We start from the raw sequence: 288,358 nt of genomic DNA, 5'->3' as shown, positions 1-288,358 counted from the left end.
CTGCATCTCTCCGCTGGCAATCCGTACCAGAGGTGTGAGGAGGTATCATGCTGACACTTCCAGAGTCCTCTCTCAAATACACACTGACACTTCCAGAGTCCTCTCTCACACCCCACAGATGGGCAGCTTGCCCAGTTTGACAAGTATGTGGAGAGATGTGCCCTGGGAATTAATCTAAGAGGAAAGAGTTCAGAAGACAAGTATGTCCCTACAAACAGGCAGGAAAAAAAATCATATTGCTGAAAATGACTAATGCGAAGTTTGGGGATTCAAAGCGGAGTAGTTATAAGAAAATAAATGCTGTTAAGTGCATCCCATCTGTATTTGCCCCAAGGTCACCAGAGGCAGGGAATGTGTAGGAGCTGCAGTGGAAAGCTCCAGGCTGACCTGCTCTGGGATGGCCTAGCGCTTGGCAGGCAGGGCCATACGGCCCCAGATTCTCCCATCCTCCTCGCTGCTGCTTCTTTTCCAGGAGAGCCCATCCAATTTAAGGCACTTTGAACCAAATATCTTTAGATCAGCCTTGAGAGATGAACGACAAATCTTTTTGTGTCAATTATTCAGACACAAAGAAAGGGGATTTTATACCACACAGGCTATTTGGAATCTCAAAGCCTCGCCATCTTTTATGTACATGGGTTAGGATCAGTATCCCTTCCATGAGCAACCGCAACAGCAGGGCCCGCCTATGAATCCCTAGAGGATGCATTTTGGCGTGCTTCTTCTCCAGTCTCAAGGCGTTCTGGAAGAGTTTCACGAGTTTGGAAGCAGGAAAGGGGACTCAGGATAGTAATAAGGAAATTGCAAAATATTACAACCCCGTGGATCAAGGGAAGTGAAGTGTGTGTGCCTGGGAGAGACTGAGGGAGGAAGAGGGGGAGGAAAGGAAGGAGAACATGGGGGGAGGGGAGTAAGAAAGAGGGAGAGAAAAGAGAGAATAGCAGAAAAGAGACCAAAAAAGAAAAGTACAGAGAAAGAGACCCAAGGTGCTCAGGAAGGGTCCAATTCCCTCTGCTGCTCAGGTGCATGACTTGAGCCTGGCTATCAAAATGGCCAAGAGTTGATAAATCTGTCCCACAGTTCCTCAGAGAAGTGCTGGGGACAGCCCCAAAGTCAGCGGACAGAGACGGCATAAGGGGTATTTACAATAAAACTGGCTGACCATTCCCTTCTGTTCCTCAATTATAATGCCCCAGAATATAACTCACTGGAGTGGGGAGGGGTGTAGTTGAAAGTATTAAATTCCTAAAACAGCACGGTTTTCTGTATTGTCTCAACCACTCTGCAAAAAGCATACTTAGCTGCCAAGACCAGGTAGCTCTTCAACTTGTGACAATAAACACAATGCAACACTGAATTTTTCCATGTATTTAAAGTTTTCAAACATTTAAATTGAACACTTCAGGGAATACATAAATATCCATCTTAGCCTTATTTTATCTGCTTTTGGTAAACAGAAAAGGAAGGATAAGTTGAGGAATAAAGATTATACAGTAATGACAGTAAATATTAGTAATTTTTAATGACTATAGAAATCACTATATGGAAAATATCATTTGGAATTTATGTCATCTCTAAATTAAGTGACCACTGTTAACACTGCAATATGGATTACAAGCTATGACCCTAATAAAATTAGTAAAAAAAAAAAAAAATCATTAAACCACAGAATATTTGGTATCAAAACTTGAAGACTTAAAAATTTTGTATGTATGCATAGTTGATTCCTGAAGTTATAACAACCATTCCTAAAACTCAGTGGCTAAAAACACAGCCATTTTCACTTAGTGAGTTAGGAATTTGGGAGGGGCTCATTGCATCATCATAAGGCTGGCCATGCTACTTGACCGCATGACATGGTTCATCCTCATGGCAGGCAACTGACAGTAGCTGTTGGCTGGGTGTTTTACTGGAGCCGTCAAGCAGGGCATCTACCATTGGCCTCTCCAGCATGCCACGGTCAGGGTAGTCAGACTTCTTACGTTGTTCTGGCCTCCCAAGCAAAGGCTCAAGAAGACTGGGTGAAAGGTACCGTGGCCTTTTCTGACCTAGCCTTGGAAATCTTGGAAATCACAAAGCATCACTTCCAAGTATTCCAAGAATGATCCTGCCCAGAAGCAGAAAGAGAAACAGACCTCACCTCTCAGTGGGAAGAGTGTCAGAAAGTTTGGGCACCATGTTTTACACCTGACACAATGGTTCTGTCAGTCTTTGCATTCTCTACACTCTTTGCAGAGTGTTTAATTTGTGCCCATGAACCCAAGCACACACAGGCTTTATACATAACAGGTGTTCAATAAATGTTTGAAATCTGTGTCATGTGTACTTTTCTTAGAGAGAAGAGTAGAGCGTGGCTATGAACTTGAAGTCAACTCACAAAGGAATGTTTAAACATCTAGGGTGACAGGGAGTTCCCATCGTGGCTCAGCGCAAACAAAACTGACTAGCATCCATGAGGACACAGGTTCCATCCCTGGCCTCACTTGGCGGGTTAAGGATCCGGCATTGCCATGAGCTATGGTGTAGGTCACAGATGCGGTTTGGATCTGGTGCTGTTGTGGCTATGGCTCCAATTGGAACCCTAGCCTGGGAACCTCCATATGCTGCTATTTATTTGTTTATTTAAACAAACAAACAAATAAATATAAACATAAATAAATAAATAAATAAATAAGTATCTGGGATGTATCTGTGTGCTTACCCATGGTCTCTGCCTAGGCACTTTTCAGGCTATTTGGGCCAGTTCTTAAATTTGTAAAGAGAATGAAAACAAGCATGTACAGTAAAGAGAACTCAACTAAGAGCTTACTCTATCAGCTTTCAAGTGGATCCCATCACTTACACACTGGACCTGAAAATGCATGATTTCACCCCCCTAAGATATTTTCTCTCATCTTAAAAATAATAACAAATAATACCACCTATCTCACTCATATGACTGTTGTGAGGATTAAATGTGTAATTACATAAAAAGCCCAGACTACGGTCAGACCCATAGTTGGGTCTCAATAAATGTGTTGTTTTTGTATTCATTATTGCTCTTCAAAAATTCTTAGGCCATTCCATAAAACAATGTAACCACTCCATACATGTTAACTCAATATAATTATAACCCCATTAACCCTCACTTTGCCCACTTTTTTTTTTTGCGGGGGAGCCACACCCACAGCATATGGAGATTCCCAGGCTAGGGCTCAAACTGGAGCTACAACTGCTGGCCTATGCCACAGCCACAGCAACGCCGGATCCAAGCCACATCTGCAAACTACACCACAGTTCACAGCAACACTGGATCCTTAACCCACTGAGCAAGATCAGGGATCAAACCCACAACCTCATGGGCCCTAGTCAGGTTCCTTACCACAGAGCCACGATGGGAACTCTTGTGTCCACTTTCTATCCCTCTCTCTCTCTTTCCCCTACACCCAAACACTGAAGGGGTTGCTGGCAAAATTCACAACTTGACAGATCAGACTTTCAGAACTCCTGATCCTCCTTCTTTGTGTTCTGAAAAAAATGCGAAAAGAAGAATGGAAATGCCCCAAGATGGGTAACTTTTAAGAAAGATCAAGCTTTTTCAGTTCCTTGAATAATCAGATAATCAATATGTGATTGTATCAGCTTGCATTTAACCTAAGGAAAAAATTTCTACCTTGATTATTGCAACTTCAAAATGCTATTATCCTAGAGAAGGCAAAGTGTGGAGCCTTTTTCTTTTGACCAGTCTCCACTATAGCATGGTTGCATCTTTCTTCAGTAGAGGAGAAAGGACTCAGGCGGAATTCACATGGTATGTCTAGAGGTGTGATACTAGGAAAAGAGGAGGGATGGCTTTTATAGCATAGGGCCTACAGATGAGAATATACAGTTAAGGGAGTTCCCGTCGTGGCTCAGTGGTTAATGAATCCGACTAGGAACCATGAGGTTGAGGGTTTGATCCCCGGCTTTGCTCAGTGGGTTAAGGATCCGGCGTTGCCATGACCTGGGGTGTAGGTCGCAGACGAGGTTCGGATCCCTCGTTGCTGTGGCTCTGGTGTAGGTGGGTGGCTACAGCTCCGATTAGACTCCCAGCCTGGGAACCTCCATATGCCATGGGAGCAGCCCTAGAAATGGCAAAAAGACAAAAAAAAAAAAAAAAAAAGAATATACAGTTAAATCATTCAATGGAGATAGCTCACACTGGAGTTGGGTTATTTAAATACTAAAATTAAAAATAAATAAATTAATAAGCCAGACTCTGAAGTTCTATGAAGACAGGGATATTATTGTCTGCCCGCTTTCAGCATCTCTGAAACCCATGTCAGTACGTGACACTTAGCAAAGGCTTTAGCAGCATTTGCTAAAGGAATTGCATAGAGCCATGTTAAAACAAATGCCTAGGAAAGGAATCCTGTAAATATTTTAACCTAAGGACTTTGAGGCCGACAGAGCATCTTATTGTCATCTATTATAATCTTGTTTTTCCATTATGAAAATGCTTTTCCCTTTATGAAAGGGAGCTTACTTTTTCAGCTCATTGATAAAAATAACCAGAATCATGTAGAACACACTCTGGAGAGAAAAAAAAGGGGGTGGGAGGCAAGCACCCAAAGTGAAGGCAGCACCCTCAAAGCAAGCAAACAAACTGCACAGCAGCTCTGCCACAAACACCCAAGAACCAAAATGACACTGGCCTTTGCTTAGCAAAGCCCAAATCAGAATCTTGAACAATAAGTCCTTGAAATAAAAATGGCACCTCTGAGATGAGGTGCACAAGTTTGAAAGCCTCAACAAAGACTGGACCAAATCCCTTCCAAGGAGCCCCATGAGAGGTGAGGGCACCTCCCAAAGGCAGCTTCCGGCTTTAGCTCATTGTTATCTGTATTTGAACTTGATTGAGCCTTGTTGGTACACACAAATGACTCTGCCCCCTGCATCTGGTCAAGGTAGTCATCATTTCAAAATCACTGAGAAGTACAAATGCTCCTGCCCTCTAGTCCTTCATGTTAACAACCTCACAGCAGGCGGCGGCAGCCCAGCCTCCCTGCCAGCCTGGGCTCCTTCTGAGAACTGCCAAACTTCCCACAACAGACAACGGCGTGTCATGGAAATAGGAGGGCGGCATCTTTCTGTCCCAGATGACTTGCCTCAGTCCCATTTTCTGTAGCCTCCTTTGTCTCTCAGTTCCTGGGGATTCATAAGATGCCTTGTCATTGTTGAGAAGGACAAATACCACCAGCAGTTTCTCAACAGCTGTCTGCAAGAGCTGCTGCAGAGGACACGTGAGCAAGGACTCGGACACGCGCGCGCACACACACACACACACACGTTCCCTCAAAACACCATCCACACCGGCTGCAGGCTGCCAATGAACTTGCTCCAACCAGCTGGCTCTGCCAGACTTTTCCTGGACATGCATTCCTGAACCTCCAGGGAACCAGGCCGGAGCCAGCCCTTGCCCAGCTTCTGAATTTTACAGCTTTTAGGCAGAGGTGAGATCCCCTCCCACATTCCCATTGCCTCCGCGAGCTTTAAATGGTAACAAAAAGCTAAGCATGCCCACGCTTTGAACACTGAAAAATCCAAAGCGGCAGAGAATAAATATCAACACATACACACTAGCCCAGGACTTAAAACAAAACAAAAAACACTTCATTTTACAGACTCAAGACTTCACCGTAATCATACTTCCAAAAAAAAAAAAAAAAAAATCCACAATGAAAGTGTATCCGCAAAATCAACAGAACACTGTAAACCAACTATAATGGAAAAAATTAAAATCATTTACAAGACAAAAAAAAAATATATCAGCAGAATACTCTTTCAGATTTAATAACAGCAACTTTTACATTGATAGGTTTACAAGGTCAGGATTTAAAAAAATAAAAAGAGCATCTGCCTATATTCTCAGTGACCAGCTGGACAGATGGTGAGGAATATCATTAGTTAAGAAAGCTCCCATTCATTATCTGCAATCCCTTGGGCAGGCCGGTGCGGGGGGCAAGAATGTCCCAGAATGTGATATTTGAAGAATGTGTGCGTGTCTGAGACACAGGGCCAGGCGGTGGCCGCGGGGGAGGAAGGGGAGGCACAGACAGCCTGTTGTGATCCTAACAGCAGCCACGGACACCTCAGCAGTGTCTGTCACCCAGACACTTCCGCTTCCATTCCACCCGCTCGCTCGACGGTATTAATAGCGAAGAAAACCACTTAGAGGTCACTGGAGCTGCCAATAATCCCTCCTTCTCGGGCTCTAAGTACCTCTCCATCAGGAAAACCTGAAGGGACCCAGAAGAGGAAATGCTGGCTGAAACTGTCACTGCTCTGGCACCTCTTCTGGGTTCACATGGAAGATGTCAAAAGAAACGGGGTGGGGGTGGTTGATGTGTTCCTTTTCAAACAGTGATGGGGTGGGAGGGGAGGTCTCTAAATTTGAGTCCCCGCTCCACCTGGGTAACAGAACATCGTGTGAGTGTTGGGTGGGGAAGGGGGAGGCCGGGGGAAGGGCAGGCCCTAGTGAAAGTGATGGGAGGACCAGAAATCAACAGATCTGCAACTGCCTGATTTGCTGAACAGTTTATACCTAGCTTTTCAGCTTAATCTCTTAGGAACTTCCATCAGAGGGACAGGACAGACAAGTTCCTTGGCCCTTTCAATCCGTGTCCCCCCTGGGCACTGAACCCCTACTGGCATGAGGTGCTGTGCTGGGAACCCACAGGACTACCGGAGAGGCAGAGGGATGGGAGGCCCCGGCCTGCCATTTGGGGGACGGAGGTTCGTATGAGTGGACGTCAGTCAACATTCATAGTGTCTGAAGCTGGAGGAAATAGTTTTCAAAGTCACTCATCAGTTGCTCTTTGCCAACAATAGATATTTGAAGAATGTGTGCGTGGTACTTTGGTACTTTGACTGGAGAAATCTAAGAAACCTGTGAAAAACCTTTAGGGTTAGGTAGGAACCAGGGTCACCAAAGCCAAACGGGAAGCCAGGCTCAAAGCAGGGAGCAGGAGTTCCCGTTGTGGCGCAGTGGTAACGAACCCGACTAAAAGCCATGAGGACATGGGTTCAAACCCTGGCCTCGCTCAGTGGGTTAAGGGCCAGCATTGCTGTGGCTGTGGTGTAGGCCGGCAGCTGCAGCTTCAATTCGACCCCTAGCCTGGGAACCTCCATATGCCACAGGTGCAGACCTAAAAAGCAAAAAAAAAAAAGAGAGAGAAAAAAAAGAAAAAGAAAAGAAAAAAAAGAAATTTTTTAAAAAGCAGGAGCAAAGACCTCAGAAAAAGAAGGACGCGTGGGCTGAAGGACAGGGTCACTATTCATCCTCAACTGGCCCCCAGCTTCTATCTGCTTTCCTTCTGTCAGCCAGCTCTCCCCGGTTCTCACCTCAGGTGGAATCCACACCTGCCACAACGACCTCTAGGGGGAGAGAACTAGTAACAACGCCCATAACAGTAATCACTTGCCATAGTGAATGCTCACTCCAGGCTCCTTGTCTGTTCAATGCTTCAGCTCTATCACCTCATTGAATGTTCACAGTATCTCGCTGAGGTTGGTATCATGCCAGTTTATAGATATGAAAACCGAGACGTCGAGAGGTTAAGTGATTAACCCAAGGTCACACTGATAGCAGGTGACAGTGGCAGGAATCAGATCTAGGTATGTCCCTTCCAGGGTCAGGGCTCCTAAAAACTTCATTTTAAGGAGTCTTTCCTATAACCTGGCCAAGATATGGCTGGGATTTTCCAAAATTAATTTTACTGAAGAAAAAAATAAGTGAAAAATAATTTTACTGAAGAAAAAAAAAATAAGTGAAAATGCAAGTCTCTTGTGCTCTTTAATAGCAAAATCTAAGTGTCTGTTAAGGAATTAAGTTTACCTGCCAACTTTCCTCCCAGGGTGTTAGGAAGAACCTCTAATGTGTGTACAGACATGCACTTTACATATTTTAAACACAATATAAAAGTTATTTAGTATTTACTCTTTCTAGGAACAGTACCTCTCTATCCCTATCCCAAGATCTGTGATGATCAAACGAGATATCATAGCTGAGGATTCTGCTTTAGAATTTTGTACAAACGACAAAAAAAACCAACCAAGGATAGTTCGCATTTAAACTTTGTGTATCTTCAAAATGAAAATATCAGCCTATTACTTTGATAAAACAACAGAAATAAAGCTAACGTCCTTGACTGGTGGAGACCTTAGAACGATGGGTACACATGAAAATGGAACAAATGAAATGTTTGCGCTCAGATTCAGAAAAGTCTCCAGACACTTTGCACCTGGCTTTGCAGTTTCCTTCTCTGCCTCTGCAAGGTCTCGGGCTCCGGGCCCCGGGCAGCCTTGCCTTCACCTGTGCCCTACTTTTCTTGGTGCATTTGGTTCATGCAACTTTGTCGAGGCTGTTGCTACCCTGCTCAAAAGCTTTTTTCTCTGCCCTTTATGCTGAGCTAGCATTTAGCCTCTTTCACCACGGCCTCGGCACAGAGGTCAGGTTGCCCCCAAACCTGCCCGCATCTTTCCTTCCAGCACCCACTGCAGTTCATTCTTCCTAAAGATGGGTTGTCACAAGTTGCCGGGGCTCGGGTGCCCCCCGATTGCACGCAAACACAGAGACCACGTCCTCATCTTCAAGAACTTCTGTGAGTTCTTTCATCTGAAATACCCCGAAGACTCCTCTGTTCACCTCCATGTCTAGAGCAGGAATCTTACTGCTGTAGCTTTAGAACACAAACGTTCCTAATTGACAGGAACCTGCCAGACTGTACTTTCCCTGAAGGGAATTAGAGACTGTTCCCTCCAAACCCAACAAGATGGGGGCCAGGGCCACGTCAAAGGCAGCCCCGAAGGGGAGGCCAATGCTTTGATCCATCCTACCGCCCCTCCTCAATATGTTCTGGGTTTGGGAGCTAAACAGATTTGAATTCAAATTCCAAATCTCACAAAGCTCTATGGTATCAGGCGGGCCACTAGAACACTCCAAGCCACGGTTTACTCATCCTTAGAGTGGGGCTGAGGATAATCTCTATCTTATGGTTGCCGAGGAGTTTCCCAAGGATAATGCCTAGCTAGTCTCTGCACAGAGGGAGTTCCCATCATGGCTCAGCAGAAACGAATCTGACCAGCATCCATGAGAAAGCAGGTTCGATCCCTGGCCTCGCTCAGTGGGTTAAGGATCCGGCATTGCCGTGAGCTGTGGTGTAGGTTGCAGATGCATCTTGGATGCCTCATTGCTGTGGCTGTAGTGTAGGCCGGCAGCTATAGCTCTGATTAGATCCCTAGCCTGGGAACCTCCATGGATGCGGCCCTAAAAAGACAAAAAAAAAAAAAAATTCTTTGCACAGAGGACTAGTAGAATTTATCAAAATAGCCACTATCCCCTTTTAGGTAAAGCAGAAATAAAAACAAGTCGGCCCCTCTGTCTCCAGATACCTCTGGAATTGGAATCAACAGCCTTTTTTTTTAGAAAAAAAAAATTTTTTTTGGCCACACCCACAGCATGTGGAAGTTCCCAGGCCAGGGATCAAACCTATACCGCAGCAGTGACCCAAGCTGCTACCGTGACAATGCCGGATCTGTAAGCCACTGCGCCACATGGAAACACCACCATCAACAAACAGTCTTTCCTAGAAGTGAGGGTTGTCTTCCCCTCCCTCCCACCCCCTCAACCTTTCGAAGAGGCCTGAAAACAAGAAGGATAAAGAATATAGGCAACGGACAAGAAGGAGCCATTACTAGTCCACTCCAGCACTAAGGAATAGAAATAAGATGCTGGGGTTTAAAAATATATATATATACATATCACCCACTCCCACACCAATCACTTGCAGCTTGATCAAACTGCTAAGCGTGAGCCTTCTGACCCCTAGTTTAGTTTAGACATGGTAGAAGAACCCTAGAGAAAACCAGGACTCTTTTAATCATTACCGTCTTTATTACACTTCTGTGCTTCCCCCCACCCAGGGCTCTGAGGAAAACCACCAGGGCTCAGGGCTGTCAATGTGATCCCGGCTCTGCTGTGGGGACGGGGGTGGCCACTCAGAGCTTTACTGTTAGAAGGACCTCCCTCTCCAGCCCCGAAGGCTTGCCTAGACTCGATGAGCGTTTGTGCCTTTAGAAGAAAATTTAAAGATGGAAAACGAGAAGATCCAAGGAAAGGAGGGAGCAGGGCACACAAATGAAAGGGCAGCTCCAGAGGCCAAGACGTTTTGTCTAAGCTTTGTCTCTGGCAGGCAGGCATCCAGCATCAGGGTGACTGGAGCTGCTTTGTGCTGAGTTCAAGGGTAGGGAAGCTCCCAGGTCAGCACAAATTCACCGGGCCCTTCCTGAGGACGGAAAGGAAAAGAGACAGTCGGGGACCCAGCCCCCCGGTCCTGGAGACCATGGTCAAGGGTCTCTGGAAAAAAGTGGGGAGGGAGAGAGAAGTCTAGGTAGGCGCTGTCACCAAACTCTGTCCCCCAGGGCCTGTGGGACACTGGGACCAAGAGCTCAGTTCCCTCTCTTTTCCGGGGTTCAGCACCGGCAAGAAAACCCCACCTCACCCTCCAAACAGGAAGGCAAACTCTTCAGCAGGAAGAAATGGGGAGAAATTAAATTCACAAATGAATGCCGTTCATGTAAGAAGCAAATGGTAGTTCTACATATTTATGTTTTTACTCTTTTCATTGGGAAACTGAAAGGTAAAATGACACCTGTCCCCACAAGAAGGTTTCCATTGAGTCCTAAAAGATGTTTAGCCAAGGTTAAGCCTGCACAAGAGAATAGCTACTATTTTCCAGACGACCCCAGACAGAAGACTGACTCCGCATTGCTAATCCCAAAACCTTAGTTTCCGCTTTGCTTATAGGCCTTTAAAGCCGAAGACAGGAGGTTAACAGAACATTCTTTTTTTTTTTTTTTTTTTTTTTTTCAAATTATTACGTAAAAGTCTCAGACTGACCTGTAAAATGTTTGGAATCACAGGAGGTGTAATTCACTCCAAAATACATGTTTGAAAAATGCAACACAATTGTTTGGATTTATTTCAAATGTATTGAAGAGAAACAAACAAACACGCTACTCCCTTGCACAGAGAATACCAGGGTGTGTGGTAATTTGGGGAAAAAGCAGCACATGTAATCACGTACATGTCTGCAGTACAATTTTTTAATCTGCAGGAAACAGGAAGGAAAGGCATGGGCAATTAACCCAAAGGTACACACTATAGAGAATGGAAGGTAAAGACTAAAGAAGGAGCTAGAATAAGCCAGCACAGAGGTGTGTGCAAAAATAACACACGGTTGAAATAGCTCCTTTAGCTCTTTTCCTCCTTTAAGCATTACAGACAGAAGTTCTAGTTGTGGGGCAGAACGTGCTCGAAGACCGTGTAACTTGAAGTCCAGGCCCTGGACCAGGTGCTCATCCCCAAACCGACAGGGCTCCACACTCCCAGATAAGCTTGGGCTTTGAGAGTGCGGCACAGTTAGCAGCCCTTCGAGGGATCTGCTTGAACGAACATCCAAGCCAGATCGTTTTGCTAGCAACTCATTTTTCCTGTGTTTCCTCAGAGTATCAGTCCACCATGGACTGGAAATAGGAGGAGAAGAAACTGGTCTTTCATCACAGCACCGCTAAAACCCCAAAACAGCAGATGGCAAGTTCTCAACCTTGAGTTAAGACAGCACAAGAACATTTTCCACTGTTCAGTTTTTGCCTTTGATTTAGGTTCCCCAATGCAGCAGGCTGCCTGGCTGGTGCAAAAAATGAGAGAAGCAAGACATGACGGCTGCTTTAGCTTAAGACACTGATTCCACTCAAACCGACTCCTGGCTTTAAACTGTTGATCTAGTTCACATAAGGCAGAACTCCACACAATCATCCTGCTTGTTTGTGTGTAAAAAGGAATTCTGAGCGGAACGGTGTACTCCAGAGGCGAAGGAATTAAGAGTTTTCATGATTAAGCGGAGCCAAATATTTCTACATCATTAAACGCAAAATACACAAACTGTCAGGTGGGTTCGTGTCTCCCCCACGCCCTGCAGAAAAGGAAGGAGTTCCAGGGCATGGAACCCTATACAGTCTCCACCTCTTCTTTATCCATTTCACTCTCTGTGCTTATGGCCATTTCATTTTTATCTTCTGAAAAGCGTTGAGGCTGCCTTCTCCCAGATATGTTTTTCCCTAGCATTCTGTTTATGAGGAGGTGTGGGTAGGAAAGATGTCTCTGTCATAACATTAAACACATCGAGGAAACCAAAATACACATGCACAGTTGTCCATGAGCACAAGCGTAAACACGCATCTCCAACCCGCTCCTGAAGTCCCAGCAGCAAAATTCCCCGGACTCACCATCTCCTCACCGAGGAGAAAAGCGGTATTCCCCAGGGACCATGAGACAACACCCTCGCTATTTACCAACACTGAGTGTTCACTGAAATAAACCTTTTTAACTATTGCCTTGGTGACACTGCGTAAGTCAAGTTCAAGTTCAATATGTAAGTGTAAACGTCACGAAACATGCAGGTATGGGGTGGCTGAAGACAAAGGGGCTCCCCGATCCTGGGTGAGCCCAAGGAGGAAATAAACCGGGAGATGAAGACAAGTCAACAGTGACTCAATTTGAAAAATCCTATTAGTAAACACTGAAGTCTCCCTGGCGTGATCTTGCTAATAGCTTTCATATCTAGCTGCTACTCCAGATCCCCGGGTGTCTACTGGGAAGAGAAGAAACAGACCTCAAGCCCCACACCCCCGGAGGATGTGACCGGTGCAGGCCTGTCCCTCAAGCTTCATAAACAGCCCTTTGACCATCAAAAGCCTTGGCGGAATGGAGCTGCCGCTGTTTCTCCTGCTTTCTTTCTCTATTAGGTTTACTTTCCCGATGGTAAACCCTGTCAACTTTACTGCCCAGAAACTGGTCTTCAGAATAGGGCTTTCTGCTTTGAAGACTCCTTTTAAGAAATGTCAAGGGGCAGTAAACATAAAATAGGATCCATCGCCCCACCAATGACAACAATCACAGGGCCCAAGCTAATCAGTCTCCTCCATAAAACAGGCCCTCTCTCTTTCTCTCTCCCACACAGGAGCCGCCCCCTAAGATCAGTTCTGTTGAGTGACTGTAAGCAACAGAGGAGGAAGCAGCCGAAGAGAAAGAATTCCTGCTGTGTTCTCCCCTCCTGCTTCCTTCCCCGCGTCAAAAGGATTCAAGGAAAGAATAGTTTAGGACCAGCTGCTTGTTCACCCCTAGCAGGCAAGTGTGTTCTGCCTGGGGGCCCAAGCGGGATGAGTTGGGTCATCTCCATATGTTTGCAAAGTGAAATTCTTCCTTCTTCCCTTCCATGTTGCAGCCTGGTCTACTGGAGACCAAACCCCACAAAGACACAACACAGGACACGGCAAAGCAGCCACGGCCACCCTGAGAGGGAAGGTCGGCCTGCAGGGCGGGAGCGCCCTGGGCGTGAGGAGGGGCCTCTTTCCACTGGTAGCCCCCTGTTCTCGCTCCTTACCTGCGGCCTCTCGGGCCTAGCCCGAGGCTCTGCCCACAGTCAGTGCCGTCATCCCAGCCACGAGCCTGCATCAGAGGAAGGCCTGCAGGGTCCACGGCGGGTGCCCTCCGACCTCAGGGGCCACGTCCATCTCAGTGAGGTCAGGAGGTGATGGTTCAAATGAGACAGTCCCCGAAGTACCCGCTGGGCTTTCCCCAGATCAGAACTAAGCCACTTAGGGAGTTTGTTCAAAAGAAACTGAACGGGGGACCTGTCGAAACTGCTACAAACACACCTTAACGTTGGAGACCAGAGGGAGGCTCTCATCCCCGCTGAGACTCTGCTCATCCATTAGCCCTGAAATCAAACGGAAGCCGCAAAGGTTCGGTTTACAAGGCAGCCATTCTCCTGAAGCTCCATCCAGCAGGTGCTCCGTGGAACAGGTGAGGCTAGTCACCAAGGCGAGAAGGGGGCCTGGTCTTAGTATCCACAGGAACCAGCGCCTGCTGGGTGTAGAGCGTCTCACGGTTCACTATGCGTTCTTTCTATGCACGAGTTCATTTCACATTCACAATACATCTAGGAGGCAGAAGGTGGACATGAGTGGCCCCAATCTCACAGAAGAAGAAACTAAGGCTCACAATGGTGACATGACTTTTCCAAAACAATCTGGCTGGTGAGTAGAGAGCTAAAAAACCAAAACCAAACCAAAAAACCCTCAGACCTCAGCTCTTTCCACGACATCACGGCTCACCTTCAGAAAGCAGCTTTGCCTTTTTAGAAGCAGAAAAGCATTTCTCTTACTTTTCCTGTAGTGCCCTTTCTCTTTAGGTACAGGTAGAAAATTCCCCCTGCTTTTATCCACACAACCGATACTCAGCAAACCACATCTGAACCAATGAACACCCACCTCCATATGCCATTTCAATATCCCTTTATCTTTCCTGCCGTCGGCCAGATTTAGGGAGTTCCGTGTGCGGCACGTGGAATCCCAGTGGTCAGAAAAATGAGAAGGAATACAGGTGAATACACTCCTTGTTTGCACATAAATGTCATTTGGACTCCTGGGGCCTGATACTTCAGACTCTCCCAAATCATGTTCTTTTCCTAACACGCAGGTGGACCTGAAAAGTTAGGCCACCTGGTTGCCACCCAGTTGCCCATGCCTCACCTGGTGGAAGCTCCAGTTATCTTTAGTTCCCGCCCCCCCAGTTTTACCAGAAGGTTCCCCTGCGTCTTCCCAGTTTTAACGAAGCCAAATGATGTTTTGTTAAGGGCCCGGCTTAGGGGGTTTGTTTTGTTTAAAAGCCACCTTGCCATTCCCTGCCTGTCCCAGGCCGTTAACAGGCATTTGGCCCCCATGCCTTCTCCAGGCCCAAGTTCTCTCCCACACACTGGCTCCTGCAGGCTTCAAAGAAGCCCAGCGGCAAATGAAACACCCTAGGTTTTTTTTAAAAAAACCATACTGCTGATAGTGGAACTCAGCCCTAGGAATACCAGGTGCAACTCACTGTTAACTTTGCTGCCAGCAGAGAAGGGCTAAACGGTCTCCCTGATTCTGCTGCTACATCACCATCACTCAGCACCCAGTAGGACCAAGGAAGGAAAGAAGTGAGGGAGGGGGAAGAGGGGGGAGGGGAGGGAGAGGAAGGGAGGGAAGGAAGAGGGGGCAGGAGGGGGGAGACGGGGGAGGAGGAAGGAAGGAAGGAAAGAAAAAAGGACTACCTTTACCCTGTAATATGTACTTACAGGAAACTTTTCCAAACTCCTACTGAAAATATAACTTACCGGACAAGCTAAAGGTCAGGACCACTCAGATATTTACCCATTGGTGGCATATACAGCTTTCAAGCCCTATTTGTCTGGTACAATCAAGGAAAGGTTTTTGCTTGTTTACAAAATTCTTCTCAACTCTTTTGGATGATCTGCTGCCATATGAGGAAAGTGACATGCATATATATATACACCAGAAAGGTATGTAAGGCTGCCATTCTCTCATTCTACAGATCATACTCCTCGAAGATAATTAAAATGTCATTGACTTCATTGTACAATTTTATTACCAGTGTATCAGCCATTCTAAAGTTTATTTCTTCCTAAATCCTCTAGCTTCCTGCATCTAAGTGTTTATAACTCAGATTTCCCCCATCACCTCTTTCCCATCGTTCTCCTCCTAATGCTCTGCTTTTCCCTTCAAGTTACTATGAAGCATGACCTCAAACCAGCATTTACTTCCTGACCTCCAAAATGAAAAAGACTTATAAACAAGAAAAAAGAGGAAGTTTTTAGCAACTATTTTTGGACCCTATAAACAAGGCTTATTTTTCCAGAGAAAGAGTCTCCTTTAACCTACTTTGAGGACTAAAACACGCCTTGAACACACTGTGTTCAAGGTTTTATCATAAAGGGGAAAAACAGGAGTTCCCATTGTGGCTCAGCAGAAATGAACCCGACTAGCATCCATGAGAACCCAGGCTCAATCCCTGGCCTCGATCAGTGGGTCAGGGATCCGGCGTTGCCATAAGTTGTGGTGAAGGTCCAAGATGCGTCTTGGATCCTGCGTTGCTGTGGCTGTAGCTCCAATTTGACCCCTAGCTTGGGAACCTCCATAGGCCACGGGTGCAGCTCTAAAAAGCCAAGGGGGGGTGGTGCTGGAATATAAGGTCTAATATTTAAAATGCAGTGATTTTCCCCCCTACAATTAACCACTCAGTCCAATAGTATCCTTAGAAAATATCATTTTCAAAAGGCCAGTTTGCACAGTCTAGAGTCTGGTGATGGCTACTGTTAGGAGGCTGCAGTTGCTGATTGATAATTTGGAAACGACCCCCTCGCAGTCCCCTCTAAAGCTTTCTGCATCTGAAGAGCTGCTCCCGGGACCACAGCAGGCTGTTAGTAGGCTGTGAACAAGTTCACAAAATCGAGGATTTGTTTACAGTCCAGCCACAGTATAGAGAAACCAAAAGACCTAACTAGCTGTTGTCTAACCTGTTCTGGTCCTGTCTTTGTTTATTTCTTCCCAAGCTCTTAACAAAGAGGTAATGGGTAGTTAGACATTTGGGACTGGTTACTCATCTCGCTTTGCAGTCACAGGGCTGGTCCCAGCAGAGCAGCCAGCAACTTCAAAGGACACCCCTAGTTTGAATCAGTTCACAGGGAACAGAGACCAGGCCTAAGGGCACCCTCATAAGACTCAGGACAATTCATTCCCCGCCCCTGGTTACCTGAGCCACACTGTACACCGGTGCCAGCTATCACTTCCCCATCATAAGCGAAAGGGCTTCCCTATTCGGCCCTACCTGACTCTCTCTGGAAAAGGTAAACAGAAGACGGGTCCCTGCCCTGGTCCCTTCCACTTCTTACTGACCCCACAAGCTACTTAGAATGGATAAACAACAAGGTCCTACTGTAGCACACAGGGAACTAGAGTCAATATCCTGTGATAAACCATAATGGAAACGAGTCTTAAATAAAGAATATGTGTGTGTAGACACACACACACACCTATAAATCAATCACTTTGCTGTGCAGCAGAAATGAACACAACATTGTAAATCAACTACACTTCAACAATTTAAAAAAAAAATACAAATACATTTAAAAAGTCCTGTTTTTAGAGCTGCTTAGCCAAAGCAAGCGACACACTATGAAACCGGGAATTCTGAAAATACTTCTGATTTCTCATCTCTCACCCAAGGGTCTGCTTAGCCAACAAGGTACCCTGCGGTTTTAATTTGTAACAGTTTCCAAATAAAAAATGATGGGAGTTCCCTTGTGGCCTAGTGGGTTAAGGAGCCAGCGTTGTCACTGCTGTGGCTCACATCACTGCTACGGTGCAGGTTCAATTCCAGGAACTACATCGGATGCCATGGACATGGCCAAAATAAAAGGCATTCAGTTTGTTTGGAAAGAGGCAAAATCTCCTGCTAGGTAGGACTGCTGCCTTCATTAGAGTCACATTTTCCCAGAAACTCTAGCTCCAGGTGTACTGAAAAGCATCATTTAAAATTTGTACATCTGGGCATTCCCGTCATGGCGCAGTGGTTAACGAATCCGACTAGGAACCATGGGGTTGCGGGTTCGATCCATGGCCTTGCTCAGTGGGGTAAGGATCCGGCGTTGCCGTGAGCTGTGGTGTACGCCTCAGATCCCTTGTTGCTGTGGCCCTGGCTTAGGCCAGCAGCTACAGCTCCGATTGGACCCCTAACCTGGGAATCTCCATGTGCCACAGGAGTGGCCCTAGAAAAGGCAAAAAAAAAGACCAAAAAATAAATAAATAAATAAAATAAAATTTGTACTTCTGTCACCATAGGTCTTACAGACGGCCTCATAGGCCTCTAAGATTTTTGTCAAACTCTATGCTTTCTCCTTTAACTACTACTGGTCTAAATTTACTTTCCTAAAGGAAATTTTGGCCCCAACTAAGCTCATGTAAACTTTCCGTTCACAGGATGCTTGCTCTTTTTGGACTCAGCACAAATCTTTTCTGAACTTAAGTAATGGCTCCTAAAGGCCTTCCACGCATGTTTGTTTTCCAATATAAGAGCATCATTCTGCACATACAGAAGACATTAAAAGCTTCAGGAGCGTGTCCAAAGTAGCTCTACACTGGGAACAGCAGACCTCGCACAGGGCTCTCACGCCCCACATGGGCTCTGCCTCACAAGTGTGGCCTCAAGACCTTGTCCCCTCAGTGTCCACTGCTACTTTTCTTTCTTTAATTCCACCTGGGTAGACACACGTTTTCGGACTCAAACTCTCCTCGGTTCAGCTCTGGTCTTTTATCCTCTTTTGTCCCATGGTAGGGTTAAACAATACACTATCTAGTTGTCAAAATGTTTTAAGCGATTGTACCTGTTGTATTTCAACGATCTGCAGCCCTGTGAGACACACAGGACCAGGAAATTTAAAATATCAAAAATGACGCGACTGGCTCTGAGTTTTACAGGTACAACAGAATCAGAATTAAAGTCCCAGCTTTCAGAGTCTTGCCCATAGGGTTAATGCGTCGTTCTCCTCTGTCTCACAACTACATGCCAAGTATAAATGGAACTGAACCTCTTAAAGAAGGGGAGGAGGAGAGAGAGAGAGGAGAGGGAGACAGAGAGGAGGGAGGGAGGAAGGGAAAGTGGGGAGGGGAAGAGAGAGACAGGGAGGGGGGAAAGGAGAGAGGGAGGGAAAGGAAGAAGGGGGGAGAGAGAGAGGGAGGGGGAGAGAGAGAGAAGAAAGGAGAGGAGGAGACAAGTAATGAGCAGTAAACTACTTGGTTAGAAATTTTCTTCCCATTTTTGACTAAACTCCAAATAGACTCAGGGGAAAGAAAGAAAAAAAAACTCTTCTACTAACCCCTTCCCTGTATCATAGACTCCCAGCTCTGCGTGACTCTGGATTCTTGCGGCAGTCCTGTTCTCTGGCTGTCAGCAGAGGGTCCATCTATCTTGCACTGCACACCACTGATTATGATTTCAGATACTCATCCCCGTCATAACAGCCCATTCTAGAATTTTGCTCACGGGAGGGCCAAAGCAGGTGGGTGCTAGGAGATGAGACGTTCATCTGCTTGCAGCACACAGGATACTTTCTTCATCAGTATTTGCCTTGACATTCTGTTATTTGCAGATTTGTACTGTTCTTAGTTGTTTACTGTTGTAAATAATGCTGCCACAGGATTCTTTGTCCTTTACAAGTACTGGGGGTTTTCTATGGTTTTAGGGCTATGAAAACTAGAGTCATAGTTCTTTTTAATTACTGCCAGATTCTTCTCTGGATATATGGTATCCATCCAGGTACAGAAACATCAACAAAGTGAAAGTGAAGATAGTTTCCCACATTTTGATCAACACTGGGTGGAATACTTCTATTTACTTTGTTTCTTGTCTCCTAGGCATGTAACTTCACTCTCAACTTGTCTTTAATATGTCTTTTAACTCCTAACTAAGGTATGTCCTTTTCGGCATGATAATTTATTTTATTTTATTTTTGTCTTTTTGCCTTTTCTAAGGCCGCTCCAGAGACATATGGAGATCCCCAGGCTGAGGTCCAATCGGAGCTGTAGCTGCCTGCCTATGCCGCAGCCACAGCAACGTGGGATCTGAGCCACATCTGCAACCTACACCACAGCTCACGGCAACGCCAGATCCTTAACCCACTGAGCAAGGACAGGGATCGAACCCATAACCTCATGGTTCCTAGTCGGATTCGTTAACCACTGAGCCACGACGGGAAATCTTCAGAGTGATAATTTATGGCCTGCATTCCCTCCTCTGTACTTTGCCTCCTTCACTGCTCACATTAAGCACTGAACCATGCCACAGGTAGGAAAAGGGGTCAAAAATCATTGCTGAACCATGACGAACTATGCCATCAACCCTTGAGCAAAAAACACAATTCTTAAGGAATTACATTAAGGGAAATGGGAAATATTTAGCCTGCTAGAAATGAATACCCATCAATCATAAATACTTATTACCAGGTTCCCAACTATGCAAAATCCTTCCCACAAACTTGACCTGCTCCAAGAGACAAAGCCCCTTCCCTCCCTCCTTACCACCTTCTTCACCCTCCACTTACCACCCATCCCCTTCTTCCAATTTCTGTGTCACATGAGGACTGCCCATCCAGTCACCCAGGGCACAACTTCAAAATCTTCTTTGGGAGTCCCCTTGTGGCACAGTGGGTTAAGGATCCTGAGTTGTGCTAAGGTCTCTGCTATGGCGCCGGTTCGATCCCTGGCCTGGGGAACTCCTACATGCTGCGGGCTTGGCAAAAACAAACAAACAAACAAACAAACAAACCAAAAAAACCCTCCTCTTTGAATGCTTCCTCTTTCAACCAGTTCTCCTACTCCTTTCCATTCCCAGTGCTGCACGGGCTGGCTTCCTCACTTCTGCCCAGTCTGATGCATTCCCCAGCAAACCTGCTTGCCAGCTTCCAGTCTCTGCCCCTCCACCCATCCTGTGTGCTGCAAGCAGATGAACTTCTCATCTCCTAGCACCCACCTGCCTTGGCCCTCCCGTGCACAAAATTCTGGGCACTAAAATACATCCCAACCCGTCCCCAACCAAGAAACTCATTCCCAATAGCACTCTATTTGTACCTCTCTTCAGTATTTATAAGCTTCTTGAGAAAAGAGAGTTTGCATTATCATCTTTATATCCTCACCAGGCTTAGTAAGATTTTAAGTGTACTCAAAAGAACTGATTTGAATTCGTTTCTGGTGCACCCAATTCATAGTACTGACTCAAATGTAAGCTTAAAAACAATGATTTAATTACACTTCCTGTGGTTCAGTGCCTCCTACATAGTAGAATGTCCACAAATAATTGTTTAACAAATGAACTAAGGAATCGATAGCTCTAATTCCAACGTGGATCCACTAGCTTTGTGCTCTAGACAAAGCCACCTAGGAACATATTGGTATTTAAAAAGTCAGCTGAAAAGAAGACGGTAATATTCAGAATACTCCTATAATTAGATATTAAAAAACATATTGTCAACATAAAATAAATAACAGGCCTTCAGGTTAAGCTCTATTATCAAATCATAATTAACATACAGATGTGCCACAGGAAAAAAAAAATGTGTTTCTAAGAGACTAATCCAAATACTTTCTAAAGAAATTACACCTCCTAGAAATCTATTCCTGAAATTATCATAAATAAGGCTGTTTGCCCGATCAGATTTTGACCAAACATAAGAAGACTGGAACTCCCCTGACAATCAGCTACCCATTTTTCTTAATCCCAGCACGATTTAACAGATGCTGCCTGGACTAATAGCAGGGAATTCCAAATCCATGCTCTTTCTTTAATTAGCTTCATGACCTTGGGCAAGTCACTTCACCCTAGGGGTCTCTGTTTCTTCACCTGGGAAATAAGTGTTTGGCTCAGATCTTTAAGATTTCCATCCAGCTCTAGAATTCAATACAATGATTTGTGAGTTAAAAATAAGCTTTCCACTGGTACACACACAACAGCAGGAATGCATCTCAAATGCACTAGGTGCAGAAAGACGCAAACGGCTACATACTCTGTGACTATCTTCACAGAACATTCTGGAAAAGGCAAAACTAGAAGCAGAGAGCAGATCAGTGGTTACTAGGGATTAAGGGTGGGGGAGGTTTGACAACAAGAGGGTGGTAGCATGAGGAAATTTTCCTTGGACATCTAGTGATGGAATTGCTCTGTGTTTAACCGTGCTGGTTACGTGACTCTGCATTTGCTAAAACTCATGGAACAGTACGCAAAACAGAGTGAATTTTGCTGTACACGAAGCAAATGATTTAAGGCATTAAAAAAAAAATATTTGGAGTTCCTGCCATGGCTCAGTGGAAACAAATTTGACTAGCATCCATGTGGACCCAGGTTCGATCCCTGGCCTCGCTCAGTGGGTTAAGGATCCAGCGTTACCATGAGCTGTGGTGTAGGTCACAGTCATGGCTCAGATCCGGAATTGTTATGGCTGTTGCGCAGGCCAGTGGCTACAGCTCCAATTGGACCCTTAGCCTGGGAACTTTCATATGCCATGGATGTGACCCTAAAAAGCAATAAAAAAAAAAAAAAAAACATATTTCTCCAAATCCAATGCAATTTTGACAACATCATAGCTGGATAGTTTCCCCCAAAAGTTAATATTGGCCTTCTTTATTCACTAACACCATTTTGTTCCAAAACAGATGAACCAACTTTGTAGCCAAATAATTTGCTGCTTGTTTTTGTGGTGTTACTGTTGCTTTTAATCTTCACCAACAGTCCATCGACTCCTTTCCGTGGAGCTCATTTTGTAGAGTGGTGCATCTAACAATGAAAAAGAAAAATGAACCCAAGCAGGAATGATTCTTGCCCAGGCCCACGTGGCATTCAAGGAATGTTAGAATGTTGGTATCACTCCTGTAATTCATACTAAAGATATGAGGTACAAAACCTGAATAATAATAACACAGCAGTAACAGCAATAGCTAACGTTTAATTAGCACTTACTATGTTCCAGGCACTGTTTCCAGGGCTCATTAACAGCCTTACTAAGTGCTATAACATCTACTTCTCAGAACAATCCTGAAAAGGGTTATGGTATCCTTATTTGACAGTTGAAAAACTGAGCAATTAAACAATTTCTCAAGGTCAAAAGGCTAGCAGGTGGCAGAGTCAGAAATCAAGCTACATAGTCTAATTCTTACTTTAATGCTAAGATTCTCTGTAGAGGAGTTCCCGTTGTGGCGCAGTGGTTAACGAATCCGACTAGGAACCATGAGGTTGCGGGTTCGGTCCCTGCCCTTGCTCAGTGGGTTAACGATCTGGCGTTGCCGTGAGCTGTGGTGTAGGTTGCAGACGCGCTCAGATCCCCCGTTGCTGTGGCTCTGGCATAGGCCGGTGGCTGCAGCTCCGATTCAACCCCTAGCCTGGGAACCTCCATATGCCGCGGGAGCGGCCCAAGAAATCGCAACAACAACAACAAAAAATAAAAAAATAAAAATTCTCTGTAGAAAAGTTTCACTTAATAAACAGCAATTTATTCATCTTCTTGGACAGTCTATAGCTACTACTACGTGCTTCCACAAATTCTTATCCAGGCTTTCTTCACAAATTGAACAGAAGGCCTTTTCTAATTAGACAAGCCAGTATGTCCCGCTCTGCCAGGTGAGTTCAAGAAGTGGGCACATGGGAGTTCCCACTGTGGCTCAAAGGTAAAGAACCTGACTAGTATCCATGAGGATGCAGGTTCAATCCCTGGCCTTGCTCGGTGGGTTAAGGATCCGGCATTGCTCTGAGCTGTGGTGTAGGTCACAGACGCAGCTCATATCCCATGTTGTTGTGGCTGTGGCAATAGGCTGGCAGCTGCAGCTCCTATTCAATGCCAAGTCTGGGTACCTCCATATGCAGAGGTGCTGCCCTACAAAAAGACAAAAAAGGAGGGAGGAAGGGGGGGGAGGAGGAGGAGGAGAAATGGGTTCAGCAAAAAGCTACCCACTCTTCACGACCAGGCCCAGGCTGCAGTTTCCCAGTCTACCCTCAGGGTCTGCAGCAAAGCTGGCCTTAGCTGAGAGGCGAGCTTTTCTTGAGGCCTCCCTAGACTGGGCAGGAGAACGGCTGTGCTTCTATCTGCCACTCGAAAGGGTCTACTTTTTCCTTTAATTGTTTCACTGACTTGTGTAGGTTTGAGCCTCTGAGTAGAAATATGTCCCAAAGCAGACAAGTGCCTGTTCTTGAAATAACCAGTTCTCTGCAAAAGGCAAAAGAACCAGCTATCACATAGGGAATGGTTGGTTAGGCTGAAGGAAACCAACCATCCAAAGACCAAAGACGTGTCCAGTAGACAGCACCTATAAGGTATTTAGACCCTGAAAACTCTGAATATAGGAGCAAGGCAGATTACACAGAGAAAGGGCTCCCAACCAGTTCCTGGGTTTGTTTAGTCTGCTTATCTCAAGCGCAAGCTAATCACCTAAATGTCTGTTTATGACCACAACAGGGTTGATACGGCTTTCAGAGAAAGCAGGGCAGGCCTAGCACAGCCCACGCTAGATTCTCCACCTAACTTCTCAATATGGATCTCCACTTGGAGCAAACAGAACAGACCCTAGTTTTACTCATGTTTTATCCTTCTCTTCAAACCAGACTATAAGCTCTAAAAAGGGCAGGGATCTTCTCTGTTGTTGATAGATATATCTGGCTAACAGATCGTTTTTTGCTATAAAACTTAAAAAGGGGAGGGAGGGTTAATGGACCTGGAGGGAAAGATGGCAACTTGGACTTATTTTAAGGCCCTGCTTTTTTCCCTGGTGTAGACACTAGAATCTTGTGACCAAGAGGGAACCTGTAGCTCCTGCTAGGGAGCTTTTATAAAATCTTCCAACTTAACCGACTCTCAGCCTATGGAAATCAAGGACATAAATTCCAAAATTCTAACCCGACTGGATGGGGAGGGAGCTGGGGTTGGGGAGAAGCAATCAACACAGCCGTTCTTCTCCAGGCCACCTACTCCCCCTCCCCAAAGTAGAATCGGAGGAGAAACCGGGTGAGGCACGTTAACCGCGAAGCCCTCCTGCAATTAATGTGTTATTGCTCCTTTAAAACTGAGAACAAACGGCCGGCAGCTCGTGATCCCGGAGGCTGCAGTGCGGTAATTGTCACTTCGCCACTTAACTCCCCGCCGCACTGCTCACTCACTTGTCCCGGTTTATCTCTCAGCCAATTACTGCTGTCATTTGCGTTTCAATGGGTGTCGTCAGGGGGTCCGGCCCAGGCTGCGGGGCACAGGAAACGCGGGAGGGGACGCTGGCTTCCCAGGGCTGCTGGGTGGGAGCTGCAGGCGTACTCGGAAGAGAGGCCCACAAAACCATGCCAGGGGGACCCAAGGCTCCCCCAACAAACTCAGGTTTTGTCCTGGTCTACACTGAGGCCACCGGAAAGAGGGATGCCTGACCCTGAAGGCCCCAACACAATAATGATCGTGATATTAAAGCACTAGACATTTTAGCTGCTGAGCTGACAGCAGATGAGAGACAAGCCGGATGTACCAGAGACGATGTTGATGTATTATTGTGAAATCAAGGCGGGCACAGTCGCCAAGTGTGAAGACAGCAAGATCTTAATTCAGTCCTCATTGCTCTTATTTGCACTCAGATTTCCACACTGGGGAGGTTGGTTATCCATCTATAACCTGGCCCTACAGTGTAGGGAACTTGTGAATTTCCTAGGCGATTCTGAGCTGAAACATTCTATTGGTTGCCTACTGTCATAAGTTTATGGTAGATTTGTACTCTGTCACAAATTTTCATTAAAAAAAAAATTCCTGAAAGGCATAACCAGATGTGAATTTTTATACTTAAATCAGAAAAAAAAAAAAACCTTTGCCAGATGATGTGTCCAGATTTTCAGTTTCTGAAAAGATGCCCTCTCTGGTTGCTCAGCGGGTTCTAAACGAAGAAGTGAAGTCTTTTCAAATATTTTGTTTCCTCTGCCTTCCTGGATCCGATCTATACCCCTGTTCACCGCATTAAGGCTTTTATCCCAGAAGGTTTAAACCTCCGGTTTGCAGAGGAAGCATCTTAGTTGAAGTGTATTAATCTAGCTTGAGCTATCCTTTGGAATGCACTTGATCTACTCGGAATATCAAAGCAGGCGTTTTAAACCTCAACTACGGGAAGCAAATGGGAAAGGAGGAGAGGCTGAGGAACAGACCGAGTCTCTTATAACTGGCTCCTGTACGGTTGGCAGCAACTAAGAAGGCAGCATATATCAGTGTGGAGGGCAGAATATCAGCTAGCTGGGTGGTCAGCCACCTCTGGGTTGCCCATCTTCGTTTTCCCAGCTTAATAGCAGCGAGGTTGTCCTGCTCACCCTGCAGTTAGCAGCAAGCTCGCTCTGACATTCCATCCTCTGAAGCCCCAGCAACCGCAGGAGGAGGGCCGGCAGCTGGGGCTGGAAGAGACCTGTTCTAGCTGGATCCACACCGCCCAGTCTCTGGGTCTAAAATAAGACTCTCAACTTCTCGGCCAATGAGCTGCGCCGAACCTGATGACGTAACAGGCACCGTGTGTTCTATTTGCAGGCAAGGTCCGTGCACCCCAGGATTTCAGCCAGGTGAGGAGGAACTGGGGAGGGGGAGGGGGTGCAGGAGAGGGGGCGGGGCGCAAGAGGATGGCCCTGTCATCCTGCTACTGTGTGTGTGCGTGTGCGTGTGTGTGTGTGTGTGTGTGTGTGTGTGTGTGTGTGTGTAGAGAGGGGCTGGAAAGGCTGCTGAGGTGCCAGAGTAATTATATACCTCATCTTGGGCTGTGCAAAGACGAGATGGCCTAGCTCTAGCTAATTGCCATCCTCAGGCAACGGTGTTCCCCACTGAACATCAGAGAAGGGAATCTGTTCGATACAAAACAAAGAAAAAGCACACGTCCAATAAAGCTAACCAAGGGCCCCCAGTGCTGACTGGGGCCATCCACAGAGTCGCGACTCCGATGGCCCTCACTCATCTTCTCTCGGCTCTTCTAATTAAGAAAGCTTTAAACGTGGAACCAGTTTGCTCCTTTCTTGCTCTTTTATAGTCATCGCCCTGCCCCAAATATGATGAGAGAGAGAGAGGGTGCCTCAAAAGATGGAGAGTGTGGTTCCTAAGATAGCCCATGGCTAAAGTGTGAACTTCCTAATTAAGGACCAGGCACAGAAGTAACTTTCTCTTCTTTTCAGCTCTTCGTGTTTTTTCAAATGCTGTTTCAAGCTGAACCGACTACTCAGATATCTTACCCCTCCTTTCCTCTTTCCTCTGTCTTTGTCTCTCTCCGTGTGTTTCTCAGCTGATCCGTAGCTTCTTTCTGGGTTAGGAAATGTGCAATACATCTTTTTCTTTTGTCACCTGCCCTTCCCCTGGCCAGTGGCAGCCCCAGTGCAGGTTTGGAAGCCTGCTACTGATCATCCAGGACAAAACCCAGGCCAATCAGCAGGGCAGACCTGAGTCCATGTCTGCAGAGGAGCTGCCTTGCTTGGGCTTCTGCCCCAGAAGAGGAAAGTGGAGCTCAGCCAGGAGCCCCTCCTTTTCATGCAGAGAATCTGCGTCCCCGAAGTCGGAGGGAGCATACATTTCTTCTCTTTTTGTCAGATTTAACTTGATTGAGTGAGAAGAATTGTATCTATTCCCACCAAGGCCACCTGCTTTCTCCAACTTTCACAGAGCACATCCATGAAACTCCAAGCCCAGATTTTCCAAGATCTCACTGTGAGCTCAGCCTGGACCATCTCCACAAACAGGCCAGACCTGCACATCTCAAGCTGACTCCATCACCTTCCTCTCTAACGTGACCCTTCCATGGTGACAGTGCCCGCACCCGGGGCCAGGCTCAAGCATTACTGCACCCTTGCCTCCTACACCTGTCAGCGAGCTTTTTGAACTTTATTTCACACACATTTCAAATCCAACTCCAGAAGCCGGAGATGAAACCACAGCCCAAACCCATCCTGCTCATAACCATCCTGCTCATAACCATCCCCCCCTCACCCAGCAAAGGCTGATACCTAACTCCATTGCCCAGTGCCCTTCCGCTCTGCCCTCCAAGCCCCTGGGCATGACATTCAGAGCCATGCTTCTCTCTGCCACCACTGGAGTCAGTGACTCCCTGCACTGGGCACCTGCCCCTCCCCCAGGGTGCTTCCCACTTGCACCCCTAGTTCACACTCACCTGAGAGCAGCCCCTCCCCCCTTCACTCAGCTAAGGACTATGACTTTGCCCAGGCCACACCTGTCTTTAACTTCTTTACCACCTGAGTAGGCCAAATACCACACTTCTGTGCCCCTATCATGTTCACACACACTTCTGTCACTGTATCCAGCTCCTTAGGGGCAACCTGGGGGCCGGGGGGCTGTGTACTCTTTCTGAGTGTGGTCTCAGCACCCAGTTCACACAGCGGACACCTGTTACGCACACACAGCAGGTTCTCAGCAACTGGGATATTGCACTTGTGCTTTCAGATGACTGGTTAAGGCCATCTGTTACTGCAGGACGATCAATACCTTAGCCTGAATTAGCTCCATTTTCATGTTATCTATTTAAAGAAGACAGACTCCGAGACACCAAGGAGTGTGTCTACGTAGCATGTTTTGTCTGGCGACTGATCTGCTTCTTCGGACACTTAATAATGTGATACAGTTGAGGGTGATGACGATGACAATGACGTCAACCGGAGCAGGAAACTGGAGATGACTCGACATCCTTTTATGCTCTGAGGCTGTGTCGTTGCTTAAAACAGTACACGGTGAGTCACAGGATGACAGCTCACTTGTCTTGAAACTTTAACTAACCAGAACACCGGCTGGAGCCTCAGTCAGACACACTCCAGAGAAGCCAAATCCCGGAAAGTGCGCACGGCGGGGCTTAACGAGCGAGCTTTCTAGGGGTCGTCTGGTCTGCATTCACAGCCCATTTGTTGTCACTTTAACTTCCCTTCTAATAATTGGTGCCGTCTCATTCCCCAGGCATAGCGAGTTAGACATAAAATATGAGGCCAAGCAGGCCGAGTAGGGTGGAAAGAGGCTCCCAGGGGCTGACCTGGTACCATGACACAAGGGCTAATCATGTGCGAAAAAGGAGACAAACTTTAAAAGAACACCACGTACACAGCAGTCTGGGGACATTGCACCATTAGGGACACGGTGTTCCGCACGTATGAACAGAGCCGACTGCCCCCAGCACACAACAGAGGGACATCATGATGACCAGACAGCCAGAGAGCCTCGACTTCTGTCCAGCAGTCTCACGTGTCCAGAGAAAGAAATTCAAACATTGTGAGAATAATTCCCGTCAGTATGAGTTTGGGGTTTTTTTGGTTTGTGTTTGTTTTAAGTTTTAGCACGTCCCAGGGTAGATTGTGTTTACCTGGAACTTATGCCCTGAGATGCCTGACAAATAAACCCCTGTTTACCTTCACCCTATGGGAGCAATGAACCAGCGCTTACCCACCAGACTGGAGCTGGAACCACATCCCAGGCCACGCCCACCGAGAGGATACAACCTACAACAACTCAACACCCTAGACACCGCTTCAGTCTGTAGAGGCAGCTTTACTTTAAATGAGACCGGAAACTCGATCTGCCAAAAAACTAGCCAATATAGCATGTTCCACACCTTCCCGTCCATGCAAAACACTCATAGACTAAGATGTAAATTCAGGTCAAGAGCAGGAGAGAGGCATCTATTTCAAGGCAGACCCCACTTCCGAATCTGTTTTCTTTAGGTCTCCACAACCCGCTCTCCTCTGTCGCCTGTGCCTCTCCTTTTGTGATCATGGTACCACCCTGCCGGGTAAGGCCTCTCCTCTCCCACTGCCTTGCCCCACCTTTTCTCAGACCCTCAGATATATAGGAGCAGCTTCGACGAGGGAAAAGGCGAAAATGATTACGTTTTGTTCCATTCAAGCCAGTTCCGCGGCCCTCATTTCTTCACTGCTTCAGCAGGGACAACCCAGGTAAATCCAAAGACAGGGAGAGCCAGAAGTACCTGGTTCTTTTTCCCTCAAAAGACAGGAGTTTGAAACTGGATTAGACGAAAAGGCTGTTGCATTAGAAAATATTAAACGAAAAGCTCTCTTAGAAACAGAATATTGCAAGAAGGAATGCACTGAGGGCAAGAAAAGAGGGGGTGGAGGGTGGCCCAGAAGAAGAAGTGGCTTAATCCTACAAACCATATCCAAGAGGTAAGTAAAGAGAATGCAGAGAAAGAGGGTAAAGTTTGGCCACTCATCTGACTATTCCTGAAAAACCAGAAATTTCACAACTGCATCTCCCAGCTCACTGCTGCCTTCCTTCCTGGTGACAAGAGGGAGGTGATCGCTTTTAGCAAGACGAGAGAAAGAGCCCCAATACTGTGTTTCTGCCACATGTCTCCAAACTTGCATAGAAGAGGACACATTAGCCAGCTGTCACTGACTGGTGTGGCATTTTGTCAAACCCCCATGTTTAGAAACTTCTCTTAAATATAATATTTTTAAGGGAGTTCCCATTGTGGCACAGCGGAAACAAATCCAACTAGGAACCATGAGGTTGCGGGTTCGATGCCTGGCCTCGCTCAGTGGGTTAAGGACCCGGCGTTGCCATGAGCTGTGAGTGTAGGTCTTGGATGTGGCATGGATCCTGCGTTGCTGTGGCTGTGGTGTAGGCTGGCAGCTGTAGCTCCGATTCAACCCCTAGCCTGGGAGCTCCATATGCCGCAGGTTGTGGCCCTAAAAGGCAATAGTAATAATAATATTTTTAAGGCTAAAAACCTTCAAGTCTTCCATATTGTTCCCCACAATAGTAAATGACAAAGCAGTAGACTAGAGAGAAAGAAACACTAGTGTTTCCTTTAGTCAGCATTTTTAGAGCACCTACTATATGCTTGGTCCTGGGAGTTCTCAAGAGTTCTCACATTTTCAAACTGGGCTAACTTCTCTTTTGCATGTGTGAAGTGTGTGGATTGACACCCAAACAATATTCTCCCAAAGCCTATAATAGAGTGTACCCAAAAGGACAGAGGTGTAAGAGCTCTCACAAATCCAGATTTGAAGTCCAGTTCTATTACCCATAAGGTGCTCATCCTTGAGCAGGCAACTTAACTTCTCGAGGCACCCGTTTCTTCATCTGCTAACAGGAGGACCAAGTTTCATCATTTTATGAAGATTAAATGGGACATCGGACGTCAAGCAGCCAGCAGAACCCGGCACCTGGCGGGTAAGCGGTCCTTTCATTCAGTGAATATTCACTGACGACGTGCAGACTCTGATCTAGCCAGGGAGCCTCAGCCACAAAAAAAGAGAAGCAAGATGCCCCTTCTCCTTCATGCTTACCTATCACCACCGAGACTTGGTGGGGCTCTGAAAACCTGTAAACGTGAAACCAAGTGGATGCTCTATAGATATGCCAGAGGCCATGATTTTCAGCACCTCGTTTTGACCCGCATCAGGAACTGCATTTTCAGGTGAGGGTCTGCTTGCAGGCCTGACTCCTGGGCACTGACCACAAAGGCTCTGTGGCTGTGGATCTGAGTCAGGCTGGACACCTGGGAACCCAAAGGCGGAGGGCTGGGTCTGCCTAGCCCGGACCTTCAGGGTTTAGGCAGGAATAGGACTTCAGAGACATAGATAGTTGTCCCTTTTGCCTTTCTGCTCTTAAAATGAGAAAGGTGACTTATTTTGTGATGGGGGGGGGCGGTTTCTACAGAGGAAGCACCCAAATGAACTGCTGCATTATTTCTCTCTCTGACTCATTTTTACTTTTGCTTCCCAGCCCTCCCTGATGCCTTGGTTAGCTCCCTATGTGGCACAATACATGTTGTGTGTACAAGATGCTAATACGCAATAAAACCCAGTTATTAGGCCCAGAATCATTTACGCACGAGGAAAGACAGTATCAGGTGCACTGACCTGAATTGTGTATTTCACTTTCTTGTTGCTGACATTTAAGCCCACAGAATTGATAAAGAAACTCGCTGAGGAGTTCCCATCATGGCTCAGTGGAAATGAATCTGACTAGAATCCATGAGGATGTGGGTTCGATCCCTAACCTCACTCAGTGAGTAAAGGTTCTGGCATTGTGTGAGCTATGGTGTAGGTCGAAGATGTGGCTCGGATCCCACATTGCTGTGGCTGTGGTGTAGACCAGCAGCTGTCGCTCCGATTCGACCCCAGCTTGGGAACTTCCATATGCTGTAGGCTCGGAAAGAAAGAGAGAGAAAGGAAGGAAGGAGGGAGGAAAGAAGAACGAAAGAAAGGGAAACTAGCTGAAAACTTTAAACATTTTAAAACTACATTCGAGTAGGAAGCATGTGCTCGATACAGACATACCCACATACAACTCGGGCAGAGATTTTTCTAAAGAATCTTTATCTCTATTTTTGTTACTGGCACAACCATGCACCTCCTAAGAAATTTTCAATTGTTTTCAATGGGTGAGGCCGTGAGATTTTGTGCAAAGTCATACCTGCTTGGCTTTGAACCTCAGCCCTCCTCATTTCTAGCTATCCAGTGTCAAGGAGGTTCTTAAATGTTTCTAAGCTTCAGTGACCTCATCTGAAAAATGATTTTTTTTTTTTTTTTTTTTTTTTGCCATGCCCACAGCTTGTAGAAGTTCCCAGGCCAGGGATCGAACCCACACCCCAGTAGCCACCCAAGCCGCTGCAGTGACAATGCCAGTTCAATCCACTGAACCACCAGGGAATTCCTGAAAAATGGATTTTAGAGAGAAATAAATTAGATAAGGGATATAAGCAGAGTGTTTGGACACAGGCGAGGCATTCGGAAAAAGTTGTTCCACCCCCCTCTTCCCATGACACACCACTCTCAAACCCTTTCTTTTCCATTCTACTGCCCAGTGACCGCTCTCCTGGATGACTGCCAGCTCTGCCTGGTCTCTGGGCCTCTTGTCTGCCATTCCTCCCATCCATCCCAGACCTGCTGTTAGAAATAGTGTTCAGAATCAGAAATCTGATCCCGGCATGTCTCTGTGACAAATCCCTGGCCGTTACACTCAGAACAAGTCTGCGTTCAGAACCAAGCCATCCCCACCCACTTGCTCAGCCTCACCTCCTCTGCCCACCCCGCCTCTGCCCCCTGGGTGAGGGCAGCCCCCACGTTCCAGGCACGCAGCCAGTGTGCAGGCCACATCGTTTGCTCCGTGTGCAGATGCTCCCTGCCCCTGCTCCTGATGCCATCCCCCACCCCCTCCCATCTGCATCGTCCTCAAGGCTCAGCTCAGATGAGTCACCCCCTCCCTTCTGAAACCTCCCCTGATTTCGCAGCCACTCAGCACTCATGCTTCAATGGTACCTTTCTCTCAATTTTATTAAGTTTTGCGTTCTAGAGTCATCTGCTTACGTGGTCCTTCTCTACTGGACTGTTAGTTCTTCCATGCTAGAGATCACATTTTAGATATTTTTTTTAAAAGAATCCTCAAGCTGGAGTTCCCATTGTGGCCCAGTGGAAATGAATCCAACCAGTATCCATGAGGATGTGGTTCGATTCCTGGCCTCGCTCAGTGGGTTAAGGATCTGGCATTACCGTGAGCTGTGGTGTAAGTTGCAGACGCATCTCGGATCTGGCGTTGGTGTGGCTGTGACAGGCCAGCAGCTGTAGCTCCGCTTCAACCCTTAGCCTGGGAATTTCCATATGCCGCAGGTGTGGCCCTAAAAAGCAAAAAGAAAAAAGAGAAGAAAAAAGAAAAAAAGAATCCTCAAGTTTATCATTCTTTACATAAAGAAGACACTCCCATGGTGCTTTAAATTCTGGCAAAAGAAAACTGGAATGCACTGGAAGTAAAATCTTGGGTGTATTTTTAAAAAAATTAAAAAAAAAAGATTAAAACCCCCCCAGCAAACCAGAGGTGTAAGCCATCTGGGGTGGATGGCCACAAATTCTTTGATCCTTCTTCCATCGACAGGTGAGTCTATTTCCCTCCCATTGAATATGAACTGCCTGTAACCAGTCTGGCCAATAGAGTGACATTATGCCAGTTCCAAGTCTAGCGTGTAACGTGACTCACAGCTTTGCCCTAGGCTTTTGCCGAGCCGCCCTGCGAGACATCTGATCACCCTAGTGCAGAAATCTCATCGAGAGGCCCTGAGTCCACATGGAGAGGGAGAGGGACCCTGGGAGAGATCAGCCTTCCAGGAATCCCTGCCACAGTGCCAGGAAGGTGAGGAATGCCATACTGGACCCTCCAGCCCAGATCAACTATTGACTGAATACCACTGAGGGACCTGTGACACATACTACAGGGACCACGAGGGTCACCCAGCTGAGCCTTGCTCAAATTCATGATCCACAAAATCACAGATATAATTACAGGGTGGCTCTTTTTAGCCCACCAAATGTTGAGGTGGTTTGCCAGCAGCAAAAGTCCCTGGAACAACACTATGTTAATCAGTATCCTAGGCCTGGCCTAACTACTAGAATACTTTTCCTCCAAAGGGAATACTTCTCTTATTTACCAACAGAATAGTTGGGGGAAAATGAGCTTATCTTGAAGAAACGTGCATTACACATTATACATGTGTATCATGAGCCCAAGTGTCCTAGAGCCTGGCAGAGCTCTTATCCCCTGCATTAGATAATCAGCAACTTGAGGGCAGCACCCACGTCCTGCAGGTTGTACTTTTGTCTCAAAGGATAAGGTACACAGCATATACTCAATATGCTCAATACTATGTAAGTATCTGATTTATTGACCATCTGCTCTGTAAAGAGCATTAAATTGGAAGGCCTGGAGGTACAAAACCTAAGCTCTATTCTTTACTTTGAAAAGGGAAAAGACAGACGTGCCCACCTCTCTCTGAACAGATGCAGTTGACAGTGAACTTTACGAACAACCCCGCTGAACACGGTGCACCTTGATCTTGGACGTGCAGGAAGCCAGGAGCCTGTGTTCTAGCCCTTAAACACCCACACCTCTTATGCCTGCGAGGAAGAAATCTTTGTGTCTTCATCGATCTAAGTGGGGAGAACGTATCTGAAATCTCTTAGATGAGTATAAGCTAGAAGTGAAATCAGGTTAAGGATTGAAAACACCTTTGGTTTCTCAGCCACACAATAGTGGGTAAACTCAAGCGACTACTGTTGTGCTGCAGATATATGTGATCTTAGTTTATAAAATAGACAGAATTAGCAAAGGCAATTCTATGTGCTGGGTCAGCTGAGCATTTTTTTACATATACTGGATTTTCCCTTTTATTGTCTTTGAAACATAGTAAATAAAACAAACCTAAAATGTACGGGGAGAATTCAGCTAACTGTTGAAGACGATCTAAACGTGTGTTGGAATCGAAAAGGGTCTACATATACACAATGGAATATTACTCAGCCATTAAAAGGAACAAAATAACGGCATTTTTAGCAACATGAATGGATCTAGAAATTATCGTGCTAAGTGAAGTCAGTCAGACAATGAGACACCAACATCAAATGCTATCACCAACATGTGGAATTTGAAAAAAGGACACAATGAACTTCTTTGCAGAACAGATACTGACTCACAGACTTTGAAAAAACTTATGGTTTCCAAAGGAGACAGTTTGGGGGTGGGGGGATGCACTGGGGTATGGGATGGAAATCCTATAAAATTGGATTGTGATGATCATTGTACAATTATAAATGTAATAAATTCATCGAGTAATAATTAAAAAAAAAAAAAGAATCTTCCGTGCCCTCAGGCTGGGTCTTCTATAAGACATGAACCAAAATGTGATGGGAAACTCCAAAGTGACATGGGGAATGATTGGCGTTGTTTCAGGGTAATGCTAATAAGTACTCAGCAAAAAGCCTAGGCCACTAGAAAATGAACACTAGCCTGTTCCTGTGGGCATCCACTCCTCCTCACAGACATACACTGAGGCATAAGCGGACTGTGCTGTATCATTTATTCTCATACCAAAACCCTACAACCTCAGAAGGATTTGGGACTCCATCTTAAGTTTAGACGGGGAAATTGAAGCCTAGAGATTTTGTAACTCCCCCTTATTTGTTCCCAGTGCTGCCATAATAAAATAGCACAGACTGAATGGCTTAAAGGGCAGGAATTTCTTTTCTCCTAGTTCTGGAGGCTGCAAGTCCAAGATCAAGGTGCCAGCAGGTGTAGTTTCTCCAAAGCCCTCCCTTCCCGGCTTGCAGCCAGCTGCCCTCTCGCTGTGTCCTCGCCTGGCCTTTGCCCAGTATGCAGTCATTCCTGATGTCCCTCTGTCTTCTAAGGCCACCGGTCACACTGAATTAGAGGCTCCACCCTCTGACCTCATTTCACTCTATCTCCCTAAAGGCACTATCTCCAAATACAGGCATATCGGGGTTAGGGCTTCCACCTATGATGTGGGGGGACATAACTGAGTCCATAACATCTCCCCAAGTCACAAAGTTAGTCAGTGGTGGAGCCGGGATGGGGTGTAACTCCTGCCTCCCTTCCTATGATCCACCCAACTGCTATCTGCCCTGCTTTCCTCTCCCACCTCATTCTCAGTCCATAGAAAACAGCCCAGGACACAAAGGTAAGGGAATGGAGGTCAGAGTGTGGCCGTAAAGGAGAGAAAGGAAGCCGAAATGCAGAAAATCCAGAAAAACTGACTCTTCGAAAAACAGGAAATGCAGCTCACACTCAAATGTAGTTGTCCATGGCCAAGATCCCTACCTGGCCCCACGATGCTGGCTTTGTTTCAACAACAGAAAAGTGTCTCATCCTTTCAGATGGAGAGGAAGGTCTTGGGAACCTATGAACAGCCATGGGACGGGTATGACCCAGCGCCATGCTCTTCCCAAAATTATAAGATGATTTACAGTTTAGTTTTTTAAATCACATTTTTGCAACCCCAAAATTTCAAAGATCCACATCCAGTGTTATATAACTCATAAATTTAATTAATAAAGATTTTCTGATTAGCTAAGCATGTTAAATCTGAAAAGCTAGACCTGCCTTTCTCCTTCTCTCAGATAATGCAAGGAAGCATCTTATATTTATAAAAGCCCATGCTTTCAACTATATTGGATGTTCCTTTAAAAAGGACAATATTTTAAAGTGGCTGCTGGCACAGAATTAGGTGCATTTAAATGGGTATTTGTGTTCTAAAAATCTTAATTGAAACTCTTTTATTGTTGTTGTTTATGTATGTATTTGTTTTGGTTCTGAGGGAGAGCTGAGGTTCTTTTGTGCATTAGGAAGCCTTTCATCTGAAATTCCAGTTTCATACACAATTAAGCCAGCCTATTGGACATACAACTCTATATAAAGCATTAAGACATGCTGAAAATATTGTTTTTAAAAGGGCTGAAAAATCAAGACGGTTTTTCAGTGTGAATCATTCTATAACAAACTTCAGCAGGGCTGATGGAAGTTCGAATGAGATGAAATCTGGGTTACCCTTTACCTGTCTTCAATGCTACCGATTTCCTGGGCTCTGCAAGCTGGTCCAGGCTTACCAGCCTACCCTAAGAATGGTTAATGAGGTAAAATTCCGCTTCATCTTCAGTCTTGTTGGCTACTGGCACATTAACATCAAAACCACAGTGTCGGCTTCACCACAGCAGAGACCAAATTTTGGACTACAGAGCAACTCATCCCACTGGTCCGGAAATGACTCAAACAGTAATATTTCTCCACCTTTTTTTCTCCCAGGAAAAATACAGTAAGTACTGCTGTCCACATTATATCAGTGAAATATATAGAAATATCCTGCACTATTGATGACAAATGATTCTTTCATTTTATAATGACTGTTCCTAGTAGTATAGCATAATGCAGAGTGATGGGATTTATAGTAAGGAGTCTTAAAAGTGGGATTTATCAGTAACCTCTGTTCTGGTATAGAGGTGTTCATTTGGGACTAAAAACTATTAGTACCACACCTTAAATAAAAGAATTAAGGCATTATTATAAAACTTTCTAAAATTACATATGTACATTTATTATTATTATTATTTATCATTATTTGGTCTTTTTGCCTTTTTCTTGAGCCGCTCCCTTGGCATATGGAAGTTCCCAGGCTAGGGGTCCAATTGGAGCTGTAGCCGCCGGCCTACACCAGAGCCACAGCAGCTCGGGATCCGAGCCGCCTCTGCGACCTACACCACAGCTCACGTCAACACTGAATCCTTAACCCACTGAACAAGGCCAGGGATCGAACCTGCAACCTCATGGTTCCTAGTCAGATTCGTTAACCACTGCGCCACGATGGGAACTCCCATATGTACATTTAATAAGAGTGTGTGTTTTGCTTTTTAGGGTCACACCTGCAGCATATGGAGGTTCCCAGGCTAGGGGTTGAATCAGAGCTACAGATGCCAGCCTACACCACAGCCATAGCAACTTGGGATCCAAGCCACATCTGTGACCTACGCCACAGCTCACAGCAATGCCAGATCCCCAACCCACTGAGTGAGGCCAGGGATCGAACCTGCATCCTCATGGATACTATCAGATTCGTTTCCACTGAGCCACGACGGGAATTCCCCTCATATGTATATTTGAATAGTCTGATAGTGGCACAGTCCCTCACCTGAGATAATAATTCAACGCCTTCTCAGCCTGTCTCTCTAAACTTTCTGAGTGGATGTGGAGGGGCCAGAGCGCTGTTATTTCAACTCGGATCCCCTGTTTAGCGGGAATATGTCCCGGGGCTCTCATCCTGAAGCTCCCTGACTTAGCTGAGCACAGAAAGCCTTCCACTGTCTTGGAAGCCACCACCGCCACCAGCATGTAACTTGATTTTGCTTTGTTTATGTCCTATCACCAAAAAAAAAATGTGTACAATAAAGTCCTTTTTTTTGGTAATTCATATTTTTAGATAAAGGTTTTTATTTGTGACTTGAGAACAGGCACTTTAAAATGGTGATCAAAATACTCACAATACTAGATTTAACCAGTGGGGGATCCAGAGGTTTCATGTGAAACTAGATTATCTTGGTCTTAGCCTGACACCCCAATTCAAATTCTCATCAAGTCTGCATCTGCTGTTCTACTTTTTCAGAGCTACCCTAAGTGTAGGAAGGTGTCAAGGACCCTTAGAGAACCTCTTAGTACTTTGTGGAATGAATTATAGAAATGAAATATGAAAAGACCCAAGAGGTCAGCCCAGCCTCTGTCTTACAAAGCAGGATTGTTCCCCACTGGGCATCCTCAAGTTAGATCACATCCATTTTTCTTGTTTCCAAAACCTAGTATTGATACAGTATAACAAACAGTTGCCTGTTTAAATGGCTTAATCACCAAATTAATAAGTGAGCCTGTAATTCTAAGAAGCTGTTTGTGAGGAATGTGGAGATATAAAAAATGACAACCTCTTCCATAGTCTGGTCCATATGTCCATGACACGTCAGTTGAGTGATGGAGATACTGGATTAATACTGAAATCCTGAGATCCTAGTGTGCAAACACCCAAGGGAATAACTAGGGGAAAATTCCCCTTCTTGAAAAGACAACCGCTGAATATGATTCCAACTTCAAGAAAGATTTTAAAAGAGCTAGCATGGTTTTTCCACCTCAGTGCTCCTAATCCCACTTTTAAGACTCCTTACTACAAATCCCATCACTCTGCATTATGCTAGACCACCAGGAACAGGCATTCTAAAATGAAAGAATCTTTTGTCATCAATAGTGCAGGATATTTCTATGTAAAAACGGACCTGTCTCAGAAAAAGAAAAGAAAAAAAAAAAAAAAAAAAAGAACCCCTCCAGAGACATAAGAAAAGATTGGGGGAGAGGAGGCTCAAATTAATTTTCCATTTCCTGTTGTCTCCAAAAATCTCCCTCTTTGATTAGACATTCCCTGCTTGGAGGCAAGCTGTGGACTGACTTATCCTTCTAGGCAGCCCTGGGGATCACAGAAATACTTTTTTCCTTCCAATGGCTCCTGACCATCATAAGCCTCAGCTCTGGTCAGTAGAGATATAGGTCTTGGCACACATCCTTACATAGTACACTGTTAAATTGCTATATGCATGAGTCTTAGGCATACCAACCTACAAAATTATACATGCATGTGTGTGCACACATGGATGAGTCAAGGAGAATCTTCCTTACGCAACTGGGACCTTAGGCTCTGGATTCTTTGAATAAAACAAAACAAAACAAAATTGGTATTTCCAAATACCTCTAAAATACCAGGACTTGAAATCTTAGATTAACACACTACTGTAGCATGGCATGGAGATGGGCGTACACCAACACTCAAATTTTGTCACTTCTAAGGGCCCTAATGTTTACCTTTTTCTCAATCACCGGTATCATAATCATCTGGACTACTTGTAAATCACTTTGTAAATCATTGACAAACAATTCCAACTTGAGAAAAATTCATTAGTTTTCCTTCTTCAATCTAAAATAGACAAGGTTTAGCAAAATCCTGAGATTAATTTCAGAACAAAATCTATTAATCAAGGAGTTAGGTTTAAAAGGAGTGGTGCTTTTATGAAAACAAAAAAAAACACAAAGTAGGAGTTCTCGCTGCGGCACACTGGGTTAAGAATCCAACTACAGTGGCTTGGGTCACTGCGGAAGCATGGGTTCCATCCCTGGCCCCACACAGGGGGTTAAAGGATCCTGCATTGCCACAGCTGTGGTGTAGGTCACAGCTGCAGCTCGGAATCGATACCTGGCCCAGAAACTTCTGTATGCCAGAGGCGTGGCTATTTAAAAAAAAAAAAAGCAGAGAATTTATAAACATTATCGAATGAAGAACTAAAATCTCCATTATGTATATAAGCTACATGATGAAATATATATTATTGGTCAGCAGTTAGCACAGAGACTAAATCTGAGTTTAGTTTTCAATCAGCTGCTTGGGACTTAAAGCTGAAAACTATCACCACTGAGTCCTTTGATTGTACAAATCTTCCTCATTTTAATTATTTAAATTATCTGTCTGAACTGATGGGTGACCAGACTCCACCTCTTCACCCACTAGCTCCTGCTATGTACATTTTTTAGAGAAAGAAGAGAACCCTCAACCAGAATGATGGAATAAAAGTCAAGGGTGGGGTGAGCAAAAAATATCCCCAAAAAAGAGAAGGGCACACAGAGAAAAATAGAAATTAGTCAGAACAAACCAAAATCTAGAGGGAACTATCATGCAAGCCAACAACTTCTAACTTGTAAAGACTTACAAGAGCAACCACAGTCTTTGAACCCCAAGACTCACACACATACACATTTGCCATTCCAGAATGTGCCATGGTCGGTCTCATCCTTCTGTGTCTTGACTCATGATGTCCCCTTAGCCTGGAATTCCCCCTCAAATTACTTATTTTTCCTTTAATAATCAGCTCCATCATGAGCTCCTCTAGGGAGTTAGATGCTCCCTGCTTTGTATGCCTCAGTGCCTATGTATGTTATAGCACTTAACAAGCTCTGTTGTAATTATTCAATATTTGCTTGGGTCTCCAGTGAAACTGAATTCCTTGAAGGCAAAGCTGGTCTTGCACATCTCTTGAAACCACACGGTAAAAAAATAAAACATGGCATCTTCTTCCAGTGCAGCAGGTTAGGGATCTAGTGTTGTCACTGCTGTGGCTTGGGTTGCTGCTCTGGTGCAGGTTTGATCCCCGGCTGGGGAAATTCCACATGCTTTGGGTGTGGCAAAAAAATAAAATAAAATGCATGGAGTCTGGAGTCAGACATTTCAATCTTGATTTTGTCAAGGCTCTTAGCTGCAAAATGCTAATGATCTGCTTTTCAAGAATACTGCATGAATTAAATAATTTAATAACCAGACATATAGCAGGCCCTCAACAAATGTTAGAGCTACTTCCTCCTGAAGATGAGTACAAGCAAAATACCTACTAGTTGGTACACATCCAATACATATGTGTGAATTAAACTGAATCTCTAGTACTCTGACTGGTCAGTTATATGCCAATGGCCATACAGGGTAACTTCACCTACGCTTAGATTTCAATATAAAGAATATACCGAAGAAGATATTTCAAAAAAAATGCCGTAAGCGGGAGCTACACTGCCTGCCTACCTCAGGGGCCAACCAGGAATTATCCACTGCTACATCTGCAATGCCTGACTCACCAACTAACAGACTGTCCCACTCAGGAATACTTATTTTTCTTTTTTTACATTTTTTTTTTTATTTAAAGTATAGTTGATTTATAATAGTGTGCCAATTTTGGCTGTGCAGCAAAGGGACCCAGTCATACACATATACGCATTCCCATTCTTTATTATCTTCTTTCATGGTCTATCCTAAGAAATACTTTTGGAAATGGAACGTAGATGATTTTCTTCCAATTTACCAAGATAGTATGATTAAGTGAGAACTATAAAGTTTCAACTTCTTGAGATAAGGCACTACACACTTATACATAAACACACACACACACACAGAGGTTATATTCTTTGTTGCTTAGCAGTTGAGGGTTTCAGTTCAAGGCATTTATAATTTTTTTTTTTTTTTTTTTTTGTCTTTTCTAGGGCCGCTCCCACGGTATATGGAGGTTCCCAGGCTAGGGGTCCAATCAGAGCTGTAGACACTGGCCTATGCCAGAGCCACTGCAACGCGGGATCCAAGCCGCGTCTGCGACCTACACCACAGCTCACGGCAATGCCGGATCCCTAACCCACTGAGCAAGGCCAGGAATCAAACCTGCAACCTCATGGTTCCTAGTTGGATTCGTTAACCACTGCGCCATGACGGGAACTCCCATTTATAAATTTTTGAGGAAAGACAGAAAACACTGAGAAAAGAAGAGGAGAAAAGATTAAAAAAGAAAAAGAAAAGAAAAAAATAGGTGTGATCATAGAGCTTGACACAGAGGAACCTCTCCACATTTGAATGGAACCTCTGCTCTTACATTCAAACAGATTGACTCCAATATGCATAGCTGAGTGCCATCCAACATTCTACATAATACTTAAAGCACGCTGTATCAGAATCCCACCAGAGTGCTTTCTTACCACTTCTTACTAACAAAAATTCGTGAAGCTTTCCAGAAAAAGGATTCAAACCTCTTGCAGTGTGCACCACGGGTTCCCTAGCGCCCAAGCAAAGCTTCTGGACCACACGGTGTCTCGTTGCCTCTCCTGAAGCCACTGCATTATCACATTAGCTCAAAGGGGAAGCAGAAAGGCATTGTGCTAATTATGTGTACGAAGACAGCAGTGCAACACCCAGAAAGCCATTTTTTTTTCTTTTAATAGTCCACGCTCCTCTTATTAATAAAAAGTAAAAACTCCAATTTCTTCGCAACCACCTAGAGCTTTTAACGGAAATCTTTTCTTCAACTAGGCTAGCTTTTCCCCAGCTGATCCTATAAACACTGCTGGCAGTTTTTTTCCCCAATGCCTCTAACATATTTTCACTTAGCACCAGTTTGATGTATAAGATCTGACAGCCCGGCAGTTATAGGCCACCTGCATCACTGTCGCCATGACAACAGTGAAAGACAATCCATGATCCCATGCCCTGGTCACACGTTTCAATACAGCTTATCTGTCCAAAGCCACTGAGTCTAATGGAAGAGAGTAATTACCATCTTCCACTCATTGTCAAAATTCCCACCATATAATGCTCTTCAAAATTATTTTATTCCTCTCACATGGCTGCTTTGCAAAAACTAAAAGAAACCTTAAGTGGGAAGGGGGGGTGGGTGGGAGAAGGAGGACGCTGTGACTCGTATAAACGTAGCTGTGTGTGAACCGTCCCTGTGCCGGAAGAATGCACCAGCCAGCAAGAGGGGTACAGAAACAGGTCGAGTTCACTGGATACCATCTTAGGATTCTTAAAAATCTGAGAATGAAAATTGGCAAAATTTCCCAATCTTGGCCTATTCTGAAGGCAGTGCATTACTGCCTCTACAATCCTTACACAGGTATCAGTGTATGTGCCCCTGCAGTATGTGGCAGTTACAGTGACACTGAATGGCGTGACAGCTCCCAAGGGTGGAAACAAGGAAGCAGAGGACTTCCGTGTGGACAACTGGCCCTCGGTCATTCTTCCCAGTACTTGTCAACCCCTCTGCTTCACACTCCAATAATATAAGTGAATACTTGCTTGTCCGACTTTTGGATTCAGTACTGCACATTCTTTTTCGCTTCTTTTTTCTTTTCTTTTCTTTTTGGCCACACCCTTGGGCATGCGGAATTTCCCTGGCCAGGGATCAAACCTGCGCTGCAGCAGTGAACAACAAGCAGGATCCTTAACCTGCTGAATCACCAGTGAACTCCCAGTACCACACATTCTTAGTGCTGGGTACAACCACATCTTTGAGGAAAGGCTCATTCTTAGAGCATTAAAAAGTGAACTTTGACCAACAAACACTTTTGTGGAAAAATCTTGTGGAGAAAAGCACTTAGGAGAAAGAGTCATTAAACTTAAAGACAAAGTCAGAAGTCACGTGGACTTGAAAAGCAAATTACAAAGAGCAAAAAATGCACAGGAAAAGATAACCCTTCAGGTGCAGGCACTCAGCTCCTGGTAAGATGGCTAACCCTTCTTTAACTTCGGTCATTCTCACAGAAATAAAATCATGCCCATCAACTACTCATTAACCAGCAACAAAGTTATAGGAAGTGGTACCGAGCTTCATGGTTAACCAAAAACTCTCCCATTAAGACGAAGCAATTTCATATGATGGGACAAATACCAACCCACAAAAGGACGGAAGCAACATAATGTTCACAGATAACAAATTAATTCTTAGAGGAGTATTTGTACACCTGTCAGAATGAGCCCGAAATGTTCTATTTAGGCTAAATTCTAAAAACCACAGCCATAAAACATTTAGCCAGCTGTCAAAACATTATAGTTATGAACGAACATTACCCACACGATGTGTTAAACATGGCATTATGTACATTACACAACAAGCATGGAAAGCCTGATGAGCCAAAGGCCTGGGTAACACAGCCACTTTAATTGTTTGGTGGCTGGTGGACAGGTCTTCTCTTTCCTGGCCATCCTTTGCCTATATTGATGCTATTCCTTCACAGTCCTCATTGGAAGCCAGAAAAAGGTGGTCTGAGAGGAAACTGAGGCTGAGCCTCCTAACGGAAAAATTCAATCAGTTGTGTAATTTTCTTTCTTTCTCTCTTTTTTTCTTTGCTTTTTCAGGGTTGCACCCACAGCATATGGAGGTTCTCAGGCTAGGGGTCAAATCTGAGCTCTAACTGCTGACCTATGCCACAGCCACAGCAATGCCAGATCTGAGCCTCGTCTGCGACCTACACCACAGCTCACAGAAATGCTGGATCCTTTACTCACTGGGCAAGGCCAGGGATCGAACCTGTGTCCTCATGGTTACTAGTCAGAGTCGTTTCCGCTGAGCCATGACGGGAACTCCTCATTTGTGTAATTTTTCATAGGACATCAAAGATATAGCTGTTAGCAAACACAGGGGTGTTAAGTAAAGCTCTAGTCAAAGTGGCCACCTCATGATCAGAACATTCCAATCAAGTCAGCCAACTTAAAACACTTGGAGGAAACATTTTTGTATAGTCATTGTGGATTTCACTTAGTCATCCTAGCTTGGTCCCCACCCCCTGCAGGTGGAATGTGAAAAACATGATTTAGATAACAAGAGTCAGATAAATACAAAGGTCTTGCTTGACGGAGTAGAGCCTGTAAACTCAAGTTGCCTTTGGCAAAGATTCTCCTATCTGTCACCTATCCCCCCCCCCCCCCACCCGCCCTGTCTTACCCCCCAACTGTGAGAGGAGGGGCAGCTTGTGAGCACCCTCTCTGAGGTCTTCTGTATTCCTCATTCAAAGGATCTTCTCTAACTACACCACCTCCTTTGAAGAGCAAACTCGGAAAACTAGTTTGGAAACCTCCTCCTGAGGAAGCCAGAAGCTCCCACAACCAACAAACCCTACCAAGAGCGGAAGTATCTCTTCTTCTTCCAACCTGGCCTCGCCTCTGGTCCCTGCCCTTGCCTCACCCTCCTCAGCTGTTCCTTGTCTTCTTGATCTTGACATTCTTAAAGATTACAGGCCCATTCCTTCACAGAATGACCCTTGGTTTGGTATGGCTGATGTTTCCTCCTGATTAGATTCAGGTCATTCTTTTTTAGACCAAGACAGCGCGTCCTCCGTGCACCCTACCAAGAAGTACATGACGTCGGTCTGTCTCTGGATCATTGGGTTAAAGTGATATTCCCCAGATGTCTCTACTAGAAAGTTACTATATTTGCCTTGTAATTAAAGGCAATTTGGGGGGAGATGCTCTGATATGTAAATATCCTGTTCCTCATCAAATGTTCACCTACCCAGTCTTACCATACATGGGTGATTTTACCACTCTGCCCTTCCTTCTGTATGTAAGAGTTTTGTTCTCGATCCCCCTAACCTTTATCTATGTATTCAATTCCTATATCACGCTGGGCTTACAAATTCTTATTTTACTCAATGAGTTGTAACCCACTGCCATATTTATTTTGACATTCAGCTTCTCCCAGTTTGGCCAGTGGGAGCCCATCAAGCAGGCTCTTCGAGTCTTGGTCCTTTGACCATCCCCCGTTCTTTCTGGCTCAACAACATGTTGCAGGTCTATGTCGCACCTTCCCTACCCCAGCCCAGGAGGGAGCCTTTTTTCCAAGTCGTGCTCTATATTTTTAAAGGTAATATGTTGACTTGATGGTTTCCAAGACTATAATGCACAGACATCAAAAGGAGCAACATAAAAGGAAACGTTATTCTGTTCAGTACAGAGCAGAAACATCTCTGGTCTTGGGTGCATCTCTGGTCCATCTATAGAAAAGTGGCCTCATACACTTTTTCTTGTCCTCACTGCTGGTGACATAGGAACTGGCTTTGCCTCTGGCTATCACTGGAATTGCTTCTGATCAGAGGTGACGTTTTACCATAAGGTAAATGAAACGTATGTTTCCTATCCCCCCCTCCATAGGGCAGCTGTAGGTCGGAGAGTAGAAAAAATGAGAACACAGAGATAAGAGCTGCAAAGCAACAGTGCAGAACAGTGGAAACAGGACCAAACTCAAGTTGTTTGCTGGACCTACAGTAGGGCCCACCACCCAGAGAGTCTACAAGGAGACCCTTCCCTCTTGTGTCAGTACCAAATTATCACAATTCACTTGCTCAGAAAATAGCTTCTGGTTCCATTTTACATACAACTGCTTAGTAATCTCTGACTGATTTGTGAGGGAGAAGATACTGTGCTCTGTTCTTTTCAGAAAGAAATAAAGCAAAGAACCTTCTATAAGATGCTCAAAAGCAAGAGCAGTTTCAGGGTTTGTGTGGCCTGAGGCCTGCAACAGTTAATTCTTTAATAGTGAAATCAGTAATATAAAATAAAGCATGCTGATATGAAAATTTCTAGGGCCCCTCCTAGAACTTTGTAAAGGGCTGTACAAGGAGGGGAGGGACCTGAAACATACGTTTCATTCACCTTATGGTAAAACGTCACCTCTGCTCAGAAGCAATTCCAGCTTCTGGCTGCAGACCCTAAGGTCTAGAGAAGTAAGAGAGTAATTCTCCAATGAGGCCCGTCACATAGCCCTTCACTGCTCTGAGAGAGTCAGTGCCTCTGGGTTCTACTCCAGGAAATAGGGAAATAGCACCAAGAACTCACCTACAAGATGGGCTTCAAACCCCACCAGTATCTTTCTACATGCACCCCAATGTTCACTGCAGCACTACTGACAACAGGAAAGACATGGAAGAAACCTAAATGACCACTGACAGATGAAAGGATAAAGAAGATGTGGTACATATATACAATGGAATGCTATTCAGCCATAAAAAAGAGTGAAATAATGCCATTTGCAGATACACAGAGGGACCTAGAGTTTATCACAGTAAGTGAAGTAAGTCAAAAAGAACACAAAACTACCATGAGATACCACCTCACACCAGTCAGAATGGCTATCATTAATAAATCCACAAATAACAAGTGCTGGAGGGGCTGTGGAGAAAAGGGAACCCTCCTGCACTGTTGGTGGGAATGTCAACTGGTATAGCCACTATGGAGAACAGTTTGGAGATACCTTAGAAATCTATACATAGAACTTCCATATGACCCCGCAATCCCACTCTTGGGCATCTATCCGGACAAAACTCTACTTAAAAGAGACACGTGCACCCGCATGTTCATTGCAGCACTATTCACAATAGCCAGGACATGGAAACAACCTAAATGTCCATCGACAGATGATTGGATACGGAAGATGTGGTATATATACACAATGGAATACTACTCAGCCATAAAAAAGAATGACATAATGCCATTTGCAGCAACATGGATGGAACTAGAGACTCTCATACTGAGTGAAATGAGCCAGAAAGCCAAAGACAAATACCATATGATATCACTTATAACTGGAATCTAACATCCAGCACAAATGAACATCTCCTCAGAAAAGAAAATCATGGACTTGGAGAAGAGACTTGTGACTGCCTGATGGGAGGGGGAGGGAGTGGGAGGGATCGGGAGCTTGGGCTTATCAGACACAACTTAGAATAGATTTACAAGGAGATCCTGCTGAATAGCATTGAGAACTTTGTCTAGATACTCATGTTGCAACAGAAGAAGGGGGGGGGGAATGTAATTGTAATGTATACATGTAAGGATAACCTGACCCCCTTGCTGTACAGTGGGAAAATTAAAAAAAAAGAAAAAAAAAAGAAAAATATCAATTTGGACAAAAAAAAAAAAAACAAATACCATATGATACCACTAACATGTGGAATCTAAACTATGACGCAATTGAACCTACCTACAAAACAGAAACAGATTCACATACACAGAGAACAGGCTTGTGGTTGCCAAGGGGGCGGAAGCACAGTGATAAGTTGAATTGGGAGGTTGGGATTAGCAGGTGTAAACTAATATATAGAATGGACAAACAACCAGGTCCTACCGTATAGCACAGGGAACTATACGCAATATCCTGTGATCAACCATAATGAAAAAGAATGGTACTAGTAGGTGGGGCCTTCGGAAGATATGCTTAAGTCATGTGGATGGAACCCTCGTGAATGGGATTGGTGCCTTTATCAGAGAGGATGCGGAGAGACCTTCGCCCTCTCTGTGAGGACACAACGAAGAGTTTGCAACCCAGAAGAGGATATTCACACCAGGCCATACTGGCACCCTGACTGCCGACTTCCAGTTTCCGAAACTACAAGCAATCAATTTCTGCTTCTGGAGTTCCCGTTGTGACTCAGGAGTTCCCTTCTTGGCCCGGTGGTTTAAATAACCTGATGAGGATCCACGAGGATGTGGGTTCCATCCCTGGCCTTGCTCAGTGGGTTGAGGATCCAGCATTGCCATGTACTGTGGTATAGGTCACAGACTCAGCTCGGATCTGTCACTGCCATGGCTGTGTAGACCAGCAGCTATTGCTCTGATTTGACCCCTAGCCTGGGACCTTCCATATGCCACGGGTGTGGTCCTAAAAATTAATTAAATAAATAAATAATAAATTTCTGCCGTTTATAAGCCACCTAGTCTGCCTAATTTGTTACCAGACTATGACATCCACTTTCCCTTCCACATATATTAAAGAAAAACCCAGTCATCATATCATACCTGTAAATACTTCAGAATATACCTTTAAAAGTTAGTGTCTCTTTTTTCAAAAACATAACCATAATACCACTACCACATCTAAAGAGTAAACAATACTAATTCCTTAGTATCATCAAATATTCAGTTAGCGTTAACATTTCCCGTTGCCTCAGTCACTTGCATTGGATTTTTAACAGGAAAAATATACTATTACTTTATACACCTCACAGACAAATTGTTCTATTTAAGTAAAAAGCTCCAAACTTGCATCCTATAGAGCCATAACATTGCACGGACAAGACTCATGAAGCCTCAGTTCACTGCAATGTACTAATTATGCCGCTGAAATTTTGTTAAACATTTGTCCTATATGGGTATGTAAAATAATTTGTTTTCAGTTCATTACCTTTCTATCCAAAGATTTTATTCCACAAAGATTTCCACATGAGTTAGCACTCCTTCTGAGTTATTCATAGCCCATAACAATACATTTTATTTTTAAATCTTAAAGCACAGGTTTCTCCTCTTCCTGAAATTCAGGTGTTCACTCTCAATTAACACGAGTGCTTTCACTCCAAATTTTCACTTTTAAAATAAAACGAGGACTAGAAAAGAAATGCCCTCAATATACAATTCATAAACAAGTAAAGTATGGGAAGCTACAAACTATTATAATTTTCACTTTCAGCTGGGCACACACATGAATATATACATGCTTGCATTCCCAGTAAGCATGTTAATGTGAGCGAAAGACCAACACCAGGATAAATCTGGGAAGCAATCGTGTCTCTTCAGGCACAACCTAGGGCTCCAGGGGTTTTCAAAAGCCAATGGGAGGTTTAAGAACAGCTTCCTAAATTCCCTTCTTGATGACCCTGAACACATAGTGTATATATTCCTTTATTTGGATTTGGAAACTGACGCATAGAGAGCACAAAGTAAGTGCATTCAATGTATCCAGCTGAAATGAAAAACTGAATACAAACAACCATACATCATATGCAATAATCCTGCCATTAACTGAAAACTAAGAGAGACTTTGAGAAATTAAGATTCTTTTCTATAACGCAAAGATCATCCTTTTTATTTTTTTTATTTTTTTATTTTTTTTAAAGATTACCAGCATCCACTTTATTTATTTATTTATTTTTTGTCTTTTGTCTTTTGTTGTTGCTATTTCTTGGGCCGCTCCCGCGGCATATGAGGTTCCCAGGCTAGGGGTCAAATCGGAGCTGTAGCCACCGGCCTACGCCAGAGCCACAGCAACGCGGGATCTGAGCCGCGTCTGCAACCTACACCACAGCTCACGGCAACGCCGGATCGTTAACCCACTGAGCAAGGGCAGGGACCGAACCCGCAACCTCATGGTTCCTAGTGGATTCGTTAACCACTGCGCCACGACGGGAACTCCAGATCATCCTTTTTAAATTTAGGTTTCAATGTAGAAGGCTTCCCACCAAAACCACAAAGTCACTAGAAAGGCAGATGTCAGTTTATTTTTTTTAATTTTATATTGGAGGATAATTGATTTATAATGTGCGGATGTCAATTTATAGAAAATACTTAATTCACAGTAATAGGTAAGGTGATACAGACTAATAAAAAGTTAGGAATTACTTTGAAACAGATACAACTGTACAGACTACAAATATTTGCTAAAAACATGTCCTTTAAGAGCCTCACTTTGGTGACTGCATTTGTAAGTATTTTATTGTTTCCTTGGCTAAAAAAAAAAAGACAATTCTAAAGAAAGCAGTTTTATTTCATTCGATGGGTTAAATTTCCTCCCTTTCCCTGCTTTATTTGCTCCATTACTGTGTTTACTGATATGCTTTTAGATAAAGTAACAAGCCATATTACAATGACCACACATTCTGAACATCTAGGTTCGAATTAATCCAGTCATACTGTATTCCTATATTCTGGATTTTTACTTCTTTTCATGTATCCCAAACAACACCATCCTGTATCCAGGATCGCCAGAGAATGGGTCCTTTGATACTTTAAGGTTCAGGGAACTTCTTATCGCTGGCCCTTAAGTGTTGCTGATGTGTCTCCTGCTGAAGACACAGGAACATTGCACTGGCGTCTTCAGGGCTACTGCTGGCCGGCCATCAAAAATCCAGACGGTGTGGAGTTCCCGTTGTGGCGCAATGGTTAACAAATCCGACTAGGAACCATGAGGTTGCAGGTTCGATCCCTGGCCTTGCTCAGTGGGTTAAGGATCTGGCGTTGCGGTAGGCTGTGGTGTAGGTCAAAGATGTGGCTCGGATCCTGCGTTGCTGTGGCTCTGGTGTAGGCCAGCAGCTACAGCTCTGATTAGACCCCTAGCCTGGGAACCTCCATATGCCGCAGGAGCGGCTCTAGAAAAGGCAAAAAGACAAAAAAAAAAAAAAAAAAAAAAATCAAGGCAGTGTGTATGCTGGTTCCAGTACAAGGAAAGGGAGGCTGACAAATTCAAAAGAAAACACAAGTCACAGTGGAGCCAGCTACCTTTTGGATGCCTTGAAGGCTTCAATGCCTTCCAAAGTCAGGTTAGAAACTGCCACTCTCATCCCAGGTGCCAACCCCCTGCTTCCCAAGTTGTCACTCTCTTCATCCCCCAGGGCTTTGGCCTCTTCCAGACCAAACCATGAGGGCTGGTTAATACCCTTTGGGGCAGGAAGTGAATCATGCTTTACTCAACTGAAACTGCAGCAGGTTTAAGGAAGCTAAACACAGCCAACCAAATTGAATCAGTAACACTTGTCTTGGAAAGCAGTGTCATGGGACTGTTATTGATGACAAAGGATTAGCACTTTGCATTTACATCTCCCCCGGCAGATGAGACTTTTAAAAAGCATGGGGTACTTCACCCGCAGATACAGAGCCCAGCTCCTGAGACCACCTCTGCAGGATCCGCGCTCAGAGCGCTAATAACCTAGGCACCGCCCCTCATTCTGGAATCTCTCCTTCCAGCACAGCCTGGTGCCGGACTTTGTCTTTCCTCTTTCTCAGCAGAATAAAAAAGTCCTATTTTTTGTTCTCAAAATGAAGGTCTGTTTCCTCTTTTTCCTTTTCCTTTTTTTTTTTTTTTTTTTTTTTTTTTGCCGCACCTGCAACATATGGAGTTCCCCAACGAGGGGTCAAATCCCAGCCTCAGCTGCAACCTACCACAGCTGCGGCCACGTCGGATCTGTAACCCACTGCATCAGGCTGGGAATCCAACCCACACCATCCAGAGACAATGCCAGATACTTAACCTGTTGCACCACGTCAGGAATTCCCTCCTTTTTCAAAAAAAAAAAAAAGAAAAAATGAAGTATGGTTAATTTACAATGCTGGTATAAGGCAAAGTGATTCAGTTATAATTTTTTCATATTCTTTTCCATTATGGTTTATTACAAGACACTGAATATAGTACCCTGTGCTACATACAGTAGGACCTTGTCTCCTCTTGCATCTTCAGTATAATTTGTGGTGGTTTTTAGAGTTTTAATAGAAATAAAATCCTAATTATAGGGAAGGCCATTATCTTATCTTTTTCGCTACAATCCAAAAGTAAATGTCTGGGGCTCCTAATTTTACTGATCCAAACACTCCCTCAGATTTGCTTAAAACACTTGTCCTTCTCTCTCAAGTAAGAATTTCAGGAGTTCCCATCATGGCTCAGTGGTTAACGAATCCGACTGGGAACCATGAGGTTGTGGGTTCGATCCCTGGCCTTGCTCAGGGGGTTAAGGATTCGGCTTTGACGAGAGCTGTGGTGTAGGTTACAGACGCGGCTTGATCCTGCGTTGCTGTGGCTCTGGCGTAGGCCGGCGGCTACAGCTCAGATTAGACCCCTAGCCTGGGAACCTCCATATGCCACAGAAGTGGCCCTAGAAACGGCAAAAAGACAATAAATAAATAAATAAATAAATAAATAAATAAATGCTTAGTACAGTGTGTCTGGTTCTTAGTAAGTACCATATAAGTATTTGCTAATAATAATAATTTTATATAATATATATATTCATATAAGGCTCTGGTAGTAGAATCATGACCTTAACCTTGATTATCTTTGTAGGGCTTCCATATTCCAGTGTGGGGGAAAAAAAATGAATTCCTAACAAGATAGAAGACTATAACACTAAACATATTTTGGACAGCCCCGATTCATTCCTCTGGTCAATTTTTATATCCCAGCCCAATGGAATGAACAAGCTGTAGCAGGGAAAAAGAGCAGAACCGTCTCTCCAACTGCAAAAATAACACGCCCAAACGTAATTTCCGACGGCTCAAATGATCAAATGATCCGGGTTGACTAGATTCTCTCCCTCCTGCAAGGCCTCTAATGGCACAGGGAAAGGGCACAGGGCCCGACATTCCAAATGCAATCACTCAAACCAACCAAATTATTTTGTAAAAGGGATTTGGAAATGAATGTAGGCTTGTTCATTAGAGGAATGGTAGCCAGCAGCCGCTTCTGCCAAAGGCAGCTTCCACAGACATTCCAAGGTCAAAATCTCTATGACGGCATTTCCCACAGAATTCAAGGCACAAGTTCTGGGTGGTATAAGGGCGCTTTCAAAAATCACCCCAAGAAGGTCAGCCTTCAGCTCTGGTCCTCGGTTCCCACCTCATGTGATAGGAACACCTACTTACTTTTTCCACTACATAACCCATTCGAGAGACCATGTGAAAAGGTGTTACTACAACGAATAATTTTTAACAATTTTTAAATATGCCTGAGATGGAATTAGAAACACCTGTCTCCTCATTTCAGATGACATGAAAAGAACGTAGATTCAGCCATTAAAGTTTTACAGTCCATAGAGCTCAACTGGACTCAACAGATTCGATACCTTTCCGGATACAGGCTTCTCAGCCTCCCTTCCTCCCACCTCCCACTGCACACATGGGTACGACTGGTGCTCACTTAGGGCACAGCCATTACAGACTTTCTCAACAGTTTCCCCCTAAAGGGACTCTGGGACATGCAGTGTTTAGGCATCTCAAGACAAGTCTTCTTCTGTGGTCAAACATCTCGAAATCTCGCCATGGCGTCCACTACTGTTAGCTGTTCCAGGGAAGCAAATTAATAATTACTGTGGGCTTGAGAAAAAGGCTCCCGATCACAATCAAGTCTGTCTCCTAAGGTTAAAAGCTAACCGAAGTGTAACACCCACCATGTGAAGCTAAGTGCCTGTCCTAATGAGCAAGGAGCCGTCGGAAATTACAGGTTACTTCCGATACCTTGTCCAAAAAGCTGCACATCAAGCCAGATGATGTCTTCTAAAACGAGTTATTAACCAAAGACTAATTAACAAAACCTTTGGCTCAACTGACACCATTCTTGTTTCTCTGTTTCCTCACTGACAGCATGGAACCGTGTGAGCAAGTTTACCGTAGATTAGTATTTTAAGGCTATCCGATCCTTAGGCCTCATGCTTCCACATTAATCTTTTGCATTTTGTTGCGTATAATCCTTTTCCCACAGTTCTAATTTTAGATATAGTTAGTCCACTCGAATTAATCTCTTCCCATAATAAAGGCTGGTCATAACTAAGATCTAGTCGTTTCTCCTTGATCTTTTTATTTCCCCCTCACGAAGAAACGTATGGATTATGTTATTAACTGTTCCTTTTACCCTCACTTTTTATTTTGAAATTACCCACCCACATGGGGGGAAAGGAGTTCTTCACCTCTTGTTCCCAGAGCTAAAAAAAAATCCAGTAATATCTGGTTTGCAACTCAAGAGCATCCTTAGAAATGGTTATACTGTCGTGATCTTTATTATTTAAAAAAACAGGGCTGTTTTAGGGAAAATATACTTCCAGTATCAAAGCAAATCTTTAGGCCTAAAAACTCTGAATCCAAACTAAGGGACAGTTTGGACTGTTAAGCTTTTAAAATAGCTGCATTTTTCTAAGTCTACAGAAGAACGATGCTATGGAAAATTCTGCCACTGGATGTACTATAGAGAGAAACATCAAAAGGGAAGTTATTTTCACTTGGGCACATAAACTGTGATGCTCAGACTCAATTTCTTGGCTTCTTGAAGCTTTTGTTTGTTTTAGTTTGCACAGTGGTCCCTGAAGCCAAGAAAGTTGCGCCAAAGAGACTCAAATATTAACATCTCATTGGGACTTCCAGGGCCCAGGGAGCAGGATGGAGGATAATGTGAGAAAAAGAATGTATACAGGCATGTGTGACTGGGTCACCTTGCTGTACAGTAGAAAATTAACAGAACACTGTAAACCAGCTATAATGAAAAAGTAAAAATCATTTTAAAAAATGTTAAAGCCTCATTAGGCTCATATAAATAATCCAACCTTTGAAGCCTTAGAAACGTATCTCAGCCACATTATAACATAACCTGTCTTTTCCTTGATTCTAACGGTAAAGTTTCAACGTTCTTCTGAAATCAATCGGAAATATTCTTCAGCTGGCAATCATGACTAGTCAACCCCACTGCAAGGGGAAAAGAGGTGACAGGCTGTATAGACTCTGCAGGTGAAAGGAAAACCTCTACTTCTATATATTAGCCACTGACTTACCTGTGCTGGTCGGCAATATGGCAAAGCAGAACGTTTTACAGAGAGACTTTATTTAATGGATTGACTTTGTTCCCTCAAAGTGGCATCTAGTCAAGTTTTATAAACCAAAACAAAACTTAGCCAATATACCAGAGGTATCTGTACTTAAAAGGTGCTGAGGCAAGTTGATTTATTTAGAGAAAAACACTTCAGTGACAGGAATAAACAAGCTCGGATCCATTTAAGAAAACCATTTGTAAAACCGAAAGTAGCATCATTTCTTAAAATAAAGCACAGCAATATTTAACTAAAGACTAGGTAAACATCTACAAGTACTTTAAGTGCTCAGAGTTTTCATCGCCCTGATAAGGTGTGAGCTTTCCTGAAATACTTTTCTTACAATCTCATCCTCCAACATATTTTTTTCTTCTCTCTCTCAAATATCACTTTCATTAGGTCTTCTGTTTTCGACTTCCTACGTCTGACTGGTTCAGAAGAATCCTCTCTCTCTGGTCACAGGAAAAAAAGCACAGCACAGTCCACCCCATCAGAAGAATCATGGGTGAAGTTCATTATTGCTCCGCACCACCAACTGTGTAGATGAAGCATTTAAAGAGTTAAAAAATTTTTGAATTCGATTTTGTGGAGCAACATCTTTAAAGGGTGGCTGATTTCTTTTTGTGCAGCCAGGCACTTGAACAGACCCTCTGAAGAAAGAAATGAAGGAGTTCCCATTGTGGCACAGCGGAAACAAATCCAACTAGGAACCATGAGGTTGCGGGTTCAATCCCTGGTCCCCCTCAGCGGGTTAAGGATCCGGCATTGCCGTGAGCTGTGGTGTAGGTTGCAGACACGGCTTGGATCCCGCATTGCTGTGGCTGTGGTGTAGGCCGGCAGCTGTAGCTCCAATTCAACCCCTAGCCTGGGCACCTCCATATTGCCCCGGGTGTGGCCCTAAAAAAGCAAAAAAAAAAAAAAAAAAAAAAAAAAAAGAAAGAAATGAAGATGGGGGGCGAGAGAGAACTACCTTATAAATGTAAAAAGGGGGGAAGTCACAGCAGAAAAATCTTTGTAAGGTTTTTGGGGTACAGCAAAGTGATGACTTTTTCATTCAAGACAAACATTTGTTTTGTCATTTTTTGCTGCAAACCCCAAAATGAGTAAGATTTGAAATGCAAACCTCTACACTTTCCTCCAGTTTTTAGGAAAAATCTGGTCAGATTTCCCTGCAACATTTCCAAACATTAACCAGTAGCCACTGATTCGTGTTCTCGCTTCTCAAACTTCCATCTTGAGCAGTCAAAATGCTCTTCCTTCCAACAGGCCCTGCTTTACCCTTTTCTCCAAGATTTTTAACCACCACGCTCTCTGCCTCTTCTTTCCAAAGTTTCTATGAAGCTTCCTGTACATCTAGTCTTCATCCACCACTGGGCATGCTGCCATGTATATTATATGTCAACATTCTGAAATCTGTGAACAGAGAGCTAAAAAACCAATGGCTACTCTGAAACAATGTCCTCCAAGATCCTACCGTCCTGACTAGCTCCTAAATGTCTGAGACCAAGCCCAGGTTGATGCATTTCTGGAAGGTGCCTGGGAGAGTGCTCTGTTCCCGACGCGATGATGTGCTCCCGTCCAACTGTACTGACTAGATCTCGTGGGAAAGCCTCCAGGAGGGAAAAACACTCAAACGGCTCTAAGCCTCTCTCCATCTGCATTAGGAAGTGCTCTCTCAAGGGCCCTGGCGACCCTGCACGAGTTATCTCTGAGAAGCACCATAAAATCTAGATGAAAGAACAGAAGCCAAAAGCTAGCATAAAACAGAAGCCCAGGCACTTCTCTAAAAAGCAGAACCAGGGAGGGTGGATTTAGAGTTTAGACTTCCAAGGCTGCCAGGCCTGTTTCTAACTCTAATTAGCCTTGAGCTGACCCAACCTCATGGTCCTTTAGCAAGTAAACTCCTCGAACACACGGATCACGCCTTGTCATTACGGCAGCAAAATCCGAGGTGCAGGCGGCAGAGCCCTGAGCATCCTGAATTTCAGTACTAGGGTCATGAATAGAGCAACTTGTGTCCGGCATCCAAAAATCCCACAAAAGCCAAGTCTCGCCAGGCTGATACCCAGTCTGCAAATGCCCTATATCCAATGCCAACAGTCAAGAGTTTATAACGCAGAAAATTCTTCCCAAAGAAATGATTCATAGAAATTAATTGTTCCCTAATGTTCTTTAATTAAAGAAACTGGGCAAGGACTTTGGTTTTTTAATTAAGCTCAACTTTAGCTTAATTTTTCAATATCCTCAAGTTCTGACGTTCAATTCGTATAGATTCTATTAAAAGACACTCCAAACTCGTATCAGAACAGAAATTAATATTACTACATAAACGGATAAATATTCAATAAAAAAGAACATTTTTTTACAAAATAAAAGCTATTAAAATATGTATATTTTGAAAGAAAGATTCACACAAAAAAAGTATTGGTAATCACATGGCTTTATTTCTTCTTAACCGTCTTTCGCAAGAATCCAAATTATATCATACACACATATACTTACTCATACACAAGGCAAACCCATGACCATATCACCCCTATGTAGAGGAGAATGTTTGTCTTAACGAGGCGACACCATAGTTCAATTTAATAGATCCTTTTTAATAATAATAATAACAGACTGTAATATGCATTGGAAAAACGATGACTATAAAACCACGAATGCTGAAGACACCTTGATCTCCAACAGGCTGACCAACTATTTAAAGGGGCCCCTCTCGTGCATGTGAGACCTCCTAGCCTCCTCTCTACCTTCCCATGCATGCTGTTGTTTCCTGTCCAGCCAGCCTCTCCACTTCCATACTTGTTATTTGTTGCCTCTGCACACACCACCCCACTGTAACCACTCTGCTGAAAAGCCAGGCGCTTCTGGTTGCCAAATCCTAGGGCGCTGTTTGGTCCCCCTATCTGGCTACCTGTGATCCTACACTGCTCGGTTTGCTAATACTCCTCACCAACTGGACGACCCCTTCTTTATCTCCCTTTGGGGGCCTCCCCCTCTAAAAGTACACTGGATGATGTTTTCCAAGGTTCCTGGCCCCGTTCTCTTTTTCGTGTTATACAACCTGGGCCCCTTTCATCCACTCAGAAGTTTTTGCCATCGTCGTTGTCTCCACCTGCACCTCAGACCTCTGGGCTGAATTCAAGGCCAGTATATCCCAACCTGACTGCTGACATCCCTTCAGGATGGACCCCACTCTGACTCAACTTTCCAAAGACGAACTGATCATCTTCCCTCCAAAACCTGGGGCATTTCCAGGGTCCCCACTGTGGCGCCGTGGGTTAAGAATCCGACTGCAGCGGCTCGGGGTGCTGCAGAGGCACCAGTTTGATCCCTGGCCCAGTGCAGTGGGTGAAAGGATCCAGCATTGTGGGTAGGTCAAGGTTCGGATTCAATCCCGGGCCTGAGAATTTACTTACACTGCAGGTGTGGCCATTAAAAAAAAAAAAAAAAAAAAGGCAAAAAACCTAAGGCATGGCCTGTATTGGGTAACAAGGCCATTAGCCCAAACTGGAAACCGGAAAGGCATCTCTGACCACTCTCAACAATGCCAGGCTACTCAATTACTTCCTCCATATTTTTTGAAAAGGGGCTCCCATCTCTATCTCTCCCTACCACTCTGCTTCTTCAAACTCTTCAACAGCCCCTGCTGGAGGATTCCACAATCTCCTAGCTGACCTCCCTGCCTCCAGGCCTTGTCTCGAGCCCATCCTTCACATGGTGGGCAGAACGCTTCACCTACAGCTGGCTGGCCACCTCACTCCCTTGTTTACCACCTTCCCATGGTCTCTCCTCACCTACGTCATAATGGAAGCTCTCGAGCTTGGCAACGTAAGGGCCTCTGCCTCCCAATATCTGCCTTCTTACCAGCCTCTTCTCCCACCATTTTCTACCCTGAAACTTCCGTCTCAACAACACTAAGCAACTCGTGATTCTGCACTGATGCCCTATACGTCATACCTCCACCCCTCATCCACCAAATACTCTTTTTTTCTCTTCTTTTTGCTTTTCAAGGCTGCACCCGCCGCATGTGGAGGTGCCCAGGCTAGGAGTCGAATCGGAGCTACAGCTGCCAGCCTACACCAGAGCCACAGCAACGCAGGATCCAAGCCGCATCTGCAACCTACACCACAGCTCACAGCAACGCTGGATCCATAACCCACTGAGCAAGCCCAGGGATGGAACCCGCAACCTCATGATTCCTGGTAGGACTCATTTCTGCTGCACCACAACAGGAACTCCCCCCCGCCAAATACTCTTCATGCTCCTCCAGAGCAGGGGGCATAGCCCAACTGCAGTTGTCATTTCCATGCTTAGCCCAGCAGGAGGCTCATTAAAGGTGCTGGGTGAGTGGTCAGTGATAAATAATGAAAGATGGTCAATGGCAGGTCCAAAATGAATGACAGTGACAGAAAAGTGTTGAAGGAATGTGGACTCCTGTTGAAAGTCATTGCAACGGGATCTGGACCTGCTGAATACTTTCCTCCCAAGACACACAAGAGAACTGCAAAAGCTCCACCCCTCCTTACAACACCCACCCACTTAGAGTCATGTTCCTTTTTTTTTTTTTTTGAGAGCAAACATGTTGGCTCGCTCCTGAGCCTGCTCTGGGAGGCACAACAGTGGGCATCTTGGTGATGTGCTCCTAACAGCTGACATTTATAGAACCTTTATTGTGTATCTAGACCATCACTGAACATCCCACAGGAATTATATCTCTAGTCTTCACATCAGCACGTGAGGATAGCACTACTGTTATCCCCGCTTTATAGGTGGGGAAACCGAGGCCCAGACAGAACGTAACTTCGCTAAGGCCACAGAGCTTTACCATTAAGGATGCTACTGAGCAGAAGACAAGCCAAGCCTCCATGTACATTTCACGTAGTTTCCAAAACTGTATGTGCGTATCATGAGCTGACCTTGAATGAAAGGGCAAAGGGACCTATTTTGTCACCAACCCTGCTCCCACCAAAGAGTCACTTCACTGAATTACAGAATCACTGCCTTCATCCAGCACCTCACAGACAGTGTCATCAGCACAAGACTTGAGTGACAATACAGACAGCCCCTCTTCTTCCCAGTGAGGCCCCCTTCCTTGTGCTCAAATGCCCTCCTGTCCCTCATCTGTCCATATTCCCCTTGGGTTTGCTCCAAACTTCTGCTCCCACCTCTGATTACAAAGGACACTTTAGAATATAGAAGAGGTAAGATCTCTTATTCATGGAAACAGAATACTCATCACCTTGGGAGGTGCAGAAGCTAAAAATATTCATAAAAAAGGATTTAGGTAAATTCATGGATAAAAGAACTCTGGTGGTTGAAAGGGGAAGGACAGAGGGGAAGGATGGAACCGTGAGAGGAAACCTTGAGCCGAGAGACAACCACGCGTGGCCGTGAGCTTAAGCCCACAGGTGTGGACTAAGCACTTACCATGTGCAAAGCATGTTTCTGAGCCCAGGCGACAGGGAATAAAAGAGACAAAATCCCTGCCTTCATGGAGCCTGTGCACCTCAGCAAGGGGGTCTGTGGAGCCAAGGCTGGCTCCTAACCTTGACGACCTGGTGCTCTTGGAAAACCCTCTGTGGGTGTCCTGTCCAATAAAAAGGTTCAGAAGGCTCTCGTTGTGGCTCAGCAGGTTATGAACCTGACTAGTATCCATGAGGATGCAGGTTTGATCCCTGGCCTCATCTAGTGGGTTAAGAATCCAGCATTGCATGAGCTGCAGTGTAGGTTGCAGATGCGGCTTGGATCTGGCATTGTTGTGGCTGTGGCGTAGGCCGGCAGCTACAGCTCCAACTTGACCCCTAGCCTAGGAACTTCCATATGCCAAAAGTGCTGCCCTAAAAAACAAACAAAAGGGTGCACATGCACACACACAGAGAGAGAGAGAGAGAGAGAGAGAGAGAGAGAGAGAGAGAGAGGAGAGAGAGAGGAGAGAGAGAGGCTCTCACCGCACTTGGCTCCAAAGGCAGCTACGCTAGTCCCCTGCCTATGTGCTAAAGCCCAAAGAAGATTCTGGCTTTGGAAATCTGAGAGAGGAACAAATGAATAAAAGTGGATGGTACCTTTTGAGACCAGCATGGCAACCAGGCCACATACAGGAGCCAGGCAACCCAGAGCAGACACCCTGTCCCTAGGGTCAGGGCAGAGCAGAGAAACCCAGTCAGGGAATAAATGGAAAAGTGCAACCTCTGGGTGTGGTCCTTCAACCATGTTCCAGAGCACAAGTCAAGAGTTTTCCAAAGTCCTAAACTCATCAGTCTCCTCCTGGGACCAACACTAAGAAGCACGTAGACCTAGGAGTTAGTCACATACACTCTGGAGCAAGAGTGTCTGTGTTTGAATCCCTGTTCTACTGCTCATTAACCTTGGCAAGTTGCCAAAACTCCTTGGGACTCAGTGGTCTCATCTTTTAAATGGGAACAATAATTATAACAGCCTCATAGCATGGTTATGAAATTAAAAGAGACGATAACATGTAAAACAATTTAAAAGTGTCTGACGCTCCGGAAATGTGAACTGTCACTATTATTACTTTTCCCATCCATAGGATCCTGGAGGCCCCCTTCCAGGCCATGGCAGATTCTCGAAGCCACATAGTTGTTACATAAATGAATAGCTTAGAAGCATGAGCTATCCTAGTCTAAGGTAAAACCAAAATGCAACCACATTTCTAAACATACACACACCAATGCTTATACATGCCTCCTTTCAGTGAGGCAATGATTTTTTTTAAATCAAATTAAACCCAAGCTGATTTTGACTGCAGAATATAGTTTTGAAAGGTGAAGGCAAAACAAAGGGCAGGTTTTTCCTTTTTAATAATTGTCCCTGGACCTCTAGAAAGACTGGCTGAACGTCTGTCTGCCAGAGAGCTGAAACAAATAAAAAAGAAAATGGGAACTAGAGAAGTTGTTTAGGCTGATGGCCAGTCAGCACAGCAACTAAAAGAGCCAAAGTATAAATGGTCCTTTACAATCAAAACGCCCTGGAGTTCCCGCTGTGGTACAGGGAGTTAAGGATCTGGCATTGCCAGAGCTATGGCATAGCTTGCAGCTGCAGCTCATATTCAATCCCTGGCCAGGAACTTTCAAATACTGTGGGTGCATCCAAAAAAAGAAAAAAAAACCCTAGTATTTACTATTCTCTTAAATCTGAAGTGGTGGAAAGGGCACTGATATTAAGATAGTAAGTCTAGGCAGGTGTTAGCAGAAACACAAATACATAAGGTAGATGAGGAAACAATTAACTTAGGAAAAACCGTCCTGCCTTCAAGCTTAAAACCGAGCAGGTAAGGTTCTGGATTTGTTTTAGGGATTTTAAGGGTTTGGTTTGGTTTGGTGTTTTGGCTGCACCCAGAGCCACAGAAGTTCCCAGGCCATCAAACCTGCACCACAGAAGCAACCTGAGCCACAGCAGTGACAACGCCAATCCTTAACTCCCTTGTTTTGTTTTTTAAGGGTTTTCTGTTTACCGACTGTAAGGAGGTGCCAAGATGGGTCCTACACCACCGCCCCTGTTCGCAGGCTTGTCCACACCCTGCAGCTTGTCCCCGACCTCTGAGCGGCACACATGCCTCACTAATAACGAGTTTAGGGAAAAGAAAAGGAATAGAGTCACATACTTGTCAAATGCCTGCACTCCCTGGTCCTTCTCTCCCAGGAGAACAGAGTTCATCAAGCAAGAGGCTGAGTAAAAACTGGAAAAAGAGACGCGCGTTCTTACTGATGTATGGACGCTTGCCACAAAGTCTGGCCTATCTCAAGGAGCCACTTTCCTCTCCCATATCTACCTGGTCCCCTCCTAGGACAAAGACAAAAAAGGAAAAACAAAGACAACTTCCAGATAACTATGCTTCTCACAGCTGGGCAGTCAGGAGGAGGAAAAACACCTTTTCTAACTTCCTCTGGTGCTAACTGAAAACTCTGGACTTTGGGGAGGCTCTTAGAAAAAGGTTAAATATGAGACTAGATAATGATACACCAAGGGACTCGTGTCAGGGTTGTTTGAACACTACTCAGAAGCAATTGCTGTTGAGGGCTGGCGACCACTTTAAAGAGGCCTGGAAGCAGGCGAAGTCTGCAAGGAGATGCCTCTGTGGTACCCTGGCAGGAGCAGGCAAAAGACTTCTTATTTTGCACAAACATCCTTGAAAACATTTGTTCTCCGTTCTTTAATTCAAAGATTACGAGGTCCTCATATCCAGTAGCTATATCCTATATGTGGCATATTTTCTTGCATTGTTCTTTGTCTTAAAAAGGCATAGCTTTATAGACACAACAGTACTCTCCCTTTTCCTTCGTTGCTATAGGGTCTCTGGTCTACGTCTTTTTTTTTTTTTTTTTTTTTTTGTCTTTTTGCCTTTTCTAGGGCCACTCCTGAGGCATATGGAAGTTCCCAGGCTAGGGATCTAATTGGAGCTGTAGCCACTGGCCTACACCACAGCCACAGCAATGCAGGATCCGAGCCACATCTGCGACCTACACCACAGCTCCTGGCAATGCTGGATCCTTAACCCACTGAGCAAGGCCAGGGATTGAACCTGCAACCTCATGGTTCCTAGTCGGATTCGTTTCCACTGCACCACGATGGGAACTCCTGGTCTACGTCTTTAGACCTCATAATTCATTTACTTTAAACACAATGTCAATTATTTGATAGTGTCGTATCAGTAAGCATTTACTTCAAAAGTCCTATTGGTACAACTTAACAATTAGTATGTAACCCTTTCCTGCCTGTAAAGCAAGATCATTCCCCTTCTTACAAGTTGTAGTTTTACCCAAAGCATCTTGTACTATCCATTACAGGGTTATGAATAAACAGCCACTAATGCTACCTGATTGGCTCACCGTCCCCTGGTGCTTTATAATGATAACTAGATAGTATATAATTACGCGTCCCCAGAAGACACTTATAATTGAATCACTGGGCATTTTGTGAATGTTTGGGACAGCGATTAGAGGACCACAAAGTGATAGTATTTCTATCTCTCCTCAGCTAGAATGTAAATGAAGCACCCTAAAATTCAATTACAAGAGTCCTTTAGGTATTAAATAATTATAATACAAATCACATTAGGGGGCAAGTTTTTTTTTAATTGAACAGTCCCCATAGCCCTTGAAGATATTTCCTAATACTTTGTCAAACAACACAGATGGATTTTCAGATTCACAGTTCTTCACCCAACTGGAAGAACTATACCAAACACAGAACATCAATAGCCTGTTTCTGCTTTTGCTTTGCCACCTACTTATTTGGTGACGCAGTGAGTGAGCTGAGTCTCACTGTAGCTCGACGTACCCCCTAAACATGCCGCCTAATTTTATACTTGCATTATTGTGCAAGTATAACATGGGCATAAAGATATTTACAAATGTAACTCAATGGAGTTCCCACTGTGGCTCGACAGGTTAGGACCCAAAGTTAACTCTGTGAGAAAGCTGGTTCAATCCCTGGCCTCGCTCAGTGAGTTAAGGATCCGGTTTTGCGTGAGCTGTGGTGTAGGTTGCAGACGTGGCTCAGATCCCTTGTTGCTGTGGCTGTGACGATTCAAACCCTAGCCTGGGAACTTCCTTGTGCTGCAGGTGCAACCATAAAAAGAAAAAAGAAAAAAAAAAAAAACCTAATTCAATGGAAACAAGGATACTTTGTCCATTCAAATGTTCACCTTTTTCTTGCTTTTTAGGGCGCACCCTTGGCACATGAAGTTCCCAGGCTAGGGGTCTAATCAGACCTATAGCTGCTGGCCTACGCCACAGCCACAGCAACACCAAATCTGAGCCATGTCTGCGACCTACACCCCAGCTCACAGCACTGCCGAATCCCTAACCCACTGAGCAAGGCCAGGGATCAAACCCACAACCTCATGGTTCCTAGTCAGACTCGTATCCACTGCGCCATGACAGGAGCTCCGAGGTGTTCACCTATTCTTAACACCCCAAATGTCTTATCATTTCTTAACTTTGCCCCTTCCCCTGTCTCCTGCTTTCCTTTCTAGCTGTTCCCCTATTTGTCCACTCCCCCCCAACTTTCTCTACCAGCTTTCCCTCAGGGTATGGGAGAGGCTGGAATAGTTGTAGCAAAGCCTCTAGGAGTGGCTGTGGTTGGCTCCTTGGTGTTCAGGGCACAGAAAAGAAAGAGCCAAGTGTTTTTCTTCCATCTCATCAAGGGAGAGAAGGTAAAAAGACTGCTCCCCCAACTCAAGAAACTCATGAAAGTAAAAGTCAAATACCTCTCCCCTGACAGTAACTGGTGAAAACAACTATCAAGAAAGATTGAAAGGATGTTCACACCATCAAGGAGCTTCTACAACCCCACCAGCAAGTAAACAGCAAAGGGACCCTACCCGTTCCTCCCAATGCTCTGAATCATCCAGAGCCGGGCATCAACTCTCGCGCCCAGAGTGCTACAGCCAGTGCCCGGCCACTTGCAGCACATTTGTGACAGATCTATTTTCTTCCACTTCAAACAATTTTCTTTTCAAGGCCAGGGATCCCAGTGTAAAACGAAGGCTTGGAAAAAAAACACCAGTTCCCCAAGAAGAGCATTCAAACATAATCTCTGATTAGTCATTAGCAGAACATTGCAGAAATAAATAAATATACATACACATACATATGTATGTCTTTTTCCAGGAGATTCGGCCTTGGGAATGACATCTGTTCATGAGAAAAAGAAATGTCCTCATCCCAACAGCCGAACACAGCCTTTACGGCTGTTCTGCAAAAAAGGGGGTAAAAAAGTCCCAAGGAGATCAAGAATAGGGCGCCATTTGGTGCTCCCAATCGAGTACCAGCACCACCCATGTTCTCCTTTCAGCTCCTGAAATAAAAATATTCTCACGCACGCAGAGCACAATAGCACGGGCTACTGCCCTCCCTCACGGAGTGTGATTCTCTCGGAGGCTTGCCTTCTGCTCTGTTTGCAGGCACCACTCTCCCAAGGCCAGGGGGCCCTTCTGCATCTTCCCTTACACTTCGGATCAAGAGGAAAGGGACCAGAATGAGTGACCCTGCCTCCACAGAGGTTGATGTCATCAAGGATTCAGGATGACTGCCCAACGCCGGCCGAGGTGGGGCAGAGTCATGGGGCGGCCAAGGAGCCCCTTCTAAGGAAAGTGGAGTTAATCAGTCTTTTTATGCACACACACATGCCAGCTTCACACATTTGAAAAATAAACCCATGCTAAGCAAAGGGCCTATTTTAGCATCATCTTATAAAAACTAGATAGACGGGTAGCAGCAGCCCTCCTTTGGAGCAATAACACTGGCCCTCACTTCCTTGCTGGTTTTAGCTTGTCCAGCCTTAAGAATGAAGAGGGAATTGCAAAGTGCTTCTGAAAAGAGCTAAAAACAAAACAAACGATGATCACTCTCCCAAGAAGGACTGGGCTCTGATGAATTAATGCATCCGTAATAATTCCTCGGCATTCCTGCAGAAAATGTCCCTTTGGTAATGTAGCCCCTGGGCTGCTGTGGGAAAAAGATCCCAGTTTCTCCTTGCTGAACAAATGATCTGATTAGTGTCCAAAATAAGGAGGCGTGCACGCTCCCCAAGCCTGAGCTTTTCCGAGTGGCCTGAGTCAGCCACCGTACAGCACGGCTTGGCCTGGAGCCAAGAGCCCTCCTGCCAAGGAGACTACAAGTTTCTGAAGAGCCACCACAGGCCCGATGCCGGGAGAGTCACCCAAACAAAAGCCGGCCACCAAGTTCAACAACTGGCTTGCAATGCACCATATGCTCCACAATATTGTCCTGCTGCAGCAAGGGGCCTGTGCGCGGGTTCCCGCGTGCTGCACAGCTGTCAGCCCAGGAGCCGTTTTATCATGATTTCCACTGTTTTATTACTTTTCTGGGAATTCAAATCAGTGTAACCGCGCTTGATGCACCGGGTGAAAAATGGTGTCTCCCTCCCCCTCCTCCTTCAACCTAATGAATTGCCTTTTTTCATATCAAAGAGTAATGAGCACCAAACCACATAATATTTATTCATGGAACAAAAGACAGAGGAATGGAGGGGGTGGGGGAGGCAGAGGCAGCTCCTGGGTGTGGAGGGAAGAAAAGCTGGACGTTTTAAAGGCGTTCTTCACTCTGATCCCCAGCGACGGTGGGTTCCGTGCACAGGGAAATGCAAACCCTTCCGCTCTCCCCAGTCCCTTGGAGCCCACTTTCCAGCTAGACAGACCCTGGTCTGTGCCCAGAGATCCTGCTGCCAAGACTGTCGGTAACCAAACGTAAGGCACCCCCTAGACCTGACGGTGAGCTGTCTACACATTTTCTTTCTGAGTAAACTTTCCCCAAAGCCTCCTCTCTTCTGTCTCATGAGCGTTAAAACAGTATATTGCAGAACAGTCTAGATAGAGCCCTTTTTTCCTGGCATCATCCTGACCTCCATTGTGGACGGGGCATGACTGGCCCAGGGAGAACGAGCCGGAGAAACCATGGCGACCCCGGAGCCTTATCTGCTCCTTTCTTTTACGTAGATGACCTAATTTTTACCTGTTCCCCCTCCCTTCTTGCCATAGTCAATCTCTCGCACTCTGTTCCACAAGTTTTCGATCCAGAAAACAGAAAATAAATATACAATCAGACAACAGGAGGAATAACCTCACCCAACCCCTGGTCCATATCCTTCTTTCTAGACACTGAGACAGTTTAATTGTCCCCTTGGCAAAGAATCCCTAAATTGGGAGGGGGCAAGAAGGACAACTAAGCCAAATTAATGCTGAGTGAACCATGTTTCTTGAAGGACAACTCCCCCTCTGGGCGCAAGGCACCAAAGCGAAAGGAAAACTCTAAGGTAAGATGGCTATTAAACAAAGGTCCCTCCAAGACGATACATGCTCATGCTAAGAGAGATTAAAAGGCGCTGAGAACAACATAAGGAATTTTTAACACCAGTGGCTGAGTTGCTATTTCTTCCTCTGATATCATCACTCAGTATCTTTAATTTCTCCATTTAAAATTCTGTGTTGGCGTTTCCCCTGTGGGGCAGTGGGTGAAGGATCCTGAGTTGTCTCAGCATCGGCTCAGGCCGCTGCAAACCCAAAGGTTCACTGCCACCCAGCACCGGTGGGTTAAGGATCTGGCATTACCTCAGCTGTGGTGTCCGTCGCAGCTGCAGCTTGGACTTCATCCCTGGCCTGGGAACCTCCATATGCCAGAGGTGCAGCCAAAACAGAAAAAAAATTCTACGTTTTATACACACCACTATATATAAAATAAAAGGCAATTACCCACTGTATAGCACAGGGAACTATAGTCAATATCTTGTAATAGCCTGTAAATGGAAAAGAACCTGAAAAAGAATATATATGCATATATTTATACATGTGTATGTAAATATATAACAATCATTTTGCTATACCCCAGAAACTAACACAATGATGCAAATTAGCTATTCTTCAATTTTAAAAGCGGTTAAAAAATTCTGTGTTGAGGAGTTCCCATCATGGCTCAATGGTTAATAAATCCAACTAGGAACCATGAGGTTGTGGTTCGATCCCTGGCCTCGCTCAGTGGGTTGAGGATCCGTGAGCCGTGGTGTAGGTTGCAGACGTGGCTCGGATCCTGAGTTGCTGTGGCTGTGGTGTAGGCCGGCAGCTACAGCTCCAATTAGACCCGTAGCCTGGGAACCTCCATGTGCTGTGAATGCGGCCAGTAAAAAAAAAAAAAAAAAAAGATTTTTTTTTAAACTATGACAGATATATTTAAGTTCTTCAAAATCACACAGTAATGCACTTCTTCCTCTAACCTGGGCCACCAAGATGGTTGTGAATTTTAACATTGAAGAATTTACCCGGACAATTCCCCTCAAACCTTGTATTAGACTCCCTTGCTTAAGCAACCCTCTTGCTTCCTCCTTGTACAGTCTCATTTCTGTAAGTCTGTCAAAGCTAATTATCTCTCTTCTCAAATGTATTGCTCTTCAGTGCATCATCAACACATATATTACAAAAAGTTGAAGAAAACAGTGACGTGTGCGTTACACTGTGAAGGAAAAGACAGACATAAATAATTATTCAGAGTATCCACTCTCGGTTAATAGAGGCATGAAAATGGCATTAGGAAGAAGGGACGGGATACCAAAGCCAGCCAGTCCCCTCCCCCTTCCATATATGGTTGTCCTCACCCCCACCAGCCAATACCAGAAACTCCTACACCATCACTTCAGGGTAGCGAGGGAAGCAAAATTCTTAGCTTGGCAATCCTTTGACATTCCAGGCCGCAGATAAACACAGAGCCTACCAAACCGGTAACACAGACAACTGGCACCTCGGCAGAGGGAACAAAGCCACGATTCTCCCGGGCACACACTATCATTAGGCTCCTTTCCTTGAAACTATTGTTACATATTTCCCAGTGTTCCAACTTCAATCTCAGACCCAGACCACAAACGTCAAGGTAAAAAAAGGCCCCTGAATGATTTATATCAGTCCTTTCACTCTAAAAACAGGATCAAATGTGGGGGGGGGTCCATTTGAATTTCAATAGCCAGGGTGCCAAATATCCCAGCTTCTGGAGGTTCACCCAACTTTGCCACCCTCCAGGTTACCACCATGACAAGGTCCAAGTTCATCACAGGCTCCAGACTAACTCCACTCTAACACATACCATCTGCCAAAGAGTTTTTTTTTTCCAATATGGTTAGTCCTTGTTGTGACAGTTTTTTTCAACTATCCCTTCCATAGGTTCTGAGAAGGAAGCAGCATGAAATCCAAATCTGATGTCATTGTTTCCATGCTTCATTGAAGAAAACGAACGTGTTTTTAAAAATCCAATAGCAGCTGCAAACCCTTTAGGAATTCCCAGTTAAACTGCAAAGTACGTTCTCAACCATTTAGCCGTAACAACTTTCTAAACTGAGAAAGTTACTCCTTTAGAGAAACCACCCTGTTTACCCAACATCAGAGCGTCTCCTGGGGAAGGGGCTACTGCAGGATGTGAAGAGAATGTTACACCCGGGAGGCGCTGATCTGCACACACCACTGTGAGGAAATACCTGAAGTGATTAAAGATAACACCACCTGCACGCGCTGCAAAGGCGTCCCCTGCTACAGCTACATCTCTGCTCCCGGAGGCAGGGAGGAAGGAGGGACCAAAATGCCACAGTGGATTAGAACTGGGGACAAAAGGAGCACAGAATAGAAGATAGGAGCAGGCACGGGGGAGGTATGTTCTACCCGCAGGGCACTCCGGTATTGTGAGCACTCAGCCACTCCGAAGCCAAAACTCAGGGATGAACAATTAAAACAGTTGTATTTCTTTAGTCTCCAGGAAATTTTGTCGGCTCTGACAGAGGTCCGATTTCTTTGCATAAATGTTAACATCAACCTCAGAATCGCCTTGGTATGAATTTATCTCCGAGGTTATTAAACTCTCTTCAAAAAGAATGAGTCTGAAACCCTCACTTTTTGTAACACGTGTTTTTTTAAAAACTCCATAATAAGTTAAGACTTGATTCTCATCATGTATTCCCTGGAACAAATCATGTCGGGACTCTTTCAAAAAAGAAATGGAAAATGCTTTCCAAAAGGAATTAGAACTAGAAGTTTACTGCAGCCTAGCTGCAATCTCACCAGCCTTTGGAAAACAGTTTTAATCTAATAACTATAATCAGGAGCTATGAAATAACGAATATTAAAAACCGAGAATCATTTATCTGTCCACAGTCAATGCAAAGGTACATGTTATACTTGATGCTAAATGCTAGGCAGTCGTCCACCTTGTAAATACGTGAAAGTCGCCCTTCAATGAACATTCCAGGGCTAGAAGATAAAAGAAACAGATCCAGGAAAAATCCGAAGCAAACGCAAAAAAAGTCAGATGACACTGCTCAGAGGGACAGTAGACTGGCAAAAACGAAACTTCACTGTTTCAACTTGGCTGTCAGCAGGAAGAGTCACAGATTGAAGTTGCACGGCGTGACCAGCGCAGCAACTTTAAGGATGTCTTCGACGATCGGCCTGGCTGGCCTAGTTTCAAGATTAGAAGTAAGGTTCTTATTTTATGTGCCCAACCAACTCTTGCTATTTAAGCTACTGAAGCAGAACATACCTAGCTGTCTTTAGACCGAGGTCCCCTCCCCTAAAGGCTGCACTGAGCACACAGCTGCATTAGCTGAGCTGGCCAAAGGAGCTTTTCTCACTAAGATGCTATGCGGTGCAGCTAAATGGCAGAAAATGGCTGCTGCTAATCAGTTTCTAGGCCATCAATTGAAGCAGAACGCCTGCTTTACTGGACTCACTTGGGAGAGAATGACCTCTAAAGTTTAGGCTAATCACCTACATCTCTGCCCTTGGCTTCTTTCTGTGCTTCAAATAACCAGCCCTGCACATTCTGCACACGTTTCCAGGCCCTGCTGTCGCTGTGACCAAGATGAAGACATGAGGTGGTGGTAAAGGAGATGGGTGAAGAGGGACACAGGGGGCTAGAAGTTCACAAGGGCAGGGGACAGCAACGTGGGGATCCTCCCTAGAAAACAGCAGGGCCGGCCAAGGACCAGCACTTGCGCATGGCTTAACGTGGGCTCCTGTCCAAACGGATCGTAAAACCTAAAGGGAGGTCAGATAGGTGAGGCTCACTCCTTGGGAGGACATGGTTATTTGGAAAATACAGCTGCTCACACCACCTTTCCAAGATAGAACCCTGCAGTCAGGTGAAGGCAGAATAATAGTGAAGCCAAGAGTGTGGATGCTGGAGCCAAACTGTTCTGGCTCTGTAAGAACACTGACTGTCGCTCTTAGTATCCGGCTGCAGGGCAGTTGCCATGCCAGAAGTAAATCAATATGACCAAGGAGCCTTACGGAGGGCAGGCTGGCGACCACGTCAGCACCGGCATGTAGTGAAAACCGATAGGACTCCTCACTGTCGAAACAAACGCTGAAAGGCGACTGTTGAGGCAAGTCCGTTTTGATGCATTTTCTCCAGCTGGCCGGGTCAGCAGGTTGTTATTACCATGTTACACAGATGACTGGATTAGTCAGGGTAATTGAACCTGTAGGAAGTGGCAACTTACAGACCTGTGATTTTTATGACCACTCCAAACTGCACCCACTGCCACCCCAGGGACTGCGTCGCCCACCGAAGTACCTTTTTACACACAAAGCCATGCAGGTCTGGAAACACAAAGCTCAGGAAGGATAAAAAGAGCTACAAACGTGTTCAAGACAGTGCATGTCCCACTTTCACAGCATAAACAGGGCTGGTTAACGTGATTCCTATTAATTTCGCCACCGGACCAGATGAAATGAAAGAAAGTCACTCCTGTAAGATGCATGGCCAGATACACAGCCTTTAAAAATGAATCGAGTTCATCATAGACTGCCAAGACCCATACCAGTCACTCGTTAATACTTTTTTTTGAAGCCCGATGTTTCAGGAGACCCAATTATCATTTGCCCTAAAATGGGCTGTAATAAGACTCAGGTGCTATGTTAAACCATAGTAGATTCAGAGATGGGGGGACTTCGTCTGTTTATACAAGTTACATACACAGAAAGAAGTCCAAATCTGTGCTACAGAAACGCTCACATGGGTACAGGGATATATAGATAAGGATTGTTCATTGAAATTAAGTAACAAAAAATGAGAACATTAGAGTCTCTCTCAAAAGGAGATCACTGGATAAATTATGGAACATTTATGTTACGGAATTCTATAGAAGAGTTTAAAAAATGAGTTAAGGATCTAAGTGTTGTTTTGGACAGGTCTCCAAAATCCATTATGTGGAAAAGTAAATCTCAGAACCCTATGTACAATATGATTCCACATATGTAGAAAAAGAAACATGATATTCGCTATACGGTAAGCAAAAAGAAGAAGGTCTCAGAGAGATTCTCAACTATGGTAATTTCTGAGAAGGGGGGACACTGAAGTCGAGGAATTAAGTCACCATCTACTCATTTTCATTCAGCAATTTATTCCACAGATATTTAGGGTTCCGCCCATGTACAGGTAGGTCTTGTTCTACCATGAGAGTAATAAAGATGAAAGTAATAAAGAGCCAAAGTCCCTGTCCTCTTGCATCTGGTATTTTTATATTGTTTAAAAGTTTTCTAATTTAAAAAAGAAAAACGGTGTCATCTCTTCCCCAACATTTCAGCTAATTGAACAACTTTTGCTGGAACATCTTCACTCATCAAGACAGCCCATTTCATCTGTGAACAGCTTCAATTTTCAGATCTTTTTTTTTTTCTACATTAAACCAAACCTTGCTCCGAATAACCGCCAACCGCTGCTCCCGACTTTATCCCCTTGAGGCCAGAAGAGCACCTCTAATTCTTGCTTCACATGACAGCGCTTCAAATATTTTAAGCAAGCAATCATATCATCCCCTAAATCAGACTAAACATCTCCAGGTCTCCCAGCTGTTCTTCATGAGACTTGGTTTCAATCACTGCACCTTCCGCTGGCTTCTTTCTAAACGCTCCCCCACTGAGTCTAATTCCCTCCAACAGCTCGATGTCAAGCCGGGATGGTGACACTACAAGGGTCACCTAGTCCAGAAAAAGGAAAGAGGGCCATCGGCCTCATTTTCAACCACCATCCTTTAATCTTATTCTCTAGCAGACCACCTACTCCTCTCCCCTCCACAATGTGACTTTTACTTGAAAAACAATGAAATAGATGTTGCTGTAGAAAGCAGTGCATATGGAAAGCTACAGGTATAGAAAGCTTGCAGGAAAATACGAAGCATTCCGTACCCTCAGGATTTTCCTAAACAGTAGGTTATTAATGGCCTCCATTAACACGTTCTCATAAGACCACAAAGAACATTTCATACAGCTCATCTGAAACACGAACCCACACTCTGCCCTGTGAGTCCAAAGAGAGCAACGACCCAGGTTCACTACTGCATCCCTGCCCCTAGAAACACCTGTGTCCAGTTGGTAGCAGCTGCTCCATACCTAGCCCTGAGACCCTGGCTTATGCATGAGTGAAATGAGCCTCAAATCACTCAACGGTGAGTGTGCACGAGGGTGAGAGGCAAACAAGTAAGTGGGAGGAAAGTAATTCAGAAAAAGAAGCCTGGGATTTGTGCAACACCATCAAGTCTTTGGGACGCTTACATAGATTCATTCATTGGAGCCTAACGATCAAGTAAGTAAAGGTAAGAGGAGTGACCACTGTTCACCGTCCCCACCGGACACCAGGAAGGGAGAAGCCGGATGACACATGGCCAGTGCTGAGAGGCGACACCGCAGCACTTTGCCGTCTTCCCAGGCACCGCCTACCGCAGAGCAGCACCCTCCTCTCCCCACCCTGTAAGTAATCAGAGTGTTTGTGAAAATCTGTGAGGAAAGCCACACTCTGTATTTTCAACATTCTAGGGGAGCTCCTTGATGAAGGCAGGGTTTCTCAACAGCAATATAAGACTGATAGTTTGAACAGGGTGATTTCTTGGTTGGGGGTGCATTGCGGGATGTTTAACAGCAGTCCCAGCTTCTACCCGCGAGACAGCGGTAGCACCTCTCCAGCTGTGACAACTAAAAATGTCTCTCCACATGGCCAAATGTTCCCCGGGGTGGGGGGGAGGGGTCTCCATCAATTGAGAATCTCTGATTTAAAGGAATCCTATAGTAATTCATTTAAATGGCAGAAGTAGTCATTTAAGGGAGCATGGAAATATTTTAGGAAATGATTTTTTTCCCAGATGCAAACGATAAGGCCATTAGCTATGAAAAATATACATTTGAGCTTTAGTAAGGTTGCAGGTTCAGAACAGACTACTAAAAGCATATGTTATCGCCAGAAACTTCCAGAGCGCCAGGATACTATCAGTTCAGCCCAAATGAGCAAAACCAATCACCTCTCTTGCCATCCATTCTATCTCCCTTGCCATCCATTCCAGGAGATGACTCCAAAATCCACATCCCCTTTTGCCTCTCTTACTTACCACTAGAGTTCCTTCAAGCTTTTTACTGGGTACCAGTCCCTTTAGATTCACTCTCAATCACTGAGCTACTTGCAGCATCTAACAAACAATCAAAGAAAAATAACCCACCACTGTGAGAATAAAGGGCGCTAGGAGAGCTTGTCTTTTAGAGCTGGGCAATCCTTTTGAGTCACAGTTACATCCCAGGTTGAATCTGCACAAATAGACTCGGCACTTCAGCCTTTTCCTTTGAAGGGAAAGAAGCCCCTGTCCTGACCTGGGTTTTCTGGAGGTAGAGAAAGATACTGCAAGCAAGAAGGGGAGAACTACCGTAATGTAACCTAGTAACATCTTCACACACAGGCACAAGAGAATGTGCTGAAGACTGGAGAGTCATAACACGAAACACTGCAAAAACCAGATTCTACCCACAGAACAGAGACTTTAGGAGTTAGAAAGAAAATCAGTCTAAACATTTCATTCAAGCTTTCTGTGTTTATTAAGACATTGCTTAAGGAAGATGAATGTTAGTTACTCCTATTTTAAAAGATTCTACTTCAGCAGAAAGGTCATTCCAACCAATGGCAGGTCCAATACAATTAAAAAGAGGTGTTTAAAGTATTCGTAAGAAGACGCTTTCCTTATGTCGGAGGAAGTACTGCAGCCCTTTGAGATTATTATTAAAATCCCCAAGAACAGTATGCGCAGCTTGTGATTTAAAAAAAAAGAAAGAAAGAAAACCAAAACCAACTGTGAGTTCCCATTGTGGCTCAGCAGATTAAGAACCTGACATAGTGTCTGTGAGGATGCAGGTTCAATCCCTGGCCTCGCTCAGTGGGTTAAGGATTTGGTGTTGCCACAAACTGCAGCGTAGGTCGCAGATGTGGCTGGGATCCCATGTTACCATGGCTGGCATGGGCTTGCAGTTGCAGCTCCAATTCACCCCTAACCCAGAAACTTCCATATGCTACAGGTACAGCTGTTAATAATAATAATAATAAATAAACTGAACCAGAGTAGTAATTTCCTTTTGCTATGCACATGCGTATGGTGGCTCTCAGGGAATACTGTGCTTCTTTCCCAAATGGAGTTGATAGCCACAACTCAAATGCCTCTCGACTGTTTAGCAGATGGAATAGCCACGTAGACTTCTTTAAAAAGTGTGCTCCTCTGATGCACAGAATGGAACCCTATGATCTGGATTCTTTGTTTTGTTTTGTTTTGTTTTGTTTTTGCCACAAGAAAGTCCCAGGCCAGGGATCAAACTCATGCCAGAGCAGTGACAATGCTGGATCCTTAACTGCTAGGCCACCAGAGAACTCCTGGAACCCTATGATCTCAACTGCATCTTCTGAGTAATTTTATCCAACCCTACTTCTTTAGTTCTTTAAACTCTGATAGATTCAAAGAACAAAAAAAGTGTTTTGTTTTGTTTTTTTTTAAGTTAAGGAAAATTAATTAGTTCTTGGTGATGGCTGATTTTCCAAAAGCTCCATTTCCAACTCACAAACATGAATAATGAATTTGGAGAAAGACTCTATCTGAAAAGCAAGCTATATTTTTAATGAAAATTTAATTTGGGGGAATCCAATAAGTCGGTGTGGGCATGTGTAAATCAGCTTTTTTTTTTTTTTTTTTTTTTTTTTTGCAGAAACCAATATCAAATTAGTTTGAAATAACAGGAAAGCAAAGCATATTATTTTACTTAAAATGTTACAGGAAAGGGGTATAACTCAGCCCTAAACTGTTGAGAAGTCACTGGCATCAAATTTAATGCTAATTAAAAAACAAACACCTGTTACTCTCTTAAAACTAACTTAAATAATACTGAAAACCTTCGAAGAACATAAAACATTGTCAAAGTCTTGGATGCAAGTGTGTTATTTAGCATTTTAACTTCTATAAGCACTAGGCCAGTATTGTCGAATGAATGAATGACATTTTAAAATTCAGTCTATTCTCTATGATTTTGTGCTAACAAACAGTAAATGGCATACAAAATCAAACCCCAAATAGTCCAAAATGACTGGTATCTTATCCAATTGTTTCCTTAGTTATGAGAGGAGAAAGCGTCAGAATTAAATTTCTCTTATTTCTTCTTTCCACTCTTTCGTAAAGGTGCTAAAAATCAGTGAAAAGACCAAAAGGTCGGCAACAGAAGGGAGGAGAAAAAAACAAGGCCAAAAGCTGGATCTGAAAACTCAATAATCAGCCTCTGCATAACAGAGTGAAAAATGCAAAGCTATTTGCAGGAGTTAAAAGACAGACAGGAAAATCCTGGGACTGAGTTTTAAATATATTCCTCTGTTTGAGATTCTGATGTCTGATGGATTTCACAGTTCTCTATGATGAGTGATGCAAAAAGAGATGACAGAATTTAGCCATCTTAAGTTCAAGAATATAGTACAGAAGTGTCAATTAATAAACACGGAGCACTAATCACAAGCAAAACTCCCTAAGTGACATCAAATAAAACATAAGTACGTCAACAGAGAAGGAAACTTATGCTGAGACTATGGGAAAGTACAATCAAAGGATTATGTTCATTGATATGATGTCAAATGTAAGAAGTAATAAGAAAAATATGGAAAAATTAAAGAAATGCCTGATTTAAACCAAAACAAAACACATAAATACTTCAGATGTGTCCAAGAATTACCACGTAGTGTCCAGAATGGTCTATTTTACGAAATTCCTTTTATGGTAGCCGCACTAATGAGACAGAGGAGATTCTACCATTCTTACTGCAACCAAATGGAAGAACTCGTCAGGAAACGCTTTTAACAACAGCTGGCTATTGGTTTCATAGAGGTATTTAGAAAATAACTCTATATAACTCCATTTTAATGTTTAAAATCCTCATCCTTACAGAGGTTAGTATACCACGTTTGTGGACTGTTCACTTTCCTCGTATCAGACAGCAGAAAACCTACAAAGATTCCAAAGCTTTCTCTTCGTATGAAAAGACGGAAAGTATCAAATATGCTATCTGCCTGAAAATTCAGCTTTCCCTGGGAAGGAACTCAGCCTGAAGAGCATTTTGCAGATTAGGATTAATGATTAACTGTGTTTCTACTTTTCTGATTGCTGGCTGCCCGATATGAAATACATCAACTAAATACTACAACTACAAGACCATCAATAACATAATTAAACATGAATTGGAGCTTGAAAAAAAAATGCTTCTTGAGAATTTAAAAGAAAAAACAGACACTTGTGAAGCACAGAGAAGTGAAATTTCAAAAAAGTTTTCACAAACTTTTTGCGAAAAAAAGCCCATACCTGTGTGGGCTCTGGAAGGTTTTTCAGGAGACACTGTCAAATCCCATGACGGAGGAGAGCAGCAGAACAGGATAAGCCAAAGAAAAGGTTCATAAGGAAGTTTTTAAAATGGTTTGACGTTACAAGCTTGCCAAAAAACCTGGATACAAAGCCAGTAATTTACCTTGAGTGAGGTAAGAAATGAGAAACAAGATTCATGTATAAGGAGGTTTAGCCCAGGACCAGTATGTTGGCATTCCTGGATCTCTTCCAGGAGTAGATGAGAATATTTCAGAGAAGTCACAGTTTTCTCCAAGAGTCAGTGATTCATACCTTTATTTTCAAATGTATTTTATGTGATAAACTCTTCTGAGCAGGAATCACTTCTATTTATACTGTTTCTAAGCTATGTATAAAGTAAGTACACTCTGAAAGTTACGATGGTGCTAGGAAGTAGCAAGGTCACAAAAACACGTGATTTATCCAGGTCATACTTGATAAGTATAACGAAGACAATTTTGAAATTCTGAAGACGGCACTGTCACGCTTTTTGGTATGCCTGAATGATTACGCCTTTGTTGAGTCTATCTTCGGCTTGAAAATGAACTTGTCAATTGGAATTTATCTTAAAATTTTAACCAGGGCTTCAGTTCCAAGTAGAGAGAACGAACAATGTCTCATCCTGCTACCACAGGTAATTAAAACTCTTTTAGGAAAAGACATCTTTTCAACTGAGATTCTCTAATAGGTGAAATCAATATTTCCCAACAACTTTTGGGGGGGAGGGGTGGGGATGAGCCTTCTGAATAAATAGGGTGTTGGGGAAAGAGTCCTTTGACCACCTGCCCAGAAACTCCCTTTCACCTGAGGTACAAAACCCTAGCCTGGGCTAAGCATTCTCTAACAGGGCTATTAGGGACCCATAAGAACCCAGGCCCCTCCCAGCACCCTGGAGCCAAGGAAGATTTTTATTGCACCTCACCCACCCTGCTTCCAGTTTGCTTGTTTGTTCTTCATGCTTATGCTTGTAAATATATAAGCTAAGAAAACAAATCAAAAGAGGTAAAGCCTTGATTAGACTGCCTTCTTAACCCAAGCCAAGCAGAAAGCGAACTAATCGATATTTAGTACTTTAGACATATTGGCCCTAAGAAGGTAAACAATAGCAATGAAACAGAAAAGAATCCTATTCACCTTTATTTTTATCATCACCATTATTATTATTGGCTCTAGTTGATTATTGTTTTTCTTTAGAGCTTTCCAAATAGAGACCTCAATCCGAGAACTAAATAGCTCTGAGCCCACCCCCCAGCCCAACTAAAATCCAGCTAAAAAAAATTAGCTGATCTTTGAAAAGGAAGGTCAACATTTTCTTTGCCACTTGTTTTCAAGATTTTATCTCACACACAGGCTAAGTTAAAATACACTTTCATGTCAGGGGCCAATGTAAAATTATAAACTATTTTTAAAGGAACAATAACTTGTAGAGAAGGTTACCTTTTTTTCTTCCCTTTTTGTTGCATATGGAATTTATAGGCAACTCTTTGCTTAACATTTAAGATTGCTTATTTTCATTACACTCATCACACACACTTCCCACCGATATTCGTGGAAGATGCATATGTGAAGGGCAGTTGAAGCTAGAATATATTCCTGCACATAGCCTTGGCATTTACACCAATCTAATCAATAGACTAAACTATTATAAAATTGATAGAAAAGTGTTATTTTCAGACCATCATTTTTCAAGTCTGGTAACTTGCTGAACTAGGATTCACTGTGAAATTTACATTTTACATCCCATCCATTCAAATAAGCACCATCTTTTCATTTTCAAAAGAAAGCTCTGGCTTGGGCTTGCTACCTTCTTCCAGGTAACCTCAGGATCTTGGGCTTGCTCCCACCTGCGGGTGTACTGTAACCCAGACGCGCACACCCCAGAACGCTCGCTCCACACCTCCCAGATCAGATATGGCACCCTCGAGAGAACACCACCCAGACACTAAAACTTTCTGGCCGGGAAACTCTGCTGCTTTCCACCGCGATCAAAAGCGATCGGCCATGGCTTTTGTTCCAGCGTGGCCCAGCTGGCGAGGTAACGCCACAACAGTCCTCCATCCCGAATGGTCGGGAGAGCCGCCCTGGGACAGATTTTGGAGCCTCACGAAAAAAGCCCATTCCTACACAATCCAAGCTTGTGGGGTGTACAGACACATGAAAAGAGGGCGTAGAGCCAGCCGGCAAGAATGACTTTCCAAGTGCCTTCCAAATGCTACGTGAGTCTTAGGTTCACAAAGTGAGTTTCCTCATCCGTGGAAGGGTGCGAGGGGGGCGGGGAGTGAGAGACCACGCGGATCTGGAGAGAAATAGGAGCAGGCCACGCGAGGCACGGTCAGGATGCTGGTCCGGCCCCGCCTCCGGGTACAATCAGAAAAGCTACAGTGTGCCAGTGGTTTGGGGCTTCCTGTTTGTAAAGCGAGAACCTCCCTCCCTGACTCTATGACTGCCGTTCTTCCTCCAAACCGAGTCCGCCTCTTCTTCGCGCTCTAGGCAGGCTCGGCTGCAGGGGAAGCGCGGGCCCACGGGGCGGGGGCGGCCGTGGGGTGGGGGGCAGGGCCGCGGGGCGCAGCGCCCCTCCCAGCCCAGCGGCCTCCGGGGCCGAGCCCGGCCGCTAAGCGGACAAAGCGCCTCCCGCTCCCTCCCCCAAGGCCGCGTTCCAGAAGGGAGGGGGAAGGCGGGCTCGAGGGAGGTGGGAGAAGGAAAAGGAGGGAGGAGGAGGAAAGGGAGGAGGGAAGGTGCTGCCGGCGGGAATGGGCAGGATCACGGCGAGGAGGGAGGGAGGAGGGGCTGGGTAGCCTCGGAGAACTGGGAGGAGGGAAAGATTCTTGAAGCCCAAGATAAACAAATTGTTCCTCTTCACGTGCGGGGTGGGAGGAGGGTGGGGAGCGAGCGCGGTCTCTCCTCTTCCCCTCCCCCAGGCCGGCTCTTTGTCACCGAGAGCCGGGAGAAAGCCCGCGCCGGCACCCGCACCACCCCTGGAGCCGACGACCCCTAGACCCAGGACGTGCGCGATTTATACGCCGCACACCGAGAGGGCCTCCCGCGCCGCCGATCGAGGTGCGGTCTGCAGGGGGAAACGGGAGAAAGCGCACCGCACCGCTGCGCTCCCAGATTCCCGCTTCCCGCCCCACCCCGCACACGCGCGCAACCCAACCCTGGCGGCGCGGCACGGCGGGGGAGGGGGCTGCAGACACCTTTCCCAAGCTTCCGGCTGCCCCCCCTCCTCCGCACCGCCCCCGCCAGAAAGGAAAGCAAAAGAACCGGAGAGGAGATAGGAGAAAGGATTCAACCCTCAGGGTTAAGGGGTGGGAACTGCCCCTTCCTCCCGGAGAAGTTAAGCCATTGGCTGCTCCTCCTACCTCGAACCCACCCACCCAACCATTTAAGCCTCTTTCACCTCCGCGCTACCTTCCACTTCTCCGGGCTTATCACACAGGCTCGGAAAGTTGGCAGGGAGTGGGGCGGGAGAGAAGCGGAGAAAGCTACATGCGAGCAAGTTTAAGAGGAGGAGGAGAAAGAATCCCCGGCGAAGTTGTGTGGCGGGGACTCTGGGCGCAAGCCCAGGGCGTCGCCCCCCCCCCTCCCGACCCCGCCGAGCCGCTCCCCGCTCGACCCTCGGGGCCGCTCCACCTGCCGGGGCAGCCCCGGCTCTCCAGCCGCGAGGGAGCGCACCCGCGCCCCGCATCCAAGCGCGCTCCCGCGGACGCGCGCGCGCAGCCACCCTCGCTGGTTTCTCACCCACTTCAAAGTTCATTCACAAAACTCTCAGACTTTCTCAGCCCGAAGAGGGTGAGCTGAGGGGGAGGGGGAGAGCATCTCCCTTCCTCCTCCTCCTCCTCCTCCTCCCCCCAGGGTTCGAGGGCCTGATGCCCGCCCAGAATCTGCGACAGCATCAATTTCTCCCCGCACCCAGAGGATGTGCTGAGAGGGGTGGGCGAAGGGGGACGGGTCTGGGGAGCCCAGGCGGCAAGGCGAGGGGTCGGGTGGGGAGCGGTGAAGACGAGGAGCGAGGTTTCAACTCTGGGTTCACTCTTTCAAATTGGTATTTGAGAACGGGAGAGGGGGGAAAACTTTTCCAGCACCTCACCCCGACGCTCCTCCAGGCTCCCTCCGCCCCTCGCAGTCGTGACTGGCTTCTCCCCCTCTCGCCCCCTCTTCTCCAAATCTGACAACCCTGACAGATTAACAGGTAGCGGCGACGGCAGCTTTTAGCTCAGGAAAGTTGACGTTAACCCTTCGGCTTCAGCCCACCTCACCCGCCTTGCAAATCAGATCCCCGTGCCCCCGTGTAAGAAGCTCCCCCCCCCCACGCGCGCGCCCCATGCCCGCTGCCAGCGCGCCCTCACCATGATCAGCGTGTGGTTCCTCTGCTCCGCCGAGGCAGCCTCCGCATCTTGCTGGGGTTTGCTCTGGTGCTGTTGCTTGCCGGTGCCGGCGCCGGATTTCTTGGCCCTCTGCTCCAGGGTCCGCTGGTAGAGGCTCACGGTGTCCCGGCGCTCCAGCTCCAGCTGCTCCACCTGAGCCTGCTGGTACCTGTTCTCGCAGTTGACGTGGTGCCGCCGGCAGCCCTCGATGCGCTGGCGGAGCCGCTCCACCACTGTGCTGTGCTTGGGGACCGCCGCCGATCCGCCGCCGGGGCCCCCGGAGCCGCCGCCACCGCAGCCGGCAGCGGGGTGATTGCTACTCGGAGCAGCGGGAGTACTATTGGGAGTATTATTCACACCGATCCCGGCCCCGCCGAGGCTGCTGTTCAGGCTACTGTTGATGCAAATACTACTGCCATTCGCGGCGGCAGCGGGGGCTGCGAAATCCCCCATCCTGCTCCCCGGGCACACTATTTTGGAAGAACTTTTTTTATCCACCCCCTATCAGCCTTCTCCTTGGGTCCAAGGATTAAAATAGTTTAAGTGGAACGCGGGGGAGACGCAAGCACATGGATGGAAACAGCGATCCCGGCCGGGCGAAAAAAAGGGGGAGAGATTTTGGGGTGGTTTTTTTGTTTCCTTTTTTAAACTGTAAAGCTCGAGGGGGAAAAAGAGGGGGGTGTTATCAGAATACCATCAGACACCTATCAACAAAAAGAATCACAACAAACTGAGCCAGCAGCAAATCGGGTTGCAACTCAAGGGGAGATCCGCTCTTCGCCTGCCTTCTTTTTATAATCCATTATTTTCTAATAAATTCCAGGAGATTTCCGGTAGTTGGCAAGCATTTTCTCCCTACGTACCGAAAAACACACCCCATGTACACACACAAGCATATGCCTCCAGTGCGGACACGCGCGACACACACTCACTCCACACCGCATCGGAAAACGGCAAGCTTGCTTATTGCATTTTCCTTCCACAAAAAAGTTTTGGTGTTTATGCCGCCCCGTGTTCTCAAAGTACTTTGGCTGCTCAGTTGCATTTCACAGGAACCTAGATATCGAATCCTCGGGCTGGGGGAAGTAAACACATGGACAGTCCGAGGCGACTGCAAAAGTAGATCGGTGAAGTCCTTTGCAAAACGCCGCGCGGAGAGCAGCCCCTAACGCTCGGCTGGGCTGCCGCTGCCGCCGCTGCTCCTGCCACCATCACAATGATCAACTGCTCGCCGCCGCCGCCGCCGCCGCCGCCGCCTCCTCCTCTCGCTCCTCCACCTCCTCCTCCTCCTCCATGCCAGCGGAGTGATATCAGGACGCGCGAGCTCAGTAAACACGGCAGCGGCGGCGGCTTGGAGGCCGTGAGACAGGCCCGGGGACACCGCGCAAAACCCGGCCCGGACTCTCACCCGGCTGGAGCGGGCGCGGCGCGCACAGGCACCCGGCTCCCGCCTCCCTCCGCTCGTCCTCCCCGCCCTTCCACGCCCCCAACCTCCCTACTACCGGGACTGGGAAGCCGGCGCTGCCAGAAAACAGAGAAAGAAAGATTCTGAGGGATCTTGGGAACGCATCAACTTTTGACCTGTGTGTGTGTGTGTGTGTGTGTGTGTGTGTGTGTGCGTGTGCGCGCGCGCCTGTGTCTGTGTGCGTGCGCGCGTGTGTATATATGTGTGTGCGCGCGAGCACGCGTGCGCGCACGGCCAGGGACGCGCCCGGCTGGCTGGATTTCCTTATTCCAAGCGAGGTATCAAGAGAGCCCAAGTTGTTGTTATACATTTATGCATTATATTGCAGAACCGTGCATGATCAGGCAGAAACACTGAAGCTTCACAGCAGTTGTCTGTCATCCCTATCCATGTGGAAAGAAAAAGGCAAATGAGTGGCTCGTTTGTTTGTAAAACCCAGGTAGTAAGTCCTGAATTGTAGTAACGCTGCTTATGAACACGCGTTCAAACTCTAGGCCATCTTAACACACAAATGCCAAATCCTGAACAAAAAGAAATAGGCAACAAAGAACTTGGAATATTATTTAATGCGCGGTACATAATGACTGCTGTTATTAGGGCAATTATTGTTTTACTTACTTGGAAGAAAAATTAAAATAAAGCAAACAGGGACTTGGAGGTGAGACTAACAGTACATTTTAACAGACTGTTTTGAACACTAGGTGCTAATGACAGCAGTAATTAAGGGTCCTTCGTAAATCAGGTGGAAAGATTGCAGATTTCATGGACTAGAACTATAGGAAAAACACAGCATTTCACAGTTTGTCAAAACAAAAACAAGCAAAAATAACAGGCTGACTTTATTGCTAGATATATTTCTTTCTGTTTAAATGAATTCACCATAAGTACAATTAAAATGGAGTGGCAACCAGAGAGAGTAATCTAAACTTTCCACTATCTTTCTGATATTATCAAAAATATCACCAACAACAATTAAGGATCAAATACAATATCCTTGAGTCTGGACTTAACCCATTGCAAATACATAATTGTGAAAAAATTAAAATAGGGAGTTCCCATCGTGGCTCAGCAGAATCAAATCTCACTAGCATCCATGTGGACACAGGTTCTATCCCTGGCCTGGCTCAGTGGGTTAAGGTTCCCAAATTGCTGTGAGCTGCGGTGTAGGCTGGCAGCTACAGCTCGGATTCAACCCCTGGCCTGGGAACCTCCATATGTCATGGGTGCAGCCCTAGAAAGACCAAAAAAAATAAAATTAAAATGAAGAAATAGCGTTTCTGTGATTATCATGAGAACTTGATTGTGAGCTGTTAATAATAAGGCATTTTATATTATCTCAATAAATCTTAGAGAATTAGTTTTTAGAGTAAAAATACACCCCAGTTTTCTAAAATAGCCAGGAATAAAAGAACTTTGGATCTCATGCATTAGTCATGAGATCTGATTTAAACCATCTTCATTTCTTGGCATTGCAGATTAGCATAGGATGCTATTTCTAACCTCATAATGTCAGCAATAAGAAGCAATATTTTTCTTCAATTAATCAGGTCTATATGGTGAACTATATCTTTAACATCCATTTGGGTTATATGGTAAAATGGGTAGCAAAATATTGATTAACCTGGTGTGACCAACGTGAAAAAATATCTTTCGCTAAAGTTGCCATACTTTTTCAGAGGGCTAGTTAGTTAACATACAATCTTCTGATTATCACTAACTGCCCCCCTCCTTCAAGTCTGTGAGGGAATTGAGTTGAGTTCTATAGCAAAAAGTCAGTTCAGATCCTAAAAACACAGAGAAAATTCTAAGAAATTATAAGAAAAAGATATCACAAAGTGACCTTTATTCACATGGTTCACTAAATCATATCTCTATTAATTCAGGAAACATATGGCTTCACTGTGGAAAGGAGGCTATGACTCTGCATTCACTCTGCTGTCTCTTCCCTAGAGTTCAATTCTTAGCCCTCCTTCTACCCCACGCACTCACCTTACGCGTGCAGAACTGTGGTGTGATTTACAGAGGCAGCAAGTTTGAGGGTCTTGAGCACTGGGGCTTCAGTTTTGAGACCTGGGTTCTAATTCTTGCTTTTTCCTATGCCTCAGAATTTATCTTTTAATTGAGAGTTTGTCATTCTGAAAAAAATTCCAATGGTAGCAGCAACATGTATTCCCATCCAGCTGTTTACCTCTCCTATGATGAAAGGAAGCCCCAAATACACAAGAGTTTGCATCCTTCCCTTTGAGGACCAGCAGGTAGAGGGGCTTTACCCCCAGAGCTCCCCCAAAACAAGTGGAGCTATTCTTGCACAACCACAATATCATTCACCGTCTGAGTTTAGTGCATGAGTGGACTACACACAAAAGAACGGCTGGCTGACTCTCTTCATGGGTACATATGCGCGCGCACGTGCACGTGAGCGAGCGCGAGCACACACACACACACACACACACACACACACACAGCACCCACCTTTTATCCGGTCAAGAAGGTGGGAGTGGCAACCACAAGCTCTAAGACTACGAAGTGCAGAAAGGAAGGACTGAGAAGCTGAGTGATGGCCAATGGGGGCGGAGCGGGGGAGTCTTTGACCTGTGCAGTAAGTACTCCACTGTGACATACTTGAGGTCAGAAACCCTATCCTAACTGTACAGGATGATGAAAAGAAAGAAGCAGGAAGTGAACACGACTTGAGTCTTGAGCAACGAAGGTGAGTTACCCAGAATTTGAGATGTCCGTCTACTTCAGTGACTTTAGAAGAAGCAGAGGCTTTTATACTGGCTACTTCTACATTCGCGTGATATCTTCCTACAGGGCTGCCAGCTTTGTTGGTCACCATCCTCGAGAACTCCTTGAAAGTCAGAGAGCTCCAGGTTCTGGGGAAGCAATTTTAGTCCCTCCTCTGAGGGCATTCTGGTAGCCTGACCATCTTTATCTTTTATGTGAGCCCGCTATGAAGCAAAACTTCCGGATGGAAACTGAACGCATCATCAGTGCTGTTGCCCTAGAATAGCAAAGAAAGCCGAGGTGTTCGTGGCAGTGATGAGAAAGAAATTACGTGGTTGCATCCAAAGGCTTGGCTCGATGAAGAAATACCTGTGCCAGGTTGTCCCGAGGCTCTGGCTCTGGGCTGAAGTTGGCAGTTCCAAGGAGGTGAACCAGATTCCCTTTTCTTTAGGCCAATTCCACATCATCCTCCCATGTCCTCCTAATTGGGCTCAGAGTCAAGAAAGAAGAGTCAAGTTTCTTTGTGTAGAGACTCCATGGTATGTGCCGCTTCTGCATTCCTATTAATGTGGATCAACAGAACCGGCTTCATAATTGTCCTCTAAAAGAATACTTGGTAACCAAGGTACAGGACAAACCCTCTGCCTGACCCACCTATGGATAAGCAAACCTTTATATACCCACAGAGTGGGGCCAGGCAGTCCGGAGTTACTAGCGGCAGCAGGGTGAGCCCTCAACCATCTAGCAAGAGTGATCACTTCAGTAATTCCACAAATATAGTTATGGCCTCGTGTGTGCCAGGTGCTGTGGTGGGTCCTGGGAATACAGCCTAACAGTGTAGAGAGACAGTCCCTAGGGCCCTAAAGACTGTCATACTACAGTAAGTCAGACAGAAAAGGATAAATACTATATGATATCACTTATATGTGGAATCTAAAAAATAGTGCAAATGAACTTATTGACAACAGACTCACAGACATAGAAAACAAACTTATGGTTACCAAAGGGGCAAGAGGGGGAAGGGATGAATTGGGAGTATAGGATTAATGGGTGCACAGTACCATACACAAAATCGATCAACAAGGATTTACTGTCTAGCACAGGGAACTCCATTCAATGTCTTATAATACACTATGATGGAAAAGAATTGAAAAAATAGTATAGATATATACATGTACATATATACATGTGTAAACAAATCACTTTGCTGTACACCTGAAACTAACCCAATAGTGTACATCAAATCAACTATACTTCAATAAAGAGAAAGGGGGAAAAGAAAAAAAAAAAAAAAGCACAGTCCCAACCTCAGTGAAGGCCAGCTAGACTCACAGTGCAGATGCAGGGAGGGGAGACTAATACACAGTGGGTCTGGGAACATGTAAAAGAGGCTTCATATTTTTCTGTATTTGTGTGTGTGTGTATAGTTACATAAGTAGAATTTATATATATTCTGTATTTTTCTAAAAAAAAAAAGAGGCTTCAAAGTGCATGCTTGGGAGTCTAAGCAGACTTCTCCAGAACTCACTCTGAACACCGGGTTGAAGGGAGCCAAGCTAAGGTGGCAGGGGTGATGGGGTGGGGAGGGACACGAAGTGGGGAGCTAGGAAAGAGTGGAACAGGGCTCTGAGGCCTATTGTTTCAGCAAACCCAAAGGAGTTCCCTCTCCCGGAAGCATGAGCAGCAGAGGATGTGATGAGCAATGAGGCCGAGGCCGGGAGTAAAGCAAGAGCCAGATGGTGAAGGCCATCCAGAAGTCTAGACGATAAACTTGGGACAATGCTGCCGTTGAAAAGATTCAAGCTGATTTACACTTCTTACTGTGGTGAGGTAGCAGATGTATTATTGCACTGCTTTCTAGAGCTGTGATCCTGCAGAAGCTGGCCCTCGAAGATGTTTCACCAGAAAGGCTTCTGAGCCCAGGAAGTTGAGGAGGTGATCTGTACGGCATCTCCCTCTCTTAAAGATTCATTACCTCAGTGAAGGCCGCAAGAAATCTTGCCACAAAGCATGTTTAACTTTGTTTAACCTTGTGTTGCCAAAGTCCTGTTATGTCCCACAGAAAGAAACACACTCTAGAAAGCTCTGTGTAGGAGAGAGTAAAAAAAATTGAAGGCAGTTGTAAATCTACTGAAGTTCACAACAATTGCCTGGGCAATCGCAACACACTGTGACAAAGCCCACACTCCCTGCATCATCTGCACAGCCAGAATCACTAGCACCCAGGGTGCAAGACCCTTTCCTAACCTCAAGTGGACGTGTTGCTCTTGAACCCTTAAGCCCTGGGGAAGTAGCAAAAACACAAAGGTAAAAATCCCAGAAGAGTCGATCTGACTTGCCTTTTTTCAGCATTAGTACTTTGAGAATGTCATGCTCATGTCTATCTCTGTATAATAAAACTTCCTTATTAGGGGAAAAGGTCAGTCTTATTTAACTGAAAATCTTCATTATGTAATATCTTTAAAGATATAGAGTTTCATAACGTTTGAAGCTTGCACTCTGTCTAGTCTAACAATTACTGGCCTCTTAGGGCTACGTTAATGAGCTCCTTGTGCCTAATAAACCAACTGCGTGTGCATGACATCCCCATGGACCAAGAGGTGTTTCAGAAGTTTGTTTCCTTGAGTATTTAAATATTCCTAGCCAGAGCCTGTTTACATGATTAATTTTCACTTTTTTATTAAGAAGGGGTTTACTGAGCTCTAGACCATGTCATAAATTTTCAGAGGAATATGAATGGGTTTTATTTTCTTAGTCATGTATTTTCATATGTGTATAATAGTTCTCTGGTTACTAGGAGAAAGGTTATCGAGAGTCCACGGCAGACAAATTTTTTAAAAGCCTTTCGTACCGTCTCACATATACCTCTAGTCTCAGGGCTAAGTAATTTGATATTATAAGGCATCTGCCTTGAACAAGGGCTGGCTTCCATGTAAGATGCTGAAGACCTCTGAAATTTGGGGGAGACATTTATAAAGTCTCTTATTTATGGAGGCCTATCAGCAGCCAAACTCTTAACTTCAGAAATAATTATTTAACAAATAATCAAAGAACTAAAAACTTGGACTTTTTTTGGTAAACGTTTACTGGTGATCAGCAGTAGCCTCGGATATAATTTTAATGGTCAACATTCAGTGAAAACTTGCTCTAGTCTAGATTCTGTTATTAGTCCCCACTTCACTGGTAAAGAAACCGAGGCACAGAAAGCTTAAGGAACGTTCCCCAAACTGCAAATGAAAAGTGGCTGAGTGCAAACTTGAACCCAGGCCACCTGACCCCAGAGCACAAACTACTGAAGAAATGTGATATGGAACTAGGTGCCTAACGTTCCTTCTAATTTAAGGGTCTACGTTTCTATGAAATTAAGATCACTGCCCTTTGCCCAGCTCTCACTCAAACAGAAGGCGGCTGCTGCAGTGCTTAGAACAGACTCGGTCAGGAGTCATTCTCCCAGAAGGCTGCCTCTGGCCAGGCCTCCCTCAGGCCCCATTCTGGGTTGGTCACCTTCTCGGTGTTGTCAACACATATTTCCCTGTCTTGGTGCTTACACCATCACATTATTTTCTTTCTTTCTTTCTTTCTTTTTTTTGGTCTTTTGTCTTTTTAGGGCTGCACCCGAGGCATATGGAGGTTCCCAGGCTAGGGGCTGAATCAGAGCTGTAGCTGCTGGTCTATACCACAGTCACAGCGATGTGGGATCCAAGCCATGTCTTCGACCTACACCAACGCTGAATCCTTAACCCACTGAGCGGGGCCAGGGATCAAACCCGCATCCTCATGGATACTAGTCGGGTTCACTAACCTCTGAGCCACGACAGGAACGCCACGTTATTTTACTCTAATTGTCTATTTACTTGTCCATCTCTCACGTGTGTTCTATTGGTCTTTGGACCTAACCCAGGGCCTGGCTATGACAGAGCCCTATAACTGCATTTGGGGGACGAGTAAATGAAAGAGTGAACGGTTCACAGGTTACCAAAGTTACAAAATGGGAAAGGAGTTGTGACCAGTCCTGAACAGTCGTCACCCAGGAGAGGAAGACCATTCCGTAGAAGTGATTTGAATGCAATACAGGAAAATCATAGTAAGGTGTGGTTTATTTTTCCAAAAATCCTGCTTCTCAGAGGTTTGAGGTATTCTATAAATTGGCTTGGAGAGTTGGTGCACTTGCTGTCTGTCAGCAAATCAAGGGCTCCCATTCATTGTACCCTCATGGCCATTGTCAGATATTGGGCAAAGCTTTTCATGTGTAAACCAACTTAATAATCCCAACAACCCTTGCTGGTAGGCAAACCAGAGTTGGACCAAATGCGACTTTAATGTGAATTCAACCACATGCTCTCTGTATATATATTTCATCTGTGCTCAAAAATAAACGGGGCAAGGGGACAATTTTGCAGTTGCTCAGAGTCAGTAGAGGAATGTACCAAATCATGTATATTGATCTCACATCATGGACGATGCAAGGGTTTAAAGAGGATCACAACTACATGTCTGAGAAAGATATAGCTGCTATATTATTACTCCCATTTTACAGAGGAGAAAGTGAAGGCTTAAAGAGTTTACACGACTTGCATTCAAATCAGCTACAGCCTCTGTCTTATGCACTTGTCTGGATTTCCCTGGCTGTTATTTTGTTGTTGCTGTTGTTGCTGTTGCTGTAGGGACCTTGTAGCCATTCTGTTACTGCTATTGTCGCCCATTCAGCAAATATTTATTGACTATTGATAAGTCCTATGTTGGGTGCAAGGGATGCATGCTCGAAAAGAAACATTTTCCTCCTCAAGGGAGCTTCATAATCCAGTGGGGAGAAGGAAATATAAATAATACAACAGGCTAGCATGAGAGAATTGTAGTCAGCTCTTGACTGGCCAGTTTGAAGGAGGGATGGGAATGGGTTTGTCACAGTTAAAACCAAACTAGTGAGAAGGGGATTGGAAAAAACAATTAACCTCTGCTTAGTTAGAATGACACTCAAAATTAAGAAAAGGCTTACCACTCTATACATGCCATTCAAAAGGTGAAAAATAATAAGCCACAACAGTTTAGGAATACAAAGCATCACTTTCATTGTCTGATGAAAAATCACCCCAAGGTATCTGTTTAATGGTTTGATACTGACTGTTCCTCAGCTGAGCGCTCCCTTTTGAACACTGGAATGAAACCCAAGCAACATCAGTTTATCTCTGAGCAAACTGCATTCTTCACTGTTACTTTTGCAGACAGTCTAGGTCAGCGGTTTTTTAAGCCGAGTTGAGCCTTAAGAATTCCCTGGGAGGGGCCTCAGGGACTGTGCGTGGTGGGGAGAGGAGTTGATTGGGTCTTGGCTGCTCTTCAGCTTAACTCCAATTGGAGTAAGACTGCCTTTGAATAAAGGGGTCCACAGCTAAAATGTGTTCAAAGGCAGTTCTGTTTGACCTTGTTTTTGCTGGCAAACTCTCCCTTTCTCCCCTACCCAATCTCCACTCTCCATCGCCCCCTCACGTGTTATCTTTTCATTCTTCTCAATGGCACCAAACCTTGGCTCACGTTGGCTTGGAACTGGTTAACTGTAGCTCCAGAGTTTAATGGTTCACTTGTTAAAACTGGCTTCCTCAAATTTCTCTTCGTTCCTTTGAGCTGGGCAGATACAAGGATGGCCCAAATCAGTGTGTGCTGAGATGGGAAAACCTTATTGTCTAGAATTCCACTGGGGAGCACTGTTCACGTTCGAAAGGCATGCAAGTGTACATCCTGGTGTAGTGGTGGCATGGGTTTGTGAGACCCTAGAATCACACGAAGGTAGATGGTCGTAGTCTGCTTGCTAAGAAGGGTGTGTCCTGGTACCACAAGAGTTTTGTCTTATTGAGTGGGGTATGCAAGTCTGGGACCTCAGAGATGGAACAGCACCTGGAGATGGAGGCTTTTCTGCAACTCTCAGTTTTTCCTTTGAGTAAATGCCAAACAAAGTGATTTCAAGGTCCACCAAATGATTAACCTACCCAGGGATCGACATACAGTGGCCCAGTCATGCCTCTGGTTATATGCTGGCTTTTGGGAAGGCCAGGAAAAATCATCAAATGTGAAATGCAACTGTTTTAGGATCAGAGTATCAGTGAGCACCTATGAGATTTAAAACAAAGGTCTTGGCATTGGTTGTAACGCTTTTCACTTCTTCTGCATCCCCTCCTGCCAAGTCTCTGTTAGAGAAAATCTTCAGCATGGAAGAAGGAAAAAGTCTGCCATACCTCAGGTGCCATAAGGAACAGACCAGGCATAGGGATGAAGTGACAGCTGCCCAGGACAGTGGAAGTTTATTGATCCAATTCTGCTCACCACCCATGGATTGGTAACTGACAGATGTTGCAAAAAGACAAGAAGACAAGGTTGATTGGCAAGGAACAGGAGTCACCCAATCTTAAAGCAGAAGCAATGTGGCATCTGTTGGTTAAAATGAAGTTCCAACCAGGGACATTTTACAGGTCGATGTTAAATAGATTCGTAACCATTAAAAACTTAAAAAAAAAAAAAACGCAAGCACTGGTGGATTTTTGTTTTTGTTTTTTAAGCTATGTTAATCTGCCTTAAGTATTGTTGTTTTTGGCTTTCTCAATTACCATACCCATGTCATCTGGTAACAGAATACCTTTACAGCTTTTCACAACCCGCCTGCCTACCTTCTCAGCCATGGAGTCTGCAGTGAGAATCCAGGGCCGTGCTTGTCACCAGATCACCTTCCTCTTGACCACGTTCACTGATTCAAAGATGGACGTGTGACTCACACTGGTCTAATTCAACCTCTCTCTGGTAATTTTGCTGGAAATACCAGAAAAGAAACATATTTTCCTCCAGGAATCATGGAAGTTAAGGACCAGAAAAGCCTGGAGCTGCTTGGTGCCAAATTTAATATCACAATGACAAAACTCGTTTGCAAATAAAGCCAACTCAGAGGAAAACAGAGCCAAGAAAGGGCGACAGTCCTCGTGACACCATTTCTGTCCTGGATCCCGGTGGGCCTAAAGCCAAGATGCCCTAGAAGTTTCAATTATACAAGCCAATTAATTCTCCCTTTTCTTACATTTTCTTCCCCTCCCGTCCTTCCTTCCTTCCTTCCTTCCTTCTTTCTTTCCATTCCATCAACTGTGTTGTGTGTATGTGTGTGTGGGGGGGGTTATAATTGAAATATCCATCAATCAGGGACTGGATATTCATTATATCCAAATAATGAATTACATGTAGTAATTTAAAGGATTCACGTAAGCATGAATGATTGCATTACTTATCACAGACAAAAAAAAAATAAAATAAAAACAACTAAAAATCACTATTGGAAGATGGGATAAATAAAGTATATTATATCCATACACTCAAATAAGCAACTGTTTTCAAAAAATGAGTCACATTCAGCTATAATGATTGACATTAAAAGATCCTTATGAAACATTACTGATTTTTAAAAGTAGTTTATAAAACGAGTTAGAAAACTGCTCTTATTCTATAAAATTATGTAATTTTGTGTATCTAAAGCAAGCAGACTAAAAAGCTAGTTATTTACCATTACTTTGGGATTTTAGGGGCTTTCTACTCTCATTTTCCTTAGTGCTTTCATTGTATATGTTTATATAATAAAGACAGAACATGAAAACCTTCTCTTCTTTGGTTATACCCATGGCATGTGAAAGTTCCCAGGTCAGAGATTGAACTCGTGCCACAGCAGTGATCATGCAGAATCCTTAACCTACTGAGCCACCAGGGAACTCTGAAAGTGAAAACATTCTATTTTCTCAAAAGAAAAATAGAGAAAGGAAAGGAGTTGAGAAAATGAGGAGGAGGAAGAACGGGGTGTGTATAGTCTGAAGTCTGTCTAAATGATTCAGGAAAAGATTCATGGAGGAGGTGACACCATCTCATGAATCTTTAAAAGGTATTTTCCATATGGACACATGAGAGAGGGCATCCATAAAAATGAAACAGCAGAGGTGAAGGGGTTCAGAAAAGTGAGAATCCATGATGTCTTAAGAAATATGTTTTCTGATATAGCTATATCAGCATTAATAATCTACATTCAATCTTAATAACTAGAACAGGGTCAATTAAAGTCAATGTTAATACAAGGAATTTCATGTCAGGATTTCATATGGGAGGTACGGGGGACAAGAAAAACACTGTATCTCAAGGACACTAGTCTCTACACCCAGTTGCTTAACAATAATCTCTCCTTTGAGGTCTAATAAATATTTCCAACTTAACGTACTCAGAGCAAAACTCTTGATTTCCTCTGCAAATCTGCTTCTCCTCCCTGGTGTCTAATTTTATGTGTCCACTTGACAGGGCCATGGGGTGCCTGGATATTTGATCAAACATTATTCTGGGTATTTCTCTAGGGTGTTTTTGGATGAGATTAATGTTTAAATTGACAGACAGTAAAGCAGATTGCCCTCCCTATGGGGGTGGGCCTCATTCAATCAGTCCAAAGCCTGAAGAGAATAAGCAACACGTAACAGAGAATTCCTCCTTCCTCACTGCCTTCAAACGGGGACACTGGTTTTCCTGCCTTCACACTCAAATGGAAACACCATGGCTCTGCCTAGGTCGGGTGCCTGCTGGCCTTGGGATGGGACACCACCACCAGCTCTCCTGGATCTGCAGCTTGCCAGTACACCTTGCAGATCTTGGGAGGTCAGCCTCCACAATCCCATGAACCAACTCCTAATAATAACTCTCTCTCTGTATGTATGTATATGTATGTTTATGTATGTATATATACACACACACACATGTTCATGTATATATGTGTATATGTATGTATATAGAGAGAATATATGTGTGTGTGTGTAAATATAGATATACACAGCGGGAAGCTCCGCGGTCTTCCTTGCCATCTACACTGGACATCTTTGAAGCATTTGGTGAAGACTAACAAAGTAACAGCAAGAACTTGTTTGAAAACCTTTCTTGGGTCATGCAGACCTTGTAAATTGGGTAGGAGCTTTACAAACGCATTTGAAGATGCTGGCAGGCTTCATACCCTTGTGACTCGTTCATTTGTGTATCCAACAAATATTGTATTAAATACCATTAGCTGGCATGCCAGTTCTAGTCCTTTGGGGTATAGAGATACCTTCTTTCATAGACTCATTTCCGCCTGTAACAAAATGGGGCTCACCATGATTTGGAGCTAAGCCCTGTAGTCAGGGAGACTTGGATATAAATACCAGCCCTGCTGTTTCTGGCTATATGACCTCTGACAAGTTATATAACTTGTTGAAATCTCAGATTTTTTGTTTACAAAATAGAGGCACTATCAATTTTAAGACTACCACACCAGTTTACTAGGTGGATTAAATAAGATTGCCTGATACACGCTAAGGATTCAGAAATATACGGCCTGTAATTGTGAGGGTTGGCTTGTAAAATTGCTGTGATCTTGAGTATGGTTTTAAACGGATGATCAACTTAAGAGTTTTGTATGTGTCTCTTCATTTAAGGGACCAAGGACTTGTTCGAATTTTAGTGTTGTAAAAGAGTGCAGGTTTAGTCAAGATTTTCAACCAGAGTGCCAAACTTTGTGATGAGTCATAGGGCCTTACACTCACAATTAGACATCTTAATAGAACTATTAAAAGAACTCGGATTCACTAATTTGGTCATTCTTTTTTCCTTCTGGGGCAATCTGGGAAAGCTGCCCATTTGCAGAGAGCTCCTTTGGCTATTTTCCTTTGCCTTTCAAAGCCTTCAAAAAAAGTTCTTAAGTACCTCATAATGGGTCCAGGAGATTGTTGATTTTGTTTGTAACATGTCAGAAGTAACAATTTTGATACTACTAATAGACACACAAAAAACTATAAGGCATATCTCAGGAGGTTTCTGAATGGACCAAATATTTGTATTTATTTATAGGCTCTTCTGCCTTCATGGGCATTAGACCAGGAGTTGGGAAAACCATAAATTCTAATCCTAGACCTGATATTAGTTAACTGTTTGATCTTGACTTTACTGTTGCTTTCCTACCTTATCTATCTAGAGCAGAAGGTTAATGTCTGTATCACCTTCCAACTCCAAAATTCCACAACTGCCCATAAATAAAACTCCTTAATAAGAAACCTATCCTAATTGGTACACAGAACTGAATATGGCAATATAGGAACTTACTAAGGAACAAATGAGCACAGGGGCTCTTGCATTTCATGCTGTAAACACTGCTGCAGCCATATAAGAGAGTGATAAGGATTAAAGGAAAAATATTAAATTAATATTAAAATATTAATTAAAAATATTAAATTAATATTAAATATTAATTAAAAAATGCTTTTTTAAGCATAAAGATATGTAACAGCTACCTCCATTTCCTTGAGAAATAGCAGACATAAAAAAACGTATTTGGAAATACAAACACTAACATGTCTTATACCACATACAAAAAGTTGAAAACTGAAGCTTTTCTCACCTGTTGTTCAGTGACTCTAACCAACCCCAGGGCACATTTAGTCAACGTTAGATTTGAGAGTCAGTCCAGACTAGCACTTCAGAAGAGGCTGGTCTTCACATGAGGGGTTAGCATCCAGCACAGGACTTTGGAGTCCTTTGAGATAAAAGGGACACTTTCAGGCTGAACTCCTAAAGAAACAGAATTAACAAAATGCCCTAGCTTAAAACCAGTTCACCTCTGGGAAACAGTAAAGCCAACTGGCTTTATGATGCAGATTCAAAGGAGCCATTAAGTAAATGCTTTGGTGTTAGCAGCCTCTTGGTAGGGAAAATGTTCCCTTAACATTCCTTCTGATTCTCTCCAAGTTGGGCACCTTTGCTTAGAGGAATGAGTCTATGAGGCTTTCCGATGGGAGGCTGGAGACAGTTGTCAGAATGGTGGCTAAGTCAGTAGTGCTCTGAATCCACAGAGTTCTGAGGCACTGTCCTTTGAGAGCCGTGCAAATTGACCTGGGCCCATTGCACTGCCTGGGAAGAAATATGGAATCAAAAAAAAAAAAAAAAAAAAGGTAGCGGGGACTGTATTTTTGCATGCCTGTTAACTTTCAGTTAGATTTTCCTTGAAATGTGTTTGCAGTGTGAGTATTTTTGATGCAGATAAATTTTTGATTCCCTGAACTTGATGAAATAGGGAGTTAAGTAAGGGTTCCCATTGTGGCTCAGTGGTAACGAATCTGACTAGTATCCATGAGGATGCGGGTTCCATCCCTGGCCCTACTCAGTGGATTAAGGATCTGGCACTACCTTGAGCTGTGGTGTAGGTCACAGATGTGGCTGGATTTGGCTGCTGGCTGCTACAGCTCTGATTCGACCCCTAGCCTGGGAACTTCCATATGCTGCAAATGCAGCCCTAAAAAGACAAAAAGAAAGAGAGAGAGAGAAAAGAAAAGAAATAGGGAGCTAAGTAGAATATAAGACATTTTAAGAATATTTGTCATTGCTGTGGAGAAAGTTCTACATAAAATAAGCACTTGATTCATGAAAATTATAACTAAAATAGAATGAATTTAAATAACTCACCCTCCTTGAAAATTTAGTTGAATTTTTCTTACCTCAATGTATGACTGTGGATATTTACACAATTGAGTAGTTATTTATAGAAAATACCACTACCAACAAAAATAAACATTCTCAAGAACTAGTAGATGTGAAAAAGAAATGATTAGGAATTTGGGGGGGGGGGGAATGCACTCTTTGAAATTCAAAATCCTAATAGATGGGGTCAGGTCTGGATTGAAATCGGCCAAAGAGAGAGTTGGAAAATAATGGTGAGGATTCCAAGCAGAACACAGCTCTTTGAGACAAAAACTACTTAAGAGAAGTTAAGAATCATGAATAATAGATGGAGGGCTCCAAACTAAATATTTAGGAGTTCCAAGGAAAAACAGATGACAGAGGAATAACATTTGAAAAGATGAGGATGAGAAATTTCCAGGACCGAAGATATGTCCTCAAACTAAAAGTTCACAACATAAATAAAAATAAATCCATGTTGTAGGAAAACTGTAAAAACATCAAGTGCAAATAGAACAACCCTAAAAGCTACCCAAGAAAAAAGACTGGTTACCTATAGAAGAATGACAGCCCTCTTCTCATTGGCATTATGGATAAAATAATTATCCAAACTACTGCAGGAAAATAAATTCCCATATAGCTAGATTCTCACACCAAAACTAAACTAGCATTCAAAAAAGAGGCAAAATAAAGACATTTTACCCATGGAAAGTTTAATCCCACACAGACCCATTAAAGGATTGACTCGAATATAAAGAAAAGAGGCTCATAATATAATTATTATAATGACAGCTAACACTATACATACATCAACTAGTTTTAATCCTCACAATGATACTATGAGGTAGATACATTTAAAAAAATTGTATTGAAGTATAGTTGATTTACAATGTTGTGTTAGTTTCATATATACAGCAAAGTGATTCAGTTATACATGAATATATATACATATATTCTTTTTCAGATTATTTTCTCTTAAGGTTATTACAAGATATTGAGTAAGCCCTTGTTTATTATCTATTTTATATATAATAGTGTGAATATGTTAGTCCCAAACTCCTAATTTATCCCAGTAAAATACATATTTAACCTCATTTTAAAGGGAGAAACTGAGGTACAGAAATATTAAGATCTCCCAGCTAGTAAGAATGAGGATTGAGCTAGGTGGGCTGGGAAGACATGGATAAAAGAAATAATACTAAGCAAAGACACTGACAAAATAAGTGGATATATTTTAATTAGCCATTGACTGTAATAATTAACATTTTTACTTTAAAAAAAGAAGAAAAACTAAAACTGTATATAATAATAATATTAGGGGTTGTTCCATAAGTGGCTAAATTATGCCAGGACCTTCCGTGTGTTTAGAAGGATGGTGGTAAAGAATAACTTAAGGGAGTTCCTTTTGTGGCACAGTGGAAATGAATCTGACTAGTATCCATGAGGATGCGGGTTTGATCCCTGGCCTCGCTCAGTGGGTTAAGGATCCGGTGTTGCTGTGACCTGTGGTGTAGGTCAAAGACACCACTTGGATCTGGCCTTTCTGTGGCTGTGATGTAGGCCAGCAGCTGTAGCTCTAATTTGACCCCTAGCCTGGGAACCTCTATATGCCACGGTTGCGGCCCTAAAAAGCAAAAAAGAAAAGAAAGGAAAACAGAATAACTTAAAACTTTTAATGAAAATTTATAGTTACATAGTTAAAAACATAGGGGTGACAACAACAAGAAATGTAATTTATAGTTTAAAAATAGCAAAATATTTAAAGCATAATAAAGGCATTTACCAATTTGGCAGAAAACAAGAAGGAAAATTAGGAGTTCCCGTCGTGGCGCAGTGGTTAACAACCTGACTAGGAACATGAGGTTGCGGGTTCGATCCCTGGCCTTGCTCAGTGGGTTAACGATCCGGCGTTGCTGTGAGCTGTGGTGTAGGTTGCAGACGCAGCTCGGATCCCGCGTTGCTGTGGCTCTGGCGTAGGCTGGTGGCTACAGCTCTGATTTGACCCCTAGCCTGGGAACCTCCATATGCCGCGAGAGCGGCCCAAGAAAATGGCAAAAAGACAAAAAAAAAAAAAAAAAAAAAAAGAAAAGAAGGAAAATTATAAAAAGGGAAAAGAGGATAAAAATAAAACAAAATAAATAATACAGATATGCTCAAATGTATCACTAGTCACAAGAAATAATTGTGAAATGAATTTAATTATTAAAAGAATTTACTAATTTATTGCATTTTTAATTACCCAAGAAAGTTTATTATCCAAGGTTTATATCTGCCTCCTACAGATTAATATCATTTTAATCAATGATATATTGAGAACATTCAAGAGCGGTCTTGCATTTCTTATTTAAAAACCCATATTTAAAAACTGAGACGTGTGTTTGCGTAACTATGATGATAAGGGAAATTATAACCCAAACAGATGGATATTTATAAAAACTGATATTTCAGGAAAGGACTTGAAGTAAGAAGTGCTTTCCAACTCCTTCTTTAATTAGGGAACAATTATTTTAGAACTGCATTTTCTTCCCTAATGGTAATCCAGAGTAAGTCAGAGGGAAAAACTTTCAGCAATCTTAAATCTTTTACCTTCTATAATTTTAGATGGGTTGCTATCAGAATGATTTCCAATCAATATTGTAGAAATCTTCTAGTGGATAAAAGGCTATATACTTCTTAAAAGTTGAATGACTTTTTAAAAGATCTATCAACACAGATGGTAGCCAGCATTTAACATACTGAACCAGAGGGAATAATTTTTATTGCATGAATATGAAATTAAACTGTAATTCTCATTGACCAATACGGTAGATTCCATGTCACGGTGAATTCCAAGAAAACAAATTTCTGCATCTTCCATGGAAACTGTACTTTTCAGTTGTAACAACATTCTCAGAGAGTTTTCAGGTTGTCAATATATTTCCTTTTTGATTGCAAAGTACAAAAGATTCCTGAACAAATAGTCTGCACTTAGAGCACTTCTTGTAACCACCACCACAATCAAGACAGAAAATCTGTACCATAAGGCTCCCTCCTGCTACTGCTTGAAACCCATACCCTCTCCTTCTCCCAAATGTCCCTAACCCCTGGCAACTACTAATCTTTTCTCTATCTCTATAATTTTGTTATTTCAAGAGTGTTATGTAAATGCTATCAGTAGGCAAACTTTTTTTTTTTTTCACTCATCATTATTCCCTTGAGACTCAACCAAGTGTTGCATTTATCAATATTTCATTCCTCCTATTGATGAGTACTTTCTTTGGCATGGATATACCACAGTTCGCTTATCCACTCACCCACTGAAGGAAACTTGGATAGTTTCCAGTTTGGGGCTATTATGAATAAAGCTGCTATGAACACTCATGTACAAGTTTCTACGTGAACGTAAGTTTTCATTTCTCTGTGGTAAATGCCCAGGAGTGCAGTTGCTGACTCATAGAACCTGTTTGCTTTTAAAAGGAACTGCCAAACTATTTTCCTGAGTGGCTGTACCATTTAAATTCCTACCAGCATTGTATGAGGGAGCCAGTTTCTTTGCATTCTTGCCAGCATTTGGTGTAGTCACTGTTTTTAATTTTAGCCATACCGATAGGTATACAGTGATATCTCAATTGCGGTTTTAATTTACATATCCTTTAGGGCTAATGAAGTTCAACATCCAATTTCGTGGGCTTACTTGCCAACGGTATGCTCTCTTTGATAAAGAGTATTGGGTCATGTCTTTGGCTCATTTTTCTAATTTGATTGTTTATTTACTATTGTGCTTTGAGAATTCTTTATATTTTTTAGATATAAATTGTTTTGTCGATACATGTTTTACACATATTTCCACCCAAATTATAATCTGTCTTTTCATTCTTTTAAGAGAGTCTCTCCCAGAACCAAAGTTTTTATTTTTGATGAAGACCACATTATTAGCTTTTCCTTTTATGGATGGATTTGTGCTTTTGGTATCAAGCTTAAGAACTCTTCTTGCTCTAGGTCCCAAAGATTTCTGCTGACTTTTTTTCCGAACTTTTATAGTTTTGCATTTTGCATTTTAAATAATGTGATTCATTTTGAGTTAATTTTTGTACACAGTGTTAGGTTTAGGTGGGCTTTGCTTTTTTTGTTTTGTTGTTGTTTTTAATTTGTTTTGCCTGTGGACGATCAGTTGGTTTAGCCCATTTGTGGCAAAGGCTATCTTTCCTTCACTGAATTGTTTTTGCACCTTTGTCAAAAATAAGTTGAGGAGTTCCCATTGTGTCTCTTTCAAGATAAATGGTTTTAAAAGATTTTGAAAATTTGAGAATAAAGAATGGAACAAGATACACCAGGCAGACATATACACACACAACAGATGATAGTTAATAATATCATAAAAAATAGAATATAAGGAGAGTTCCCATCGTGGTGCAGTGGAAATGAATCTGACTAGGAACCATGAAGTTGCAGGTTTGATTCCTGGCCTCGCTCAGTGGGTGCTGGATCTGGCATTGCCATGAGCTGTGGTGCAGCTCGCAGATGCGACTCAGATCCTGCGTTGCTGTGGCTGTGGCGTAAGCCAGCAGCTGTAGCTCTGATTTGACCCCTAGCCTGGGAACCTCCATATGCCGTGGATGCGGCCCTAAAAAGCAAAAAGTAAATAAGTAAATATAAATTAAAAAAATCAAAATTAAAAATCGTTGCAATTCTCACTTAAAAAATAAAATAAAATAAATAGAATATAAGCATTAATAAAGATTAAAAATAGGACACTATAGAAGTTATCAATCCACCAAGAGTACATAATTATCATGAAATATCTATGCTACTAACAACATAATCTTGATATTAGTAAAGCAAAAACTGACAATTAGAAAGACAATTTTGCAAAACATGGTGGGTTATTTGAATAGACGTATTAAAAACTAATTGATCAATCAGGAAAAAATTATAAGAAAATAAAAGTCTGAAAAATAAAATTATTAAGTTTTTGAGTTAATGTACATCCTACATACACACACATCCTACATTTGACTCAGAGAATATGCCCTTTACTTCAAGTATTAATGGAACTTGTAAAAAATGGACCATCCAAAGGAGGTTACGAATCTCAAAGTAAAGCTGCCATATAGACCACAATATCTTGTCACGGTACACTTACATTAGAAATCAACAATAAAAAGAAAATCTAAAAGGCACATAAAAAAGAAAACCGAAAAGGCCAATAAGTTCAGAATATTAAAGATACGTATTAAGTAATATTAATAACTTAATATTAAGTAATCCAATGATTAAGTAGGAAGTCACAGTGGAAATAATAAAATATTTGGAATAGTTAAAACACTATGAAATTATAAACTGTCAAAACCCAAGATAAGCTAAAATGGTATTTTAAAGATAAATTGTAGCCTTAAATTTGTTTATTAAAAAGATACAAAAGCTGAAAATAAGTGAGCTAGAAGACAGAGTAAACATGGAGAGAGTAAAAAGTGGGAAATGAGGAGGAGGAGGATACAGCAGAAATTAATAAAATAGAAAACAAAGAAATAAGAGAAAAGCAAGCAAATCCAAAATCTGCTCTTTTAAACTATTCTAAATCTAAGTCTTTGTTAAGGGAATCATTCGTATGGTTCAAAATTCCAAATGTACTAACTAGTATGTAATTTAAAAATTTCCATGTCTTTTACCTGACCATCCAATTTCCCTCCCACTGACAACCAATATTATTTTCTTTCTCATCCCTTCAGTGATAACTTTTGCATGTTAAGCCAGGATCCATAGATAGTAGCCCCTTCCTTTTTTTAAATGGTAAATTGGATATATTTTTAAGATCTTTAGCAAGACTGAAGTGAGACAGACAGAGCAAGAAGACACATACCATTTTGGAAATGAAAAAGAGGACACAACCATGATGTGGTAGAGAGAATCTAAGCATCCTAATTAATTTTGCCAATAATTTTTCATATGCATGCCAATAAAATAGAAAATGAAGTAGATGATTTTTCAGAAACATATAAACTCTCTGGGGCAGTCACATTTCAGTCATGAAAACAGAGCCTCTCCAGGTAGTCCAATAAAAGGGATTTAATACAGGAGATTCCCTTCAAAAGATGACCTTCAAAGCGAAACAGCAGGTGGTTAGACAACATTGGGATTAGTATCATTGGAAGCTGTTACTAGGGCTGGAGGGGCCAAGAGGGGAGTTGGCATAACTGGGGCGGGGGTAAGACCCAGAGTCACCAGCGGCAGCTGGATTTGTGACAGAGGGCTGAGACGGAGCTGGACCAAGGGGAAAAGCTGTTTAGTGGGAGCTGGAACCCAAGAAGAAATAGCCACTCCTAGAGGCAGAGAGAGACTTGGCTTCTCCCTTCTTCCTGCCTGTTAGTCCTCTGCTAGAGCTCACCACTGACCAAAACTAGCTAATTGGACAGGGAATCTCAGAAATGGACTTTGCAGCAGGAAGACAGGGAAGTGATCTGAGAGCAAAGAGGAAAGAAATGACATCCTTAAAATTGACAAGAAGAAGAAAAAAAAAACCTGACAATAAACCTGCAACCATCTACAAGTAAAATATTCTCTATATCCTCCCTAAACTCTAAAGACCTTGGACCCAGACAGTTTTATAGGAATTAAAACTGATAATACTAACACTATATAAATATTTTAGAAAATTAAAGAAGTGAAAAAGCTGCTCATTCATTTTATGAAGCTAGTACAAGATTAAAATTAAAATAGGAAGGGATAGCATAAGAAAAGATAATCCTAAAACAGCTGTATCTCATTAATGAACATAGGAAAATCCTAAGCAAAATAAGAACAAATTGAATTCAACATACATGTATGTATCTATAAAAATGATACATCCTAATTAGTGGAATTTTCCCATCACGCAAGGATGGTTCAACATCATAAAACAGTATAGTCAGCATTGTCAGAATGAAAGAGAAAAGTCAGTCATTCTCAACAAGTGCAGTAAATATGTTGGGATAAAATTAAATATTTAAGATTTTAAAAAATCTTAGTAAATCATGAATAGAAGGGAATTCCTTTAATCTTATTTCTAGACTTACTGTTTCCATTTTACTACCTAATATTTTCTCCTCAACCCAACTAAATCAGGCTGTAACTGTCACCATTTCACTGCCAAATCTAATGGAAAATTGTTATTTTAGTCTCTCAAGCAGCTATCAACACAGAGGCTCTCCCTCCTTTGTGCAGCACTCTTCCCTCTTGGATATTATGACTCTACATACCCCCTGATTTTCCTCCTAGATCAATGGTCATCCATTCTCATTCACTAGTGCCCCTGTATCTTTCTGGTACTTAGATATTACAGTTCCCTGGAGTTCAGCCCTCGGTCCTCTTTGTTTTCCCTCCTATCTTTACACTCACCATCCTGATGATCTCATTCATTCCTGCGACTTTAAATGGCGCATATCCACTAAAAACACACAAAGGTAAATCCAACTTCAACCCTCTAATTGACGTCTTCATTGACTGTAAAATAAGTATCTCAAGCAGAACTCTTGGTTTCCCTTTTTCTTTGGCCAACACACAGCCTTTTTCTCTCCAGGGCCTTCCTACCTCTGTAAAGGCAGCTTCATTTACCACTGCTCAGGCCAGATACATCGGGTCATTTTTGACTGTTCTCTTCCCTCCACTAAACATCCAACCCATCATTACACCTTGTTGGTTTCATCTTCAAATATATCCTTAATCCAAGCAGTTCTTCCACCTTCACAGCTACCAACACAGGGCAAGTCAACATAATCTCTTACACATCTGATGGCAATTGCCTCCCAACTGGTCCCTCAGCTTCCACTCTTGTTCCCTAGAGTCAATTCTGCCAACAGCAGCCAGAGAGAACATCTTTTTTTTTTTTTTTTTTTTTTGTCTTTTCGCCTTTTTCTAGGGCCGCACCCATGGCCTATGGAGGTTCCCAGGCTAAGGGTCTAATTGGAGCCTATGCCAACCTACACCACAGCCACAGCAACACCAGATGTGAGCTGCGTCTGCAACCCACACCACAGCTCATGGCAATGCCGGATCCTTAACCCACTGAGCAAGGCCAGGGATCGAACTCATAACCTCATGGTTCCTAGTCGGATTCGTTAACCACTGAGCCACGACGAGAACTCTGAGAACATCTTAAAACACGATGCAATTCATCATGTCCCTTTTTATGACTTCTCCAAGCCTTCTGTTGGTGCTCAGAGTGAATTCCAAGCTTCCTGCCATCACCTACGTAGCCTGATGATGCTACCTCAATAACTTATCTCCCCCCACTATTCTCCCTATTTGCTTCCTTCTGGTCAGACTGCTCTTCAACTGCTTCTTGGACACGCTAAGCTCATGCTACTCAGACATTTTTCACCGCCCCTTGTATGGACTACTTTTCTCCCAGACCATCACATGGCTTGGGATGCCAGTCAGATACCCTTCAGAGGGGAACAGAAGCAGAACTCGACAAGTTAATCCTAAAATTCATTTGGTGGAGTAAAGGGCAAAAATTAGCTCAACACTTTTAAAACAAACAAACAAACAAACAAACGAAAAGTACAATCCTGACCCAATATCAGATGAGAACATTTAAAATTGTGTGACTTTAGGGCAAGGAGAGACAAACCAATGAAATAACACATGAAAGCCCAGAAGCCGGACTATGAAAAATTTGGTGCAGGACAGAGGTCACATCACAAAGCAATATCAGCTTTCATAAGGGTGAGCAATTTGTACGGAAAGGAAATGAGCCCTGCCTCATACCTCACATACAAAAAATTCAGATGGATTATGGAATCAAATGTGAAAAACAAAACATTCAAGAGAAAATACAATTTTAATCATGACAAATCAGTGTTGGGAAGGATTTGGTAAATAAATACAAGATCCCAAACCCTAAGGAAATATTGACAAATGTGATGACATCATAATCTTACAATTCAACAATAAGAGCAAAACAACCACATGACAACAACAACCAAACCCCCAAACATGTAAAAACATGTATATAAGCTATAGGCTACAAGGCATTTACCATGTGTTGAACTCACAAAGGATTGGTAAGACTAACAATCCAATAGACAAATGGACACAAGATACAAACAACACGTTAAGATGGTCAACCTTACTAACAATCAGGGAATGAAAATAAAAATGAGGTACCATTTCATACCTATTGGATTAGGAAGAATAAAAAACCTGACTCTAATAGGGACTTTGGTGAGCTACTATTCGGGGTAAATTGGTAGAACAACTTTAGAGGACAATTCAAATTGCAAAGCTAAGATGCTTATACTTTCTACCATCCAGTAATTCCATTTCTAGGAAATAGTCCCTAGTCAAGATAAACTCTTACACAAGAATTCGAATATTTACAGCTGCGTTATATGTGGTAGCGAAATATTGAAAATGACCTAAATGTCTTTCAATATAGAGGAATGACTATGTAAATTGTCAAATACAGTCATACAGGGAAATACTGTGCAGCTGTGAAAATGAATGACCTAAAGCTACAAGTTCCCATGTGGATAAAGCTTAAGAAATGTAACGCTAAAAAAGTAAGCTGGAGAAAATATAGAGTGTAATAATATTTATTTAAAAGTTTAAGAACAAAACTGCAGTGCTATCTGTTGTTTATGGATATATTATGTACTTACAGATATAATCCATATAAAACCATTCATGGGAATGCTACACCACAATTTCCCTTTAGGGAAAGAATGAAGGGAATGTGATCGGAAAGAGGTGCACAGGAGGCTTTAATTATATATATGTTGTTTTATTGCTTTTAAAAAAAGATTTGACCTAATCATGACAAATTGCTGGAACCTGTTAAAACTCAGTGCTTGACATAGAAGTGTTCATTATATAATTCTTTGCATTGACTGTATGTCTGAAGTATTTTATTAAAAACATTTAAATTTGCAGATAGTTTATTTTAAAATCAAGAGAAAGAAAATTATCAAAATGTTTGGTTGCTTCAAAATCATCTAAATGCCAATGAATGGGGGGATCTAGTTAAACAAATGTTAGTACATAATGAATTATTATGCAAATGTTTTAAATGATGCTTTATATATACAATGTGGAAAGATAGCTAAACATTTTGTTGAATGAAAAGGGTTACAAATATTATGTACAGTATAATTTTATATGTACACAATGTCCATATATATCAGAAATGTTAAATAAAAATTTCTAAATGATCATCTGTTATATCTATATAGTAGATGTTCTCTGATATTTTTCTCTATTTTTTAATGATCGTATGCATTTTTATAAATGCAATGAAACCATTGAAATAGTTCTTCAGAACTCACCTGCCATAGAACTGTAAATTAAAATGGAAAAGAATGGCAGGGCAGTGACAGGGACCCATAGGAAAAGGTTTGGGAGCCAGCAGACCTGGTTCTAGCCCCAGCTCTGCTCTTACATGCTGTGTGAGCCCAGACAAGTGCCTCTCCCTCTCTGGGCTTCAGGGGGCACCATCAATAAACCAAGGAGGCTAAAATGAAAAAGAAATGCCAATTTTCACTTACTTAAATTTTCACTAATTCTTTTTCAATTTGTAATGTTGAGTCCTGGCAAGGTTGCAACTAAATTTTACCCTCCATCATGTAAACCCTGTGAATCAGTATCACGTTTTCTGAAAAGTAATTTGGCAACACAGAACAAGGGCACAGTTACCATAATAGGGGGTTATCCCAAGGAAATAATCAAACGTGCACATAAGAACATACAAGCAAGGGTCTTATTTTCACAACATTATTCAGAGCATAAAAGAATTGGAAACAACCTAGTTGTCCAACAACAGGGGGAGGCTCAACAGAGGACAGTACATCCAACAAAATACTATGTAGCCAATAAAAAGCACATTTCTGAGGAATACCTAATAAGATGAAATATGCCCACAAATAAAAAGCAGGATACAAGATTTTCTTCACATTTGTCAAATATTTTTTTTAAAAGACCAGGAAGAAGCATATCAAATTTAAAAGTGATTATCTCTGAGAGGTTAAATGATTGGTGATTTTTACTTTTTAATCTACTTCTGTATTTTCTTTCTTTCTTTTTTTTTTTGTCTTTTTGCCATTTCTTGGGCCGCTCCCACGGCATATGGAGGTTCCCAGGCTAGGGGTCAAATCGGAGCTGCAGCCACCGGCCTACGTCACAGCCACAGCAACTCGGGATCCGAGCCGAGTCTGGAAACTACACCACAGTTCAAGGCAATGCCGGATCTGGGCAGGGATTGAACCCACAACCTCATGGTTCCTAGTCAGATTTGTTAACCACTGCACCACGACGAGAACTCCTACTTCTGTATTTTCTAAATCATAGAGCAAACAGAACTTTTCTGATCTGAAAAAGGTGCTTTTTTTTTTTTTTTTTCTGTCTTTTTAGGGGCACACCCACGGCATATGGAGGTTCCCAGGCTAAGGGTTGATTCAGAGCTACAGCTGCCGGCCTACACAACAGCCACAGCAACATCAGATCTGAGCCACACCTGCGACCTACACCATAGCTCACAGCAACACCAGATCCTTAACCCACTGAGTGAGACCAGGGATCGAAACCAAATCCCCATGGATTCTAGTCGGATTCGTCTCTGCTGAGCCAGATGGAACTCCTGAAAAAGCTGTTTTTTTAATAAAGAAAATAACTCTCATCTCTGCACCTTTCTTGTCTCAGCACTTCATCTCCCTCTCCAGTCCAGCGAGCACTAGACCACAGAGTGCGTAGAGGTTCCTGGATTACAATCCACTGCAGGGAACTACAAACTACCACTATAACTGCCCCCTTGTCCACACCCTCTTTTCCAAACATGTAAGCAGGGTTAGATGCCTATGCAGGTCAATGAAGGAGAAAAGTTAATAAAGGATCAACATTTTATTCCCAAGTATAAAAATATTCCTTCTTATCCACTGCTTCTGGTTTAATAGCCATTGCATCACCCTGAACTGATTTGTGACATAAACTGATAGCATTTGTTGCCCCAGGGGAAGGGTTAAACTGTGAGAAAAGAGAGCTGGATTAAATGAGGAAGAAAAACTATCTATATGTCATAAAATATATATGCAATTCCTAATTTATTCCTGTTCGGTTGAAGCAACATACCTAATGTGTTACTAACATTTCTAGTAATACAGTATCGTTGTTCCCTTTAATAACCTGTAAGTGTCTATAACTCTCATTTGGAATTGGTGAATTACTGTTTTATTTAATGAAAAATAAGATAAATTGTACTTGATTTGTATTTATCAATTTCTATGAATTTGGTATGTGGCATTTATGAAAGCTGAGGCACGTAATTTCTCTTTAATTTATAGCCGGGAACTGTTTAAATATAATTTTAAATGATGCATAAAATGCTTCTTGACATATTTGTTTTCTGAATTTCCAACTTGCATATTTGCCATTTTTATATGATGAACAAACATTGTCTCAAAATGTGGAGAAAGAAAAGTGTTATCTGTTTAGAATTCCTTTATTAAATCTTAGCTCTTATATTTTGGTGGCAGCAGGTGGAGTTTCCTGGGTACTAAGTTAGTTACAATTGCGATCTGGTTCATGCTTAATTCAATTTAATATGTAAGGCTTTGCAGATGTAGCAACCATCAATTTGGTGTAAAACCTCAGAAGCAAATCTAAAAATAAATGTCACTTTGGTAGTCTTTTGGGGGGATAGAAGTTAAGTAATGGACAAAGTACATTTCTTAAAGAAAATTATTATTTCTCTGATTATTTCAACAAAGTAGGTATTTTTCTTCATATTTAATTTCTTTTAAAATTATTCTCTTTTTCCTAGATGATATTTTGGTCATATTAATTTGTAACTTCTCTAAAAAGTTACATAGGTATTGTTCAGATAGGGTTCACTAATTCTGAAATTTTAATTTTTGACTTTTCAAATAAATGCAAACTTGACACAGTACTTTTTTTTCCCTTCAGGATAAGAGTCAAGTATTTATTTGGCCTTATTTTTAAAAAGGATATATTTGAAAAAAACTCACTAACTCTTAGGAGCAATCAGTGAATTAAAAAAAGGAGAGGCTCAAAGCACTGCTGTTCTACTGACTTCTGTCATTAAAACAGATGTTCTCTATAACCTTGACCAAACCACTCCATCCTCTAATCAAAAAGGAGCAGGCTTGTTTGTGGATTTATGATAGATATCTGTGCCAGAGCTGGAAAGACTGTCTGGGACTGTAGGCTCTTACAGACTCGTTTTTGTGCTGAAATTTGGCTTGTAATTTTTATTTTAATTTGTTTTATACAGTTTCGCCCAAACATAGTTTGCTTTATTTTTTTTTAAAGGATCTTCGTATTAATTTGGAGAGTTCAGATGTATTCATGGCAATTATGAGAAGCTATGGCTTTAAATGTATGAATGACTTGCTGATGTCAGCAGCTAAAAACTAATGCTGCTGATATCAGCTGACAGGACACTAATTACTAGTTATGTGGCTGTTGCCTGCTTAAGGAGCTATTCAGTGAGTTATGATTTAGAAAAGCCAGAGAGCACAGGGCTGATTTGTGAAGAGATAGCTAATATGAAAATACCACAGAAGTTCTCAGACGGATCCTCATGACAGAGATCTGTCAAATTAGGAAGCGTCTATTTTAATACTAAAGCACCAAAAAAGGCCCAGCTGGAAAAGAAGAATTTATAGGAAGACACAGAGCCATCACTGGTTCGGCTGACAGCAGATGCAACCTAAGCATGTTTCTCAGCGTTTAATCAATAGTGGCTCTAGGACAATTACTCCCTCGCAGACCATCCATCTCGTCATATCAAGAGGGAGGGTCTTCACAGGTGATCTGGGGGGACAGCCCCTCTTCAACCCTGCGTGCGTTACCTTCAGGATTGAGGCCCGTGCAGAAGCTAGAAGCTTACTAAATTATCACTGAGCAGGCGGCAGAGCTGGCAGTGTTCTGTCCTTGGGTGACTAAGGATGTCACTTTTGCTCTGAGATCCAGGCGAAGTCTAACGATGGAGTCCGGGAGGACTTTTAGTTCAATGGAAGAGTTAGGTTGGTCAATTCTGCTATTAGACCCTAACGCTTTTTAAGGACAAGAGCTTGTTGCTAAGTTTATAATTCTGCATGCCCAATAAAGACTGACAGACAGACCCTAGAGAGATCTTTGGGCAAAAAGGAAAAAAGAAAAAGAAAAAGAAAGAAACAACAACAAAAAGCTATAGCTTTCCTCTGAGGCAAGGAAAAAAAAAAATCTGGGAGTTCCCTCGTGGGTCAGGGGGTTAAGGATCTAGCATTGTCACTGCAGCTACTCGGGTCACTGCTGTGGTGCAGGTTTGATGCCTGGCCTGGGAACTTACACATGACATGGGCATGGCCAAAAAAAGAATACTCTGGTCACTTATTTATCAAATATGAGAGGACACCAAACCTCCAGTGAGCTGTCTTTGCGGAGTTGTTCAGACTGTGTCCACACAACAGCTTAGGAACAGTTTTGCGGGAGTGAAACCAGGCCCAGGGATGTGAGTGTTGGTCTTTACGCTCCAGCCGGTTCCCGTCTTCTCTCGCCTCTGTGTCCGTATCATCAGTTGCATGTGGGGAGTTTTCCAAACCAGTCTGCCGAGCAGGCTGTTAATGAGTCATGCCTGCTCCCTGCCTTCACTCTGGCACCGCCTCAATCTCCATGAAGGGAGACAGAAGAGAGGAGGAAAAGGTGTTTTGAAAACACTTGCTTGTGTTGATACTGTTTTATTACTGCTGATCTATCCATGGAATAGGTTATAGGATGGCAAATCATCAGAAGTTATTCCAGAAATGTCAACAAATGGATTCCACATATTTTTGAGTCTTTAATCCAGGATAGGAAAAGTTGGCCTGGGCCACAGGCTGGGATGGAAACAGAAGGACCATGAAGCCAAAGAGAACAGGGAGTATTCAGTGTCCAGCTTACCTGCTGAGCAGCTACATGACCCTAAGCCAGTTACACAGCTTCCTGAGCTTCAGATTTCTCATCTATGAAATAACTCCTTACATCCTAAGGCTGCCGCGAAGATGAAATAAGATCCTGCCTATAACAAGCTTAACATGATGCTGGGCACAGTAGGCATGTTCCCCCCACCTCCACAACGCAGGTCCTGAGACAAGGTTTCCAGGGCACGGATGCTCCAGAGGAGCGGAGGAGTGAGGCAGGATTGGCAGGCAGCCAACAGGATCTGTTGTTACGATGGACAGCAGTGTGGGTGACTGGAACTTAATCCTGCAGGGAAAGGGTACAGTACAGAATCTCAGTGTTATCCCACCTGAGGGAGGAGAGCACTGGGGCCTTTAGTCGCATGACTCACTGGCTGAAGGCTACTGGGAGGGGAGCAGATTAATTGCCAAACAATTCCAGCTTGCTCTGTGCCTTCGGCTGTTCTGTAGGAAAAGCCCTCAGCACAGATGCAATTCTGGCATCTGGAAGAAACTCTGAAATTTCCTAGGGACGTGAGTGGGGCAATGACGGACCCAGTGGGGGACTGCCGAGACTTCTAAAACAAGCACTTTCCATCAAGAAGCCACCAATCTAATAAGGAGGCTAGGACAGTCAAAACTTCAAAGGAAAAGGTTTGTGATGCCAAGATGTCTGCAGTGTCCAGGTGAGACCAGCCCCTGGATGTCCCCAGGTAGCTCTCAGTAACTGGGGCCTCGGGCTCTTAGCCTGCATCTGCTCTGGCAGCATCGAAAGAGTGAATTTAGAGGAGCTGTCAGACTCATGTTAACCAAGACCCATAGAGTTTGAGCAAAAAACTAGAATGCTGTGTGATGATTTGCATTTTTCCTCTATAGACTGAGCTCCATGAAATTCCCTTTTATAATCTTAAAGTGGATCTTTAAATGAAGATTCAGAAAAAAATGGATGCTGTTAGGAACAGCTCCTTAACTGAGAGTGTTTGAGGAACTGTTCTCCACCAATGAAGGATGGCCTTGCCCATAGGGAGAGAGGGAAACAGTCTGTCCTCAAGTCTCCAACTGGCTCAGCCAAAGATGGACACTAGCTCTCCTATTTGCGGCTTCCAGAAGGGCAGGGTACATCATGATTAAGAGTGGAGACTAGAGGCAGGACCTGGTTCAAATCGTGTCCTGTCACTGTATTAACTGTGTGATCTTGGCAGCTATTTAACCTCTTGGTGCCTGGGGTTTCTCAACCATAATCGTACCTATATTATAGTGTTGTGAGAATTAAACATAATACATCTAATGTCATACATATAAAGAGTCCAGAATAGTTTTTCGTACGAAGTGAAGTGCTACTTATCATGATAGCTGCTATTCAGGACACCACCCCTCTCCTTAAGCTAACACAGTCTTTTTTTTTCTTAATGTCTGCACCCATGGCATATGGAAGTTCTTGGGCCAGGAACTGAATCTGAGCCACAGCTGTGACCCATGCCGCAGCTGTAGCAATACCAGATCCTTTAACCCTCTGCGCCGGGCCAGGGATTGAACCCTCACCTCTGCAGCAACCAGAGCCACTGTAGTTGGATTCTTAACCTGCTTCACCACAGCGGGAACTCCAACACAGCCTTTCTTTAACAGCTTTCAGCAACTTTGACTCTGTTCTCGGAACCAATTTATCTCACTAAGAAGTCCTTGCTTATTGTTGTCCTAAAAGGTCGGTCATGTGTGTACTGGGGAGGGGCACTGCCTTGTTTTCATTCCATTTTCCTCTCTAACCATATAAACACAGCAATAACTCAGTTGCAGAACAGCTTGGGCAGGGCTCAGGAGACTGTCACGAAGGGCACAAAGGTTCAGAGGCCAGAAGGGCTGAAGTGTGGAACGGGGCCCCGGCAACTGCATTGGGCTGATGGCTAAACAAGCAGTGAGTCTAGAATTTTAGGTTAGGACGTTATTTTCAAATGTTGCACAATCGAGAACATCTTTAATTATTTGGTCCTGGAATGCACGCTGGGATTCTGCCAAGCGTGTCTCTCTTACAACTTGGGGGCAAAGCAACAAATCAAAGCCACTGTCAGATGTAGCCCTGATAAGTGAAATATGCTCCTTGATGGAACCAAAGATTCCAAACCATCCAAGAGGACAGAAGGACTCCTTGAAAAGGGAATGAAAGGCCTCAGTAAAGAATGCACGCAAGTGAAGTCAGACAGAGAAAGACAAATACCATATGATACACGTATTTGTGGGAATCTTAAAAAAAAAAAAAAGATACAAATGAACTTATTTACAAGAGAGAAGACTTAGAGACATAGCCAACAAATTTATGGTTACCAAAGGGGCTAGCAGGGAGATGGAGAGAGATAAATCAGAAAGTTGGATTAACATATACACACTACTTTATCTATTGTATAGCACACAGAACTATACTCAATATCTTTTTTTTTTTTGTCTTTTTGCCATTTCTTGGTCCACTCCCACGGCATATGGAGGTTCCCAGGCTAGGGGTCTAATCAGAGCTGTAGTTGCCGGCCTACGCCAGAGCCACAGCAATGCAGGATCCGAGCCCATCTTTGACCTACACCACAGCTCATGGCAACACCAGATCCTTAACCCACTGGGCAAGGCCAGGGATCGAACTCATAACCTCATGGTTCCTAGTTGGATTCGTTAACCACTGAGCCACGACAGGAACTCCCTATATTCAATGTCTTGTAATAACCTATAATGGAAAAGAATCTGAAAAAAAAAAAACCATATATGTGTGTATAACTGAATCACTTTTCTGTACATCTGAAACTAACACAACATTGTAAATTAACTACACTTCAATTTTTACCAAAGAGAATGCATGCCTTGAAAGAACTGCTGGAAAATCCATCAGCTGCAAGTGTGTTGGAAAGGATGCTGGACTTACAGACCCTCTACAGTCCAGGAGAACAAAAGGATTCCTTGAAAAGTGAACTGAAAGTATCACTACAGAATGTGAACATTGAGAGAACTGTACAGAAGCAGATCAACAGCAAGTGTGTGGAGAGGATACTGAACTTGGAGTGAGAAGCTCGGGTTCTATTTCAAATGGGTCACTAATTGGCTGTGCGACTTTGGGCAGGTCATTCAGCCTTTTTGAACTTTTTCTATCAGATACAAGGTTTGGCTAGTTGTTCTGTAAGATATATTCTAACACTACTTTGTGGTTCAAAATACTGAGAGAGATTGAAGAGTGGAAGAGCTGTTTCAGTTGGAAAACAAAAATACAGTGTTCCTTAAAACCTCCCCCTCAATCAATCCACAGTCCCTGGCAAGAAATCTAAGTGTACTAAAATGAAGCCAATTAACATTCCTTACTACTGCTCTGCCATAAATCATCGTTAACTCAGAGAAGGCAGATGGGTGAGTAGCTATAAGACACATTCTTGTAGATTGGTTTGTTCCTATCCCACACGTTTAATTCCATAAAACCAGAACCCCATTCCATCCTTCAGAAGCACAGTGTGCTGTGGATTCTCCAGGAACACAGAGAAAAGGTGCTGATACAGCAATTAGAGGAGGACCACGCACTGCCCACTGGAGCTGAATGATGTGGAGTCACTGATGACTCGAGCAGCTTTGGTGTCCCGGTGGTGGAGAAAGCCTGATGGGCATGGGCTTAGGGGGCAACGAGAGAAGAGAAATTGAAGACAGTGAGACTGGACAGGTCTGATGTAGAGGGAAAGAGATAAATGGTATGCAGTGAAATCAAGAGGGTTTCCAGTGGGAAAATAACAACAGGCTTGTACACTAATGAGAAGTATCCAGTAGAGAAGGAACAACTGATGATACTGGAGGAGAAAGGGGATACTTGCTGGGGCAACATCCTTGAGTAGGTCAGAGAGGATGGGACCCAAAGGTAGAGCATACAGGCACAGGTAGTGGTTGGACGTGGTATTGGGAGAATCACTTCTGTTTTTGCAGTGAAATAGGGAGCGACACTATCAGCTGAGAGCAAAGATGAGGAAGGAGCTGTTGGAGGTTTGAAGAGTCAGAAGACATGATGGGCACCCTAGGAACATGACAAAGTGATGGAACCAGGATGAGTTCCAGGCCATATTGAGTACCTCTTAAGGTTAGTGACCAGGAATTTAAAGTGAAATCACTCAGCGTATTTGGGTGTTTGGTTATGCTGGGCAGGTAAAAGCAGCCAGTAGGCAGAGTTGAAATTCAGTGATGGTTTTTGTTTAGTTAATCTAGTACAAGGGAGAGAGGGGTGAGGGAGTCAAGGCTGTGTGCAAGGGGATGAGTCTACCCATAGACTACAGGAAGGGGAGGGGAGAGAGGATGTTATGGTGGTAGAACAGTGAGAGGGTGACAGAAGCAGTGGATTAAAGTCCTAGCGGTACAGAAGAATTATTTGTGTTGAGATATGAGCTCAAAAGATAACAGGCAATGGTAAGAGAGTAGGATGTCTGAGATTAATAAGATTTTGAGGGTACTGAATTTACTGATAATGAAAAGGTCAAAGATATGACCATAGAAGTGAGTGGCAGAGATGAACTGGAAGTTTTGGATTAGTAGATGGAAACTATATAATATATATAGAATGGGAAACAATAAGTTTCTACTGTATAGAACAGGAAACTATATTCAATATCCTGTGATAAACCATAATGGAAAGGATATGAAAAAAGTATATTTGTATAACTGAATCATTTTGCTGTACAGCAGAAATGTGTACAGCATTGCAAATCAGCCATACTTCAATAAAAATAAATTTTAACCCAGCAATCCCACTCTTGGGCATATATCCGGACAAAACTTTCCTTGAAAAAGATATATGCACTTGTATGTTCACTGCAGCACTATTCACAATAGCAAAGATATGGAAATAACCTAAATGTCCATCAACAGATGAATGGATTAAGAAGATGTGGTATATATACACATGGAATACTACTCAGCCATAAAAACAAACAAAATAATGCCATTTGCATCAACATGGATGGAACTAGAGACTCTCATACTAAGATGAAGTCAGTAAGAGAAAGACAAATACCATATCACTTATATCTAGAATCTAATATATAGCACAAATAAACCTTTCCACAGAAAAGAAACTCATGTACTTGGAGAACAGACTTGTGGTTGCCAAGGGAGAGGGGGGGAGGGAGCAGGATGGACTGGGGATCTAGGGTTAATGGATGACTATTGCATTTGGAATGGATAAGCAATGAGCTCCTGCTGTATAGCACAGGGCACTGTATCTAGTCACTTGTGATGGAGCATGATGGAGGATAATGTGAGAAAAAGAATGTATATATGTGTGTGTCACTTTGCTGTACAGCAGAAATTGATAGAACACTGTAAACCGACGATGATGGAAAAAATAAAAATCACTTAAAAATTTTTAAAAAACAAAAAACAAATTAAAAAAAAAAGAAGTTAGTAGCAGAGATTGAAGTGAGTATGAGGCCACTGGAGAAAAGAGATGGAAAACTGAAAGGGCAGGGTATTAGAAAGAATATCTGGTTATCAAAATTCTGTGAACAATAATTGGACTGGTTTTGAAGACAGTGCTAGCACATTGGTTGCTAGTATCTTCAAGGCATGAGGGGTAGTGGTCTAGAGAGCAGTAGGTGGCTGACACTAGGGGATGGATGGAGGCGTCTGAAAATGAGACTGAAAGCTGAGTGGCTTTAGGGAGGAGAGAGGGAGTGTGCTCAAAGCAACACAGTAGAACATGGAGCACACCTGTTCCATCCAGGACAGTAACTACCAGACCACCTGAGGGGGCATGGGGGAAGTCATGTCCTCAGGGAAAGCCAGGTGTCAGCTAGAAGAAGGTCAAGAAACATTCTTCTTCAAAGAGGTTGGGAATATAGGGCAGGTATCAACAAACTACAGCCCGTGAGCCCCCTGTTTTTGTAACAGTCCTACAGAGAGGTGTGGAGGGCAGCAAGGGAACGAGAGGGACTCTCCCTTGACCCCTGCCTCTCGCCTGCCAGGTAGGGGGTGGCAAGCTGACTCTGAGCTCACACTCTGTCTCTTCAGCTGTACTGGCAGGTCTCCAGGCCAGCAGAGGGGCCTGATGGTCTCGGTTAGAACACAGCATTACCCAAGGTAACCTTAGCCTCGCATCCGTTCGTCTTCTTAGATTGGTCACTGCTTATCCAATTCTCCAACCCCAAATGTACGCATTCCAATTGAACACAGTGAAGCACTAGCCTGGGGACTTTCAGCCCCACCATCAGTAAGATGAGCTTGATTCTGCTTTATGACCAATGGTGCCAAATACCATTCTTGTGCAACGACATCAAAGAATTAAGTTAAATCTTCAAAACAGATGATTTACAATACAGTTGGTTTTATTTTTCCTGTTCTTGCTGCACACCCCAAAACCAGGGATTCAATTTAGACCCTTGCACAAGTGGTCAGACCAGAGAAGAAACTGTGACACACAGATTTGCTTTCCTTCTTGACATTCTTAGGGACAAAAGAATACATAAAAGGCCTAAGAGTTGCAAAGTGGAATTGAACCACGTCCGCAAACATTTCCCAGCCTGAGTCATGTCTTGCTCAAAGGACCTAAACGTGAAGTCTGCCACGCTGACCAAGAAGTGCTTTGCCCTGATGGCAGGGACGCAGCCTGCTGGCTTGGCCTCTCTGCGAATCCCTTCTGATAAGCAAGCAATTTCCAGCTGCCTGTACTTCAGACCCAGAAGGAGCACAGAACCGAGACAACCTGTTGGTAGGCACTAGCCAACATTATGGTAACTTGGATCACTGCATTTAAGCTGTCTAGAAAGTTTCGATAGAGAATTATTAGTTTTTTCATTTGTTCATTTGTCCACTCACTCATTAAACATTTATTAAGCAACTACTTTTTATTTTTCAGAATACTGCTCATCAAAGAGGAAACCAAGCCAAATCCAGACACGGGTCCTGCCCTCATTTCCAAAAAGGGGTGAAGGCAAGGTGAGAATGGATTCTGGAAATCAAGAGGCTTGTGGATGGTTTCTAGCAAAGTTTTAGAAAAGACTATCGAGGAGATGTTTAGTGAGCACTTAGACCAGAGGGCAGCGATTATCGGGAGTCAGTGTGTGTCCACTAAGGATGCCTCATGCCTAACGTAATTTCTCTTTGTTAAGGTCATGAGACTAGCGGGTCCAGGAAGTAATATAAGCCAAGTGGTTTAAGTCGCGTTTCAGAGCCTTTCCCTTTTTCCTTGTGAACTTGCAGGAAGGTGAATATTAAAACAGTGGATGGATTTATTTATTCTTCTATTTATTCATTCATTCAACAATTGTTCATGGTGCCAAGTAAACAATGCAACAATGCGTAAGGCACTCTGTTGAGTGGTGGGATGTACAGGTGATCCCTGCTTTTATGGAACTTACCATCTATGGCAGGAATGAGACAATCACCATGCAAAATACACACAATGAAATGGGTGATTCACAGGGGAATCACCGAGAATATTGATTAATGGATTAGTGTAAGCCCAAAAGGAAGCTCCTAGTGATTTGGGTGGCAGAGTTGGCTCTAGACTGTCTCAAAGTTTTATCAGTAAGTTGGATAATAATACAGAAAATATTATAATACTTGGGAAGAGAATTAATGGATGCCCATATGTTAAAGAACATGCAAAATCATTCTCAAATAGATTAAAAGTGCTAAATAATTCAAAATTGTATGAAAATCTGGTAGAAAGTAGAATTAAATGTTTGTAGATATGTAGAGAAATGATAATATTCTCAACTATAAAGAAACATAAACATTTTAAACAGAAAAGACTGACAAATGGCAGGTTTGAATAAGTAGACTTTAAAAATATCCATACAATGCTGAATAACATCCCTAATATTAAAAGGCAAAAAATCAGGCTGTCAAAAAGACTTGCATCAAGTATGACAGAATAATATCTATAATACCTAAAAAGCTGGATTTAAATTTATAAGAAAAGAACATGATGAATAGAAACAATAATTCACCAAAGAGGAAGTGCACAAGATATTTAAAAGACACATTCACAGGAAGAAGGCTCACACTTTGCAGAGCAGTAGAGTCTCAAAGAGTCTACCACTATCACTATCTTTCTTTTTTTTATGGCCGCACCTGTGGCATATGGAAGTTCCCCAGCCAGAGATCGAAGCCGCACCTCCATACCTCCAGTGCAAGCTGCTACAGTCAGGCTCTTAACACACTACACCACAGCGGGAACTCTGAACGTCTGTCTTAGTGATGGATGGAGGGCTCTCAGCAGAGACTGCCCTGCAACAGAAGAGATGATCGCCACCCTGACATCCTTCATGCTCCCATAGTAGCCTTTGTGCGTTTCTCTCGCTGTGCTTGTGGCTAGATCGTCCCATCTTGAATGAAAGAACCAGCGCATCTATCTTTGTACTCCTAGCACCATGATAGGGGCCAATACTTGCTAGTTATGAAATAAGTAGCATGCACATTCTTGATCGAGAGATAGCAGGTCATGGAAGGACATGGGGTAATTAAACACAGCAAACTAAAGAGTGGGTAACAATATGACCGGGCCCCTATACCTCCATGCTGTGAGTCTTAGAGTTGCTCTTAGATCTCCTGTATTCAGGAAAGCACTGCCTCTCCCTGGGTATATCCTCACTGTTAGAAAGAGTTAGAGGGCAGGAGAACTTTGCACACTCCTGGCAAGACCCCCCACCCTTCCCGCCACCCCCTCCAAACACTGGAAGCCTCAGTATTTGCCTTGAGACCATCTGGCCCAACCCCATCATGGCCTTTATTCCTGTCAACTTCAGTCATCATAGGAAGCGCAGGATCCCTTTCATCCCCAGGAGTCTTACTCACATGGGCAATAACGCTGCCACTGTGTCCTCTGGTTCCCGCCCCCATAAAGAGGCTCTTTTGCTTTATGGCCTCTGATGGGATTCAGCCAATGAGGCCACGGCAGGAGTGCAGAGGCAGGAGGAGAGCGAGTGCAGGGTATGTATTCCCAGGACATCCTCATGGATTGCCCACACCCCTCTTCCAAAGGTCCTAGATTCTGCCAGGCAGCCCTCTCTATCAAGCTACCCTCTCTGAGTTTCTGTACCCACTCTCTTCTTGTCCCTTCAGCTCCTGTTCGTGGCTAGCCCCTGGACACTACACCATCCCTTGCTGGCTTCCTTAACTCCTGCCCATATTTGCAAATGATCCCTTTATTAAACTCTTCTCAGTTGCCCAGTTTGAGTGTGCCATCTGTTTCCCGCTGGGATTTTGACGAATACACTGCTGAATCATTAGCTGTTGGATGTATGAATGGCTCTGAATCTCCATAAGGAAACTGAGATCACCAGGAAACACCCTTTGCAGCGAAGGTAAGTGGCTGTGAGGATGGCGGGAATTGTCTTGTTTTGGTACCTGACGCTGGAAGCACAGAAGGGAAGAGTGACCACCTAGCCAACAAGGCAGATGACAGAGGAAGACTGGGTAATCATAGAGGGGTAGAGGGTACAATGACTCAGACCCTGAGACATGGAGCCAGACTGGAAGCAGCCATCAACGGGAGCCACAGCAAAGGAGATACCACCAGTGAGATGCTCCAGAGTCCCAGGGAAGGGGCAGAGTGATATTCAGGCGGCGGTTTCACAATCCTAGAGCTGGAGGCTGGGCCAGGCAAATAATGTCTCCCCCTCACTTCTTCCTATTGCCCCACCCACAGCTTCCTTTCAGCCTCAGTAGTTATCAAAGACAGGAAAGTGAGAACAACCTGGGTCTTAATACCTCTGCAAAGTCAGCAGTTATATAACTGGTGAAACAAATACCTCATGGACTTCCATAACCATCTAAGTCAATGCTACTCTTTCAGAAAGTTCTGTGCCATGTGTACTGCCTTTTAAATTAAACATTGTATCTTGTGACTCTGTAATTCCATTCCTAAACGTGCATCCTAAAGAAAACTTGGAAAGACAAAACTGTAATACAGCATTCGTCCTAGTGTTGAACAATATGTAATATATAATATTCAGTAAAAAGAATAAAATGTAAAAGTACCATGGGTAGCGATATAAAAATAGGTATGCAGAAAGCAAAATTTGAAGAAAATAGGCAACGATGAAAATGGTATCCAAGAATGAAACTTTAAATTATTTTTTTCCTAAGATTCTTCAACATTGCTGTCACATTTTTACAACCTAATGTAACAAAGGGCTTTCTGAATTTTAAGTGCATGCCACCAGGAGGGTCACATCACTCCCTTTCTTATAGCTTTCCATATTTCAGTGATTTCCTGTGCAACAGAAATATTATGAAAATGCCCTTTCATGATCTCTAAGGTTGCACATGTTAGGTCTCTGACACCTCTCAGACCTCATCTGTTGATTCTCTGTCCCTTGTCCACTATGTTCCAGCCATCCAGGCACTTTATGTCCCTGGAAAACATCAAGCTTATTCCTGTTTTAGTCTCTGCTCCTGCTGTTTTCTTGGTCTAGAGTGCATTTTCTTCAGATCTTCATAAGGCTGACTTTTCCCACTCTTCAGATATTACTTCAAATGTCCCCTTTTTGGAGACGCTATGAAGATATTGCCTATTATCTACCCAACAACTGAACATCTCCAGCTCCCAGCAGGTAACGCCTAAGGGTCAGGTCTTCTTTTGTCCTACTTGCAGAAGTGAAGACCTGGGCATGTGATTGTAATGCAGCCAATCATTTCCTGTTTCTGGGTTTCAACTCTGAAGACAGTGATGATGCATGGGGGCAGGGGCTGTTTCCATGGCAGCTCTGGTGCCATGCAGGGTCCAGTAGGATGCTGGTAATATCTAAAATTGGTAGAGGTCATCACAGTGATGGTTTGGTCCAGCAGTGGTGCTCCTAGCAGGGGCCGTGGCTGATTGGTGTTGAGCTGATGTGCAGACTACTATGTGATTTTTTTTTCTTGGTTGTATTGCCTCCCCTGAGTCCCACTGAAGCTGGGTTCTGCAGTCTATGTATCAATGTTATTTTTTTTAAAACCTGAAACTCTTGCCCAAAATGTCTTTTCTGCTTAAGTTATGTTGAGTTGTGTTCTATTGTTCATAACCAAGAACCTATACAAAGAACCTCCTTGAACGCCTAAGCAAAAGCAGCTAGTTCCCTGCCCTGGCTGTTCTCTGTCACTGTATGTACCATTATCTGAAATAATTATTTCATATATCTGTTTTTCTGTTTATTATATATTCGCCCCACTCCCCAAATGTCAACTCCATGAGAAAAAGAATTGTATTTGTATCCTCTGTAGCAACTAGAATAATGCCAAGCACATAATTGGCACTGATAAATATTCATTTAATAAATGAGATAGAATGGATGGTAGAAGCAGGATTCAAATAGGCCTAAGGACGAAAATTTATAAGACATAATCGAATAGAATAAATATCAGACTGACTCAATCAGATATCAGATTTACATCAGAGTTGATCACTCACACAAATACAAGATAAGGGAGACCTTACTTTTTAGGAATTTGAACATTAAAAAATGAAAGACCTATAGGTTGTGAGAGACTGCAAGCTCAGTAAAACTTGGCTTCTAAAAAGGAGCCAAGCAGTCTTAGGCTATACCAACAGGAAAACAGAGGGATTTCTCTTTCTCACCAAGGAAGATTAACAAGGGGCAGATTTACCTTCTCATCTTAAATAACTAAAAACATGGGAGAAAACATGTGAAACAATGTTTTTTTTCAGACATTGGGCAACAAGCAGCCCAGGAAAGTGATCACTGACAGATGGGCTCCAAACAGATGATCTTTAAGGTGCTCATTGCACTGCCTGGAGAAAGCTTTCAGGCCGAAGAGCAGAGAGGAGGGATCCAGGCAGAGCCTGGCAATCCCCCTAAGTTGAGGAGATGGAATTGGAATATTAAGGAGGATCAAGAGAGCTCAAGTTCAATGGTCAGTGTATCAGAGAGGAGAGAGCTGTGCTGGGAGAGAATCCCAGAGAAGGACCCGTATGCCCCCTGACCACCAGCTAAAGACTGATTGGCCCACATGTGTGAGCAAAGAACCTGAGACTAGGAAGTGAGTAGAGGTGACAATCTATGGAGATGTTTAACTGAGCAACATTTCAAAAGAGACCTGAAAATTATCTCAACACACAGGAGGAAGATAAATGAAATGCATTTGGGGTAGTAGCTTCAGAGGTCAGAACTAGGACCGAGGAGCTGATGGCTGGGAGATGGATTTCAATCCGGAAGTCAACCCTGCATCTGGACGCTCAACCTCCCTGACTCCGTTCCCACAAGTCCAAAATGCTCTGCCCACGGAACACTGTAACACTTCTGCACTCTATCGTGACTATTAGTTTTTTTTTTTTTTTTTTTTAAAGTTTCCCTGGCTACACTGTACTTTTTGGTTTTGGAGAATAAGACAAAATTGTATAAAGATCAATTATCCCTCCTAAATTCATCTATAGTCTCAATACAATCTCATTCAAAATGTAAACGTTTTCTTCTTCCGTCCTGTTACTTAAAAAAAAGAAAGAAAGAAAGAAAGAAATGTGACTGAAATCAATTTGGAAGAAAAGATGTGAAAGTTGTCAAGAAAATTCTAAAAATAAAGGGGAAGAATAATGCTTTCACATTAAAATGTATCTAGAGTAACTAAAATACTTTGATTCTGATGTCCAAATAGGCAGTTCAATGGAAAACAGTGGTCTAGATGAATCAATTTAAAATAATAAAATGCATCACTAAGTAGTGACATCAGAAGACATGTGAGATACCCAGTTATACACACCATTTATTTTGGGGTGAAAACCACATAAATTTTTTTAAAGTGTGGTTTTTTTGCACATGTGGCTCCGTGTGTTTGCATGCATGTGTATGTGTGTGTTCATGTGAGTAGAATATGGCAGGATTTATTCAAGGAAACTCTTCATAGGTGATTTACTTTCAGTGGGAAACAGGATGGGCCAGAGCTGGGGTTAGGAAGTGAGAACAGATGAGATGGGCGCTGTTCTTCATTCACTTCTATATTTTTTGAGACATTGTTATATGTTGCATGTATAGTTTTTAATAAATTACCGAGAAAAAAGAGGAATGAGGAGAAAAGGAGAAAGGGCACAGAAATCACAGAGAATGGAAGAAATCAAGGATGAGCTCTGAAGCTACAAGGACAAGTAACTTCTCTAAGCCTCAGGTTTTTTCCTGTAAAATTGTTACCACAATGTCTTCTTCAGAGAGTACCTTTGAGCATTTAATGAAATAACTTATGTAAAAGGCTTGACTCATCATAAGCAAGCATTATACAACATCTATAATAATTACTATTTGCTGCTACTAGTTACTGTTATTTATAGTCTAAGAAATTTTCCAAGAAATGTGCAATTGAAAAGTCAGAAGAACACCCCAGATTCGTTCACAATAACCTGGAGTTTAAGCTTGGGGAAGAAAGTGGTTATGAGATGATAACTAGGAAACGTTTAGTCAATTGTGTTGTGCTCTGCCTGAAGAAAGAACGTGTTAGTGGGCTCTCACAAGACCCTGAATCTCCTGGCGCCTTGCTCTTGGACTCGCCAGCCTCCAGAACTGTTGAGAAATAGTATCTGTTGTTGAAGTCACCAGGCCTATGGAATTTTGGTATAGCAGCCTGAGCAAAGGCACTAGGACCTAGTCCTTATGTCATGTGCCATACGGATTTCTTCTCCAGGCAAGTTTAGGTAGCAGATCCTCCATGGTTCCTATAGGTGTCTCTTCCTAAGAGGAAACTTAGAAAAGGAAGTTAGTGGTACCAACTGCAACTAATCAATCTATGCAATTGATCTCAGGGCTGCAACAGATAATTCATCTTCTCCCTTTCTACCATTCATTTTAAATTTCCCTCATCCTGGGCCATCGCTTTAGCAGGGCTTGGTGGCTTACTTGTGGATGTGATCAGATGTTCACCCCTAAGGATGTGATCTAAGCTCTTGGCACCACCCCCTCTCAGTTCCAAAGGGGCAAAGGAGTACCAGGAGCACCAAGAGCATACCTAAGCTCCACATGGATTCCTCCTTGTACAACCGCAGCTCCACCTCCTCCTGCTGATCAGGGTCACTCACCCCCGCCCCTACGGCAACTCCTCCTTTTGCCTGCTGGTCCCTGGATACTAGGTGTCCAAGTTGTCCTGGCCATTGTCATGTCTTATAGCTCAGTGGACTCTTGGTATGTCCCTTGGCAAGACTAGGGGACTGGCACATCCAGCCCTGAAGATCTCAGAGCTGGAGTTCAATCTCTAGTTGGTCACTGGGAGTGATGATAAGCAGCATCAAATCTGCTTCCAAGCCCTTTGTTTCTGGACCCACATATTCTTCTCATTGGAGACAGAGCACCATTGAGAGAGACCCTTCTCTAATCAATGTGTAGGCACGTCCTCATTAGTATTTGGGTGAATATCCCCGCCTGTATAATCGAATGTGTATACACATCCTGAAGGGTGGCACCCTGTCTCTTCAGAGTGCTGCTTCTGAGCTGGCACTTTGTCTGCAGCAGAAGGTCTGGTGTTCTGTGAGGCTGGGTGGTTCCTCACCTGCCACGACCATTGGATCCTGTGGTCATGGACCCTTCCTATACCTTCTTTTGCTGTGAAATGGGTCCCCTGGTCATGTTGTAAGGAATATAATGTCTGAGGATTTGGCATCCTGTAAGCTCTCTGTTAGTGCCAGCTGAGGCTCTATGTGCAGGAAAGGCAAATTCATACTCAGAAGAGAAGTTATCCTAGGAGTATAGAGAGCTGGCTCTTCTGGGATTGCAGGGTCCCTATATAGCAGACCTGCCACCGGCTCTCCAAATGTTCTCCTCAAGGAATAGTTCCACACTGGGGCTCAGCACTGGTCTCTCTTGCTGGCTGGATGGACATTCACAGGCAGCAACAGCTAGCTTGGCCCTGAAAAACATGTGTCCTCTGGGCCCTCCGAGCCAAGATAATCTTCTGATGGTTTTTCTGGCCTCACATAACCTATCCATCCATTCCATCATGCCCACTTCCCTCGGTCTTAATCCTTCCTCCGCCATCTGCCAGGGCAACTCAGGCATTTGCACTTTGCTCAGCCTTGTCCAGCAGTTTCTCCAGGCTTCTAAGAACCATGCTACTCCCCAGGGCCCTTGCTGCAGTGTTAAGCTAGTGTCCTGATAAAATGCCTCCAAGGCAATACATTCATGTTTATCCTGCCTTACATCTGACCCTATTGATCAAGCACCTCAAAATTCCATCCCAGGGGTACTACCCTAGCTTCTGCTGGTACATGCTGGCTAATTCTTCTAACACCTTTAGTGAATAATCTCTTCCCTTGTCAGGCACAGCACATTCCTAGCCAGGTCTGCTGCAATGTAACCCTAGTTATGAGCTGCAGGGAAAGTGCTGGCTCCTATTAGATTAGTTTTCTATCGCTGCATAACAAACTGCCACAACCCTGCCAGCTTAAAACAGCACACATTTATTATCTCACATTTCCCAAGAGTCAGGAGTCTTTATACCACTTGGCTGGTCTTCTACTCAGTGACTCATGGCAACAATCCAGGTGTTGGCTGAGCTGTGTTCTTTTCTGGAACTCAGAATCCTCTTCCAAGTTCACATGGTTGTTGGCAGAATTCAGTTCCTTGCGGTTGTAGGACTGAGGTACTCATTTCCATGCTGGCCATGAAAATGTCAGCCCAGGGCCATTCTCAGCTCCTGGAGATGCTCCCAGTTCCCTGCCATATGTGTCTCTCCTGAGCCCCCTCACAGTAAAACAGCTTTCTTCTTCAGACCATCCGGAGAGCTTCTCTGACCTCAGGGAGGACCCAAGTCCGTCTTTTTTTTTTTTTTTTTTTTTTGTCTTTTTGCTATTTCTTTGGGCCGCTCCCGCGGCATATGGAGGTTCCCAGGCTAGGGGTTGAATCGGAGCTGTAGCTGCCGGCCTACGCCAGAGCCACAGCAACGTGGGATCCGAGCCGTGTCTGCAACCTACACCACAGCTCACGGCAACACCGGATCATCAACCCACTGAGCAAGGGCAGGGACCGAACCGACAACCTCCTGGTTCCCAGTTGGATTTGTTAACCACTGCGCCACGACGGGAACTCCCCAAGTCCGTCTTTTAATTGTTTCCACCTGATTAAGCCAGGCCTAACCAGGATAATCTCACTCTTGATTAAGTCAAAGTCAGTGGATTTTGGAATTTAATTACACCTGCAAAATCCCTTCACTCTGCTAAATTCTATTGCCTACAAGCTAGTCACAAGTTCTGCCAGCACTCACAGGAGGATGTCTCTACAAGGGCCTGACTCACTGGGGTCACCATAAGTCTACACACTAGGTGGGAGTGGGTCTCCATAGGACCATGGTGGTGGATCCAGAGGAGTAGCAGCTGGGCCATTTGTCAATTATGGTCACTGTAGCAGGAGGCCTGAGCAGCGCATTTTCATGGCTATTATCACAACAATCATCATGGTATTAGCCCAATCTGAAATTCATGTATTTTATAATGTACTATATATTTATAACCTTCCCTACCGCACTCTAAGTTCTTGGAAGGATAAGGACTAACTCTACCTTTCACTCTTATTGCTTAGCATTCTCATGACCTAGCACAATGCTTCTGTGCATAGCAGATTCTCAAAATATTTGTTAAATGAATGAGCAAAATAGCTTCGGTAGCAGCATTTTATTCTCTGACATCGTCTTCTGACCAGATTGAACCCATCTAAGGGTGGCACACTGACCCAGGGTAAGCCAATGCATCTCTTCCTTAACATTTTGAGTTGAGACTGGCAGACAACTGGGCTAGCCATGCTCTGGGTGGCTGAACAGTAACTGATATTATTCAGAATGTTTTCTGCCTTGAGGATCAAGGAGCAGAGGCTGCCAGCCTGAGGCATGGAAGACATGCCACAGATGTTCCAACAGAAACAAAGAGGAGAGAGAGACCCTACAGATATGTGTTTCTCCTGAACCTCTTCCTTGACTATCCAGACGTTCCACGGTGTTCTTCTCCCAAATTTCCCTCTTTTACTTAAAGCAGTTGGAGTTGGATTTGGGGTCCTACATAATGTAATATACTCTGGAGGTCTTAGAACACAGGCAAGCTAGCAGCTCGCCCCGCTCCAGCCTTAGTTCATACAAAATGAGAAGCTGTGATGAGGGAGTTAAGGGATGAGAGGAGCCTTTTAGAAATGGATGAACCTTTTGCTCCACAGCAGTGATGCCTGGCATAAAGCACAGAGCTGGAGATTCTGCCCAAAAAGGGAGCTGATTAGGAGCAGGTCTAGAATGTGGAGCACGGAGTGAGGAGCAGCCACTTTGACGGAACCGGAAGTACTGTCACTATTTCAAGTTGCCCCGCTCAACCTGTCCTGCCGACCAGGCAGAAAGATTATCCAGTCCTGGGACAGGCCAGTACTCTTCCCACTGAGTCTCCCTGGGACACCACCTAAATCAATGGATGCAAATGGACATTTTCAGGTTATTCTGCAATATATTCATTTATACCCTAGTAAATACCATTAATACAAAATAAAGGAGGTTCTGGGGCAAGGAAGAGGGGCTGGAAGCTGATGGGCATAACCATAGCTGAGGGTTGCTGCAAATGACAGGAGACAGGAGTAGAATGGGGCAGTAACAGGAGAGTTCCGAAGAATGGGTGACGACGAATAGGAGAATAGAAAACTCTGACATAATTGTAGATGGTTTACGTGGGTATCCAATGAGATACAAAGGCTAAGAGGAAAGATGAAAGGGACAGAAAGATGTCCTCTTTATTCCAGATAGGAAAGAGGATAAACATGTATTTATTCAATCATTCTTTTTTTTTTTTTTTTTTTGTCTTTTTGCTATTTCTTTGGGCCGCTCCCGCAGCATATGGAGGTTCCCAGGCTAGGGGTCGAATCGGAGCTGTAGCCACTGGCCTACGCCAGAGCCACAGCAACGCGGGATCCGAGCCACGTCTGCAACCTACACCACAGCTCACGGCAACGCCGGATCGTTAACCCACTGAGCAAGGGCAGGGACCGAACCCGCAACCTCATGGTTCCCAGTCGGATTCATTAACCACTGCGCCACGACGGGAACTCCCCAATCATTCATATTTATTCAGCGAGTATCCATGAGCACCTACTCTCTGCCAGGCACTCTTCAGGTAGCAAACAAGACTGGCAGAGTCACTGCTTTCACAGAGTTGACTTCCTTGTGGCTCTATCTGGACTGAGCGTAGCTTGTCACTTCTCTTTCTCCCTGATTAGGCAAGGACGGACATCATTAGTAGGCACACTGATCTTTGCCTCCACCCCCGATGCCATCTTTAGAAAAGCACTGAGTGTGGAGTAACGGCTGGGATGTGGAGACACTAAGCATACAAAAGGATCGATCGGAAGGAGACAAGCAAGAGAAGGAAGGAGAACAGCCTTTACAGGAGGATCCGGTCCACCATGTGGTAGATGGTACTAACCACTGAAATTCACGCTTCCCTCAAAGCAGAGAAGCAGCTGCTCAGCCACAGACTACAGCTTCCTTTGCATCTAAGTGTGGCCATTGGAAGAGTTGCCATGGGAATATGGAGACCAGTGGTGTATGCTACTTCCAGGCCAGGATTTTTTTTTTTTTTTTTTTGGCTTTTTAGGGCCTCATTCCCCGGCATATGGAGATACCCAGGCTAGGGGTCCAGCTGGAGCTACAGCTGACAGCCACAGCCACAGCAACACAGGATCTGAGCCTCGTCTGTGACCTACACCACAGCTCATGGCAATGAAGAGCCTTAACCCACTGAGTGAGGCCAGGGATCCAACTTGCAACTTCATGCTAACTAATGGGATTCATTTCCACTGCGCCATGATGGAAACTCCAGGCCAGGATTTTTTAAACTTCCACATTTCATATTTTACATTCTACATGCTCTTATTTAACAATACTCATCTATATGACACCAGGTTCATGTCATTATTATTTATATATGATGTAATAAAAAATTTTAAATAATTTTCCTACATTTATTATATTAAATTTTGCTATGAAAAATAGCATCAATGTATTTTTAACTACTACTAATAACTTTCAAAAGAATACGTATACATACTTATCCCTCCACTAACAAAGATGGATGGGATTCCAACAATGAAAAGCAAATAATAATCCCTACTGAAGATAAACTCACACGCAAAAATTACAAACCACATGAAGGCAGCAATCTGCTGTGAAAACAGAGTCAGCAGAAACATCACTAGGGACATGAGATAATACAACAATCTGAAAGAGATAATAAATTAGCTACTTTTGAACATATGAAAGAAATAAGACGTGGAATAAAAACCAAGAGGAAAAAAAAGCTCTTCAGGGGGAAAACACAAAGAATTGGGGAGAACATGGAGAGAGGAGGGGACCATTTTAGTTAGGTAAATAATTCATTCTAAAGGCACCATGTCTCTGTCTGCACCTTTATCTTGGTGAAGGTAGAAAAGTGAACAAGACATAAGAAGGTAGGAACAACCAAAAGTAAAGAAGATGAGGGGATGAGGAAGGTGGGAGGGGAAACTTAGCACTGAGTTTCTTAGCAGCTAAAGCAAAGAGAGAAACACATTGTACTTGCTCCTCAAAAGTAAGCAAATATAGGAGTTCCCATCATGCTCAATGGTTAACGAACCCTACTAGTATCCATGAAGATGCGGGTTTGATCCCTGGCCTTGCTGCTCAGTAGGTAAGGATCCAGTGTTGCCCTGAGCTGTGGTGTAGGTTGCAGATGCGGCTCTGATCCAGCATTGCTGTGGCTGTGGTGTAGGCCGGCAGCTGTAGCTCTGATTTGACCCTAGCCTGGGCCCTCCATATGCCATGGGTGTGGCCCCAAAAAGAGCAAAAAAAAAAAAAAAAAAAAAAAAAAAAAAAAGTAAGCAAATATAATGATTCACCAAGACAGATAACACTGTTTCTGGCCCCAAGATATAAGAAAAAATATATTTTGAAAGCATCGTTACATAAGGTGAATTGAGTACAATTCTGAACTCTGCTCTCAACAGTAAATTTACCAAAAATGCAGAGGGCTGACAGCGGCCATTTGGTTGGTGAGCCCTTAGTGAAAAACTTAAATCATAAAGGAAATTCTCTAGACAGTAAGGATGATAGTAAGTGGGCTTTAGGATGACAAAACTTACTAGAGGAAGAAAAAGAAAACCTAAACACAATGACATGTGTAATAATGTATATACAGGCATATCCCATTTTGGTAATTCTCGCCACATTTCAAGTTTTTTCATTATTAATATATTTGTTACAGTGATCTGTGATCAAGGATCTCTGATGTTACTACCATGACTCGCTGAAAGCTCAGATGATGGTTAGCATTTTTTAGCAATACAGTGTTAGTAATTAAGGTATAAACACTGTGGTTGTTTTTTTTGACACAATGCTATTGCACACTTAATCGGCTACAGTATAGTTAAACATAATTTTTATATGCACTGGCAAACCGAAAACTTTGCGTGACTCACTTTATTGTGATATTCCTTTTATCGTGGTGGTCTGGAACTGAGCCTGCAATATCTCTGAGGTATTCCTTGTTATAAAAATGTCATCAAATATTGGAACAATAGAGAAAGTATTATTCTAATCCTGGGCTTCTCAACCTTGGCACTATTGAGATTTGGGGCTGGACAACTGTTTGTGATCGAGAGCTGCCCTAAGCACTGGAGGAGGATTAGCAGCATCTCTGGCCTCTGCCCAGTACACGCAGTAGCATCTCCCTCCTCTCCACCCCATACATTCCCTCTGAGCAGTTACAACAACCAAAAATGTCTCTAAATATTGTCAGAAGCCCCCATGGGACAAAAAGCAACCCTAGTTGGGAATTACTGTTCTAATCATACCAAGTATAAACCATTTCTTTCATATTTGAGTAGTCCATCGCAATCTTTGTCATATGTTACACATACATGTATAGGCATACCAAATGTTTCATTCAAGAATGTGACAGATGGCTAGAGCAGACTCCTGGCATTTGAGAAGGATACCCAAGACCTTTGTAAATCCCTAAATATGCAAATACTACTTTAGCCCATAACATCTCTCATGATTTTGCTTAAGAATGAAGAGAGAACAGTGAAACTGTGCCCAAATCACGACAGCTGACTAGGTTCATTCCGGAGCTAAGGCATCTGGGTGTCTACTCTCCGATCCTGCACCTTAATCAGAAGAGCTAAACTACAAGGCAGTACAGGTCAAGGGTCTCCTAGGTCTCCGTGGAGTAATTCAAGCAGTGAATCTAAACTCTTCAAATGCTAAGGGACTCCTGTGGACCCCAGGACCTGTGCTACAGATGCGTAACAATCCTTGGAAGTAGGCTGGAGGGCCATGAGCTACTATACTGTCAAAGCCTGCTAGGACATTCACTTAAGCAAGATAAGACCATGAGACCTAAGTATTTTAAAAGTGATTTGTAGATAAACATATTTCAAAACATAGGAAATGGGGTAGAAGGCTGATTAAAAAAAAAAGAGAGAGAGATGCAAATTTAGAGGTTGGTGTGTGAGCTGGACACCAACAGTTGATATTTCACATCATCTCATCATGTTATGACCAGTCCTGAGCCGGCAGAACCAGCCTGAGAAGTTCCCTTCTGCAGAGAAAGTCCCTTCTGTGTAGTTTCTGCTTAAGGATGAGTGCGGTGCTCCCCTTAGATTTAGGATCTCAAAGACAATCTGAAATAATCTTAGGCAGTGCCTCAACTGAAAGTACTCTGGTGTAGATAGAGCATGGGAGAATGGAGAAAACTGGATCAGGAGTGGGAAGATCTTTGCTCTGGATCACCTTATCTCCACAGTCATTTAACTCCTGCCAAGTCTGGCAAACATGGAGCCAATACCATCTGTGAGAGCTATAGTGTAATGAGAAATATATGAAAATAAGGACTTTTGAAAGCTTTGTAATGCAAGGTATTTGTGGCAAATTCCAAACACATTCCAATGCGCCCCAAAGTTATGGAGAGTAGGTTCTGAATGTAGCTTTGCACGTGGTCAATGTTTGATCAATGTGGGTTGTGATGTTGCTTTTCTCTAAAATCTTAGAAGGGTAGAAGCAAGGTGAGCTTAACTATATCCAACCTCATGGGACAGAATATGATGGAAGATGGTATAAGAAAAAGAACGTATATATACACATGACTGGGTCACTCTATGGTACAGCAGAAATTGACATGACACTGCAAATCAATTATACTCTTTTTAAAAAAAAAAAGACTTGGGGATTAAATCAGAATGTGTTTGTCTTTGGACTCACATCCAGAGGTTAAAATGTGATGATGAATTATTAGGAAAAAATGTTCACAACGTTTTCAAATCATTCCAGCATTTAAGTCCCAAATTGCTCCTACCTCCCATGGCCCAGGTTGTTGATGGGGAAGAGAGAGCAAAACACTGGATTTCGTACCTCTCTGCAACATAAAGGTGTCCCTCACCAAGTCACGTAATCTTTTGAGGCCTCATTTCCCTTGCTTGTAAAATTGGAAATTTGGGGCAGCCTACCTCCCACGGTTGTGGCAAAGATCAAGTGCAACAGTATGCTTGCATGGCATCAAGTACAAAGCCTTTTGAAAATATCAGATGTTATTTGGCAAATTTATTGCTCATTATTGGCTCCATGGCTACTTAGTATAAATAGGGGTGAAGAAGGTCAGAGACACGAATGAATAGAAGTCTAAGAACTGCCTACAGATTTTCAAAATTCGTACTCTTTTGCCTTTCTCAGCATGAACTGAAGTTTAGCTACAAATTGCAGGTCTAGTCTACTGCCATGAAAAAGAAAAGTTTACACATCAACATGGATGACTCTCAACGTATCTTGTGCAAGAAAGTCTCAAATAATACATGGAATATAATGGCACTGATATAAAATTAAGGGAAACACACACCAATCAGGTGCTTTGTGATATGCACTTATGTGATAAAATTATAAACAAAAATGAAGGAGAGGGAATATGTTGGAGAGGGTATAAAGGGTATCTTAAAAGTTACAGAGATGCATTTCCTTTTTTTTTTTTTTTTTTTTTGTCTTTTTGTCTTTTTAGGGCCACACCCATGGCATATGGAAGTTCCCAGGCTAGGGGTCAAATCAGAGCTGTAGCTGCCAGTCTACAACACAGCCACAGCAATGCGGGATCTGAGCCGTGTCTCCAACCTACACCACAGCTCATGGCAACACCAGATCCTTAACCCATTGAGTGAGTCTAGAGATTGAACCTGCATCCTCACGGACACTAGTCAGGTTCTTTAATCACTGAGCCACAATGGGAACTCCCCAGAGATGCATTTCTTAATGTGGATGGGTAAAGGTATGATCATCTTATTTTTTCATTTCAACTATATTTTAAATGATAATAGCTTAAAATAGTTTAATAAGAATTTAAACTATGTGTATTTAAACCACATGTTATTTAACATATATATATCAGTATCTATACGTATTGATACACAAGCACCAATAGTATATACATATACCTATTTTATATACATACAAACTCAGCATATAGGCTATATATAATAAAATATTGTGTAAGATTCTCCATGCCTCTACAATCATATATTGACATAATTCTTTGTTTCCCCCTGTGTTTGTTGTTCATGGGTCACCATGGACCATCAGTAAGCCTTCTCTGGCACCAGTTTCCCCCTCCCTATCCATGGCCCCACCCATTATGGACATTGCAGTTTCTCCAGTTTCTCTCGGTTGCCCCGCATTTCCCCTGCCTCAGGCACTCTGCATCTGCTATTCCTCTGCCAAAGGGGCTCTCTCCCCAGCCTTGCAGCCTTTGGGTCTCAGTTTAAGCATCATTTCTTTTAGGAAGTCTTTCTGTTTTCTCTGATGAGGTTAGGTTTCCCTATGACCTGTTTTTAGAGTATCCTCCCTACGTTTCCCCAATATTCACACTTATAAATATACTTAATTTCTGTCTTTCCAACAGACAATAAACACTAGACAAGCATGTCTATCTGTTGGGCTCACTGCTGAATCACTAGTGCCTAGCTCAGGCATCTAGTGAGCATGCCACATAGTATGTATTAAATGTATGAAGACTGAATGAATGGACGATGAATGGAGGGATGGATGGATGGACAAGGAATAGATGGCAAAGCTTGGGGATTCCCTGGCAGGTATGACCATGAGATTATAAAATAAATGTTATCAGCTACATTTGTGGCATTGCTTCATCTGCTCTTTTCTGAGCGCTTGATGAACAATTAGCATCAGCTCTAAACAGGTGAAAGAGTTGTCATTGAGAGTTACCTTTACTATATTTAATCTGGTCCAGCAATTGCTTCTTACAGACTGTAGTAAGTTGGGATTGGCATGGTGATGTCACTTTAAAGGCCTCGACGAGGGCTTTCCTTCACTGTTCTGTAAGAAGAAAGAGCAAGTTCCTCTCAGAGAGGGCACTGGGATAATGCATTATCTGCGTTATCACTGTTCAATCAAAAAGTGCATGAAGGAGCCACATAATTCATCTAGACAGCAATCACCATGGAGTTATGCAGGTCTCTCATGTAGGTGATGAAACAGCCAAATTCCCTGACAGTGGTGAATTACTCCTCATGTCACTAATAGCGATGCCAAAAGAAGTGTCAAGGCCACAGACACAGAGAATGGGGGCTCTTCAAACTGCACGAGTAAAACTTGGATATGTTTTATTGCTTTCTTTTTATCTTGATCATTGAGGTTTTAAAACGAAATTACAGGGACACTGAGCCTGGCCAATGGGTAGGGTGATTCATTTCTACTTGGCAGTGGTGTTAATATGGTGGCTTCTGTCCAGGCCAAGCCTGGGCCAGGGCCCCTGGGCCTTACTGTTCCACCCCCTCCCCCACCCCATGGCTCAGCTGGTACCTCAAACCTTGACAAAGGGTCCATGGCATATGGGATTTTTTTCTCTTTCATCTATAATCAAACAATTCGCAATATATATATGTATATTTGTGTGTGTGTGTGTGTGTGTGTGTGTGTGTGTGTGTGTATTTCTCTTTCTCATGCAGTTAAAATATTGACCTGCGGTAATAAACCTCTGATTTTTTTAAAAGCCTTGTTGTATGAGAGACAGGCTAACATACGAATTTGAAGTCTGGTGATTAGGAAGTGTTTTGAATGGCCTTGAGAACTACCAGTAAAACATTAAACTGTACTAATATTCTTTGTTTTGTTGTTTTTGCTTTTTAGGGCGGCATCCTCGGCACATGGAGGTTCCCAGGCTAGGGGTTGAATCAGAGCTATAGCTGCCAGCCTACGCCACAGCCACAGCAACGCAGGCTCCAAGCCATGTCTTCGACCTACACCACAGCTCACAGCAACACCAGATCCTTAACCCACTGAGAGAGGCCAGGGATTGAACCCGCAACCTCGTGATTCCTAGTCAGATTCGTTTCTACTGTGCCACAATGGGAACTCCCTAATATTCTTGTTTAGTTAAACTTTTTAATATTTTAAAAAGCCCTTCATAAAATTATGGATAAGTAAATTCTTGGGTCTGATTTCAATTTGAGTCAAATTCCAACTAATAATGTTACACCCATAAACCTTCTCCTTAACAGCCCATAACATTAAACTGAAAACAGAATTCTTAAGGTACACTCTTATGCTGAAATGAGCATTACAGACTTTGACCAGATGTCTTTAATAGACATTGTTATTAAAAAGAATATTACATAAAATAAATTTAGACTGTTAGTCTAGCACAATTACTAAGGGAATAATGTTGCATGTTCAGATAATCACATCTACACTTAATTGAGAGGGGGAAAAAAAAAAACCTGTGGCCATGATTATCTTTCGGTGGTAGCCACGTACTCATTTACCCACCCAGCTCATTATCCCAGATTAGGATTTGTTAGTGTCTTCTCCATATCATAAGCCCCAATTTTCAGGAAATTAAAATTTGGTCCGAAAAAAAAAAAAGAGCTTTGGTTAACAAGCGTCAGCCTAAGAGCAAATCCCTTATAAAAATCTTACGGGGAAAATTCAGCTCTTTTTCAGTTATAAGTGCCAAAGAAAAGAAGTTTTGTGGTTTCAGGCACTTTCAAGTTTTATAATTTGAAAATAAGTTAGACTTTAAGCAGCAAAAAAGAAAGTTCCAAGTCCATAATATGGATTAATGCCTCTGGTATGTTTTGAAGACAACACAAAGCTAGCAAGAATCATCAGATTATTTGTTGAGAAATATGTTATCTCAGGCCTGAATATTTCAGAAAACACTACTACTTATGCCAGAATTGAATTTTGTTGTCTGCCTCCAGGACTGCAATAAAAAAAAAATTATCCACTCTTGTCAATTAGGTAATAACTGGGATTTACCTGACATCTCTCATTCTAGGGTATTAAACAAAGGAAGAAGGGAAGGCCCACGTTTCCGGGCAGTGGTCTGTTGTTGGGGTGGCAAGCTCTGATAGAGATAAATCAGAGGTAAATGGTCATTAAGCCTGATACTCTTATTTCCTGTTAACAGAGGAGGAACGTGAAGGAAGGTCTTAACCAAGATGACTCAGCAATGATCAAAGCTGAAGTTCACATCTTTCCCAGGTGAGCTATATTTGCCACGTGTTGGGCTGTGGCTTCTTCCTCTTTATTTAGATACTTGCAGTGGGACAGATCTGGGAGAACAGATGGAGCAGCATTTATGACTGGGGCGGTCTTGCTGGGTAGCTGAGCTGGCACGGAAGAGCGGGGACCAGTGTGGGTCTGGGATCCGACACACTTCTATTTGATCCTTGTTCTGCAACTTAAGGGGTTAAGTGACTTTGGAAAGTTATCTGAGCCTCTGTCTATTCAACTGTAAAATGAGGCTGAAAGAAACATATACCTCTTGGGTAGTTTTAGGGGTTGCATAAGGAAGAAAGAGTGGCAGGTAGTAACAATGAATGCAGATTCCAGATCTTCCCAGTAGGCTGCATTTTATTTATTGATTTACTTTTTATGGCCACACCTGTGGCATATGGTAATTTCCAGGCCAGGGAGTGAATCCACGCCACAGCTATGACCTATAGCACTGGATCCTTTAATCCACTGAGTGGGGCTTGGAGATCAATCCCACGCCTCCACGGTGACTCAGGCTGCTACAGTCGGATTCCTAACCCACTACAGCATGGTGGGAACTCCAGCATTTTAGAGCTAGTGCTACCTAACAGGATAGATCTTACTACTTTATCTGTATAGAAAATAGCAGGCTATGATCATTTCTTTTTACACATATTTTTAAAATCTGACCAGAGACTTAAAGAAGCATCAATGAAACGAGGGCCCAGGTAGGATTCAGAAAACCCAGCTCCAAAATTGACCATTTAAGCAAAATTTTTAAGCCTCTCTGAACCTCTGTTGGTTTTTGGTTTTTGTTCTTGCAAACTGTAAAACTGCATAAATCTTACCCACCTCACACAGTTTCTGTGAGGAGAATGGAAAGACAGATGTGAAAATGCTTTGAAAACTATAAAGAATTTAGCTGAAATAAATTAGAGTATTTTTACAATTTTTATTAGGCTCGAAGTCACTTATGACGACAGATTCCTTTCTCCATAATTTTCTTCCTTGAAAGTGTATTCTTATTGGGAACAATTGTTATTTATGACTCATTTATTAATAGGCATAAAATTAGGTTTGATGACAGCCCTTTGCTAACAATAAACCAAAAACAGATTCATGATTTCGAAGTGCTGTTCAGCTTTTCTCCTGTTTTGAAAAGTGGAGCCTCCACATTTGTTGGAGCAAAGAAAAAGCCTGTATTGCTTAATAACTGTTCTACTAAAGTTCGCCAAATTGTACTTGATGGGTCTAACTTATTGCTTATACAGAATATGCGCTTTTTTTAACCTGGTCTTATTAAGTGCACGCACATCCGCACGCATACACACACACACACACACACACACACACACACACAACTTGCTTTGACCAAAGCAGTCACACTAGTATGGTTAGACTAACTAAAGAAATTCAATCTGTCTGAAACTTCAGGGTTTCCGTAGCTAATCTCAAGTGACAGAGTTAATGAGAAATTATGACCAAGAGAAGATTTTTACCTTGGGAAAAGGACAAACATTTTGTGTAAACACATTGGCTCCTTCCTCTGGCAAGGTTGTTTATGCTTAGTCCTCAGGAAAGTTTCAGTTGAACTTTGACCAACGGGGCCCAGTCATCACCAAGATGCTGATTTCCTACCGCCTAGAGAGAATAGGGAAAGCCTGACCTACGTGGAGCATGGATACCTGAAAGAATAACTCAAGTCACGGCATCTCTTTCCTCGGGGATGCCATCCCGTTACGGTCACACCTAGTACAGTCCCTCTGATACCAGATCTGCTCTGCCAGAGAAATAAGGAACTTCAAAGTAGGAGCGAATCAGGATTCAGATCTCCAAGCATTATTCAACGCCATCCAAACTCCCATGTCTTTAGTACACTTGCTGTCTGCTAATCTTTAAGGAAGCGATCATTGCATACGAAGGTGTGATGACCTCCCGGTCCCGAAGTCACTGTCTCTCAGCTCCACACCCACCCGTGTATACTTGGCTTTGCGATGCTGGAGCTGAAGTCTGCAAACTCTGGTGCTCCTTTGCCAGCCGCTCCATGTTAGGCTTGGAGAAGTGTGGGTGTTAGAGGGAGCTTGCGAGCCTAGAGGAGGAGAAGGGACTAACTCCTTCCACTGCTCCCTCCTGGCTCCGTGACTGCTTGCCATTGCTGCAAGCAGCCCCCCAGCCATACTTCTTCACACAGCACTTCTTTCCCACAGCAGCCAGTGAACACAGTATTTGGTTTGTCCAGCACCTGCAGAACCAGCCACGCTGTGCACCCTTGGTCACCAGTGCCAGCCAAGCAGCCTCCCTTCCCAAAGGGTCCATGGGGCATCTTCATACCTAGTTATGAATTCCTTATACTAAATTCTCTCTGTTAAAATAACTAGGGCAGTTTCCCTTTCCTGACTAGACCCTGACTGATACACAGCTGACACCCTGGATTTATGTGTTAACATTCCCACAACACTTTCTGTTCCATAGTAGCTTGTAGTCAGAAGCTATCACATTTGTCTGCACAGAAACTAATCTTTTAATTTTGGCAAGCCTCACCAAACTCACTCTCTGTCCACGTAGTTTAGGTAGGACTGTCTCTACCCCTTTAGGAGAAGGCTTGTGACTCAAGTCTAACCAATGAAACCTTTGTGTGTCCCAGTCCGAGGGACTGGTTTAGTGGGTGGACATGAGTTCTAGACAGACTTGAAGTCAATGTCGCCTTCTTCAACTTCCAAGGTAAGCCAAGAAGTTCCCATTCTTTAAAAAAGCTTCAGTTGTGTGTTTGCCACTGACAAGCTCTTAAACAAAAGGAATGAGCCTTCAACAGTAGAACTTAAGTAGAGATTTGGTGGATGTGTGGGTGGGTGGCAGGTAACTCTCCATGGCCTTCAAAGCCTCCCCCCTCCGTGGAGCTGGTGGTGGCAGGCAGGTGTTTGCCTCTTGTGGTCCTCCTCCAGCCGAGAGCCTGGCTGGCACTCTTGCTGCCTACTTCCCCACAGGACTGATTCCATGTGACCACGGCTGCAAAGTAGAGAGTCTCAGGGCAGTGGCTTGATGCTTTGGCATCCACGATGTGAGAGGAATGCAATGACTGTAACTTTCCAGATGCACATTCTAACTGATGATTTAGCTTAATTACCTTACGCAGTGATGGGGACAGGACCAAAATACTTTCTCATATTATCTTCTAAATATGGCTTATCTAGTGCTGATATCTAAACTAAGGTCGCAATAGGAAGAGACTTGGCATTTACTGAATACCCTTTTGGGTAGAGATGGGGCTAAGCACTTTCATTTCACAACCAACCCAGGAAACGTATATCATCATCTACTTGTTAAAGCTGAGAAAAGTGAGGCTTAGAAAGGTTAAGCAACTTGTTCAAGGTCACAAGCTAATAGATTGAAATCCAGTTCCCTCTGACATTGAAGTTCACTCTCTTCACCACATCAGGTGACGGCTCCCTGAGGAAGTCAGTGGATAGTTAAAAAAGAAAAGATGATTGCTGAAAACGTACTGTCTCTTACTTTTCTCCTTGTTTTTCCACATCTAAATCCCCAAAGCAGGAGTTCCTGTTGTGGCACAGCGAAACGAATCCTACTAGTATCCATGAGGAGGTGGGTTCGATCCCTGGCCTCGATCAGTGGGTTAAAGATCCAGCATTGCCCTGAGCTGTGGTGTAGGTCACAGACGTGGCTTGGATCCTGTGTTGCTAGAGCTGTGGTGTAGGCCGGCAGCTGTAGCTCTGATTCGACCGCTAGCCTGGGAACTTCCATATGCCGCTAGTGCAGCCCTAAAAAGAATGAAAAAAAAAAAAAAAATCCCCAAAGCAGAAATGTGCCTGGAAATCTGTCCTAAAGGCAGGAATTTATCCTGTGTATCAGGGGAAGCACAAAAGCAACTGTATTTGGAATGTTAGAAAAGTCTTAGGCTGTTTCTGGTCCAGCCACAAATAAACAGAGGTTTCTATGTGTAGAGTGATTTACTATCATTCATTAGTGCATTTTATACCTCACTGAACTTAGATAGGCAAATTATATAAACACTTTATATACACGCAAAACATGTCAGATGTCAGGACTCAAAATACGTGTTTAATTAAAAAAATACATCTCTTAAAACCAAAGCCCTAAATACATATTAAATGATACCCTAATCTGAAGGTAAATGAGATATGCCACCTAACAGATATTAAATGACCCACATATTCAGTTAAACCTCCATTAATGAGGCAAATGCATTCCAACAGCACACTTTAGTGTCAGAAACTTCATCATCCAATGAGGCAATAACACAGAAATTATAAGGACCTCTCCAAGGAGGACAGAGAAGAAGTGGGTATGGTGTAAAATTATTAAATATTAATCAAAAGGATACCAATAGGCTGCCTGAAAACAAGAGTCTGGAAGTTCTAAGATAGAGAGAAAGGAGGAGATAAAGAGGGAGTGGGACCCTCAGGGCTGATGGACGCTCCGCCAGAGAAGTGGGGCAAAGGTTTGGAGGAGAAGCCTGCTGGGGTGGCCTGGATCCCAGCAGAATGGACTTCATCTGATTTGGTCACTCCAGCAGCCCCAGACCTGGCCTGGGAGCACCAGAGCCAAGCCTGGCCAGACAAGTCTCTGCTAGGACACAGTCAATCCAGAGAGGAGAAACAGCACCTCTGACACTACAGGGGCCCCCACACCTACCAAGGGCAAGTTCAGCATTGGGGTTACATGACTTCATTGCATCCCGTGTCATCCCGTCCATGTGCAAGTGTTTTCACAGGGAGGATGTCTTTCTTTATCCATGGCCATGAAAAGACCAAAGACCGAGTATGTTTAGCTGGTGGAGGTTCCACCCTGACCAAAATGCTTTTAAAGTGCCACTCGTGTACGAATTCAGACAATCAGCACAGGACCACGACCCTGATCAGACCCTTCTCTTCCTTGCCAAAAGCAAGGAAGTGGGGGAAGTGGGCTGACACAGGGCAGAGGGAGGGAGGAGGCAGCCAAGGGGTTAGGAGACTCAGAAACCAGAGGCTGGGGAACCCCTGCATTTTTGCTGATTTCGTATTTGTACCATAAACCATGCAGGACAAACACGCTCTATTCACCGAGGTATTTTTGTCCCGTGCAGCTGTGTGGCTTAGCAGGAGCTTTGCTGCCGAGCCGTATGACTCATGCCAAGACTGGCGCATATGATTTATGAAGACTTAAAGAAAAAGAAAACAGCCGGCTTCATTACGCAGGAGCTTCGCTTTCAGAGAATTTGTTCATCCAGGACCTAGGTACCATTCCTAGCTCTCTGAGTGAAACAGTGGGGCTGCCTCGGCCAGCAACGGGCTGGAGGACGGCGGCCAGTTTCCCCCTCCCCCCACCCCTGCCTCTTCCCAGCTTAGAGGACGCTGCCTCTGGTGCGAGAGGACAGAGCTGTATGTAGCCCGAGGATGTGCAGCCTTGGCTGCCCCAGGAGCTTCAGTGACTCTGAAAGCGGCCAAACCCCTCTATCAGAGGTGTTGCTCAGGCTTAGAGCTGTTTCCTTCCAAGTCAGGGTCTGCAGCCCAAGGCTTGGGTGAAGGTGGAAAGGGAACCAGGTTTTACTAGTGCCCAGACTGGCAGCTTCTGTTGCACGGTCTCCCTGGCTCCCTGATCCAGAGAGAGAACCTTCAACAAACCTCCTTTCCCCAGTCCCACCCCGTGCTCCCCACCAGGGGTCACTAAGAAAGGGCTGGGATCTCTTATTCTAAAACCTTTCTAACTCCTACCCATTGGAACTTTCCAAGCTGGACTGACTAGTCTGGGCTCTTTCCTACTCTCCCTCCTTGTTTCAGCTTTCACTTTCAAACAAATCCAGGTCCACCTTTCCTCCTTGAAAAAGGAGAACATCAGGCCGGTTGGTAGCCCAGGTTTGTGGCTGTAACCCCTAAGCGGAGCTTTGTGACAAAGGAGCTTGGACTAAGAAAGCGACTTTGGTAATATCCTGTTTATCTGCCTCCAGGAACGTGAATATACCCTCCCCACAATGGAGCAGAGTAACAGCTCATAAGAATCTGCAAATAATAGCACGGTCATGGAGTGTGCACCGGGACACTTTCATCTTAAATTAAATTGAGGGAGGCTCAGGATAAAGTCTATATTTATGCCGTCTATCTTGTTCATAAGATACAAAATGTATCATTTCTCTGAAAGACAATAAAGGAGACTGGGAAATTCTGCAAAAAAAAAAAGAAACGACAAATGTTTAAATATTAAAAGGATAACACCAGTTGCCAACAAGGTTCTATTCGAAACCAGAGACTACAATGAATACATAGAAACGCGGGTGGAATTTTTAATTTTCCAGCAAAAATGTTCCATGAACTATCCTATCCTTTGTTTCCTTTGGTTGTAGACAGTTTGGGGACGGTGCTTCCAGTGTAGCTCTCGATGTATTTTTAATTGTTGTGTGGTCCAGTCCCTGCCCCCAACAACAGCCACACAAAGGACCTAAACTGTGGTTACAGGTAGTGGTTGTAATCTCTGCCCCTGGAAGCTTTGAAGGTGCTTCCAGCTGCATCAAAGTGCTTCATTGCTTTGTGCATCTCTGCCCAACTTCAAAGCCCCGCTGCCAGGAACTTGTAGGGCGGTCTACCTTGTAGTTCTAAAGGAGCTATTACTCTCTATTTATTGTGCAAATTTTTATGGAGATGCCTTGGTATCTTTCCTGACTCACTGCTTAGACTTGTAGTAGCTTCTTCTTCTAGCTAGGATTAGGACTGTCTAGGAAAATTATCTACAGGAATAGGGTAGGGTCAGGACTGCCTGCGACTAATCCTGCTAACTTCAAGGTCTAGGATGCCACACCCTGTTCAACTATTTGAAAAGGTTCTACTAGCACAGTGGCCAGGGAGCATGCCCTTAGGAGCCTAAAGGGAGCTAATTAGTTTTAGGCAGCTAAAGAAAAAAAAAGTTTCACCTTTGTAAAAATGATTGGCAGAGGATTGTGAAAGAAAGAGGAGTCCTAAGATATAAGAGCAAATAGATGCTCTAAGACAAGGTATCTACTAGAACTTTCTGCAGTGATGGAAATGTTCTGGAACTCTAGGCAATAACTTAGCCCCTGCCCCTGCGTGGTTGTGGAACACTTGAAATATTCCTGGAGTGATTGAAGAACTGAATTTTCAGTTTTATTTAACTAATGTAATATGGCTACCGGCTACTATATGGACTAGCATGGCTCTAGGAATTAACAGTGTGTGTGTGTGTGTGTGTGTGTGTTTAGAAAATGTAGAGCCTCATGTGGAAGGAGGAGAGGGAAAAGGAAGAAAAAAATATTGCCTACTGGAAAAATCCTTTTGACCCACAGCCACGAGATCTCCACCCGGGCAATAAGATCCGAGTCATCAGTCCCAAAGAGAAGAGTGTCATCATGCATTTCCATTCACCACTGGGGTACGAGGCTGCCATGCCCACACACAGGATGGCACTTCTCTGCATTCACGCCTCCTGATGGATGGCATTCCAAGCAGTCGTGTGCTGGGCAATGGGCAAGGGGGAAAGGTAATGAAATTGCCTCCTCATTGACAAGCCCGAGCCGATCGTGTGTCATTGTGCATGGCTGTCACTTGCAGACATCAAGGGTGCCCAATCCCAGGTAAGACACCCGCCCTCTGAAAGCGACATAAATCAGGAGTTGTTCAAGTAGAGAGGGGTCATCAAGAGGCCACAGGAAATCTCAGGCCTGTCTGCGGGTCTGATGCGGGCCTTGAAATGGTTCCCTGAAGCTGGCAAAAATGTGGGATTCTGGATCCTTTGGTGGGGCCTCCCAGCCGTGTGGGTGCTGCAGGCAACCTCCTGATGGAAGGAGGAAGGAAACACGGAGCGACATGCAGGGGAGTGTCTGTACGTGTGATGGGAGATCGCTGCTGGTGTGAGGCCAGGGCTCCAGACACTGCAGCAGGGAGATGGGCCCCCCACCCCGTATTCATTTTCCACGTAGTTCGAATTAGGAAACACTGAAGACCTCTAGGAAACTATAAAGAACCAGACATTAATAAGTCTTTGCTCCATCCAGGGAAAGAAAAAAAGCACAACTTATTAATTAACCCATATTTCATTTCTGTACAGTTGTCTTTTTCTCTCTGCCTCCTGATGTCCGCATCTGGGTGCAGCGTTCAGTGTGGTACTGAAATGTTTAAGTGCTGCGGCGGCTGTCGGACTTTCTAGTCAGGAGAGATTTGGCCTTTTTTTTTATCGTGAATTCTTTTGTTTTTCCCTGTGGCCAGCTGCTACAAAGATGCAGTCAATTTAGATTAAACAGGCTGAGGAGTGCTATTCAACATGTCAGCCAGGCAGACTTCTGGAAACCCAGGCTTCGGCAGGTACAGCTTTGAAAGAAAAAAAAGCAAAAAAAAAAAGAAGAGTCAAGAGGCTGTTCCCACAGGGGACAGACTCTGGTCTTAAGTCTGGGAATGCGAGCCGGGGTCCTTGGAGTGCCCGCACGGGGTTCTCCACGTTCGGCGCCGGGAACAGCTTGCGCCCTTTCTTTCTGCCTGTCTTCACCCTCGTCCTGCTCCTCCCCTTTCCCTGCTGCCACTGGTTTCTGTCTCCATTGTTCCCTTAAGCCCAGCAGCCCGTGTGCAGCCAGGCCCAGCGCACGCTCCCTCAGCCAGCAACTTCCTCTGAAGCTGCAACGCATAATTACAACCAGCTGCTCCGGGCGGCTGGCCGGCCAGCTCTGCAAACAAGCATCCTGATACGCGGAGTTCCAGGGAGGCAACAGCCTGCTCTTGGCAGCAGCAAATCCTCCGAAGGAAATGCCCACACCCTTGGAAGAAGAGAGAGCAGCCCTTCTCCCTCCGGTGGCTCCCAGAGGCCAGCTGTCTCCTCTCTCTCCCATGTCAGAGAGGGTCATTTTTACTGTCCCTGGGAAGGCGCTTGCTCTGTCACCTGCAGCTGCCCTCGCCCTGCCCTGCTGGCCTATTGTCTGGGCTGGTGCCACCCCAAGCAGGGTGGTGTGCTCCTAAGACTAATGCAGGGTGGGGGGAGCAGGAGGGATCCTGGCTTCTGGTCAGCATCCTAGTTGAGGTGGTTTGTGAGCCATAGATGGGCTTGGGAAATAGACCCTCAGCTAGCAGAAGGCCAAGAGACAACTGATGTTGCTTTAAAAACAAAAACAAAAACAGGGAAAATCCAAACAAATCTGGCTTAGCCTCTAACTAAGAGAGCAGCAGGTGGGCATGAGTGGATTCGCTCAGGACCCAGCTCAGAGCTGTGGGTTCATTTGGGGGCCTCAGTGATCTTTCAGGCTTGGCTACAAGTATGACTCTGATCCAAAATTAGGCTTTGAATGTGTAACACAAGGCGGCGTGCCCCGCCCACCGCCTCTCTCTGCCCTCTGCTGTTTCTTCAGAGGCTGGCTCTGAGCCAGATCTGGCCCTTCTGGCTCCTGGGGGGGAGGGCTGGCCGCAGTGTTCTGTTTCCAGGCAGGGCTTTAGGGTGGGTGAAGGTGCACAGGCTATTCAGGAAGAGGAGGGGAGACTGATAGGCTTTTAGAAGGATACCCGAACCTCAAACCACCTACCCTATCAACCCAAAGCTGGAGGAAACCAAGCAGGAGGAAGGCGGGCGTGCTACCCAGGGCTGGCTGCCCACCTTGCTTCTGCCCACTGTGCCTTCCAGCTCGGGCTCTCCCTTGGTCTCCAGCAGTGAGAGCAGAGCCAGGCCGGGCCAGCCGCTCTGTCATATCCAAGAGCAGCCACAGAGGTGGGGAGCAGCTGGGAGTATGCTGTTGAAAAGGAACTGCTCATTTTCCAGGGCAATTTCCCAGGGATGCCGGTCCTGGCAGGAGCAGTGCGAGTGGGACCAAAGGGAGCATCTTTGAGAGGCTGGTCCTCTCTGAGCTCCAGCAGCCAGACCCCAGGCAGCAGCAGTGGGCTAGCTGTCCGGCTGGTGGGGTTCCCCTTCACAGCCTTCTTCGTCTCACTGTTTAAAAATCTTGGTAGGACTTTTTTTTTTTTTTTTTTTTTTTTCAGAGCGATGCCTGCCATGGGGTGCTTCCTGGGAAGGAATTTCAAAGCAACCTGGATGGGCGAAGGGCAGGCAGACAACTAGTCACTCTTAAATGTGTGTCAACAATGGAGTTGGTGTCTCATCAGCTGCAGCTTTTCTCAGTTTCTTCGTCAGTCTCTGATCATCTTTGCAATTCAATTCCTCACAGGGAAAAAAAAAAAAAACAACAAAACAAAACACCAGCTTAAAGTGCTCTTTTGGTGTGCAGCCCACGCTTTCGCTTCTGATTCTTAAGCCTGGATACACTTGAGAAGCACATACAAAGCGAATGCGTCTGTGAGAGCATCACCACCAGGCTCTTTCAGCCCAAAGCTGACTTGTGCAGCTTGACTGGCTCCTCCACTTAGAGCAGTTGGGAGGTCTCGGGGACGGGGCAATGTGATCTGGGGCAAGTTTTTCTTCAGGCTTGCAAGGAGGAACCAGCTTAACAAGCAGGCATGTCTGAGCTCTCACTTCACTGCAGACCTTGCTGGAGGACGGGAGGAATGCGTTGCTTTGGAAGGCTCTGTTCCCAGAGAAGGGGTGGGAGAAGGTACCCACAGCCCTGTTACATCAGTAAGTGGGGAGCAAAAGATGTACAAGAACAGAGAAGAAAAAAGTCCAGTCTCCAGGATGATTAAAAAAAATGAGGCTGAGAAGGCTGAGCACCAGAATTTGAGACAGGAGACTTATATTTGCCTAACTCTGCCCCTAATTGTCCATGTGGACTTGACGATCCATTTACTTCTCCCGGTTTAAGTTTTCTCATCTATAAAATAGGAGTGATGATACCATCTTGCTGCTATCCTACCATGTGTGTGCATGCACGCACGCGTGTGTGTGTATGTGTGGTAAGAACAAGCACACTCTGAATATTAAAAGTAGTGGAAATGCATTTGGAAGGAGGAAAGTAAACTAGTATAAATAATAGCAGCCATGCGTGTATCCTGCACATGCTTAGGCTTATTGATTTATTATTTAAACAAATATTTAGGTCATGCCATTGACATGGGTTTCATGGTACACCATCCACTGATCAATAAAGAAATGCAATTACTTCTTCAGGTATAAGACTAGCTTCTTATTGAAAAACTACATGCGGTCTGCAATTTTTCGCCCATCGGATGGGGTTTTATTTGACCACATAAAGGGAAGCATGAAGTCAAAAGAGTCACTTGTAGCATCTCCCAGTGTTTTACAAAGATGTTCCTGACACTCTGAGAGCCAGGTATCATGTATCACTCTTTCCACCAACAGATGGAGAAACTGAAGCATGAAGAGGTGAAGTGAGGTCAGCGAGCGAGCAGGTGATGGACTGGCTTCTGGTCTCCTGCTCTGAGCCCTGCTCCACTTTGTCTCTCAGATAAACAGCCATCAATAACTCCATCTCCAGGCAGAACATGGCAAACCAGAACCCCCAGTGTGCAAAGCACCTGAATGCAAATGGGATCTCCACCATTGCCGGCACAGCCCGAGGTCTGAACAGAAACGGAGGAGAGACCAGCCTTACCGCCAGAGGCAGAGACTCACAATGATGTGCCAGAAACAAGGAGGTAGTGAGTGGAACGCTCCACAGGACCGGTCTGCCCGGCACTAACAGATCAAGATCATATAAATCTAATGGCAGGACCTCCTGCAGGCTTACTTTATTTAATAACCTATTTCTGACACTGAGAGATTTTTCCTTCCTTAACATCAAAAATGTGCAGAGAAATAAGTTGATGACAAAATAATTAAAATTTCATGGGAATGTTCACATGTTGTGATAATGCATATCACCACACAGAAGTCAACCAAAGGCTTAGGTTGACTGAATATTTCTACTTAAAAATTAAGGTTATGACCTATTTTCCTTGTACATATTGTGCACTCAGATACATACCTTATCTCTAGGTTGTTCACCTGGTCCACCACTACTTTCTCTTCTGTAAATGGGACAATCAGGCCCATCTCTACCTTTTCTTTTTTGCTAAGACTAATCTACTTTACATTTATAAAAATGTGGAACATAACTTAGAGGGTGCTTAGGAAATGCTATTTCTTTCTTCCTCATCTTCAAATATATTCCTTATAAAGTGCTTTTTAATTGTTGGAAGTATGTTCACATTCAGTAAATTCACTAAGGGGCATGTAACTAACCCTCCCAAATATATGGGAAAACCCTGTCTCTGAAAGGTTAAGTAATTTGTTCAGAGTCACACAGCAAATTGGTGAAAAACTGGAAGCCTTGCATCACCCACCTAGTCCTGTGATCCCTACACCTGTGATCCTTCCAGAAACTTCCATCTGGAAACACACTGCCTCTACCTGAACAGAAGCCTCTCATTTGGAGTCTACTCCAAACCAATTCCAACTCCCAAGAGGCAGTTCCTGGTTCCTCTTCCTGGCCTCCCCTGCCCTGCCCCAGCTTCGGTCCCATCCCTTAGACACTTCCCTCCACCTCCGAGAGGGGCTGGATGTTCAGAAATGAATCCACGTGGCATCGAAGTCAAAATGAATTGGGAGGGAATGTTCTTTTAAATGAAAGAAGCTGAATTAGATCCCACCATATGCATTATGTTGTGAAATATCTACAGCATGATAAAATCATCCCAAATGTCATCAATCCCTGGGGGACTTATTAATAATTAAGCATTTTCAGTTCACTTAGGCAACAGATTCCATTTAACAAGAGAACGTACACTAAGTATGTCCATTATATTGCCACTTGCAACAGAGTATATTAGAGATCTCAGCTGGGTTTCTTCAGGACCGATGACAAAGTTAATGCAGGTATCAGTCTTTCCGAGAGGCAGCAGAGGAGCCACAAGTACCATCCTGGATCTGTGTTTATTAGAAGTGTTTATTAGAATGACTAATAATGGAAGAGAGACGACTTGGCAAGGCCTGGGGAGGGCTGAGAGAAGCCTAAAGGAGATGGGATGATCCCGCAGAATAAAGGGCAGAGCAGAGTCCCGGCGGACTGAATCATATGCCCCCGCACTGACTTTCATGGTTTTTAAGGACGGGAATAGGTAAAGAAGGCCTTGTTCTATAGGTTTCACTTAATGGGAAGGCCACTTATATTTTTATTTAGCTTGCTCCAAAGAGACACAGGGCCCTGGACACAGACACACACACACAGAGACACACACACCCAAGTCCTTCTCTTTAAACAGCAGTTTTCCTTATTTGCTTTGTTTGTTTAAATTGATATCTGATTGTCTTCTCTCTCTTTTTTTTTTCCTATTTTCTAGGTAAAGTCATAGTACTGAATATCCTAAAAGAAAGAAAGAAGGAAAGGAAGAAAGGAAGGAAGTGGGGGAGGGGGGAAGGAAGGAAGGCTGGAAGGAAGAAAGGGAGGGAAGCTGGTGGACAAGTTGCCAATCTTCATCTCTTTCAGAGATTTGCTGTTTTTTTCCTAGGCCCTCCAAAGACTGTCCCTTTTGAAGATGATCAAGGGGGAGAGAGAGACAGAGACAGAGACAGAGCGTGAGCATGTGTGTTGAGAGCTGGAGAAATCAGTGGACCCCACCTTCAGCGCTGGGACTGCTTTGCCACGTGCCATCTTCTGGGCCTGTTATTTAACCTCCCTCTCTAGGCACCCCCCCACCCCTCACCAATAGGAGTTTTCACCATCTAAAAATCTCTTCTAGCCTCAAGGTACCAGAAATCTGGCTTCAAGCAAGGAGAGGATTTCTTCTCAATGGTGGCTGAAGAATTTTGCAACCTTTTAGCAGAGAACCACCGAGGATAAATTCTTCCACTTCCTCGTTTCCTAAACTGAAACTATATGCAAATCAGGCCACGTCTTTCCTCTCTCACTTAAAGCACCTGCCAACCTAATAAAGGGGCCATAAATTTGGTCTTAAGAGCCCCAGTAGAGGAGAAGGACTCTCCTGAGCATGGAGGTCAGCAGGACAGGCTGCCACCAGGGAGTAGACACCACAGGGGAGACTGTTCTCGTGTCCACTGTACCAACCTGGGAGCCAGAGGACTCTGCAAAGCCGAGCGGCAGCAGGACTTAACATGGCAAAGCGGACTTGGTTTGCTTTACAGCCTTCGCTTTCATCCGGACGTTATTAGGATTCAAGGTCCTCCAGGGGACTTCAGGTCCGAGAAAGGGGTGTGTGTGTGTGTGTGTGTGTGTGTGTGTCTATAGGAATCACTCCTCAGGTATCCTCTAAAACCAGAACTTCCTGTTGTCAGACCCAGGGTTCAGGCAGGTGGAAGGGTGAGTAGAGACTCCCACCCTCCTCTCAAGAAAGCATCGACGTGGCTAGGGAGGAATGTGAGAAGAAATGGGGGAGAGAGCAGCCAGAGCTATTTATCACCCAGCAACCTTGGGACAGGAGCGGGGAGGAGGGCCAAGTTTCAAAACAACTTGTGGACTTAGAAACTGTAAAAGTGGTGGAGGAAAGAAGGCTTAAAGTCAGCTAGATAAAAAAGTTCACTTATCCTGGATAGTTTTTTTCTTTAGCCACTGGTTTTCCTATTCTGAACGTCACTGTTGTTTTTTCTTGCTAAAAACCAGCTTGTCCCAGATGACAACTGTGTGTATTCTATTTCACCATTTTTGGAAGCAGGTGGTGAGGCTTCTCACTTGGCCTGTATGCGCGCACGTGCCCATGCACGCGCGTGCGCGAATACACACACACACACACACACACACACACACAGAGCCACCACCCTGATAGTTTGAGGAATTACTGTGCTCTGTCTCTTTAAAAAACATCTTGAAAACTCTTTGCATTCTGTCCAGGCTAATGCTTCTATAATGCTTAGAACCAAGGGGACCAAGGGGAACCCTATCACCTATAGTTCATAAGCAGTTGTCTCAGATAGGAACAGAGGAGTCTCATCCAATAGTCTTCAGCAGATTAAAAGTTATGGGTACATGTGTGTTTTGAGGAAAGGGATTGTTACCTGGTTTAGCTGCTCTAATTTCTCACACTCTTAGCTCCTGGCAAAGAAAGGCATCTTGGAGATTTCTAGGGCTCTAAGCATAATCATAGGTTTCCAACCGATACAGCACACAGATGATTTAACTGGGGCCCAGAGAAGTTAGCCAGATTGAGTGTGCTCACCCAGCTGGTTAGCCACAGAGCCAGAGAAGGAACAGGAGCCTCCAGCTTCCTCGCCCTGTGCTCCTTCTCCCCAGGTGGATTCTAAGAGACCTGTCTTGCAGAACGCCCTTTCCACTTTGTATTCAGCTGAAGACAGTAAATCAGATTACGGGTTTGTGTATCCAAAGTCTTTACCAAACAAACATTCCCCAGAACTTTCCACTCTCACCTACAGGGCTGGAAAGCTGTCTATCTGCCTAAGGATATGGCAGGAGTGCATATAACATGCATAGGATATATATATATATATATATATATATATATATATATATATATCTGTTATAGAAAACATTATATATAAATATTTTTAATCAAAGTCATTTTTCTTTGCCCCAAGGTTAATTTCTTTGGCCTCAATTTCTTTCTCAACCCTGCTTATTCACTTATATTAGTTTATATACTAACAAATATACCACCTATAAATCTGGGAGACACTAAACACAGCTAAATGCAGCCCATAGCACTTAAGAAATAATCTGAGTTTTTGTGCTATTTCTTCGGTTCTCCTCTTGGTGCTCATGTGATGAGTGGGAGCTTTAAGTCATGTCAGAATCAACTCTTTCCCTTCTGAAGAGAGGGTTAAGTGACTTGCCCAAGAACAGCAGGCAGAGCTGGAATGGGTTGGTCCCCATAGACTCACTGACTTTTCTTCTTTCTATTATGCCACAATACCAACCTGCTAAAGTTGGATGTTAAATTCTCTCTTCTTTCTTGTCCAACCCTTGTATAGGCAGGTGCAAATGGGCAGCACGATGGACTTGACAGTATAGAAAAGACGAGACCTGAGCAACCCGGCCTGTGCTGCTCAATACATTAGCCACAAGCCATATGTGGCTATTTTAATTAAATGAAATAAAAGATTTAGTTGTTCAGTTGCACGAGCTGTCTTTCAAGTCTCAACAGCCGCAAGTGGCTCATGGCTACCATGTCGAGCACCACAGACATGGAGCATTTCTCCCATCATGGAAACTTCTATGGGGAGCTCTGCCAGGCCCTAGGCCATCAGGGCCCGATAAGAATAACTACCATGTATTGAGCCCCAAACAGCATGCCAGGCCCTATTGTTGGTGTTTTATGCCTATTATTTCATGAATCTCCGTAAACCCCATGAAGTAGTATTATTTGCATTTGACAAAGGAAGGGGTTGATATTAAAAATTCTTAATAATTTAACCTTTGGGTTTAGTAGTAAATGGCAGAAACGTGAACACAGACCTGTTAATAGCAAACTGTAATATATGAGCTCCAGTTTACTAGGAGGAGCCATAAAGACTAATACTGTAGGTAACATTTATTGAGTACCTACTTATTTTATGCTAGGCACTGTTCTAACAGGTAACACATGAAATCATTGAATTCTCTCTTGAGGTAGGCACAATCATTAGTCCCAGAAAGAAATGAACTTGGAGAGGTTAAGAGACTGTCCTAGTGTCACCCAGCTAGTCAATGATGGAGGCAGGGTGTGAACTCAGGCAGTCTAATTCTAGAACCTGGGTGCCAGACCACCACACCACACTCATTACCCATTGGCTGCTGCTTCTATGTTTGTTGCATAAAGTCAAGGACTAACCTGTGGCTTATGCTTCCAATCCTTGTTCATAGGGCCAGTCACTCTTTCCAGATGGGCACTCTCACGGAGCCAGCTGTCACGTGCCTCTGCTCAGATGAGTTGGCTCCATTTCTCCTTGATTCGGGCCAGCAAGGTCCGTTGCTCCCTCTGCCAAGCTGCTAGGAGTCCTCACAAAAGTCGTGCTTGAGCAAGTCTTGAAAGCAGTCCTTTGGCCTACTCTTTGGAGTTGTCCCACCTCAGCTCATCACAGGGCAACATCAAAAGCATCCTGTTGACATTCGTTCTTGACACTTGGTCAGCCCAGCCAATGTCCCTTCAGTCCTGGTGGGCTGGCTGCATTCCAGGCATGTTGGTGAATCTGTGTTACCCTCTACTGTTCTGGTAGATGAGTTTTGTGAGCTGACTCCAGAAGTTGGCTGTGAAATTTCTGGCACTGGTCTGTAGATTTTGATTTACTCTGGTCTAGAACCAGATGCCAAAGGGGTGCCAGCTTCACCAAGATAATTTGATTTTTTTTTTGCTTTATTTTTCTATCACTTTGATATTTTAGAACATCACTGCTCTCTGAGAAGAAAAATACAATGGAGGACTTTTTCCTTATATTTTAGTGGTAAAATTTTTTTGGCTGCTAATAAGATTTTCATTGCATAGGTTAGCACTTAATTGTGGTCATCTTTTTGACTTTTCATACCCTCAGTAGTATTATAACTTTGTAAGATGGTCCAAAATCCATTGGAGGTTGTTTCAAGTAGGGTGGCTTAGCAATCACCATGTAACAACTCATACATGGCTTTAAGAGAGACTGGCCTATGCATTGTGAAGTTGGAAGTACCTCCATAAGACCTTGCAATGTAGGTTTCTTGATGTACTTTGGAACAAATAAATATTCAAACTACTCTCAATCTATTTGTGGTGTGAACTTGCTGTGGGGAATACCTGTGGATACCTGGCAGAATCTTCAGGGAATCCCACTGATCTTTAATCAAGTCAATAACAGATCTTGTTTAAGTCAACTCACATTATCAAAGACATTTGTAAAACTGGTGGATACACTGCACTTCCTCTACATGATGTACCACAGATACCACAGGAAAGGCACTCCCACCTCACCACAGCAGCCCGAACACATGGCTGGCTTTCAAGGGTACAACTGACCTTCTTGTGCAATCATTGCTTTACCAGGAGACGGCCATGTATTCTGCTACAATAGAAGACTGCTGGAAGTCCATGAGAGCTGTCGTAACATTTTCATATATTTTCCTTCTGTTGTAGCCCTGTTGTACATTCTTGGTACTCTACAGAACAAGGAATGGTAGCCACAGCTCTCTAAGTAGTTTCTTCCATTTCAGCTTGAAAATTTCCTCACAGGTGCAGGCCTGTGATCATAATTCAGGATTCCAGCTTCCTGCTCAGAAAAAATTCATATTTTTAGCCTAAAGTGGCATGGATGCTTCAAAAAGTAGAACATTCCTGCTTGTGAAGAGACGGAAGCACAAGGTGATTGGCTGTTTAGAGGGAGTGCTATGAGGGGATTTAAGAACTGGTTGGGTGGCCAGGCTAAATTACCCAATCAAACCCTGACAGGCTATGATTTAGCATGTTCTCTAGTCTGCAAGGTTCGGTATTCATAATGTTCAACTCTTTGAACACACCACACTTTTTTTCTTTTTAGGGTTGTTGCCCACCTGGTGTTTTTTTTCCTGGAATGTCAACACATGGCTAAAGCTGACCTCTCCGCTTGCTCAGATGTGGATTTAGATGGCTTCTTCTTAGAGAGGCCATGTCTAACCCCTCTGTCTATGGAGATAGACTACGTTGTTTTCTATCTCTGAATGCACTTCATCCCCCCCCCCCGAAATGTATGCAGCGAGTGGGCAGATCTACACTTGTGTGTGGGTTGGTCGTCGGCAGACTGTAAGGGGGACTACATTTCTGTTTTATTCATTAATGTCATATCTGGACTCAGCACATAACAGGCATTTAAATAACTGCCGAATGACTGAATGAATATTAAAATCAGATTAGAGTCACTTACAGAATCTAACTGCACACCTTTGGAGCTGGAAGATGTGCTCACAGACACTCTACGCCATGGTCTACCAGCGAAGTATAAATATCCTCTGTTTCTTGTTTTCCTTACTCTACAAGGTTGATGGCTGAGCTAGGAAAATTCTAAGCGCTATCTAGCTATTTTTGATTAGGTTGCACGTTGGGACCTGTGTACTGCACCATCAGAAATCCCAGCCAAAGGGGAAAAAAAATGGTTTTTTTTTTGTTTTTGAAACAATATCCCGGGCTTAGATATATATGGAGAGTCTATCAGTTTCTTTCCAGATGGTTTGGAATCACCTGATCATCCTTCAGTCTCCACACATCCCCAGCTTGTCTGAATGCAGTGGGTGTATCCCTGAGGTCTTTCTCTGGCCCGGTGGGTGGACAACGACACTGCTGATCGGACCTGTGGTCACCAGGGTGACCTCTCCAGGCAGGGGCTGGTCACAGTGAATATGATAGGACCAAAGTAGAAGGCACTGATGACCAGATGCCTCAGGAACAAAAAGAGAGGGAAGCAGGGTCCTGAAAATAGAAAGCACATCAAAAAATAGATGACGAGTTGATAATGCCTTGAGGCCTTTGTTCAGGAACCCTCTGGTACTATAAAGGGAAAAGTGACAGTGCCGTATTCTTCTGTGAAGTGTAAGTCGGTTTTTCTTCAAGAGTTCTTCCCAAAGAAGGCCTTGTGGGTTGTGGCTAACTCCATTTTCCATTTTTATCTGGATTTGTTCTTTAACGCAAATGTTACTCTTTTGCCAAGGATTTGCTGTATCATCACGTTAACAATAAGCTAAACAAACTTGACAAAAATTCACTGAAAACAGTACGTGTGGTAACTGCATATTCTGGTCCTAGGTATTCCTTTTTATTCTCAATTAAAAAGCAGTTCCCGCAGTTGTGTATGCTGTATCATTTGTTCACCTTAAATAAATACTTTTCAATCTAAAAATACAGCAGAAATAAAACTTTCTGAAAAAAATAAAAAGCTGAAACTTAGAATCACATCAAAAATAAGAAATGGATTTTTAGGGGATCAGGATGGTTTTTAAGAGGTTGTGGTTTCCGGACAAGCCAGCTCTGTTAGGGCCCTAGATCCAGGGAATTGAAGGGGTCTAACAAAACAGGCAGCCCCAGACCTCTAGCTGAATGGAACAGATGCCCAGGAGAATAGTTTGGATTTGCTTAGACCTAGCAGAACTCTGAGTTGACTAGACTCATTAGCAGGAAAGAATACAATTTCAAGTAGCATTTGGTTGCCTCAAGACTATTACCTAGCAATTCCTTTCAATTCACCCTGCTTGAAATACACACGTGATTCTTAACTGTGACACACAGTAAACACGTGTGGGACCTCTACTAGAGGTGATGCCCTGGTATATTTGCCACTTTTAGGAGCATGGGCTCAGCTGCACACTTTTCTCTCCAGATGACCAACAAAAATGACCGGGGACGCTTCAGGAAGAGGCTTTAGTTTTCATACCTGATCCATGGAGGAGCCTGGCTCTGAGCCCTTCAGGACATGGTAACCTGTCTCCTCTCACCTGACCTCCAGGCTTTTCAGCAGCTGGCTCCACACAAGAGTGAAAGATCTGACACAATCTCTTTTTCTGTGCTCACACTCCTGCCCCCCCCCCGCCCCCCACTGCTGATACTGAAGCCAACACATCAGAACAGACACACTCACGACAAGACCAAAAAGCGGTGACAGTGCTGGCAATTTTATACCTGGGCCAAGTGCCAGAAGTGGCTCAGGGGAGGAGGAGTGGAGGGGGTGGGGGAGGAATGCCCTGCTCTCAACCCTTTTCAAAACCTAACGTTAGGGCTACTATTAACTCAGCGCTGTGGGCAGACTCTAGCTTAAGTTTTTTTTCCCAGAACCATTGGAGGTGGGGCCTTCAAGGGAGGTCAAGAAGGGGTCTTTTCGTCCCCGGGCATGTAAATGGATCCAGCAGAGCTGATCAGGTGAATGGATAGGACTGTCACTACTAGGCCCACTTGGGCCAGTGGAAGCCCCCTGGCTCTTTTGAGCATTGCTAGCCATCTATACACCTAAGACAGGCCTACGTGCTTTTTGTCTTTTGTCTTTTTAGGGCTGCACCAGTGGCATATGAAGGTTCCCAGGCTAGGGGTCGAATCAGAGCTATAGCTGCCAGCCTGCACCACAGCTACAGCAAGGCCAGATCCGAGCCGTGTCTGTGACCTACACCACAGCTCAGGGCAATGCCGGATCCTTAACCAACTGAGCGAGGGGCGAGGCCAGGGATCGAACCCGCAACCTCATGGTTCTTAGTTGAATTCGTTTCCGCTGTACCACAATGGGAACTCCAGGCTTACATGCTTTTTATCTCAGAGTTTTCTACGAATCAGGAATTCAGGAGTGGCTTAAGGGTGTGTTTTTGGTTCAGGGTCTCTCATGAGGTCAAGATATCGGCCAGGACTACAGTCATCTGAAGGCTTGATTGGGGCCAGGGAACCCAGTTCATCCAAGAGGATTTGCTCACAGGGCTGGGAGGCTGGTGCCAGCTGATGGCAGAAGGTCTCAGCTCCTTGATGCACAGACCACTCTGAATAGCCACTTAAGTGCTCTCTTGGCATTGGTGGCCAGCTTCCCCACAGTAAGTGATACAGGAGAGAGCAAAATGAAAGTCACAATGTCTTCTATGTGCCGGTCTTGTAGGTCACACACTGATTTTGCAATATACCCTTGGTTGCACAGGCCAGCCCTGCTTAACAGGGAGGGGACGACACTAGGGCATGAATATCAGGAGGCAAGAGTCCTGGGGGGCCACCGTGGAGGTTGGCTACCAAGGCTGCCTACTGTGCTCCTGGGAAGGTCTTCCCAATACCTGAGCTTCTCCCAAAAGTTACACAAATCTGATGCACATTGAAATGCCCAAGTGTCCTTTTAGAGAAGCATCAACAGTTCCTGACCTGCCTGCCTCAGGTAGGAGTGGCTCAGTGTCATGCCCTGCCTACCACACCTCTGCTTGGGGTAGCACCACACATGCGACAAATACTGCGAGTCACTGACCATCCAGGTACACACCATGGCTTCGAATGCAACTTTAAAGCAAGGCCCACCCCTAGAGAACCTTCCAGATGGAGTATTGCTCTAAAATGGGCAGCTGGTAGCCCCAAAGCATTAATAAGCCTAGTTAAGCGCCTTAGTTATACCTGTGTGGCTCTGGGGAGAATGTGCCCTCACTGGATTGATTTCTGCTCTTTTCTGGGAGGGAAATAAAGTTTGCTGACTAGGGAGTAGAAGAGCTAATTATTAGTCATTTGTGGGTTCAACTTGTTGGGTATCTCTATAAGTTCCAGTGATCATTCATTATGTTCTGCAAAATAATCTAACCCAATTCCAATGGTAAACTTAAAAATTTACTGAACAGCTATTACATGCTGGGCTGTTTATATACATTAGCTCCTTTCATCTTTATAGGAAGGTTTAGATAGGTCTCATGACCACCATTTTATAGAGCAGCAAACTGCAGCCCAGGGAAATGAAATAGCATATCCCCAAACTTCCCAGCTAGCACATGGGGAGTCAGAATTCCAACCTGGGCGCGTCTGACTCCAAAGCCCATGTTTATACACTGTCTCAGAACTTTCCAATGGAGAGGGGAAAACATGTATATGCAAGGGAGAGGAAGGAGAGGAGAAGGGCCTAACACAGCCCAGCCCAGCCTCAGGGGCCGGAAGAGGGATGGTGGCCGCGGGCTGCAGAAGGATGGCTGGGATCTTCTGTTGGGAGTGACCAGTCTGAGGATGTTCTGGGCTCTCCTCTTGGCCCCCTTCTCAGTCTAGGCAACAGTGATGCGAGATCTGTCTCAAGGGCAGCAAACTGCATCCCTTTCCCCTGCCTCTCCAAGGAGTCAGGTTGTTAATAACAACAGTTACTCCAGCCTGGTCTCCTACTAAGTTAAGTACCACTTTTAAAAAATCCTCGCTACATTCCTAAAAGTATTACTGCCGATTTGTATAGCCTGGGAGATGGAAGCTTGGGGAACATCCCCAAGGTCACAAAACCCCAGGTGTCAATGCTCACGTTTCAACCCAGGCTTCTGATTTTAGAGCCATCAAAAACCTTAACACCACGTTCTACTGGACAGAGGTTGGGGGTCGGAGGACCGCGTGGCCCTTTCACTGTCACCTGACATGGCTAGCCGGTGAACGTAAGGGGTAGGATCTGCCCGACTCCTGCAAGGAGGCTTGCTGATGGCACCAGACAGGCCCAGGCAGACACATGGGATCTTCCTGCTTTGAAGCTCACCAGATCTTGCTGCTTGGGGACCTGGCCCGCCCCAGGGCTTGTCCCTGGCGTTGGCATTACCTCAGTCAGAACGCAGCCCCACGCCTGGCTGGACAGCGTTTGGGGTAGGCTTGGGCTCTGATGCCTGGGATGAGCGAGCTGAGGAGGAAGACATCCAGGCTTAGGCAGGCGCCAGGCACCGGGGAGTGGGGCTCTGCACCGAGATCACTATCCCCACCCTCCAGCGTCTGTCTGCTCCTTTGGCCGCAGCCCTGGCGGAGCAGAGCAGAGGGATGGTGGGCGATGGAGGGAGCGCCCTGCTCCTGGGCCCCTGGGACCTGGAGGCTTTTGTGTATTCGGAACCAGATTCCCCGCCTCCCATTCCCGCTTTCTTTTCCCCTAACCGAAGTCCCAGTAGAGTATCCAGCAATTAGCACGCTAGGAGCGGGTGGAAGACGGCGGCGGGCGGGCGTGGGGGCGGCGAGACCCCTCCCACCGGGATCTGTGCAGCGCCCCCGCCTGCGCTGCCTTCGTGCGCCACCTACCGGCTGCTCACGGCTGCTGCGAGCCCGCCAGCGCTGTTCCTAGGCAGATCTTGATCTCCGTGGACAATAGACAATGGGAATTTTTTTTAAACAATGATTTATTTTGGGGGGTGGGGATACGGAGAAAGGAGGGAGGAAGCAGCAGTGTGTTTGTCATCGCTTTAGAAAAAAATCTCTGTTCTATCATTGTTTCTGCATATCCATTATATTGAAGACAAAAGAATCCCGTTCTGGAACAACAAAGCCAAGGGAAATGTTTTCTGTGGCTGACATTTAATTGCGTGCACAAGGTGCTACATTATCATGGGGAGAGATTGTAAAAAGGATAGGGCGCAGCTTCGGTTCAAAAGCCTGACTTTTTCTGCTTTAAGCTGTGGTCTTTCTTACATGAGCCCGGTTTTATATTGCCTCATATACCTCTGCTCACGTTATGCACACACAATTCTACGTTTCTGTGTAGTTTCCCATCCCATCGTAAGGATTCCTTGTGGATTATTTTCACACCACCTCCAAACTGTGTTCTTTTACAGCTAACAGAGATAATTATGCTTCCTTTCACAACCTCCCTACACATTCCTTACGAAAAGGATCTTAATTTTCAGGAACTGTTTAGGAGCCTTGGAGAACTCTTAGTCCAGCCCCCTTGTTTTACACATGAAAGAGGAAGAATGCCTTGTCCAAAGGCACACAAATTATTAGAGATGGAGCCAGGACCCTGGCATCCGGAGCCCTGGTTTCTATTATGACCTGCTGTTTGATGTCTTGACTGGCTTGCCCTCGTGGTGGCCTCCGTTCTGGCTGGAGAAACCCTCACACAGAGAGCTGTGTGCACAAAATGGGTGATAACTCAGGATGGGGGTGGGGTGGGCAGAAGCTTCCTTGATGGTGGCAGCCTTTTTATTCCCTTTTTACCCACTGCCCTCTGTACAGGGTACAGAGAAGCAGGGGGTTGGGGGGTGGGGCAAGTGAACGTCATTTTAATCCATTGATTTTTGCTATTTTGCTGTGATAGGTTAATATGTAAAACCTATGCAATTATCCACAACTTTGCTGAAAATGCTTTTCCTGGGATACAGAGCTTGAGCACCCATGCCCACCCCCAGTGCCAACCTGGCTCTTATCTTATATGGAACCTGTTCTCAGTGGTCCCTTGACAAGGTGGTTTGCCCTTGGGCACTTGAATAAGACTTCCTCTTAGGTTCATGAACAGTCCTTGGGGAGATGCCGCTAGCTGATCATGCTCTAGAACAGACATTTTTCTTCTGCCGCCTTCCAAAACACGCTACAGCAGACAGCGCTTCCCTTTCAACTCTTAGCTGTGTCACACTGAGACAGCAGAGTTTTCAAGTCGTACATGAGAAGCTCAGTAAACACCTTTGCACATCCAAAATAAGTCAACCCATCATGGAAGCCTGCTTATCTTAAAGGTTGCTCGGTCTGTTTAAAGCAAAGAGACTAATCTCACAATCTGCAGACAAAGAGACAACAAGCCTAGGAGGTTTCAAAACAAAAGGCCAGAACATTCCCTAACTCTCTTTAAACTGTCTTCTAAAAAGCAGAGAGAAGGAGAAAACACACTTGGATTGTAAGCAATTCTTAAACCTTTCTGCTGAGTTTTGGTACTTTAAGAGCTTTGGTTTGTACAGCAGCCATGTGACATGTTAACAGGGAGTCTGGATCTCAAAATCTCCTGGTTTTCATCTGTTTTTTTTTTTTTTTTTTCCCCAACCAGGTAGGGATTCATCCTGTCTCTCCAAAAAGACCCCCAGTTCAGTGATACTTTAATATGACCACCACACACCTATAAACACCAAGCCTCAAGGATTCTGTAAGAATCAAATGTGATCAAATAAGAGGATGTAGGTGAAAGTGCTTTGAAAGCCTCAAGTACTCTTCCGACGTGAAGAATTATTCCCATGTATTTCAATACTTTGGAAAGTACTGAAATCATTCATTGGAGCTGGGCTATAACTCTTTGGTAAAGTTTTGATTCAGCCCATTTTTCAGATAGGAACTGAAGGTTACACGTCAAAGGTAATGTTTACTGTAAATTTTAGAATATCTGATCTCGTCTTTGGAAAAACCCTCAGATTGTGTTGGAATCTGGTAAATGCTAGAATACTGGTGACTCACTGCTTCTCCATTGTCCTCATGTGGTTGTTTGCACATACAAACGATAATTTTTGGATGTCGGTTTTCTCAAATCGTGGTGCAAGCAGCTATTCTTGCTTTTGCTTTAGTCACCATTCTCTGTACTAGAAAGTGTATTTAGAGTTGTAAAAACTGTTTCTTCATTTGCAGCTTAAATTTAAATATGGAATACAGCAACTAAAGTAGGCTCTTGGTCAGATGTAGGAGTCGCCATAATTCAATCTGGTACCTCTGGCACATGGCCCTCATTTCTCCACGCACAAGGATGCCACATCGCTAACTGCACAAGTACCTACGTCACAGGACTATTTACACAGCACCTATTCTCATGGCATCTCTATTTAAGGCACCTCAAGCGGTATGCAGACTGTACTGGGGAGATAAGAATCTTTTTTTTTTCTTTTTTCTCTTTAGGGTTGCATCCACCGCATATGGAAGTTCCCAGGCTAGGGGTCGAATCAGAGCTAGAGCTGCTGGCCTATACCACAGTCACAGCAACACCAGCGTCTGCGACCTACACCACAGCTCAGGGCAACGCCGGATCCTTAACCCACTGAGTGATGCCAGGTATTGAACCTGCATCCTCATTGATCCTAGTCGGGTTTGTTAACTGCTGAGCCACGAAGGCAGCTCCGATACGGATCCATTGAGATGATATGCCATTTGTGGAGAGTGAAACCTAACCCAGTCTGCTGAGAGGCCCACCAGGTGGCGAGCCCTGGACTGACTCCTCAAGAAGAAATGACCGATGTTATCAAAGGATGAACAAATCTGGGAACCCTAGTTTCCCAGTAGTTGCTGTCCTATCTGACTAAAGCCAAGCCTGCTTATCAAATTTCTCCAGAGGTCAATGCTCAAAGGCACCCCTTGCCCATGACGTTAAGCTGCTGGGTCAGGGGAGTTTTGGATCCATTGGCTGATGTAACCCCGGGCCTTTACATAACCTGCATTCCAGACCTGACTCAGCAGACTGTCAGACTGACTTCCTGTGGCTGGACCTTCAGATGTGACTGCTGATGAGGTCTCTTTCAGGATACCTGTTCCAGACTGGCTGGCTGCAGAAACGCTTTCAAAGTGGTTTCAGTGAAACCACATTCTGGGGTCCATTCCCCTTCTCTTTTATAAAACATCCTATGGTTCTTTGGGGCCGAGTTGGTGGCTCTAACTTTTCGGAAGCTTCTGTCCATGGGGCTTTTGTGTTTATGCGGTAGGTAGATGAATGCCAGCTGGTTTTCTTGGTGCCTCCTTGACGGTCCCACCCTCTCACCTCCCACATTTGATGGTGGATCCAAACCTGACACCAAATCCTGATGAAACATGGGACAGGGTATTGCCACAGAAGCTGCCCTAAGAACAGGTGGCTGGACCAGGGGATGCAGAGGATGCTGGCAGGTGTGGCACCTTAGGCGACACCTAAAGCCACCTGTCCTACATCCTCCTCAGACCATGGCATGGTCAGGGTGGCCTCCTCCTCAGAAGGGCCTGCCAGATTTCTCCCTCCCCTCCAGCTCTGCCATCTGTACTTCGGACTCTTGCCCCTATAAATTCTTGCAGTGTATGCCCAGCAGAAATGCAAAAATAATCATGTCATCCTTCACACATTTATGGTATTTTGGCAATGTTTCTAATAGCCACTAAGGGACAGGAGTTTATCTTTCTATCTTCCATCTCATAAATCTTTTCCTTTTTTTTTTCATCACTAGCGTAAATTGTGCTTAGTCCAGTAACAACGTTAAAATTATAGTGCTTTTCATCATTACAGAGATGCTCCTGCCTAGCACAGGGACGATGGCTGCATCAGAAGCTCAGCAAATTTATTTTTTCCCTCTGCCTGCATCGGGATGTCATCTGGAAGATAAGCAAAGATTTTCACTTAGCTGCACGCAAGCATTGTTCAAGGCCTCTGTGTGTGTGTAAACATTTATGGGAGAGGTCTATGGCCTAGGCGATAGTCACTTAATCTGTGCCTCTGCTTTTCCTCTGAATTTACTTTGCAGGCAAATAAAGGGAGCGCTGTCTGAGGTACGTTGCAGTGTGGAGGAAGCTGGGCTGTGTAAACAGAGACAAGTAACTAAACCTCTCTGTGCCTCAGTCTCCTCATCTGGAGATCATAATAGCGCTTCATTAGCTTGTTGTGAAGGTTTAAAGCAAGAGAAAGTGTAAAGAGCCTAGCACAGTGCCTGGCACATCATAAGCACTCAGTGACTGCCAGCATCGCCATCCTTACTGTTGCCATCCTCCTGTTTCCTCCTATTTCCACATGAGAGCCTTCTGCCTTAGCAGGTCCCTAGAGTTGCCAGAAGGATCCATGTACCTTTGGCTATGGTGCTGTAACTCCACAGAGCAGCCTCTGCTCCTGGGGCAGGGAACTTTCCCAGGCCCAAGTGGTGACAAGCTGGTGAAAACTCTCATCCCAGGCGGGAACAGGGTCTTGGGACAGCACTGCCTCTCCCTCCCACTGCTGGCTGCTGCTGCTCCTCACGCAGGTGGTCAGCTGGTGCTCCTCCTGCTCGAGCCACGTCCCCCCGCCCCTGGCAGTCTGCCAGAGATGCTGCTTTGCTAACCCTCTGCCAAGCACTCTGCCAGCTCCATAGACTCTTCCGTCTGCCCACACGGCTCTGGAAGGCCCAGCTATGGAAATCACCCCCATTTTCTGGCTGCAGTGTTTATGAGCAAGTTCTCCCCAGCCCTTACTCACATCTGAACTGAGCTTTCATCTTGTCCCTGTTTCCGGGAGTACACTCATCGACCATGTTCTGCAGGGTTCTGTGCCCTCCCTAAGGCCACCTTCTGTTTCCAAATGTCTAAGAGACTCCTCCCTCGCCATCTTCATCAAACATCTCGTTTTTGACTGAGGGTTAGGTTAGGACACGTTCTGCCTCTCTCCAGATAAGACACAATTCGTATAACCAGGCTGTCCTTAACTGAGGCGTTGGCCCCTCTCTCCGGAATTGAAAGAAGGCCGGCGCCATGCAAGCCTCTCTTTCATTTATTCTCATTATTTCAAGTTCCTTATTTACAGACCGGGTCAGACATTCATTCATTGTAGAAGCGGAAGATCCCCTCTTAATGGTGTGTGAGTTGGAGCACAGCTCTCCCTCAAGGGATTCAGGGTCTGCTTTCTCTTCTCTTTTGAGCTATTAAGTAACCCCCAAGAATAGCTTGCATTTTCCTCTCTTAGGAACCAAACCCAGCGTGCAAACCAGAGTTCAGGTTCAGTTTTTCGAAATGATGGCCCATAATATGGGCTGACCATTTCCTCCCAATCACAATTCTATCTAATATCTATGTATCCATCTGCCTGTCCATCTATCTATCTATCCATTCATCTCTCTCTCTCTCCATCTATCACCTTCTATGGGTTTTTGCTAATTACTTCCTTACATCTGACCCAGCATACTTTCACTGAAGGGCAGATACGCCAAGATATGACTGATCACGGATTCACTGGCCTGGTTTTGGCCAGACTCTCAGTTTGCCCTCGACAAGAGGAACTGGTAATGGTTCCTTTAGAATGCAACAGAGAAATGACTGGACATGCACACACACACGGTTATTACTGGAGCCAATATAAGTCAACGGAAAAATTCATGGCAAGGCTCAGACACAGAGGAAACATCTCTGTCTACAGAAGGCTGACCAGTGATCAATACTGGTCCAATGAAAAAGGATGCCTGTTTTGATTCCTCTCTTTCCTTTGCAGCCCCACTGCTCATGGGTCACTCAGTTCTGTCATCTTTTCTTACTTCACAAATCTCTCAAAACCATTTGTTTCTTTTCATTCCTACCATACGCTAATGTTGGTTAAAGGCTTCTTACCTTGGGTCTGGCCCATTGCAATAGCGTTATAACTAATCTATCTACGTCACATCTTTTCTCTTTAAATATCAAAACTGCCATCTAGTTAACCTTGTTAAAACACTACTTTCTCCAAAGTGCATGGCCCCCAATCCTCCAATTTCCCTACTGAAAAATGTCCAAAATTCCATTGATATGGCATTAGAAACCCCCCACCCCTACACGCAAAACCACTCTCCAACCTACTCATCTATTTCCCACCTTTCTGAAACCTCCACCCCATCAAACAGTTTTACCTCTTCTCATCTAAAATGTGCTCATGTTATCCCAACCCCTAGATACACCCTTCCCTTTTCCTTCCTACTTTTCTAAGTCTCCCCCATTCATAGAGATTGGGCTCAAGAGAACTCCCAGGTTGAAATGATTGCTCCCAGAACTTCCCAAGGTGTTATTACTTACATGATTAATTTCACATACTCAACAAACACTGACCTTTCTTCTCATGTTTTGAGTCCTTCCCTAACTTTCGTATGCTTATCTCTTCCCTTGTGTCCTAAGCGGTGAGTTCCTTACAGATGGTTGATTCATAGTCCAAGTTTCTTCTCAAGTCTCTTGCCCAGACCTTGCACTCAGAGGTCACTGAAGAATACTGGACTGAATTAGCAGAAGAAAAAGCAACTGAAAAAGAAAACAAACCAGTCAAGCCATTTTCACCACCAACATGGAATGATAGGTCCAGAGTTTTGTTTTCATGCTTGTTCAATTTGGGGGGATGATAAAGAATGTGTCTTTCTCAGTGTTACAGATCCTGGAAGCATCTTGTGAGCCAATTTCTTGGCTCTGAGCCTTCTAAGACAAAATAAGATCTATCATATGCTTAAAAGAACCCAAGATAGAATTCCTTGACTCTTTTGAATAATTGAACTTCAGAGTTGCATCAACTCTCCCTGTGACCCCATGAGTTCTCTCGGTCACTCTAGGTCAACTGTCCTGAAATTTTAGTGTGCCCTGGAAACTCCTATATGTTTACAATGTAAGTCACCAGGCTCACCTCAAAGAATATAACATTCAGTCATTTGGGGTGGGAGGGGCATAATAATGTGAAATATATATATATATTAGTTATATATAGAGAGAGGGATAGATAGATAGATATCTCTAATAAAATACATTTTATTTTTTCCCTTTGCTTTTCTTAGGAGATGAGCCTAAAAATATTTCCATGTACTTTGATCAATGTCTCTGTTAGACCTGTGAGAGAAAGACCTTTTAGTATCAGAGCAATCCCTCTGTGTTTGTTCCATTCAGGAAGACGTGGAAGGAAGGATAGAGAGAAGAAAGGAAAGAAGAGAAAGAGCACAGGATCTTTTTTTCATGGCACCTATAGTTGTTGATACTGAGGAAAACACATATTCTGACTGTGACTTGATTGAGAGGATATGCTTTTTAGAAGGCTGGGTTTACTGTCTCGAATGACTCGGTGTTGAAGACCCCCTCTCTTCAGCCTTTTGGGTTAACACCATACTCTCCCAAACTCTGCCCCACAGTCTTCATGTGATTTGCCTTCTCTTTTTCCTTGTCTTTTTATGTCTTTTTCTCTCCTCATTTCTCATGTAGTGTTGGGTTCAATGATTTGGGCTACTTGCATTGGAGCAGACAAAAGGGAGGAAGAAGAAGTAATCATAAGAGAAAAACATCAAAGCGTTGACTTGAAAATTTCCTTAGAGTAACTAGTTTTTTGGTTTTTCTTTGTTTGTTTGCTTTTTAGGGCTGCACCAGAGGCATATGGAAATTCCCAGGCTAGGGGTCAAACTGGAGCTGCAGTCATGGGCCTACACCACAACCACAGCAATTTGGGATCTGAGCCGTGTCTGCGACCTATGCCACAGCTTATGGCAATGCTGGATCCTTCACCCATTGAGCAAGGCCAGGGATCAAACCTGCATTCATGGATCCTAGTTGGATTTGTTTCCACTACACCACAGTGGTCACTCCCATCCCTTAGAGTAACTGTTAGAGGCACATGCATATTAAAAACATGTACATAATTTGTTTCAGTGCAATGTGTCTCTTGAAACGATAACACACAGCTGAAAGCTGTCCACAGAGGAGGTCCTAGTGGAGATACTTGCCAGGGTAACTACCATTGACCCTGAACATGAGGGTTAGGGGTGCCGATGCCTGCACTGTCAAAAATCTCCATACAACTTTTTTTTTTTTTGCTCTTTTTAGGACCGCACCTGTGGTATATGAAAGTTCCTGGGCTAGGCTTCAAATCGGAGCTATAGCTGCCACAGCTACAGTAACGCCAGATCCAAGCCACGTCTGTGACCCACACTGCAGATCACAGCAACGCCAGATCCTTACCCCACTGAGCAAGGCGAGGGACCGACCCCTCATCCTCATGGATACTAGTCAGGTTTGTTACCACTGAGTCACAATAGGAACTCCCCCATATAACTCTTGACTCTCCCCAAACATAACTACTAATAGCTTACAGTTGACTGGCAGTCTTACTGATAACATAAACAGTTGAGTACCATATTTTGTATCTCATATGTATTGTACACTATAATAGCTAGCAAAAAGAAAATGTGATTAAGAAAATCATAAGAGAAAAAACCATATATATATATATGTAATCCATGTATACGTGGACCTGCACAGTTCAAACCGTTGCTCTCCAAAGGTCAAGTGTAGTAGATTTTCAAGAACCTAGCAACTTATGATTCCTTACTTGACATCAAATTCCCGGGAGGAAAATGAAACCTTGTCTTCTACAGCTTAACTCTGGCAGAGCCTACCCCCCACCTGCAAGGAGGCCAATCAGAAAGTGCTAACACAGAGCCGATGGAGAGCCGGCAGGTGCAGGGCCCTCTGCCTACTTGAGCTGCTCTCAGAAACTCTTTCTGAGCTGCCGCAGATGAGAGGTAAGCCCATCCTCTCTGCAACACCCCATCTGGGGAGCAGCCTTTGTCTGAGCATCTCTGGGGGTAAGAGCAACTTATCATGGCTATCCCCCAGTGGGCTGACAGAGCCAAACGGAAGAGCTCGTGAGGTGAGGAGAAAAATCTGTGAGGCTGAAAAAGGCTAACCATCCTTCAGTAGGTCGTAATCTTTTTCTGGTTGAGGGTCTTGTCTTGATGTTGATGGCTGCTGGACTGGTCAGGGTGGTGGTTGCCGAAGGTTGGGGGGGCTGTGGCAATTTCTAAAATAAGACAATGATGAAGTTTGCTGCATTTATCGACTCTTCCTTTCACAAACAATTTCTCCATAGTAGGCAAGGTTTGACAGCATTTTATTCATAGTAGAACTTAGGAAATTGGAGTAAATCCTCTCAAACCCTGCCACACGTTTATCAACTAAGTTATTCATATTCTAAATAGTCACAGCATCTCCATCCAGAGCAGAGTCCATCTTAAGGAACACTTTTTTCCACCCATCCATAAGGAGCAACTCCTTCTCTGTTAACATTTTATCTTGAGATTGCAGCACTTCGGACATCTGCAGGCTCAACTTCTAAGTCTGCTTCTCTTGCTTTTTCTACCACATCTGCAGCTACTTCCTCCACTGATGTCCTGAACTCCTCAAAGTCATTCATGGGGGTTGGAATCAACTTCTTCTAAACTCCTGTTCATATCGCTATTTTGACCTCTTCCCATGAAACACAAATGTTTTCAATGGCATTCAGAATGGTGAATCCTTTCCAGAAGATTTTCTATTTACTTTGCCCAGATTCTTCAGAGGAACCACTATCTACGGCAGCTATAGCCTTACGAGACATATTTCTTAAATAATAAGACTTGAAAGCAGAGATGACTCCTTGATCCGTGGGCTGCCGAATGGATGTTGTGTTAGCAGGCATGAAAGTGACATTCATCTTGTGCCTCTCCATCGGAGTTCTTGGATGATCAGGTACACCATCAGTGAGCTGCAATATGTTGAAAGGAATCTTTTTTTCTGAGTGGTAGGTCTCAACCATGGGCTTAAAATTTCAGCACACCATGCGGTAAACAGATATGCTGTCATCCAGGCTTTGCTGTTCCGTTTGTAGAGCACAGGCATATTTCTTAGAGGCCCTAGTATTTTCAAAATGGTAAGTGAGTGTTGGCTTTAACTTAAAAGTCACCATCTTCATTAGCCCCTAACAAAAGAGTCAGCCTTTAAAACTCTGAAACCAGGCATCGACTTCTCCTCTCTAGCTATGAAAGTCCTAGATGGCATCTTTTTCCAATAGAAGGCTCTTTTGTCTACACTGAAAGCCTGTCATTTACTGTAACCATCTTCATTAGCTCAGCCAGATCTTCTGGATAATTGGCTGCAGCTTCCAATGAGCTCTTGCTGCCTCACCTTGTACCTTCACGTTATGCAGACAGCCTCTTTCCCTAAACCTGTGAACCAACCTCTGTTAGCTTCAAACTTTTCTTCTGCAGCTTCCTCATCACTCTCATCCTTCAGAATTGAAGAGAGTTAGGACCCTTCTCTGGATTAGGTTTTGGCTTAAGGGAATATTGCAGCGGGTTTGATCTTCTATACGGACCACTATAAAAGTTTATTTTAGCAATAAGGCTGTTTTACTTTCTTCTCACTCATATGTTCACTGGAGTAGCACTTTTCTTTTTGGCTGTGCCCATGGCATGCAGAAGTTTCTGGGCCATGAATCGAACTCCCACCACAGCTATAACCAGAGCCACGGCAGTGAGCAGTGACAACGGTGGATCCTAAACCCACTGTACCACGGGGCAACTCCTGGAGTAGCACTTTTAGTTTCCTTCAAGAACTCTTCCTTTGCATTTACCATTTGGCTAAATATTTGGTGCAAGAGGCCTACCTTTCCAGCCTATCTTGGCCTTCAACATGGCCTTTCTCACTAAGCTTAATCATTTCTAGCTTTCAATATAGAGAGGTGCGACTCTTCCTTTTGTTTGAACACTTGGAGGCCACTGTAGGTTAATAATTGGACAATTTCTTTTTTTTTCTTTTTTGTTTTTTTGTCTCTTTAGGGCGGCACCTGCAGCATATGGAAGTGCCCAGGTTAGGGGTTGAATCAGAGCTGCACCTGCAACCTACATCACGGCTCACAGCAACGCTGGATTCCCTAACCCACTGAGCAAAGCCAGGGATCGAACCTATGTCCTCGTGGATGCTAGTCAGATTCGTTTCCACTGAGCCATGACGGGAACTCCGAATTGGACAATTTCAATATTGCTGGATCTCAGGGAATAGGGAGGCCCAAGGAGAGAGGAAAAGTTGGGGAATGGCTGGTTTGTGGAGCAGTCAGAATACACACAGTACTTATTATGCATTAGGTTTCCTGTCTTATATGTGTGTGGCTCGTGGTGCCCCCAAACAATTACAATAGTAACATCAAAGATCACTGTCACAAATCACCATAACAAATATAACGATGACGAAAAATTTTGAGATACTGTGAGAATTACCAAAATGTGACACAGAGATACAAAATGAACAAATTGGCACCAATAGCCTTTCTTGATGCAGAGTTGCCACGAACCTTCAATTTGTAAAAAACTCAACATCTACAAAGCACACTAAAGTGAAGCGCAGTAAAACAAGGTATCCTGTATTGTTAAGAGTCATCCATCATTTCAGAAAATCATATCATGGACGGCAAAACACCCACCTGCAAGGACTGCATTGTGAGTCTTATGTTCCTGGGGCCCTCCACAGGGTGAAGCCTCAGGGCTGGACTGTGGTTTCTAGGTCACAATGCATAGTGACTGAGCATTTACACATTGACAGGCCAATATTTTATTTTATTTTATTGTTTATTTTTTTGCTTCTTAGTGCCACCCCTGCGGCACATGGTGGTTCCCAGGCCAGGGGGTGGAATTGGAGCAATAGCTGCCAGCCTACACCACAGCTACAGCAACGCCCGGATTGAACCTGAGCAAGGCCAGGGATCGAACCCACATCTTCATGGATACTAGTCGGATTCGTTTCCACTGTGCAACGACAGGAACTCCAACATGCCCATTATTTTATTATAAATACTATGTCTTTCTTTTATATCAGTTAAGGTATTGTGGTGATTTCTTTCTGAAACATGTAAAGATGTTATTTTTATTAATTTCATTCAGGAGATTAAAAGGGCACTGTCAAACACTTGTTATAATAGAGCTGTTAGCTCTCATAGGTTCGAAAACCACAGGTTTTTAGAACCAGGTTCAGCATAATAGTAACCGCTATAGTTCTCAGACACTGCCCCTGAGATAAGGGAATCAGAACCCAAAGACAGGGCTTTTCGTTTTGTTGAAACTAGCCTCTGTGCTCTCTTAGTTAGGTATTTAAATGCAAATTTGGTGGTCAGAGCATTTGGGGCTCTAGCCTGCACCTGCATTCCAGGACTTTGGCTTCTAGTTCCGTGATTAAGATGGAGTGACCTGACAAGTTTCTGTAGAATACTTAATTTCAGGAGGAAAAACCGTCTTTTCTTTTCTGCATATGGGTGCGAGATGCCTCTGGAAAAACCTCTTCCTGGGCTCTCTGTCCACCTTTCCTGTGAAAAGACCAAGGCGGGCAGGCAGTACCGGAAGATCCCCTTTCAATGTGGTGCCTCCTGCCTGGTCAAGAGCCATCTCCCCACCAGAACCGCCGTCAGGGGTCCCCCTCCCAGCTGGGAAGACAGGGTGGAATTAATTCTGAGGCCCCCTCTCCAACTTGATCACTGTACATCCTCTCATAAAGGGAGGGAGTGGATCTGTTTACCCCCTGGCATGGGCAAAGAGAAAAAAGGAAGAGTTGCAGAAAAACTCTGTGGTTGAAAATGTCCTACGTACCAAGAACACGGCTGTGTTGCCAGACAGTCACGGGGAAGTTAGCAAATGGAGTCAGTTTTCTGGGGGTAGGTTCTGATTTCAGTTTCTTTCTATTAATATATTCGAAAAAATTAAGGGTGAAGATATTGGAGGCTAGTCTGGCAAAATCAGGAAGTCATAAGGAGCCATTAAATCTTAATCTGATTTAAGTTGCCTGCAGAGATGTCACCTTTCCCAGAGATTGTCTTCCTTTCTCTAGGAATTCTAAAAAAATAAAATAAAATAAGGAAGGAAAAGATGGAGGGAGGGAGGAAATCTTTGAGGAAAGCTAGTAATTAAGATTGAGAAGATCTATAAAGGCTCTCCTGGGGGCTCAATGTATTTTCAAGGTTAGTCACAGCAGTTTTTCCCATCCCACAAGCACTTAACCTCCTCCCCCCTTGAATTAGACTCATCATGAGAGCAAAATACTACCTTCTCCTGGAAAAGAGAAAAAGTGAGACTATTGCTATGGTGAGAAAGACGATTATCTGATACCGAACCCTAACCATACCCACTGGTGCTGAGGATCAGCCAACAAAAAGGGATCACGGGCAAAGCCAAATTGGTAAAGACGCCGGCGAGGCAGTGAGAGCTGGTGAGCTAGAAGGAGGCAGAGAGGTAGGAAGAGAAGAGGCCCCGGCTGGGAGGCAGAAGGAGTGGGTTGACCAAAGCTGGGGATGTGACCAGGGTAGAGCCTTTCGGGGAAAGCCTGTCATGGACAAGGTTACATCAGTGCGGTCAGAATAAACGTCACTGACTGAGACCTTTGAGCAGCTGACACTGACATCACGCTGGAGGGCAGCTGTGTGCTAGGTCCTGGCTGAGCAAGAACAGCTTCTCGGGCTTACTGCAGCACACACCCAGGCTACTTGCCCTGGGTCTCTCTCGCCCTTTCCCTTGCCCTGTTCTGAACCAAAGAGTCTGACCCTTGGCGGTTTGCTTTTCTGGGACTGGAGGATGGGAGGTGCTGACAGGTGAACGGAGGGTGGGGCAGGGAGGGAGAAACAGGTATTCTTTCCCTCCTTCACTGCAGCTGTGGAACCTCCCTGGCTCCCGCTATTAACGGATAGGTCCACTGTGGTTCCAGCCTGCCCTGGGTGACAAAGTCCTGGACTTCCAGAACCCCCTTCCCTCTGACCTCCACCCATGGCAGTGTCGTTTTTCTGCTTTCAATCTCTGGATGCCTCACTGCCCCCCAGCTAGACTCTGAACATTTCCATCCTTTGTGTAATTAGTCCCCACGTCCGAGCCCTTCTGTTTCAAATGCTCCAGTGGTCTCTCATTTCCTGGTTTGATCCTGACTAAGACTTAGCTCTGATCTCGGGAGCCAGTCAGCTCTAACGCAGGTGGGGAGCTGCTAAGGACCAGCCCAGGAACACCTTACCGGGAGAGATTTGTTGAAAAGCACAAGGTTTTCAAGACAGCTGGGCATGTGCCTGCCTGCTCCATCCTCTCCGGAACTGAAGGGAGGAACTTAACAGAGGAATAAGCAGAGGAGAGCACTAGTTAAAAAATTCACTAAAACCGTGGCACGAGGACCCTGGAGACAGGATAGAGTTTATGTCAACTCAGTTTAGAAATAATCAAGGTGCTTGGATGGGGGTCATGAGTCACTGAATTGTCCTGGCATTCCTGGTGCCGTATAATGTCTATACCCTGTGTCTGGTTTCAATGAGAACAGAGAATAATGTTCAGTGACTCTAATTTAATATTCCGATAATATTTCTACCACATCAAATTCCCACTAGGGCAAATGAATACACATGAATCCTTATGATTTTCCCCTCACACCCTAGCCAAGCCACTTGAGTCTCTGCTAAGAAATGTTGATAAAAGTGATGAAAACCAAACAAAGCATACATTACAATGCCATTTAAAATTAAGAGATTTCCAGGAGATCCTTTGTTGTACTGGAAGAGCACAAGCTGCATTTTTAAATGACTTCTGTTTTCCCTTTTGGATAATCACAGAGAGTAGTGCAACCAAAATAATCCTTGGCTGCCACTGAGGTCATCACTGAGCTCCTGCGTAGGTCAGAGAGGCCAGGATCTTGGAGGGAGTACAGCCCTGGACACACCAGCGGGGGCACATCCACACCTCCTGTGCTTCCATTCAGGGCACAGGACCAGGAGCATCCCATTTGAATTGGGTGAAAAGGACCCCAACGCTTCATTATGGGAGTGGGGGGTGGGGGTGGACAGCTGCATACCTGTGTCGCAGGCACCGTAGACTACAATGGAAGAGAGAAATACCGTCTGAGATTATGTCCTTGGGGGAGGTGATTTTTCATGCTGGGTAATGAACCTGCAACAGGGAAGGGCTTTTCATTGTGGGTTTTACTGCAGGAGGCAATTCTGACAGGTAAATGGACACGTATTCCCACTCAGAGTCATAAGATGATAACAGGAGTGGAGAAGCTGCTTGGCTTGCAATGATATATTTTGGGGAGAGGATTTAACATCAAAAGTTCAGAACAGAGAATAACAGAGTAAAATTAGAAAGTCCGAGGGTCATTTACTTATTTGTTCTACTCCCGTGGCTAGAAACAAAGCAGCCACCAAGCGTGATGTGGCAGTTTAACAACAGAGCCAACAAGTTCTGTGACACTCCTCCCATTAAAATGTGAGGTCCTTATCTCCCACCCTTGAGTTCGGGGGTGGGGGGAGGATGGAGGGAGGTGCCTATAAATGCTTTGAGCCAAAGAGTAGAGCAGAAGTAACAAAATGGGGCTTCTGGGGCTGGGTCATAAAAGGCCATGTAGCTTTCACCTTGCTAGCTGGAACACTCTTTCCTAGAGCCTTATGCTGCCTTGTAATGGGTCTGTTTGCCCTGAGACAGCCACTTGGAGAAGCCACACAAAGGAGCTCTAGTTGACAGTTCCAGTGGTGGCTAGCCTTCAAGCCATCCCAGCCAGATTCCAGACATGTGAACGGGTGCCCCATGAAAACAAAGACCCCATGAAGCAGAAGATCAGTCAGCCAAGCCCTGCCCAAATTCCTGACCCCCAAAATCATGAGACACAATAAAATGGTTATTTTAAACCATTCAATTTTGGGGTAATTTATTATGCTGCAATAGCTAACTAGAAGATGCTCCCAACTAGATGAGTCTTTACATCTACTCCCAAGTGGATCTTAGAAGCAGAGGTCACCACTTGTAATGCTTCAATGTTAAACAGCTGTCAGCATCTTTTATTGAGCAGTGCCTACTGCAAAGCCCAGTGCTGTGTGGGATATGAGGTGTAAGGTTCAGTCTCTAACCCAAAGGATCTGACAAAATAATAATTATGGGATATGACTTGTTGAATGATTGCTGTGAATTAGGCTAATGACTCTCAAAATTGGTGCTGAAAAAGCAGTGTCAGTTTCACCTTGGAATTTGTTAGAAATGCAAATCCTCAGGTTACTTACTGAATAAGAAACTCTGGGGATGGGCCCAGCAATATGTATTTTCACAAGCCCAACAGGTAATTCTAACACATGCTATATTGTCTGAGGGCCACAAGCACATTCCTTACGTCACCTCATCGAATCTTTATTTCTTTTTTTTTTTCTTGGTCACACCCACAGCATGTGGAAATTCTCCAGGCCAAGGACTGAACATGCCTGACTCACAGGGGAACTCCAACCCTAGGTTTCCTGATTGACATTCTGGGTGAGATAATTCTTGCTGTGGGTAACTGTTCTGTACATTGTAGGATGTTTAGCAGAAGCCCTAGTCTCTACCCAGTAGATGCCAGTAGCATTTCCTTCCCCGGCTGTGACAACTAAAGATGTCACCAGACATTGCTAAATGTTTTCTGGGGGTTAAAAATCACCTCCTGTTGAGATGGTGTTTTAAAATACAGCCAGGATCAGTTTTGATCAGGTATGGAAAGACATGCAGACACGGACTGTCTGTCATAAAGGACCACGATTTTATTCACGTTTCCCTAGAAACAGCAGACCGAGTGCCAAGGGGAGGCCATATGGGGAAGGATGGGGTGAGTCAGGAGGCAGAAGGAGCAGGGGAAGTCGTGAGCAAGAACATTTATTGTGGCTTCTGGAGGAAGGAATGGGCAAAGCAGGGTAAACAGGCGTAGGATGGGCTGGTTTGAATAATTTTAGTGGGTTCTGGGCCCTGGGGCCTGGCACTGGGGTAGTTAGGGCAGGGGACTCAAGGTCCAAATAAAGGGGAGAACCCATTAAGGAGGTGATTGGAAGTGCGGGATCTGGATTGGTTGGTGTGCACAGGAAAAGCGTGTTGGCAGGCCAGTCCTTTGCCAATTCTGAGAAATGGCTAGCCCTGGGAGGGACAGTCTCTCTAGAGTTAGCCAGGCCCCAGATGTCAAAGCATCAGAATAAAAAGATGTGCTTACTACAGGTAGACACAATTACCTATTTATAGATGGCAAAGCTGAAGGCCAGAGATGTAATCTGCCTTCAGTTCTATTTCCACCAAGGGGAGGACCTTAAGCTCTACTGCACCCCTCCAGGCGTGTTGAGACCCGTGTGCTGTGCTGCTAGTCATCCAGCCAATTCAGCACATATGGAGCATCTATAACTATATAAAAGGATAACTGACAAAGGAGGATGTGGAATAATTTCTACATAAAATAATGACACTAAGAGAGGAGAAGAAGAAAAGACCAGTTAAGTGGTCCAAAAGGGATTGTGGAAAAAAAAATAGCATTTGGACTACTGGTGGCCCCACTCAGAGATGAGGGGGTAGTCATGCTTGCTGGATGGGTCTTGAAAGTTGGAAAGAATGAGGCCAGGCAGAATGGAGGAGGGAGAATCTTCTGAAAAGACGGGAAATGATGTGGTCTCGAGGCTCAAAGGCAGTAATGTGCCAGGTCTGATGAAAACCCCAAGTGTTAATAGGCTGCCTTGGTTACTTGAAAGTCGATTAGAAGGAAAGAGAAAAGGGAGCTGCAGCTGGATGCCACCCACTTTAATAAACTAAATCCATCAGAAGCAGCGCATGGATGTACAAAACATTCAGCGTGACGGACTAAACAGCAGCAAAATATCCCCATCTAAAAGCAGTGCCATAATTTAAATGCCTGGGCAAGATGGAATGCAGAGTAAGGATCAAGTTGGAAATTTCCACTTTGACATCTTGCAAGATAATAAGTTAGGCTGGGAATCTGCGACCAACAGGGAGAACACAGACAAAGAATGTTCCTTCTACTTGGACTGAACAGAGCATCAAAGGTTTTGGCAAGTGGAACTGACAGCCATGGGTTCACGTGGATGTTTCTAGGTGCTCACGCTGGGCCAGGCACTGTGCGAGGTGATAGGAATTATAAATCATTAGCTATGTTCATAAAACATGATCTCTGCCATGGAGGGAGCAGCAAAGCAGGGAACTCACAGTCTCTGAAGAACCAGACAGAGCAGAGGAGGCTTCTGTGCAAACCAGCCTTGCAAAGGTGTGATGGTGTGAGCCACACGAGAAGTCCAGCAAAGGTATAATGAATGGGCACCTGTCCATGTGCTGAAATCCCAGGAGGCACCCGCAGAGATGCTGACGGCACAAGTCTCCCACTGTCCTGGGGGGGAGTCTCACCTTGTGTCGCCACAGATGGGTCCAAATCACTGGGGGGTGGGAGTTGGTGGTCAACAATGCACACTATCATTGGGTCCCACCCCCAGAGATGCTGATTCCTGGGTGATAACGGAAGCACTACCTTAAACCCTTGATAACTCTGTCAATCCCTGTGTTATCAGTTAACATTTCAGCACTTGGAATCAGAAAGCTTTGTTTTGTTTTGTTTTGTTTGGTCTTTTTAGGGCAGTACCCCAGGCATATGGAGGTTCCCAGGCTGGAGGTCGAATTGGAACTGCAGCTGCTGGCCTACACCACAGCCACAGCAACGTGGGATCTGAACCGCCTCTGCGACCTACACCACAGCTCATGGCAACGCCGGATCTTTAACACACTGATCGAGGCCAGGGATAGAACCCAAGTCCTCCTGGATACTAGTCAGGTTCATCACCGCTGAGCCACAATAGGAACTCCTATCAGCAGGAATTTAACTAGAAAGTAAGCTCCAGAAAGGCAGAGATATTTATCTGTTCTGCTCACTGCTACATCCACAGCTTGGCCCACATTCTGTACCTACTAGGTCTTTCTAGTAACGTAGAATTTTCTAGAATACATAGGCTTGGTAGAGGCAGGGGAAGGGAAGAAGTCACATGGAGAAACCATTAGAATTGTACACAAAGGGGATAAACCACGAGGTCCTACTTAGAGCACAGAGAACTATATTCAATGTCTTACGATAAACCAAAATGGAAAAGAATATTTTTAAAAAAGAATGTAGGAGTTCCCGTCGCAGTGCAGAGGTTAACGAATCCGACTAGGAACCATGAGGTTGCGGGTTCGGTCCCTGCCCTTGCTCAGTGGGTTAAGGATCCGGCGTTGCCGTGAGCTCTGGTGTAGGTCGCAGACGCGGCTCGAATCCCGCATTGCTGTGGCTCTGGTGTAGGCTGGCAGCTACAGCTCCAATTAGACCCCTAGCCGGGGAACCTCCATATGTCTCGGGAGCAGCCCAAAGAAATAGCAAAAAGCCAAAAAATAAAAATAAAAAAATAAATAAATAAATAAAAAAGAATGTATATGTATAATTGAATCAATGTGCTATTCAGCAGAAATTAACACAAGGTTGCAAATCACTGTACTTCAGTTACAAAATAAAATCAAAGCCAAATCATATTATCAAAAAAAAAAGAAACAGAAGAAAGGGGTACTTTGAATAAGGGAGGTGGAAGGGTGCTCAGTGCGAACTTGGCTTTTACCAGAGTTCTGCCGTCTTGGGGGAGAGAGCCACAGATCTTCTCTCCTCTGAACTGCACTTTAAATGGCACCCCTTCAAAGCGCTGTTCCAAGAAACACCGCCCTTAGGAAACAAGAACCGTTCGGCACATTTCCAGTCTCATGAGGGCTCCTCTATCCTACTATTTTTTTTATTTTTATTTTTTTGCTCTTTTTGCCATTTCTTGGGCCGCTCCTGTGGCATATGGAGGTTCCCAGGCTAGGGATCTAATAGGAGCTACAGCTGCCAGCCTACGCCAGAGCCACAGCAACGCGGGATCTGAGCCGCGTCTGCAACCTACACCACAGCTCAGGGCAACACTGGATCCTTAACCCACTGAGCAAGGGCAGGGACCGAACCCGCAACCTCATGGTTCTTAGTCGGATTCGTTAACCACTGCGCCACAACGGGAACTCCCTATCCTACTATTTTTATCCCCAGCCCAAGCCATGTTCCCTGAGCACAAACACCAACATTTCCAAGCTACAGGAATTCTTCTCAGGGCCCCGTTTGCTTTTTTTTTTTTTTTTTGGTTTTGGCCACACCCTCGGCATGTGGACATTCCCAGGTGGAGAACTGAACCCAAATCACAGTTTCACCCTGTGCCACAGCTGCAGCAATGTCCAGTCAGTCCTTAACCCTCTGCACCACACGGGAGCTTCCCCCTGTGTGCTGAAATAAGTTCACCAGTTCACTATCAGCTCAGGTCCCACAGCAGCCCAGCAATGCCCCGCCTCTTCCTACCTCCTCCCTGGGGAGAAGGGCATGCCCACCTGAAAGCACAGTGTGACAGGAACAGATCTTGGAAAAGATGGAAGAGAAAAGTCAGAACCTCTCACCAAATTAAGCAAACACCTAACAAACACCTGGACTGAAGAACTGTGTTATCGGGGTTTTACAAAAAATTTTTTTCAATGGGAAATGTTGTTTTATTCAGTATTTACCAGGCATGAAGTTTTCAACCCCTTTTCTTCCCCTCAAATCTTTATGTCCTTGAAAAAATTCTCAGTTCTGGTTTTGAATATAATTCACTCTTATTGTTTTGTTGTTGTTGTTTGGCCATGCCCAAAGCATGCAGAAGCTCCCAGGCCAGGGATCAAACTCGAACCACAGAGGCAATCAGAGCCATAGCACTGACAATGCTGGATCCTGAACCTGCTGAGCCATCAGGGAACTCCTAATTCATTCTTCTATTTATGTATCTTCTTGGTAAAGACACTTTTTTCTCATCCACTTCCCCCCTTTTATTTCTCACTCATCATTTCTGTATATTTGGCCTTACTCTCCTTTTGCTTTGGGCAGGCAATGGGTGAGCTTGCAGAGATAAGCAGGAAGGTAGCTGGTCTTTGTAGCAGAATGAAGCAGATCACAAAATGTCTGTCAAATGAACATGTCCGCCTCAAGCTTCCCACTCTGATGGGGCTTAGTGCTGAGCTCTGATTTGCTCTAGTTAAAAAAAAAAAATTCCGCTAATTTCACTGTCAAGATTTTGAGAAGCATTCTCATGGTTTTAAAGAGATTATTGCATAATTTGTTCATGTTTAAAGAATTATATTGTTAAATAAATTTAGCTCTCCAGATTCTAAATGACAAAAACAAGTGAAGTTACATCATTTGAATTATGAAGTGATAATATCTTCCAATTCTGCCCCAATCAAAAGTGTAACAGTTTAAAGCTTATAATAATCATGTTCAAACATATTCAGATTATAATTACTTTTCTTCTGATAATGATAGCCCGTCTGATTGGATGATTACCTATTTGACTTTGATAAGTCTCAGAGGTCAAAAAAGGGATAATTGCAGACATCTGTTTTCTATGGAAAATATAATCTCAGAAAATAGTGTTTAAAGTGACATCTGCAAATATGTGTTTTAGAAAGAAACTCGTTGCACATTTAAAATCATAGGGAAAAGAAGCAATTCCTAAGCTACCCTGTATCACTCCGTCTTTGTAAACAGAAGAACAAGTTTAACTTACTAGTATTCATGTATGCATAAGTAATTACAAGCAGGCATGATTATATTTTGTACAGGTAGAATTAGAAATGGAAATAGACTGTGAGAAAGGAATTTGAAAGAGTCTATGATATAAAATGACACAGAGCCTTTTTCTCTTTACTTTCTGCTTAATTCTGTCTAGACATATGTGGGTGTAACCATTTTCCTGGCTGGCTTTTATTTTGAAATTGGAGCTGGAAGATCTTGTCCGCCTTGCTTTCTCCCTGTAGGTGACCTTCTCTGCTTGTGAGATGGCTCTGAGTGGAGGAACAGGCTCACTCCTGGCTGCCATGATTCTTTCTGTACAGAAGGACCCAGTTCCTCTCTCTGCAGGTGCATCAACATCCCAACCCTCTTAGACGCCAAGAACCTCTCCTCCCTCCAGCCAGCAGCTGCACTCTGCAGTGAAAACGGAGAACATTTAAAAACATTCCCTTCCACACAGAGTAAAACTCCCTTGATTTTAATTCAGTAACTCGGAACCTTTTTTAATTCACATAAGACCTGGGTTATCACTTTTGCCAGATTAACCTTCTTAAAATATAACTTCATCAAGCATATCCCTTTTCAAGAGCCTTCAAAGGCTCCCCAGCATCTACAGAAAGAATTCCAAACTTCTCAGCAGTTCATAATAATACAATGCTAAAGGTTACTTTCCATTTACAAAATACTGGCTGTATTCCCATGTTGGACAATAAATCGCTTGAGCCTACCTTATACCCAATAGTTTGTACCTCCTGCTCCCCCATCTCTAGACTGGCCCCTCCATTGGTAACCACTAGTTTCCTAAATCTGTGGGTGAGTCTGCTTCTTTTTTGTAATATTCACTAGTTTGTTGTATTTTTTAGATTCTGCATGTAAGTGATATAGTATTTGTCTTCTTCTGTCTGACTTATTTCATTTAGCATAATGCCTTCCAACTTGTCCATGCTGATGCAAATGGAAAAAAATTCGACTCTTCTTAATGGCTGAGTAGTATTCTGTTGTGTATATGTACCAAATCTTCTTTATCCATTCATCTGTCGATGGACACTTAGGTAATTTTCATGTCTTTTAACCTATTTTCCCTAATCCTTGTCTTCTACTCTCCTCTTTTGTTAAACCCGTTTGCCAGCAAAGGGGATTAATATTTCTTGCCTCTAGTCTAAATCTTTGGTGATACCATTACACTTACCTAGACTTTTCTCTACATCATCTCTGGTTGTTCACCTCTCGTTGTTGGTTGTTAGTGAGTTTTATTTTAGCACCTCAGGTGCACAGAACTAGATAAGTCATAATCTTTGGTTCATGACATACTAGTATGATTAACCTGTGCAAGAGCCTCTTTTGTATTTATTCATACACACATGAATATGAATATATACCTATACATATTGCAAGGTACTTACAATACAATGTACTTACGTACTTATATGTATTATAATTGTATATAACACACCTTGGGAAGGGGCTACTATAGAGCCGGGATGAAGGGTGAGGAATGCACTCCATAGCAGGATACGGCTACCTAGGGCTGTAGCCATGTGCAGACATGGTCATGGCACCAGGTGGCATGTTCCATGCAAGCAGTGATCTTGACTCTAGCTGATAGACACTATAATCGTTCAAAGGAGAGAAAAACCTCTCTTAGCGGGGTTATCACCCCATGTGTAAAAAGGACTTATTGACAAAATATGATTTAAGGTAGGCTTGGGTCAAATTTTAATATGTACTTATATGTGTTATGCACAATTATAATACATATAAGTACTTTATAAGTACATTGTATATGTACAATTATAATATACACTCATACTCACTCACTGTGTCTGTTTCCCCACAAAAGAGTAAGTTCCTTGAGGCCAGGTTCTGTTTCTCATTCATCTTTGCACTCCAAGTGCCAACCACAGTACCTGACAAATAATGTTTAGCAAGCAGTCCTTGAGTATTTTAGGGAAATTAGATTGTACACTGCTGGGTAATGGGGAAGGAACCCCAGAATTTCAGGCAAGCAATGGACCTCAGGACGTAGTTTCTCACAGTGCCTAAGGAAGTACTGAGCAGATGTAAGTACTCAATAAATACATATTGATTGATTGATGCTTAAATTTTTAGAAGATTAATAAACCATATATATTAGGGAGGGTGGCCAACTTATCTTAGTTTTCTCGTAACCACCCCACTTTTTTTTTTCCTGTCTTTTTAGGTCTGCACCCGTGGCATATGGGAGCTCCCAGTCTAGGGGTCAAATCAGAGCTGTAGCCGCAGGCCTATACCACAGCCATAGCAACACCAGATCCGAGCCGTGTCTGTGACCTACACCACAGCTCATGGCAATGCTGGATTCTTAACCCAACTGAGGGAGGCCAGGGATTGAACCTGCATCCTCATGAATGCTAGTCAGATTCATTTCCGCTGAGCCACAACAGGAACTCCAACCATCCCTGTTTTATTTATTTTTTGTCTTTTTGCCATTTCTTGGGCTGCTGCTGCGGCATATGGAGTTTTCCCAGGCTAGGGGTCGATTCGGAGCTACAGCTGCTGGCCTACGTCAGAGCCACAGCAACTCGGGATCCAAGCTGTGTCTGCAACCTACACCACAGCTCACGGCAACGCCGGATCGTTAACTCACTGAGCAAGGCCAGGGATCGAACCCGCAACCTCGTGGTTTCTAGTTGGTCCTAGTTGGATTCGTTAACTGCTGAGCCATGACAGGAACTCCCAACCATCCCTGTTTTAAAACAAAAAGTTCAGGGCAGTCCCACCGTGGTGCAGTGAGTTAATGATCCAGCTTGTCTCTGTGGTGTTGCTGGTTCAATCCCTGGCCCAGCATGGTGGGTTAAAGATCCTGCATTGCTACAGCTGTGGCACAGGTCACAGATGTGGCTTAGATTGGATCGCTTGGCGTGGGACTCTCCATATGCCACGGGTGCATCCAAAAAGAAAAAAAAAAAAAAACGTTCTGTATCTAGGAGTTACCCTGTGTCCTAGGCAAACCAGGATGATTGGTCAGCCTAGAGTTCTCACACATATACCAACAACATAAATGCTAGTATCATCCTTATCCTTAGTTAAAAGTTTTTAAGGACCGCTTTGCAATCTTCACTTGAGTTTCTGTATTTTGAAAAGTGACTTTTAAAAAAGTTTCCTGAATATTAGTCTAAACTCCAGGCTCTTTTGAATTAAATTTGTTAAATGTGTTGTTATTCCCCCTCGTCTAAATCAGTAAGATTTAGAAAAGCAACTAGGAACTTTCATCTCTTAGAGTGAGCTTTCTCTTTCGGGAGCTTAGAGACAGACCTCGACACATCCCTAGACTGTGACTTTTTGGCCAAGCAGGAACTGGTACTCCTCTCAAGCTCCTACCTCCTTCCATGGAGGCCACACCCCTCTAGGCCACAAGCCCCTCCCACTGGGGGAGGGAGCTGCTGTGAGTCACCAAGTCCTTTTTGGGTAAGAGCAGCCTCCTTGGATCCTCTCAGAAATCTTTTATTAAATCTAAGCATTTGCATCTATTCTCCACATTTTGATTCCACTGCCCCTCTACTGTTATTGAGGGAATATTTACTTTCTGTTGAAGGGACTCATGTGGGATGTACAGTCAATAATTTCATCAAGGAATAACTTTTTGTGCTTTTGGTGGAAAAGAGAGGGAAACAGTTTCACTCAAGGAGCTTATGAGCTTTTGAAGAATATTTACAAAGAGATATTTTTAGACAGACAGATTATTTTTTCCCCATTTTAGTAAAAAAGCAGCATAAAAACAAAATATTAGAGACATATCCAGAGACTCTGATGGCCATTGATTTCTGTATTAGTCACTTAACATATTCCCACAGAGGATGTATGCTTATTTCTAGCAAAAGGCTCAAATTATTACCTTGGATGTAACTTACATGATTAGATTTGTTGGCTCTCTAAGGAGAGGAAAAGGTAAAATGAATACAAAAATTTTAAACAAAACTTTTTTTTAAGGGACTACACCCATGGCATATGGAGGTTCCCAGGCTAGGGGCTGAATTGGAGCTGCAGTTGCTGGCTTACACCACAGCCACAACAAGGCCAGATCCGAGCCACATCTGCAACCTGCACAATAGCTCATGACTACACTGGATCCTTAACCCACCGAGCGAGGCCAGGGATCTAACCTGCATCCTCATGAAGGTTTGTTCCGCTGCACCACCATGGGAACTTTTTATTTTGTCAAAGGTGACAAAATTTCCAGCAATAGTATATTTTTACTATTGTGGATTCCAGAACTGTGGCACACTTGAAATTCACACCGTTTACATAATTTTGGGGTTTCACCTGTGCCTCTTTTGGTATATCTATGTGAACTACATCTGGTTGGCTAAGTGTAACTCCCTTTATGCCAGGAAACTCTTGCTCTGTCATCTCAACCTACAGCTTCCACCTTGAGGTCCATGACGGATGCTGTGGTCACCACCACAGCCACATTCCAGCTATTGGAAAGGGAGAGGATGGAAGGAGGTCTTATTTCCTTTTAGGGATGTGAACTGAAGGCTGCACACACCACTTTCAAATCCATTCTCTTAGCAAGAGCTGAATGACTTGGCCACACCTAATGCAAAGTACATTGTACTATGAAATTTCACTTACCATTGTGTTTTTCCCATTAGACTCTGGGTTTTTTGAGGCCAAAAATAGTATCTTGTCCTTTTCTGTGTTCCTCTTTAGTGCTTAACTGAGAGCCTGCCACATAACAGTCCCTTAATAATTGCTTAATTAATGGAATAAGTCAAACTCGATATGGGTCTAGAATAACTGCATGTTGCTATGGCAGATATTTGTCAAATGTCCATGTTTTTGCTCATGGGTTGGAAAAATTAATATTGTAAAAATGGCCATACTACCCAAAGCAATCAACATATTCAGTTCAATCCCTATCAAATCACCCATGACATTTTTCACAGAACTACAACAAACAATCGAAACATTTATATGGAACCACAAAAGACCCAGAATTGCCAAAACAATCCCAAGGAACAAAAACCAAGCAGGAGGCATAACTCTCCCAGACTTTAGGCAATATTACAAAGTCACAGTCATCAAGACAGTGTGGTACTGGTATCAAAACAGACAGACCGACCAATGGAACAGAATAGAGAACCCAGAAATAAACCCAGACACCTATGGTCAATTAATCTTTGACAAAGGAGGCAAGAACATAAAATGGGAAAAAGTCTTTTTAGCAGGTATTGCTGGGAAACCTGGACAACTGCAAGCAAATCAATGAAACTAGAACGCACCCTCACGCCATGTACACAAATAAACTCAAAATGACCGAAAGACTTAAATATGAGACAAGACACCATCAAACTCCTGGAAGACAACATACAGGCAAAACATTCTCTGACATCAACCTTGCAAATGTTTTCTCAGGTCAGTCTCCCAAAGCAACAGAAATAAAAGCAAAAATAAACCAATAGGACTTAATCAAACTGACAAGCTTCTGCACAGCAAAGGAAACCAAAAAGAAAACCAAAAGACAACCTACAGAATGGCAGAATATAGTTTCAAATGATGCAAATGACGAGAGCTTAATCTCTAAAATATAAAAACAACTTATACAACTCAACAGCAAAAAGGCCAACAACCCAATGGAAAAATGGGCAAAAGACCTGAATAGATATTTCTCCAAAGAAGATGCTCAACATCCCTGAGTAGTAGAGAAATGAAAATCAAAACTACCACGAGGAGTTCCTGTCATGGTGCAGTGGTTAACGAATCCGGCTGGAACCATGAGGTTGAGGGTTAGGTCCCTGCCCTTGCTCAGTGGGTTGTCGATCCGGCGTTGCCGTGAGCTGTGGTGTAGGTTGCAGGCGCGGCTCGGATCCCGTGTTGCTGTGGCCCTGGCGTGGGCCGGCAGCTGCAGCTCCAATTGGACCCCTGGCCTGGGAACCTTCGTGTACCGTGGAAGCGGTGTAAAAGAAATAGCAAAAAAACAAACAAACAAAAAAAACCTACCACGAGATACCACCTCACAGCAGTCAGAATGGCCATCCTTAATAAGTCCACAAATAACAAATGCTGGAGGGGGTGTGGAGAATGTAAGCTGGTACAACCACTATGAAGAACAGTATGGAGGTACCTGAGAAAACTATACACAGAACTATCATATGACCCAGCAATCCCACTCTTGGGCATATATCTGGACAAAACTTCCCTTAAAAAAGACACATGCACCTGCATGTTCATTGTAGCACTATTCACAATAGCCAAGACATGGAAACAACCCAAATATCCATTGACAGATGACTGGATTAGGAAGAGGTGGTATATCTACACAATGGAATACTACTCAGCCACAAAAAAGAACAAACTAATACCATTTGCAGCAACATGGATGGGACTAGAGACTCTCATCCTGAGTGAAGTAAGTCAGAAAGAGAAAGACAAATACCATATGATATCACTTATATCTGAAATCTAATATACAGCACAAATGAACCTTTCCACAGAAAAGAAAGTCATGGACTTGGAGAATAGACTTGTGGTTGCCAAGGGGAGGGGGAGGGAGTGGGATGGATGGGGTGCTTGGGGTTAATAGATGCAAACTATTGCCTTTGGAATGGTTAAGCAATGACATCCTGCTATGTCACACTGAGCTGATGGCACATGAAAATGTGAGAAAAAGATGTGTACATGTATGTGTAACTGGGTCACCATGCTGTATGGTAAAAATTGACAGAACAGTGTAAATTAGCTATAAGGAAAAAAAAAATCATTATACAAAAATTTTTTAAAGTCCATGTTTTTATAAACTCCTAAAAAGAGCTTATTTTCTTTTTTGTCTTTTTGCCTTTTCTAGGGCCGCTCCTGTGGCATATGGAGGTTCCTAGGCTAGGGGTCGAATCGGAACTATAGCCACAGGCCTATGCCAGAGCCACAGCAACTCGGGATCCGAGCCGTGTCTGCAACCTACACCACAGCTCACAGCAACACCAGATCCTTAACCCACTGAGCAAGGCCAGGGATCAAACCCGCAACCTCATGGTTCCTAGTCGGATTCGTTAACCACTTTGCCACGACAGGAACTCCTAAAAAGAGCTTTACGACTTGCTCTATATATCAACTTTTATCATTCACCATAAAAATGAATCAAGGGTATTTCAACTGGTGTTTAAGCCCACAAATGGGCTTCAGGGGCCCATTTTTCTGGGAAGAGGGTCCATGAGAGTTTCAACCTGTTTGTAACCTGAGAATGTCTGAGAACCCCTAGTGTGAATGTGGGATTTAAGGGTCCCCCATACATTTGTTGGAATTCAGAATCAATTGAGAAATAATGCAAAAGACCAAGGCAAATGGAGCCAAAATTTTTACCTATATTACTACAAAAGCTGATATTCAAGAAGGTAGCATAGTATTTACAATAGCCAAGGCATGGAAGCAACCTGAATGTCCACTGACAGATGAATGGATAAAGGAGACATAGCATATGCACGTGCACACACACACACACACATACAGAGGAATATTAGCCGTAAAAAAAGAATGAAATACTGCCATTTGCACCAACATGGATGGACCTAGAGATTATCACAATGAGTGAAGTAAGTCATACACAGAAAGACAAATATCATGATATCACTTATGTGTGGAATCTAAAAAAGGATACAAATGAACTTATTTACAAATCAGAAATAGACTCGAAACAAACTTACGGTTACCACAGGGGAAAGGGGGGAGGATAAATTAGGAGTTTGGGATTAACGGATGCACACTAGTTTGTATAAAATAATCAATAAGGACCTATCACATAGCACAGGGAAATCTACTCAGTACTCTGTAATAACCTATAATGGAAAAGAACCTGAAAAATATCTAACTACACACACACACACACACACACACACACATAACTGAGTCACTTCACACCTGAAAATAGCACAACATTGTATATCAACTACATTTCAACTTTAAAAAATGTGATATATGTTTTGGAAGACAGGTCGTTTTCCAAATACTGAACACGCAATGTAAGCAATCTACAGTTCTGTACTTGAACAGACTATCTGTCCCCTCCCTACAAGGACAGTGCCTTCTCCAAAGGAGGCCAGTACACATGCTTCCAATGGAGAACTTGTTCCCTAGAAAAAGGAGGAAGAGCCCAGGTGGAAGAGCTTCTTCTTCCCCAAGTCCCCATCATATCACGTCACCTTTCTTTCCTGGGGTAAAGAGTAGAGGGAAGGGCAGGGGTTTATGCTAATGAGTCTCCTTCCATGGATCTGGGGAAGAAGGCTTCTCTTCTAACTAAGAAGGCTGCAAAAATATTTCTGGTCATGGGTCTCTCGTTTCTTCATTGGTTAAATGAACAACTTAGATGAGGCAGACTCCGAAGCCTTTCCCAGCCCCCAGACATGTGAAGTAATTCCAGCTGTAATGTTCATGGCTTAGATTTCTCGTTATTTGGGTTATGTGGGAAGCTTCCATCGGCAGTGCTGTATTTCCTGCTTTTTAACCAGTCTTTGGCACTTGGGGCCAATGCCTCTACCTTGCAAGTCCCACATCCACCTAGTCAGGGCTGGGAAGCAGGTGGCCTTCCCCATATCTTCAGGTTAGGACCACTTAAGGCACAGGGAATGGGGGAGGGGGGCTTCATTTGAACACTCTTCTTGCTCCCCTAATCAGCTTACTTAGGGAAAGCAGAAGAAATGGGAAGCAGGAGAGTTGGAAATGAAGCCCCTGGAGTTACTGGAGAGGCTCTGGGAAATTGGGGGTCTGGGCACCTTGGTCTCTGACCACGTTATCCCAGTTTAGAGTTGAAAAATGCCTTTTCCTATTTTAGGCACTCTCTAGAATATATTCCCTGCAAATGGTAAGGAAATTGAGTGTCCCATATGCATATAAATAGCATCCTTAATCATCATCAACCAATGCACTACACCCTCCTTGTGATGGTTCAGGAAAGCAACCTGCACATTCCCCTGGCCTTTAGAGTGATTTTCCTTGATTCTGTAAAGCCTTGAGCAACATATGGGACACTCAATATTACTAAGCTACTTTTGCATTTATTCTAGTCTTAGATTTGAACGTTATAATATTAGTTGTTTAAATTTTCATAGATCCCCAGGTTTGCAAGAGTTCTGGAAAAGTCATTTAAATTCTAGCGGGTCTCTAGGTAGGACTGCAACCTGGCTAACAAAGACAAATGGTTTTCTGTCTGATTTCGAAAGGTCTCCAGGGCAAAAGATCCTGTAACCAACCACAGCAATCACAAGTTGCTAATGCGAGTGACGGTGCCCCCACTTGAGGAAAGGCTGACCTGTGTAGCCTAGGTGGCAGGATAATTTATTGAGATGCTAATGTGTGCTTTGTTCTCTGTCTTTTGCCTCCCCTGCCTCTGATAACCCCCTTCTGCCATGAAGGCAGCCAGTCCTATTTCCCCCTCTCTGGGAGGTGACAGAATTTCCTTGTGCTCTACTCTGTGTTCCTAGGGCTTTAGCAGACAGAGGTATGGGGAATCAGGGTGCACATGTCCCCATGCTAACTTTAAAGTCAGAATCCAACCTCTTGAGCAATGGTGGAAGGAGGCAGCCTTCTTAGAGGGCCCAGCACTGCCCTGGGAGACAGGAGCAGGAGCTATGTGTTCTTAGAAAATGGCTTTTATCTCTTTGACCTCTGTTTGATCATCTATAAGATGAAAGGTTGATTTAGTGACATTTAGGTACCTCCCTGCTCTTGATTCTGTGGGATTATCAGTCTCTTTAGCTCCTGACTCCCCAAGACAGCTGTGGAGCATTTGCTCAAAGGCTTTTGGGGTAAGGTGGCCGGCTCGAGCAAAGGAAAAAAGGATATGCAATACTTGGAACAAACTTACTCTAAAATATTATTTGTTGATCTGAAGTTCAGTTTAATTGGGCATCTTATATTTTATCTGATAATCCTCTTTGGGGGCATCTGTGTTTTGGGAGACAGGAGGCTGAGGGTAGAAGAAGCTGACCTCTGTTCACGCCTGTCTAGACCACACCCAGTGCACAAGAAATACGCTTGGATATTTCCTTTCCTGGAGAGTATGCCTATTTTAATTTTTTAAACTTAGAGAATGGGCATCTTGGAATGAAAACTACGCTAGCACACTTTTCTTAAAATCTTCCAAATAAATATTTAATAGGAAAAATATAAATGGAGTCTACCCATTTTACTCAAGGTCAAGATTTCTAAACTTTATAGAAATTAGAGACCAGACCAGTGCATCCTGAAGCAAGGAGAAACTAGCTGTTCAACTGATCAAAACGATAGAGGTTCTTCCATATCACCTCTCCCAGGAAGGACAGACATGACAGGTGTCACCAGTGGGAGTTAGATTTCTCTCTGTCCTCAAAGTTTCTAGGACACGGGAAAGCCAGTGGAGTCAAAGATCCCATCACCTTTTCTGTAACACCATATGCTTTTTGATGAATGTCCCTTTGAACTTTACTTTCCTTATTTTGAAATTGCATTTCATATTGTTCTGTGATTTAAGGAGATCATCCGCGAATCGAGCAAAACTGATGACACGAATTGTACTCCCTGTGATTTCTTGACACAAAACAGGTCAGGATCTAAAACTGAATGTGGAAAGAAACACAATTTATAGTTTGTCCAATTAGCGCATATATGACCTTCATGGAAAAGGAACATGGCCTTGGGTGAAAGGACTTTCTCACTGATTTATCTCATTTTTAATCAAAGTAAGGCACCAACACGTGTAGGATGCAGTAATTCACAGTCTCAGGATTGGATGCTGTTAACATTTGCAACAAATTTAGTGTCAAATATGTCTCCAGTCAGAACAAGGAGGTCACTCTATAAGTGAGTAGGTCTCGGCCCAAATTGGAAGTCCATTGTCCAGTTTAGTGGAATCTAAAGCTTTTGGAATAAGGATGATTGACTCTTAATGCCATCAGTGCATCAGTGTTTGAATTGAGATTAACATGGGGATAAGTTGCAAGTAGATACCCTTTAAAGGGGCGCGCGCGCAAGAGAGAGAGAATCTGAGAGACTGAGTGTAAGCAATTCATTCATCAGTGTTCGATTTTCCTCCAGGTCAACCTGATCGCCCTCTCTTTTCATACTTTACAATCTAGAAATAGGTTTGCTTTGAGCCACAGGAAGTGCCAAAAACCCATCTAATACTCTGATTTGCTTTGTCAAGAGATTGTTCTTGCCTGACATTCCTAGGAAGGGTAAGTGGAAGGCATTTTGAGGCCACGAGAGAATGCCAGGCGGTCTGGCTGGGAAAATCAGGGGCATGGTCTGCTTCTCATACGCATTTCAAACAACTTAACATGCTCAAGCATTTTCTGAGGGGTAGGACTGGCCTGCAGAATAGATAAAATGGTCCAACTTCAGGTAGGTAGACAGTTGTTTCAAAGAAAAAACTGTGGATGCTTCTTTAGCTTGGCCTTGTTCTGATGCTACGCAGGGGTGGAGAGGGTGCAGGGCTGAGCCTGTGGGAGGCAGGGGCTGGGCTGAAGCTGGGCAGGACCTGGATCAGATGTGATGTTGCTTAATCAACGTTAAGGACTTAGCCTGTTACCAGGGAGAGGAAGAGCCAGTGAATCTGACGACATAATTGCTATTTATCTCTCTCAAAAAAAAATTAATAAATAAAAAGGAAAAAAAAAGAGAGAGAGAGAGAGAGGAAGGAGGGAGGGACAAGTTGGACTCTGTAGGTTATTTCTGAATAATGGAAATATTTTAAATTCTTATTGTAATTAATCAAATCTATGTTCTTTCAGAGCAGAAAACTAAATGGATGCATCATTAATGGCTTACTGTAAAAATACAATCATGCAAATTTAACCTAGTCTCCTCTTCATTTCAACTGAAGACGCTAATGATAATAGTTAACATCCTGAACTTTGCTGGGTGCCAGACATCATGCTCAGAGCTTTGCACACATTATCCTCCTCACACCACAGACGAGGAAACTGAGGCTTAGAGGATGGAAGCAAATCGCCACATCTCAGAGCTCCATATGCCGTGTAAACATGATTTGAATTTCTGAGGTCTAATTCCAAAGTTGTGTTCATAGCCATTATGTGATATTTCTTCTGCCTCCAACACAGCAGACATCCCCCTGCAGTCAGGAATGGGGTTTTCTTAAGGAGCCAGAGGAGAGGAGAGCCAATTTACATGAAAGGAGGAAAACTATGGCAGAGCACACCTTTGTCACAAACAGGTCTTTGATGATCCCAGGTGGCTGAACAGAATAAAGAGCGAGCGTGGCGCTTACATGATGCGGGGCCTGGTTTACTGCCCTAGCAGATCCAGCATGGGCTGGGGGCCAGTCCCTCAAAGCCACAGACTGAGGACAGGGCTGGCAGGAAAGGAGCTCTTGATCGCTGCATTCTTAGTTGGGGTCTTGAAAAGCTGGGGCATTTGAAGGTGCTTCTAGATTTTATTTTTGTCTTTTGGCTGATTAGGGATGCTGAGAGAAAAAATATGAAAAAAGGCTTCTCCAAATTTCTGGAGAGATTTGGATGAGAATGCAGCAGGTCCCTTGTAAGGAAGCTTAGGTGGGAAGAACCCACTTTTCCTTCCCAGGGGACTGGGACCAACTGAGCACTAACTCCTGCGTGGGTGGCCCCACGTGTAAGTGATACAGGGGTAGGGCCAGGCAGACCTGGTTCCCACCCATGCTCTTCCACACAGGCAGGAACCTCAATTTCCTTCTCGGTGCCCTGGGATGAGAAAACGGACCCGGCAGGGTCGTCGTCGTCTCGTCCTCGTCGTCCTCGTGAGGATCAGAGATCACATAAGGTCATACCCGGTACAGAGTAGGTATTGGCCAAGTAGGGGTTGCTCCAATTGCCGTTTTAACTGGGTGGGTGGGAGAAAGCTCAACCAAGAAAGGAACCATTTTAAAGGCTGAAAAAGAAAAGAAGGAGCGGTGGGGTGGACAGTGGCATCTGGCCCGAGAGCCCTGCTGTTGCCCCTCCCTAACTCTGTCCCTTTAACAAGCCATGTGCAGATTCTGATGGATGAGATCTGGTGTCTGTCTGCAAAGGCGAATCCGAGCCAAGAGGCCACGTAAGGAGGAATGCGAGTTCGCATCTCCCTCTACTAGCCAGGCTGCTCGTTAAGAACGTGGCGCTGCTGGGAGCCCAGATGGGGTGGTGAGTGCGGTTGTGCGCACGTGCATGCGGGTGGCTGGCGCACAGGAGCTTGGCTGCCAATATCATGGTTGGTTAGTTCTCGGCCCAGTGCTGGGCTGGGCTCTGTGATGTATGCGGGAGGCTGTTGTCAAGGATGGCTGGCTGTGGAAGTCACACAGCCTTCCCGCTACTTGGGAAATGGACTCTCACCAGCCAGCGAGGCTCTGGAGAGTTGGCTGAGTGAGGAGGAGCCCTGGAGGGGAGAGAGGGGGAGACACGCGCTGGTCCCCCACAGGGCTTGCCGCTCAGTTAAAGACCACCACCTCTGCCCCACACGCACACACATACACACATGCACCCTGCACACATGGCATGCATATGCAGGCCACACACAGACTGCATGTGTATACATATCATGCATCACCCCATGCATGTACACATCAGCACAGCACATAGGTCCAGACATCTAATACACACCCTCTACATAAACCACACACATGTACACACATCACACACATGCCTACCATAGACCACAGGCACATACACACCCATGTCACACAAATCTATACCTGCGCCATGCACCACACATCACAGATGCTTATACACTACACACACCAAACTTGAACGCACACCACACTACACATGCCACACACATGCATGCCACACTTGGCACACACACACACACACACATCTATATATATCACTCCCAAATACATACACCAACCCCACACCATCCTCAGGCATGTGTACCACACACTATATACAGATACGACACATGTATACAATATATAAATCACCTACACCCCTTGTCACCTACATCCCACATGTATGTAATATATGATTCCCTGCAATTCCATACACACTACATACATGCAGACATACATACCACACACATGCACATACATACACACTTCACATCACAAAAATAGACACACCACACTCAGAGTGCACACTTGCATACACACACACACACCAAACACTCCATACAAAACACACAGATGTACTCACACTGCAAACGTGAAAAAACGTTTTTACGCACTACACATATACCCACACACCAGGCATACACACCATGCATACGTCTTACACACCTCACACATGTACAGAAACCCTCCCACACCCCAGATACATCACACACACATTCAGATACAAACATGAACACATATGCATCATCCAATCCACCCCCACATCAGTCACACACACACACACACACAGGTACACACACATATACATCCACCCCTACACAGCACTTACATACATACACATCCCTCCACTCCATATACATACATAGCCCCACCACATACACACACCACACAAAATACATGTCACATACCACACCCCGATTGCACACGTACAACACACATGCTAAAACTTCTCACGCATAACATATGCATGCACTACTGCACACACATGCATGGCCTCACACGTACCCCATAAACATGCACAACAGGCACACACAGAATGCGCCTTGCTGTGTCCCCTCACAAGAGTGCCCCTTGGGGACCAGGACATTGGACCCACAGAGCTCAGAGCTGTGGGGACAGGAAGCACAAATGGAGTCAGTGAGTCATAGGGAGTGATGTGATGTAGGGTCACTGCTGCTCCCATCTCTTGATTCCCAGACCCATTAATTTTTCCTGCTGGGGACATGGCACCATAAAGGGACCCCTGACTTAATGAACATACCACAACCAGTGGCATCCCATCCTTGCAGAGTATTTTAGGAGGTGGTTCCAGAAACTGGGACTGGCAGATGTGGGATACAATGAGGAATACCCTGGATTTATTGCCTTATGTCCTTCACTGTGAAGTAGGTCCCTGTTGGAAGCTATGTTATTAGGGATTCTAAGGCAGTGGAACAAGCGTACTGTAAATCCCTGGAGAGTGGTGTTGGCTGAGGCTCTGTGGACAAGAAAGACAAATTCATTTTGAGATAAGCATCTATCCCTGTGAAAGGAACTGGTGACCCTTCCAAGATGCGAGGGGCCCAATGTAGGCAATGTTGCTAAATGGCCCATTCATGAGATTGAGGATGGTGCCACATCAGGGCCTTAGTGTTTATCTTTGTTGCTGAGCTGGTGAGCATTCCAAGGCAGCAGTATCCAGGACAGCTTTGTTAAGTGGAAGCCAATACCACTGGGTCTATCCATGGTCTCTGTCTCTGTCCCTGTGGCCCTTCTTTTCATGTGTCCATCATGCCACTCCTGAGGGAGCTGGTGACAAAGAATGGCTGACACCAACTGGACAATTCATTTTGCCTCCTTGGCTGTTCAGTACCTCTTCTGTGAGGATGCTTCTTTAGTGAGAATTAAAATGTGATACAATAATCTTGACACTTAATGCTCACCCCCTAGGTCCATCTACATGCCTTGACCCCAAGATTCACCAGTCTGCTAGTTCTTCTGCTTTCAGCCTTCTGGCCAGCCCACAAGTCTATATATTCTCTTCTCAGGCCACAGAGTGGATGACCAGGAGCACTGCTCACTGCTGTTCCCACTGGGAAGGTATTCCCCCTTCACTGTCTTTAAAGTTCACCCCAGAATAGGGCCGTAATACAGCTGCCATTCATTTCTGGCTTGTATCCCATATTGAGCCACACAAGAGGCAATTCTCCATGGGTCTCTATTGTTTCTGCATGTCTGCAAAGAGAGGCACTGACTGCCTTTGTTCCAGGCTATCTTCACCACAGTATGTGTACAGTGAATGGTCTTGGAAGAAAAGTGTTTCCCTCCGGAGCAAAGAGCCGACAAGCTTACTGTCCATTAGAGAAGATTTGGGTTTCCTAAACTCAAGGCTTCTCTCCTGTAATGCAGCCCACTCCATATGCAGGTGTCACCTACTATTCTTTGCATCACCTTCTAGGAACTGGAGCTCAAGGAACTGGTACCAAAAAATGCTGACTCCCTGGGCTACTCCTGTTGTGTTGAGTAATAAAGTTCTTTGTCTTTGACCTTGTATCTTCTGCTATCCTCCACACAACTATGGCATGACAACTTGCTATCTCATGAGCAGGGTAAAAGCTCAAATCCTTCACAGTGCTTGACAAGCTGACCCATCATAAATCAAGCTGGGACTTTCTCTCCTCCTTCAGATGGTTACATGGGATGCTCCTTTGGAAACAGGTAAGAGCTGGGGACTGGCACTGGGGCAACCATGATGGGGGACCAGGAGATCTGGACTCCCTTATCATGCAACCTCCTCTTGCTTCTGGTTCCACTCATTTTCCTCTTATAATAAATTACTTCTGAGCCTGTCTGACTTCATGCCTTGGCAGTTCCAACAGAACCCAGATCACCATGGACAGTCTGGACACACGGCCATGTGATGTCCCAAGGTCCAACATCCTATCAGAAACTTGCCTAGAGCATTCTCAACAGACATACAGATTTGCTGCAGATAGCATGGCTTTCCTCCAGCACCTGTGAAGCCTGAGTTGTTGTTTTCTTACCAGGACTTGTTATAAACTCCATACTCTATCTTTTTCTACTACTGATATTTCCAAACCAGAGGATCTCCTGGATCATATGGCCCATGTGGCAGGCCAGCTTGCCTTGCAGCCTGCAGAGCCCATGCCCACTCCAGGACCACTGAAGGCTGGTGGTCTCTGTGTCACTCAGCACGTGGGCTGGAACAGTATTCCTAGGGGTGGAATGTGTGTCTCTAGAAGAGGCCAAAGAGCCCTGGCAGGTGTTATGCCTCCTTTTTAGTGATGGTGGAGCCAAGACATTTTGTCTCTTACTTTAGAGGGGATGTCCTGGACTCCTAGAGACTTCACTGCAGTAGCAGCTCCCTGATTGATCACATATCTCCCCCGACCAGGAATGTATGTGTCTTCCCGAGGCCTCCATGTATAGCAACCTCATGTTTATCCTGCCCAACCAACATGATGTCATCAATGTAATGGATCCATGTGATGTTCTATAGAACATCTAGTTGGTCCAGATCTCCTGGCACTATATTGTGGAAGAGAGTGAATGAGTTTAAAAAGCCCTAGAACAACTGGATTACAATATTGTCTTTTACTAAATCAATAGTCATGTACCATGGAATCACTGTAGTGTCCACTTGCCATAGTGTTGCAGTGTCACTCTGCCTAGGGATCTGGCTGCCTCAAGTCAATGGGATCCAGATTGGAAAACCTCCTCAGGTCCAGGAAATAAAGCAAATGGCGATGACCACTCTCTGCTCCTTCTCCTGCTTCGGGCCTTCTCCAGACGGAAGGTATTAATCAGTACCCTCACTGGCCCAGGCTTAGGTTCAACCATTTTGATCAAGCATGCTCAAAATCTAGTCCAGGGTACTCCTGTGGCTCATGCTAGCTGATTCTCACAGCTCCTTTGGGATATTACTTCTTTCTTTCCTTATCAAACCTGAGAGATCTCCAGCTGGATTACGCTAAAATTTAATCTTTGTTGTTGGCCTGGCAGCCAGAATAAGAGATGAGACAGCTCCTGTGTGTGCGTGTGCGTGCACACGCACGTGTGTGTGTGTGTGTGCACGTGTGTGCATGCAGGGTGGGAGGGCACCTGTTATCTTGCTGAGGAAAGAACTCTATAGTATCTTTCTGAATTGGAAAAATGCTAGCTTTAATTCTTGGGGGCCACCTCCAAAAACTCTGAAGGTTTGGGGGGCACTGAGGAAATTGAATTTTGGGGAATAGCCACTCAAATGTTCCCATCCCAGTTTTTGAATTCCCACATTTTCCCAGCCAGGGCCCTGATCCCATCACCAATCTGCCTTGGTTAAGCATTCAAACTTCACTGAGGCTTCACAACCTTAGCTATAGATACTGAGTTTGCTCTTCAACTATGTCTGTTCTTCCACTGCAGGAGATGAAATCTTTTGTATAAACTACCAGCAAGGCCCTCAAGCTCCTCCCACAGATCTATCTGTCTATTAACTACTTTCAGACTCTCATTATTCCCCTATAGGCCACTAGTATAACTTAATAGCAACTAGCAAACTCTGCTGTTTGTATAGGCCATCCCCTGCCCACATCTTTCAAATGTCTTCATCACTGCAACATAGGATTATTTGTGCAAGATATTTATTGCAGTAAATGCCTGTAAAGAATAAAAGAGGAGCAGTCATACAAAGAAAGAGTCTTTAGATGGCAATGAAGGTCTGACATCGATGAAAGAAGAGGGAAACAAGAGTAGGAAGAGCCATGGACCACTGTACAGTTCCAGGTAAGCCTTGGCTAGGTGGATAACAAGGCCCTGAGCCAAAGCTGCTCATTAGAGAATTCCATATTCGCAGGAATGGACTAATCGGGAAGCCCCACCATTCTCTCTCATTGACTGGGAGCAGCTCAGAAATCCATAGTGGATCCAAAGATGCAAGAGCTAGAGGCTGTCATTCAGCCATGCTCCCCAGCAGGTTCTCTTAAAAGAAGAGTAGAATGATGCACGTCAATGGCCACCATGGTGGGAGAACAACCCTGCTCACAATTCTGATAAAGCCAGCCTCTGGGTGCTCTCAGAAAGGAAGGAAAAGTTATCCAGGCAGTAGAAACATTAGGGTGATGGTCCCCAGAAACCAACCCTTAACTTGGGTTTCTCCCGTTCAGTCATAACTTTCAACCACTTTGGTTCAGTTGGGAAGATGTTAAAGAAGACCGTGGAAGGTCCAAAGTACTTAAAAACAGAGGCACCTGTAACTAGAGCCAAAAACCCACACTGGCAGGTGTGGCATCTACCATGGCCTCCAAAGCACCAAGTAATGTGGAGGACGGCTGTCTCAGACACGTATTCCAGACATGTCAGGCTGGGTCCCTCCCTTGCAATGCCCATCTCTCTCCAACTTCCAAGTGACTCTCTCCATCTATGAACAGGGAAATAAGGAAGTATCAATATCAAGGAAAGGTATTGAGAGGGGAGGCTGTAAACTGCCAAATAATTCTCGGTTTACCTCCTGTGGATGTACCTGATGCCAGCATGAAGACTAAATGATCCCCGATTTAGATGTTATTATTTCAGTGCATGCTTCAGCATTGAAGTTCCCTGTACAAATGAATGCATTCTCTGATGAATACCGAATTACCCAGCCCATGGCCAGGAAGAACCTGGACCCTGGAGAGCTCCTCTGGGTACATATTCATTGGCTGACCAACTGACTGAATTCTTTTGTTCAAACACTTCGAAAAAATGAGTCCAAATTCTAAGAGCAGAAAATCTTGGGCCCGTCGAGACTACATTAAGAGTCATCCTCACCTCTAGACTCACATCTGACCACTGGGTTTCTGATTCCAAGTTCATGGAATATCAAGGTTAGAAGGAACCATACATGCCATTCCATTCAACCCCCCCATGACCTGAAATGTTGGCAAGACTGTCACGTAGATGGGCAGGCCTGGCGATGCCATCAATTCTGGTGTCACATCTGCTTCCCTTTTTGCAGCTCTGAACACAGCTAGAAGTAGTTCCTGGCCCATGTTCTGCCTCTTACAACTCTATGTTGTCCAAGATTTTCTGTGTCCAAATGTTTGGATCTTGAGATGTGAAAGCTTATGCATGGAGTATAAATATAGTTATCACAATAAAATTGAAATCAAATCCCATACTAACTACTCCAGCCATCCCACATACTCCCATCTCACCATGCAATCAGCTGACACATGGCTTAGGAAATATCAGCCACATGCCAGTAAAAACAAGGCACAGGTAGGAAGCATATCTGCCATCAAGAAATCATGCAATTAATTTCAAAGTAAAAAATAATTGGATCATCTGTACCATGGCTTTCTTCATTAGTGCAGATAATTGGGGGATTTCAGTAGTATATTTCCTTCCTTCTTGAACAAAGTGCTTCTAAGGTAATGATGGGCATCCCTCCCTTTATATTTATACTGGGCGGGAGTTGATAGGAGCTTATGTCTTTCATTGGCAGGTAAGGGGTAAAGTACTAGAAAAATGTAACCCTGGTGGCCTGGACCATGAAAACAAAAAAATCACAGAAGCCCTAACTATCACCGCTCTCCATTACCCCATGTGAACATGACATCTGCCACACACAGCCACACTGGGGTTGAAGTCACACAGACGCTTGCTTTCCAGAAGGAGTCATGGTCAGAGTTGGGCTGACCAAGTGCAATCTGGCAATGGAGTTCACAGAATAGATCCAGGCAGGAAGAACCCTGAGGGCAAGGGCTGAGAGTCAGCAAGAACAGCAGGGAGGGGAGGTGGTACCCAAGATGCAGAGCCACTGCCCTGTCCTCCATGTTGTCCTTCCTGCCTGCTGGCCAGGCTTGGCTCAGGCAGGGGTCACAAGACCACCTGTGGGGAAATCACCTGAGGAGCCTATAGAGATCCCTGGGTCCCTGCCACAGACCTGTTTCATCAGCATCTTGGGATCCAGGCCCAGGAATATGCATGTGTATTTTAAGAAGTTCTCTGGGAGATTCTTACACAATGAAAGTCTCAGCCTCACTGCTCTGGGCGCACTGTGCAAACTCCAGCAGAGCAGTTCCACCTGTCTAGGTGTGAATCCGTATCTGAGTGTGGCAGGCTCATCACGACAGGGGGGTGGGCATGTCTTCACAACCCACTCCCTTCCTGGCATTGATATTCACCATGATCAAATCCAAAATGGGTTTTAATGAGGGTGTTCTTTTTGAGAAACGCCGTTTTGAAATCCCAAACCAGCAGCAGGCAACCTCTTAGGGCAGAAGGGTTGAAAAAATAAGCAACAATGTCTTTCCTCAGAACTGGTCAGGATGGAGCGGCTGTCTTTTCTAGCTGGATGTGCTGAATTAGAACCATGCTAAACAAATACGGTTCCCCTGGGGCCCCAGGCATGATTTATTTCCAGATTTAATGAGTGGCCACGTGCCTGGGTTAGTGGAAAATAACCCGCAGACTGGCTCACCCCTGAAGTGCAGAGGAAAAGCCTCTCTGGCTGAGGCCACTGAAGGACGCTGACCCATTTCCACGTCCTAAGCTCCCGGCAAAGCAGGTGACACGGGGGTGGACAAGGTACGCAGGCTGCTGCCTTTGCCTCTGAGAACACAGCATCTCAACATCCTATGAAACATCCACTGATCTGAGCACATAGTGGATGTCAACACGGGCTATAGGCTATGCAATATCACAAGGTCATGAGGAGGAAAACCCCTAAAAATCACTATCCTGGTACACAAAGCACCAGGTATTGTTTTCTTCCTCCTTAATCGCACCTTCCCAGGGCTGCCCAGCGACTCTCCCCTGTCACTGGCCTTGCTGCGGGATTTAGGTCTTACATTCGCTGTTATTTACCTGTTTCTCCCCTGGCTTAACTTTTCAGATTTGTGTCACAGCCAACACCTGCTTGATATGCTCTGGCCCAGCTGTAACCTCATCGCACAAAAGGTGGATTTAACTCCTCAAGAGAAAGCAAGCTATTATTTCTGTAGCTCTGGGACTTTTTCGAGTTGTATTTTCTGCCTGTTCGGAGCACCATCTCTATACAGAAGTAATGTTGATCGGTGCTTAATTGCTTTAGTAGGCACCTGCCTGGCCGGTGTCCTGTTGGCCTTAATGAACTCCTTAGTCTGTAAGGCCAGTGAGAGTTGCAGAGGGAATGAGGTCTGGTGACTATACATGGGTGCCGCTGCCGGAGCCCACGCAGGACTTAGGGATGAGTCACACGAGTGCCCCACCTCCCCCACTGCAGGGCAGCCACGCTGAGAGGAAGCCGGGCAGCTTTTAATAACACCAAATTATCTCCCTCCATATGGCTGCTCCCACCCGTAATTACGACATAGGCAAAATTCATATTCAGAGATGATACCACTCTTTTTTTTTTTTTTTGCACATATTCACCCCTGGATTTGTTCTTTCTCCCCTGTCCTCCCACACCCCTCCTTTCTCTCCATCCCTCAGCCTCTCTCTCCCTCCTTCTCGAGGAGACATTCCCTGCGTGCACCTTGCTGTCAGAAAAACATCAGATAAATTAAGGAATAAGTGACGAATATGGTTAGCATCCCTCCACAGCATCCCTCCTTTCAAAATACACATCTGTATTTTGAAAGGAAAATCTTAAAGGGCAAAACATACGGTAATGACGGAAATCCACACATCAGCGCAGAGGTGAGGGAAAGTGGGGATGTCATTGTTCTGAAAATACAATACTAGTTAACATCCCTCCACCTTTTCTTTAAGGTTAATAGAAACCCCTGTTTCTTGGATCACACGTAACAGGTATCAATTTCCTTTCACGCATTCAGGAGTGTCAGAGATCCAGTTCTTTGCTTTCCTGTTTTCTTTTGAAGCCTCCGTTCCTCGGGGGCTGCAGAAATTGAATTTCAATTAATTTGGCTTCTCCCCTCCCTGGGTTGCATCTAAATTTTGGAGGCTTCCATCATGCCAGGAATTGGGAGGGGACATCTGGTCCTCAGGCTCATTCTCCAGCCATGCTGGCCTCCCCCGAGGCGTCCACCTGGCCATCTGCTCTTTGGTTATTGGTTCACCAGGGGGCTGCTGAGTCATCCTCCTTTCCTGACCATGAGACTCCCGCACACCCAGCTCTCTCTCAGCTGCTTCCAGGACCTCTGGGGCACATAGGTGTTAACTGTTTGTATCACTCTGGCCTCCGAAGTCTCCAAGAGGCTGTCTAAACCCTCGCCCATTTCTTTGCCACTCACATGAATCCTAGCAGTGCCCACACTGTGTAGGGGCATGAGAATAGCATTATTTTGTGGAATCACATTGATTCCTGGGCTGCAGTTGGGAACCTAGATGTGGGTCCCTCCTTTCTCTAGGCAGAGCCAACCAGGGAATGTTAGGAGGGCATCTGTCTTCCCTCCCCAATCCTGCACCAGGCTGAACCCCTGGAAGGGGCACAGGAATGTGTCTCAGGGACTCACCAGCTCCTAAGTCCTTGGAGCTTTCTTCTGACTCTCTTCCTCCCCATGGCTAATTCATTACTCCTCTTCGCTCTACATTCTGCTGTGTTATCCTTTTCTTGAGGGCAACATTGTAAGATCACTGAATAAAGGGATGATGCACGGGGTGCAAGAAAAAGGAGGACAAAGAAGGATTTTATCATAAAATATCAAATTCTGCCAGTCACTGGGAGGGATCTGAAGTATTATAAAGCACAGGTCTGATCTGCAAGAAACCTACACATATAAATGTAGTGCTAAATACCAAATCAGGAGACAAATGAATTTATAAGGAAAAAGAAAGCAGTTCATAATTGTCCCCTCCAATTATTTTTCTTTTCTTTTCATTTTTCCCTTTCAAGGAATTAGGACTCTTCACCTGCCAGGGGCAATTTCTTAGAGTCAGAAGTCGAATAGAATACTGGTCAGATTCTATATCAACAAATATGTCTATAGCTCAAATCTGGGATTGAATGAGAAATAGCAAAGCTTTAGCAAGGAATTTACTGACTTTGAGCAGTACTGGATACGAATGAATTCTAAGATGAGAGGATCTGAACATCCTCTTTAAAATTATGTCATTTGCCTCTTTAACGATCTATGAGTTTGGAGCCTTTATTGCTAATATCAAAAATGTAGAGCAGCGGCTACACAATCTGGGGACTGGAGTGAAAGGAGCCGATTGTGTTAGTCAGAGTGAGTAAGGCTAGCTCCTACAACAACAACCCCAGAGTCTCGGAGCCAAACACAGTGAAGGGTGCTTTTCACCCCATTGTTCCCCAGAGTCATCTGACGACCGAGCCTCTACCTTTAATGCATGGCTCCCAAGTTCATCCTGGGTGTCAACCCTGAACCCACTCATGGGGTTGAAAGAGAGGGCAGGGTCAGGCCGAATGTCCTATGGGCCTGCCTCAGAAGTATGACATCACTTGTGCTCACCATTCACTGTCCAGCACTCAGTCACCTGGCTCCATTTAATCAAAGAAGGCTGGGCAATGTCATCTGGCTGTGGGTCCAGGAGAAAAAGGCATCAGGTTTGGTGAGCATATTAGCACCTTCGCTGCCATGTTTGTGAACAAAGTTTGCTGACTGCACAAGCCTCCCAGTGACCAAAGCTTTGTTAGCAAAGAACCAAGAGAGTGAGAGTGTCAGGGAGCTGATAATTCTGCATGGCCCCCCTCTTTCTTCCTGCTCCTCCCTCCTCATCTCAGTCTGCCCTCTTTAGGAGGCTGGATGGGCAGGGCTAGCGCCTGCATCTGTGTACTCACCAGCCCCTTACAGGTTTCCTGAGAAAGTAGAGGCACTAGCAGTCAAAGCATGCTTCTCCTCCAGATGCTCCCCTGTGCCGGGTCCCAGATCAGAAAGCAGAGCATGCGTTAATCAGCACTAATGAATGTCAGCCCCATCACTGGATGTTGGCAGAGGCTCAGAACCAGACCAGAGAGAAAGCAGGGCAGCTCTGCTGGGCAGGTGGGGTGGGGAAGGACCTAAGACCTCCTGAGCACATGGATGGAGGACAGTCTGTGACAGGAGGGTTCTGATCGGAAGCATTTCATCTTTCTTGGTTTTTGTTTGTTTTTTTTGTGGGTTTTTTTTTTTTTGCTTTTTAGAGCCGCACCTGCAGCATATGGAGGTTCCCAGGCTAGGGGTCTAATTGGAGCTACAGCTGTTGGCCTCCGCCACAGCCACAACAACGCAAGATCTGAGCCACGTCTGTGACCCACACTACAGCTCACAGCAATGTCAGATCCTTAACACACTGAGCGGGGCCAGGGATCGAACAGCAACCTCATGGTTCCTGGTCGGATTCATTTCTGCTGCGCCACAATGGGAACTCCTCTCGTGTTGTTTAAGCCAAGAAAGCACTCACTTTGTTGACTGAAAGGGAATCGTTCTGAGGCAGAAAATGTCAGCACTAGTGGGAGTTCTGCTTTTGTGCTTTAGCATCTAAGTGGCTTTAAGGAAACAGATTAACTAGGTGTTTTCTGATGAAATCGTCTTCATTTCCTGTCCTCAAACACATTGTGTGCATAGGCAGGGCAGCCTTCTCCAGGAATGAGCCACCACCTCAGGACAGAGGGCTGGCACCTCCTTAATGGCAGTGACATTTTTATCAATGGATCAAGCTTGAGGAGCTGGTCGGGTTAGGCAGCCATCTTCTTCCATCATACACGTCTCAAAAAACTGGGGCCTGAGGGAGGGATGTTTGCCACAATGAGCTAAGCTTACAAAAAAAGCAGCCCGGCTATTTAGGTCATGGTCCAGGGAGGAAGGCAGTCACCGTCACCCTGGAGCGGGAATCCGGGATGGAAAATGATGGAGAACTACCATGGGCTTTTCTCCCAGCTGATTCAAGATGGGAGCATATTTGAAGTTGTAGACGAAGAGCATGCATCTGATCGGATCAGAACCTTTTTTTTTTTTTTTGTCTTTTGGCCATTTCTTGGGCTGCTCTCGTGGCATATGGAGATTCCCAGGCTAGCGGTCCAATCGGAGCTGTAGCCGCCGGCCTATGCCACAGCCACAGCCACACGGGATCCAAGCTGAGTCTGCAACCTACACCACAGCTCACGGCAACGCCGGATCCTTAACCCATTGAACAAGGCCAGGGATCGAACCCGCAACCTCGTGGTTCCTAGTCGGATTTGTTAACCACTGCGCCACGATGGGAACTCCGATCGGAACTTAAAACAGAAAGAATTCCTGTTGTTTTTCCCCTGGTACCTCTAATAAGTTCTATAACAGTAAGGTTTTGAATTCTCCTTTCTAGGGCCTAAAAAATACTGCATCCTCAATTCCTCTCTGCAGAATCAGGGGGATGGAATATACAAAATCTCAAGGTATCGTCCCTCTGATATGTCTTACTGATGGGCTTCACAAATATTCAGTCCCACTAACTGTTTGCTGCTATGTACAATCTCATAGCCCTTTTATTTGCCACCAAGGGCCAAGTGCTTAGTCAGGGCTTTCCTCAGAGATGGCAATGGTACCAGATGTTGGCTCCACAGAGATTCACGTGGTGTCTTCCAGCTTCGCACTGGAGTGAGGTCAGGGTCCTGGGAGCTTTCTCCTGGTGAGATCCTTGCCCAGGAGTTCCTGTTGTGTCTCAGCAGTTAATGAACCTGACTAGGATCCATGAGGATGTGGGTCTGATCCTTGGCCTTGCTTAGTGGGTTAAGGATCTGGCGTTGTGAGCTGTGGTATAGGTCGCAGACGTGGCTCCGATCTGGCATTGCTGTGACTGTGGTGTAGGCTGGCAGCTACAGCTCCGTTTCTACCCCTAGCCTGGGAACTTGCATATGCCGCGGGTGTGGCCCTAAAAAGCAAAAAAAAAAAAACCAAAAAACAAAACCTTATCCACTCCTGCCTAGCTAAGAAAATAAAATGAGAGCCTGGGTCTCAGTTGTGAAGTTACAAACCATTACAGTTAAACGCTGATAAATCCAAAGTACACGTTTTCTCATAACTGTCAACCTGCTGTGGAATGACATAATCACTAAAAAGAAGCCTAACCGCCAAAACTACATGGAACGTGCCTTTGATAGATCAGGTGAGGGTTTTTTTGTTGTTGTTGTTTGTTTTTTCCCCAGATTACAAAATTAGAAACAAGGTTATTCTGTCTCATATCCACAGAAGGTCATGGGGGGCTTTTGCCCTTTTATTTATTTTTCATTCTTTCTTTCATACCCTCTTCATGTTAAAGACCTACTATGGGCCAGGGGATAAGTTATACCGGAGTGGAGGACCTCATTGACAAAAGGTATTAAAGAAATACGGTGCTTTGAGATTCCTGCCTTTAAAGAATTAGAGGAATTGAAAGAATAATCAGGACTCGGATTTGATTTTTGGCATGGGCACTGAATCAATCAATGCAAGACTTTGTAGAGTTAGGTGCCTTCCTAAACATTTTCATTTCCTTATTCATATGAAAAATCCTTAGGTAAAATGCACTAAAAATAAGCCAGACACTATTTCTAGTCCTGAAGTCATCCTGAAGAGTAGCTCCAGAATGGATATCTTCCTCAATGATAATCAGGTGATTTGCCAAGATTAGAAGGGGAAATAAATGAGCTAAGTAATGCTTATGTCACTCACAACAGACCAACGTGAATATCAAGAGACACTATCAAGGTAGGTGTTCCTATCCAGTATAGTGTTGGAAGCCAGCAACGAAAGTAGATTGTAGACGCAGCTACTCACTTGAATATATAAACGTGTCCTTATTTGACTGTGCAATCACACAGCCAAATACATTCAAGGGCGGTTTCCTTTATACGAAAAAAAAAAAAAAGTAAATGAAATGCTCAAAGATGACATTAGCTCAATTTTATGTTTGAAAACTTAATTGCACTCGTGAGAAAATACAGAATTAAAGTTTTCACTGCGACAATTGAGCCTTACAGCGCCTAGTAACAAGGAGAGATTTTGCCACACATGTTGGAACTCAATGTGATGTGGGTGCTAAAACCTGGACTGGGGAACTGCCTTAAAATCCATTGCTGCACCTTTCCTGGAGCTCAAAGGAAAGCTTTCTCTGAGGTTTCTGCAAAGACCCTTTACCTTGAGAGTTACACCCGGAGGGCATCTGGGATTGTACCAATTGAAGGGGGTGACACAAAGAAATGACTACTTATTGAGTGTCCTACCCCTGGCCAGACACTTGCATGGATCTTATTTTAAAATAATTTTGCCTTTCTTTGTCCACTAAGACACTAAGACGACCCCATACCTGTGCGAGTGCGTGGCCCTGTGGTCCTGCCACCAACCTTGCTTGGTTATTGCAGTCCATGAAGGACGGACTAGAGAGGCCACTGCTGTGGCTGGGGTCCTTCCTGTGCAGCCTCCTGGAGTCTTGAGGATGTCTGGAGTTGCTTCTCCAACACTCAAACCAGCCCAGAAGAGCCCACATTCCTCCTTCCCTTCTACAGGACTGTCTCCTGAGCTCCTCAGTTCAGCTGGGGCTGTGGACCCATAACTTGGACTCCATTTCTGTGAAATACCTACTAGAATCCAGGGAGGAGTTCCCGTTGTGGTGCAGCGGAAATGAATCTGACTAGGAACCATGAGGTTGTGGGTCGATCCCTGGCCTTGCTCAGTGGGTTAAGGACCCAGTGTTGCCATGAGCTGTGGTGTAGGTCACAGATGCAGCTCAGATCTGATGTTGCTTCAGCTATGGCGTAGGCCGGCAGCTGTAGCTCCGATGGACCCCTGGGAACCTCCATATGCCACTGGGGCGGCCCTAAAAAAAAAAAAAAAAGAATCTAGGGAAAGGGAAGGGAAGCTAGTAGTGAAACAGTGTTCAGAGACTTTTCACCTAGAATTTATCTCAATCCCTTCCCACTCCTCCTCTCTAGGGCACACTTCAAGGGTAGAAACGATAAAGAAAACAAACACTGCTTGTGCCACCCTCACTGCCTGCTTATAGACCATTCATTCATTCAACAAATGCTAATGGCAAGTCTATATGGTGTTGTGCCAGTCTCTTTGGGATAGTCAAAGATGAATGGACATGGTCCATGCCCTAGATGGCTCACTGTGTAGTTTGAGAGATGACACATGCACAAGTATCCATGACATCAGCACAGATGTGATGTGTGCTGTGGGAGGAACCCAAGTACCATGTGGATCAAGATGAGCAGAGGGCTTCAGGGAGGGATAGACAAGTAGGCTGGGCCTTGAAAGGGAAGCGTATGGTGCTCTGGTGTGGCGATCCACAAGATGTCAGCGGGAGGGAAAGCAGGGATTTATTTTTGGTGGTGGTGCGGGTGATGGGTGATGAGGTAGCGGGGGGTGGGGGAGAGATAGGGAGATAATGATTCTGGACACGTTGAGCTGGACATCCCATGGCGCTTTCCAGTAGACCAAAAGAACAGAGTCTAAGGAAGTTTAGATTTGGGATCATATGTGCACAAAGAGGCCTGCTGAGATATTGGTGTTGCCTAGAAACGGGAGCTAAGCAATACAGGGAAGCAATTAACACTCTAAGCAACAGACACTAATGTCTTCATTACTTGCAGGCAGGCCCTATACCAACACACAGGGAGAAATTCAGCCTTTTCTTTGCAGAGCTTCTGGGAAAACTTAGAAACATGAGGAGACTCTTGGCTAGATCGGTGCAGTCAGATTGGTCTTGGTACATGGACACTATTGGGGGCATTTGATGCAGTGATCCCTGTGACTAAAAGCTGATTTGTCTCTTTAAGTAAAAAAAAGCGCCACACTTTCCTTCCCATCTATAACTGTTTGTCATTGACGTCATGAGTACGCCCATTTTTCCCTCCTGCTATCTGGTAGACCCAGTCTTCTCAGAATGATGTAGACACACGTTCGAGCCCTTCTGTGATTTGTCCAGTGCTGTACTATTATAAGCATTATTGATCACGCAATCCATTAGGACACCGTTCACCATAAATAATTTATTTCTTCAGGCATGAGCTTGTCTCTGCTACAGATGCCATCAGCAAGAATCCCCTTCAGGAGGTTTGTGCTGGGGAAAAGAAAACACACACACACACACACACACACACACACACACACACAACTGCATTGCAAATGCAGTTTAAGCACACGAGGCCCACAGAGGAATAAAAATAATGACTGAGCAAACCTCATGTCTGGAGATTGCATTCTACCGGGGGTGGCCTGTCCAAGTGAGAACAAGAGATCTGAGGTTTCCAGACCAGCAGTGCTCCTACGAAAGCATGCTGTCCCAACAAAGAGATATAAGCCTATCTTCTAGCTGAGGGAATTTGTTTAGGCAGCATATCAATATTTGTTCAACACACTAGAGAGGTGTTAGATGTTAGAACTGGTGGGGCTGGAGGGGCTCAGGGAGGGGTAGGAATGCAGAACAAAAGTGAGAGTATACACGCTTGCGTTGCTCTATAAGCCTTAGAATTCTATTGGCCGAATAGGAAAGTATGTAGGATTAAAACTGTGAGATCTCCGGCAAAAAAAACCAAAAGGGTGCAAGAGCATCCGGGGCTCAGATGGCATCTCTAATTTGCTGAAGGCCACACAACAGTAACAGAATGCTCAGAGTCTCAGCTTTAAGCAAGGCTGCAAAGGAGAAAGAGCCATACAGACAGAGAAGTGAGTAGGAGAGACGCTCTTGTAGGGAGGAGAACGGGTATGCAAAAGTCTGCAGCTGGGTGCTCACGAATCCTGGGTGCCAGCAAATACGTTTCAGCAGGGGCAGAGATTTCATGGTGTCAAGCCAGAGAGTAACCAGTCAGGTTGCTGGAAGGGAGCTGCTAGGTTATGGCTTTTCCACCCAACAATAGAGTCAGAGGGTCCTGTTTATGGCAGATAGGACCTGGGGGAAAATCTTCATCTTTTTCCCCTTTGGGTCCCTACTTCTTGGGCCTCCTAAGACTTCCTTGCTACTACAGGTCTTGCTGAGAAAAAAATCACTATTAAGCTTTCTTATACAATATGTTTATATATAACCCTCTGAATAAGCTGGGGTTGAGACAAGAAAACAAAGCCCAAGTCCAGAGCTCAATAACGAGAATTAATAAGGGACCGAGCAACAAATAGATTGGAAGCGCTGAAGAGCCAAGAGGAGAGGGTGAGGCAGAGTTTAGTAACAACTAGAGTTGGAGATACCAAGGGAGAAGAGGCTGGATTGTCCAGAGGGCTCTGGAGCCACGGCCAAGATGCCTGGTGGAAGCTGGGACCACAAGGCAACATGGTGCCATGAGAGATATGACCTGAGGCAGAGAGAGGGGGAGGGAAATATCCCAACCTCTCCTCTTCCCGCTAGGGCCTCCCTTTGGCCTAACCTGACCAGAAGCCAGTTGGTACAGAAACCCAGGAAAGGCAGTTTGTACACTGGTAGGTCTCAGCAGGAGAAGAATGGAAAATGATTGGCATCCTCTCGTTCAGCATCTGCAGGTGACTTGCAAAGAAGAGAAGTGCCTGTCTCTTGCAAATGGATTTATAATTGGTGGAATTAGCCATCAAGTGAGGCAATATCTGCAGACAAGATGTTCTTAGTGACTCTGCAACGAACATTACTCAGTCCACTGCCTGTCCTATAGTAGCTGAACTCAGAATTTCGTGGAGGTGGGAGGTTGTGTAGGCCCCTTCCAGGGAGTCTGATTCCTTCCATCTTGACTGCCCCAGGGTTAGCTCTGGAAAAGACTCAACCACCACTCGTCTGACCCGGGAACAAAAGGGCTGAGGGTGCATTGAGGAGGAACTGGCCAAAGTCTGTGGTTTTGGCTTCTTTGACTCAATCCCAGAGGCAAAGTCTTGTGGTCCAGAAGTGTTTGCAGTCTCCCTTCCCTCAAAAAGGTCCCCTGCTATTGTCTCAAGTCCTTCTTCATCCTCAGAGACCTCACACATGCCAGAGGTGCACCTGTGACCTGTCTGAGTCTCTGAGGTCTCATTTGAGCAACAGAGTACATGATAACACAAGTTCTGCCAAGCATTCCAAGCCCTACAGATACTCCTGGACCCTGGGTGTCCCACAAAAATCCTCTCCCCAAGGACATGCTGCTTGGGAACCTGTAGGGCTGGTTTGTCTTGATGTCAAATAGCTCAAAATAATCTCAAGTGATGGTCATCACTAGAGATGGTAACAAGAGGACAAAGAGGCTCTGTTGTGTTTTATCCCGAGAAGCTAAGGTTGATACACCTCACATTGATTTAATATAGTTCATTTAATGTGGACTGATCAAGCGCAGGGCAGAGGGCCCTATAGACACATGATCCCTGCCCTTATGCCAGTTTAGTGAAGGCCAAGAAGAGGATGTCAGATATTTGCTGGTGGCAAGAGCTGCTACAAGCCCAGGACTCTGTAGGCAGAGAATTGATTTTCGAGAGGATCCGATCACGGCGCTTTTCATCTGTTTGGTGCTATCACTGCAATTCACTGGTTCTTAAACAGAGCTTGACAAAATAGGCTTGTTGTGAAGCCAGGCTGCTAATTGTGCTGGTAATTAAAAATTGGCAGTACTGAGTTTGGCCTGAGTTCCCTACCTCAAAACCTTCCAAATCAGCGTTTGCCTTTCACGACGAGCAAAAACACCTGCTCTGTTTCCCTCACTCATTTCCTAGGACGTTCAAATGCCACTTAACTGCTGCTTTCACAGAGCCTGGAAGGATTTCTGGTATTTCATTCAGAAAGATGGCGTGTGCACCAGTCAGCAGGGCTATATATAGTCAGGGCCAAGCAGAGGGCGACCTCAGGGCATGCTCGTGTCCTCAGAGGAGCTGAGGGCATGACTATGCCTGTGGCCTCATCTCACCCTCCAGCCAGGCTCCTCTGATGAAGCCACATTCCGCTCAAGATTTCCTGGCTCCAGTAGCTCGAGTGTCGGTTCCTGGAGGTTGAGGGCCACATGGCAGTCTGCTGCGCTCGGGCTTGTTAGCACGCGCACAAGCACACGCACTCCCAGCGATGTGTCATCCCCCTATATTTATCCCATTGCTGTTTCAGTGTCTCTGAGAAGTGTCTGGAAAATAGCAAAGCTGCCTCCTCCTGCTATGCAAGCTGTCTGAACTCCAGAGACAGGCTCTAATATCTTGGGGGTGCATGTGTATGTACCTGTGTGTGTGCTCATGGGTACAGGCACAGGGGCTGTGGTTCCCAGAGCTTCCGGGTCACTGGGAGGTGCACACCCCCCTTGCTGGCCAGCCTAGTGTTTATGATTCAGAAGCGTGCTGCTTTCCTGTTCTAGCCAGGGCCCCCATCCTTGCTCACTCCCAGGCAGGTCTGATTGGGAAGGGCACCATGAGTGCAGTGGGGAAAGGGAGCTGGCCAGGCCTGGGACTGGACCTAGTGGCACCAAGAGCTGCAGTAACAAAGGAGAACCTCAAAAGGTGTCACTGAATGTTAGTGCTGAAAGCCTCCTTGCTGTCATCTTTCCGAACCTGTTGTTTGCAGGTGAGGAAAACGAGGCCAAGCAGGTGAAAAAGCACCCAGCACCAGTGCTGATCTCGAGGGCCTGCTCTCAATCCCAGAGCAATGATCTTCTACAACCTGGGCCCAGCAGCTGGGACCTCACTTCACCAGGAGCCATTCTTCAGCAAACATCCTCCAGAGTGTAAGGCCCAAGGACAACGTGCTAAAGATCACAGACAGGTCTTAGCCATGGAAGTCCACTGATGGGTGACTGGAAGTGCGCTGGTAAAAAGTGATGGTACCTGAGATCTCTGGCTTCTGCCAAGGACCACTTTCTAATATACCCTGTCACTGCTCTGTGCTGGAGCCATTGTCACAACCCGCCATGCCTCTGGCCACCTCCTTGGCACACGCTTTTACAATCACCACTTTATACTGTGTGAACAAGTTCAGTGCCAGGACCTACAGGGTGACTCACTCTAGAAAGATCCAAATCGATACATGCAAGTAAACTTGGGCTTCTTTGCCATTCCTTAAAGCCTCTCCCCTCATGATAACTTATCCAAGAGAAGAATAAATTCCATCCCTGAATCTTGAAGAGTGATGAAGATCTTTATTAAATTGCTCCTTGATAGAGGTAAGAATGACTCAAGGGAGTTCCGTTATGGCTCAGTGGAAACAAATCCGACTAGTATCCATGAGGGTGTGGGTTCGACCCCTGGCCTTGCTCAGTGGGTTGAGGATCCAGCATTGCCGTGAGCTGTAGTGTAGGTTGCAGAAGCAGCTCGGATCTGGCATTGCTGTGGCTGTGGCATAGGCCAGCGGCTACAGCTCTGAATTGACCCCTAGCCTGGGAACCTCCATATGCCATGGGTGTGGCCCTAAAAACCAAAAAAAAAAAAAAAAAAAAACCCAAACAACAACAACAACAACAACAACAAAAAACAGAGTGACTCAGAAGTGCCTGTGACAAACTTGCCCTTCTCCAGCCCTCTCTCCCCAAACCCCACAGTGCATGGCAGCTATTCAAATTTCTCTCTTCCAAAATCTCCAGCCCAGGCTGCCTCTCTTGTCACCCCCACCTTCCCTCTCTCTTGCTATCCTTCTGGGGTCCAGAAAGGTTTTGGTTTTGGTTTTTGCTGCCTTTGGTGGTCTATGCCTATTCCTATATAGATTGAGTTACTTCTCTTCATTTTCTCCCAGTTCTCCTTTCTACCCACCTTCCTGATCAACACATCAAGGGCGTGGGAACTGAGCAACTGAGACATTATCTTTAAATGTGAGGAAGAAATGGTTGTAAATTCTCATACATCAATTTTTTTTTTGCCTTTACCACACTGAAAAATCAAGTCAAACTGATCTTCAACTAGTTGTACTTGGTTGGGTGGCTCCATTATTGAATTTCTAGAGTGCTGGAAGTAATACAGTATTAATTCAAGGCTCCCTAAATCTGAAGCTTCCTTATTTCAAATAGGCTGCCACTGTCTCTCAGACACAGAAGAGAGCCAGATTCTCCCCTTGACAGAGCTGTTCTTAGGATGCCATGGTGGGTGGGTTCACAGCTACTGAACTGCTGCCAGGTTGATTCGTCTCTCTTTTTCATAGATTATAGTCAAATCTTAAATAAACTGCAAAGAACAATAGACTTTTCAGTGACCTCCATTCCATATGCAACAGATCTGGGTCCCTGTTTTACACAAGGAAGAACTCATCACAGAAGCAGCAACCAGCCCGCTCAGAGCATTCAACCCAATTTCTGGCATTTGAGGGAATCTTTCCGCTCCCTCATAGGGATCTGTGGGACCATGTGATGGGGACTTCTGCCCTTTCGAAAGCACTGGGAAGTAGCTTTAGCACCCCCCCCCACCCCGTCACCCTCTTTACTCTTCCCTGGGGGTCAAGTCATACTTTATCTGCTTGATGATGTTGGAAGGACTGAGCATGAGAAACTTCTCTTTCTTTTCAATCTCCCTGTCTGAGGATGGGTGTGTTTTGCACACCTCCTGCCTTATGGATGGCAATCATGAGGGGTTTAGGACCATCTGCTGCCATGGCTAGATCTAAAGACCTCGTTCTCACTTTGTTTCAATGGAAGGATACAGTAGCGGCAGCTGATACATCTGTATGCATGTTCTGCAGGGCCAGCCCTTCTCTGGGTGAGATGTACCAACTTCTAGACCTGGGAAAACCATTAGGGAATCTAACTATGGCCACAATGAAGGCTTACTCTTCAATCCAGCTTTATTATTAATAAGACATATTTTAAAATCGCTTGTCTGATTTCTGCAACTGTATCTCAGTAGCACTTGTGAAACCATAATATCTGCATTCAATTCAGTTAAACTACCAATTCTGTAACTATCCCTACAGAGGGAGCATGATAATTCACACCCTGATAATGAATGAATCTAACTCATGCAATTAACATTTCCCAACCATCCACCACTGGTGAGCCCAAAGCCAAGAGAAATGGTGGGACCATGTTAGATTAAATTCCTAGAATGACAGCAAGGGTGAGGATGGAAACCTCAAGCCCATGATCCAAGTCACAGTGGATTTTTATCTCAATGCTGACAGACTTCAAAACGGTCCCTCTCCTCCTGGTGAGCCAGTTGTGTTTGGGTAGCAGCGCAGTGGTGTGGTTAAAGGGAGCCCAGGAGGAGCGCTTGAGTTCATCCTTTCTCCATCCCAACAGTAAGCCCTTGGGCTGGTCACTTAAACTCTTTTTCCCTTAGATTCCTTATTTGGGAATTGGGACAATCTCTCTTAGGACCATTGTGGAGGACAAAAGGGGAGAATTAAGTAAAGATCTTAGAGCAATGCCTGGCAGGCAGTAAGCCCCAACTGATGTTCGTGATTATTAGTCACAGCAATAAAGTATTTTTCTGTCACCAAAAAAATATCCCATGAGGATATATCTTTAGAATATGTCAATGGGAAAACATGCTTTGCTTTTAAAATAATTTTGTTTCGCAAATATTTTAGGGGGAACACTGTAAGTGAGAAACAGCTTTCTAGCTTTCTAGCAAATACAAATTGGAGTTCACTTGTTAAAAAAACAGAAATACCATTTTTATCACTTTCTCCACCCACACCATCTCCAGGAACATTTCTTAGCTGCCTTTACCCAAAAGACACGTGTCAGACCTAAGATCTAGTGACAACTGCCTCCTGAAAGTCTTGACGTGGGGCCCTAACAGGGGGCATTTCTAATTTTGAAATGAGCTATGTGGTTCAAAAGCTCCATGCTTTCCAACAAGGAGATGATTGATAACACTTTCTTGTTCACTGATCAAGCTTGGTAAAAAGGAAAAACAGAAACTAAAAATACCCCTTGTGATGAGCCAAGGCCCCGGAAAGTAAAAGGAGACCCCAATTTACATATGTGATCACATAATTTGATATTTAATTTGTAGTTTAGAGTAAAATTATCCTTTCAATCTAGGAATTTCTGTTGTCTCACCTCCTAGACATGTAATAGTTATTGCAACAGAGCAGAATGCCTCTTTGCGGATTTTCTTTAAATTCAAAGTACTGTTCACTATACCATCTAGGAATTTTGCCATCTATAGAACTACCAAGGAAGGTCATTTGAAGGTCACATCAGCCTTCACATGAATTTTCTGGAAAACTGAGATGACATTTTCATCTTTGTTTTAGTTTTTAGGGCCTCACCTACAGCATATGGATGTTCCCAGGTTAGAGGTCAAATTGGAGCTGCAGCTGCCGGCCTACGCCACAGCCACAGCAATGCAGGATCTGAGCCATATCTGCAACCTACATCTTGGGTTACCACACAGCTCATGGCAACGTCAGATCCTTTAACCCACTAAGGAGGCCAGGGATCAAATCCACACCCTCATGGATATTAGTTGGGTTCTTAACCTGATAAGCCACAACAAGAACTCCTGAGATAACCTTTTACATGTTAACCAAAAAAGGTGACATCATAAATGATGATCAATTAGGTTTTATTCCTATCCTCCAGTTGGAATGTCCAGATAAGAGGCCAGTTTACCTCTCGCCAAGTCAGTGTCCATCCTTTCTTGCCAGGGGATCTTCAGATGACATTTTATGCATTGTCATAAATTGTTGTACTTCTCACTAGAACAAATAAACTCAACAGTCACTTCCCTGAAGTTTATTCTAAAAGCAAAAAGAATCAAACCGGAAAGGCGGATTTTAAACTTAGTATGAGCTAGTGAGGAAAATAATGAGGGCAAAAAATTCTCTTTTGTTGCAAATCTCCCACTTGCACCTAAGAAATAGGAGACTCAGATCCAAGAGCTTAAGATAGTATCCTGGGAGAGGTGGCCATTAAATTCAAGACTCTCTTGCTAACTTACAAAGTTAAGCCAAGAATCAACACAGTAAGTCATCATGTCATGAAGGAATTGGACCCTATTCTTTTTTTTTTTTTTTTTTTTTCTTTTTAGGGCCACACCTGCATCACATGGAAGTTACTGGGCTAGGGGTTGAATTGGAGCTGCATATGCCAGCCTACGCTACAGTCACAGCCACACCAGATCCAAGCCGCATCTGTAACCTATGCCACAGCTTGTGGCAATACCAGATCCTTAACCCACTGAGCAAGGCCAGGGATCAAACCTGCATCCTCAAGGACACCATGTCAGGTTCTTAGCCTGCTGAGCCACAATGGGAACTCTGGGTCTTATTCTTTATGTGCTTTCGGGATTTCAGTGCTTTCTATGAGTGAGAACTCAGTGCCACACCAGGAGCTCTGCACTTTGGAGGATAAAAAGATGACCCAGGCCAATTCTTGCTCTTGCACAGGAATCTCAAGGAGAGAGTGAAGCAAGGGCAGCAGATGCAGAAGTCGGCGGAGAAGGTGGCTGGCTAGGAGTTTGGTGGAGACACTAGTCTTGGGTCATAACAAGTTGGTCACAGAGGGTGATGAGATGACCGGGGCCAGAGGGGCCTCTGAGACCTGGCTGCGCATAACCGTGACTGCCCCTCCAGTTCTCCAGGAGGCATGGCTAGGTGGTTGCTGGTGGTTCCCCGCCATTTTTTTCTTTTTCTGTCTATTCATTCGATAACCTCCTTTCACCAAATGGGCCTGAGTCCCTTGAATCCAAGAGAATCAAGCACTGGATCACACTTTCTATCAAGAACCTGAGGGTTAGGTGGCAAGTCAGTGTCCCCACAATATGTCTGGACTCCTACATAAAGAACCTATTTTTTTGACTCCAACAAATCCCCTGAACAGAATGTGGTGTCTTTTCTCTTTGTCGTGAGTGAAATAATAAAAATGCAAATCTCTGTTTCCTCTGGATGTCAACAGACATTCCTTTTCTAGGGGGAAGTGACCTTTGAGTAATGATACAAAGTAGTAGACTGTAGCTTAAATATTTTAAAAGGGAGTAATGTGGCTAACAATACGGAACATGTATTGTGTTAGCTCCGTGGGCTCTGTACTGCATGCCCTCATCTAGTCCTCACAATAGCCCTGTGAGACAGCTACATGTCTAGTCTCATTTTTATATTTTAGTGACTAACGTGAGACCATACAACCAAGAAGGGGTAGAATGGGATTCAAACTCTTTTTCTTTTTTTTGGCTTTTTAGGGCTGCACCCATGGCATATGGAGGTTCCTAGGCTAGGGGTCTAATTGGAGCTACACCTGCAGGCCTATGCCACAACCACAGCAGTGCAGGATCCAAGCTGTGTCTGCAACTTACACCACAGCTCACGGCAACACCGGATCCTTAACCCTCTGAGCGAGGCCAGGGATGGAGCCTGCAACCTCATGCTCCCTAGTCAGATTCGTTTCCGCTGAGCCACGATGGGAACTCCTCAAACTCTCTTTTTAAAATTGAAGTATAGTTGATCTATAATGCTCTGTGCATTTCAGGTGTACAGCACAGTGATTCAGTTATACATATGTATAAATATATACATATATTTTTCAGATTCCTTTCCCTTATAGGTTAATACAAAATATTGAGTCGAGCTCCCTGTGCTACAAGTAGGTCCTTGTTGATCTCTTTTACATACAGCAGTATGCATACATTAATCTCAACCTCCAATTTATCCCTCCCTCACCCGTTTCCCCTCAAACTCATTCTTAACTCCAGAGCCTGAGCTCCTAACTGGTGTTCTGTCGTGGAGGCAAACTCTCAAAACCATGTTTCACCCAGTCCCTGGATGGGCATTTTCTGTTCCCAGGATGTCTTCCATTAGCAGGCCCAAGCAGAGCCCATGCCTCACCTCTCTGTGGGGCAACTAGTTCTCTTCAGAGTGTCTTCGGCAACACCCACACCCTCTGGTGGACTCAGAGGAGTGATTCCTCTCAGCAGGCTTTGGAACACTTGAACCTGGATTGTAGAAGTCTCTACCTGCTTCTTGCCTTCCCCCCCATCCCCACCCCCAAGAGGAGAGGAGTGTGACAATATGACTTTATTATAGCAGAGAGGTACATGCAACCTGCACAGCAGCTGCAAGAGATCAGGTTGCTGCGGTCTTTCGTGGTGGTGAAACATTTCCAGAAATCAGAAAATGAGTCCCACAACCAAGTCCCTAATTGGGTCTCTCCAGAAGGGCATCGGACAGACGCTTGGGAAAATTTAATACAAAATGGGTTGTCCATGCCTGACACTTATTCGCGGTCAGGTGCAGTCTCATTAGCAGAAACACCAGCCAAAAACATACATCCCTGCTGTGGTCCTATCCGGGAGCTCTCGCCCAGTGCCAGCATCACTCAACAGCACTGAATGGGAGAAGTGTGGTAATTCTCTCAATTGTGCACTTTGGGGATATTTCATTCAGATGCTTATGTCAGTTTCTCAGGATCCCTCTTACATCCTCAGTGGGAGGCCGGGTCAGAACGGGGGCAGTTTCCCAAGTCAATAACTACTTTCCAAGAAGGAAAGCCAGGGATTTTTTTTTCTCTTGGAGCCACAGATTTACAAATACACTTATTCTTTAGTTATTTGTCATGCAAATAACGGTCATCCTTTCAGCTTGTGTATACAGCACTATATGTTGTCACAGAAATCTGTTTGCTTTACCTGCACCTTTGTAAGGACACACCTCCTGCTTAAGAGCCTTGACTGTGTCTTTGTTCAAGAGTCCTAAGTGGACCACCTCTTTAAAAAAGAAGAGATATTCTCAGGGCAGGGTGGGCAAGGGGAGCTAGGGTGGAGCAGGAATCTTTTCAGAATCACTTGGGGGATTCATTTGAACTGTCTTTCCCCTGCTGTCTCTACCACCCCACCCACCCCAACCCAGGAGGAGTCCTTACAATGGAGGGTACATCGAAGGCCTCAGATATATCTAAGTGGAAAGAAATCTTGAGTCACTAGACTCTAAAACGTATTAACCAAATAGAATGGTGACTAGGTCCCCGGGAATGGAATCCTTTTGTAGCAGGTATGATTCTAGGTCCACACATAAAGGTGTGCAAGCGAAATTAAATCTGTCATTTTAGAAATTAGCTAAATTTGAACTTGAGCCCTGATATCTCCAGGCTCATGAGAAAAGTATAACTTCAGTCATGCTGGTGACCTTCCCCCTTCCTCCCTCAAGGTCACCTCAAGTGTCTAGCATATTCTGGAGTGTGGAGGTGGGGTACTCTGGTATTTTCCATCTGTCTCAAAGGTTTCCACGGAGATTTCCTTGTGTTTGGTCCTAAGAGCTTTTCAGGACTGGTGGTACTCTGATGCTTCTGTTGACCTTAATCAAACAGTCCGCCAGCTATTTCTCCAGCAAAGATGGGCTTATTTGGGATCAGCAGAGAATTGCGATTTGAGGTCCCCAGCATGAATGGAGAGAACTCTTTTATAGAGTAGAAAAGGACATTGGGGAAGATAGTAAACAGAGAGCCCATGGCTTTTCATTGGCTGAGGCCTTGCCAGCAAAGAAGAGCAGTCTGCCTTTTCCCTATTGGGCTCTGCTGCTGTCACAGAGCATGAGAGCTCCCCTTCTGGTCTCCTGACTATTTAATTTTTTTTTTTTTGGTCTTTGCAGGGCTGCACCTATGGCATGTGGAGGTTCCCAGGTGAGGGGTCGAATCAGAGCTACAGCTGCCAGCCTACATCACAGCCCCAGCAAGGCCAGATCCAAGGTGCGGCTCCCACTAAGTGAGGCCAGGGATCAAACCCACAACCTCATGGTTCCTAGTTGGATTCATTTCTGATGTGCCATGGTGGGAACTTTTCTTCTGACTATTTTAACTGAGTTTTCTGTTTATTAATTTTTTTACACTTTTTTTTTCTTTTTAGGGCTGCACCTGTGGCTTATGTAGCTAGGTTCCCAGGCTAGGGGTCCAAACCGAGTTACAGCTGCAGGCCTACACCATAGCCACAGCAATGCCAGATCTTCACCACAGCTCATGGCAACGCTGGATCCTTAACCCACTGTGCGAGGCCAGGGATCCAGGGATCGAACCCTCAACCTCATGGTTCCTAGTCGGTTTCATTTCCACTGCGCCATGATGGGAACTTTTTTTTTTTTTTTAAACAATTCAAGTTATACCTAAGTCCAGAGAATCTTTTGGAGGCTTGATGTCCTGTCTACCTGGGTGGTGTATGCAGTGCCTCCCTTATGGGTTCTTGCAGCCTCCTCCTGCTCTATTTGAACACCTTCCCTGATCTCCAGTCCCAGTACAAGGACCTCTCTTCTAGTTTGGAAAAGGCTTCTCTTCCTTCTGTTACCCTCTTTGCCAGCAAACCTGCTAAGTTATACAATAGGCTCAGACATTAGGAAACAAAACCCAGAAATTCTTGGAAGTCACTTCTTTCTGTCCTACCACATATCCCTCTTTTTTTTTTTTTTTTTTTTTTCATCTTTGTAGGGCCACACCTGCGGCATATGGAGGTTCCCAGGCTAAGGGTAAAATCAGAGCTGCAGCTGCCAGCCTATGCCACAGCCACAGCCATGCAGGATCCGAGCCACATCTGTGACCTACACCACAGCTCACGCCAATGCCAGATCCTTAACCCAATGAGGAAGGCCAGGGATCGAACTGGCGACCTCATGGATACTAGTCAGGTTTATTTCCACTGAGCCATGATGGGAACTCCCCACATAACCTGCTTGAGGCACTGAATCAGCTCCACATTTGAGTGAGAGAAACATACAGAGAAGAAAAATCTATATAAATTAGTGACATGAAATACTATTCCATCATAGTTTTATACCTTCTTTATTGGTGATTCCCAGTTCCAGTTTCCAAATAAATCTAGAGAGGTATTTGGGGGCTGTTGCAAAAAATCCTCCCAAACTTTCAAAATCACGTTAATGCTGATAAAAGTTCAATTTGAAAACACAAATAATGGTTCTGGTTAAAGCTCAGAGATTGAAGAGCTGGTAACACCATTTTCCCCTTGTTACAATATGAAAAAGCTAGATAAATATAAAACTAACAACTCTGCCTGAACCTATCAGAGAACTGATATTGCAGGCAAACTGCTAACTTAAAACCAAGAGAAAGACAAAGGCCTGCAGGGAGAAAAAGGATTCAAGTGTTTGCTCACCTGAGACAGATGCTGCCAAATGCCATAAAAGCTGCTAAAAAGATTAAACTAGAAATGCTTAAAGAATTGCTAAAGGCCAAGTGTGGGCCAGCATGAGATTGTGAAGTCCCAGGGGGCTGCAGACAGAGGAGGGCTCACACCCTCTTGTAGGAGCATCAGGTATTCACAGAGAAGATGGGGAGAATCCTAAGAAAATGTCTTCGGAGGTACCAGCTGGGTAAGGAGAACAGCAGCCACCGTCCAAATGCTGCCTGACAGATCTCCTTCATCTCCCCTACCCAACAAAGCCTCAATCTGCAGAAGGAAGGGGATCAAAACTACCAAGGGCACTAGTGAAACTGACTGGAGCTAGAAGAGGAGAATGCGGGCAGGGGGAGGAAGTGCTTCCACTGGAGAAGGAGCAGGAATACTAGCAAGGCCCAGCACTACAGATGGAGAAGGGGCAGGAACACCGGAGACCCAGTTTTCACTGTCCAAGATGAGGCTTCATGAGAACATAGAGGTCAAACCTCACCCATCTCCTCCTATCATACTAACAAGAGTTGCAGTGGGAAATGGCTGGGAGAACTACAAGATGCAGACTCTGTCTAGGGGTTAGCCCAAGTGAAGACACAAAACCAAGAAGGGAGACAAAACCAAAATGTCACTGGAGGAATTTGAAGCCTCTGGCACACTGAGAGTAACCATAGCAACAACAAACTCCCAGCCCAACTCCTGATTAGATGAACACAAATTCCTATATTAAAGGCCTAGCAGAAGGAAAAGCATGTCATGCCTGAACATAAAAAACATTTACTTAGTATCAGAGTTCCTGTCCTGGTACAGCGGAAACGAATCTGACTAGGAACCATGAGGTTGTGGGTTCGATCCCTGGCCTTGCTCAGTGGGTTATGGATTTGGCGTTGCTGTGAGCTGTGGTGTAGGTTGGCAGCTGTGGCTCCAACTGGACCCCTAGCCTGGGAACCTCCACATGCTGCGAGTGTGGCCCTAAAAAGACAAAAGACAAAAATAAAATAAAATGTACTTAGTATCTATTGCCCTATACAATATGGTCAACTTTCAACAAAAAAATTACATGGCATTCAAAAAGGCAAGGCAACCACAGCCTAGAAAGATAAAGCTGTCATCAGAACTAGAATCAGACTATGCTGTATTTCTCAGACAAGGAAATTAAAACTACTATGACTAATATGTTAAGGGAAAAACTAGACAAAATGCAAAATCAGATAATTTCAGTAGAGAGAGAGAAACAGTAAGAGAATCAAATGAAAATGCTAGAAATCAAAATCTCAGTAACAGATATGAAGAATATCTTTGACAGGCTTATCAGTAGATTTAACATAGTCAAGGAAAGAAATAATGAAACTGACTATCAGTCAACAAAATTTACCCAAACTAAGACACAAGGAGAAAAAAGAGTGGGGGAAAAAAAAAACAGAAAAAGTATCCAAGGACTGTGGGACAATATCAAACAGTCCAACAAATGCATAATTTAGAATCTCAGAAAGAAAAGAGGGTGAGAACAGACAGAAGAAATACTCAAGGGATAACAGCTGAGAATTTTCTAAATTGGAGGCAAACACAAAATCATAGATCCATGAAGCTCAGAGGACACCAGGAAGAATTAAAACAGAAAAACAAACAAGCAAATGAAACAACAAAATAATACAAAAAGTAAGATACTAGGACATTCCAAAGACAAAGAGAAAATCTTGAAAAAGGCCAGAGGGAAAAATACACTGCATAGAGGAGGGACAAAGATAAGATTTACAGCAGACTTCTTGTGAGAAAGTGTAAAATCGAATGATATCTTCAGTATGCTAAAAGGATGAAAAATGTCAATCCAGAATTCTACACCTATAAAAAATGTCCTTCTAAAGTATAGAAACAATAAACTTTACTCTGACAAACAAAAAGCAGGGTCCTATCTACCAGCAGTAGACCTATCTCATAAGAAATGTTAAAGGAAGTTCTTCAAGGTAGATATATATCACAACACTGGACTTGCACCAAGAAATTAAGAGTGTCAAAAGTGGAATAAATAAAAGGCTAATAAAATTATTTTTGTTTTATTTTAATTGCTCTAAAAACAACTGAGCATTTAGAGCAACAAAATTAACAATGTATTATATGTTTATAGCATATGTAAAAGTGAAATGTATAAGAACAATGGCACATCAGAGGGAGAGAGAAATTGAGAATATATTGTTATAAGGTTCTAGAAGTACATGTGTAATAGTATTATTTGAGAGTGGATTCAAATTTTTTTAAATGTATATTATAAACTCGAGGGTGGCCAATAAAAACATTTTCAAATGTTGAATTAAACCCAGGGAAGCAAAAAATGAGGTAAAAAGAAATAAATAAGTGGAAAGAATAAAAAGTAGCCAGTATGATGGTAGATTTTAATCCAACCATGCCAATAACCATTTTTAATGTGAACAGTGTAAACATACCAGTTAAAAGACAGAACTGATCAGAATTGACTAAAATTAAGATAAGACCCAAGGATATGCACTCTATGAGAAACCCACTTGAAATATACAGGCATATTTAGGTTAGCAATAAAAGAATGGAGAAAGATATACCATGCACACACAAAATATTTACATTAATTTTAGACAAGGTGGACTTCATAACAGAAAATATTATCGGAGATAAAGAGGGTATTACATTATGAAGAAGGTCAATTCTCCAAGAAAATATAACAATCTTAAATGTCTATGCACCCAACAACAGAGCTTTAAAATACATGTGGCAAAAACTGATTGATTATCTTAAAGAAGAAATAGGCAAAACTACAACGTTAGATGGAGGCATCAGCACTCATCTCTCAAAAACTATTAGAAAAAGTAGGCAGAAAATCAGCAAAGATACAGACAACATGATTAGCCAATTGTCCCATCTGACATTTATAGAACACTGAATCCAAGAGCAGTAGAGTACACCTTCTTTTCAAGTGCACAGAGAATATTCTGTCATAATCTTTTAACACTTTAAAAGGATAGGAAATATTCAAAGTATAGTATTAAACCATAACAGGATTAACCTAGAAATAAATAACATAAATGTATCTGCTAAGTAACCAAATATTTGGAAATTAAACAACACATTTCTTTTTTTTTTTTTTTTTTTGTCTTTTTTGTCTTTTGTTGTTGTTGTTGTTGATGCTATTTCTTGGGCCGCTCCCGCAGCATATGGAGATTCCCAGGCTAGGGTTGAATTGGAGCTGTAGCCACCGGCCTACGCCAGAGCCACAGCAACGCAGGATCCGAGCCGCATCTGCAACCTACACCACAGCTCATGGCAACGCCGGATCGTTAACCCACTGAGCAAGGGCAGGGACCGAACCCGCAACCTCATGGTTCCTAGTCGGATTCGTTAACCACTGCGCCACGACGGGAACTCCTAAACAACACATTTCTAAATAATCCATGGGTCAAAGTCAGCCTCCAAAATTAATTTTGAACTAAATAAAAATAACACATTGAATTTTGTAGGGTGCAGCTAAAGTGTCTTTAGACAGAAATGCATAGCATTAAATGTGGATATTAGAGAAAAGCTACAGAAAGATATGAATTCAGTAAACTAAGTTTCCAATTTAAGAAATTAAAGATGAGTAAATTAAGTCTAAAGCAAACAGATGAAAAGAAATAATATACAACAGAAATCAATGAAATTTAAAACAGAAAAATAATATATAAAATCAAGAAAACCAAAGTTGATTCTTTGATAAAGTCATAAAATCATTAAGTCCCTCATTAGGCTGACTGAAAAAAAAAAAGGAGAGAGAGAAAGAGAAAGACATAATTATTTAACCATATCAGGTATGAAAAAGGACATCACTACTGACCTCACAGGCACTAAAAGCATAATAAGGGAATACTACAAACAACTCTATGTTCATAAATTCATCAATTTAGATAAAATGGACCAATTCCTTGAAAGGTCCAAACCACCAAAACTCAGTCAAGAAGAAATAACCTGAATAGTCCTATATCTACTAAAGAAATTGAATTTGTAGTTTAAAAAAATTCCAAAGAGAAAATCTAGATGGTTTCACTAGTGAATTCCACAAAACATTTAAGGAAGAAATAATATCAATTTATACACAATATATTCCAGAATATAAAGGAGGAGGTAATATTTCCCTGATTTTATGAGATCAGCATTATCTTAAGGCCCAAAACAAACTGCATATTGCAAGAAAACCATAGACCAATCTTCTCAACAAAATATTAGCAAATTGAATCTAGCAATACATAAAAAAAGATAATACATCACCAAAGATAATTCATGACCAGATCCCAAGGCTTGTTCAAATTCAAAATTCAATCAATAAAATTCACTGTACACAGAGCCTAAAAAATACACACACACTTATCTTAATAGGAATAAAAATAAAAGTCAACATTGGTTCATGACAAAACTCTCAGTAAAGCAGGAATAGACGGGAACTTCCTTAATCTTATATAGGGAATACGAAAAACGTATAGCTAACATACTTAATGGTAAGATACTGATTACTTATCCCCTAGTTTAAGAATAAGGTGAGAATGTTCATTCTCACTATACCCATTCAACATCATCTGGAAGTTATGGCCAAAGAAATAAGCTAACAAAAATAAATTAAATGTACATTGATTTGAAAGGGAAAAGGTAAGACTGTCATTATTTGAGGACAACATGATATTAATGTAAAAAATCCCAAAGATCTACAAAAACACTCCTGGAATAAATAGGTAAGTTTTAAAAGGTGCACATACAAAAGCAATCACATTCCTATATGCTGGCAATGAATAATTGCAATTGATATGAAGAAAAATACCACTTACAATTAAACTAAAAAAGTTAAGAACTGAGGTATAAATCTAACAAAATAAGTGCAAATAATAAAATTAAAAATAAAAAAATAACAAATCTGTGTGCTGAAAACCATACTGATGAAAGGTAGCAAAGAAAATCTAAATATGTTGAGATATACTATGCTCATGGTTTAGAAGCATCACTAGTATTAAGATGTCATTTCTTCCCAAATTAATTGCACTAGATTCAATGCAATCTCATTGCAATCTCATTGATTTTGCAAATCAAAATCCCAGTAAACATTTTATTGGTGATAAGCCAATTCTAAAACTGATAAGGAAAGGCAAAGGACCTAGAATAGCCAAAACAATTCTGAAAAAGAAAGAAGTTGGAGGATACACACTGCAGGATTTCCAGACATTCTATAAAGCTACAGTAATCAGGACTGTGGTGTACTGACTAAAGGACAGATGCACAGAAAAATAATACTGAATAGAAAATTCATAAATAGACTCATAGAAATATAGTCTACTGATTTTGACAAAAGTACCAAAGCAATGCAATAGGTATGTGAGAGTCTTTTCAAAAAACGATGCTGGAACAATTGGACATCCATAAGCAAAAAAAAAAACAATATAAAACATAACATATACATCCATAAGCAAAAAAATAAATATTAACATACATAACACAATACTCTACATATACATACACCAAATAAAAGTCAACTCAAGATGGATCATAAACCTAAACATAAAGATTAAACATAAAACAATAAAACACCTAAAACAAAACATGGAGAAAGTCTGTATGACATTAGATTTGACAAGGAGCCACATAGATTTGAACCAAAAAACAAATCCTCCCAACAATAAGAAAAAAAAACGCTTAATGAACCATGGGGGCCTTTTATTAAAAAGCTTGTAAATCATCTTCTTCTCTGGCCCAAAAATACCAATCTAGGGAGGAAAATAGCAACAAAACAACAACAACAACAAAAGAAAAAAAAAAAGAAAGAAAAAAAGAAAATGAAAAGACAAAGCAGGCTGGGAAAAAAAATATTTAAATAACACAACTGACAAAAGCTGTATCCATATTGGTTAAAACTCAACAATAAAAAAAGAAACAATACAACGGATAAAATAAAGGAGTAACAAGGACTTACTGTATAACATAAGGAAATTTAGTCACTACTGTGTAATAACCTTTATGGGAAAAGAACCTGAAAAGGAATGGATACATGCATACATATAACTGATTTACTTTGCTGTATGCCTGAATTTAACACAACTCTGTAAGTCAACTATATTCCAATAAAATTTTTTTAAAAAGAAACAACCCAATTTTCTAAATGGGCAAAAGACTTGAACAGCTATTTCACAAAGAAAATATCAATGGCAAATAAGCATATGAAAGATGCTTAGCATCATTTGGCACCAGGAAAATGCAAATGAAAACCATAATGCGATAGAATTACATACTTAAGAGACTGCTAAAAATAAAAAACCTGATAGTACCAAATACTGGCAAAGATTCAGAGCAACAAGAATTTTTAGGGCTGAACCAGTGGCACATGGAGGTTCCCAGGCTAGGGGTCAAATCAGAGCTGCAGCTGCCAGCCTACACCACAGCCACAGCAACGCCAGATCCTTAACCCACTGAGCAAGGCCAGGGATCGATCCCACATCCTCATGGATACTGGTCAGATTCATTTCCACTGAGCCATGACGGGAACGCCCAGGAACTTTCATTCCTTATGACTGAGCATGCAAAATAGAGCAATATGTTGGAAGAGTTTGGTCATTTCTTATCAAGTTAAATATATGCTTACAACATAATCCAGAACTCTCATTCCTAAGTACTTCAACTTCAAATGAGTTTTTAAAAATTATGTTCACACAAAAAAGTTACATAAGAATGTTTATGACAACTTTATTCAGTCATCCCAAACTGGAAACAACCAAGATATCCTTCAACCAAGTAATGGACAAATGGACTTGATATATCCTCACAACAAACTATTACTTAGCAGGAAAAAAAAAATGTGCTTTTGATTCACACACAATAACAAGGATGAACTTAAATGCATTCTATACGTGAAAGAGGTCAGATTCAAAAGGCTACATACTATATAATTACATTTTTATGAAATTATTGAAAAGGCACACCCGTAGGGACACAAAACAGGTCTTTGGTTGCTAGGGGTTAAAGGAAAAAGGAGAGGTTTTCTACAAAGGGGTGCTCCTGGTCATTTTTAGGGTGACAGGATATTCTATATGGTACAGTGGTGGTGGTGAATACATGACTCTGTGTATTTGTCAAACCCCACAGAACCATGCACTACAAAGACTGAGTTTTACTGTATGCACAACCAAAATGTCAAAGAGATCCTTAATAGAATAAGAAATGCAGGAAAAAAAAAATGTGCTGAGCAGCAACTTTTGAAGTATGTCAAAGAGTAAAGAAAAAAAAAACAAGTAATAAATTGAGTGTCATGAAAACTTCAAAAACTTCAAAAAGCTTGATTGCAACCTCTTCACTGTTGTCCATTGTGAGCAATGGATGAATGCTTTGTTAGTGGAAGCTCCTAGAGCAAGGCCTGTGTTTGTCTCCCTCTATAGGTGGGTAGGTTTCAGTACAGGAGTAATCTACATACTCCACCACCGTGTGTGAGTGCGTGTGTGTGTGTGTGTGTGTGTGTGTGTGTGTGTGTGTGTGTGTGTACCTACATACTCCACCACCCACCCTGTGTGTGTGTGTGTGTGTGTGTGTGTGTGTGTGTGTGTGTTTAGGGCTGCACCCAAGGCATCTGGAGGTTCCCAGGCCAGGGGTCCAATCGGAGCTGCAGGTGCTGGCCTATGCCACAGGCACAGCAATGCCAGATCTGAGTGGCATCTTTGACCTACACCACAGCTCGTGGCAACGCCTCAACCCACTGAGCGAGGCCAGGATCGAATCCACATCCTCATGGATACTAGTCGGGTTCGTTGCCCACTAAGCAGTGATGGGAACTCCTACATACTCCCCTTTTAAGGACAAAAATTTCTTATGGGTTGTCCACTCATAGGTTGATGTATTTTATCATCTCATTTTAAGACTATGTATAAATGTACCAATATATTAATTTCTGCTTATAATTCATATACAGCTATGAAACAACAAAACTGTAAATCAAATGCAAAGAAAACTGTAACCCCAAAAGCTCAGTCTAATAACATTAGATTGGTGACACCAGATCACTGCTCACAATGTGGCTGGGTTTTTGAAGGAAGCACGTCTGACTACTGTTAGGACTACTCAATGTTCCTGCCATTATTTTTTCTGCAAATGATGACACAAGCCTCCCTCTTTACAGCACAGCTGATAGCATGTAAGATACTTGAAGAGGCTGGGAATCACTTCTCACATTAATACCATCATAACTACTGCTAGGCTCTTATAATTACTCTATTTCCACCTGCACCTAACTTGTGATAAATGAAATTTAATTAGAGTTAAACTTGTTCCTTGTTCTCTGAGGAGCGTAAGTGTGAAGGCACCACAAGGACGCAGATGGATGTGATTTTCTATGTTCAAGGAGAGAAGACTCTGTTGGGGATTATGCGAGAAGGCTCTGCTTTCTTTGTCCCGAGTCTCTACCTACTTTAGGAGGTCCTGATGAGAGGAAGACGCAAACCCCCTCAGGTGGGATTTCAAAATCTGGCACCACTATGCTCATGTGTTTTGAACTATTTGGAACTCCCTAAGGTTACAGTAATGCTTTCTGCTGTGCTTCCAAGATTTTTTTTAAAAAATCACTTATAAGTGGGCAACATTTGTAACTCACCAATATGAATAATAAAAAATTAAAAATTGTTCGACATCTGATTCTGTTGATTATCTATAACTTGGAGAAATTCACGGCATTCATTACAAATAGTCAAGTGTTTATTCTGGAGTAGTTTTTGCTATATATCATATGAAAATAAAACATGCCTTTGAATTTTTGCAATGGTGCAGCCAGCTTTGAATTGAGTCTGTCAGCACATTAGGGGCTGGACTAAGGCTGTGCCAGATAAAGATGCTGATTGGCATATTTTTTCTATAGTGCTGAAGGTGGCTCCTGGTTGGGCAGCTCAACAGACAAGAGGGTCAGTGATCTCTCTGCTCCCTTCCTGCCCAGCACTTGCTGCCAACACCACACCTGAGGAACAGCAGCAGGAAAGTGATATAGCCACATGTGTGGGAGCTGGAGCCAGATCCTCAGCCACACTCACCAGCTATATTGTCCTTGAGCAAATCACCAGTCTCCCTGTTTTCATTCTCTCATCAGCAAAAGAATGGTAATAGTGACTAGGTTCAGATGAGGAGACTCACATAACATCCCGAGAGAAAAGCTCGATACTAGGACAGAATACTCGGAGAATGTTAGCTGTTATTATTGTCATACTTAACACATTGGATTGGCATCACCCATTTTGCTTTACAATCAACTGGTCTATGAGTTCTTGGAAGGTGGGGACCATGAGTTCCTCACCTCTGTATCCACGATTCTGAGCACACCACACTCAATTAAGGTGTTTACACTGAAGAGAGGGAATAGACTTAGAACACTGTTCAAGAGAGCAAAGAAATGGCAACCCAGCAAGGGGCAGAAATGAGTAATTTTCACTTTGGAGTGGAGGATAGTAATAGCTGTGTGCCACCTCAGTGTCAACCTCTGTACCAACATAATTTTATCTCAAGGTATTTAACGAAATTTTATTCACAGATTCTTTTGGTGGACTACTGGGAGGAGTTCTGTAACTACTGGTTGTTTAGTTTTCTCTGCTGCAAACTAGATCTGAATGCTAATAAGCAAATCAATTTTTTATGTTTTTATTTTTTATCTTTTTCAGTTTTTTTTAAAAGTCTTATTGTAAGGTGCTAGAAATGTTTCTGATTTGGGTGCTTACTATTTGCACACTTTACTATATATATTATGCCTCCAAACAATATCTTAATTTTTTTTAAATTTCATGTAAAATGCAGCTCCAAGACCAGTTGCCCACCTGCCTATTTCCAATCAGAACACTATCCTTAAATTCTTCCTAAAGAGAATTCTGGATCCATCAGTAGCAGTTTCCTATGATGCGTGTTTACAAGATAACTACTGCTACCCCAAGAGTCCTTTCCTTGGAAACTCCCTAAAGCATCCTGTGTATATGGGACATATACAATTATGGGAAATCTCCTGCTATTCACTCTGAATAGGCAAAGCCCTCAAGGCTTCAAAACACTGAAGCTTTTTGTTAAAGAGCATCCAAAATTAATGCTGGCATAATCTACCCACCAGAGGGAGCCAACATAGCCTAAATAATAGCATACAGACCCTATAAGATAACCAATCAAATAGGTATGCACTGCAGTTTCCACACATAAGCAAGTATGCTTGGTTCTGAGAAGGACATGTGAAATTTTATTCAAGTCAGATTTAATTCATAGGCTTATTTTTTCTCCTCAACAGTAGAAGTGCTTTAATAGTAAGAGGCAACTGACATGGGAGGCACTAAATGCTAATAAATATCTAGTAAAGATACGGACCTGAAAATAAGGATAGTTCACCTTTGAAAAATACAGATTAGGAAGAATTTTCAGGTGGAGAGGTAAGTGTGTGCAATTTTCCTCCTTCATACAATTTAATTTATAAATATAGTTTGTGCCTGTTAGAAATGAAAAATGTTTCCATTGCATCCATGTAAGATCATCACCAGCGTATATGCAAATTAGAAACAGGCACACCTGTGAAACCTGGGGCATAGCTTGGTGAGCAGAGCAAGGGATGGACTTTAGGCTCTACTTTCTCCTACCAGGCAGCTCTGCACAGGAATAATTGTATGACTGTATTCATATAACAGTAGCCCCAGATTCTGGGCAGTGGTGGCTGCAAGGAGATGCTCAAGGGTAGTTTTTAATCCTCCCTTTCCCTAATTATTTGATAAGAACTATAACTTTTTGTGTGTGTCTTTTTAGGGCCGCACCCAAGGCATATGGAGGTTCCCAGGCTAGGGGTCCAATCAGAACTATAGCAGCCAACCTTCACCTCAGCCACAGCAACGCAGGATCCGAGCCACATATGTGACTGATACCACAGATCACAGCAATACCGGATCTTTAACCCACTGAATGAGGCCAGGGATCAAACCTGCGTCCTCATGGACGCTAGTCAGATTCGTTTTCCTCTGAGCCACGACAGGAACTCCAAAAACTATAATTTTTTATCTCATGTAAAATGTGGCTCCAAGACTAGCTGCCCACCAGCCAACTTCCAATCAGAGCACTGACCTTGGGTTCATCCTGAAGAGAATTCTGGATCCACCACTAAGCTATGGAAATGAACATTTTCCATCCTGTTCTCCTCCGCTTTCAATCTACCCTGCTGGAAAGGTCTTGCTGATATCTCCCAAGTTACCTTTTTTTTTTCTTTATAATTTCCATTTCCTGATCACTCCCGAGCCCCTTATTTTTGTAACTGTGAATTTTTCTCATGTTAAAATTTTTTTGTAGGAGGAAACTGAAAGCAGGTAGGTGTTTAAACATCTTCGTTTCTCAGTTTGTGCCTTGTTTGACCTGACAAGCTCTTAACCGTGTTGGTCACTCTGTCCTATGGAAATTTTTCATTTGGCTTCTAGAACACAGCTCTTTGAATTCTCCTTCTCCCATTCTAGCTGCTCCTTCCTGGTCTCCTGCACAGAATCTTCCTTATCTTCCTGATTTCCAAGTGCTGACATCCATGAACCATTCTCTCCTCCATTCAGTCTACACCATTGTCTCACCCTGGCCCATGACGTCACATACCATCCCTCCCAGCCAATTGCCAAGTTTTTATTTCCCCCGGCCTTTGCCCTGAACTCTAGACTCACACTCGGTTGATTCCACATCTCAAAGTGGATATGTAAAGGCATCTCAAACTTGACATGGCCCAAAGCAAACTCTCCTCCCACCCCTAACCTTGTGCACCTCCCAAAGTCCTTTTCACCTGGGCACACTTCCTCTTTCAGTTGCTCACATGGAAAACCCTGGAGACATCTTGGGCTCATCTCTTCCACCCACTTCGCACATCAGCAACATCAGTTGGTTCCAGATTTGAAGTACGTTCAGAATTGGATTGTTTCACACCACCAGCTACTGCTCAGGCCTAAGTCAGCATCACCTCTTGACCTGTATTATCGCAACAGTCTTCTAAGTCACTTCCCTGTCTCTGCCCTTCCTCCTGTCCCCACTCTCCACCCAGAGTCAATTTTCCTCACTGCGGTCAGAGGGATGCTAAGCGAACCTAAGTGAGATGGTATCTTGAAAGGAAGCTTGAAAGGGCCTGGAAGACTCTGCGGCATTTCTAGATATCAGTCAAGCCTCACTGTCCTTCGGGCGTCTTCTTTGAACAAGCCAAACCTGCTCCCACCTCCAGGCCTTTGTACTTGCAGGTCTTTCATCCTTCGGACGTTCTCACACTTGCTCTCTCAACTCCTCAGTCTCAGCTCACAGGTCATCTTATCAGATAGGCCTTTCCTGACGCGTTATATTAAATACCACCACACTCCTACCACCCTCTGTCTCCTTTACCCTGTATTGTTTTCCTTCCTAGAACTTCACAGTATTTCTCTCCATTGTATGTGTATATATGTATGTTTGGATATATACATTTGTGCATGTGTGTGTATTTGTGTATGTGTGTGTATTTTATCCTTGTCTTTTTTCCCCACCAAGAATGTCAGCTCCATGATAGAAAGCATTTTGTTTCATTCATTGTTATAACTCCAGTACCTAGGACAATGCCTAGCACATAGCAGGTATTTGAGATATATATATATATATTATATATACACATATATACATACATTTGAGATATATATTATATATAATATATATATAAATAATCCAATTCTGAACGTACTTCATATATATATATACATATGAATCTAGTCAGTTTATGCACTGAGTAAAAGTTAAATTCAATACATAAAATAAAACATGTTAAAATATACTTTAAATTTTCCAGAATTGGACCTCTCGAAAGACACTGAAATACAGTACTTTCCCTTGAAACACACTGAAGCCGTATAACATTTGATGACTAGTGGATTGGAAATCCACCATCTTTTTATTTTTTTTGGTCTCTTCTGTCTTTTTAGGCCGCACCCACAGCATATGGAGGTTCCCAGGCTAGGGGTCTAACCGGAGCTGTTGCCGCTGGCCTACACCACAGCCACAGCAAGGCCAGATCCAAGCTGTGTCTGTGACCCACACCACAGCTCACGGCAAAGCCAGATCCTTAACCCACTGAGCAAGGCCAGGGATCGAACCTGCAACCTCATGGTTCCTAGTAGGATTCATTTCCACTGAGCCACGACGGGAACTCTGGAAATCCACCATCTTTGTGCCCTGAGAGTAGATTGCTTAAAGGTAGTTGGGCAAAACAACAGCTACTAATGTTAGTTAACCCCTTGTTGGCCTTGTGTTGAATTGCAAAATGTTAAATTTACTATGTTTGTTCATTTTTACCAATTGCTTTTAAGGTCTATTACTATACATCCATCTAAATGAAGAAATTACGAATGTCATGGTTCACTGCTATAGATGCTGAAGAATCCAGGCCGATGTCTTATGAGAGAATATCCATCAGTGAGGTCAGGAATTATGTTTCTATTTATTACCCTATTGCCAAAGTTTATGTAAAGATTTCTTGGTGTGAGCTGTTAGCATGTTAAAGTATATTTACTGAAATTCAATACATGATTCAAATGACATATAATTTAAATACACTTGTGAAAACCAAAAAAATAAATTCATGTAAAACAGAATTTAACTAAGGAAAAATTTTTACTTAAAATACCACACTAATAGCTAACCTAGTTCATAGCAGACTAGAGAAGAGTACAAATCTAAAATTGCCTACTTCCTTTCTTACATATTTTAGTGCTTGACCTTCATCTTTAAGATCAACATGTAGAAGTAGAAAATAAAATATGAAACAGATTGCGTATTTTAAAGCCCATGATTATACAGGCCATGCACATGGTTGATATGTGGGTTTTGGGCCTGTACCACCTACAAATGAATCTAGCTCCACCACTTCCCGGCTGTGAGTCTCGGGCAAACTGTCTTGTCCACGTGTGTCTATTTCTTACAGGGTTGTTGTCAGGAACAATGAGATGGTGACAGGTTAAACAGTTAGAATAGTGCTAAGCATAGAGTAATCACTCAACAAATACTAGCTATTACTATTAGCTACATAAAATAAAAAGAAAGTTCTGCCATCAATTTCCCCCTTGGTAGCTAATGGGCTGAATTAATCCAATTTGCACAAATTTGTCAAAAACCTTCAAATAGTCTCATGTGAAATTACTCCTAAAGAAAGAGAACCTTCTACACAGCAGAGGAATGCTTAGCACCTTCTTGAGAGATGCCAGTTTCTCACCAGGAATCTCCAGATAACATATACTGCAGATGTTATCATTGGTACTCAGCTCTCAGAGATGTTTCCTGGGTTATTGCTTAGAAAACCCATAGTAAACCCAGGAAAGCCCATAGTAAAGTCTAGATTCCGACGTGCTTTGGTACTGGTGTTAAATTTTGAGACCATGACAGAGAGAGTGTGAGAATCCTGATCAGTTTACAAATTCCTTTGATTTTAGACTTTCTTCAGTTGTTATCCCCAACCCATTAACACGCACACACCCAAACACATTTTTATGTCCCACATACCCTACTTAAAAATGGTTTGTTACATAACTATACTGACCTTAATGTTTATGCTTTCGAATGGGGGGGGGGTTGTTTTGTTTTTTGTCTTTTCAGGGCCGCACCCTTGGCATGTGGAGGTTCCCAGGCTAGAGGTTGAATTGGAACTGTAGCTGAAGGCCTACACCACAGCCACAGCAACACCAGATATGAGCTACCTCTGAGAACTACACCACAGCTCATGGCAACACTGGATCCTTAACCCACTGAGTGAGGCCAGGGATCGAACCTGCGTCCTCATGGATTCTAGTCAGATTCGTTTCCGCTGAATCACGATGGGAACTCCTAAATCTTGCTTTGAAGAAGACTGTATTTTAATAAAAATTTGTATCCCTAACTTCCTTTCTAGCCTTATTAATTCTATAATATGTGGTAGACTAATCCTACGTTGAATTTGAAATTGTAGAGTATGTTATGGTTTAACGTCCTTCATTCATTCATTCATTCATTCATATTATGGAGAGACAGGCAAACCACAGATAATTCTTTTTCCTTCGCTGGATTTCTTAATCATTTTAAAAACTGAGGTGAAGCTGACATAACAGACAATTTACCAGTATAAAGTATATCATTCAGGGGCATTTAGTGTATTCCCAATGTAGTCAACCACCACCTCTCTCTAGTTTCAAATTTTTTTTTATCATTCCTGAAAAATACCCCATGCTCATTAAGTAATAACTCCATATTCCGTCCTTCCCCCATCCCTTGTTTTATGCCTCTATGGACTTGCCTATTCTGGCTATGCCATATAAAAGGGATCACACAATATGTGACTCTGTGTCTAGCTTCTTTTTCTTAACATAGTGTTTTCAAGGCTCATCTAAGTTGTGCCATGTGTCAGTACTTTGCTCCTGTTTATTGTTGAACAAAATCCCATTGTACTTATATACCACAGATTTATGTATCCATTCATCCATTAATGGGCATTTGGGTTGTTTCTACCTTTTGGCTTCTATGAATAATGCTGCTGTAAACATTCATATACACTCATGTCCCTTCACTGAGAAAACACTAACCACCTGGCCATATCTGCCTCTTAGATGCCACTAGCCATTGATCATGCATCTCGAATGTCACCTTTTCTAAGCCTTTTAAGATCTGCCAAGTAGGTATATGCTTTACTTTCTCTAAACCTCAAGGACGCTTGTCTTTCAGCTTTTTAATGTGTATTAACAGCTTGTATAGAATAGGCACTCAATATTTGTAGGATGCAATTGGGAAATTCTGTTCCTTTTTTTTTTTTGGTCTTTTTAGGGCCACACCTGCGGGATATAAAGGTTCCCAGGCTGAGGGTCAAATCAGAGCTGCAGTTGATGGCCTACACCACAACCACAGCAACTCAGGATCCAAGCCATGTCTGTGACGTACACCACAGCTCCTAGCAACACTGGATCCTTAACCCACTGAGCAAGGCCAGGGAAGGAACCTGAGTCCTCCTGGATACTAGTCAGATTTGTTTCCGTTGAGCCACGATGGGAACTCTGTGGAAATTCTATTCTAATTAATTTAATTTTTAACATTCAGGATTTCCAACAGTATACATCCATTTTGCTTGATACAGCAACATTGAACTCAATGAATAAAAAAGCCTATGTATAAGAGCACGTAGGGCAGAATGTAGCACGCGGTAACTCAATTTTAATGTCTGCTTGAAATTCTTCACATTTGGCTAATTTTTATCCCTCAAAGAGTGATGACATAAAATTCTAGAATGGTTTTGGGTTTGTCTATGTACATCAATGGGGATCAGGAGGCCAAGAAAAATAGTTGTAAAAGAATGCTTCCATCTCTAGCAAAGGGCCCTTGGCCTGAAGGCTGGCAAGGCCAACATCCCTCCCCTTTGGCTCCTCCGGAAATAGAGAAGGGAAGTCCTGCAATTTTAATGTGCTTCCATGGAGTGAGGTATAGATGCCTCACCATACATGAAATACCTCATATACAGATATGAGAGGGCACTGATGAGCTTAATATGTAGAGAATCTTATTTCGCCACCGAATCTTTTTTGGTCATTGCTGTAATATTTAACAAGAGCATTTTATTCATGTTTCCTCCCTAGAGAAGACATTCTGATACAGGACAGGAAATTGAGGCTCTGTGACCAAGTCATGCTGCTGGACCACTGACCCAAGTCCCTAAGATTACTGGAGGTGTCCAAAAGATATGCTAATCCATAAGATTCAACTTCTCCCAACCTCATCCCAGACCTATTAGGACAATATTCTTGGGCAATTCAGCCCAAGGAAACTGATGCTGGATTGAAGGCAAGGTCTGGCATCCAGCCAGAGTAGAGCAGGAGTGCCAACTCAACAACTTCAGGTAAAGGGTGGTAACTCTTTAACTTGGGTCTCTAACCATTTCCGGTTAGGAATGCCACATTCAGTAAGAACTCCTCAGGTGGAAAGCAGGAAGAGGGTGACAGTGCAAGGATTAGATAGCACCTGCATGGACGCTCACTTATTAATGATTTAACCGGGGTGATCACATGAGGGAGCTGCCGTTTCTCCCTGCCCTCATTTTTCTCATTAACAGGTCTGAAAAGTGAACAAGATGGACGGGTCCAGCAAAGAGGAGGAGGAGAGTACTTTCACCAACATTTCTCTTGCAGATGACATGGGTAAGGACGAACTTGAATTCTGAGACATAAAATTTAGCAACCAGTTTTTTAAAACTGTAATTTTTATTGTTTTTATTATAAGGGTAAAACACAGTCCTGGTGGAACACTTGAACAAAAATACAGCTACGAAAATAAAACCAAAAGTGTATTTAAGAGCAATTTTTCTTTTTCCTTTAAAATTAAGTGATTATTTTAAAAGTTCCTATGGTTGAATTACATGCATTTTTAAAGATAAATTGACAAATAAAAAATATAAAATGTTTCGTTCCTAGCAGCTCAGGAAACATGACCTCAAAGTTGTTGCTGAGATAATCTATGATATTATTACCATGATTTAATTATAGTCCATTTTCTTACTTTTGTGAAATAATTGTATCATTTTCTGAAAAATGAATTAGAACATGCTACAATTCACTTTAAAAATTATTGCAGAAAATGTCTGGTTGTTAAGCAAGGACAAAGTTTGCTGAATTCAACATGAGAGAAGGGAAAAACAGGAGTAGTGGTTCTAAAACGCTGATGAAAGCGGTAACTATGGCTCATTCAACATCCAGGGGAAAATAGACAATGCTGAGTTGCACGATGTTAACTGGAAATGTTTCAAACCTATGAGCACCCACGTCGTGGTTTGTGTGTGTGTTGGTGGCATTGTTTTGAATCCAAGTTCCCTTAGCACAACCATAGTATGAAGCCAGCAAGACTGCAGCTAAGCAATGGGGGTTACTGATTTTGATTAGCGGAGAACAGAGCATGAATATTTAACATCAATTGCTCTTTCATACAGCCACGCTTCTCCACTTTCTCCCTCAATGTTCAGATTCAAAAAGCCTCTTTCTAAAGTGGGGCCAGACAATTAGCATGAACTGCCAGCCAGAGCTAAGCTTCCCCTCTTGGCCCTGGATAAACAAGCTGAGGGCTTTGAAAATCAAAGGGGAGCATTTTCAGCCTTTATGATTGCGAGGAAAGGTACAAGGTACAAGGCTGCTGAAGAAGGGGGATACCGCTGGCCTTCACAAGTTCCCATCAGGGTGTTTCAGAAAAAGAATGACAGAGCCTCAGATGGCAGCGAAGGAGACAATGATCAAGGGAAAACTGCTCCTTAGCGGCTAGAAGGCAGGATGAGCGCTAAGCGTAGGCACGGGAAGCCCTCTATGCTGTGGGCGGGTGCAGCTCATACAGAGTGCTTGCTTGCTCTGAATTCTCCCCTGCCCGGAATCCTTTCACTGCTGTAACGTGGGATGGGCCTGAGAGCAGATGGATGGTCGGTGAGGCTGGGAAGAAGCCATTCTGAGACCTCTTTCATCCAGCCCCGGGTACCGCCTCAGCCCTTCCCTCCATGTCTCATCCTCTGCCACATTCAATACTTCCAGGACAAGTGCAGGCAGGGATTTGAATTCAAGTGTCCAATCCATGGTTAGCAATGGTTTGTAGAGGTTGCAATGGTTTCCATCGAAGTTGCTTGCTAACCACGTCTGAAGCCATAAGAGAAGTCACAGAATAAACTGATAAACTGGGAGGGGGTCAGTGGTGAGATGTGGCAGCCGAGGACTGGCCGCTCGCACTCAAGACCTCCTCATCCCTGGCTGGACGTGTCACAGAATCTCAGGGCACCAGGGGCCTTAAGGGAGGGTCCAGCATGGTAAGCAGCAGTGGCCTGAGGCACTAGCTCTAATTCATGCTGTTTTAGCATGCCAAGATGGCAAATGGAAATTCTTCATGTACTTGTAACAGAAAAGAATTGAAACCCCACGGTTTTTGGCTTTGGGAGAAAATTGTATCAATTTGACATGATAGTACTGGTTCGCTATTGTTAACAAGAGGTTCTTGGTCTTTGAAAAATGAAAATAAGACAGATTATGATGAGGCAAACGCAGCTGGTTCACAAATGCACGTTAGATTGAAATGCATTTCTTTCAATGACATTGCTTTCCATGACGGGATCCTGTGGGTTGGTGTGATAAAGAAAAAAAAAAAAAAAAAAAAAAAGCGAGTTCTCTGTCCAAATCAACATAGAACAGGTAATAAGGGTGTCACTTTGAGATGGTTGGAGAAGTTGTGAAGGGCCCATGAGGCCCACACATCCCTTTAAAAAGTGTAAACACACTTACGAATGAAATTTAAAAGAAACGGAATCTTTCAGCTTCGGTGTAGTATTTTTTTTTTTTTCTGAATGGTTACTAAGTTTTAACGGCACAGATGCTTTAAAGATGTTTGGACCTGAGTATTTAATTCATGGAATGGTTTGATATTTCTCTTGGCCTTGGAGCACTGAGAAAAAATTACTTAAAATAGGAGTTCCCGTTCGTGGCTCAGTGGTTAATGAACCTGACTAGGAACCATGAGGTTTCGGGTTTGATCCCTGGCCTTGCTCAGTGGGTTACAGATCCGGTGTTGCCGTGAGCTGTGGTGTAGGTCACAGACGAGGCTCGGATCCCATGTTGCTGTGGCTGTGGTGTAGGCCAGCAGCTACAGTTCCAATTCGACCCCTGCCTGGGAACCTCCATATGCTGCGGGTGGGGCCCTAAAAAGACAAAAAAAAAAAAAAAAAGATTTAAAAAAATGACTTAAAATGTATGGCACTGTGAATCAAGGTAGTGGGGAGATCTCTGGTCTAAGCTCTACTGCTGCTGCACTCGCCTCCCTTCTGCGTGAGAGGCACATGGTGCAGGACAAAGACATTTCACAGTATTGATCTGCCCTTCCTTCTGGTGTTTCTGATCCCCTGGATTTGATGCCACCACACTTCTCAGGTTCTCCTTTAACCTTTCCCCGTCATTCTCAGGCTCCTTTGGGAACCCTTTCCCTCAAGTGTTTCCCCAAGATTCTGTCCTTGGCCTACTTTTCTTCTCTCTCTAGTTCCATTCTCACTGTCTATGGTATATACCAGTGACTCTAAAACAGAGCTTGTAAATTCAAACACCTTTAGAGCCAAGTGGTGTATTTGTGTGAAAAAAGGCAATGGTCTATCATCATTTATTTCATTCAGCTTCCAAAACAAACTACTGAAATTTTAATTGCTTTGTCAGTGTATTAGTTTTTTATGACGATTCTTTCTTTTTGGTCTAAATATTTTTTTTTTAATTTTAATGTGGTAAGAACGCTTAACACGAGATCTACCTTTTGAACAGATTTTTAAGTAAACAAGACAGTATCATTACACTCAGGCACAAGGCTGTACATCAGATCGCTAGAACTTGATCATCTAACATTCCTGAAACGTGAAATGTATTGCTCAACATCTGCCCCCTTTCCCCGATGCCCAGCCCCTGCAGTCAACATTCTATTCTTTGCTTCTATGAGTTTGGCTCTTTTAGAAACCTCATATAAGTGGAATCAAACAGAGTTTGTCTTTCTGTGACTGGCTTATTTTACTTAGTACAGTGTCCACAGGGCTCATCCACGTTGTGGGATACGGTGGGACTTCTTTCTTTCTAAAGGTAATTCCCATTGTATGTATACACCCCATTTTTGTTTATCCATTTATCTGTTGGTTGACGTTTAGGCTGTTTCCACATCTTAGCTATTGTGACTAGTGCAGCATTGCAAATGAGAGTGCTAATATCTCTTCAAGATCCTGATTCCAATTCTTCTGGATAAATATCCAAAAGCGGGGTTGTTGATTATATGGTAGTTCCATTTTTAACTTTTTGAGGAACCTCAGTACTGTTTTCCATAGTGGCTGCACCATGTTACATTCCCTTCAATAGTGTAAAAAGCTTCCATTTTCTCCATTTTGTTTAGTTTCTGAGAGCCATGCTAACTGGTGTTCGGTGATATTACAGTTTTGATTTGTATTTCTCTGATAATTAGTCACATTGAGCATCTTTTCAGTTACCTATTGGCCATATGTATGTCTTCTTTGAAATGTCTATTGAAGTCTTTTTCGCATTATTAACTGGGTTATTTTTGTTTTTTGTTATTGAGGAGTTCCTTCTACATATTGGAAATTAACTTCATGTGTCATTCATAAATATTTCCTCCCATTAGGTAGTTGCCTTTGCACTCTATTGTTTCCTTTATTGTGTGGAAACTTTTTTTTTTTTTTTTTTTTGTCTTTTTGCCATTTCTAGGACCGCTCCTGTGGCATATGGAGGTTCCCAGGCTAGGGGTTGAATCGGAGCTGTAGCCACCAGCCTACACCACAGCCACAGCAACATGGGATCCGAGCCTCGTCTGCGACCTACACCACAGCTCATGGCAATGCCGGATCCTTAACCCACTGAGCAAGGCAGGGATTGAACCCGCAACCTCATGGTTCCTAGTCGGATTCAGTAACCACTGTGCCACAATGGGAACTCCGTGTGGAAACATTTTTATCTGATGTAGTTATCCTTGTCTATTTTGCTTTTGTTGCCATATCTGTGAAATTACTGCCAAGACCAATATCACAAAGCTTTTTCTCTATATTTTCTTCAAGGGCTTTTATAGCATTTTACATTTAAGTCTTTAATCCATTTTGAGTTGATTTTTGTTTATGGTTTAAGATAAAGATCCAATTTCATTTCTTTTGCATGTGGAGAGTTTTTCCAACCTACACCACAGCTCACGGCAACACTGGATCCTTAACCCACTGAGCAAGGCCAGGATCAAACCCACATCCTCATGGATACTAGCTAGGTTCATTAACACTGAGTCACAGTGGGAACTCCCCAACACCATTTATTAAAGAAACTATCCTCTCTCCATTGTGTGTTCTTGGCAGTGTTGCTGAAGATCAACTGACCTATATGTATGGATTTATTTCTGTGCTCTATATTCTGTTCCAGTAATCCATTTGTCTTTATGTCAGTACCATTCCATTTTAATCTGTGACTTTGTAATATATCTTATTATACAGAAATCCAGAAGTGTGATGCCTCTACCTTTCCACTTTTTTTCCTCTTAATATTTTTTGGCTATATTTGCTTTTTTTTTGTGATTTCATGTGGTTTCATGTGAATTTTAGATTTGTTTGCTTACTATTTCTATTAAAAATGCCATTGGGATTTTGATAGGGACTGCACTGAATGTGTAGATTGCTTTGGGTGGCATGCACATTTTAATCATACTAAAGATTTGTACCCTGAAAATTACAAAACACTTATAAGAAAATAAAGAAAATACAAACAAATGGAAAGTCATCATGTATCTTTTAAATTTAGCAGATATTACCCTTAATATGGTTTACTTCACAGTGGTTCTCAAGTTTAATTCTTTCAACAAGGATATTCTTTGTTTGCAGATCAAATATACAGGAATTTGGACATTCCCATCATGGCTCAGCAGTAATGAATCTGACTAGTATCCATCCAGAAATGGGTTCGATCCCTGGGCTCTTTCAGTGTGTTAAGAATCTGGCATTGCCATGAGCTGTGGTGTAGGTCGCAGACACAGCTTGGGTCCAGCATTGCTGTGGCTGTGGTGTAGGCCAGCACCTATAGCTCCAATTCAACCCCTAGCCTGGGAACCTCCATATGCTGTGACTGCGGCCCTAAAAAAATAAAAATATAATTCATTTTCCTTGACTCAGTTCTCATGGACTAGATTTCATTTTTATACTTCTGATTAATGTAAGAGAACAACAGCGTTTTCTCTTAACTCTACTGTAAGAAAGGCAATAGTGATTGTGATGATAAAACCAGTGCTGAGCCTCTGGGCCTGGGGTCCAGCCAGGTGAGGACTGTTGAAAAGCATGTGCCCTGCTCAAAGAGCCAAGCTGCCTCCCACTTCAAGTTGACTTGTCATGGAGGAACAGGAAAGCAAATAAGCAGAATTTTCAAGAAACACCAAAAATACAGATTTGGGGGTATATGCGCAACTTCTCTATTCTTCTATGTTTTCCACCTAACCCTAATTTTAAAAACAATATCACGTAAGTCCAAAAAAACACATCTGCAAGATCTCCAGAAGAATCTATTTTGAGACTTCTGTTCTCAAATCTTTATCATTTGTCTTTCTCTTGTGAGTTTCTGATTCATAATCCAACTGCTTGCTAGACACCTAGATATGTCCTGGATGTCAAATAACTTATCTTATCCCAGGCCCAACCCCTAATCTGCTCCTTCTTCTGAGTCATAATTTTAATAAATGGTCCCATCATCCACCCAGTTTCTTAAGCTAGAAATTCATTATCATGGTCCCATTCTCATCTCTCACAACCCACTGTGATTCCTGTTGACTTGACCTTGAAAATGTTTCTCAAATTAGTCTGGCCTTCTCTGTCCCTATCACCACTTTCCTGAACAGGCACCTCCTCATGACCTCCAACATAAACCACAACATCAACCACTCAACTGTTCTTCCTATTTCAATTCTTATCCCTTCAAATCTCCTCCATACTGACCATATCACTCCCTCTCCCTGCAGAGAACAAGCAATGCTTTGCAGCCCCTGCTGGATGAAGTCCAAGACACCAAGACACTTAACCTGGCCTTTAAAGTCTCCTTCTTCCTGGCCCTACCTATCTCGTCAGTGTCTTTTCTTACCATACAGTTTAGGCTCTGTAGGAAACACTGAACATTCTATGCACATGCTGTCTATTTTATGCCTCTGGATTTTGTGTGTGCTCTTTGCCTGGAATAATGCTACTCATCCCTTCTTGCTGGTTAATTCCTATTCATCGTTTAACAACCCACTTAGGCATCACCTCCTCCAAGAAGCCTTTCTTGATCTTCCCGGGTTGAGTTAGGTTTCCTTTCTCCTTCTTGAGCACCCCAAGCTTATTCCTACCTATATTTTTTCATAGCATATTATACTTGCATGCATATGGGTCCCCCACCCCTGCCCCACAACAGATTGTGAGCTGCTAGAAGACAGAACCTGGGTTTTAAAAAGTCTGTACTTCTGGCACCCAGCCCAAGGTCTGGCATCTAAGAGATACTCAAAACATTTTGACCAAAGAATTCTGATTGTGTCTGCGTGTGCACTGGGATGAGGGCCAGTTAGGCAGGCTGGCCTGCATCAGAGTTTCTTTTCTATCTCCTTCTTCTGCGTCAGTTTAGTTCTGCTTCAGAAAATGTTTATTGTGCACCTACTATTACATGCCAGGTAGTACACAGGACCTGGCTATTTGGAGAATTGGCTCAGGGTAGTCTGGCAAAAAGAGCTTCAACTTCGGAGTCAGAAATGGCTAGATTTGAGTCTATCAGACTTTGGGCGAGTTATTTCACATCTCTGCGCCTCAGTTTCCTCAGCTGTGAAACAATCCTAAGAATATGTTTCACAATTGTTTTGAAGATTAGATGAAATAATAAAGGAAGTTTCTTGAATCGGCCTGGCCTACAGTAAGTATTCAGTACATTTCAGTCCCTTCTCTGCCCATTTCACACACAAGTTTCTTAAAAGGCTTCAAGATTTGTCCACATCGGTTGTCATGGTAATGGCAGTGTCCTGTGGATGCTGCTCTGTAAGCCGGGACTGGCTGCTGACGTCCTCCCGATAAAGAGGCTTGTGGTAGAAGGGGGAGGCGCATGGGAACAAACTCTAAACAAGAGCAGGATTCTTTTCTGATACAAATAACGCAGCTCCTCTTTTTCCTCTTCATCCTGGCCCTGACCTCTTCCTTGTCGATGTTCTTCCCGTCGCTGTCCTCCTTTAAGCCTCAGCCTCCTTCCTGACTCTGCTCTCCAAACCTCTCCTGAATAATATTCAAAGCTGCTTCTGCATCTGCTTTTGGCATCAGCCAATTAGCCCTCATTGTAAGGTGGTAATAAGCTTCCCGGAGAAGTGGCACAATTGTTGTGTGCTTTTATTTAGTGCTGCTTCCTACCACTGCACAGAAGAGGTAACAATACCCGCCTCATGGCCTGCTGAAAGCAGTCTGGGTTTGAAAAGCTTTCAGAAGGCCATCTGCCATCCCCTCAGCCAAGCAGATCAGACACGGGGCCCTGCATTAGTTAGCACTCCAAGTAAAAGGTATTAAGGGCCTGTATTCCTTTTCATTTCACCCTCCATTATAATATGGGCTAAAGAAGGAAACAGACTCGTGGCCACCCAGCTGGGAGACACCCTGAGCCATAGCAGGAGTCTCATCCGTGCCAGGGAGCAGGCTGTTCTTTGCTGACGGTGATGGGAACCAGTGTTTGCAGCCGGCAGCACACTCCAGACTGTCCCCTGCACTGCTGGTAATGGCTTGACTGGGTTACACTGGCCCTTGTGGGAGGATATGGTGCTGATGAGAGTCCAGAGCGGAGGCATCCTTGAATACTTACACAAGGATGAGGCAAGTGTCAGCAGGGGTGCTGGTCAGGATCAGTGAAGCGCTTCTTGCATCATCTCCGTTTACACCCTCCAATGAAACTGGCCATGGCTTAGTTTAAAACATTATTCAGACATCCTTAGAGATGTCAAAAGAGATCATCTCTAACGTGGCAGAAACGTCTTTGATTTTCGGTGGACTGAACCAGTGTATTAATTGCACCAGTGATGGCAGAAAGTTTTAGCCGATCTTAATTGGCATTTGGGGGTCCATATACCTATAGATAATGACGCTGGTCGAGTGAAATACCTGTCCCTGTAAGCTGAGGATAATATGGACTGCGGCATTAGGAATACCTCTCTTGGCTCAGTAATATGCTTTAGAGACTTAGCAGAAGAGATTCAATAAGAAAAAGGAGATTAACTCTGCTTCTCAGTAGCTTCTCAGAATGCTTGACTCTGGGGTCACTAATGTATTGCTAGGAATTGTAAGTGCTCTTTCTGTGAAAAAAAATCTTCAATCAGAAGAAATCCACCACTTAACTGAAATAAACAATCTACCATAACGCAAAAACTAATTTTAATAAATAAGCTGAAGAAACAGAATGTTAGGGCAGCAACTACATGTTTCTAGTAATCTAAAGTGTTCTCTAATTTGCTCATCAAAACAAAAGTAGTAATATTTTGACTCTTCCTTTAAAAGACAAAACCTTCAATTACCTCGTGTCAGCAATGATTTTTCTTTATTAGATTAACAACAAAAAAAGGGAGCAAGACTTTTTTTTTTAATCTTACGTTGATATGAAATCCATCATAATCGTGCTAAATTTTTTTTCCTAGAGGAAAAATGCAGAGGAGATTTAAAACTTTGAGGGTGAATTTTATTTATCTGAGCTCATGACCTAACAAGATGCTGACCTTTCCCAGGTCCTCTTCCTGTTGAGAAGGGGGCCAGGTCACTGTTTTCCATCACTGGGACCTTCATTTCACAAAGGGCCCAGTGGAACTGGATCAGCTTTGGACCCATATCCTGCCTGACTTGTTCAGAATTGGAGGGTTAGAGCCTGGTTTCCTTGGAGACCCTTGGGGTTCCTCTGAGAGACCCCTCGAAGGTTCTCTTTGAGTCTTCAAAGAGAATCTAGAGTGTAGAGAGGATATCTCTCAAAGAGCAGGGCAAACTGGATGAACTAGCTTCAGCTGTACTCCTCAACCCTAGGAATTGGTTACTTTTAAATGACCCCAAAGCTTTCAGGCACCCTACAGGAAACAACATGCACTCCAATCACAGAATCAGAGCTACTGCAGAAGCTGTTTCTGAAAGCCATGTTTTGCTTTCACAGACAGATATTAGCATTCATTTTCAATCCTGGAATTCGACATTGGAAAGAGAAGGGACTCAGAGGCAGCCCACGTGGTCCAGGAGAACAGCGAGCCTCCCGAGCCTCCCTTGCAGCCGTTCTGTTAAAGCCACCTGGGTCTTCCCTCCACCAGCCTCCCCAGGAAGCACACAACCCCCCACCTCCCGCCACCCTTTCAGCCCTTACTGGCTTTTTTCCCATTGAATCATTGTTCCCTTGTTTCTCCACACACACGTTTCATTGTCAGCTTAATGACTTTGGCTCAGAATACTTGGTTCTGCACATGTGTGGTTCTCTCCTTGCTGGTAGCATGGCGCTAGTACGAGCTGCTTGAAAACACTTGCATTTTAAAACACATTTGTCCTTTCTTATCCCTCCTGAGAATCTTCACTATCTTTTCCCAGCAGACAAAAGACAACTATTATTTGTTCATCCATGTGAATATTTTGCTCTCATTTGCCTTCTTGGTGGTAAGGTTAGTGGGTTTTTATAAGGTTATGAAAACTATTCAGAAAGCTTTGTTTATAAAATTACTTAGAAGATTCCTTTTCAACAATGTTTTTCAACGATGTCTTTTATTTTAGGATTTTAAATGGCTTGAGCTTTGTGCTATGACAGTGTTCCTTATCTTACAGTGGATTCCTGTCCTTTCTGCTTTAAAAAGTGTGACAACAATTTCTGTAAATAAAATGAAGCAACTCACTCACATTGGCAGTGACAGGTGGCCCCTAAACACTAATTTCCTCAGCCAGTGCCAATGGCTGAGAAATACTTCGTGATCATCAAACACACAATTGCCCAGGGAGAGCCTATATATCAATGAATTTCTTAAAGAATATTTTTTGAAGAATTTTTTCTGCTAATAAAAATAGCAACTCCTTTATTGGCCCATTGTATAAGTTGGGACATTACCCTTTCTCCATAGTATGTGATCATTTGACTATCAAAGAAATTAGGCAAATTCAGAGCTAACTGGCCATTTTTAAAAAAGCAAACTGTGTGTGTAATATTTCTGCCGTGTTCCAATGATTACATTTTAAGGGTTTTTTTTTCAACCTTTTTGGGGGGCGGAAAAACTAAAGTAGATGGAGAAAGATGATTGATCAGTTGTCACTCTGGTGTTCCTACAGGTGCTTAATCCTGGAGACGATTACAAAATCTGTTGGTTTCTTTAGAAATCCTAGTTAACTCTGGATATTTGATACTACCTAAAAAACTACCTAGCACTCATCACAAATGAAACTAAGAGAGTAAAAAATTTAAGTACACATTTTACTCACCAGTCATGTATCTCGTGGATGAATGATAATAATACTGAGAACTTTATCCATTCCAGGCACTTAGCTAAGCCCTTCACATTCATTATCTCGTTTAATCCTCACAAATCCCATGTGATAGGTATTATTATCCCTGTTTTTCAGATTGAAGGCTGGGGCTCAGAAAGGTGTACTAACTTGTACAAAGCAGATCTGGGATAGCTGCCCAGGCCTGAGTGACTTCAAAGCCTTTGTCAAATGACAACACATCAGGATAGAAATTACCAGATAGCATAACTGCATTATACTGACAAGGTGGAAGAAACAAGGTGGCCGCATGGCGGGTATTGAACAATGAAATATAGTCCCCTAGTTATGTAAGGGGGTCAGTGTTTCAAAAATGTAATCACAGAATCAGAGGGCAAGAAGAGCCCCAGAGGCTCTCCAGCAATACTGGAGCATGCTCAGAAAGAAAAGTAGGACATAAAATTGTATCTATGTTGGGAGTACAACCCTGTGCAAGCAATTTATATACATGGACTAGGATGGGAAGAGAACTTGGGAAAATGTATTTGCTACTGTGAAGGGATTATTAGTTATTACATTTTCATGTTCTACTTGTACAATATTTTTTCTCAAAGATAAGAATAACATTAGAATTTTTCTGATATATGAAATTAAGATATTAATCCTAACATGAGTGCTGATTTTGAGAAGCATGTGAAAATACCAGTGCTGGGGTTAAGGACATATATCAAAACATCTGTACTGCCTTCTGCAATTTTAGAGATGTATGAAAAAAGTGTCTTAGAGAAATAAAATGTAAAAAAAAGTGGCTGATTTGGCTCTAGGACACACAGGGCACGAAGGGAGGGGAGCCGGAGAGATAAGGCATAAATTGTCAACGCCACCTTCCAGCATGGTCATATATTGTTTGTTTAAATTTTATTTTTTATTTTGAAGCAATCACAAGGACCAAAAATGTGCAAGTACACAAAGAAAGATTCTTTTTTCCTGGATTATTTGAGAGTAAGTTGCCAGTCCAGTGCCCCATCATCCCCGGATATTTTAGTGAGTGTTTCTATAGACGAGGACTATCTCCTTCAGAATCACGATACAAACAAAAAAGTCAGGAAAAGGACATTCATACATTCACGGTCACCTAATCATCAAAGTGCACTTAAGTCTCACCAGTTGTCTTATAATATCTGTGACAGCAGAGTATCCAGTTAGAATCATATACTACACTTAGCTGTCACATGGCTTTACCCTCCTTCAGTCTGGAACGACTCCTCAATCTCTACTTGGCTTCTGTCAACTCGATACTTTTAAAGATTAGAGAGCAGTTATTTTGTAAAATAGTCCTCAGTACCCACACACTTGGCCAGAATATCATGGAAGTGAAGCTGCGATCATCTCACCGCACCCTATCAGGTGGTTCACACCTTCTGTTGATCCCTTTACTTGGGAGAGTCACTTTAATCCCTTGGGTATGGTGGCGTTTTACTCCCTTTTAAAAATAATTAGCAAGTATTTGAAGGGAGGTATTTTGAAACTATGTAAACAATCCATATCACATCAAACTAGGTCTGTCTCTCTGTATCTATGTATTTAAATCAGAATTAGATTCAAGGTTTCCTAATTTATTGAGTGAGTTCAAAATCCTCACTATACCCTTAGAGAAGAAGAGGAAGAGCTACCAAGAATCTTGAAATCTTTTATACGTAGTATTTTAATCAAGTTTATATAGATTCGCTTCCTCCTGTCCTGAGATACTAAAATTCTTGCTTTTGTTTTTTTTTTTAATCTTTTTAGGGCCACCCCTGTAGCATATGCAAGTTCCCAGGCTATGGGTTGAATTGGGGCTGTAGCTGCCAGCCTACACCACAGCCACAGCAGCACAGGATCCGAGCTGCCTCTGCAACCTATACCGCAGCTCATTGCAACACCGGATCTTAACCCACTGAGCAAAGCCAGGGATAGAACCTGAGTCCTCATGGATGCTCATTACCACTGAGCCACAATGGGAACTCTCTAAAATTCTTGCTTACACTCACTTTATTTCTTCTCTTATAAACCAGTCCTCAAAAGAGAGACAGGCAGGCATGATGGACAATGAAAAATTGGATAGTCCTTTATTCACTGATCCATTCAACAAATACTTAATGAGAACCTGCTACGTACCAGGCTCTCGGTTAGGCTGTCAGTTTCGGTCTGTCTGGTTTGAGCCTCAGGTGGGCTCCCCTGCAGTGAATGGCCAATGGATAGAAGGCAGGTGTAGACAGCACATGTTCCACTGACCATGTGACTAGGTTCCCCAAGGCTGCTAACCTTAACTACTCTCAGAAGATGGGATATTTGTAAACCAGACACTGGCATTTCCACATGGATCTCAAATTCAGGATCCACATTATAATCATGATCTTAACTTCCAGATACCAGATAGGCTACCTTGAAAATATGGTCAAGGTAGAGAGCAGAACTGCCTTCGTCGTTTACTAGACTACTTGTCATAACCTTTCCTCCTTACTTGTTTGAAGAAAAACACCATCACCTTCGGTCTCATTTTCAACATTCGAATAGAGGTCAATTCACAAGAGCATCTTGAATTTGTTGTACCTCATGCCTTCTCTTTTTCTCCCATTTTCCTTATCCCCCCATTTTGTTGAATCCACTTTGTTTCTTGTCTTTACCTTGTCTTTTATCCCCTCCTGACTGCCCTCTCTGGTCTTGTTTATTCTTCCCTGCTTGCTCTACCCTCTCTCCCTTACCTCTGTGCCATCTAAGGTCTTCTTCCTTTTTGTCTCCATCCTTATCTCCTGGCCTGAACTTCACACTTTTTGCTCCTCTGGTTCTGCCACCAACTACACTCCCTATTGCATTGTTGGTTTAGCGGTTTGGAAATGAAGCAATACCTCACTAGTCTAAGTTGAATACATTTTTTTGGGAAAAGATTTAGTTTAATAATTTTAAGTACATGAAGAGGAAGTCTTTAGCTCAGATAAATTTAGGTTTAAGCACTTATAATTTGCATATTACAATTACTGCTGCTAAGTCAATTAACTATCCACACACAAATATTGCTGCTTAGGCTCGTTATTCCCCTTATTGTTCATTTATGGAGGATGCCTTTTCCTTAGGCAGGACTGAGTAATAATTAAGTTTCTGAGCTCTGCAGTTAAAGTCCCTGGAATCAAATCTGGGCTCAGCTTCCTGTGGTAACACCAGGCAAGTTATTTTTCCTCTCTGTACATTAGTTTCCTCATCCACAGCATGGGGATACCACATACCTACTTCCTAAACATTTTATAAGACTTAAATAAGATCATTCTTGCAAAACTGTGCGACACCTGGTAAATGTGAAATAAATATTACATAGATTATAAATATAGTAAAAATACTTATGCTGTATAATTGGAAATTCTCTACAATTAATATTCCTGACTAAACAAATCAGTATTGAAGTTTTTTAAAATTGTCACTGCTAGCATACCAAAAAAAAAAAAAAAAGGTCAAAATATGAACTGTGTGTTGTAGTTAGCTAAAATCCACCACAGTTCTTTATTGTTCTACCTGAAATAGCAGTTCTTTTTCTTTTTCTGTCACCACCTCAGCCTAATAATCCCTTCCATGAAATTCCATAAAGTCTAAATATTTAAGGATATAAAAGGCGAATGACTTATGGTTAGGAGGATTTAGAAACCTTTGTCCATCAGCTTGGTGATTGACCTGTAAGAGGTTTATAGACATTCTGGTCAACACACAGGACTCTCCCAGTGAAATGTCACTATAAGGTGAGCCCTTCCCAACCTCAGCAGATTACGAGGCAAGGAAACAGCACCAAATCCAGGTGGTGAGAGGGAAAGTGCTCGGTCCTTCAGGAAAGGCCTATAGAGTCAGGGAGATTCCGGGCTCTCTGCACAGTGGCATGGTGTGACCAGCCTACACGGTCTAGGGTCACCCTTTTAAGAAGATGACGTCACTGATGGAAGGGGAAAATCTTTCCAGGAAAATTCCCTTGTAGCTAAAACAAGCAGAAAAACAAAACAAGGCAAAACAAACAAAAACGAACCATTTGAGCTACTGAGTTCAAGAAGAATTAAATTCAGTGTATTTGGCCATCAAATGGGTTGGGAGCTGAGAGCTAGGAATTTGCTCAAAGTTAGAACTTTGGAACTGGTACTAAAGTTTTTTGCAGTAGTTTACTAGATCAGGGGAGGACAAGGGTGGATAGGCTAAATACTATACAATTTTCAAAAGAAAAATCTTCTGCTAAACAATCATAGCCTTCCTCAACCAGGCTTTCTCAAATGAACCAGGGCACATGGGAAAGGATTTGAGTGACTACTTTCTCAATCCTCCAAGGGATGGCACATAACAAGTAACTTTCTAGGTGTAGGGGGAGGATTTATTTTATTTCATGCAATGAATACCTTAGGAAGGTTTGGTTCTGTCTCAGAATCTTGAGTGAAAAAGGGCTGGAGACCAATAGGCTAACCCATCTATGTGGCACAGTTGCAACACAGCACTACCATTTTTCTAGACCCTAAGATTAAAAACCATGGCCATCTTGGACTCTTCCTTCACTTTCATCTTCCATAGTTGATTTAATCTGTTAACACATTCTGCTTCTACTTTTAAAAAAATGTTTATGGTTCTATCCCCTTGTCTCCATTTCCACCACCTCTCTGCCACTGAATGTGGTAACAGTCTTCACACTTACAGAACTTAGCCTCTAAGAGGAATATCTGTTTTCTCATGTGTGGAATAAAGATAATCATAGCCCCTACCTTACAGGATTATGGTGAGGACTGAATGAGATCATTTAAGTGCTTAGTACAGCCCCTTACAAAGAGTCAGAACTAGCGAATTGGAGCTATTACTGCTGTTATTACATATTCTTCCTGCTGTGGTTTCTTCCTACTGATTCACCCTGGATACATGCTCTACAGAAATCTTTCTAGAAAACATGTCACTCACCACCTTAGGGATCCATTGTATCAAGTTCCTGCTTGGAGAGTTCCGGTCGGAGTGCAGTGGTTAACAAATCTGACTAGGAACCATGAGGTTGCAGGTTCAATCCCTGGCCTTGCTCAGTGGGTTTGGGATTTGGCGTTACCGTGAGCTGTGGTGTAGGTCACAGACGTGGCTTGGATCCCGAGTTGCTGTGGCTCTGGCATAGGCCGGTGGCTACAGCTCCGATTTGACCCCTCGCCTGGGAACCTCCATATGCCAAGGGAGCAGCCCTAGAAAAGACAAAAAGACAAAAAAAAAAAAAAAAAAAAAAAAAAAAAAAGTTCCTGCTTGGCTTTCCATGTCCTCCTCAACAGATACATTCATTCATTCACTCTTTCATTTATTCATTCTTTCTGGTTCAAACTCTAAGTATCTGGCTTATTGCCTACTACTTCCAAACATGTATCATTCAAGCATTCAATATGTTTCTATTGCATCCCTGTTATAGGTCAGGTATTGGAGATACACTAAGAAATTAAGGGAGAGACACTGCCAACTCTCATAACAATTGCAGTTGGGAGGATGACAAGTATACTCACTGTGGGTCTCTTCATTATGCCCCCACCCCCCGCCCCGTATGTGCTCCTAATCCAGCCCGACCCTCTCTCCTCTCTTCAAAGTTTCATCATAGCACCATCCTGCTTTACAATTTTCCTTTTGACTGTGGGTTCTATGTGTCTTGCCAACTGGATTATAAACTCTGTGAGAGACTTTTGTATTCTCTTAAGTGACCCACACCTTAGGAGTTCAAACCACGTTTTTGATTGAGATTGACTCATGGATCTTTATAGGGTACAGGGCACATATGCCCTCTTTTGGGTCCATAGTTTCAAAATGTACCTGTCTTTAAAATGGGTAGTCTAATGGAGGAAAGAGAACTCAATATTTCTATCAATTCGAATATATAATCATTGGGACTGAAAGCTCTTCAATTTATTATGGTTGATGTTTTTGACTGTTAAATAGAAGAAGAACAGATTCCATGAGTACCTGAGAAGTGTATATTATTCTATATTTTTCATTCAGAATTTTTTTATAGAATCAGAGAAATTTCTTAAAGTATTTATTCTGATTATCACTTCTGTGTAACATATCCAAAAATTTAGTGTTGTAAGGCAACAATCATTTAATGTGCTCACTATTTGTGGCTCAGAGATTCCAGGGGTGGGGGTTAGCTGGGCAGTTCTCCCTTGAGAATTCCCGATGCCTCTGCTATCAGATGTCAGCAGGGCTGCAATCATCTGAAGTCTGGGAAGAACCTTAGACTCTTCAGCCTTTTAGTCTCATCCCTGAGGTGAGACTTCAGATAAGTCACTTTATTTCTCTGGGTCTCACTTTCCTCACGTGCTAAAATAAAACCAATGGAAATTTTCGAGAGCTCTTTCAGCTCAAAAGTTCTGGGATTCTATGAAATGCAAAAACAATGTTTGGATGCGAACAGCTGAAAATCATTGTGTATAACTAAGGTCTCTCTACAAGTAAGAAATGTTGCTAAATTAAGGGAAAATGGTAAGGATTGAAATAAAAAAAATTTTGTGAACTAGAAAATGATCTTGAATTGATTTAGCCACTAGAGGTCACTGGCGTACCATCTCAAAGAGGATAAATGCCATCAAGTCACTAGTAGGCCCCTCTGTACCTATAGCCTCTAAATGAGGTTTGTTCACAGAGTCTCTTAGTGTATTCTGAGTATCTCTTGAGAGGTGCCAGAGATGTAAGTTATGATGAGGTGACGTTGGCTGTCACTCCAGGTGATGGTTTATGTGTGCCTAATGCTCTGTAAGGGTGAAGAGCCACGACAAGGACCATAAGGAAAATGACTGCCTTGGCTTTTCTGCCCTCTCCCCGGGACCTGTTAAGAAGCAGTGAGATAGTCTGACAGAAAGTAATGTGAGCTCTGAGGTGAAAAGACACTGTCAAAACACTGTGTCATCTCTAACACAGCACAGACATGCCTTCTTGTCATGAGACAGAAAAAGGAAGGGCCCAGAGCAGAATATTCACGCTGCCCGTGTGGCAAAAAACAAAAACAGAAGACCTCTTTAAATGAAAGAAATGGTGCTTTAAGAGAAATTAATGCCCTGAAACATAAATATCCACAGATAATGCCTCTGAAGAAACTTCTATGAGATGGATGGACTCCAGGATGCCTCTAGAGGGCATATCAACTTTCTCCCCAAATGAAAACTATATTATATTTTCTTATAATTTGCTTCATGTCGTACAAAAAGGAAACCTAGTTCACTCCAGAACTCACAGTTCTTCCAGCTAGGATGAGCAGCAAGGGGTTCTGGGCTCTTTCCATAACTTGAGGAGTTACTTCTTCTACAGCTGTAAGGGACGTGAAGTGTTTAAATCAGCTGTCATCAGCCTGGGGACCAGACATAGAGGCCCTGCCTGAGCAGGGCAGGCAAAACCCCTATCCCTTACCTGCCTGGCATTCTCTTGTTTTCTGCCTTCACTCGAGAGAAGGAAGGGAGCCTTGCCAGCTCTCTGCTTCTCTGGCCTTGATCTGCTTTTGCTGTGATGAGTATTACTAACTATTTTGGCAGTTATTCATTTTAGCCATTCTGTCTTAAACTACAGACAGATTTGTCCTTGCTTCTGATTGTTGCAAAGTTTGGTAAAAATAGTGAAAAGGAATGGGTAGGAGGAGAGCCACAAAATACAACTCGATCTATTTAAACATTATGTCTGAGTTCCTGTTGTGGCCCAGAAGAAACAAACCCAACTAGTACCCATGAGGATGTGGGTTCGATCCCTGGCCATGCTCAGTGGGTTACGGATCCAGAGCTGGTGTGTAGGTCATAGACATGGCTTGGATCTGGCATGGCTGTTGCTGTGACTGTGGCGTAGACAGCTGCAGCTCAGATTCAAGCCCTAGCCTGAGAACTTCCATATGCCGCACTTGCAGCCCTACAAAATAAATAAATAAATAAATAAATAAATAAATAAATAATTTTAAAATAATATTTTATGTATTATTATGACTATGCCAATAATACATTTTATGGGGGGGGTTGCTTTTTTTAGGCCACACCTGTGGCCAATGAAAATTCCCAAGCGAGGGGTCGAGCCACAGCCACTGCAGAAGCAACGCCGAGTAGTTATGTTGTGAGCCACACAGGAAATCCCATTTTATGTATTATTATAATGACTTTTACCAATGCTCCTTCAATGGCCACCTAGTGTAGGTCTCTTCCTTTTTGATCAACAGTCATCCGGTAGATACTTGGTGAGACATTTTATAGTATTTCCCTTGAGATAAGTGTGTAAGGAAGGAGGACAGAAAATAGGAATTTGTCATGAAAGGAAAGAGGTGAGAGGTTCTAGGGAGAGGCAGTCCGCTGTGGGCCCTGAGTGTTGCCACATGTTCTCGCTGGTGTGCCAAGGGCACCAGGCCCTGCCTGGCCTTTATCCAGGCTGTGTCTGAGGGTGTGTTTGCAGATAGCAACTCTAAGGGACGAGGTAGTGCCTCCCCCCACCCCATGGAAGAGCGAGCTTGCTTCCGCTGGTTGTCAGAGCAATAGCTTCCCTGAGTTTAGTGTTCCCCCCTGCACACAAACCCACTGGGTATAGCCACCTATCTACAGAGTTGGCGGAGGTAGGGGGGCAGGGGAAGAGAAGCCTGTCAGCATGTAGCTGCCATGAGCTGCGAGTACAGAGTCCTTGGCCTCTGCTGTGGGCACCTCACATCTTGTCCCAGCATTCTCCAAGTCATAGCAGGCTAACTTGTAAGCCTGTAAACTGTAAAATCCTGGGCCCAGACACAGCCAGACAGAGGAACTTTCCCAAGTTGCTTATTTCAGTATAAAACGGTTACCAGGGAAATAGAAAACTATGAGGATTATGTGTGTGTGTTAAAAATAAGGAAATCCATTAGCAGCCTAGCATTTCAGAGCCTTGCTGGCAACTCATGTGCATTCTGTCATAAAATGTTAAGTTTCCCTGCCACTCTGACTCCAATGCCCTTCAAAGACTCGCTGTCTTATATTAAAACAGAATCTCCTTTATGCCCCCAGAGCTTAATGATTAGTCTTGATTTTAAAGCAGAGTATTTTATAAAAATTGAGCAGAACCTGTACCCAGCTGAAGCGACTGACAATGGTAGAGTCATGTGTAGAGAATCACAGATGCCCCAGATCATAAAAGCTAGAAGGGAGTGGCTCAAAGAGAGCTCACTCAGGGAAGCTTTCCAGTCTTACGGCAGGCACGGTGCTAAGGGCTGGACTGTCAGACACAACTAAACCATCCAAGGCTGACTCTTAACTGTGGGGAGCCAACCACTCTCACTCGCTGGTGGTATACTGATAAAGTCTTCAATGTTATTTTATACAACATTAGGGAAGCAGAATGAACTTTATCACAGTCCCTAATTTGTAGAAGCAGGTGCCTATGGTAAAGTGAGTGACTCATCCCCCGCAGCCTGACAGTCAACAGCAAATCTTTGGATACTTTACAGTATCTAGCTCATAGCAAATACTAAACAACTTCTTTTTTTAATTTTATGGCCACACCTTCAGCATATGGAAGTTCCCAGGTCAGGGATTGAATCCGAGCTGCAGCTGCGGCAACACCAGATTCCTTAATCCACTGTGCCGGGCTGGAGGTGGAACCTGCACCTCTGCAGTGACCCAAGCCTCTCCAGTTGGATATTTAACCCACTAAGCCACAGCAGGAACTCCACTAAACAACTTTTTAAACATATGAAGAATTGAATGAATACATATAGGTTGGGCCAGAACTAGAAGCCAGTTTTCCTCTTCTTCAAACCAATGCTTCTGCACTGCTAATAAATCAGGGTTTTCCAAACCAATCCTGCGTACACCCACCTTGCGACTTTTGCCATATTAAACTAACCATTTAATTAACATCACCTTTGAACTCTAAAGTTTTGTTCTAAGCAACATCTGTAAACTGAGGGCTAACTGTGTTAGTCATATTTTTCTATTATGATAAAAATAGGTAACTATTTTTAAAAGTTCATCATGTTCAACCAGAGATGTAAGCAACCATCTTTGGGAAACACTGATTAAACAATACTTCGTCTAGAGAAAAATAAGTGACAAGCCTGCACAGAATCATTCCCTTATTTTCAATTTTGTCAAGAAGTTCAAGGCTTGAGTCCATAGAGACCCTGAAATCCTTCTGAATTTTCATTTGAGAAAAACTAAAAATATGCTGGTAATTTCTTACATCTTCTCTACTGAACAAACAAATGAAAATGATTCTGATTAAATTAGCCAACTATGGGTTCTCAGGAAATTATAAACTTCAGAAAAGTATACAGGAACAACTTAACAAATAGCAGTAAAACATACTATTAAGTCTAGTTTTGAAATCAAGTTTCAACAAGAATATATCCTTTACTCACCAATTCAGCATGACACTCGTTCTCCAATGAATTCAATAACCTTTCAAGGGAAAAAAAAAAAAAAAAAGGAAAAAGGAAAATGTGAGTTCTTTTTTAGGAACACGATGAAACACATTTTGCAAATTAATGAGTGTAAAGTACGAGGGAACACACCTGGCTTCACTTGAAAGTTATCAAAATGCTTTCATTTAGCATATTTCACTTCAAAATATCCACAATATGTTTAGAACCCTCTAATCACTAAAAACAAGTCTGAAGTTTTTAATGTGCTTGATGAGAGTATGTCAGACTAGAACATGATCTGGGAAGTTCTCTATTATTTATCATTTCTTCCTCACATGATACTTTGCCTTGTAACAATAGTTTTCAGTTTGAAGATTCGGAGTTTCCCATCCTCTATGGAGAATATCTCGTGCTTTTATGTAGATGGTTTATAACATTAATACATAAACATTCTAGACCACATGAATGTCCATTTTATAATCAAATATTTCTACGCAATTTCAGTCGTTCCTATTTGTACTTGAATATTTTCCTTATTCAGAAGGCAACTTTTTGGCTATTTTTAAACAATTTTTATTGGAAAATGTGATGCAAATATGGAACACCATATAAAGTAAAAAGTTTAACGAATGTTCGCTTCATGACTAGTTTGCCAAAGTTTTTACTCCCTTTTTATATTCAATTGGGTGTACTGTTTATTCTTTGTCATCTCCTTGCCATTTCAAGAGCTTTTTTTCTCTTCATTCAAGGACACATCTTAATTATCAGCAACACTGTTTTATCCAGTCTGCAACATTTTGTGAATGACACACTGCTTCTAACATTATGGTTACCTTTTTGTAGTTATCTTTTTCAGACAGCTTGTCTAAAGACGTCCTGTAAAGTTTAAATTCTCTAGCAAGATATATGATGGATTCTGAAATTTTAAGAAGGTAAAATTGCCATATCCTACTTAATGGCAATCACTTCCTTGCATTTGAAAAAGTTTTATCATCCAAGGGTGCATCCAAAATAAACCATAGGGTTTTGGGGGTTGGTTTTTAAAAAGATATTTTAAATGTCTTTTAATCTACAGATGTTCTTTCCATTCTTTTTTCTCCCAGTGCAATTGATGTATTAAAGAAAAGCGCTTTGCTTTTTTTTCTTGTTGTTGTTTATTCTTGTCCTGTTGTTTTACTCCATTGTCAGATTTTGCTAAGTTCAACCAGATGGTAGATTTAACAGATTTCTCTGTCTGGCCTTGATTGGGTTAGGCTGCTTTTCTTCTTCTTCTTCGGCAAGTCTATTTCATATGTGGTGATGCATTCTTCTTCCATCTGGAAGGAAATGTTGTCTGCCAGGTTCTCTGTGTGTTGTTAGTGACATTGGTGCTCAGTGTCTAGATCAGTGTTTAACAACAGCTTTTTTTTTTTCATTATACTCCACCTAGAGAACCTTATAAACATTATTTTCCTAATTATCCTCTCTCTTTAGAAAACTGTCTTTTGCCAAACTTGGGAAGCCATTACATTTTTAATACCACAATTGTTTTCCTTTCCTTCTGGGATTCTGATGACACAAATGCTACATCTTTTTTGTTATAGCTTCTTCCTGAGTTTTTTCTTCAACAATTTTCTCCCTATTTGAAGAATGGATAATTTTGACAGGTTTCCTCAAATTCGCTCTTTCCTCCTCATTGCCAACCTGCTATTGAGTCTTCGCAGACAGTTTTATTAAACAGACAGTTTTATTAAAGTTACTTTATTTTTCAGTTACAAAATTTCCATTTGGTTCTTATTTATGGCTTCTACTATGTTGCTTATCCTTTCAATTATAACTTCTGTTTCAGGATTTTTCATTATCACTTATTCAAGTATTTTAAAAAAGCTGCTTAAAATATTTTCCAGACAATTTCAACATTTGTGCCGTAGCAGCACTGCTGTGTTGATTGTTATTCTCGTGTGAATCGATATTTTCATGGTTCATCATAAACTGAGTAACTGTGGGATTACATCCTGGACTTTTTGACTATTCCATTATGAGACCCTAGGTCTTATTTGTGTCCGATGGAGAATGTTGATATTTTTGTTTTGTTAGGAACTTGAGTCGGTTAGATTGAGGATGCAAGTTTCAACCTAGCTTTTTTAGGCTGCGGTTCCAAAGTCATTTCAATATTGAAAGTCTTAGCAGTGCTTTATTTTTACTTAGTTCTAACAATATTAATAACGATTTCATTTTTTAAATACCTACATAGTCAGTAGGTATTAAGATACTCATTTTCCAGGTAAAAAGACAGGTTCGAATTCAGTCTATTAGTAGCTATATGATACTGGACAGGACACTCTTTGAGCCTTGATTTCCTCATCTATAAAATGGGATTAATAATACTAAGATCACTGGATTGTTTGAAGACTGAGTAAAAGACCACATGTAGCATACCTAGCATACTGCAAACCTTAAAGAAATCCTGGCTGGTCCTCTAATTAAAGACAAAAATCAGTTTTATTGAGGAGAAATAATATATAATCAAATACACTCATTTTAAGTTATAGGAGATGACTTTAGGCAATTGTATACACTGTGTAATGACTACCCCAATAAGGATATTATAGAATATTTCCATTATAGCAGACAGTTCCCACAAGCCCCTTTGCAGTCAACCCTCTACCCATCTTCAACCCCAGGCAACCACTGAACTGACTGCTATCACAATAGTTAGGTTTTGTCTATTCTAGAACTTTATAGTAGCAAAATCTTACAGTCTGTACATTTTCCATCTAGCTATTTTCACTCAGCATAATATACTTCAGGTTCATCCACAGTTTGTTGCATTTTATTGCCTAGTTTTGGGATCAGGGTAATGCTGTTGTCATAAAATAAGTTGAAAAGCGTTCTTTCCTATTTTACTTTCTGTAAGAGTTCATGTAGAATTGATAAAATTTCTTAAAATATTTGGAAGAACTTAGCACTGAAGCCATCTGCATCCAGAGTATTCTTTATGGGAAGGTTAACCTAGTAATGACATTTTACAGCATAGATATACAGTCGTTCATATCATCTGTTCTTCTTCAGGGAGCTTTTTATTTATTTTTTTCTCTCAAGGGATTTGTTCATTTCATGTAAATTATCAAACTTATTGGCATAAGGCTGTTCATAATAGTCCCTTATTAGCTTTTTAATATCTATAGAATCTGTAGTGATGCCCCCTCTTTCACTCTTGCTATCTGTAATTTATGTCTTCTTTTTTCCCTAAAGAAATCTACCCAGGCCTTTTAATTTTATTATTCCTTTAAAAGAACCACCTTTTGACTTTAATGATTTTCCTATTGTTTTAAAATACTTCAATATGATTAATTTTTGCTCTGTATTATTTCCTCCCATTTGCTCACTGATTTTAGTTTGCTCTTCTTTTCCTAACTCCTTAAAGTGAACACTTAAGACTCTTATTTTCGAAACCTCCCTTGTTTTCTCACATAAGCATTTGATGGTAAAGAAATTTCTCTAAGAACTACTTTTGTTGCATCCTACAAATTTGGACATGTTTACTTTTCTTCTTTTTTCTTTTTTGGGCTGCACCCGAGGCATATGGAGGTTCCCAGGCCAGGGGTCAAATCTGAGCTGTAGCCACTGGCCTGTGCCACAGCCACAGCAATGTCAGATCCAAGCCGCATCTTCGACCTACACCACAGCCCATGGCAACACCACATCCTCAACCCACTGAGCAAGGAGAGGGAATCAAACCAGTGATCTCATGAATGCTAGTCCGATTTGTTTCCACTGAGCCACGACAGGAACTCAGACATGTTTACATTTTAATTAAAAATGTTTTCTAATTTCTCTTGTGACTTCCCTTGTGACACATACTTTAAGAGCATGTAGTTTAATTTTCAACTACTTGGGTTTTTACAAATATCTTTCTGTTATTGATTTCTAGTTTCAACTCCTTGTGGGTAGAGAAAATATTTTGTTATAACTTCATGTAAAATGAGTTGAGGTTGTTTTATGATAGAATATGGCCCATTTTGGTAAATATTCCACATGCATTTGAAAAGAAGGCATGTTCTCTAGTTATTGGGTGAAATGTTCTATAAATGTCAAAGAGGTCAAATTTGTTGATAGAATTTTTCATTCAGGTCTTTTATATCAATAGTTCCTAAATCTGCCTGCACTCTGTTGAAATCACCTTTGTATCTTCCAAAAGAATTAATGTCAGTATTCCACCTTAGAGGCTGTGACTTAACAAGTCTGGGCTGTAGCCTGTTCTTTGGAATATCAGGAGAGTCCCAGGTGATTGCAATATGGAGAGCTTGGCACCTGGGTTCTGTAGCCTTACAGATTTTCTAAATACCTGTTTCACAAATTACAGGGAGAGGAGCAATGAACATTCTAACTTTAGTTGTGAGTTAGTTTCTTATCTCAGTTCTGCCAGTTTTTGCTTCAGTGCTATTTTGTAGCACTGTTAGGATGTTTATCTTCTTAATGAAATGACCCCTCTATCTTGTTTTAATATCAATTCCTTTGATTACTAACAAAGGTAAACATTTAAAAAAATCTTTCTGGCCATTCAGTTTTCCTCTTCCGTGAGCTGCCTATTTATGTGGTTTGAATATTTGAACCTTCTAACTCTATTTGTAAAACAATCAAAATTTAAAATCTTTTCCTTAATGAATGGCATTGTTTTGTCTGATTTACCAAAGTCCTCCCTATGGTGATGTCGTAAAACATCTGTTTTTTACTAAAAGTTTAGAGTTTTGTTTTTCACATTTCACATTTACTTCATTTGGAATTTAATTTTACTTGTGGGGTGAGATCAAGATCAAATTTCATATTTTTATATGACTAGCCAATTTAACTACAACTGTCATAATTTGTCTTTTCTATAGCCAATTAACAAGGTTATTGTGCCGATTTTACTATCAAGAATAATGAATACTAGGAGTTCCCATCGTGGTACAGCAGAAACGAATCCGACTAGGAACCATGAGGTTGCGGGTTCGATCCCTGCTCAGTGGGCTAAGGATCTGGCGTTGCCGTGAGCTGTAGTGTAGGTCGCAAGCGGGGCTCGGATCTGGTGTTGCTGTGGCTGTGGCGTAGGCCGGCAGCAACAGCTCCGATTAGACCCCTAGCCTGGGAACTTCCATATGCCTCGGGGTGGTGGGGCCCTAAAAAGACAAAAAAAAAAAAAAAAAAAGAAAGAAAAAAAGAATAATAAATACTAGCTTTTTCCCACAACTTCACCAGCATTTCTTCCTTACCAGACACCTTTACTGTGTACCAACTTCCAGGTGCAGTACTTGCCTTTCTTTCTTTTTGTCTATTCTTGTGTTAATACCAGATTTTTAAAAGATGCTTTCAAAATAGAATTACCATATGATCTAGTAATTCCATTTCTAAATGTATTCTCCAAAGAACTGAAAGCAGAATCTCAAAGAGATATTTGCATATACCACAATCATAGCAGCATTCATAGTAGCTGAAAGCTAAAAGCAACTCAAGTGTGCACTGAGGAATTAATGGATAAACAAAATATAAATACACACACCCATATACACAATGGAATACTATTCAGCCTTAAGAAAAAATCCTAACATGCCACAGCATGGATGAACTGTGAGGATGTTATGCTAAGCAAAATGGGTTAGTCACAAAATACAAATACTGTATGATTCTACTTACAGAAGGTGCCTAAAATAGTGAAAATGAGAGACAGAAAGAGTAGTGTTTGCCAGGGCCAGGCAGAACAGGTGAATGGGGAGTTGTTTAATGGGCACAGAGTTTCAGTTTTGCAAGATGAAAAGTTCTAGGGACTGATTGCACAAAAAGGAGAATATATTTAACGCTACTGAACAGCATACTTTAAAATGGTTTAAATGATAAATCTTTTATGCATATTTTACACTACTTAAAATTAAAAGCGGGAAAAAAACCCCAAACCTGTTCTTCTAGTGAAAAAAAAAAAAAAAAAAACCTCTCTTTTTAACGGTTCTCTTAGTCTTTGATATTCTGCAGTTTCATCATAATGTGTGCAGGTATGGAATTCCATATTTTAATCCTGCTCAAGAATAAGTACTTCTTGAATCTAATTCAAATATTTCACAACCCTGAAAAATTCTGTTATTATTCTTTGAATACTGCCCACACCCATTCTCTCTCATTTTGTCCCTATTAGATTTACGTTGGATCTTATTTTCCACTTATTAGCTCCTACATTGCATTCTCCTCATGGTGTGTAAATTTTCATCATGGTGTGTATCTTAATTCTGGTCAAGGCACAGTTTTCAAACACTGAAGGAATTTTTAAAATATATTCCTTAAAAGAAGTAAGGCTCTATCTTAGCAAACTGTTTTCAAACACTGAATGGAATTTTTAAAATATATTTCTTAAAAGAGGTAAGGCTCTATCTTAGCAAACTGTGCTAGAAGTCAGTCAAGAAATAGGAAGACGCATGGCTCACCTTTATAACTCAGAAGAATGTGTCAAAGCAAAAACAATAACAAATATTAAAAACAAGCAGGATGCTGCTTTGTGTCAAGTGCCAGGTATCTGTGAATGGTATAAAGCCAGATTACATTACATCACAAAGCCTGGCACACAGCATTTCACACTGTGTCTATACCTTGAGCAGGACATTTATTTACTCTTAAGTTTCATTTTATGGGTTGCGGTGAGGATCAAATGGGATAAAGTGATCAAAAGGGCTATACACCAAAATAGTACTATGATATTTTCTCAATCCTAAAATATGAATAAATGGTCAGGCGCACTGTGAATTTTGTAACAGTTTGGGTAAGATGCTGTGAGGTACAATCCATTAGGGGAGCACTTAATGGGAAATTTAAAAATATGGAAAAGTCTGCTTTTAGAATTGAAGAACCTCAGTACTTTTCCCTTTATGTTCACACTTGCCCTCTTCTTGATATTGAATGATTTCTCTCTTGCCCAGTGTTCGATTTTACCAACCTCCTGCCTGACAGCTGACAGAATTCGCCACACTCCCTTCCTGGCCTCATTTTCAGGGTCCTGCTGAAACTGAAGAGCGGCTTGTCTCAGGTTGGCTTTCACACGCTTAGTTTAGCTCCTGTACTGTCATTGGGTGTTGCGATTCCTGGACCCGCCCACAACTTCCTCAATTCTGATTGGATGCCGGTGTCCTTTTGTTATGGCAAAAGGTGGATCCCGGGGCTTTGAGATTGGACAACTGGGGCGTCGGGCAGCGAATGCGCAGGCGTGACTTCTTGAGTGGGGATTGGCTGACGACGGGGGCGAGACGGGGCGGGCCTCCCGCCTCGGCGCACGCTCTGTGGGCAGAGAGGGCGGGGCTGCTAGTGCCAGTCGACCCAAGTATCCCGGCCTGAGGCGTCCTCCCGATCCCTCCCCCTGCCGGCGCCTCTAACGGCAGGTGAGGGCCGTCGTGGGCCGCGGAGGGCCTAACCCCGGGCTGCTGGCGTTGGGGCCTCGGTATCGCCGAGGGCCTGGAGGGCGGGGCGGGCTGGATGCCGCCTGGCGCTTCGGGGACTTGGGAAGAGCATCTTACGGCCGGGGCATCTGCCGGTCGACTGGGGCCTGGCTCCCTGCAAACCCCTGCGCAACCTTTTTCTCATCGTCTCATTATTGGGCCCAGAGGTTCCTTTGTTGGGGGCCACCCTCCTTCCCTGGGGCGGACCTTTCCCCGCAGCTCCTGAGTCCAAGGCCTCTGTCCAAATCCTGGCCTGAAATGGGACCGCTGGAGGGGCGTTCGGGTGGGATGAGACCAGGCACGCCTGGACTTGACCGCGGCTGCTCTGCAGCGATGGGGGAGAGGACGCCGAGGCGCGGGGAGGGAAGCGAGGGAGCGGTAAAACAAGGGCTGGCGACATCCTTTCAGGGGCTGAAACCAGCCATTGGCTTGATGTTTCAATGGGCTACTCTTCAGGGTCCTGCTGGACAAGTTCGGGGGAGTTAGGGTTGGAAAGGAGAAACCGGAGACATTCCTGAAAGGGAAGACTTTTGTTGTTCAGTGTTTTGTTCCAGTACTATGACGTAATAGTTTTAAGGACAGATGCTGTGCTCTTTTCCCAACACTGTATCTGTACCTGAGGCTCCAAAGCTATGCCTGTGTATTCTGTGCCTATACTTACTCATTGATTAAACTCAGTATAGCTAGCCACGCTGGGGATCTAGTTTATGATCAATTCCTTAACCTGATGGAATTTAAAATTAGACTTACCTAACCACAACAAGTCAATCTGAAGGGATCTGAACAAGCGTTGCTGAAAGTAGATGCAGCTTGAAGGGAATGAAATTTGCCTTCAGTTGCTTAGATAATAGAAATATCAAAGGAATTTGACATCAAACTTTGCAGAATGTTTGGCACATTTAGTTTAGGGTCGTATTAATGTGTCTTCCATTGCATCGGGAAAAAGCAGGGACTTCATGTTAGACCTGAGTTCAAATTCTTGATTGTTCACATTTGTAAATTGCAATCAATGTCTTGTTGATTTGATGAATCAGTAACAGATGTAAAGAATTTAGTATATTAATGCATAGTGATGTTATTTTAGTAGTCTTATTAGTTTACTAGTAAGGGGATAACATGATAAAAATGAGTTTTAGATGCAGAAAAGTTGGGTGGTTGAGGTTGGACTGGGAAGTCTCAAAATCTCAGGTCTCAGATGTAAGCTTACCTGTGGTGCTGTGGTGGAACAAAAACTAGACTGGGACATTGACTGTAGTCTTGGTTGTCGGTAACTTCTGCTAATGATCTTGGTAAACCGTTATTAGTATCATCTTGGCCTAGGTTTATTAGTAAAATGAGGCAATTGGACTAGGTGATTTTTCTAAAATTCTTTTTGTAGCCTGAAATAGAGCTAAAAGGTAGAGAATAGCTTACATTACTGAATACCTTCTGTGTATTGTTGCAAGCACATTATATGTATCAACTCACAAAAATCTCAAGGAAACTATGAGGTACTGTTGTTACTAAGTTCATTATACAAAAGAAGAGACAGGCTGAGATGTTAATGGTTACCTAATGGTCCAGAGTTTATAAATAGCAGAGCTAGGATTTGAATCCAGGTTATCTAAATCCGAGTTCTTAATCACCATATTTAAACTGCCTCTTGTGAAGAGGGATGTCCTGGTACTCTTGGGAGTACAGGAGAAGAAGGTAGAGGGGTATTCCATAAGATGCTGGTCCTTGGTCACAGCTGGGTGTGTGGGCATAGAAGATGGGCCTATTATTGATGCTTGCCACACTTGCTAATCCTTGTTTTCTCTATACTTCCACTTCCTGGCCTTAAATTATCAAACTAATTCTAGATTCTCTTCCACTAAGGCTAGATGAAGATGGTCACCAAAATTTACTGTGATTTTTGAGAAAAGTTTTATGAAATCTGACCTCATCTTAGGTCAGAGTCAAGGAATCCCAGACAACTGTATCCATTTTGGAGCTAAGGCAGATTTCAGTTAAACAGATTATTTTTACTATCCCACATTTGTTTCATTGTTCCCACACTTGATAGTTTGGTCTGGATTCTCACTCTTTTCAGATTTGCATTTATGTATAGAAGGAGATGAAAATGAACTCCTTTTTTTGGGGGAGGGGGAGCCGTACCCACAGCATGTGGAAGTTCCTGGGCCAGGGACTGAACTTGTGCCGCAGCAGTGACCTGAGCTGCTGCATTGACAGTGCCAGATCCTTAACCCTCTGCACCGCAAGAGAACTCCCAAGATGAACTCATAAAAGCACATTTGATGTGGAATCAGATTGATATGAGAGCAACTACAGATTAAGAAAAAGAATTTTGTCGTTGAAAAATGCAGTCTTCTATCATGTTTATGATATAGTAAGTACTTGCTAACACAGGCACTGCAAAGTTTGAGAACTGATCCTGTTTTAAAGAAAATAAAATCCATGGCTAAAATACTTTGATATAAAGAACTCAACAAACTTTTTTTTTTGTCTTTTTGCCATTTCTTGGGCCACTCCCGCGGCATATGGAGGTTCCCAGGCTAGGGGTCTAATCAGAGCTGTAGCCACCGGCCTGCGCCAGAGCCACAGCAACTCGGGATCTGAGCCGCATCTGCGACCTACACCACAGCTCACGGCAAAGCCAGATCCTTAACCCACTGAGCAAGGCCAGGGATCGAACCTGAAACCTCATGGTTCCTAGTCGAATTTGTTAACCACTGAGCCATGACGGGAACTCCTCAACAAACCTTTTGATGCCAACAGTAATTTTTCCTCTAATGAGCCCCCTCCACCCTGTTCAACTTTTTTTCTTTTACTTTTTCATAATGTCAAACTGTTGATAAGCTCTGGGCAGATTTGCTATTGTTTGGGTTATATGTGGCCAAAATTTCAGAAACTGTCTTCTTTTTTCCTTAGCTACCACATTGGTCAGTATGGAGGACTTTGGTTTTATAGAAGACTTTTGGGCAAAAGTATAACCATTCTATGCTAAATCTAATTTCACAGTCGAGGGCATTGATTTTCTGATTATCTGTTGCTTTGACTTGTGTATCATGTAACTTCCCAGCTGCCATGAAAATCCTTTTTCAGCCGTATTCATAAAAGACTGGATATTGAGTTCCCCCTGTGGCACAGATTAAGAACCTGACTGTAGTGGCTTGGGTTGCTGCAGAGACCAGGGTTCAATCCCTAACCTTTGCAGTGCATTAAAGGATCCGGCATTGCCACAGCTGTGGCATAGGTCAAAGCTGTGGCTCTAATTCAGTCCTTGGCCCAGAAACTTCCATATGCCGTGGGTGCAGCCATAAAAATAAATAAATAAATAAAATTTAAAAAAGATTGGATATTAAAAATTTGAAGCATTTAATATGCAGGTTTCCCCTTTATTTATTTTTTGTCTTTTTGCCACTTCTTGGGCCGCTCCCTCGGCATATGGAGGTGCTACGCCGGATCCTTAACTGAGCAAGGCCAGGGATCGAACCCACAACCTCATGGTCCCTAGTCGGGTTCGTTAACCACTGAGCCATGATGGGAACTCCCAGGTTTCCCTTTCAGATATGAACTTAGAGCCCATGAAACCTTTTGTAAGCTGAAATGGTATAAAGTGATGAAGCAGTTAGGACACATTTTGCTACCAAATGCATGAAATAAACAGAGTTAAAGCACAGATATGCATAGTTCAACGCTATGGCGGTTTGATGCTGAGTGTAGTTCTGGGGAAGGAGCTTGGTGGTGTCACTCTCTCTGCTCAGAGTGAGCACTGCCTCTGACAACTGAAACAAGTGCTTAATGCTATTTTGCTTTCTGCATCTTTTCATGAAAGCAAAATCGTCAGATTTCTTTTGTTTAGCAAAAACAGGTACAAATATAGGTCTCTCATACATGTGACATGGCATAAAGTGAACTTTCAAAAAACAGCAGATATCCATATTATGTTTGCAGAAGAAATAGCCAAGTCGAAGTCTACTGTTGCTGAGCATTCCCAAGATCAATTACTTTTGCTTTTGGCTGTCACTACTGTCATCCCTTCCAGACTTTAGCTAGGTCAGTAGTTGAAGTGGTATGAAAGTGCGCTTCTCTGGGAAAGTGCTAAATAAAGTTTTCACTGCTTACACACTACCTCTTCAGTTGCAAAGACACATTGATGAGGAGAGGAATAATTTCTTTTCTTTTTTAGGGCCGCACCCGAAGCATATGGAGGTTTCCAGGCTAGGGGTCAAATAGGAGCTGCAGCTGCTGGCCTACACCAGAGCCACAGCAACACCAGATCTAATCCAAGCCCCATCTGCAACCTATATCACAGCCCATGGGCAACTCTGGGCCCTTAACCCACTGAGCAAGGCCAGGGCTCAAATCCACATCCTCATAGATACTAGTCGGTTCTTAACCTGCTGAGCCATAATGGGAACTCTGGAGAGGAGTAATTTTTGAAGTGTGGTCTTGGAATACCACAAAGGATTGAATAACTTAAAGAAAATTTTTTTGAAACAATTTTTGTGATTAGTCTATTTGGATTTTTGTAGATGTGTATTTATATATTCACATACACATTTGTATCGCTGATCCCTGAACACAGGGGTTAGAGGTGCTGACCCTCTGTACAATTGAAAATCCACAATAAAACTTGTACAGTCAGCCATCCATATATGCAGTTCTGCATCTGCAGATTAAACCAACTGCAGGTTGTGGAGTACTATAGTATTATTTACTGAAAAAAATTCAAGTATAAGTGGACTCACATAGTTCAAAGTCCTGTTCAAGTGTCAGGTGTGTGTGTGCATCTGAATCCAGCTAATGAGTAGCTAAAAGTTTCTCTGTAGTACAAAGAACCTAAGAATTAAAACCATGTGAAAAAATGAGGGAGAGCAGCACTAATGCTGGATAAATTGCTAGAAGACTAGGGTAGATTTATTAAGCATTATTTTTATACCATTTGTAGCTAGTTAATTCTTGAATAATGCCACATGTGAAGGAAGTTTAGTATCTTTCTTAGACTGAGTGATAAATTATTCAGAGAGGTAGTTTATACATGTGTACACTGAGCATTCTGGCTCTATGTTCACGCTAGTATCTGAAGTGTCACACAGTTATATTAACTGAAGATGTGAGTGGATATACAATACACCCATTATTCTTTCCATTGTGATTGGAGTTCTTATATATAGACAGCCTTGTTCAATAGGTTTGGATTCTACTGTTAAGCATGTGGAGGCTTAACAATGCTTTGGGTACAGTAGGTGCTCAATAAATTCTTGTTGCAAGAATAAACAACACTGACAAGTCTAAGTTGCTTCAGTGAGTAGACTGGCTAACAGATCTGTCTGCAGTAATTTGGTAACATTATTTAATAAATTTTGAGCACACTGCATGTGTGCAGAGCAGAACATGTTCCACAGGAATTTGGTGCTCTAATATTTTGGACCCTTTTATAGAATCAATAAAATGTTAACATTTATTTACTTATTCACTTCATAATTGTTTTAACCATAACCAGGAGGTAACAAGTGGACATTTTTCATTTAATCATATTAGTGTTTCAGATACCTAGTATTTTTTAAATTTTATTTTTAAAAAGTGTTATGTATAAAATAACACTTTAATAATGAAGAGTATTTTTAAAGAGATATGTTTTCCTCACTCCCATCCTTAATGTAAGAGCTTTTTTCACTTTGCTGTGTTTTTGTTATCCATACTTAGGATTTTTCACATAATTTACATCAGTGAATTTATAATGTCAAAGAGAGTCTTCTGTGTTATTATAGTTGTATTTTTAGTAGCCACTCCATTAGAAATGGCAACTATATTTAACCAGGCTCCAATTTATGTTATTTTTCTGGTTTATAAATAAGGTTGAAGAAAGATTTTTGTGGATGTTTTTTTCCTTTATAATTTTTCCTTAGGCTAAATTTTCCAAGAGTAAAATTACTTTGTTAAAAATGTTTAAATGTTTTTGTGAATCTTGCTTATTACTATACTGCTTTCCAAAAAGATTACTTACATATTTAAAATTTGTGACCAATATTTTGTGTTTTTCTGTAACTTTACTAGCATTGATTGTTATCTTTTAGAATGTTTTAAGAAGTATACAGTGGTATTTTATTATGCAAGAAACTCAGTATTTTCTCTTGTTTACTTAATACTTCTCTTTGTATTTGTACATTTCCTTTGCCTATGTACCCACTGAGTATTTAGTCTTAGTAAAGCACGTGATAGGGCCCTCCTGGGTCACTTCTTTTGAAAAACAAGCATGTTGAAAAACGTTGCTCTATGTGTCTGTGTTTCTAACTTTTTCTTATTGCAGACCATTCATCAAGAATTTTGTATTCAAGGCCCAAAAGTTTGTCACCGAAGATGATGAATGCTGACATGGATGGTATGTTCTTCATTTTCCTTGATGTATGTTCCTGGTTTTGTGGAACATACATTGCTTTATTAAGCAATGGAAAGAGCAGAGAATCAATATTTAGAAGACTTGGATCTTGGCTAGTTTACTTATTTATAATCCCACATAGTTCCAGAAAAGATTTAGGGCAGCTTCCATGCCTTAACTGTGAATGCTAGCAGAACATTTGACCTTCACCTTGGTGTCCTCATCTGTGATGTGGGATGTAACTTTTACTTCACCGGCTCTTGTATAAGTAAGACAATGAATATAAAAGTTTTGCAGATCTTTTATGCTCTACTACACAAATGGTAGCTAATATTAATAGTAAATATGAACCTTTTTATTACAGCAGTTGATGCTGAAAATCAGGTGGAACTGGAGGAAAAAACACGACTTATTAATCAGGTGTTGGAACTCCAACACACACTTGAAGGTGAGCTTGCATTTTGTAGTTCTCTTGACTAACATCCAAGTAATTGAAACTGTAAGCATTTGTGTCACTGTTATTGTCACAATTTTTTAAACTATCAACTTCAAAGTCTACTTCAATAGCTTCTTTCCCTCCTGCTTATGGTTTTGGCTGGTGATTTTAAAGAACAGATGTTTCAATAAGGAAGTCAAATCATGTTTTTATCTCTAAGGCCTAACATGAGACCCCTTTTAAGGCCCTGCATTGTTACTAAATCCTAATAAAGTGTATATAGAAATAAAAACAGTGTAAAGGGGATTGATCTGTTTTTTCATTTTCTAAACATCTTCCATAAAATTAATTCTACCCCAGAAACATCTCTTGGTTTTTAATGAAATTAAGAGGTGGTGGTGTTTGTTTTGAAATCTGATTGAGCAGATCGTGTCACTTCACTGGCTTCCCATTTTAAGGTTACTCTCTGAAGTCTCAATTCCTTTTCACCTTTCAGAGTCCCACTGCACTCTGACTCACACTTTGTACCTCAGACACTGCAGCCTCCTTGCTGTTCATTCAGCAGGCTTCTACTGAGGATCTTAGTTGCTGCCCCCAGGTGTTTGAATCTTTTCTCTTGGTCATTTGCACGTCTATGTGGCTGATTCCTTCACTTCTTTAGGTCCCTGGTGAAATTTCCTTAATCAAAATAGCCATCTCTGACTATACTATTTAAAAGGACAACTTCCTTTTTGCTTCCTGGACCCTTACCCTTCTTGTTTTATCTCCTGACCCCCATCCTGAGCCCCCTAAATGCACAAGTGCCCACATACGCATTAGAATGTAATTTCTGTAAGAGCAGGGCCATTCTTTATTACTGTTGCCTCTAGAACAGTGCCTGTCTCTTAGAACGCAGTCAAAATGACTGAATGTAATATCTTTTTTTTTTTTTTAATCATCAAGACCTGCTCTTTTGAATTTCTTGCAAGTTTAAAACTACAAAATGATCAAGTATGTGTATCCAGTTATGTTCATCTACTACATTTTCTTAGAAACATTTCTAGGAAAGACATGGTTTTAAGATATGAATCAAAATTCACATCTTAAAAAATAGTACTTCTTAAAAATAACCATTGTAAGAATTAACTACTTAACAAAAAAACACTTATTATAAAGAATAACATTTAGTCTAATATAAAATCCCTTTTTAGGAGTTTTGGGTATTGATTTGTACTCAGTTTAACTTCTAAAATAGTGTGAAAAAACAAAGTTTAAGGATTGTGCTGTTTCTTTGAAGAATGAATCTTAATAAGCATTTTATAATTTGGAGTCATTGCCATCATTTTATTGATAATGTGTTTTTATTTTTGATATAGATCTCTCTGCAAGAGTAGATGCGGTTAAGGAAGAAAATCTGAAGCTAAAATCAGAAAATCAAGTACTTGGACAATACATAGAAAACCTCATGTCAGCTTCTAGTGTTTTTCAAACGACTGACACAAAAAGCAAAAGAAAGTAAGGGATTGATATCCCTTATGTCTTATGGAATTGCTGCTGATCTTTTTTCTTTAAAACTTAGATTCCAAAAGTTATAATAGTTTTGTTTGTGGCTTCACTGAGTATTTATGAAGATAATGTCAGATCTAGGCAAAATTAAGATCCTAACAGAAGACTTCCATGAGTTTGTGTATTATGTTAGTCTATGAAAATGTGCAAATGTATTGTAGAGACTTTATAATTAGAATTGCATATATTTATGAAACTTGAAAATGAATGTTTTATCAAATTTGCTTTTATAGGCTTAGCACTGTCTTTTATTATAGGCATAGTTAAAGATATAAGAAAATAACCACCACGTTGTGAGAAAGTGACCAAAATCATGTACTGAATGCACAGCTTTCTATACCCTGTCCACCATTGTGTGCCTCTTTTCCATTTGCTTTCTTCTTGTTTTCCTTCCCCTAAAGAAAAAACTGCTTTCACATTTATAAAAAGTAATTCCAAGTGTTAATCATCTAGGAGAGTAACCTGAACTCTCAACTGTTGAAACTTAACCAAAATAAGACACTTTCTCCATTAGGGCTTATTTGTTATATTTAGTAATAAGATAGAATATTTGGTTTCTCTTTAATCAATTGAAAATTGAGGCTATAAAAATGAAGATTTTTCCTTGAAACTGAAATGTCAAATTGGGGAAGATGTGTTGTTAAAATTTTTTTTGCACAAAATAACCCACTTGGTTATCTGAAAAGATGAGCTAAACTGTGTTTCTGAAGTAGAAATTTTTGAGGAGAAATAGAAATAGGGTGGGAAAAGTACTTGCTAAGTACCTTCTTAACCAACTTCAAATGTTTTTACTCCAGATTTGTGTTATCTCTGGCACAGGTTAGATTTCCGGGGGAAGGGGGTATATAAGAAAATGGATTAAGTTTGGCTAACCTTGTGTAAACCATACCTGGAAGAGAATAAAGTTTAGTCTCAGGTTTATTTGTAGCGCCCAGAGCATCAACTTTGCAAAAATTAAGAGTGTATTAGTATCAGAATCATGAATAAAATGGGAGTTTGACATGTATACTAATTAATGCTTTCTTAGTATTTTATCTCACTACTTCTCCCAGAATTTTCTGTAAACCCAAGTACTAGTTTGCAGAGTTTTAGTCATTCGACAGGTTTTTTTTTTTTTAAACTTAGTTTGTAGATTCTATTTGGTAAGGAAATCAATGTCAAAATAATGTGAAAATGTTAACTAGGAAAAGAGATCCATTAATATAGTTTATGGTTGTTAAATGTAAGCTAATCATGAAATAATCCTATGTTTGTATTGGTATAAGATTTGATGAGTTTAGCTGTATGAATAAATAACAGTCCTACTACAAACATCGTGCATCCCTTTGTGACCGAATTTTCAAATCTTTAAAATTGTTGCAGTTATGCTTTGCTATTTCAAAAATTGCATGTTTTGATACAGTTTCCTAGGTAACTAGGATATACATTGGTGTATCCAGGGATGTTCAAAGCCACAGGATAAGAAGCATATCTAAGTACCATTTATTGGATGTTTAAGGGGATACTATTTTTATTAAAACAAATATAGGATATTAAACATTAACTTAAAAATAAAAATTCAAAGAAAAACATCCAAGATTATCATGGGAAAGGTGGTTGTATTTTTAGCTTAAGCTAAGCTCTCGTAACAAGAGATACAGTGATAAAGAATATGTTTCCCTTCCAACTAGTGGTTCGAAAGTGAGCATTGTAAACTAGTAGGTTTTGTGAGCTGGGAATGCATCTGCCGCTTTCAACTATGGCTGCCAATTCACATTAATTATCACCATTCTAATTTGCAGAAAAATGTATGATGCACATAAGCAGGGGTTTATGGCTTGAGCCTGCATAGGAATGGCTCGTCTGCTCGCACTCTGAGCATGTGGAGATTTAGTTAGATCTGGATGCAAGAGTTGCTGAGAAATGTAGTTCCTGCTGGAAGCCACATTCAGCTACAGCTGTTAGGGAAGCAGTCAGAGGATAAAGGGGACACCTCACAGCCTCAGCCACAGCCCTCTTTTGCTAAATATCTGTGCCCAACCTTCCCACACCTGGAACATACTTAACCTTTCCTTGTCCAACTATTGATTTAACTAAAAATCCAAGATCTCGAGTATTCTGTCAGTTGTAGATGTGGCTTTTAACAGCCTGATCACCTCTAAATTGATGACAGATTGTTTGCTCTGCTTGTTCATAATGCTGTAGTGGGGATAGGATACCCAAATAAAAACTCTCAACTTGGCAAATGGAATAAAGGGAAACACATCAATTCAAAGCAACTGTGGAATACTCCTGGAGAGAGAGTGAAGATATTCTTCTGATAGGGGACAAAGTTCCTTGACAAGACCCTGATTCTAATCTCTGGCAAAGGACTTCCCTTACTCACTGCCCTCCACGGCTCTCATAATCTGAAAGGTTATTCCTTATCCATTCCGCATAGGGACTCAAGTTTGGGAGTGTTCCCTTCATGGGAGTTGTGAAAACAGTCCACTTCTTGCTGGTTTGAGTTCAGTGCCCACTGTTTGAAGGCCAAGCTCACATTCCTTGGGCAGTACAATTCCCTCAGCAGTCTTTTTTGTCTGTATGCTTCAGTTCCATATGCTAGGGATCACAATCAAGCTCTTTTCTAGACCAAATTCTCACAGCAAGCTTTCTTTCCTTCCAGGGCCCTGCCTCTCTTATAGGAGGCTACTTTGAAAGCAATGAAAGTAAGACTGCACTGGGAATGCTATACCCAGGTATTGCTGCAGGGCTGGGTCCCTTTGGCTTAACACTTGGTAGAGAGGTCTTAACCAGGCTTCCCCTTCTACCTCCCACACCTCAAAAAGAAAATTTTGAACCTTTTCTACCATTCAGGGTACAGAAGCAATTAGCTTTTCCAACCCAGTGAGGTACCTAATATATAATATTTATTCTCTTCTATTGCTGTTTGGACACTGGTTAAGTTCCTTCTTATGATACCTTGCTACAAAAGCATCATGGACAGACAATTCATCTCACATTTATTTTCCCAATGGCTACCCCAAAACCATGAAATACATGCCCCACCTGCTTGTCATACGAATGATAAACTAGGTCTACACATTTTTTCATTATGGCAATTATTTACTGGATATCAATTTCTACATTAGAAATTCAGGTGGTAAACAGTGTGCACAGGGTCTGTGCCAAGCTTCTGATACTCTCCTTGACCAAACTCGAGCCAAATTCTGAGAACCTCTTTTTGACTAGGCCTCATCCTGGGCTCAGTCTTCAGCCTGCAGAGTCCCATTTTAGTAATAATCCAGCTAACTCAAATTAGAGCGAAATCCCCTACCCTCAGAATCTCATCACCCTGCCTGCCTTCAGCAAGAATCCTGCAAAATCTGCATAGCAATCCTCTACCTTTGATGTCTCCTTAGTAATTTTCTATCTACCAGCTCCCACTCTACTCAGTGACCATAAATCTCTAGGTGTCTTCACTGTATCTAGAGTTGGATCAATCTCTCTCCCCTACTGTGACAGTCTTGGCCTCTAATTGCAACAGTCCTGAATAAAGCCCTCCTTACAGTTTCAGCCAGTGCTGAGGATATTTTTCTTCAATACCTCCTAGCTCTCAATGCTGGTGGAATGACAGGCAGGGAAAATCAGCATACCCCCTTTCCTCAAGGCCTCCCAGGAGAACTTCCCTCAACACTGATAACTAGTACTCCATCCAAAATTTGTTCTCTTTATATAAATTCACTTTGGATGTTACTTAGATTAAATTAACATAGCTCGCACAATCCCTCATCTGGAGCTCTTGGGATCAGGTGTTGCACAATTTCATAAAATATGACTCATATACCAATAGGTACTCATATACTAATACTCATATACAGCTCAGGGCTGCACTTGTAATCAAAAACTAACTTTTTTGTAGCAAAATATAAGAATTTAATACTAAGTATGATAAACAAGGACCATATATATATCCTTTTAGGGAAATCGGATTTGGCTGCCAGATGAGTTTTGATGTCAAACATGAAAAAACTTTAGGGATTTTTGGAATTGTACGTTTAACAACAATTAGTGGGGAAGTAACCAAAATCATCTAAGCAGGCAATCCCAACCAGTTTATGAAATCACATTTACATTCCTGTCCAATTATACTTCCCTCTGATCTAGTCCCTTTCCCAAAGGAAAAGTGAAAGATGAATTATATATTCTGGAATTAATTTTATAGTGCAGAAAAAGGCAAAATTGATCTTAATTATTTAGAATGCAGTCTTTCTTTACTTTCCTCAATAATTTTGTTTTTCCTTATCTTGAGTTAACACCCTCTAGTGGTTGTCATCAGATATTTCCTCAATGTTGATATAATCAAAATTACCAGCACCGATCAGATATTTAGTTGTTGAGATCATCTGCAAATCATGCAAGAATAGAGAATTTGGAGTTGCCGTCGTGGCTCAGTGGTTAGCAAATCTGACTAGGAACCATGAGGTTGTGGGTTCAATCCCTGGCCTTGCTCGGTGGGTTAAAAGATCTGGCGTTGCCGTGAGCTGTGGTGTAGGTCGCAGACATGGCTCGGATCCAGTGTTGCTGTGGCTCTGGCGTGGGCTGGCGGCTACGGCTCCAATTCAACCCCTAGCCTGGGAACCTCCATATGCCCCGAGAGCGGCCCAAGAAATGGCAAAAAAAAAAGAAAAAAAAAGAGAATTTGAATACATGAAAGGTTAAGAATTGGAAGAATGACTTAACTGCCTCTTAGGTACTCTATCTGAAAAACAAAATCACAGAGATGAATGATATTTAAAGATATTTACTATAACAAGGACTTTATGTTGGCCTTAGGACTGAATTACCATATAATGGGAGAGGGCATTGAGAAGTGATGACAAAAGCTAAAGTAATGTATTGAAATCAGTTGTAAAACTTGCTTTTTTTTTGTTTTAAATTTTCTATATTATCTATAGATGGCTTAGCAAATGTTTAGTCTAAGTAATTTAAACTTTAAATTACTTCCAAATAAAATTGTATTCATTTAGCAAATACAAAATATGTGGTAAGATACTATGTTAGGTGTTAAAAGATCATTTATTAAATTATCCATTACCCATTTTCTCTAAAACTACCACTGCTCTTCCATGCATTTGGATCTCTATAAACTCCAAATGCATTCAAAAAAAACATTTTCTCTTCCATCAGCCTACTTCATCTGACCTGTAAGATTAGGGACAATTTTATTTCCTAAATTCCTCATAGGTATCAGAGTATGGAAACAGAAGCTATAATTTGGGAAGAGATCATTAAAGTTTATGTAGAAATGCTAGTAGAAACGCTATTATTAGGTTTAAATAAATTCTGTACATGAGATTTAAGTAGTTATATGATGCTGGCCATATGATAGTTCACCTCTAAAGCCTGAAGAAGTTAAAAATATAGCCACAACCGAAAAGCTTTACAGATGCTTAGAGTATATTTATGTTTTCAATAGTTTTTTGCTGAAAACAATTAGTTTTCTAAATTAGTATTCTAAATTTCTAAGGTACATTAAATTCATTGCTAGTGGTTAATTCTGACATGTAAGCAGTTTCATCTTCTGTCTCTTGCAAATGTGCACTGACACTTCAAAAAAGCTCCTAGTTCTAGTAACATGTATATTCCTAGAGGAATGACCAATGGAAGCAAGGCTACCTTAAAAAATGTTCAAGAAAAAGGAAACAACTATAGCCTGATCAAGTTAGAAAGCTTCTAAAATAGGCCAACTAAAACAAAAAGCAAAATATATTCTTCTTCTTTAGTAGAGAAAAGGATAAAACTTAAATCATCTTAAACAATAAAGTCAGATTAGGGTGGTAAAAAGAAAAAGCCATCTTGTTATTATTACTATGTTTGTCTTTTTGCCTTTTCAAGGGCTGTTCTTGCGGCATATGAAGGTTCCCAGGCTAGGGGTCTAATCGGAGCTGTAGCCACCAGCCTGCGCCAGAGCCACAGCAACGTGGGATCCAAGCCACATCTGTGACCTACACTACAGCTCACGGCAACAGTGGATCCTCAACCCACCGAGCAAGGTCAGGTATCGAACCTGCAACCTCATGGTTCCTAGTCGAATTCGTTAACCACTGCGCCATGATGGGAACTCCACCATCTTGTTATGAAAGGAGACTCTATGCTTTGTCTCTGCATGGGATCTAGTATGCAACTTTGTAGTTATGTTTTGGTTAAACTTATCAGCCCTGGTACATCCCCAGAGGGTACATCCACAGCAAGGAGCAGTGAGCTGGCAGATTGTACCACTGCAGGCTCATGGAGTTTAACCAAATGTTAAAAGTTAAAATGAATCTGCAACTAAGAAAGTTAAAAAAAAACTTTAATAAATCTTTGGAAAAAAATTCACATACAAAACATTTGTCAGGCAAGAAGGTTTCCATAAAATTTAAAAAAGATTTATCTCATGAAGTAGTAGTTTACTTTCAGAAACATTGTCACCTAGACTCATTCAAATATGTCTAGTTCACTTGGACATTCCAAATACAGAACATTTCAGAAAGGGAGTCCTTGCAAGATGTGTTAAGTCCAGTTAGTATTAAATAAATACAAAGTATGGTTAACTATGTATTAAGATTTTCCACCATCAATTTACGTAAAGTTCAGAACACAGCAATGGAAATAATGCACTTATTTTCAATTTATTTCCTGAAATAGGAGTGAAGAGTGGCTATATAACTAGAGGAGAACCAGAGACTCATTTCCCTTATATATGAGGCTCTACCTACACTTTTAGGGAGAGGGCCTGCCCAAGGATGGGGTGTGTATATCCATGAAGGAATCCAAAATATTATCCTACAAGTAGAGAGTTCTCTAG

The 288,358-nt window shown here is 43.2% G+C and overlaps 2 protein-coding genes and 2 long non-coding RNA genes across 6 annotated transcripts in view; 2 read left to right on the top strand and 2 right to left on the bottom strand.

The window, feature by feature from the left end:
• Positions 1 to 84,290, bottom strand: part of MAML3 (mastermind like transcriptional coactivator 3) — a 443,771-nt gene extending 359,481 nt beyond the window's left edge. The window contains 1 exon segment of the mRNA XM_021100677.1: positions 83,000 to 84,290. Coding sequence (XP_020956336.1) covers positions 83,000 to 83,470 — 471 coding nt within the window. The 5' untranslated portion in view covers positions 83,471 to 84,290.
• Positions 137,000 to 272,914, bottom strand: LOC110262151. Of its 3 annotated transcripts, none has more exons than XR_002346765.1 (4): positions 272,710 to 272,914; positions 265,767 to 265,806; positions 169,993 to 170,178; positions 137,000 to 137,869 (listed from the first exon to the last, which is right to left on the bottom strand). It is a non-coding gene; the product is annotated as an uncharacterized LOC110262151 (long non-coding RNA). The 3 variants fall into 3 exon arrangements; XR_002346766.1 differs by lacking the exon at positions 137,000 to 137,869 and adding an exon at positions 150,027 to 158,104; XR_002346764.1 differs by lacking the exon at positions 137,000 to 137,869 and having other exon boundaries at positions 166,258 to 170,178.
• On the top strand, positions 272,952 to 282,861 carry SCOC (short coiled-coil protein). The gene is given in 5 exon segments (XM_003357017.4): positions 272,952 to 273,008; positions 273,010 to 273,148; positions 279,501 to 279,572; positions 279,934 to 280,017; positions 281,361 to 282,861. Coding segments are annotated over 5 exon segments (480 nt in total). The 5' UTR covers positions 272,952 to 272,966; the 3' UTR covers positions 281,504 to 282,861.
• LOC110262150 lies at positions 273,153 to 275,573 on the top strand. The gene is made up of 2 exons (XR_002346763.1): positions 273,153 to 273,207; positions 275,063 to 275,573. It is a non-coding gene; the product is annotated as an uncharacterized LOC110262150 (long non-coding RNA).

This window comes from Sus scrofa, chromosome 8, assembly GCF_000003025.6.
Source record: "Sus scrofa isolate TJ Tabasco breed Duroc chromosome 8, Sscrofa11.1, whole genome shotgun sequence".
Classification (NCBI taxonomy): domain Eukaryota; kingdom Metazoa; phylum Chordata; class Mammalia; order Artiodactyla; family Suidae; genus Sus; species Sus scrofa.
Note: the sequence above shows the minus strand (reverse complement) of the source record. Positions and strands in the feature narration are given on the sequence as shown.